The sequence below is a fragment of the Notolepis coatsorum genome (genome assembly GCF_963971535.1).
Source record: "Notolepis coatsorum genome assembly, chromosome: 14".
NCBI classification, from domain to species: Eukaryota; Metazoa; Chordata; class Actinopteri; order Aulopiformes; family Paralepididae; genus Notolepis; species Notolepis coatsorum.
This window is the reverse complement of record NC_140178.1, coordinates 47,841,736-48,130,093: the sequence shown is the minus strand read 5'-3', so window position 1 is coordinate 48,130,093 and position 288,358 is coordinate 47,841,736. Positions and strand designations below refer to the sequence as shown.

The 288,358-nt window shown below is 42.9% G+C and overlaps 7 protein-coding genes across 9 annotated transcripts in view; 5 read left to right on the top strand and 2 right to left on the bottom strand.

Moving 5' to 3' along the window:
- The window catches only part of LOC311241022 (zinc finger CCCH domain-containing protein 7B-like), a 100,596-nt gene extending 19,826 nt beyond the window's left edge, over positions 1 to 80,770 (top strand). Inside the window, exons 5-22 of the mRNA XM_084329684.1 lie at positions 8,928 to 9,086; positions 10,414 to 10,494; positions 11,224 to 11,278; positions 17,056 to 17,288; positions 21,285 to 22,575; positions 29,603 to 29,664; positions 29,805 to 29,880; positions 35,506 to 35,667; positions 44,696 to 44,910; positions 45,427 to 45,527; positions 51,320 to 51,501; positions 51,683 to 51,747; positions 58,846 to 59,015; positions 66,114 to 66,219; positions 72,125 to 72,233; positions 72,595 to 72,737; positions 75,285 to 75,454; positions 77,287 to 80,770. Of these exons, the coding sequence (XP_084185810.1) occupies positions 8,928 to 9,086; positions 10,414 to 10,494; positions 11,224 to 11,278; positions 17,056 to 17,288; positions 21,285 to 22,575; positions 29,603 to 29,664; positions 29,805 to 29,880; positions 35,506 to 35,667; positions 44,696 to 44,910; positions 45,427 to 45,527; positions 51,320 to 51,501; positions 51,683 to 51,747; positions 58,846 to 59,015; positions 66,114 to 66,219; positions 72,125 to 72,233; positions 72,595 to 72,737; positions 75,285 to 75,454; positions 77,287 to 77,467 (3,561 nt within the window). The 3' untranslated portion in view covers positions 77,468 to 80,770. The remainder of the gene's footprint in view (positions 1 to 8,927; positions 9,087 to 10,413; positions 10,495 to 11,223; positions 11,279 to 17,055; positions 17,289 to 21,284; positions 22,576 to 29,602; positions 29,665 to 29,804; positions 29,881 to 35,505; positions 35,668 to 44,695; positions 44,911 to 45,426; positions 45,528 to 51,319; positions 51,502 to 51,682; positions 51,748 to 58,845; positions 59,016 to 66,113; positions 66,220 to 72,124; positions 72,234 to 72,594; positions 72,738 to 75,284; positions 75,455 to 77,286) is intronic.
- Positions 80,771 to 89,835: 9,065 nt separating this feature from the next.
- On the top strand, positions 89,836 to 111,753 carry tefb (TEF transcription factor, PAR bZIP family member b). 2 transcript variants are annotated; one of them, XM_084329490.1, is made up of 4 exons: positions 89,836 to 90,003; positions 103,125 to 103,676; positions 107,560 to 107,774; positions 108,488 to 111,753. In XM_084329490.1, exons 1-4 carry the CDS (start codon positions 89,907 to 89,909, stop codon positions 108,701 to 108,703), a joined length of 1,080 nt encoding a protein of 359 aa, XP_084185616.1. In that variant the 5' UTR covers positions 89,836 to 89,906; the 3' UTR covers positions 108,704 to 111,753. The 2 variants fall into 2 exon arrangements, with proteins under 2 accessions (XP_084185616.1, XP_084185615.1); XM_084329489.1 differs by lacking the exon at positions 89,836 to 90,003 and adding an exon at positions 101,110 to 101,404.
- Positions 111,754 to 115,935: 4,182 nt separating this feature from the next.
- On the bottom strand, positions 115,936 to 121,685 carry tob2 (transducer of ERBB2, 2). Its single transcript, XM_084328218.1, has 2 exons — positions 121,550 to 121,685; positions 115,936 to 119,492 (listed from the first exon to the last, which is right to left on the bottom strand). Exon 2 carries the CDS (start codon positions 119,219 to 119,221, stop codon positions 118,010 to 118,012), a length of 1,212 nt encoding a protein of 403 aa, XP_084184344.1. The 5' UTR covers positions 119,222 to 119,492; positions 121,550 to 121,685; the 3' UTR covers positions 115,936 to 118,009.
- Positions 121,686 to 123,171: 1,486 nt separating this feature from the next.
- Positions 123,172 to 174,808, top strand: LOC311241084 (aconitate hydratase, mitochondrial-like). Its single transcript, XM_084329773.1, has 18 exons — positions 123,172 to 123,228; positions 132,713 to 132,855; positions 134,973 to 135,231; positions 136,422 to 136,514; positions 137,123 to 137,281; positions 139,234 to 139,384; positions 140,167 to 140,271; positions 141,094 to 141,185; positions 148,661 to 148,766; positions 149,531 to 149,688; positions 154,420 to 154,493; positions 161,143 to 161,254; positions 162,384 to 162,566; positions 163,388 to 163,483; positions 163,599 to 163,790; positions 167,764 to 167,896; positions 169,436 to 169,557; positions 170,198 to 174,808. The coding sequence occupies exons 1-18, from the start codon at positions 123,193 to 123,195 to the stop codon at positions 170,327 to 170,329; spliced, it is 2,346 nt and encodes a 781-aa protein (XP_084185899.1). The 5' UTR covers positions 123,172 to 123,192; the 3' UTR covers positions 170,330 to 174,808.
- A 3,700-nt stretch (positions 174,809 to 178,508) lies between these two features.
- polr3h (polymerase (RNA) III (DNA directed) polypeptide H) lies at positions 178,509 to 200,133 on the top strand. 2 transcript variants are annotated; one of them, XM_084328684.1, is made up of 7 exons: positions 178,509 to 178,645; positions 178,809 to 178,932; positions 179,654 to 179,750; positions 184,647 to 184,733; positions 195,456 to 195,519; positions 196,202 to 196,442; positions 198,077 to 200,133. In XM_084328684.1, the coding sequence occupies exons 2-7, from the start codon at positions 178,822 to 178,824 to the stop codon at positions 198,125 to 198,127; spliced, it is 651 nt and encodes a 216-aa protein (XP_084184810.1). In that variant the 5' UTR covers positions 178,509 to 178,645; positions 178,809 to 178,821; the 3' UTR covers positions 198,128 to 200,133. The 2 variants fall into 2 exon arrangements, with proteins under 2 accessions (XP_084184810.1, XP_084184811.1); XM_084328685.1 differs by having other exon boundaries at positions 178,516 to 178,711.
- Positions 200,134 to 200,418: 285 nt separating this feature from the next.
- csdc2b (cold shock domain containing C2, RNA binding b) lies at positions 200,419 to 225,046 on the top strand (the record flags this gene model as incomplete). The annotated part of the gene is made up of 4 exons (XM_084329995.1): positions 200,419 to 200,583; positions 220,491 to 220,880; positions 221,591 to 221,713; positions 224,884 to 225,046. Exons 2-4 carry the CDS (start codon positions 220,699 to 220,701, stop codon positions 225,044 to 225,046), a joined length of 468 nt encoding a protein of 155 aa, XP_084186121.1. The 5' UTR covers positions 200,419 to 200,583; positions 220,491 to 220,698.
- A 4,565-nt stretch (positions 225,047 to 229,611) lies between these two features.
- pmm1 (phosphomannomutase 1) lies at positions 229,612 to 271,652 on the bottom strand. The gene is made up of 8 exons (XM_084329973.1): positions 271,303 to 271,652; positions 264,486 to 264,603; positions 255,069 to 255,145; positions 254,837 to 254,928; positions 249,701 to 249,800; positions 242,665 to 242,740; positions 234,653 to 234,768; positions 229,612 to 233,267 (listed from the first exon to the last, which is right to left on the bottom strand). Exons 1-8 carry the CDS (start codon positions 271,384 to 271,386, stop codon positions 233,145 to 233,147), a joined length of 786 nt encoding a protein of 261 aa, XP_084186099.1. The 5' UTR covers positions 271,387 to 271,652; the 3' UTR covers positions 229,612 to 233,144.
- Positions 271,653 to 288,358: the final 16,706 nt, after the last annotated feature.

Genomic DNA, 288,358 nt, shown 5'->3' with positions numbered 1-288,358 from the left:
GCTCCGCGGCTAATTTTAGCTCACGCTAAACTAAATCAATGACTAGGTTCTAAAGCATTCAAGTAGTTTTCACTGCACATAGAAGTAGCCAAACAGCAGGAGCATTTCGGGAGCATATTACCAAAACCCAGGCAATTTCGAGCCCTTAATGAATCAAATAGAGTCTGCCATGGCTACATGCTAACGCTAACATTATTGCGCAACTAGGAAAAACCTGGCAGCGATAAGGGAATCGAAAGTCACGGGAGCCACACGGTTCCAGGCATTGGCCAATTAGGAACCGGTTCCCAACCGGAACCGGTTTTCGATTCCCATCCCTATTTAGCAGTAGGCATGAGTTTTGCAACCAGTGTTGGACCTTGTTCATTGCATTTGAGAGGTTGCATGAGATCAGGTCAGTACATTGAAGTCAGGGCATATGTCCGGCAGGTCATTGATGTACAGGGAAAACAGCAATGGCCCAAGGATCGATCCCTGCGGCACACCGACTGGATTGTCAAGATAAGGAGATTTGACACCATCAACCATGTCACATTGTTTTCTGTTTGTTAGGTAAGACTTAAACCATTGAATTGTATCTGCAGAGAAATTGAAATGAGACAACTTTGCCAAAAGTACTTGATGGTTGACAGTGTCAAATGCCTTTCTAAGATCCAGGAACACAGCACCTACATATGGGTTTTTGTCCAACATATATTTAACCTTTTCAATAAAAACAGTTTGCCGACTCTGTGGAGTGCTGAGTGCGGAAGCCAAATTGAAGTGGGTGGAGTGAGGTGTGACCTTTGTCCAGATGTTTAATCATAAGTTTCGACACCCACTTTTCAGCAACCTTAGATATGGTGGATAGGATGCTGATTGGCCTGTAGTTGGCTACCGACATCCTGCTACCAGATTAAAAAATTGGTGTTACCGTGGCCACCTTCCAGGAAGATGGTACCTCCTTTGAACTGATCGATTGATTCACTAATATGGTGATAGGTTTTACTAGAGCGTCTGAGTGTGTTTTTATAAAATCTGTGTCCAGGCCATAAGTGTCCCTGGCCTTAGAGCGTTTCAGCGCCACAATGATTTTTCTTACCTCATCCTCTGTTATTTCCTCCAGCTCAAAGAGGGGCTCGGCTTCCACAGTTGGGCTGGGTGATGCACCAGAGGGGGTAAAGAGTATTGTTATTTCCAATACACTATTTAAAAAATAATTATTAAAAGTACACGCCAGTACAGTAGGGTCTTTAATCAGGATGTCGTTGACTTTTAATTCCAGGATGTCATTTACCTGTTTGTTCTGTTTACCTAGTCATTTATTTAAGATATGCCATACCTTTTTACCGTTTCCTTTTGCATCTTCAATTACACTGATAAAAAAAGTTGGCTTTGGCTTTTCTTAAGGTCTGAGTCACCTTATTGCGTGCATGGGTACATTTCTGCCTGTCTGTCGACAGTCCAGATTTCAGGCTTTGTTTAAGGAGTGAGTCCCTAAGCTGTAGTAGTGAACTGCAGCTTTGGTCCCACCAGGGGAGGTGATGCTCTTTCCTGGCCTTTTGGCTTCCCCTCCTGGAGAACATTATTTCCTTGATTTTATCTGTGAACAGACTACAGTTTGTCTCTGTGCTGGCAGAGGAAAGGGTCTCATCCCAGTTTATATTTTTAATAGCATCTCCAAAGCATTGTTGCATGTTTTTGGGGATGAAGTTAGAAGAGGAGTTTTTATTTGGTGCATTAAGGAACCGTTTTTTATTCAATATTCCTAGCGAAAGAAATTAAATTATGATCAGAAAGGCCGGTCAGGAAATTTTAGGTTTTAGCAATTCTGTCAGTTTTGTTTGTGAATAATAGGTCTATCCTGGTTTGGGAGGTTTTGGTTACTCTGGTCGGTTGCTCAATTAATTGTACTAGGTTATGGGCATCCATGGTTTGCTTGAGGTTCTTTCTAATCCGTTTATCGTCCCAATTTATGTTAAAATCTCCTAGAATAATGGTCTCTTTATTAGAGTCACAGGAGCTCAACAGGAGCTTTAACTGACCATAGAAATCAATTTTGGCGGTTGGTTGTCTATAGAGGCAAATAAAAAAGGACATTTCATTTGACAGTGATTTCTACACCAACACAATCGAGATTAACATCAGTTGACCAAACAATTTCTTTGCAGGCAAGGGTGTTCTTGATATAGAGTAATACACCCCCACCTTTGCCCTTAATCCTATCCTTCCTGAAAACATTGTATCCTGGCATGGATACAAGGGCTTCTGGAGAAGACTCTTTTAACCAGGATTCTGATATACCTAAACAATCAATATTGGAATCAAGCAATAGATGCTCTAACTGTTCACGTTTTTTACCAAGACTGCGAATATTTAAGTGTCCACAAAAAGTCCATTTGGCTTGCATCGTGGATCCCAAACAAATTTGGAATTGTTGAGAGTATAAAACAGTTTGGTGCAACGATATTTTTTTAGAACTGGATTTCTGGATTTTACCTCCGGTTCATTTGCTACAAGGCTATCCTGTACAGCTAAAGAAGCATGGGGTCCATACATGTTTGTTGCTAGGCACATTGGACCCTGTTGATGTCAGTAATCAAATGTATTTTCAAAACCATTTGGAGCTGGGCTTGTCAGCTGGCAGGCCACCAGAGTGTGATTTCGACGGTGCTGTGGAGGAGAGATGGGTGGTGGGCATAGCGCTTTCTGGGGCAGAGTTGGTGGCTGCGGGGCCTTGCGTATGATAAGGGGGGTGAGTTTAATTCCAGCGCTTATCAAGTCATTCATGTCGTTAGTGAATTCGAGGAGACGTATTGGGGATGGGGAGAAGGATGGAGAGAATGATGTGGCTTCATCTTCACTGTCCTCCCCATTGTCATTGATGGACCTCTCTGTCGCAATCTCCTCCCGGAGATTGTTGTTTAAGTTTAAGTTTATTTGGATCCCCATTAGCCACAGCAGTGCTGGGGCTATTCTTCCTGGGGTCCATATCAGTTGTTCTGATTCCATCTGCCTCGCTGTCAGTGCTGCCAGCTGAGAGTTGGGTAGTTTTGATATCCTCTCCATCAGCCTCTGAGGGGGGGGCGGGCGCGACCTCGGCAGATAGGAATTGTTTGGGAAACTTGTGTTCCGACCTTGTGCGGAGGCACGCCAAGCGTGTAGAACACATTGGAGTAGAACAGTTTTGCACCTTGCTTGTTCAGGTGGATTCCATCTGCAAAAAGGTGTCTGCGATCCCAGAAAAAATTGAAATTGTCAATAAAATCCATAGATTCATTGATACAGTTGGTTGAAAGCCATTTGCTCAGTGCATGTAACTGGAGTCGATCAGCTTCATGCTGGACTCTCAGGACAGCGTGGTTACTGTGTTTTACAGTACGTAGCATTGGATCAATAAAATTATCGATTTTCGGAATGGCGATCAGGAATTGGAATAATCCATTTGGATACCATCTGATCTCAGGTAAGGAATCTATTTTACCAGTATTAGGATAATCAGACCTTTTTTCACAGAGATATAAGCGTTTCCCCTATAATGTGATATGGCTGTTTGACTGTAAGAGTGATCAGGAACTGAGAGAATCGATTTTCAGCGCGCGGCACCAGCGTGCACACGTACACATATACTATCGATAATCTAGCGTTTATTTGAAAACTATTCATAAATAGGCAGAAAAATTACCGTTCTAGAATATTACAGTAAAGGGCGATTATCATGGAATCTCTTCTTTTTTCCGTGAAAACGAGGGCTTTTCAAAATGCTATCAAACGGAAATGAACCGATAAAAAAACAATCCGCTTCGACAATGTTGACTGGAAATGGGTCATTGATAATGCGACGGGCAGATTAGACACATAGCCATAATTTAAAACATAGATTAGGCGATATTAACGTTAACATTGGAGTGGTGCTGGGCATTCAAGCACTAAATGAGCGCCCCCTGCTGGGCACTGAAAGTGTTAATGTATGCACTGGTATCTGATCAGTATCGGTATCGGCCGATACCCAAAGCTTAGGTATCGGAATCGGATTGGGAAGGAAAAAATGGTATCGGAACATCTCTAGTTTGCAGTGAAATTAATAAACAATCGGGCTGAAAATAACGTTATATTCTTCTTACCGTTCGCCGATGAGACTGGAGGAAAAATATTCCAATTATTTGATGTCGATCTGCTAGATCCATTTACCGTTTGTATGACGCAATAAGCGCCGAAATCATATTGGTTATTGCGTTTCGAAAGCGATCCCATGCACTCGAGTGTGTATCTAGACCCACGTTACAAGATATTACTGCCGGAGGAATTTCCTCGATGCACCAGCGCCACTTCTGGTTTGGCTTGGAGTGTAACTCGCCCGATCATCCACCAGGCGGCGGTATTGAGGCGTTGCAATATCAGACAGGGTCTAGCTGCAGTCCCGGAGGGAGGCTGGATGAATTATGAATGCCATGGCGAAAAAATGAAATGTTGATCCCAAAAACGTGTTTATTCGTTGTTGGCGTTCAACGCATGGCGGGCAATAACGAATAATCACGTTGTTGGCGTCCAATGTGTTAACACTTCCGGCGCCAACAGCAGAGGGCGCTGTGACCCTTTAGTGCCAGTGCTTTATCCAATGGAGGATATGACTTATTTGCGAGTGCTTAGAATATATCTTAAATTATGGCTATGGGTCTAATACACCCGTCGCTTATCAATGAGTTGCTTGCAGTCAACATGTACGAAATGGATTGTTTTTTCATCGGTACATTTCCGTTTGATACCGTTTTGAATAAGAGTATAGTTTTGGTGATTTCTAGTAATTCCAGAGAAAGATGCGATAATAGCCCTTTAGTGGAATACACAAAACACGTTGTAATTTTTCGGCTGATTTATGAATCGTTTTCAAATAAACGCTAGATTATCGATAGTATATGTGTCCTCATGCACGATACAGAAGCGGGCTGAAAAATCACTTATCCGTGCCTTGGTCGGAGCCAACACACACACACAGACATGTTGTGATCGCTGTGAAAGAAACATCTGATTAACCCAAGATTGGTAACATAGAGCCCTTACCTCACATCTGATGTCCTGCAAAAAGATTAATCCAATTCCTGATTGCCATTCCAAATATTGATCGCGTTTATTGATCCAACGTCATATATATCCAAAACACATAATCCACGCTGCTCAGTGTCCCCAGTCCATCTGTTATAACGATACTGCATGCCCGAGAAGGAAAACTTGGACCGGACTTTTTTTTTGATGCAAAACCCCAGCCAGAGGGATTCCAATGATGTGCAATACCATCCGGGAGACGATAGGCGGCGGTATTTGCCCTTTGCGAGCTCAGACCCATTCCCAATGATAACGTCAGGCTAGATGGATGAAAAATGTATGTATATAGCGAATCAAAGAAATATCGATTAAAACCAGAGATTTCTCGGGTTTGGCGCCCAGAGCATGGCGAGTTAACCCAACTTGGCCTCGAATGGGTTAAAATTAGGGATGTCCGATATTATCGTCCGATATCGGCATTAAAATGTGATATTGGAAAATATCGGTATCTGTTTAAATTATTTTTATTTATTTTTTTACATTTCTATAACCTTTATTTACCCAGGCAAGCATGTAAGAACAAATTCTGATTTTATTTATTGTCAAAAGTATGCATAATGTTGTGTTAATTCCACAACAAGAGATATGTAATGTTAATTACCTGAAATTATTCCATTTTTTGGGGGGGGGGGGACCCTGCATATATCTGTATCGGTTGATATCGGTATCGGAAATTAAGAGTTGGACAATATCGGTATCGGTAAAAAAGCCAATATCGAGCATCCCTAGTTAAAATATATCGCGATAATTATCGTTTTATCACCCAGCCCTACTTTACTGTTACATTTGCACTCTGGTTGGATACCGAACCTCTTTTTGTTGTACTGTGCTTGTGCTGTATAATGACTGTGTTAATTCGGCCGTTATCGAGACCAATGTGGCACCCCCCCCCCCCCCCCCCCTTCCATGTGTCCCCCCCCCCTTCCGTATCCGTCAATAAATGAATTCTACTGTCAGTCACCACCCAGCTTGAGCCAGCGGTGGCTCTTTCCCTCCCGGCTTGTTTGTGTAGTTGGTCATATGCTTGTGAATAAGGGTTATTAATGCTTGACGCTGGGTGACCTGGTGTCCTTTTGACCTAAGTCTAAACTGTCATGGTGTATAAAGAGTCAATGGAGGAACTTAACTGCTATGGGGCGCATTGTGCTCTTCTGCGCAATAGTGTATAATATCTTGAAGACTGAGAATGAAGGTCTAGCTATGTGGGCCCCTTGTTCCTCCTCCAGCCCAGTGTGTTTATTTTATTTTATATGATGTAAGGTCAGGGCTGCCCGTGACCTTGCAGACTGGAGACGAGGGAAACGTAACCCTATATTAAATATGAATTTAGCTGCTGCACGCTCAAGTTTTGAAGCGTTCAGGCCAGCTCTAGTTCCATTCTATTTAGGTGTACCAGTGCCTGGGGCCCTCTGGCATGCTGCTGGCTCACTGGAATGGCTCACACCTAGATTGAATGGAACCAAAAATGTATGTTATTAATTAAGCCTGTGTTTACTAGGGCTGTAATACTTAGAAGCTTGGAAGCTTCATTCGATGGGCACGGGATTCGAATGGGGAAAAAATAAATAAAAAATGTTTTACCTGCCAAATCTTGCACCTCCAATGCAACGGACGTCATACGCCTCATTAACTCTGCCTCTCTTTGTTAACTACAACAAGCACATGGAGATTCCTCATTAACTCCTGTGTTGAATACAACTTGCTGCTTTTATAAAGCCTAAAATGACGGCTTACAATATTTCATAAAAGCAAAGTGTTTCGTTTGTCTAAGATTTAAAAAGGTTTAAACTTTACAGCACTGACAATTCTCTATAGTATTTTTTTGTTTTACCTGTGTTTGATAAGACACCCAGTCAGCAGCAGTGTCCCGACCCATATACAAACATGTCTTAATAAAACGTGCTTAATTAAGTCGAATTCTGCCTTTGTCTCTATTAACTACATATAAATATTTATATAATTTTTGCTTTATAGACGAAGGTTGCAACATAATAATGTAATGTCATTGGCTGTGTAACGGAGCGCAGCCGCCCAGTAGGGCTGCACGATTAATCGTTTTTTAATCGAAATCGCGATTTGGAATGATGCAATTATCAAATCGCCAAGCCTGCAATTAAAAAAAAAAAACATTTTTTTTTTTTTTTTTTTTTTTTTTTTATTTAACCAGGAAGTCCCATTGAGATACAAGATCTCCTTTGCAAGGTAGACCTGGCCAAGATGACAGCAATAACATTTGCAATACATCACACAGCAATAAAATGTGCGATACATCACACAAGAACATAATAAATGTGCATGTATACAATACATCACATGTAAACACAAAGCAGAATAGTCTACATGATAGTAAAAGTGTATAATACAGGGTAATACAGTAATTTTGCAGTTGGGACCCGACTACAGAAAGCAGAAACATTCTTCTTGTAAATTTTTTTTTAAATATGTTATAATCGCATCGCAAATCGCAATCGCAATATCTGTCAGAATAATCGCAATTAGATTATTTCCCAAAATCGTGCAGCCCTACCGCCCAGGCAGCGCAGCTCCCGACTCATTATTAATTTAATTAATTAATCCAATCCACTTTATTTATAGAGCACATTTAAAAACAACAAAGTTGACCAAAGTGCTGTACAAGTCCCACAACATAATAAAAGATGTATATAATAATTTGTATTAAAAAATTCTCGAAGCTTCGAATTAAAATCGAATCTCTGCCCGAAGCTTCGAAGGCCAAAAAAAGCTTTGAAGGTCAGCCTTAGTGTTTACCCTGCTACGACATCACCATGACTGCGGTGAAAAGAGTATTCTGTTATGGAAACTTGTCTATCGCATCCCCAGCTGAAATCAATCAATGTAAATGTTCATCATGCAACAACTTCTCTCGTTCTGCAGATTTCATGAACACCGGTAGACGGAAGTTACATCAAATTTTTAAGTCACAGCAATCGGCTTTCTGCTCCGTGTCAGGCCTAGTGTCTGCTTGGCTGTGTATAGGCTGTCACGTTGACACAGATATATTCATCTATTTATATATTTATCAAATCAGGTGTGGTTCATCTTAGCTAGGGTGCAGTCTAGGGACACCTCTGAAGAATTCTACTTGTAATTGGTTAAAAAAAATTCTATTACACATATTATTCATTTATCACACACCTGAACTTGGAAAACGGGTTCTATCTTGTCTTTGTGGTTATCAGGGCGTTACACAAACTTCTAATGGATTTCAACCGTAGTTGGAATGACTCAGCATTTTAAGTACACATACAGACACTTTAAACTAGATAGAGGAGGAATTAATTAATTATCAATACATTGCTTTAATGCTGTTCTCTAAATTGTCATAACAATTCATTGTTACAACACCACAGCTACTCAAACTGCATCCCATGTGTTCAAACTGAAATCAAACGTACGGTGTCTGTCAACATTTATGAGGAAATCGAAGGAAATGGTGTAGAAACTAAATATTTTGAGAGATTTCAATGTCCTACCATTTTCTACATACGTTAAAAAAGGGACTTTTCTTTGCAAGAAAAAAGATTGCTGAATGATTAAAACAAACATATCTTGGTGAACTCGGACCTTTGAACCCCACTGTATTTGCTTCCCAAACACAGACCGACCCACCAGCCTGATCCATATCTGTAGAGACCTTCATATATTCATGGTTCCCTCTTAATGTTTTGAGCATAATACACGATTAATACTTTCATATCTAAGAAGGTTAAGGTTCCCCATGTGTTTGATGTTGGATTTTAATGTAACAATCTATATCTCTCATATCTATCTTTTTTATAACTCAATCTCTCTCTGCTTTGTTTCTCTGTTTCTCTCTCTGTCAGGGCGAGTATGAGCATGGTGTACAGGACTGTGACCGTGCGTTGGAGGTGATCACAGGAAGCCGCCAGGCTCTGTACAGCAAAGCACTCTGTCTGAAGGAGCTGGGGCGACACAGAGAGGCCTACAACAGCACCAAAGACTACCTGATCACCGAACCTCTGGTAATATAGCTGAACCTCTGCTACTGTAGTATACCAACAGATGAGTTGAAAGTGTCACAGGGACATTGAATGCATACAAAATTCATGGCCAGGGGAAATCCAAATCGAATCTAATGAGCATTACAGTTTATTTGGGTCATTATTACAGTTGCACGTCCCAATAGGCTTCACAGGCCCACAATGCTGTGGAGTAACTCCCCCTGACCTCACAGGAAACGGCAGGATGGTCAGACGTGCATTATGGTACACGGCTGTGTAATGTTACACTCTAACTACTCTGTTGAAATGTAAAACCAACAAAGCGACAGATTTAGGACCGGCTCTGTACAAAAATGTCCATTATTATGAATTCCAATATTTTCCCTCTACGTTTCCCTCCAGACCTAGTGCCTAACCTTAGGAAATAACAGACACGTTCCTGAGGTTAATGACCCCTGGTCTCTGGGCAGACATAAATAACAGCTGCTCTCAGACCCAGGCAGTGCGGGAGATAGAGATGGGAGCACAGACTGATAACAGCGGTGAATAACTTCTGCTTCACAGAACAGGGCTGGACCTGACTTCGGTGTGGTAGAGAACTAACTTGCCTTCCTAGTGGAAGACTTCTCTCCTTAAATGCATTCAGTTTTGGGACAGAGTTGAACTGAATAAAGCTTTTTAAAAGGAGATTGATTGTCTCCTGTTCGTTGATTCTTCATCATCTCAAAACAAGAATTCTCAACTTTTCGGAAAATGTTTTGTTGTATGCGTCTTATGTCTATAGTTAGTCGTTACTAGAGAATGAAAACATGTCACCCATTATCTTTTTTATGTTAGTTTTTCTTTTATTGTTTGTGGTGGGGCAACCCATTTGTTCACATTTGGATCACTGGTTGGGTCTTTAACCAATTACATTTAGAGCATGTTTAACACAATAATGACCACAACCATTGTTCCAATCATTCTTTGAACTCTGTGCCTACATTGAGTAAAGGTTAGGAAAACATGTAGAATTATTTGCAAATCCACCAAAAGGCAACACTGTGTGATAGTTTCATAAATGTATTATTGTGTTAAAGCCACATGCTCTCTATATGTAAGTGGTTAAAGGCCGAATCAGTGATCCAAATGTTTATATAAAAAAAAATAGATTGTCTAACTATAGACATAAGACACTGTCCCGTGGGTATACGTTCTGTCACTATTCTCACTAACTCCCAAGAAATACCTTTTTCCATTTCTTTATCAATAATGATAATTTCTAATGCTCAAAAATATATAAAAGGTATATGCTTGGTATGTTGCAACTTATCACACATGGAAATTGTGTGTATTTCCCTCTTCACAGGACAAACAGATGACTGAGCTGGCTCAGGAACTGGCCAGCCATCTTGGACTGAAGACTCGCAAAGCTTATGTCAGTACAAAGGTCAGTTGAGAGTTGAGGTTTGTGAACCAACTAATATCATCTCAGGATATGGATATTATGTTCTCTCATATTGAAATATCAATATATAGACCATTAATACTGTTAGTATTAATGACTGCAAAAACGGTTGCCCGGGGTAAGTGAAAAGAACTGAGCTTTGAAACTGACTACCATCGTAAACTACCATAACATACAGAATCCCTGTCACTCTCCCTAACACACAATCATAAAGAATCCCTGTCACTCTTACACATAATCATAAAGAATCCCGGTCACTCTTACACACAATCATAAAGAATCCCTGTCATTCTCTTACACACAATCTTAATGAATCCCTGTCTCTCTTACACACAGCTAACCCTAACCTAAAATAGAGATCACTAGCTGAAATACAATGAACACTTGGGTGGTTGGTGTCCTAATCTGTTTCAGTTAGTCATCAAAAATGGACGCACGTGCATGAGATAAATGAATAGGATCCTGGCATGGCTATGGTGCGTTTCTTCATGTTCACTGACCTGATTGGGGAATGTGCATATATCCTGGGAAATGTGCAAAATTGCAGTTTTTCCACATATACTGTAACATATACATTGATATTCATAAAGACGAGCTATAGTTGATATACTGTATGAATACCCACCTCTACTACAGTGGTATTTTATTGTACTCTTATCTCTTGTGTTTCTTAATGACTGACCTCAATGCTTTCTGTCGTCTCATTTCTAGGTGACTAATGCTTATGCAGGCAATGGTCTGAATTCCTTGGGTGACATCAAACCAGGTTTGAATTCTCTTCATTAACTATATATTTCAAATGTTATCTTAATCATGGATACACACACATACATTGTCTTCATCGTTTTTACAGTTTACTCATCAAAAGAAAAGAAAAGTTTTACAGGCATTAAAGCGTTCCGTCTTGAGACGGAATTCCGTCCATTTGATTCGAAGTCTGACGGATTTCCCGTCAATTGGCTACCTGGTATAATATGATTTGTAGATGCATACAGATTGAAACTAAATTGAGCCAATCGGGCGTCAAATGTCATGAAAAGGGGAATTTTTTTCCTGCCACGCCAAGCAGTCATGGCGAGCAATAATGGCAGGACGCACGCAGCGACTCGAGAGACAGGATTACGCTAATAGTAGAAAAAAGTTTCAGTCAAGCGACCTGCACAACCCCGCCCCCACACACACACACTACTGCATCAAAGTTACTTATGATTAACAAAGGCATTCGTTTTGTGGCATTAACGTTAGTTACACGTTCAATAACATCAGCGTAATTACCCGACCATATAGCATTGTTGTTGGTCATTCATAGCTCAGTTCCTTCCTTTGCTCAGAGAGCCCGTACTGAATTGTACCCATTCTGCAATCTGTTAATAAAGTTTTCAATCAGACAAATGTATAGAAAAGCTTTTATTATAACATTCGTTGCAGTAAAATCATCATGCCTCATTTGGTACTCCTGTTATTAGCTCCGGTACGTTTGTTATTGATTCTCTCATGTAAATCAATGGCGGACTTCCCTGAAGTAAAAAAACGGTAAGCGCTTGTCGATCGGTGATAAGAACAGCAGAGGCGGGTGACTGTCAATCAAAATTGTTCTGTTGCAGTCTAGAGATAGTGCTCTCTTATTAAAACTCATAAACAAGTCTTGAGCAAGACAAGTTAGTCTGTTAGGTTATGAAAGCCAGTGAGTATTGTATGACTCAGACTTCAGCAATAATCATGACTCATGAGCATTATAAAATAAAAACACACATGGCATGGTGGAATACCATAAAGTACCATAAGTAAGTAAAGAGGCCTATGTTCATATCTGTGAGCACAATTTGTAACACAAAAAGAGAGACGTGTAGCCTATTTATTTATTTAATATTTTATTTATTCATTTTATTATTATTATTTTATTTGTTGCCATGCCTAAAATTATAGTCAAAGCATAGGGCTAAAACATTTTCATAAACAATAATATTTTTTGTTATATGATTATAATAAAAGCTTTTCTATACATTTGTCTGATTGATTGAAAACTTTATTAACATATTGCAGAATGGGTACAGTACAGTATGGCTCAATACACACAATTGTTAACACTTTCACTGCCCAAGCTTAATTCCTTTTTACCTCCTTGAATGCCCAGCACCACTTCAATGTTAACGTTAATATCGCCTAATCTATGTTTTAAATTATGGTTATGTGTCTAATCTGCCCGTCGCTTATCAAAGACTCATTTTCCAGTCAACATTGTCGTAGCAGATTGTTTTTATATCGGTTCATTTCCGTTTTCTAGCATTTTGAAAAGCACTCGTTTCATGGAAAAATAAAGACATTCCATGATAATCGCCCTTTACTGGAATATTCTAGAACGTTGTCATTGTTTGGCCTATTTATGAATCGTTTTCAAATAAACGCTAGATTATCGATAGTATTATGTGTACCAGGGCTCTACAGTGCGACCAAATTGCTCGCATATGCCCCTAAAAATATTTGTATGCGAACGGTAAAAATCAATTACGCGCACGCTGTGCGAATACAGATTATAGCCTCTCTCGTCTTTTTTTTCCTCCGCTGCGAGATCGTTAAAAAACTACAAGTCCCACATTGCACTCAAGCCAACGGTCCAATCACAGTAGAGTGAAGTGACTGGTTTCATGGGAAATAAAGCAAATGACCAATCGGAAGCTCTCATTTTTCTTGTTTACTTCCTGAAACTCCGCGATCAGGGCTCTCGTTTTCCGAGACACCAACTTATTATAGTCTCTCTCTTACCAATAGCAATAGATTTTAGAACACCTAGATTTATCGATAGCAATAGTAATATAACGTTAATGCAACAAAACGAATGCCTTGCTTTGTTAATCATAACGTTGATGCAGTAGCGTATGTCGGTGTGTTGGCTGTAACGGACATGACAATAACATAACGTGTACATTAAAATTGCGATAATCTATTCTAACATTTTCAAATCGATGGTTGAATTTCCCCCTTAGGATCGATGCATTGTTACACCCCTACACCAAAGTCACTGGCCCACTGTGTATCTGTGTGTATAATAACTTGGCTAGCGTTATCAACAGCAGAGGTGGGCAATGGGTCCAGCTGCAGCGCCGGAGTGCAAGCGATGTGATGTAATTGGCAGACTCGACTGTCAATCAATGGTCTACCTGACACGCAAACTCAAACAATGTTTCTGTACTGGAGGTGTGATTGATTGATTGATTGAAAACTTTATTAACAGATTGCAGAATGGGTACAATACAGTACAGCTCAACACACAATTGTTAAGGGGATGCAGACCAGAGAAAGACTTTTGTCTTGTTTACATCAGGGTCCCCCATTTCAATTAATCAGGAACGTGTACAGTAGGAAAGTGTACAGTATTTCAATAGGCAACCCTGAAAGGATTATTTTTCTAGAAGAGCCAAAACATAAGCATTGTATGCATAAAAGGGGCTAAAGTTAAGTGACTGAACCTTTTGTAGCAGTAGTTTGATTTGATAGTTTATTTGATAGGGACAGCACATGTTAATGAACATCAAGTACAAAATACAAAATGTAAACATGCAGGGTTGTAGCAAGAGCTAATTTACACACATGCACGCACAGTACAAATATACTTTTATTTTTGAAAAAAAAATAAACTGTTACTTGAAATATTTTCACTGTGCTCCTAAATATTTTTGGGTGCTCCTAAATTTCTTTGTGTGCTCCTAAATTTTTTCATTTAGGAGCACCTGTGCCCCTAGTGAAAAAGGTTAGCGTAGAGCCCTGTGTACGCATGCACGCTCTGGCCGGGAGCTGGAAATACATTCTCCTATTTCCTGACCGCTCGCACAGTCAATCAGCCATATCACATAATCACATAAAAGCTTATATCTCCGTGAAAACGAGTCTGATTATCCTAAGACTAGTAACATAGATTCCTTATCTGAGATCAGATGGTATCCAAATGGATTATTCCAATTCCTGATCGCCATTCGAAAAAATCGATCCTTTTATTGATTCACCGTGTATACTGTAAAAACACATAATCCCGCTGCTCTGAGGCTCTAGTGGAGCTGATCGACCCCGGCTGCGTGAGTGCGAAGTAAAATGTGGAGTAAGGGATTTTTTTTCTCATTCATTTTCATTGAGTTCAATCCAAAAGGGTGAATTACCATTTGGGAGACTAGGGGGTGCTTTTTTCACATCTGAGCGCCTGGAGTGGCTGAATTTCCAACGGTAGACTCGGTTGATGAAATATGATTTCAGATCGCTAATAAAAAAAACTCTCGTGAGTGGGCATTCAACCCGCGGGGGGTAAACCCAAGAAAACTCGGGTTGGGAAAAAGAATAATTCCAGTGATCCCATCGGCGATCGCAATTACTCGTTTATATGTAATTACTCATATACAGGAAACTATAGGTTTTGAGGCGAGGAGATCTCCTAGCGATTGCTCTGCAAGAGCTCCTCCCCCTCAGAGCAAGTCAGGAAAGGGAGCAGGACAGAGACAGTTTAGTTCAGACAATCGGAGATCAAAAGGTAGGCGATACTTGTGAGATTCGATCGTCATTGCAATTCCAATGTAGGCAGATGAATCGGACACCTAGAGCAGTGGTTCCCAAAGTCGGGGTCGCGACCCAAAGGTGGGCCGCGAGCAGCCACGGGTGGGCCGCGAGATGATTTAAAATTTTTTTTTTTTTTTTTTTTTTTTTTTTTTTCTTTTTTTTTGTCAGGCCACTGCACTTAGAAGCAGGCCAGGACAGTGTTTCTAGTTGTATTCTAAAATGTGACTATATGGTTTTATATTAACTTAATAAATAAACAAAAACGAAAAATCTACTTATTTCAACGAACATTTCAAACTAAATAACAGATTATGCACATAAAACGCTGAAAACAACCGAAGCAACAATAGTATTTTAATGAGGCTATTATTATTATCATTATTATTTTGCAACAAGTTAGCCCTCTCATAAATAGCACATATAAATGAATAACTAACTTGAACTAACTTAATAGGATTGAAGTGATATTTGGCTTAAAAAATCGGTCGCCTGGCAAGAAAAAAAAAAAAAAAGCCCGACGATGTGCATTGGGCCGCGGCTCTCTGACGCCTTATTTTCTGGGCCCTGGCCTGAAAAGTTTGGGAACCCCTGACCTAGAGGGCTCCGGCTGACTATATAGAACGGGGATCAAAGGAAAAGATCAAAGGACCAAAACCCAAGAAATCTCTGGTTTCTGGCGCTCAACACATGGCGAGATAACCCGATTCCAGTGCCCAGGATGCTCTGAACCCTTGAAGAAAACCCTTGGATTTATGATGTTGCTTGTATGTCAAATATGGGGCTGCTCCATAGACGGTGAATGGGGTGCTGATTTTGTGGAGCCATAAATTGTTAAATTGAGCTCTCACACCAAAATTAGGTTTTTATTCTAGTGTTTCTAACAGGTCTGTAGCAGAATGTACCACAAAATCAGTGCCCCATTAATTTTCTATGTGGAATCCCCAGATTTAACATCTGAGTTCAAGGGGTTTCTAGCTTCTAGGAGAGACAGACTGCATGTCACAGATTGACCGAGCTGTCCTGGGGCACAGGAATAATATATGTGAATTCTTACAATGGGTGGCATTCCCCTTTTAACCAGAGGCATTGGAACTGAGCAATAAAAACTACAGTTGACGATACCAAGATACACATTTCACACAAAGAATGTATGTTATGCAGACATATCCAACAAAGGAAGAAAAGGAAAATTTATATATTTGACATAATAAACAAAATAAAAAACTCATCCCAATCATGCCCTCCTTCCCACGGGAGGCGCTACAGGAACCTCCGTTCCAAGTCGAGCAGACTCGGGGAACAGCTTCTTTTCCTCAGCTGTCATCCCCCTGAGCCCCCCCCATGTACCCATTCAACCCCTAATCCTGTTAGTGTCAGTGCTAGGGTTGGGACCTGTGAATCGATACCCAACAGTACCTTTTTTCGGTACTTTAGTCTCTAAAAATGTTATCTACCAACCTCAGTTGTAAAAAAAATAATAAAAAATCCAAACTTCAAATTATTTATTATTTATTTAGAACAATTTGTTAATATATATATAATATTGCAGCGAGCATTTTCTGCATCTAGCTTTGTAAAGTGTAACAACACTTGCAACCGTTTTCGGCTTGCCATTGCACAGACTGCTTTGTTGTTGACTCAAGTCAAATCCTAGGTAAGCGTGTATTGTGCGTGTGAACGTGCGGCACACTTCATAGGTTTTGTTTCGCGGTAAATTAAACGTTGACATCATCGGACTTAATGTAAGTAACGAAATGTGGCACCGGCGGATCTCACGTGATTCAGTCGGTACCCTTAAAAGTACCGGATTCGGTACCCATCCCTAGTCAGTGCCCTGCTGTTCCCGTTCAACCCCTAACCCTGTTAGTGTCAGTACCCTGCTGTACCCATTCAACCCCTAACACTGGTAGTTTCTGTGCCATGCTGTACCTACTACAGCTACAGGACCATATGGTGTTAGTGTAAAGTATTCTTACTATGTTCTTTGTTCCTACTCTTCAGTTGGCTTGTCCACCATGCCTCCTCCTTCCGTGCCACTCCAGTTTGACCCGCAGTCCTTGCCTTCTCCCTACGTCACATACGGCTCCTCCACCACTCTGGACAGCCACCAGCCACAACCCCTGGGGGTGTCCCCGTCTACACCCATCTCTTACCCCCTGGGGGACTCTGAGCTGATGGGAGAGGATCTAGACAGTTTGCTAGACTGCTTCCCTAGTGAGCCAGAGGCTACAGAGGTAAGGGGTGTGGGCAGGCAGGTCTGTTCATTATTTGGTTGACTGGTACAGGTACATTAGCATTTTTACTAGGGCTGTCTTAAATACCATAATTTTCGCACTATAAGCCGCACCTGAATATAAGCCACAGCAGCTAAATTGAATGATGTGTACATATATAAGCCGCACTGGACTATAAGCCGCAGGTGTTTTAATGTTTAATTACTATATGTAATTAGCATTGGGACACAATACTGTCGGACAAATAACAAGAATTAACTAATTTACAAGTTGTATTAAGTTTAGCAAATAAGGGAACAGATAAATAACATTTCAATGCAGTAACATTTTTACATTTTCAGGGTTTGGTCACGTCGAGTCACATATTACCCGCACGTTATATAAGCCGCAGGGTTGAAAAATGGGGGGGAAAGGCACGGCTTATAGTCTGAAAATTACGGTACTTCGAAGCTTTGTTCAATGGGCATGTGATTCGAATATGAAAATAAAATTTGAATATATTTAAAAAAAAATAAATCATTCATTGCTAGGGATAGGTATCGTTAGGATTTTATCGATACTACTACTCTTATCGATACTGCGTAACGGTTCGTTACTTTATCGATACTCTTATCGGTTCTTTTAGATTATTATTATTTAAAAAAAAATGTATACATTTATTATTTGAACGGCTTAAGGCCATATCTGTACTTGATGTTTGTTTGTTGTGTTGCATATTTGAAATAAACTTCAATCAAATCAAACCCCCCCTCTTAAAAACAAAAACCTGTTTAACCTAGCCATCTATAAAACTTCATGCTAAAACTGTGAAACAAACGTTATGTCGAGTTCATACGTGTAGTGTAGTATGAACTCGACATAGCGTAAACGTTACTCCGTTTCCAGTGTTGCTGCCACCGTTGCGTCGCAGATGGATGGTACAGTTTGGTACACTCTGTTAGCTCCGTAGCTAATCCGCTCCTAGACTACCGACGGCAGTACCGATAACGTCGGAGCTTAGCTAATCCGCTCCTAGACTACCGACGGCAGTACCGATAACGTCGGAGCTTATCAATACAAAAACAATTTTTTTTTCCTAATTTAGTACCGGTTCCCGTTTAGAACCGGGTTTCCGGGGCCATCCCTATTCATTGCTGCTTTTATAAAGCCTCAAATGACTGCTTACAATATTTCATGAAAGCAAAGTGTTTCGTTTGTCTAAGATTTAAAAAGGTTTAAACTTTACAGCACTGACAAAGTTGAACAAAGTGCTGTACAAGTCCCACAACATTAAAAAGAAAAGGAAAAAAAACGAATTTCTGCACCGAAGCTTCGGATTCCAATTTTTTTTTTTGAAGGTCAGTCCTAATTTTTACTAGGGGTGTAACGGTACACAAAAACTACGGCTTGGTATGTGTTCTGTATTATAGCTATGGAGACAATAGTATGGCTCATTTGACAGGTCCTGGTCTCTTTTGAAAGATAGTCCATTACTGACTAATTAGTTAATTTATACACACTGTAGTTTGTTACACACTACACGATAAACATCGCCCCTTTCCAAAATAATCCAGTCTTTTTCCATAGATCGTGAGATATTTGATTTGATTTTATTAGGGATCCCCATTAGCTGGTGCCATAGCAACCAGCTAGTCTTCCTGGGGTCCACACACAAAAAAACATACAAAAACAATTATTATTGCAAAAACTAAATTTTTAAGTCAGTACACACAATGCATAATGAAACTACTGTAACAATTAAGATAGCTAAAATTACATTAGTGTAAAACAAAAACAAAAAATTACTTTACAGTGTTAAAAACAATTTAAGATTATTTTTAAAAGTGAATCTACTGTAAATGCAGCAGAGGTTTTGAGGCAGGTTATTCCAAATAGTTAATGCTCAAAAAATAAAAGATCTCCTTAAAGCGTTGGTTTTAGGACCTGGCAATTCAAGCTGCCTACTACTGGAACCTCTAGTGTAATGCTCGTGCACAGTATTACTAAAAACAATCTGATTTATAAAATGATGCGTTATATGCAATAAGCCCAAATCGTTCTGGTTGATCGCCTGAAACCCCAAATACTCCAACTAGAAACTGCGATCGTGTTTGTCGAGCATGTTTTACGTCCGGTAAAACACGACACTGTGATCGTTACAAAAACATGTTTCAGGTTTGGTAAAATAGACATAGAATATACCTTACCTTAGCCAGAAGGTATTCCAAAAAGAATAATTCCCAGTGATCGCATCGCCATCGCGATTACCTGTGTATACGGTATGTCTATACTCGTGTATAGGGAAATAGGCTTCAGGCAACAAAATCCCGAGGCAATCGCTGTCTCTCTGTCTCCGAGGAGGAGGAGCCCTTGCAAAAAAAAAGTGTATCCACACCAAGCTATTCAAGTTCATAAGGTAGGCGTTACTGCCACCTGGTGATATTCGATCGTCATTGCAATGTAGGCAGATGAGCCAGGGACACCTAGAGGGCTCCGGCTGACCGTATAGAACGGGGATCAAAGGAAAAATATCAAAGGATCAAAACCCGAGAAATCTCGGGTATGGCACCCAATGAGTTAACAGGCAGGCAGAAAAGTGGCAATTTTTGTACTTGAACTTGAGGACTGCATACTTTTTTTGCAAAACTTAGCTTTATACTTAGAGCACATGCATGAGCCTGGTCTCTTTTGAAAGATAACATTCTGAAGGTACTAATGCAGAAAAGGAGAATCACTTTTAGTGTTAATGAAATAGAGTAACAGAGGTTGGAACTTGAGTTGAACTTGTGTACTCGCATTTTTCTTTAATTGTTGCAAGTTTCCATATTCCATTATTCCAGCATAGAGGTATGAGCTGGAAAACACTGCGGTTAGGGCTCGCGTCCACCTGCCTCATATTTATGACCGCACGCGTCTTTTTTCAATGTATCCCAATGGGGAGAGAGCGTATGCGGCCGCATGCGCCGCCTATAGAAAGTGCGCTGCAGTCGGCTTCTTTTTTCAGCTTTTTTGTGCGGCCGAAAGTTGAAACTTCTGAACTTTCAGAGCGATGCGCTGAGCTCATTTTCAGACAACCAATCACAGCCATTTCTACCACTCTGTTTGTAACCTGACACCGGAGCTGCCTGCCTGTCTCCCACAGTAGACGGGCCTGAGATTCGCGACAAAACACAAATACACTAATAATAATAACTACACGAATACACTACTAAAAAGCTAATAAAAAGCAAAGGGCGAACTGTGGTGTCGGGCAATAACTATATATATAATTAATATACAATAAAGTTATTAAAATATGCTATAATATGTGCAAAACCGCGGCATGAAAAAACGATAAAAGGATGGCTGTAGATTTCTTTCTGTCATCTACAAGATGCGCTTCATGCCAGCGCTGCCGGCGCACTATGTGTTTTTGTGAGCCAGGTGGACGCGGGCCCTTACATAGCCTGAAGTCTTATGTAGTACAGGTCTACATTTTATAAAAATCTGTTCAGAAATGAGTGTTTGAGAGAGGTTCGAGTAAACTGTGTGCCAAAAAAGTTCCAAAAATCCATTTCTAATCTAATCTAAGTCTAAATCAAATTTTCGCTCGTCAACTTTCACCTACTTCCTATATTTGCACCCCCCACGTGGGGTATCGTTGGAAGCGGACACTCATTAGCTACAACGCTGACCAATCATTTTCGCCATCAGCAGTGATTGGTCAGTTCTTGAGCGTATACTGTCCCGACGTGGTCATTTTACGCGCGGCCTGTAAAAAGACACTTGCCTGACATATCGGCATGTAACTCGAGAACCGAGGCACAGAATTGGTCGAGTGGGGTCGCGTTCCAACGGCGGCAAAAAGTAGATGTCTATATGTTCGGCGAAAAATGCAGCCCCGAACCGATAGACGCTTGCAAAGTGCCGCTGCGTGCATGTGCATGCCGGCCCGTTTTTTTTGCTTGTGCTGTTTCATTCTCCTCCCTTTCAATCCACCACCCTCTCTCCCTCCCTCCCTCTCTCCATACCTTTCAGACCCACCTCCATGCAGCCTTTCCTTCCAACACCCCAACTTTTAGTCCCAACTTTGACCCCACCACCCACAACCAGTATCCCCTACTTTGGTACCCGCCTGCCTCTGTCCAGCTGGGCCCACCATACCAGCTGCCCACCTCTGTCCAGATGCCCCACCGACACCAGCTGGCCCCCTTTGTCCAGATACCCCACCGACACCAGCTGCCCACCTCTGTCCAGATGCCCCACCGACACCAGCTGCCCACCTCTGTCCAGATGCCCCACCGACACCAGCTGCCCGCTTCTGTCCAGATGCCCCACCGGCATCAGCTGGCCCCCTCTGTCCAGATGCCCCACCGACACCAGCTGGCCACCTCTGCCCTACCAGGCCCTACACCCCAGATGCCTGCCCCTGTCTTGCCAGGCCCTGCACCCCAGTGCCACACCTCTATCCAGCAGCTGCCTGCTTCTGTTCTACCAGTCCCTTCACCCCAACCACCCTCCTCTGTCTCACTAGCTCCGGCACACCAGCTGCCTTCCCGTATCCTGCCAGGCCCCACACCCCAGCTCCCACGATCTGTCCCATTGGCCTCCATACCTCAACCACCGGCCCCTGTCCTGCCCAGCCCCACGCCCCAGCCACCTGCCCCAGTCCAGCCAGCCCCCAAACGCAGACCCGCTGCCCCTGTCCTGCCACGCCCTTCACCCCAGCTCCCTCAGTCTATCCTCCCAGCCCCAACACTCCCCCCAGCCTTCTTTGACTCGGCTATCAGCCAGCTCAACTCCCTGGACACCTTCTCACCCGTGGGTGTCCCCGATGGCCCCGCAACCTCCACACTAGACACGTTGGACTCCCCCGGTTGCTTGGCTGCCTTACTTAGCTTCTCGAGCCTTGAAGGAGGAGGTGGCGGTGATTCCCCGAAGGCAGGACTAAGCACTGTGCTGAACACTGCAGCGCTGGACAGTCTTGATGGCCTTGACTCTCTGGATGACCTCCTGGTTTCCCTGCCGAGCCTGGAGGCCAGGAGGGACGTTAAGGAAGCTAGAACAACAACAAGCTCTATGGAGAAGTGTGATCTCCTGGATGGTTCCCTGGACGAATCCCTAGATTTCTTTGATGCCCTGGATAACATGCCTCCCTCCCCTGCTGTCGGTCGTATATTTCCACACAAGAGTGGTTTGGATTCCCTTGATTCACTTGACTCCCTCGATGTGCTCAATTCATTCTCCTCGGTGGAGGGAGCCAGGGCGGGTTGGCCAGCAGGGGTTGGGGGAGGAGGGCTGGACTCGCTCTCTGATTTCAGCTTACCTGGTGAGTTTATATTATATTATTATTATTAGGCTATGAGTTTATATTAACTTTGGTTACTTCTAGGGCTGCCCCCTCATAATAGAGGCCTTGCACAGAATGTTTGTGTAGTTCTGTCCAACATGGCTGCCACATGGTAACTATTGTTTTGTACATGGCAATGGAAGACAATGGTTGCTATGTGCAAAACAATGGTTGCTACAGTATGTGTTGATATGTGAGAAATATATAAACAAAAACTAAACAACAAAAATAATTTGGTGTCTTATTACTGGATCTTTTAACCTCTTAAGCCCTATTTTCTGAAAATTGCCTAAAAATACATAAGTAAATGGAAGATTGCTCCACTTCTACAAGGTCCATTTGCATGTTCTTGGTATCTAGGGACATCTATGGATCTCAAGGAATGTATTCCCAGAGTCAGAAATATTGTCTGTTACTAGGCTTGAGTAAATTGTGATGAACCAAAGGAGAATATCAATTTCTTTTTTCTTTTTTTTTTTTTTTTTATCTTTGACGGTGAATAATAACGCCATGCTAAAAATGACCAGACATGAAAAATTGCCACTGAGCTCATTCAGCACCTTCGTGAGATCACGTGTACAAAAAAGCAAATTAATAAAGGGCAGATGATTAAACAGGAGATTTTGTAGAGATTGTACTGAATTCTGCCTTCCGGGCAATATGCAATTTGAAATAATGATTATAGAGGCCTATAAATTACCCTATTATGGCCAAGTCGCACATCTATGTCGGGCCAAATCTCCCCTTTCCAATGGCAGAGATCAATCTGGATTTAGTATCACCAGGCGTGATTCACAATCCGTGAATGAAATCTACTGTAAGTACTAGGGATGCCCCGATCACGTTTTTTGCCACCGATACCGATCACCAATCGTCTTGAGCCATATCGGCCGATACCGATCCGATATAGATCGTTTTTGATTAAAAAAAAATTTAAACGTATTTTATATAAACAATTTTTTTTTTGTTATATATATACCGGTATATTATATAATTATACTTGTAGTTGTATTGTCTGCGAGACATCGCCACCACGCAACAAGTCAAAATGCTCGCTATCTGCAAACGGCTCCACTGTCTGTGTTAGTGTTGTCACGATACTGGAATTTCGACTTCGATACGATACCTTGAAAAGTATCGATACTTCGATACCATTTCGATACCAAAAAAAATATATATATATTTTTTTAACAAATTTAGCTTTTGTTGCTGGTTGATTCTCCTCAGCTTCTCTCTGGTGCTATAAGAGAAGATAAATATAACACTTTTAAAACCCTTTGTTTATCTTTAGATCAGAGAGAGAGAGAAAGAGAGAGTGGCTGCTGGAGATTTGAGGTCTACTGAGCGCACCTTTCTAGTTATGACCCGAAAACAAGGGTACTTGAGAGAGAGAGAGAGGGAGATTTCTCCGGAGCTATGCTCGGAGCATTTATTAACGTTACATTTTCAACAACATTGCTGCTAATTGGACACTTCATGGAGGCGGGGTAACGTTGTGTCGAGTTCATGCGTGTACTAGTGTAGGATGGGCTCCGCTCGACCTAACGTTGGAAACGGGTAGTTGTGTCGATTTCATGCGTGTACTGGTGTAGTGTGGGTGGGCTCGGCTTGACGTTACTCCGTTTCCATGAAGTAATTATAAATGTGGCCAGCTAGCTAGCATAAGCTAACGGAGGAACGACAGCTAACGTTAGCTAATAATAGCTTTGTTTACAACTGAAGACAGGGCTCCCGGCTGTGAGGGGGAGGAAGCTGCAGCAGCAGCTTGTGTCTGTTGCCGGTCTCTGAGGAGGAGGAGGCGGAAGGGCAAGCGTGCTCTGGCAGTGCGTCTGTCTGTCAACAACTTGCGGGAGCAAGCCAGCTGTTATCGGTACTGCAGAAAGTATCGATACTTCGGGAAATGAGTATCGAAACCATTTTAAATATTCAGTATCGATATGTATCGATATTTCGATATTTTTGACAACACTAGTCTGTGTGTATACTCTGCTTTGGTCAAATCACATTCAGCGTGGGGCCTGAGAGTGCTGGGGCTAACGTTCTGCAGATGGATACTATTGAGTCAGAGCGATAGTTCAACAGGGTCTGAAACAAAAACGAATAATGTCAATTATGTTATAAGACATTGATATCAGGAGCTATCTGTATCTGTAGCTACTGCTAGCCGGCTAGATGACGTTAGACAATGCATCATGTATTAAAATAAAGTGAACTATTTAGCTCACTAACGTGAGCTACCTAGCTAACGGAGGTTTCATGCTGGTGCATCCCTATCATTCTTAAACTGAAATGCGCATTTGTTGATATCAGGAGCTATCAGTAGCTAGCCAGTTAGACAATGCCTCATCATGTATTAAACTAAAGTGAATAGTTGACTGTGTAGTTTTGTTTAAACAGTAACGCTAGCTCGGTAGCTAACGTTAGCTCACAGGCGATAGCTAGTTAGCCAACGCTAGCCAGCGCTTGCGAAAACGAATGCCAAACTGTCACGTTGATAGCAGGAGCCATCAGTAGCTAGATAACATTAGACAACGCCTCGTGTATTAAACAAAAGTGAATAGATGACTGGGCCATTTTGTTTAATGCTTCAGTTATGTTGAAAGAGGAGCTCTGCAGTGCTCGAAGGGTTTGTTTGTTGACAAGAGATGGGTCTGGGAGGGGGAGAAGGAGGAGGAGCAAGACGCGCAGCAGCAGAGTGTGGCTGTGAGCGAGTGAGAACTCTGCAGTAGTGTTGTCAAAAATATCGAAGTATCGATACATATCGATACTGAATATTTAAAACGGCTTCGATACTCATTTCCCGAAGTACCGATACTTTCTGCAGTATCGGTACCAGCTGGCGAGTGTTCTACCGCAAGTTGTTGACGCGCTGTTCAGAGCGCTCAGCGTGCTTGCTCCCCGGCTCCTCCGAGTCCAGCCCTCCCCCTCACAGAGTCACAGAGAGCCGTCTTCTTCAGTTAGTAAACAAACATTTTAGCTGAAGATGGTAAATGCAGAGCCTCCGCAACTTGTGCTTGTGGATAAAGAAAACAGCAGAAGTGCTGTTTGGAGGTACTTCGGGTTTCAAGTAAACAACGAAGGACAAGCTACAAATGCCCCAATGATATTTGCAAGCGGTGTTAGAGCAGTGCCAGCGCCGATCTCCATAAAGAAATGAAAGAGGTTCGTGACAGCTGCTCTTTCAACGTCACTGTGACTGAAGCATTAAACCATTAACTCTAGTTTAATACATGATACGTTGTCTATTGATGGCGCATAATATCAACAGCTCATTCGTTGTAACGTTACAGCTACCAGCTCACGTTAGCTACTGCTAGCTCCGTTAGCTTAGCTGGCTACTTGTATAATTACTGCATGGTAACGTTTAAACGTTTAAACGTTATGTCGAGGTCATACAATACTACAGTCGACATAAGGTTAACGTTACCCCGTTTCCATCAAGTGTTTAAATAGCAGCAATCTTGTTGAAAATGTAACGTTACTAAAATGCTCCGAGCATAGCCTCTCTCTCTCTCTCTCTCTCTATCGCTACCTCTCTCTCTCTCTCTCTCTCTATCTACCGCTACCTCTCTCTATCTCTCTACCGCCCTCTCTCTCTCTCTCTCTCTCTCTCTCTCTCTCTCTCTCTCTCTCTCTCTCTCTCTCTCTCTCTCTCTCTCTCTCTCTCGTTATCTTTAAATAAAAACGAAACTGTTACTAACTGTAATATAAACAGTTCAGTTTGTCAGGTAACACAGATTAGTGTTTACATCTGTCTGCTTGAGAAAATACCATGTTCTGCATTTGCAATAGAAATGATTGAAGTGAGATGAACAGTTATTTTTAAATGTGTGATCTAAAGATAAACAAAGGGTTTTAAAATTGTTATATTTATCTTCTCTTATAGTACCAGAGAGAAGCTAAATTTGAAGCTAAATTTGTTTAAAAAATATATATATATATATATATATACCGGTGTATATATATATATATATATTTTTTTTTATATCAAAATAATATCGAAGTATCGATACTTTTCAAGGTATCGTATCGAAGTCGAAATTCCAGTATCGTGACAACACTACTCTGCAGAGAATTGGATCATGTTTTCCGTGTCATCGATCGGTTTTGACGATCGGCAAAAATAAAGCATTATCACCGATCGCATTTTTATACTGATTATCGGCCGATAACGATCGGTGGCCGATTGATCGGGGCATCCTTAGCAAGTACAGTTAACTTTTAATAACGTAGATTTCTCTGCCATTTATCACCAGATTGCAACGCTGTTTTTTGATAGACATTCACAGAAAGGTAGAGAAACTAACTGTTCTGTTTTATGGCAATAACGTTCAGGTTTCTGGGATATGATCCCGAATAATAAGATGAATAAAAAAAGTCCATCTAGAAGTCAGATGATTGACGGGGGCTGTTGTGATTTCTATAACTCATATTTCACTAACTAGGGGTGTAACGGTACGTGTATTCGTCCCGTGAATTTATGGTACGGGCGTCACGGTGCGGTACATCCAGCCATACGAAGAATACGTCTCATACCACTAGGTGAAACTAGGGTTGCACATTTGACAAATGTATGCTCATCAATATCTTTACTTTACACTGGCTTACTAACACAGAAGGTCATTCATTTAACATTGAAGCTTGTAAAGGCAGGATGACAAGCCGACATAACAAATTAACCGTGCACTCTGCACTGGGCTGGGCTGTTTCTCCCCTCCCCTTACTACAGGTGTGCCTGAAACTAAACCATGAATTAATGTTTGTAACACAGCAGGGTCATTACACAAGGCTGAAAATGTTCATAATTTTCTTGTTCGGCTAATAATGTTAACCCTTTAATCACCAAGGACGACTTTAGACGTCATTGCTCGCCATGCTTAATCTGCCAATGATGTCGTACAGCGTCTCTGAGATCAATATTTCAAAAATCTGTCATGGCAATCATATTTCACTCATGGAGACTTTAGACTTGCTGTTGATCTCCTCTCAACTCTCCAACGGTTCAAAACCGCCATCTGGTGGCCGATCGGCGAATCGCCAAAACCGGAAGTGAGCGGCCGGAAGTGGTGCTCACCCATATTTCGTCCGGCCACTCGCTATCGCTCGCGGGACTCAAGCTTGATACACTGGATAGCGATCCGTTGCCAATAACTCGGTAAACATGATTTGGACGTATATAGTATTATACAACCTGGAAATGGATCGCATGTATCAACATCCCATAATAGCGATCTTTCTGCTCCACGCTGATCACCCAACGGTCAGAGGAAGCTGCGGTGAGTTTCGGCGTGTTTGATTATTATTATCCATATAAACTGCTCTGCTGATCTATGTATCGCCCATACTACATAAATGATTTAACGTCTGCCACGGACTTATAAACCCCCCCCCCCCCCCCTCCGGTCACCAGCAGATGATGAGGCATGACGTTTAGGACCTTGTACAATTTTTTATCTGACGTCAATCGGTATCAAACTACATTTGATGATCTAATATATGTATTTATGGCTATTGCAGAATGCTGCAGAAAACGATAAAAACATATTTATACTTTAGACCGTATTTTAGTATGAATATGTGAATTAAAAAGTAGAACGTTGCTACATCCTAAACGATAGATACTTGACGTTGAATGGGCCATAGTAATGTCAATTTAGCAATACAATTTTTAAAAAGTTATAGCCCTGCAAAGAAGGGGAACATCTCCATAGACAAATAGAGCTGGCAGAGGATGGCATAAGGATGGATATAAGCGTGGCAGAGAAAGGGTTAACCAATGGAAAGACACGCACACACACACCGTGTTCCGCGCTATACTTTACCTTCACAGGCTCACAGCTGATCCGAGAGAGAGAGAAACGCAAACGTACTTTTTCTGATCTGGACTGGTCCTCTGAGCTCCTTTCCAGTTGAGCTGCGGTGTTTAAATCCAAAATATTGATAAATCATCTGCCATTGTTGTGTAACAATGTCTCTGCTTCACGTGAAGTAAAATCTACTCTAGAAGTGAAAGTATAGACCGGTGGGGGGAGGAGGCACTAGGCAATTAATTTACTCAATTGGATTCCTGAACACAAAAATGACACTGTTATCACTGACTACCGTGGCAAGCCTAGTTGGAACTAAGTATAACTTAATAAAAAAAAATTATATTTAATTATTATTATTATAAATATATAATAATCATTCTAAATATTTTTTTTCCTGTTGTACCGTACCGAACCGTGACCCCAAAACCGAGGTACATACCGAACCGTGGCTTCTGTGTACGCCCACCCCTACTAATGACACTTAAAACCATTGGTAAACAAAACGAACATAGTGCTGAAAATATATACGTTGACTGCTGTTTTGACAGGGTTAGGGTCTTTACTCTTGGCTACTCTTGGCATTCATTCACACATTCTGTAGAGATGGATTTATGGTGTGATGTCATTGTCGGTCCGGTACCAGACCGCTCGGGCTTAAGAGGTTAAACAAGTCAAGGTGGACCAGTAATATCCCAGTGTTTTACCTACTCTACACATTTCCCATAATGTTGGAGTGTTTTTTAAAGATTTATTTTTTAGCGTGTTTTTTTTTTATTTTTTTCTACTGGGCAGTCCAGTAGAGGGAGAGGAAGAGCGGGAGACAGAGTGAGGGGAAGACATTTGGCAAATGACGCCGGGTCCGGGAATCCAACCCGGGTCGGCCGTGACGCAGCGCGTTACATGGTTCGCCACTTGGGCGCCCCTAATGTTCGAGTGTTCCTTTAAAAGAGGCCCGCCTGCATTATTGCATGAATGAAATCAACTAATTGATTAATTGACAAATCCTATGACCATTAGTTGACAAGTATTTCTTAGACCTAGTTACTTATTTCTAGTTTCATATCACAGTGAGTGTTCTTCACCTAAAGGAGGTGACTCGTTTTTATTTAGATTTCAAGCATAACTTAGTCAATTACTGTATTCATGTCTATTTTATATTTTATTCTTAATTAAATGTTCCTGTCATTGGCTTTCAGGTACAAACCCTTCCTGTGTCGGTGCTGCCCATGCCAGGCACTCTGCTAAGAATAACCACAAAGTAAGATTTCACCTTTTTTTAATGGAAGTTTCATTCCTGCATTTCATTCATTTGGATAGGCCCATTGTCCATCAGCAGTTTGTGTTTGGTTATCTCAACATCATCTTAACTGAAATCTGTTTGTTACCATGGCGATGTAGGCAACACAGGTCTCTAACCCCCTAGCCTCCACCCACGACTTCATGCAAGCATGCTCCACCTGTTTCCCTCGAGAAGGTACGTCAGCAGAGTAGCCTGAGATCTTGTAAGGCTAAACTGTTTCCCTTGGCGTCCCCTGACCCTGGCTGCTGGTGGTGGGGGGTGGGTTGCAGATGCATGTCTGGTGGGGTCAGAGTAGGGCTGATGGGGGGTGGGTTGCAGATACATGTCTGGTGGGGTCAGAGTAGGGCTGAACATTTAAAGCGGACATATTTTAGTTCTTCTAATTTTGAATGACTCGTATCAAGAGGGAGTTTTTGTCACAGCTGAACTGCAGAAAAGACACATTTAACATTTTCTCAGTTATGGGATAACCAAAAAACAATGCAACACACAGGAAAAGGCCATTTTCACAATAGTCCCCTTGGTCACAATCAATGTTTATCAATATAACAATATGGCCAATTACAATATTCAAATCGCAGGAAGCGTGATATTTGTTAAAGGCCATTCTACAGTAAATTAACTATTGTGGTGGTGCTGCTGCAGAGATGTCCCAAAATTGTATCCTACAGACTTAAGAAAACATCTTTGTTAGGTACCAGGCCATGTGAGCGGCGCGGGGAGCGGAGCGGGCGGTTTTGACGTGAGCGAGGAGTGGGTTTTAAAATGGGTCGGCGCGACGTCCGGAGCGAGAGTTCTCCTCCGCTCCAATCCACTCCAGGCCGCTCACAGTGGTTTAACACTGATGTAATATACATGTAGTACAATGCCAAAGCAACAGATGGCGATGTACAAATATGAAGGCCATTTTCAACCAATGAGAAGGGTGAACCTGTGATATCCTGTTCAGGCTTTGTCACTCACTCCTGTTAGAAAAAGTATCGACGCCATTATTGTTGTCATTAGCTTACATGCTAACGTTAATGGCAGCGACCATAGCATTGTGGCTCGGCTAGCTATCATCGCTTAATAGAGCTAGTGAATGGATAAACAACGTTATTTAACATTGCAGAATGGGTACAATTACAATGCGGCTCAATACAAACAATTGTTAAGGGGCCCAGGGGTTGTTGACTGTTGTAGTTTGAGCTAATTTACACCATGCTCCAAAAAAGAAAAAAGAAAAAAACTGCCGCGGGGAGCGCTCGATTCAAGGTGAGCGAGCGGAGAGCGACTTGGGGGCGGGGTCAACATGAGCGATTAGCGGAGAGGACCAAGCTTTAAAGAGCGAAGAGCGGATTTCTCGCCCGCGCCGATCCGCTCACGTGGCCTGTTAGGTACAGATCATTTTAACATGTGTTTCAATAAACAATTAAAATAATCAAACAAATCATCATTCCCATGTATAGACACTCTATATAATTTGGAGACGTAGCACTGCAGGTGTTTTGAATGTAGAAATGTGTTACGCCAAAAATGGCAGCAACAACAAAACAAACCTATTCAGTGAAAATAATTACATTTTTTTTTTTTTTTTTTTTTTTTTTTATTATTGCAAAACAAAAATTATTAAAAGTCAGTACTCAACACATAATACATAATGAAACTATCAGTCAAGGTGGTTAAAATTACATGCAAGTACAGAAACAAGAAAAAACAAAAAGAGTCTATAATAACATTTTAACCGTATACAGTGTATATCCAGCGAAATTACAATTATATAAATGTTTATATAGAACATACCCCTAATACCTATTTTCTAAAACCCTACACACATATGCTCCAGCTCGAACCCCCCCCTCCCGGACCCCTCCTTGGATAGTACCTCAATTATCCCTCACTCCTAACCAGACACTACCATTATAAGCTAGCTTTTATTCTCTCCACCACTTCTACCCACATTGACATTTTGGAATCATTGAGACCCAGAATTCTTGCTGTAGATATTTCTTGATATATCACATCGAGATATGTAAGAAACCAAACTTTCCGGCACATTTTTTTCGGTTGAAACCAGCGTGATGCGATCAGCTTTTTAGCTACTGTGATACCCGATAAAACCAATCTCTTTAGCTGTGGATTCACTGCAAACTCAAAAACATCATTCAATAGTAATACCGAGGGGTGTACAGGTATATTCCAAGAAACGAGTTTTGATAATTGTTGGGACACATCTTTCCAGAATGCCTTAAACTGGTGGGCAGTCCCAATACATGTGCATAAATGTCCCTTCGTCCCCATTTGTACATTGGGAGCATTTGGAGTCTTGTTTAAGCCCCATTCTGCACAGTCTTATAGGAGTCAAGTATGTCCTGTGAATATAGTTCAGATTGATTTTTTATTTTATTTTTTTTTTTTATGTTTTAGTCAAATTATTATCTACTGCATTTTGAGGTGAAATTAGTTTAAATCTTTTTGTATTAATAATGATTTAAGGACAAGTTCCTTATAGGGAAAGTTCTGATTTATGGAACCCTAGCCCTATTTCCTACCTACCAATGATATTGTCAATTGTTATACCTGTGCTGTTCCTTGTACTAGCTCAGGCTAGTTGGCAACAAACCAATACAAAATCAATGGGGTCTGTTGTGGAATATTTTAATAAAGGAACCAAGACGGTGAACTGTAGAAATTCAGATAGTAGTTTATTTTCTGTGGCCACCAGTGTAACGCAAGCGTCTGACCAGAAAGTGAGAAAGAGCTCTGGTCAGACTTACAATTAAATACACCAGTTTGGAATGAAAAATGAAAACGAAGATGACAAATCAAAGATGGGTTTCGTATCTGACACAAGATTGATATGAAACAAAAGACAACAAAAAAAGGCACGAGATGACACAATTCTGAAAATATTAGACAAACTGTCCTGGGCCACGGTCATTGTTTTAAGAACACTTAAGACTGTCACCCTAGTGTCTGAGAAACTGTATACTAGTTATTGTAGTTAACTATATTAACTAGTCAAGGCTGTACAGAGAATATGTATTTAAAGAGAGCTAGAAACATGCTGTCGGTACACTATACACACTAATAGGCCCAGTAAGCTGTACAAATTATGTAATAGGATGAAACATATAATATTTTCCATAACAGGTCACACTCCTGTCTCTACAAGCTGACTGAAGACAACTGAATATACTCCACAGTGCACACAAAGTGGATATCACTTGTCTTCAGTCAGCTTGTACCTGTTGAAACTCAAGTTTGTGGCAGCACCCCCTGCTCCTTCACACAAAGGGACCTTTGTCATGACGAAGGCTTAAACATCACTGAGTGTTCCTTTTGATCTGAGGGGTTAGGGTTTGAATGAAACACGAATGGGATCCAGTCTGAAACTGTGTACAAAGCCAGAAGGTGGTGCAACATAAGAGGTACTGGTCTAGTTCTGTAAGGTGTGGAGAGAGGGAGGGAAATCGGGTGTTTTGTAAAGGAAGAAGACATGGTGATTTGAGAAAATAAGGGGTTTTGGAAAGGAAGAAGACAGGATGAGTTGGTAAAATAAGGTGGTTGTAAAGAAAGAAGGCAGGGTGAGTTGACAAAATAAGGTGTTTGTAAAAGAAGAAGGCAGGGTAAGTAGATAACACCGAACAGCCAGGGCCACGTAACTTACATTAGCAGGAATAATGGTGATTTACTAGTCAGCAAAACGTAAAACTTTACATTAATGGACCGATCAGTGATCCAAATGTAAACGAATGGGTAGACCCCACCACAAAAATAATAAATGGTAAATGGTTCTCTACTTGAATGACTGAGCTCTTGATTCAAGGACTAACGCCATACAAATATGAGTTTATAATAGTTTTTGCTGTATTTTGTGGCTGTAAAAGGTTTGTTTACGTTGGTAATGTTTAACACTGGAGTAGTGGTTGACCCACGTGGGGTTTTCAAGGGCTGTTACCATATATTTAGAGAGCATGGCAGCTGATGGCCGATATAATGATGATATGATTACCGTATTATCATTTATTTTCTTTGTATCTGATAAGATACAACAATTTAATGATGACAAGTGAGACGCAAAATTGCTGAACTTAATTTCACTCATGTTAGCTAGCTATCTTAGCTGGTTGATGACAGCTGGGTTTTCACTTGCTAACATTAGTCTAAATAAACATAATACAAACAAATATACAACGAGTTAGCTTCAATTTAGCCTGAAAAGATATTGCTAATCTTTGGACATAAAATATTCCCCTTCAAAATATTGGTGAATGTTGGAACCCTAATTGCCCCCCTTGTATTGTTCTTGTGGTCTCCAGTTTTATATGGTACCATCATTTTGCTGTAGCATTATAATTGAGCCCGGTAGAGCCTGCGAAAGATGCTAATACTGGTAAAACATCATCATATAAAATATGTATGAGTCGACCAATATTTATACACTAGAGTAAAACTGATATATATTCCAATTCGCACTGGGTTAAGAAAAAAAATGTTCTATCTACAAATCAAACTCTAATGTACATGAATATATCTCACCTTTTGTGGTAAAAGAAAATCACAGATTGGGGCTTTAAACACGCAAAACAAGGGAGATATTTTAGGCTTCTCGTTTTGCTTTCTAATAGCGGTTTATTTTTTCCAAGATATATTTTTTTACTTAACTGTTAACTTCAAGGCAGTTGTACTGTCTGGGTGTAGTAGCAATATATTTTGCACTTCCAATCACGCCTTCTGTTTATCATCCACCATGACTATTTTCTGCTCAAATATGTCTTTTAAAACCCTTTATACTCCCCTGGACACAATTACTGTCACTACAGCACACAGTTTCTGATAAGAACAGAGACTCCAAAGTGGGAACAGGGTGGAAAGAAATCCAGCGTGAGCCTCCCACGCGTTACTCCTCACCACTGAGTCCGCGCTGTCTGGTGAAAAGATGCGACAGGCTGCCTCCTCGTGTACCGGAGGGGACACGTGATGCAAGGCTTCTATCCTCACTACAGCCGACCAATGGGAGGCATAGTCTAGCAACGTTCAAGACGGGGGAGGGAAGAATTGGCAATAAGAAATTGGGATGATAGGCGGCTACGTGGCGTAGTGGGCAAGGCGCTCGCCACGAATGCGGAGACGAGCCCAGCGCTCCACATTGCTTTCAGTTTAGCTGGTCGTTCATACTAATACACATTGGCCGTATTAGGGGGTGGGAAACTGATGGGTGGGGATCGGGCGTTGTGGACAGCGACTCCTACAGGTCGGTTGGTGCGCCTGCGCAGTAGAATCAGGAAGTGTCGGGGGCAGCGTGAGCCTCCCACGCGTTACTCCTCGCCACAGAGATCGAGCTGCGCAGGTGAAAAGATGCGACTGCTGTTACCTCAAGTACCGGAGGGGATTTGTGCTATGTATGACTTAGTCCACATTGCAGCCGGCTTGTGGGAGGCAAGAAACAGCGTTTGTGACGGGGGAGGGTTGAATTGGATGATACGAAATTGGGATGGGAGAAAAATATAGAAAATGGGAGAAAAAGTGGATTAAAAAAAAAGAAATTGGGATGATAGAAAAATAAGGAGAAAAAGTGGATAAAAAAATTTAAATGGCTGCCGTGTGAATATGGTCAATAGCTCATGTGAAGTGTTAAGCAGATAAATAATGGGAGTTTCTATTATACGATCTATTCATCTCTACATCCCCTTACTGCATTTACATAACTCATATTACCATATCCCTCTATATTTCTCTATCTCTATCCTTTTAACCCCCCCTCTCATGATTTTGGTCTTGTTACTTCTCCATTCTCTCTCTCGCTCTCTTTCTCAGGCAGAGGGATTTATACTTTTGTTTACAACCCAGACCTGGACCACAGATGTAAGAGGGACATTCTGCTGTGCAGGATAAAGTCTAACTCCAGTTTGGAGTGGAATAGGGTGCGACTGCATACTACTCGGATCAAGTTCGAAGGGCCCTATCTGCTTTGTAGGGGTAAGGATGTTAAAGGGGAAATCCACCATAAAACAATTTACATTGTGCTATACCAATGAACTCTCTCCCTAAGCTGGAAATCAGAGCATCAATACTTGTCTGTGTGATGTCATCTCTATGATCAGGGCTTGATGCTTACTTTTTTCCAAAGGAGCACATGTGGAGCACACAAAGAAATCTAGAAGCACAGTGAAAAATTATTGTACCTATACTTTTCAGTATGGTTGGTAGTGTTGCACGATACACCAATATTAGAAAAGTATTGCGATACCCAGCTGTTAAAAACTGTTCAATACTCTATTTTATTAGTATGAATACTTTTAGAATAATAACCTGATGTATATTTTCTATGAGTTGAGTGGATGCGTGACCGGAGCAGTGTGTGTGTGTTTGAGAGTGAGCGCAGAGCTTGCGTAGTGGGCGTGTCAACCAAGAAGGGAAAATAGTCACAGACATCCCTGAATGTATTATTTCATAATACAACGTTTCTGATGGATGTTTGGATTAAACCAAGTTATATGCAGTGATGAACAGTCTTTCCCAGTGGAACACAAGTTACTTAACGTTACGCAGGTCAGATGGTTAGATAGCAGTGTTTATTAGGAGTCCTCTGCCAACAAAGTTGTTTCAACAAATGTATTCACAAAACGGATTACCATCCAAACGTTATTGAAGACTCCTGTGACCACTAAGTAGGTACTACATACATCGAACCATTTTGTGACGGCACAATTTGCAGTCTACGTTATGTGCGCTAACGTGCTACGTTATGTGCGCTATGTGCCTAAAGCCAAGACTCGACAGTGCAAGCGTTTTGTATATGCAAGTATTTAGGAGCTAAGGCTGTTCCCAAACCCTGTTTTTGGGATTCGAACTTCGTCAGGGTTTTTCGAACGAACGTTAGAACCTTCGTTTTTAATATAAAAAAAAATATATAGTAAACTTTTTTTTTACAATTTTTTTTATTATTATTTTTACTTTTTTTTTTACTATCAAACTAAATCCTCAATTTGAATAAAGTGATTACTCTGATTAAATTAGCCTTAAATTAACTTTCCAGCCCCAGACCCAGCCCAGGGAGAAGCCCCAGCCCAACTAAATCAATTTTCTTTAATGAATATAACTCATCAGTTTCTTTTAATACTATAATATTAGTGTAGCCTAATCTTTATCTGCAACTGTGAAGAAAAACCCCATTGGTTTAAACAGAATTAATAGAAAAAAAATTGAAAAAATATTTCTATTTAAATTTCTTTTATTTAAAAATTTGAATGTTTATTTAGAATTCGAATGCCAACGTAACGAACGAAGGTTCGAACGTTTGGGCTCAGCCCTATTAGGAGCACATGTGACAGTTCGATGACCTAAAAAACTAACGTTAGCTGCTAATGTCAACCAAGCTGGTCTCAAACCGTTATAACTAATCCTGGAGCCACTCAGTGGAGTCTCTCTGATTCCTGAACCTATTTAATATATTTTTTTATATTTTCTTTTTTAATATAATCTTATCTCCTGTGCTGGCACAAGCATTAACATAGTGTGGAGTGGAGAGATTACACATAATAACAAATGGACATTAGCTATAGTATATCTCAGCAGCTGTAACGGAATCATTTTATTATTTACGTTTCAACAGCGTCAAAATATTAATTATAATTATAAGCCGTGGTATCGTTTTAGTATCTGTATCAAAGTAAACATTAAGATAAGGGCTGGGTGGCGTAGCGGAGATTGCGCTCGTCACCAATGCAAGAGACTGGTATCGAATCCCAGTCTCAGCCAGTGGCATAGCGGAGGCCCCCGCACCCCCCGCGTTGCGGGGGGGCCCCGGAGCTTAGGGGGCCCCACCCCCACTGTAGACTATCCTCTTAGATTTCGTAATGCACGTCACGCGATGTGTGTGCGCTGTGTTTGTGCATCAGGTCAGAATCAGATACACAGAAAATATCATAAAAAAAATCCTAACTCAAAAAATAAATGTTTTTTTTATTGATTTCATTTGTCAACATTTTTACCATGCAGTTACAACTCCCTGCCAACAGGTGGGGGTGCTGCAGCGCCCTCAGCACCTGCCATTCACCTTAAATCACTGCTCAGTGCTCAGTAGGGATGCACCGATCCGATATCGGTATCAGCCGCCGATATCAGTAAAATAGCTGGATCGGGTATTGGTAAAAAAAAAATATATATATATATATATATATATATTTTTTTTTTATAATAAATAAAATAAGGAATAACCATTCAGTACATTTATATCTATGTGTTAGGAAAGTAATGTTTTAAGTCGAGCCTGATGTTGCTTTGCACAAAAGAATGATCCCAGTCTCTTCCACACAGTGACAGTGAGGCATACAGTTTATTAATTGAATGAATGACGTTTATTTTCCGTCTTTGCTTACAACAAATCAAAAACACACTTGTGATCCTTTACAATTCCTTTTTTTTTAAACTTTTTTGTAAAACAAATTTGGACAATGGGTATCGGATCGGTATCGGTATTGGCCGATACCCAAACCCAGGTATCGGTATCGGGACTGAAAAAGTTGGATCGGTGCATCATCCACTCTTTCTGTTCTCATCTTTCTTGTCTGTCTTGGTATGAATTGGGGTGTGAACTTGTATCTAATAATAATAATAATAATAATGGATTGGATTTATATAGCGCTCTTCGTGACACCCCAGAGACCCCAGAGCGCTTACAGAGTCCATTATTCGTTCATACACAGTCATACCGGTGGTGGTAAGCTACAATTGCAGCCAGAGCTGCCCTGAGGCAGACTCACGGAAGCGTGGCGAATAATCATCGCCTACGGCCCCTCCGACCACCACCAACATTCATTCACATGCATACACATTCATACGAGGCAAGTAGGTTAAGTGTCTTGCCCAAGGACACAACGGCAGTGGGATGGACATGGGCTTGAGCGGGATTCGAACCACCAACCCTTCGATCATTGGACGACCCGCTCTACCCCTGAGCCACGCCGCCCCACATCTAGGATTATCGTTTGTCAGTTGTCGGTATATTGTTACACTAACACTCCAGTGTCAGTCCTCTCTCCATGTCCATGCTATGTTGTGCCAGCACAGGAGATATTATAACTAGGGCTGTCAATCGATATTTAATCATGATTAACCTGCACTAGCCATATTTTTCGAAAATTAGCCTAAAAGTAAATACCATTCCAAGTAAATGGAAGATTGCTCCACTTCTACAAGGTCCATTTGCATGTTATTGGTATCTAGGGACATCTATGGACCTCAGGGAATGTATTCCCAGTGTCAGAAATATTGTGTCTGTTACTATGCTTGAGTAAATTGTAATGAACCAAAGGACAATATAAATTATTATATTTTCCATCTTTGACTGTGAATAACACCATGCTAACATTGACCAAAAGTGAAAAATCAATATAAATTAAGTGTACTAAAAGTCTAAGCAAATGAACAAAGGGCAGATGATTTACAGGGGTCTTTGTAGATGCAGTACTGAATTTTGCCATCCAGACATATGCAATTTGAAATATGAATATAGAATATCAGGCCTATAAATTACCTTATTATGGCCAAGTCATACATCTATGGATCGGCCCGAATCTCCTCTTTCCAATGGAGTTAAATCTGGATTTAGTACCACCGCCGTTACAGGGCAGCAAAGACTGTGAATGAAATCTACTGTAAGTACAATTACTTTTGTATAATGTCCATAGCTCTGCCATTTTGTACCGGATTGCGACAAGTTTTCTTCGACCTTTGAGATATAAACACGATTTTCACGTCAATATTTGTAAAAGAACAATGGCTACGTTTGTATGTGGCTGGTGTGAGCTGGGTTGGGTAGTGTAGTTTTATGAAATTTAGATGTCCATCGAAAGCCCTGGGTCATCTCTTTCTTAGGAGGCTTCTTGTCGTTGTGTCTAAATTGTCCGTTTTCCGGTGCAATGTGCAGAGATTTTTATAAGCTCATATTTAACTAATAACACTTAAAATTTTTGGTAAACAAAAGTTTCATTTCAAATTCATTGTGGTGGTGTACAGAGCCAAAATTATGAAAATTGTTGATGTCCAAATATCTATGGACCTGACTATGTGCAGCGGGGGATCGTTGATATAATCTTTACTCATGTGCTCCTAAATAATTTTTCCAGTTCACACACATCTATTTTTTTGTCGTGAATGCGAGTGACTGTGCTCGCACTGTCGAGCCCTGTAGATCCTATTGTGACTCAAATGCAATATGAATAGCAAATAACACTATTTGTGAGTACTTTTAATAGAATCCTTAGAAATAAATGTGGCCACACCCACATCCGCTCCTCTACATAAGCGGGGTCGTGGCCATACTAACAGCTCCTTCCCTATTTTCACCACCGTAGAAGTGTATACACCACTTTGAGTTTAGTGCCGAAATAGTTGTTGGAAAGGAGCTTCGTTGACATTGTATCTTTGTTTTTCTCTCTCTCGCAATTTTACGAGAAAAACTAAGAGATAATGTTTGCACCTTCGGAGGGTTTAGGCGCTCACAACGTCACCACTTGTGCGTTGTGGGGCGTCTCTGGCTCCGTGGTCGTGGCAGCCAGATACGCCTGGGCGGCGCCCCGGTGGTGATTTTGCCTCGCCGAGGGGCCGTTGAGCCTCCATCTCCTGTGTGATGGCCTGGTTCCGGCCCTGGTTCCCCCGCCAGTGGACAGTCGGTGGCAGGGGATTTGCGTTGCAGACTCTTCGCCTCGGCTCGCTCTCGTCGTAAGGCGGCGAGCAGCAGGGGCGAACGGCCTGGCTTTGGTGTTGCGCTGGAGCCGGACGAGAGTTCTCTTGCCTCGTCTCCATTTCCGATGGAGACTGAGGATTACATGGAGGGGGCGAGAGCTCTCTTGTTCGAAGCCCCAGTAGAGACGTATCACTCTCCCCCTCGGGGAGTGGCAGGGAGTGTTGCGTCTCCTTGGGGTCCCTTGTCCAAGAAACAGCGTTCGAGACGGGGGAGGGTTGAATTTGATGATACGAAATTGGGATGGGAGAAAAATTGAAAATGGGAGAAAAAGTGGATCAAAAAAGAAAGAACCTCCGACCCCGAGACGAGATGCCCAGCTATCTGCCGCGTCGGATGTTTGTGCCCGAGGCAGCCTCCCGTACTTGAGGGACGCGAGTGACGTGGAGGGAGGTACGCACACAAGGGGATTTGCTTGCCTTGTTCCCCGAGCTCATGGCGGCCGCCGCTAATGGCGTGGCGTTGCCGCAGCCACTGCCAGCACCTGTTCCTGATGACATGATGGGTCATCTCTGGCAACGTCGTCCTGTGAGAGAGACGGGCGTTGTCTGCCCATTCTTCCCAGCAATGGAGGCCTACGTGACACAGGGACAGGTAATCTCCCGCATGGTTGGCCTTACCCCCGCCTACGTGGCAGTCACGCGGGTGGTGGGTTTGGTCCAGGGGCTAAAGGACGGGGTGCCTCGACTTGATAGCCCAATGGCATCCACACTTTGTCCCGAAATGGTGTGGGAGCCGTTAAGAAAGCCGGTTCCCCAAGGGAAATCGGCTAGGCAGTTGGCTAATTGGAGTGACCAGGTGTACATCGCCGCGACTCGGAGCCTAGCTGCGACCTCCAACATCGCGCAGCTAGTGCGCTACATGTCGGGGCTGATGGCGGGCGGGTCGGTATTGGATGACCATCAACGATACCTTCACGCCCAGGCGGCTGGAGCCATCCTGCACCTAACCCAGCTGCAGGCGATAGTCGCCGGGAAGGAGCGCGCCCTGGCCACTCTCTCCCAGCGCCATCTTTGGCTGGAGCAGGCGCGGCTGCCGGTACAGAGGAGGATTCCGCTTCTCACGGCCCCCCTCTCCGATGCTGGGCTATTCGGGTCGGCCATGCAACAGATGACTGCAGCCTGCAGGGAGATGGAGGAGGAGCGCTCCGTGCTCCAGCCACATTTCCCCCGACCTGATGCCACCGGTGATGTCCGGAAGAAGCAACGCCGGCAGAGGACCGCGACCGTTGCCTCCGCCGCCGCTGCTGGACCTTTGGCGAAGAAGGCCAGGATATTCTATAACCATTGTTATGAGTATAGCGAGCGCTCTGCACTGACTCACTGAGGACCCTGTGGTCTTCGCCTTCGGTGGTGAAAGACTTGGGAAGGAGCTGTTAGTATGGCCACGACCCCGCTTATGTAGAGGAGCGGATGTGGGTGTGGCCAGTCGGATGGGTGTGTACAGGGAGCGAAATAAACTTTTTGACTCACCGGCCAGTGGCGGGTAGATGGGAAGAGTCTACCCGCCAAGCATATTTCTTACCTGCCAACATTTTTTGATTAAAAAAAAATATATATATATTTTATATAAAAAAAAAATTTAAATAAAATATATATTATATAATCATACTTGTAGTTGTATTATCTGCGAGACATCGCCACCACGCAATAAGTCAAAATGCTTGCTATCTGCAAACAGCTCCACTGTCTGTGTGTATACTTGAGTAGCCTCCAGCTCCAGCAAGGATTCTCCGGCCCATTCAGCTAGACCCTACATTCAGCATGCAAGGATTCTCCGGCGATGCAGCTGGACCTATTTATAACGTTACCGTTCTTTTGTCAAATCACATTCAACATGCCCTCAGCTAGAATACGCATTCAATCAATGTTATAAGACATTGATATCAGGAGCTATCTGTAGCTACTGCTAGCCCGGTAGATAACGTTAAGACAATTTAGTTTACTGGGACAGATGGATCAACGTGAGCTAGCTAAGCTAGCTAACGAGGGAACGGAGGTATTATGCACTCGAGTAGACTATTGCTGGAGCATTTGTTGATATCAGCAGCTATCAGTAGCTAGCCAGCTAGATACCGTTAGACAATGCCTCGTCATGTATTAAACTAAAAGTGAATAGTTGACTGGGTCATTGTTTAAACAGTAACGCTAACTCTTGGAGGTCCGATATAGACTAGAGCAGATGGAAGTAAACAAGCCAAATGATGGCTTCCGATTGGTCATTTGCTTTTTTTCTCATGAAACCAGTCACGTCACTCTACTGTGATTGGACCGTTGACTTGAGTGCGATGTGGGACTTGTAGTTTTTTAACGATCTCGCGGCGGAGAAAAAAAAGACGAGCGGCTATAATCTGTACTCGCACAAGAGTATCGTTATGAACTACACGTCTACACGCCACACGGTGGGCAGCCCTCTAAGTGTCATGCGCCAAAGGTAAAAACAGCCCGCCCCTGGCGGGCGGCGGGCTTTAGTTTCGGTCCCTGGGTGTGTACATGTGGAGAGAAATTATTCAGTGTTAGATTGATAAAGGGATAGTTCCACTAGAGTGCAGAGCGCTCGCTATACTCATATAACTATGGTTATAGGATAACCGTATGTTTTTGCTCATAACATCTTTCTAACATGTCTGAATTCATGTTCATGTATCATTAGTGTAATTGTGTGACCATGAATGTGACTAGACACGTGTTATTTGTTGTCCCTTTCCTTTGTTCTTCCCTATCGTTGTTGACTGAGGTTAACACATTGAGTGCCACGGACGCGTTTTGTCGTTAGTTCATGCCGACCTTTGAGTGCCCCCGACGCTATATAGCGTTTGTTTGTCTTTATTTTTTATTTTTTTGGCGATTTGAATTCATATTTCATCAATCGAGCCTCGGGTTAGTGCTGCAGAGTCTCTGAGCTCAATTGGGAAGATACCGCCCCCTATCGTCTCTCCCTGTGTAACTGCACCCCATTACTTTACACTGACGAAGGGGGGGGGGGGGGGGGTGGCCAGTTTCCTCATTTTACTTTTCCCTCAAGGCCAACTGAAGAATCCATTGTGCTCGCCGGCCCGGAAAACACGTTGATTATGTATTTACATTACCCAACACTGTAATCAATAAGCGTGATCGATATTTGGAATGGCGATCAGGAATTGGAATAATCTTTTTGGATAACATCTGATCTCGGGTAAGGAATTTATTTTATCAGTCTTAGGATAATCAGAGCTGTTTTCACAGAGATATAAGTGTTTGCCCTATGCGTGTGTGTGTGTGTCTGTGTGTGCGTGATCAGGAAATGAGAGAATCGATATTTCAGCCCGCCTCTATAGCGTGCATAAGTACATATACTATCGATAATCTAGCATTTATTTGAAAACTATTCATAAATAGGCAGAAAAATTACAACATGTTTGTGTATGCTAGATTATTCCAGTAAATGCCGTTTATCACGGAATCTATATATTTTCCTTGAAAACGAGGGCTTTTAAAAATGCTATAAAACAGAAATTAACCGATTATTAAAAAATATATATATAAAAAAAAAATCCTTTTTGACAATGTTGACTGCAAACAAGTCATTGATAAGCGACAGGCAGATTAGACACATAGCCATAATTTAAGACAGAGATTATGCGTTCACAACGCTATCATTGAAGTGGGTGGTGGCATTTAACCATGCTTAACCATGTTAATGGCCGGCACTGAAAGTGTTAAAGGTCTCTACATTCACATATCAGCCTATGGTTATGGCTACGTAATCAATCAAGATGATAAAAGATTTTGTTGAAGAGGCTTTCTAAGCTGCACCACATGGGAAAGTGAAACCAATACCTTGTTGGTCACACAGTACATAAGACCTGGCATCTGGACACTAGGGGCTAGATCCACAAAGAATGGATTGCACGGTGCTAGTTGCACCCTTACTTACAATTCATTATGAATTGAAAATGGGGGACCCTGATGTACACAAGACTAAAGTCTTTCTCTGGTCTGCATCCCCTTAACAATTGTGTGTATTGAGATGTACTGTATTGTACCCATTCTGCAATCTGTTAATAAAACTTTCATTCAATCAATCACCGTGCAGATTGATTGACAGCTGCACCATGACGACTTCATTACAAAAGAAAGACATCAAAAAGATCTTGGGTCATAGTGTAGGCTTGTATGTATTAGATCAAACCAAATGACAAAAATATTATACCATCATCCCCAAAATTTGTATTTTGTCCCATATCACCACTTGCTGATTTCAATTTTGTCTTTGTCCCAGAGCTGCTGAGTTCAGGTGACCTGGGCCTGTGTAAGTACGGGGAGGAGTGCACCTTCGCCTTCAACCAGTGTGAGGTAGACGTTTGGACAGAAGAGAGGAAGGGCACCCTGAACAGAACCCTGCTGTTCCAAACGCTGCACATCAAAGAGGACCCTTCTGCCAGCGTGGCCCGTCTTCTGCGACAATGCGACGGAATGTTCATGTTCTTATGCCAGGTTCGTGTTCACGTGCGTGTGTTAACCTCCAATTTGCATACCTGAGGTATGGGCTGCTGGATTCCAGTAGTAACATTTTGATTGGCTGAGAAAGATGATGCACTGCTTGGTAACTGCTGAGTCATAGTTTGACCACGTGACGTTGTTGTTTTTTGTGGTGCTCCTGTAATCATGTACCATTTTTCCTGGTCTCTCTCCCTCCCATCTCTCTGTCCCTGCCATCCCCCCCTCTCTCTCCCTCTCTGCCATCTCTCACTGTCTGTATATGTGATGTCTTGTGATGTCATGTTTTGTTTGATGCATGTATTTTAGCATCACACTCCCCCTCCCCCTACAAGGACCACAATGGAAATAAGCTCTGAGCTTTTTTGTGTTTTATCCTTGGCAGTATATCATGACTGCTCTTCTGTCACATGTTTATTTTTTATTGTCAAATTAAATCATTCATTCATTCAGTCCCTGCCATTTCTCCCCCTCTCTGACCCTGCCATCTCCCCCCCCTCTCTCTCTCCCTAGGAGTGCTATGATGGTAAGCCCAGGATCATCAGTAAGCGCAGCAGAGAGAACTATGCCATCTGCTCCAACCGTTACACCAGCCACAAGTTCGATGCCAAAAAGTGAGTCGTGCTTTAAAGGGACACACACTTTGAATGCTTCATTTGAACTCGCCAAGTAAACATACATATTTCCAAAAATTCCAAGTTTAAAATAATTCATGCGTCAACGTGGTTTAAAGGGTTCTAATATGTGATACCCTAAGCCCTATTTGCCACTTACCCATGTAAGTTGATCACACTGTTCCTCATACTAACTTCGGCTAGTAAGCCAATGGAATCAAGTCTGTCAATGGGGTCAAGCTCCTGTCCGTACAAGTTGACTGAAGACAACTGAAATCTACTTTGTTTGCACCATGGAGTAGATGTTTCTTCAGTCAGCTTGTACAGACGGCAGCTTGGCCCCATTGACTTTGACTTGGCTTGTGTCCAACTATCCAGAGCTAGTGTGATGAACAGCATGGATTGTGCTGAGAAAGGACTCGACTGACCAACAACATCAAACAGGACTAGGGTTCCAATTGGGCACTGAAGGACACAAAGAGCATGCTCTCTACCACACACACACACACACACATTCTTAACAGCTCTGCCATCACTTATTCCCTCATGATCAACTATTTCTCTCACTTTCCCTTTCTATCTGTCTCTCTCTTTAACTACTCACACACAGGGTGTCCGCGGATCCTTAAAAAGTCTTAAAAGGTCTTAAATTTGTTTATCAATTATTAAGGCCTTAGTTTGTCTTAAAATGTCTTAAATCCATTTTCAGAGGTCTTAAAAATGCCATAGAAAGGAAAGATAAAATCCCATGTCATCTTATGTTTTATTATGAAATCTGGGGGAAAACTACAACGGGAGATAAAGTTTGACTTTTCATTGTAGAATCACGCAGACCGGAATGGGGCGGAACCAACACAACTCCTTGTGTAATGTGTTGGCCGGGGAACCATTTCAGCAACGGAGTCTAGCTAACGTTAGCAAGGCGAAGCGATAACGCTAATGTAACGTTTAGTTTACATGCATTAAAGCATTCCGTCTCCAGACGGATTTCCGTCTTTTTTATTTTTTTTCCGGTCAATTTGATTTGGAGTCTGACGGAATTGGCTACCTGGTATTATGATTTGTAGATGCGTAGGGCATTTTGACCATTCTAACCAATCAAACGAGCTAGACGCACACACGCTGCTCACAGTGCCCTCCCCCTCACAGACCTGTCTTCTTGTCACAGACCCGTATCATTTGCACCGAAGATAGCAAGCGTGCAGGTCCTCTTTTAACACCACTGTCCCTGAAGCATTAAACAATGGCCCAGTAAACTATTCACTTTAGTTTACTACACGAGGCGTTCTCTAACGTTATCTAGCTAGCTAGCTGATAGCTCATAACATAATTGAAATTTGTTTTTGAAGCTGTGGCTAACGTTAGCTAGCTACCGTTCTTCGGGTGGCTAACGGTTAGCTACCTAGCAACTGTAGCTTGCTAATACGGGCTGTCCTGGCTGGCTAACTTTTATTTCACAATGGAGTGGAGCTAACTAACTGTACAAATCGATGTGATTGTCTGAGACTGTATTTTGGCTGCCTGGCTGTTGTGGATTTGGGTAGCCAGCTAGCAGCTAACATCAACTCAATGTCAACACTATGTTGACACTCTGATCGAGTTTGCCGACAGCAATGTAACAAACAATATGGTCCGTGCGGAACCATTATCCCCAACACATAGTTATTAGCTAACGTCAGCATCAGCGTTTCCGTTAGCCGGTAATTACCGGTATTTGACTGGCAAAATCTGTTGAAGTCCGACATATTTAATCTCTCCGGTCATAATGTCCGGTGAAAATAATTCCCTCTAAACACAATTAGATTATTTGAATTGTATTAAAATAGGCTAAAATTATATAGCCTATGCGATGAACGAAACAATCTCACCAAGCAGCCGGTCTAATAATGACATCCTGCTGTCAGCGCGAGCTGGCTGCTGATATATTTACGTGAAGCATGGCTTGGCAGGGTGCAGTACTCCAATTCAGCCATTGGCAATTCAGCTGTTGGGTGGGGGCGCTGCTGACACCACTGCTCTGCTCTGCCTGCTCCAAGTGCTCCATGCTTCACGTAAATATATCAGCAGCCAGCTCGCGCTGACACAGCGGTGCCAAATTTCTCAGTTCTTCGCTTGATATAATTAATACAAATGTCCAATATAACGGAATTAGTTAGCTCATAAAAATGTGATTATAACAGACTGCTGTTTATTAAGGTCGGGCAGACTGCCCACCGACACCTCAAGTCGGCAGCAGCAGCACGAAGTCTCGAGGGACTTATTTTATTTGGAATATATTAATGACTGATACGCAAAAGTAGCCTAGTTTTAAGTTAAAATATTATAAATGCCTTGATGATGTCATTCTTTATATAGGTATATCAATTGTTTTTAAGCTCAATAAACTCTGACCGGAATTTATCCCATTTGTCCGGTAGATTGAAATCTACCGGACACTCAGACCTGCAAAAAAAAATTCTAACGGAAACCCTGGTCAGCATAATAACGATAATGGAAGGAGTAAGCCGGCCACTAAAAAGAAAACACACGCAGTGTTCTCAGACGAAAAGGATGAGCGGCACCACTCAACAAAAGAAAGTTTCGAGAGACTGGCTAGGCTACAGTATGATGCGGGGGCTGTAGACGGTGGTGAGTTGTTAACTTGTTCAGTGTTCCGCAACTATGTCAAAAAGAAAAACAGAAACAACACATTTGTCATTGTCGTGTTACTTCACAGTACAAATATGTGAGTCCTCTGCTGTGGTTGTGAGTATCCTTTATTAGCTTAACTCCGTAGCAACATAACACAGGTGTATCTGTAGACTGTCTCCTATTCTCTCCCCACCGTATGTATCTTATTTCTCCCACCCACCCTAATGTACAGTCTCCTCCCCATCATAATGTATATAATCTCTGTTAGGATCTATGGGTAACAGTACTGTGTATATTTGCATATCGTATATGTCACAAATGTAACATTACTATATACCTGTCCTGTAGTATGTCATGTATGTCCCTATGCCATAAATGTTGTGCATGTCATAAATGTCACTATGAATTGAAAATGGGGGACCCTGATGTAAACAAGACAAACGTCTTTCTCTGGTCTGCATCCCCTTAACAATTGTGTGTATTGAGCCGTACTGTATTGTACCCATTCTGCAATCTGTTAAATATTGATTGATTGTTATAACATATTGCAGAATCGGTACAATACAGTACATCTCAATACACACAATTGTTAAGGGGTTACAGTTGCAGACCAGAGAAAGACTTTCCTCTTGTTTACATCAGGGTCCCCCATTTTCAATTCATCATAACATATATGACATACTTGACATACAGATAGATAATACTGCTACATCTATACATTTATGACATACCAGATTTACAAATACAGTATTGTTTGTGATACAATAAGAGTCTAAAAAAGAGAGTATATACATTTGACGAAGAAACTGTACATTGGAGGAGGTTGGGTGGAGGGGGGGGGGACTGTACATTGGAGGTGGTTTGGGGGGGGGGGGGGGTGACTGTACATTGGATTATCGACGAAACCGAAACAAGTAGGCTCCCTTAAAACGCCAACGCTATTAAAAAGAAATACAGTGGAGGTTAAAATAAGAATGACTTGGCCTGAAAAAAAGTTCAGTCAGGAGATTTTTTTTTTGCTTTAATCCCTGAGTTTAGCATTTGCACTCGTTAATATGGGAAACTAAGTGCCAATTTAACGAGAACTGGCTCGACAATCCACTGTTTGCGCGATGGTTGGTCCCAGTCAAAGACCATTACAAGCCCCGCTGCAAAAAAAAAAAAAGCAGTCGCGTCGCACATGCTGAGCGTTCTGCAAAAACCGCCTGCAAACTACTATTTCGCATTTATTTTCGGCCCCTGCCTCCACACCAGCTGCGCCATCTCGGGTAGGACTATAACATCTGCACCAACAGAAGTCCGGATAACATTCGGCTCCACGCCAAAGCTTGAAGCTGAGGTCTTAACTTGAAAATAATCTATTCACGGATGTAAACAAGGACATGTTTGTGTTTATGTTCGATGAGATCTTCACCCACTATGTATTTTTTCCTCCCACCCACCCCCTCCTAATGACGTACAGTATCCTCCCATGTATGTTAGGATCTATGGGTAACAGTACTGTATATTTGCATATCGTATATGTCACAAATGTAACGGTACAGTACTATATACCTGTATGTCCCTATGCCATAAATGTCATGTATGTTGAGTGTCATAAATGTCACTATGAATTGAAAATGGGGGACCCTGATGTAAACAAGACAAACGTCTTTCTCTGGTCTGCATCCCCTTAACAATTGTGTGTATTGAGCCGTACTGTATTGTACCCATTCTGCAATCTGTTAAACAAAGTATTCATTCAACCAAAACCACAAAAACAAAACAACTGGATGAATGAATGAAAACTTTATTTAACAGGTTGCAGAATGGGTACAATACAGTACGGCTCAATACACACAATTGTTAAGGGGATGCAGACCAGAGAAAGACGTGTGTCTTGTTTACATCAGGGTCCCCCATTTTCAATTAGTGACATGACATTTATGACATACTCAACATACATGACATCATGACATTTATGGCATAGGGACATACATGACATACAGGTATACTATATAGTACTGTAGTGTTACAATTGTGACATATACGATATGCAAATATACAGTACTGTTACCCAGAGATCCTAACAGAAAATATATACATATGATGGGGAGGAGACTGTACATTAGGAGGGGGGGTGGGGGGGGGTTTGGACATTTACGATGCCCAGTTTCTAATTGCAGCCTCCCGTAGGTGCTCTTTAAGAGCGGTTTTGAATGTGGGCAGGGGTAAAGTGGGTTTTAGGAGTGAGGTTAAGCAGTAGTCTGACCAGTTTGTTTTGTGATGTTTGTAATCTTGTTTTTAGGGCCTTTGAGGTGCTTTGGTACCATGAGGTGCAAGCATAGTCGTAGTACCCTTGAATGAGTGCTCCTGTTAGAGTCTTCAGGGTATTACTATTCTTGTTTACCAGAGAGGAGATCCGGCACAAGAATCTTGTTTGTTGGTTGACTTTTTTGATACCCTGGGGAGGGTGGTAATAGTTATGTGTTCTGACAGTGGCTGTTGCACTTGCTGCTTGGCCCCTGGTATATTTTGTTATATTTGCTATTTATGTTTGGTCACCCCTTTGTTGAAATTCATCCAATCCAGTTACTCCTTTAAGTTCAAGATTTTTAAGTTTCCAAGTTATGTTTAATAAACATCTTTGGACCAATGTGTCCCTAAACTTAAACTAATTGGTGTCATTACATGATTTTTGTCATTTTGTTATTGTGAAATTGGTATTAAATTTAATTCTGAGTGGCATTAAAAAGTCTTAAAAAGCATTAAATATGACTGGGCTAAACCTGCAGATACCCTGCACACACACACTCACAAATGTAAGTATATTCTGCTTAATTCACCATCATTCTTCTGAAGTCACGCACACTACTACATTACACTGGGGCGACAGTGGCTCAGGAGGTAGAGCAGTCATCTGGCAATTGGGAGGTTCCTGGTTCGAGTCCCGCTCGTCTTGGGCAGCGTGTCAAAGTGTCCTTGAGCAAGACACTTAACCCCTATATGCTCCCGATGAGCAGGTTGGCTCCTTGCATGGTTGCATTCGCCGTCGGTGTGTGAATGTGAGGAACACAAATTGTAAAGCGCTTTGGATAAAAGCGCTATATAAATGCACCATTTTCTAACGCATGCTTGCACACATACACACTCATGACTGCCTCCTCCTCTCTGGCCCTCAGGTGCCTTGTATATGTGGTGATGACCACCACAGTGAACTACAGGAAGATCCGCCCGCTGTGCGCCCAGTGCCAGCTGGAGATGTGTCGTCACGTCCAGCGCTACGGCTGCCTGAGAGAGGATGCGTGCCCGTTTGCACATTCCCTCATAGAGCTACAGACCTGGAACCTGCAGAGAGAGACTGGTAAGTAGGATGTCAGAGGAAAGAAACAGTGTATTTTACTGTTATCATTTGATTATAAATACTACATTATATCCCTATTTTTATATTCTCAATGGAAACCAGTAGGTGGCAGTAGACTCTTGTCTGTCTCTTGAAGTTCACACGTGTGTGTGTGTGTGTGTGTGTGTGTGTGTGTTTACAGCTATCTCCCCTGAAGACTTTGTGAAGGAATCCATAAAATTCAGTCAGAGGAATGAGCAGAACAAAGTAAGTAAAGGAGAATCACTGAACTTCCATTATAAAAATGCCATAACATGTCATATCTAAATCAAATCAAATGTATTTGTAAGGCCCGACAACACACGTTAATGGCCCCATGGGCCGGACGCCTGAATACTTTGGGCAGCCGAAGAGTGTTTCCGCGTCTCTGATTGGCCGGGTCATTTCTGGTCATGTGACATGTACGCCCAATCGTGGGGCCGCAAGTTTCTACACTGGTTAAGCTTAGACGCTTGTTCGAAGTTTGTTAAGGTTTGTCTTAGAGCATGGCGATAGAACGCCTGCCCTGATTCCGACGGTTAAGCTTAGGCACTCTTTCGAAGTTGGTTAAGGTTAGAGTTTGTCTTAGAGCAGGGGTGTCAAACTCATTTTCACAGAGGGCCACATCAGCATTATGGTTGCCCTCAAAGGGCCAAAGACCGTATAAATGTTAATGTAATGTAAAATAAATGTAGCTACTCATTTACATATTGTTAAACATGTTGTTTCTGTATTTATTACTTATTCAAGTTATACATATTGCACACGCATTTGCATAGATGTAAAAATATGTTAGCTTATGTTATTTTAACAAATTATTTTAGTTTATCAGAACCCCATATTACTCCATTAATCAATGATCAAACCATTCAAGTAAATAACAAAGAAGAAGATCATCAAATACAAGCTATGACATTAAGTTTGTTCAAAACCTTTTTGTCACAGTCAAGAGGGGCAGAACTAACAACTGAGCTGCAAAGAACACGTGGGACAGATGTAGCAGATGTTACAAAAACAAATGGCTGCACACAACCTTGCAGAGGCCATACATCCAACTAATGGAAGATAGTTTAATTAACTTTAATTAACAGATTGCAGAATGGGTACAGTACAGTACAGCTCAATACACACAATTGTTAAGGGGATGCAGACCAGAGAAAGACTTTCGACTTGTTTACATCAGGGTCCACCATTTTCAATTCGTAATGAAATTGCTATTATGTGTCTGCATGAACACACAACTGTAACTGTACTAAAAAATAACAAAAGAAGGGTTGTCTCAGTTCACAACTATATTGGTCAAGTTTTGGGTGAGACTTGTTTGCGTCCCTACAGCTTCTTATTCAATTGAGCGAGATCCTCGGTTATGTCACACAGCCAGTTTGCATCTGACAGTTTAGACAATATTTCTTCAACCCTTTGTTACCTATTCCGCCTGGATCTTTTTTGTATTTTGGGCTGTAAAATTGTCAAAGAATGTCTGAGGAGTAAGTGCTTTTGGCTTTTTTCCTTTGTTACTTCATCAATACCTCAGATGTTCAACATACATGTATGTGTAAGAATGTGTAATAACTAAGGCTGTCAAAGTTAAAGCTTTATTAACGCATTAACCCACAATTATTTTAACGCCGCTATTTTTTAACCCAAGATTAATGTTTAAAAAAAAAAAACGTTTTATTTTTATTTTACCAGAGCTCTTGGGGGGCCACATCAAATGACGTGGCGGGCCACATTTGGCCCGCGGGCCATGAGTTTGACACCTATGTCTTAGAGCATACGCCAGGTAGTTTGCAGGCTGTTTGACGTGGAAATTGGCAAAGACACAGCTCGTCACGCGATTGGGCAAACGCGTCAGTGGCCAATCGGAGAGAGTCAGTCAGTGCCAATCAGAGAGCGTCTCCGAGAAATGCGGCTAGGTTTCATAATCACGCGGGCCGCACACGTCTTCTTTAACACATTCATGGCCATTCGAATTCCCCATCTAGCTATAGCCGGGCCAGCTTTCCATTACACACTTTCACTGTGCGTCATGTTGTTTGTAGAGCTAAATCTATATTTTATAGTATAGCTATGGATACAATATCATGGTCATTTGACAGTAAGAACCTTCCGTTCAAGATGCAAAAAAGAAAAAAAAAATCCATCCATACATTCCCGTTTTATACCGTGGTGAATATGAGTGTTATTTCGGAATGATCAGGGCTAATTCCTGTGAGGCTATTTATAAGCCGCAACGTGTATTATACCAAATCCATTGGCGTTTTGTCCCTACACACGCTACAATAAAAAAATCAAATGCATATGATGGGTATTATGTTTCATCATGAATGCATGAAAGGGGGGGGGGGGGTAGTTTCTGATTAATTGATTGCCAATAACGGCATTCGTTATTACCACAACATACGCTGATCAGGGAGATGGCTATGAAAACCTTGCACGATCAAGCTGGAATTGACGTAAAATTGTTCTTACCTGTGGCCGGTGGGATTCCAAAAAGAATATTCCAATTATTTGATCGCCATCTGGTAGATCATATGTCCATTTGGTCGACGACATAATCCACCACAGCATAATGAATCGGGGGTCCCGAAAACTGTTTAATGCGATCGGGTGAAGCCCTAGGTTCAGGTTAGTAGAAAAGAGCACCCGGAGCGTTTTTTTTTTTTTTTTTTTAAGCTTTATTTTTTAGCGTGACCGACAGAAACAGGTTGAAATGGGATGTAGAGCAGGGGAAGACACTCTGAGAAAATACGGCGGGTCCGGGAATCGAACTCGCGAACCCCAGATCCGTGACGAGCACGGTTTTCCCCGACGCAGAAATAGCGCCGAGATATGGGAGCTCCCCCCCGGAGCGTTTTCAGTGTGGCACCCGGTCTGGAACAGGGGTTACTGCATTCTCGATACAGCGCTACTAGCAGGATATGGCCGGTACTTCACCTTCGGAGTCCCGGTATGCCTTTTACAGGCAAAATACAGCTCCCGGACATTGAATAGGGTATTAAAATCGAATAAAAGGGAAAACTAGTATAAAAAGATAAAAAATAACGTATATATACGTTTTTGCCCGTCAACCGCTGGCTCCCAATAACGTATATACGTGGTTGGTCGGGAAAGTGGGAAAGAAGAAACATCACAATAAATCAAGAACAAAACAAAACCTAGAAATAGATACATGTGGGGCGGCTACGTGGCGTAGTGGGCAAGGCGCTCGCCACAAAATCTGGAGACGCTGGGCTTGCCTGTTCGAGCCCAGCGCTCCACATTTGCTTTCAGTTTAGCTGGTCGTCCGTACTAATACACATTGGCCGTATTAGGGGGTGGGAAACTGATGGGTGGGGATCGGGCGTTGTGGACAGCGACTCCTACAGGTCGGTTGGTGCGCCTGCGCAGTGGAATCAGGAAGTGTCGGGGCAGCGTGAGCCTCCCACGCGTTACTCCTCGCCACTGAGAGATCGAGCTGCGCAGGTGAAAAGATGCGACTGCTGTTACCTCAAGTACCGGAGGGGACTTGTGCTATGTATGACTTAGTCCACATTGCAGCCGGCTTGTGGGAGGCAAGAAACAGCGTTCGTGACAGGGGAGGGTTGAATTGGATGATACGAAATTGGGATGGGAGAAAATATAGAAAATGGGAGAAAAAGTGGATAAAAAAAAAATAGATACATGTAGTAAGCATATATGTGAATAGAGTAGATACATCTCTGCCCTAATATGCCATAGCTCTGCCTTAACATGCCATATCTCTGCCCTAACATGCCATATCTCTGCCATAACATGCCATATATCTACCATAAAATGCCATATCTCTGCCCTAACATGCCATATATCTGCCCAAACATGCCATATCTCTGCCCTAACATGCCATATATCTGCCCTAACATGCCATATCTCTGCCATACCATGCCATATCTCTGCCCTAACATGCCATATCTCTGCCATAACATGCCATAGGGGTGGACTGTATGGTCTCAAATTTATATCACGGTATAATTTGAAGCATAGACGGTAACGGTATATATCATGGTATCAGTGTTTCCGTTAGAATAATTTTTTTTGCCTGATAGGCAGGCTATATAAAGAATGACATCCTCAAGGCATGTAGATTTATAATATTTTAACTTAAAACTAGGCTACTTTTGCGTATAAAGTCATTATATTCCAAATAAAATAAGTCCCGAGTCGAGACTCCGTGCTGCTCCCATTGCAAACAGCGGGGCTGGATGCTGGATTTTGCTAGAAGCATATGCAGCTGCAGAGCCAGGGGCGCCTTCAGGTCTGGTCACAGGCCCGCTCAACAGCGCCCCCCCCACCGAACGGCTGAATTGCCAATGGCTGAATTGGAGTATTGCACTGTGCCCCCCAATTCAGCCGTTGGGTGGGGGGGGTGCTGTTGAGCGGGCCTGTGACCAGACCTGAAAGCGCCCCTGTCTCTGCGGCTCTGCAGCTGCATGCTATTCGCAAATCCACTGCTGCAGCCGTCCTCCCGCTGCAGCCGTCGTTATCATAACACTACACACATATCATAATGTTTACAGAAAACTGTAGTTGATCACCAGGTATGTTTTATTAACGTAGAATAATTCATATAAGAAAAACGATAGGGAGATCTCTTACCTTTCTCCACTGGTTAAAAATGCCAGGAACTGAAATTGAAACTTGCTGTGCGCCGCGGTGATATGTGTTTATTATGAAATGACAATTGCGTGTTGACACGCCCACTGCGCAAAGCCTCCTAAATAACTTTTTCCAGTTTGCACATATCTATTATCTATGACTAATTCTATCTATTTTTAGGGGCAAATGCAATTGAAATAGTCGCGCTGTGGTTACATGACGTCATTGCTATTTTGGAGCTGCTCTACCGCTTACACGGTATAGTAAAAATCCATACCGTAGAGAAAATTCATACCGTTTATACCGTCCACCCCTAACATGCCATATATCTCTGCCCTAACATGCCATATATCTCTGCCCTAACATGCCATATATCTGCCCTAACATGCCATATATCTGCCCTAACATGCCATATCTCTGCCCTAACATGCCATATATCTGCCCTAACATGCCATATCTCTGCCCTAACATGCCATATCTTTGCCATAACATGCCATATCTCTGCCCTAACATGCCATATCTCTGCCCTAACATGCCATATCTCTGCCATAACATGCCATATCTCTGCCATAACATGCCATATATTTACAGGGTGTCCGCGGGACCTTAAAAAGTCTTAAAAAGTCTTAAATTCAACTATCAACTATTAAGGCCTTAATTTGTCTTAAAATGTCTTAAATCCGACTTTCGGAGGTCTTAAAAACATGCCATGTCATCTTATGTTTCATTGTGAAATCTGGGGGGAAACTATTAACGGGAGATATTAAGTCAGGCTTTTTTTTTTCTTTCACGCAAACGGTACGCAGTGGGGCGGAACCAATTTATGGTCCTTAATGTGTGTCGCCGTCGGGAGCTATTTCAGAACACCGGAGCATAGGTAACACGTTATTCAAGCCGTAGCGATAACGCTGACGTTTAGTTTAGTTTAATTGATTTGTATTTATTTGCACTCGTTAATTTAACATGGGAAAGTGCAAATGTAATGAGAACTGGCTCGAAAGTTTGCACCGTGGTTGGTCCCAGTGAAAGACATGTACGAGGCCCGCTGCAAACTCTTCAAAAAGGATTTTAAACTGGGAACGATGGGAATAAAAGCAGTCGAGTCACACATGCACAACGCTAAGCATGTTACCTCTACAAAAACCCGCCTGCAGACAACGTCAATATCAAATTTATTTTCGACGCCGACACATCAACTGCTCAGGGACAGGTAGGTCTACCACCAATTACATCTGCACCTGTCCGGGTAACGTTCGGCTCCACGCCAACCCTTGAAGCTGAGGTACTGTGGGTTCTAAATACGGTCGCAAAGCATCAGTCCTACAATGGAAATGAGGGACTAGGAGAGGTGTTTCAAGCGATGTTCCCTGACTCTGTTAGGATCTATGGGTAACAGTACTGTATATTTGCATATCATGTATGTCACAAATGTAATGGTAATATATACCTGTATGTCATGTATATCCCTATGCCATAAATGTCATGTATGTTGTGCATGTCATAAATGTCACTATGAATTGAAAATGGGGGACCCTGATGTAAACAAGACAAACGTCTTTCTCTGGTCTGCATCCCCTTATTATTGTGTGTATTGATCTGTACTGTATTGTACCCATTCTGAAATCTGTTAAATAAAGTATTCATTCAACCAAACTACAAAAACAAAACAACTGGATGAATGAAAACTTTATTTAACAGATTGCAGAATGTGTACAATACAGTACAGCTCAATACACACAATAATAAGGGGATGCAGACCAGAGAAAGACGTTTGTCTTGTTTACATCAGGGTCCCCCATTTTCAATTCATATTGACATACACAACATAGAATAGATAGAATAGAAATACTTTTATTATCCCGTGGGAAATTTGACACTGCAAATCGCTCAACATTTAAACATTTAGACAGGACAGGTCACGAATTAGAATAATAACACAAATCAATCAAGTTGCCTAGGATAAGGTAGAGTAAAATAGAATAAAAATGAAATAAAATATACAGAAATAAATACAGTAAAAACATACATGACATCATGACATTTATGGCATAGGGACATACATGACATACAGGTATATACTGTAGTACTGTTACATTTGTGACATACGATATGCAAATAATATACAGTACTGTTACCCAGAGATCATAACAGAAAATATTATATATATATGATGGGGATGAGACTGTACATTAGGAGGAGGGGGGGGGGGGGTTGGACATTTACGGTGGCCAGTTTCGAATTGCAGCCTCCCGTAGGTGCTCTTTAAGAGCGGTTTTGAATGTGGGCAGGGGTAAAGTGGGTTTTAGGAGTGAGGTTAAGCAGTAGTCTGACCAGTTTGTTTTGTGATGTTTGTAATCTTGTTTTTAGTGCCTTTGAGGTGCTTTGGTACCATGAGGTGCAAGCATAGTCGTAGTACCCTTGAATGAGTGTACCCATGATTTTTGCCATTTTGTTATCGTGAAATTGGTATTAAATTTAATTCTGAGTGGCATTAAAAAGTCTTAAAAAGCCTTAAATCTGACTGGGCTAAACCTGCAGATACCCTGTATTTACCATAACATGCCATATCTCTTGCCATAACATGTCATAACATGCCACTTTCTTATTGAAATTCACTATCTCTCTCTCTCTCTCTCTCTCTCTCTCTCTCTCTCTCTCTCTCTCTCTCTCTCTGTCTTTCTCTCTCATTCTCCATCCCCTGTCAACCTCAAGCCTCCGTCCTTTCCGGGTGGAGCTGCTGGATGTGGTGCCACTAGACCCAGAGGAAGAGGGAAGAGTCTGAATATGAGGATGAAGTTTGCCTGTGCTCAGTGCTGGAGAGATGGCCTGGTCAGCGAACCTGACAAAGCCCTGAAGTACTGCACAGCCAAGGCCAGCCACATGTGAGTGAGAGGCCTAGATTAACCAAGGCCAGCCACATGTGAGTGAGAGGCCTAGATTAACCAAGGCCAGCCACATGTGAGTGAGAGGCCTAGATTAACCAAGGCCAGCCACATGTGAGTGAGAGGCCTAGATTAACCAAGGCCAGCCACATGTGAGTGAGAGGCCTAGATTAACCAAGGCCAGCCGCATGTGAGTGAGAGGCCTAGATTAACCTTTGTCAGCGCATTTTTGGCTGACATAAATCTTCATCTGGGATTATCAACACTGATGAAGGCTGCGTCAGCCGAAAAACATGTTGGTTTTAGCATTAGAACGTTATTTCTCTGCAAGTGTTGTTGAATTTCCTCCTTTTCTTCAGTAGGGATGGGACAATACGAGGAACTCACGATGCGATACTGTGACGATATTTGGCCCTCGATAACGATAATATCACCATACATGATATCTGCGACAGTCTATATATTGTAAGAAGGTTTATCTACGATGCATCACGATATCTGTGTAACTGAAGGAGAAAAAAGACCCACAGAATTTACATGAAAGCTTATCAGATTCTTTAGTGTGCATCACAAACTGGCCAATTGTATATGAAGCAATGTAAAACAAATTGTATCGTGCCTCTTAACACACACTGACTGCAACTTGATTATTATTAACTATTAAGTATTAACCTCTTAAGCACTAGCCATATTTTCAAAAAATTTGCCTAAAACTGCATACCTAAGTAAATGGAGGATTGCGCCACTTCTACAAGGTCCATTTGCATGTTCTTGGTATCTAGGGACATCTATGGGTCTCAGGGAATGTATTCCCAGTGTCAGAAATAGTGTGTCTGTTACTAGGCTTGAGTAAATTGTAATGAGAATATCAATTTTCTAATATTTTTTTTATTATTATAATTTTTTATCTTTGACTGTGAATAACACCATGGAAAAATTGCCACTGAGCTCATTCAGCACCTTCTTGAGATCACGTGTACAAAAGATCTAAGCAAATTAATAAAGGGCAGATGATTAAACAGAAGGTTTTGTAGATGCAGTACTGAATTCTGTCATCCGGACACATGCAATTATTTTTTTTTATCCACTTTTTCTCCCCATTTCTCCCATCCCAATTTCGTATATCCAATTCTTCCCTCCCCTGTCTTGAGCGTTGCTAGACTATGCCTCCCACAGGTCGGTTGTAGTGAGGACACGAGGAGGCAGCCTGTCGCATCTTTTCACCGCAGCAGCTCGAACTCTCAGTGGCGAGGAGTAACACGTGGGAGGCTCACGCTGCCCCCGTCACTTCCTGCTTCCGTCGCACCGGCGTCCCCAAACCGACCTGTAGGAGTCGCTGTCCACAACGTCAAATCCCTACCCACTGGCTTTCCCACCCTCTAACACTTGCCAATTGTGTTAGTATGAACGACCGGCCAGCCGGTAGCAACGCCGAAAGCTGGGCTCGAACCCAGCGTATCCTGCGTTAGTGGCGAGCGCCTTGCCCACTGCGCCAATCAGCCGCCGGACACATGCTATTTGAAATATGATTATAGAATATCAGGCCTATAAATGACCTTATTATGGCCAAGTCGCACATCTATGGATCCTCTTTCCAATGGCAGAGTTCAATCTGGATTTAGTACTACCAACTTAGCGCCCCTGACAAAACCGTGAATGAAATCTACTGTAAGTAGAGTTACTTTTTTATAATGTACATTTATCTGCCAGTTCTCATCAGATTGCAACGCCGTTTTTTGCTAGACGTTCACAGAAAGGTAGAGAAACTAACAGCGTTCTAATTTATGGCAATACCGTTTATATAAAATAAAGAGGGGGAAACATTCACATTGTGATATATTGCTTTATCAATCTTTTTTTCCCCACCCATATTCTTGAGTGTTCCTCCTCATACTTCAAGCACCGTATTCCTTGTTCCTCCTCATTCTTCAAGCACCGTATTCCTAGTTCTTCCTCATACTTCAAGCACCGTATTCCTCGTTCCTCCTCATCCTCCTCATACTTCAAGCACCGTATTCCTCGTTCCTCCTCATACTTCAAGCACCGTATTCCTCGTTCCTCCTCATACTTCAAGCACCAGATTCCTCGTTCCTCCTCATTCTTCAAGCACCGTATTCCTCGTTCCTCCTCATACTTCAAGCACCGTATTCCTCGTTCCTCATTCTTCAAGCACCGTATTCCTCGTTCCTCCTCATTCTTCAAGCACCGTATTCCTCGGATCCTCATTCTTCAAGCACCGTATTCCTTGTTCTTCAAGCACCGTATTCCTCGTTCCTCATTCTTCTTTTTATCCACTTTTTCTCCCATTTTCTATTTTTCTCCCATCCCAATTTTCGTATCTTCCAATTCAACCCTCCCCTGTCTTTGAACGTTGTTTTGCCTCCCTCAAGCCGGCTGCAATGTGGACTAAGTCATACATAGCGCACGAGTCCCCTCCGATACTCGAGGTAACAGCAGTGGCATCTTTCCACCTGCGCGGCTCAATCTTTCAGCGTCAGGGGTCTGGGCTTTGGAGGAGCTCCGCCCCCGTCGCTTCCTGATTCTACTGCGCAGGCGCACCAACCGACCTGTAGAAGTCGCTGTCCACAATGCCCGATCCCCACCCATCAGTTTCCCTCCCCCTAATACTGCCAATGTGTATTAGTGCGGACGACCAGCTAAACTGAAAGCAATGTGGAGCGCTGGGCTCGAACAGGGAGGCGTTCCTGTTCGAGCCCAGTCTCCAGTATTCGTGGTAAGCGCCCCCCGTATTCCTTGTTCTTCAAGCACCGTATAACTATTCACAGTGCCTGTAGCTGCACAGATCCAATGGAATAATAGCCACCCTTTTGATGATTAATTTTCTCTCCTTATCAAGTCGGCAGACACTGAAAACCTAAAAGAAATAAGACATACCAAGTTTGTCTGTGAATCCACCTCCTTCAGGTATTAACACTTTCAGTGCCCATCACGTCATATGACGATTTATCAGCCCAATGCCTGAATGCCCACGACGTGTATTAGCGTTTAATTTTTTTATTAGCGATCTGATTTCATACTTCATCAACCGAGTCTCCCGTTGGTACAGCAGCTCCTCCAGCAGCTCAGAATGGAAAAAAGCGCCCCTATCGTCTATCCCTGAGTAACTGCACGTCAGTCGCTTAGACTGACCTGGGATCAGTCGATATGTAGAGGCGGAGCCAGCTGGCTCCCTGAGCTGGCAAGCTGTCTGCTCAACATGGAAGTTATCGCGGGACGGGAATCAGCCTGGAATATATATTCACAGTAGCCAATCGATAGTATACAGTAGTGATCGATTTTTGGAATGGCGATCAGGAATTGGAATGATCTTTTTGGAGAACATCTGATCTGAGGTAAGGAATCTATTTTACCAGTCTTGGGGTAATCAGAGTTGTATTCGCTGAGATATCAACGTGTCCCCTATGTGTGCGTGTGTGTGTGCGCAATCGCTGATGAGGAAACTCAGATAATCGATTTTCAGCTTGCGGCCCCAGCGTGCATACGTACACATATACTATCGATAATCTAGCATTTATTTGAAGACTATTCATAAATAGGCCGAAAAATGAAAATTTGTGTATTCTAGAATATTCCAGTAAACGTCTTATCATGGAATCTTTTTATTTTCCTTGAAAACGAGGGCTTTTCAAAATGCTATAAAACGATAATGAACCGATAAAAAAACAATCCGCTTCGACAATGTTGACTGGAAAACGAGTCATTGATAAGCGACGGGCAGATTAGACACATAGCCATAATTTAAAACATAGATTAGGCGTTATTAACGCTAACATTGAAGTGGATGGTGGGCATTCAAGCACTAAATCGTGTGCCCCCTGCCGGCACTGAAAGTGTTAAGTCTCACATCCATTGTTGAGGAAGCCCAGCAGGTGAATCCACTAGAAATGTGATGAAACACAAATAGAATTGCTCACAAAAGTATCACATTGTCCATATGAGTGCACAACAAATCAATTAAAAAAAATGTAAGATTACCACGTGTGCATCCACATGTAGAATGGGTGAATATTTTTCTGGAGATTTACATGGACATGTCTCTTCTCTGTGGTCCATGTTGATTCTGACCCATAATGCAATTAACTTAACTCTGGTCATGTGACCCATTACTCTCTGATTCACAATAAAACTGCAAATGTAAATGTTTACTTTATCTTTTAACTCCATATTTACATTATATTTGAATGTTCTAACAGCTTTCTAAACTCAAATAATTACACATTTATTTATAACGGAAACATGAAATAAATCTCTAACTTTTCAGACAGCTATAGTGTCTTGTGTTACATAAGCACAGTCTTCTCTGCTGCGGAACATGTGTTCATAACCATAGCCCTGCAGTGTGTGAACAACACCTGTGTGCAACACTGCCGAGCCACATAATATACTGTGTCAGGGGTTGACGCCATGGTCTCAAAAGCACCTGCCCACAGGGCAAGTACAGATCATGGTCTACTTGCCCCCAGGGTCATGTTAACTTGCCCGGAAAATAAAACAGTCCGTTGTAAACAATAATGGGTACAATTACAGGATTACAGGGTATAATGGGTAAAGTTATAGGAATGAACAATCAAGTCATGATACATAGATGTAAATAGTAATATCTTTTTATTTAAACTATATAAAAAATAAAACGACACTGCTAGATAGTCTGTTTTACCAAACTGACACTGCTAGGTAGTCTGTTCTACCAAACTGACACTGCTAGGTAGTCTGTTCTACCAAACTGACACTGCTAGGTAGTCTGCCTTCCACCGCCGTCTGCAGCCCTTTCTTGCTTAAAATATGTAAAGCATTGGGACTTCCGGTATGCCAGCAGAGGGCACAGACGCATAAGAAGCCGAGCTCCCGGGCAAAGTGAATTTAAAACACTCAAGAATTCAAAGAAAACATTCAACCAAGACAGAAAGGTAGATGAGTGGGAGAAAGAAAGGGAAGAACCTTTTTTTTTTCAGGCCACTGAACTTAGAAGCAGGCCAGGCCAGTGTTTCTGGTTGCAGCGGCGCGATATTTAGATAACCTAAGTGGGGAACAACCAGGAGATCACTGTGACAGAGAGTAATGCAGTCTAAACAGTCATAAATCTTTAATTCAACTTCAGCCCTGATCATAACCATTTATTTTTTGATTTTTTGTAATGTCAGATAAAAAGTACTCCCACTTTTCTGAAAAGAGTTGGTGTTAAATCTGACATTACAAAAAATCCATCAAAATCTGTGTTGCTGCTAATCATTGACACATGCCTAGCCTGTAATAATCCCCCCCAGAAAAATGTACTTTGCATTTGATATATTAAAAATATTTTACTTTTTTGTGTTTTTTTTAACAATAATTTGTGATGCCATTACACAAACTGGCATTTAAAGGGTAAACATTCAAAAATGTATTGAATATGTGTTTTCTTTTCTTTTTTACAATAATTTGTGATGCCCATCACAAACACTGGCATTTAACTCTTTCAGTGCCACTCACGAGATTTCTCGTTTTTTTTTATAGGTGGTTGCATGCCACTCACGAGATTTCTCGGAATTATTATAATTTTTATTTTTTTGCGATCTGAAAAATTATTGCATCACCCGAGCCTACCCGAGTATAGCCGAGCTGCGCCGGTGATCACTGTGGAAAAAAGCGCCCCCTGTCGTCTCCCAGATGACATAAGTGATTTTGGAATGGACTCAATGAAAATGAATGGGGGAAAAAATCCGGTACTCCACATTTTCCAGTTCACTGATCCAGCCGGGGTTACCACAGTTCATTCTGGAGCCTCAGATCCCCGCGGATCATGGAGATCCACTGTGTCGCGTTGGATCCATACACGTATCGATTTTTTCGAATGGTGATCAGGAATTGGAATATACCAGTTGGATACCATCTGATGTCAGGTAAGGACTCTATGTTATCAGTGGTAGGATAATCGGAGTAAGTTTGATGAAGTTATAAGCTGTTTTGTGAAATGTCTTCTTTCGGTTTCACTGTAAAACTCAGAGGAAATCAACGAGGCGATTATCCGTGCGCGGCCGTAATGTGCTTGCGTGCACGTATAATATTGATCATCTAGCGTTTATTTGAAAACGATTCATAAAAAGGCAGACGAATATCAACGTTGTGGAATATTCCACTAAAAGACGATTTTCATAGAATGCTCCAGAATGAGCTGTTTTTTATATCAAAACGGGGGCTTTTCTAACTGCTCTGAAACGGCAACGACGCGATAAAAAAACAATCTGTCTTCACAGCACTGACTGGAAAATAGTCTTTGATAATGCGATGGGCAGATTAGACACATAGCCATAATTTAAAACATAGATTAGGCGATATTAACGTTAACATTGGCGCCGATGGTGGCATTCAAGCGGTAAAACGGAAAACCAGGCGTGGCACTGAAAGAGTTAAAGGGTAAAAATTCAAAAATTCCTGCACCAGAATGCAGGAAATTAAGTTTTTGTAACAAAATGTGTGTGTGTGTGTGTGTGTGTGTGTGTGAGAGAGAGAGAGAGAATGACGGACAATTGCTTGCTGTGTGAGAGAGAAAGAGAGATAGAGAGAGAATTAAGTACATTTGCTGAAATACAGTTCTTAATTTTCTCACTTGCTATGTGAGAATGTTAGTTATTATGTTCTCAATGCCCCTTGCATTGTATGAGTTGTGTGGAAGCGTTTGCTAGTTCTAGTGCTATCCCTTTGTACATTGTGGCTGTGTCTGACAAAAGTTAACAATAAATAATGGTATTAGGAATACATTTGCCTCCTGCGTGAACTGTGCATAGCTGAATAGACTGTATTTTAACACCGGTCATATGGTGGTACTTGGAGAGCCAGCTACGTTCTCAGGTGGTACTTGGTGTAAAAAGTTTGAGAACCACTGATGTAGGAGTATTTTGCACCTGATCACCCTCAGTACTCTGCTTTGTCCCTGCTCCTTTTCCATCACACACTGGTGGTAACCAGCTCCTTCTCCATCACACACTGGTGGTAACCAGCTCCTTCTCCATCACACGCTGGTGGTAACCAGCTCCCTCTCCTCCAACCAGCTTTTCATATCATTCTCTGTCTGTCTGTCTCCCCCTTTATCGTATCCAGCTGGACTAAGGAACGCAGAATTCTGCTGGTCAAGTCCTTGGACAGGAATAAGTGGGTTCAAGTCCGGCCGCTGCCTCACGCCAAGAACTTCCCCATGCAGTACGACGTATGTGTCCTTTCTTGGTTCTTTTCAAGGGGAATTTTGTAAATGTATAACCTGAATCTTATCGTTCTGTTTTAAGGACATGTAATAATCAGACATAAAATATGTTCTGTATCGTTAGTGGCTTAGCTTGGCATCACACTGCACTATCTCGCGTACGTGCACGCGTACTGAATAAACCACAAATGTACCTCTAATACCAGTATTAGTCTGACCACACCCCTCATCAGCTTACCTTCATAAGTCTGCCTCAGGGCAGCTCTGGCTGCAATTGTAGCTTACCACCACCGGTATGACTGTGTATGAACGAATAATGGACTCTGTGAAGCGCTCTGAGTCAGAGCAACAGTCAGTCAGAGAAGAGCGCTATATAAATCCAATCCATTATAAGCAGGTGTGTGGTCACCTGCTCTCCTCCTTCTCGCTTTCACCACAAGGAAGAAGTGCCTCGGTAGATCCCCACACTTGACACCATGATGGAAGAAATTGGATTAGGAACAGCTTTGGGAAACAAGGATACGTTGACATCATATCTTTATTTTCTCTCTCACTATTTTTCGAGAAAATACGGCGATATTGTCTTCGTACTGGAGTGTCTAGAAGATGATGATCATTCTAAAAACCCTCCACCGGTTTTCGTATTGGGAGCACGCCGCTGCATGCTTCTCAACTGCAGTTCCTTGCTGTGTTTGTTGGGGTGAAACCTGTCAGGCCACAGCTGAACTGTCGGACATGCCGCTGTTGTGAGGAGCGGTGCGTTCCAGGTTGGGTGAGTAGTGTTTGCTGGCGGGCTCCACTTGTCTGTTAGTGCTATGGGGGCTACTTGACAAAGTTTATGGAAACCGGCCCCAGGCTAGGGTCCTTTGTTCAGCCACCTAGGCGACAGAAGGCCTTGGTCTGGAGACCATTATAGTTTTAACTAGTGGGCCGCGACCATTGACACTGGTGATCCCTGTGTGTTCTGGACGAGTGGATTCTCTCTGTCACCGTGTTAAGGCCCCATCTTTCATATCCAAATGAGAGTATTCCTTCACGAGGGGATATGTGCATGTAATGTGCGATAGCGGCAGATTCATGTTCAAAGTCAGCTACACAGGCCAGTTGGTACTGTGCTGATTTCCGTCGGATGTGGTAAAGTCACCGTTGTGAAGCGGTGTTGACATCTTGTTTTCTCTTTTCTCTTAAAAAGTGAGGAGAGGTTCAGAACGGCGGCCTGTCTGGGTGAGTGTTATGTCATTGTTTACATGTTCATAGCTTACGGTTAGCCAGTCAGCTGTTAACTGCTGCGTTAGCCTGCTGGATCGCTGCATGGCTTGCTTAGGGCCTACCATTAGCCAGTCAGCTGTTAGCTGCGGGGCTAGCATGTCGTGGTCGCTAGGTAACGTTAGCTTGCTGCTATGGCCATGGCCTGGCGCGGGGTAGCTTAGCTTCTCGCGCGCCGTCGTGAGCTCGCTTCTGATCGTTAGCTTGATGCTATTCTGTTGAACGTGCTTTGATTTTAACATGTTTTACACTCTTGACCACGACGTCATCCTTGACAGGGGATGTTTTCGTCGACCCTGCCCTGAGCCAGGACGGCAAGGATTGCATCAACAAAGGGACCGTTGCGACGGGTAGAGCGGCGACGCTGCCCGGATCGAACAACACAGGACGGCTGTGTTTCTACGGTGTCTTGAGACTGCACTTCGCTGATCTGCGTTCCGGGTAGGAACGGGGTTGACCAGACCTCATAACACGTCTTCTGGTTTTACTTTGCTAAATGTATTGTGAATAACGGTGTTTTTCCCAAAACGTGTGTTGCTACAATGCATTTAGGATACGTTGCGGGTTATGTGTGAGCTGTTTTTGTCACTGGCAGTTAGCTTCTCCGTGCAAACGGGATGTAATGATCTGGTTGTTGTGTGAGAAACACGGCCGTGTACTCACAACTAAGGTAACTAACCTATGAAGCTATGCTTGGTGACAAGTGAGTAAGAGAATGTTCTTTCTCAGACTGTAATGACAATGAACAGTGTGTTCACACATTAACAGGTTTTCCTGTTTTAACTGGCCGTATTGAGGGTAAAATAGGAGGATTGTGTTTTCCCCCCCGGTTCCCTGGGGACTTTATCACCTCCTATCAGACATGTTGTGCATTAATTGTGTCTTTTGTGTGGTAGGGATACGATGTAACTCTTAGCTTGATTGCTGAGGTTGTGCTAAATCTGCTGGAGAAACTTATTTCCTAAAGGGAAATTGGTTTGGTTGCTGTCATGTGTGCTTAGCAAGGCCTGTGGTCGATACTAATCAAGAATGATGTATTCTCTCATTGTGAAAAAAACGGCGTTCCTCTGTTGAGTGTTTTTGCCATTTTTTGTAGGTGATGATGGGTTGTGTGTGTCATGTGACCTACAACTGGGTTGTACTGGCCACAGAAGCACATGTGTATGTTGGACCGGGGTTCTTAGAGCCCTCTCTATTCTGTGTTTTTCCTTAGTAAAAATCAGATAGCAGGTTAGCTCATGCGCTGTGTGGAGCTGTGAAACGCTTCATGGAGCTGACTATGACTGTGTCATATTCTCTTTTTGTCGTTACGTCGTATCATGGGTGTGGGGTCGTAAAGGGGTGAACTGGTAACCTTTCCTCTCCCCATTGTTCTGTCGGTCAGGGGTACACCCCCTGTCCTTCAAGGTTCCCGTCACGTGGCGGTTCGGCACGTTACGGGGGGGGGGGGGGGGGGGGGGAGGGAGTTCCTGGTCCCACGGCCTGGTATATTGGGCGTGTGCACCGCAGGAATTCCCCCGCCATAGAGTACGTCACCGTGCGCGTCTCTGTTGGTAGGACTTCCGTGTGCTGTTCAGGTCCATGTGATGGATCTGTTTTCAGGGGGGGTGGTCAGGGCTCCTCCTCACCAAGCGCCTATTCAGGCCTTCTGTGAGTTCGGACTCCTTCTTCCATGTGAGGAAGCCTCCATCAGAGTACAGAGCCTTCCTCCTCAGATTGTCAAAGTGAGTGGACCCTCTAGAAGGGTCCTTTTCTATTGTATGTATATTCGATTCAATTCGTTTATTGAGTGTGTATGGGTTCAGTGCCTCTTCCCCGGAGGCCCTAAAACCAGTTTTTTACATGGCTCAAGGTGCAATATATTCTTTTCAATCTGTACAGCTCGCGTGGGAAGTCTCTCTGGGGATCCCCGTCTCTTTCCTATGGGAGGGTGGTGGGATGTAAAAATGTGAACATTTTTTACCCCGGCTGTGTAGACTGGGATACATACTGTTGATGCTTCCTTCTTTCTATTCCAGAAGTGTTGGAGTTAGGGAGTGTCACACCCCTCTTGTCGTTCCCCTGGGCGCCTTGGGGATTCAATGACAGGTCTAAATAGCCTGTTCATTGATGGGGGTGTGTCCCGACGCACGTATAGTGCTAGCTCGCTGTAAACAGGCGATTGACGGGCACGCCTTGGTTGCTTGTGGTTGAAACAGCGTTTTTATAAAGCAACTGAGAGGGGGGTTTTTCCTCTTCCGACGACCACATCCCATGACCTGGGTGGGTTGTCGACGGATTCTCGTTCATGTCTGGGGGATGATGACGGGATGGATCTGAACATATGTGGTGGGGTCTCACGCCCTTGGGGTGGGCCACCAGGCGCGGTTCGTCCGAACGTCTGGGTGGCGCCTTCTTTTCATGTTAAGATCAACACGCATATCTGCCCTTCTCCTGGAGTAGGCATGTCGGCGTGGTTAGGGCACGGGACTGGTTCTGGTCACGCTGGTCCAGATCAGTTGAACCCGTTGTCCGCCGGGGATGCAGATCTGCTGTTCTGGTACCCTGAGGGACTTGGGCTTTTTTCAGGGGGAAAAATGCCAGGTCGGTCTGGGTGTCACAGGGTTAAGCGCTATGGAGACCCTGGTTGGGTATGTTTTTACTCAGCACTGTCGTCATGGCTTACAGCCATGCCATTCTGTACGCGCTCGATCTCGTCGGATCTCGGCCGCTACACAGGTTGGTCCTGGTTAGTACTTGGTTGGGAGACCGCCGGGGAATACCAGGTACGGTGTGCTTAGGGGCTGGTTCTCCATTATTTTTCGCTCCTCTCTCACGCATGGCGAAGAGGGGCCTGTGGGGGTGGTTTTTTGACCTCCTCTGGTGACCCTGTGCTTCCCGTACCGCCAGGCCCGGTCCGAAGTGATGTTTGCGACCCGTAGGCCTGGGTTAACCCTTTTTGGAAATTGAAACACTTGTACTGCGGTATAGCCGGTGTATACCCGCAGGTGTGTTTTGGAGTTTTTTCTTGAGGGGTTATAGGAACAACCACCGCATTGGGTAACACCGAGGTGGTTGATTCCCTGGTGTGTTGGAGCAGTGTCAACTCCCGGGTTCACCGTTTGAGGGTGCCCCTGCACGTTCATGACGTCTGCCAATCGTGTCAGCCTTCTCTGCCTCGACCCCTCTGGGTGGGGGTTTTTAAATGGAGGCTTGGTCATGCAACACCGCCAGCTTACGCTCCTTTTGCCGGGGTGGCTGTGTTCAGCTGTCCCCTCTGGCGCCTGTCTCGTCCGCAGTCTCCAGGCTAGGGTTAACAGCCTGTTGCCTGGTTTTTCCCCGGTGCGCTGCCTGCTTCCGTTGGTTAACCTTTTTTGTGTGCTTACGGCCATGCTGACTGTCTGTTCTGCAGGGTTAGTGTGCCAGGCGGTGTACTGTTGGGGGGACGGGGCCCGCTCGGCTTACGGCCATACCGACCTGAACACGCCCGATCTCGTCCGATCTCGGAAGCTAAGCAGGTTCTGGCCTGGTTAGTACTTGGTTGGGATACCGCCTGGGATTACCAGGTGCAGTAACTGGGGGGCCTTTGTCCGAATACGCTGGCGATGTGGGGGGCGGGGCACTACGTGCCCACCTGGTGGGGTCTTGATGCTGGCATCATGGACTTCTCCGGGCCCCCATTCCAGGGAGTCCAGTCCTTTTGGTGGGTCTGGGTCTTCCTTCGCGCTCCGCTGCTACGGCCTTGCCACGGGGTTGGGTTTGCCCTTGACCCCGTGATTCTGGGGGCAGTAACGAGGTTTCCTCCGTTCGTTCCCGGGTGGCATGCGGGTTGTGCGTGTGTGTAGTCGTGGGGTCAAGCCACGGTCTGCTCACCCTGTGCGTTAAGTTGCTTGAGTGCCTCTTCGCACGGTCGGGTCCGTCGCCTTCCCGTGAAGCCTCTAATAGGGGGGATACCCTCCATTAGGGGGGGTCGGGGGGGCTCGGCCCTCCCTGTTCTGATGGTTTTGGGGGGCTGTCAGCGGGGTGTATTTGTCAGCCAGTGGCTCCGCTTGGCCTCCCTTGTGCAGTGTGATGCCAAGCTAAGCCACTAACGATACAGAACGATAGGTTATGACTATAACCAAGTTCTGTTAGTTAGGGGCGATGCTTGGCATCAGACGGCCGCTGCAGCCCTTGACCTCACCTTGTGGTGAAAGCTTGGGAAGGAGGAGAGCAGGTGACCACACACCTGCTTATGAAGGTAAGCTGATGAGGGGTGTGGTCAGACTAATACTGGTATTAGAGGTACATTTGTGGTTTATTCAGTACGCGTGCACGTACGCGAGATAGTGCAGTGTGATGCCAAGCATCGCCCCTAACTAACAGAACTTGGTTATAGTCATAACCTATCGTTCTGTGCCTCCTGAGCTCAGCCACAATCATTTTTCAAGGTCAAAATAAAGGATGAATGAAAAGTTTTATGTCCGATTATCACAACAGATAATCCTCCTCACAATAGGACAACAGGATTCAGGTAAAAATAATCTGTGAAATGGCCCGTTTCAGTTTATGATGCTAAATAATGATATTGAATGAAAAGAGAAGTGTTTTGTTTGACAGTATGTTAATCCTGATAACTAGTACAGCCCCTCATCCACAATGACTGCATGCTGTTGTCTTCCTGCAGATATGTGCCCACATATTGAGTCAGAAGAAGTGCACTTACATTAGGAACTGTACCTTTGCACACAGCGAGGAGGAGAAGGGCCTATGGGAGTACATGAAGGATAATAATTGTGAGTAGACATTCTGCTGTCAAGTGATTTTGTAGGCCATAAATACAGTACCGGTATATAGGTAGCACAAGGCAATTGTTCTATTTCAATATGATGTCACTATGTGAACAGAACGAATATTGCCGTTGTGTGAAACTATTGAAAACAACAAGAGCTGTATTGCCAGATTATAAAAAATGTATTGTAGTGATTTGTAACCCCAATGATCAACATATCTAAGCTAAGCATCGTCTTTCTTTATTGACCTCACAGCTGTTGCAATAGAACAATAATAAAATAAACACGTTCAGGTTTGATATGAATTTTGATTTTGAGGTCACGGTTAAATTTCTGGCTCTTAATATGATTTCTGCCCCTGCAGTGATGAACATGCAGCAGATATACGACATGTGGCTGTCCCTAACCAGCCATAGCCGTCAGTCAGAAGGAGCCTCACTCACCCAGCCTGCCCAATTGGCTGAGGAGAAATACATTGCTATGCCAACCGACTATGCTGAACCAATGGTGAGTAGATTCTTGAGTGTGAATGAGGCCATAACTAGTGATGTGTGTGATTGAACGAGTACTACATGTTTAAACATTGCTGCACCTGTTCGTCGACTCCGAAAATAATATCCAGTCATGTGTGTGAAAAGAGCTGTATATTTTGATTTGCACATTCTTGAACCCACCCCTAACTCCTCACAGCCGTCTCATGATGAGATGACATCACAAATGTGAGTTTTAGCACTCTAGTTTTTAGATATTTGTCAAATTTCTTTGGACTGTCTGACCATGTCCACACGTACATGGATATTTCCAGAAACATAAATTTCACCCATCCATTTTTTTCTTCAATTCCTGTCCACACCAAGGGTGTTTTAGAGCAGCGGTTCTCAACAGGGGTGCCCTAGGGTGCCGCAGAGAGCTGCCAGGGGTGCTTTTTTTTATTATTCTTTTTGGATTACAGAAAATTATCACTAAAGTGCTATCTGTTGCAGCTGCACTGTTTTCCATGAAAATACCATATTTTGATACGTTTGACCATTTCTCAAAATCTGAAAATCATTATTTAATAAAACACAGAAAAGGATCACCATGTTACTCTGGATAAAAAAAACCTTTACAGACATCATTGAAAACTCTTGGAAGAACTCATTGAAATCTCATCTGATACCACCTGGAGAGCTCGTTTCAGAGTGTGGTGCTGAGTACCAAGTATCTCATGATGCAGCAGTTAAGGTGTTGATACCATTCAGCACCACATATCTGTGTGAAGCTGGCTTTTCATCCATGACAGCTCTGAAAACAAAATATAGGGCCAAGTTGAGCCTTGAGGATGACATGCGTGTTGCCTTGTCAAAGATCTCCCCACGTATTGACCGTATTATTAGCCAGCAGCAGCAGACCTCGCATTGAGCTAGAAATGTCCACTGAGTGAACAAGTGCTTATTTTCTGTATTTATTTATATTTTTTGAGAAATGGTAACTTGGTGATCCTTTTCTGTATTTAAAAAAGATACATGATTTTCTGTTTGAGAAATGGTCACACTTATCCAAATATGCTATTTTTATGGAGAACAGTGCAGCTGCAACAGATAGCACTTTAGTGATCCTTTTCTGTATTTAAAAATAAATACATGATTTTCAGTTTGAGAAATGGTCACACTTATCCAAATATGCTATTTTTATGGAAAAGTGTGCAGCTGCAACAGATAGCACTTTCGTGATAATTTTCTGTAATTTTATTTAAAGAAATATGCTATTTGATTTACTACTACAAGCAGTGTAATGTCAACAGTACTAAGCCATTTAGACTTGAAACACCTGTTAATAATGCATTATATAGGCATATACACACAAATGTGTTTCCCGGTTTCTTAAATAAACATTATTTTGAAAGCAAGCCGGAAAAGTCTTTATCGTATGTAGGGTTGCCCTGGAATACACGGGGGTGCCTTGGCAGCAGAAAGTTTGAGAACACAAAAACACACTGAACCGACCTGATGGCAGGCTGCATGGATCTCTCCATGGGTCTTGATTGTAGAGAAAATACTTGTTTAAAAAAAATATCCGTATATGTGTGGTCAGGACATTTTTGAAAAGCTCAGTTTTCATTGACCTAAAACGATAGTTACATATGTAACTGAGATACCATGAATCCTGGATGACTGCCAGAGTCTTGTGCAGGTCGAGTATTTATACCAACAAAGTCACTTGTGACTAGGGATGTCCCGATATAATTTTTTTGATATACATATGTAACTATGGTTCTATTGCATTCTTCCTGAACACCAGAGGCGATGCTTAAAGCACTGGATGACTCATACCAACAAAGTCACAAGGAATCCCGAGTACGTACCTCATAGAGTAGATGCAGAGGAACTTGGCACAAGGACCACGCGGCCACGCCCAATGGATGGGGCGGTGGCAACATTCAGCGAGAGCACTACCATCACCAACAAAGGTTATCTGTGAATATTCACTAGTTGGCTGTGAGCAAAAGCACTACTGCTTACTGCGAAAGACAAATTAGGAATTACGAGAGCACTAGCTTGGGTCATCAGGGATCACAAGTGACTTTGTTGGTATAAATACTAAACCTGCGCATGCACAAGATGGAAGATTATGTGCTTAACCCTTTCACTGACACACGATAAATGGTTAACCCTTTCACTGCGACAATACAAAAGGTTAACCCTTTCACTGCCACACTACAGACTGTTAACCGTCTGTAGTGTGGTAGTGAAAGGTTAACCGTCTGTAGTGTGGTAGTGAAAGGTTAACCGTCTGTAGTGTGGTAGTGAAAGGTTAACCGTCTGTAGTGTGGTAGTGAAAGGTTAACCGTCTGTAGTGTGGTAGTGAAAGGTTAACCGTCTGTAGTGTGGTAGTGAAAGGTTAACCGTCTGTAGTGTGGTAGTGAAAGGTTAACCGTCTGTAGTGTGGTAGTGAAAGACTTAAAGCACGCCCTTGAGTATTGAGATGGTTACACCCCCTAGTCGAGGTGCGCTGAAATGTGTATGTGACCACCTTCTGATGGTCCATCCATTGTTTTCTTTCTTTCTGTCTCAGAGTGGCTTCCACTGCCGTCTCTGTGGGAAACACAGTAACAGTGAGCGCCAGTGGCAGATCCACATCTCCTCCGAGAGGCACAAGGACCGAGTGTTCGCGGACGACGGGGAGGTCGAGAATCTGACCTGGAGTTACCGATTCCCTGCCCTGCGCTTCGAACTCTGCCCCAGGTATCTAAACGACAAGGCCGGGGGATCGATTCCACTTTTTTTCAAGTCGATCGGTTCTGACTTACTCATTTATTTGTTTATTTGGATCCCCATTATAAGATGAGATAAGATATTCCTTTTATTGATCCCCTTGGAGAAATTTAGGCATCATAGCAGTACAGTGGAGAAGTAAGAATAAAAATTGGCAGTGTAAACAATATAACAATACATTTTACTCTGGACATGCGCACATGGGTGAGGGTATGTATGCCCTCTGTTATATTTGCCCTACAATAAATATAGTTACAATAAATATATAATCTAATATATATATAATCTAAAAATGCTAAATATATGCTCTGATGAAGTAAGTATACAGTATACACATAAGGTGCAGTATGCTAATCTAATCTAATATATATCATCTAAAAAAGAAAACAAAATGCTAAATATATGCTCTGATGAAGTAGTATACAGTATACACAGTATGCATAAGGTATGTATGCCTTGATATACTTCATACGTTATATTGTCCGTTTAGGTGGGAGTCAGACACACTGTCACCTAGGCAACAACTATTCTTCCTGGGGTCCACATAGAACAAAACAAAAACATACATACATATATATATATATATACATATATACATATATTTCCAAAAATAAATCAACAAAAGAAAAGAGAAATTAAGTAACGGACACAAAAAGAAAAAGAGAGAAAATAACATAATTTAAAATAAAAGCATAACACACATTTTAATTCAATATCCAGCCTGTATTTTTAATTTCGGCCCCCTTGGTAATTGAGTTTGACACCCCTGCCCTATGGTATGTGAAAGAGGACACATTTAAAATGTTCAACCATTAACACATTAATTGCCAATAACGAGTATACTCGTTATTGGCCGCCATGCGTTGAGTGCCAACGTAAACTCGTTTTTATGATCGTTATTTCTTTTATTCGCTATTGGCATTCATAATTCATCCAGGAAGCCTCTGGGAGCCAGCTGGACCCTGTCTGATATTGCAACTCCTCAATACCGCCCCCTGGTGGATTTCGGGCGAGTTACACTCCACTCTAAACCGGAAGTGGTGCTCGGTGCATCAGGGAAAAAGCTCTGCCAGAGATATCTTGTAACGTGGATCAATATACACACCTCGAGTGCATTGGATCGCTTTCGAGACGCAAGAATCAATATGCTTTCGCCGTTTATTGCGTCATACAAACGGAAAATGGATCTAGCAGATCGACGTCAAATAATTGGAATTTCTTTTCTCCAGACGCATCGGCCAGAGGTAAGAGGAATCTAACGTTATTTCCAGCTCGATTGTCCATTTATTTCATTGCAATCTGTCCGATCAACGTATGGTGTCTTACTAAAGAAAGCCGTTAGTGACAATCAAGGAATCATAAACGCCCCCCCCCCCCCCTTTCCTCCATGCATGATGGTGCATAATGTATAGCGATCATATGCATTTGAAATTTTAATATAGCGTGTATAGGGACGAAACGCCATCGATAATGTATAATACGCGTCGTGGGCCTATAGCGCGCGTTCTAGGAATTACTGCTATACAGTCTAAAAACATACTTATATTCTCGACGGTACTAACACGACAATGTATGAATGGAAAAATATAATGTTCCCACATCCGGAACGATAGATACCCGATGTTGAATGGGCCATAGTAATGTCGATATAGCTATAATATTTTAAAGGTTATATAGCCCTGCAAAGAAGGTGAGCCACTCCATAGGCTTACAGCACTGGCAGAGAGTAAAGATGGGCATACTGCATGGCACCCAATGTGTTAATAAATGTCAAGATTTTACAGGCTTGTTATTATTGACAGGCTGGACAGCGGATGTACTGAGGGAGTAAGCTGTGACTCCGCCCACAGCCCTGAGGAACTGCTGGAGTGGAAGGAGAGGCGGGACTTTCTCAGGAGGAAGCTGGCCAAGGCCAGGGAAGACATGCTCATCATGCCTGATGAGTTAGATTTTGGGAAGTACAACTTTCTCCTGCAGGACTGAAAAAAAGCACACACAGACACTCACTCACTCACTCACTCACTCACTCACTTAGTTTCTCATGACTGAAAACACCACACAAACACACACACACAAAGATGGACAATAATGTCACTTGTTGGAACAGTATTGTAATCATTCTTCTTTGTCAAACTATTATTCTATCTATTCCAGGATTTGCTAATCCCAGTCCTACGGGAATGGAGATCTCACTGTGACATGTTCAACAATATAATGGGTCAAATGTGCCAAAGATGAGTGATTAGTCAACATGGTACAATGTGCCAAACATCACTCAGAATATTAACCATGCATTACAAAAATGGAATTTGCTGCTGTAAACATTTTAATTGCATGTATCAACATTGAAATTCCAACATTTTATAGAATATATTTTTGCACTGCTGCATATCTTTGTTCATCATGCCTGTTTAGTTGATCTGTTCCATACATTCTGTAGTATACCAGCGTTCCCTTGCAGGTAGTTGAAAACCTAAACATTTAAAGACCGTTTTTCAACCGTGAAAATACATAAATAATGAAAATATGAATAGATTGTCAAGGAAACTTGTCTTGATCCTTCTCTCGGAAATCACCATAAATCTGCATTTTTGATATATAACAACGACAACAGCAGCAACAAAAGCTTCCATCTGTCTCTACAGCTTGTAATTTTGGTAACCGTGGGAATGCTCTTATCACACCACCACCACCACAATGGGCCAAACTGAGCTCTACTGGTAGTCTTTAGTGTGAACTACAATATGAAAAAGATACGAATGAAGAACTGATCTGTACTGGGTAGTTTCTAGTGTGAACTACGTTTCTAGTGTGAACTACAATATGAAAAGGATAATGAATGAAGAACTGGTCTGCTGTTGCTAGGAATGTGTGGAAAAAGTAGGAGAGGCTTACAAACACTGTTTTCCTACAAGGCTTCGTTTTTCGTGGCCACTTGTGTGCACTTGGAATGCACACATGTGTGAACTGACAAACTAGCATTGATTGATTTTAAAGGGGCACTTACGTCTACAACATTGAGATTCTATGAGAGCTTTATTGAATATTGCCATGTGGTACTGATTTTATCAGCATCACGTCAGATTTGATCGGTCCCAACAACTGCTGGTTTGATGGGGGACAATCTGAACCCTTTCAAGTCCTGCTCTCTTTTCTAGATCCTCCAATCACAACTGTTGCTAAACAAACTACGTTTGTCCAAGGGAAGCACCAATTGTGACTGGAGGATCAAGAAAAGAGGGCATGGTTTGAGATGGGTCCATTGAATCCTGACCAATCCCATTTGACAGTTAATTAATTATAATTTGGTACATAGGAGAGAACTGATCTATATACCCCACTGTATGTGCCCTTTTAGATTGGTATTTACAAATATATGATTAAAGACCTGTCCATAGAGCTACATTATATGATTAAAGACTTGTCCATAGAGCTACATTATATGATTAAATACCTGTCCATAGAGCTACATTATATGGATAAAGACCTGTCTATAGAGCTACATTATATGATTAAAGACCTGTCTATAGAGCTACATTATATCAATAACACATGTTTGAAATGTCAGATGGAACCGTATCCCTAGAAGTTGACCATTTGTTTTAAGTTGTAATTGATTCACTTGTGTAGTTATAAAAACAAATAGCTGACACCAAACAAATGGAATACATGTGAAATTGACATTATTATACTAGACTTGCATTCAGAAAGTGTCTAAAAAGCGACACGATTTGGACTATCTCAATACTTAATGTACCATTCAAGCAAATGTGATTTATACAGCGCTTTGCCCTTTTAGCTATTGAACCTTTATCTATGTAACATTGATTCGTCTGTCTGTTAGGTTCAGCGTTATTTCTATTGTGTCATTGCCCTGTGTGGTTGTAGAGAGGATTCTACATTTTAGAAGTGTGTCACAATGGCTGTTAAAGGGATAGTTTGGATTTGTGGACATTAAAGATACAGTACAATGATGTTGTAATTCAGTCATCTGCATTGCTTATTTTTGACTGTTAATGTCAAGCTGAGGGGGCGTGGCCTTCTGTTCACTAGACACTACACTGTACAAATTGGAAGTTCCTCAGGAGTTCCTCTAAGATCCCCTGGGTTCCCTCAAGAACTTATGGGTGCCCCAAATAGTGCCTGTGAAAACCTTCTGGAGCACCCATCCTTTCAGCTAGATGTGACTGATGGGCCAATCGGAGTAACCTGTGTGTATTGTGTAATATCTCAGAGGAAGCAGATTGGATATCTGAAATGGTTTGATTCTGTTGATATCCAGGGGGATAGAGAGATCAAAGGGCTTTAATCATAATTTTAACAATTGTATCGTTTTGGGTCATTTTATGTTAACAAATGCAACAAAATAGAAAAACACTGTTTTCATTGTACTGAATCTTTAAGTTGTATGGAATACTAGCTAGTACTATACTGCCCTGCAGAAGCTAATCGCATTAACCAAGCAAACGGTGAACCTGAGAACATTTCAAGAATTTCAATAAAGGAATATCTTGTCTTATCTTAAAAATGGCTTAAAAGTTATTTGACTATAAAGGAAAACAGAGCAAGATTGAACTCTGAAACTTTGTTATAAAATGGATATTTTAATTCTGTAGTTAGCTTCTGCAGGGCAGTATCTATCTATATACTGAGTCCCGTGGTCAGAGCTTTGGCCCGGTTCCGAGGCGAGCCGGGAAGCTTCAGACAGGGAGTGAATGAGACGAGTGTTAATCCACGCCATAACTTGCAGGCAAACGTCACTATGTAAAACAACAAAAAATGCAGTCCTCGAGCATTTCCTATGCTTCATAACGTGAAGTGTTGGGGCCTTGTTCCTGAATCTAGGCAATGCTCGAGGCATACCATGTTCTGCTGTGGGTAATTGGAACATTGCTTGCATGTTATGGTGTGTTTCACTTTGTCTTTTGTCTTGTGACCTCGTTGCCGCCTGTCTAAAGCTTCCCAGTGCACTCGGAACTGGGCCAGAACTCCGACCCTGGGACTCGGTGAGTAAGCTAATGGCATCGCATTAGCTATACTACTATAAGTATTTCATACCACTTAAGGTCCCTAAAATCCAAACTATCCCTTTAAGTAGACTTCATAACATAATTTTATTTAATTTCTCTATGAACAATATTGACCTTCCACTATGAATTTCAAGGTTGGTGAGAATAGAATCTTCAATCGATGTCTTGTGTTTTTCTGCTTTGTTTTGTTTGCGACTGAGAGCCTTCAACCAAATGTTGCGATGTTTAAAGAATAAAAACTATTTTTGAGACTAAATGCTTAATAATTGCTTCTTTTTATTTTAACAGTGGTGTTTTGTGGGTGGCTGATTGGCGCAGTGGGCAAGGCGCTCGCCTCTAACGCAGGATACGCTGGGTTCGAGCCCAGCTCTCGGCGTTGCTACCAGCTGGCCGGTCGTTCATACTAACACAATTGGCAAGTGTTAGAGGGTGGGAAAGCCGGTGGGTGGGGATTTGACCTTGTGGACAGCGACTCCTACAGGTCGGTTTTGTGACGCCGGTGCGACAGAAGCAGGAAGTGACGGGGGCAGCGTGAGCCTCCCACGCGTTACTCCTCGCCACAGAGTTCGAGCTGCTGCGGTGAAAAGATGCGACAGGCTGCCTCCTCGTGTACCGGAGGCGTGTTGCTTTCTAACAGCGGAGGAGTGCAAGAATGTGACAATTTGACCATGTGACCGCGGCAACGCGGGAGAGCGGCAGTGCGGAAATAGGCTGTCTATTGCCATTCTCTAAGACAAATGCTAACCTTAACCAGTTCCTTAACAGCGCCTAAACTTAACCGTTCTAACCTTAACCAACTCCGAAACAATGCCTAACCTTAACCTTAACCATGCCTAACCTTAACCATAGAAAGAATATTGCCATTCTCTAAGACAAACTCTAACCTTAACCAGCTCCTTAACAGCGCCTAAACTTAACCGTTCTAACCTTAACCAACTCCGAAACAATGCCTAACCTTAACCTTAACCTTAACCATGCCTAACCTTAACCGGCGAAAGAATACACGTTAAAAAAAAAAAAAAAATTGGCAGGATTCGAACTTGTCAACAACGGACCGCAGGACCGCTGCGCTGCCAGGTGAGCTGAGCTTCGAATGAAAATCATGGCGGATTAGGGCGGTTACATAATGCTGCAAGCTCTGCCGCTCCGCTCCGCGGTTGCCGCGCCTGCCGCGGGGCGTGTCGCAGCCAATCAGGGAAAACGCGGAAGCAACGGCAGCACTGCTCCGCTGTTATTAAGCAATAGGCGTACCGGAGGGGACACGTGATGCAAGGCTTCTGTCCTCACTACAACCGACCTGTGGGAGGCATAGTCTAGCAACGCTCAAGACAGGGGAGGGAAGAATTGGATATACGAAATTGGGATGGGAGAAAAATTGAAATGTTAGGGACATTTAAAACATCAAAAAAATATGAAATTAATACAAATCTGCCCTCTATTTTCATTACTTACCTCAGGTGAATTAGGTCCCTGGAGTACTGTTTGAAGCACAAGAGCTACATACTGTAGAATCTAGATGGTTACAGTTTCACTGTATTGTTTGTATATGCAGAGCCTCCAATTTACTTTACAATAGCTCTGTACAACACAAGAACTTATCTTCCAGGCTTATGTGTGATCTCCACTGACGACTTTGATTTGTGACAACATACAGTACGATGGAAGGCATAACTTCACCCAATATGTCACATGCACTACTAAAGAGAACAAGACTGTCCCATCCTGGGACTCCCTGAAAACATGGTGTTTGCACAAATAACCTATCTCATATTGAATGCATGTATTATTCATTGTAGTTTGTCAGATTACCAAAGTGTGCACTGCTACGTCCTGCAAAACTACGCCCATCCAGGCGAAACACTGCGCTTTCAGGGAGTATGTAGATCAGGGTACCAACCCATCCTTCCCCCGCACCGGCTGAATTTATTAAAATATAGCCTCCTTGGTGCAGGTAGAGAACTGATTTTTATTAAAACGGCCCCTTGTGTGGTGGTAGAGAACTGATATTATTAAAACATAGCCTCCTTGGCGGAGGCAGAGAACAGTTTTTCGTCTTCTCCTTGACTTGTCTGGCATGGGTGACCCTATCAGGAGTTATGCCGCCGGCATATCTACAGTTCATAGAAGCAGTGCAAGCCCCCTCACCATGGCTAGGTATCAGTTATCAGAGGGAGAAAAACAATGTCCCTGGCAATCAAGGTCAAAACTCCCCACCTACCAGGGGGAGGCAGAGCTACTCTCGGTCAGTGGACAGCTGCACCAGCTTATATAGCCTCTCATCTGGAACATTTATGAGGACCGTTCATGATGTCATCATGAGGACTCGCATGACCCATCACCACATGCTGGTCACATGACCTACCAACCACTGGTCATAACCTATTGCTGTCTTGACATGTTCCTGACAAGTTGTGTTGACGTCTGATTTGCTTCTGAGCAGCCAATCAACGTGAAGTTACCCTTGTCATTCACTGAAGTTCAGCTGAGTGAACACACTTGGAAGTTCGTGGTGGATTTCCGATGGTAAAACATGGCAACAGTTATCGGCAAAAAGAATATAAGGACCTTGAGGATCATGTTCATTCCAAAACACACATGGAGAAAATAAAGACTCATCGGACAAATTATAGGAAAACATGATCAGTGTATTCTGTATGCCTTCATACTTGACATGCATCAAATAAACTGATATTGTATACTGTACGTGTATTATAGTCTAGCCTATTTTTGTTATAAAACTAGCACATATTTCATTGCAATTTTGTTCTGCATTCTTACAAAGGTGCATTTAGGTTCTCATATTTGTAGCCTACAATAAAACGTATTGATACAGACTCATCAGACAAACTTCATGCTGTCCATACGTTTTTTTGCGAGTAGTATGTTACACCTGATCAGCCAAGTCGAGTCGACTGCAAACAACTTGGTCATCAAACCCCTCATCCTTTTATGACCGCATAAAAAACCATGAGGTTATATATATATTGAATTATCTGCTCTTCCTTTTGCCAAGTTCTAATAAAAAAGTGGAACTGTGTTGTGAGGGAGAAAAAGGGTTGAATACTGTATCACTGATGCATATGTACGGGGTCTACCCGTTTGTTTAAATTAACATTTTCCTTGTTTCATATGTCCAACATCAAAGCACTGAAGGATGTACAGTAGGTCCTATAACATTTTCTATTAAAACATTACTTGTTTGTAGACCTAAAATTCCAGAGTGCTGATTGAGTATCAAATCCAATTATTTTCAAATCCCTCACCGGTGAGATTTGATTAGTTTTGGAGATGTCTGCCGTCACAAGCTGAATGGCACCCAAAAAATACATTTACATTTTAAAATTGTAAAACCTCAAGCAATGTCTCTCAATGTCTCTTTTCCAGAAACCTGAAACCACTGATGATCCACTGACCTTGTTTCATGTAGGAACTATTTTCTACCGAAGTACACCCGCCATACATTATAGGTAGAAAATGGTTACTATATGAAATGATGGTATGAGAAATTACTTTTGAGTCCCAAGATTTAAGGAAAGAAACAATACAGCTGTCTGAGAGAGAAACGGATGTGCCACTATGCTTTTGAATCAGGAGCAACAGGAAGGATGCATCTCTCCATCTTCTTATCTTCATGAGTGTCTTTGATCTCTACTATTCACCTCTATCTTAATTTTACTTGTGGTTTATTTATAGTGTTTCATCTGTCATTAAGGTTGTGTGATTCCATGTACTCATGGTGTATTTATAGCATTCATCTGTGTCATTAAGGTTGTGTGGTTCAATATACTAATGGTGTATTTATAAGGTTTCATCTGTGTCATTAACTTAAAGGAACACGCCAACTTTTTGGGAAATTAGCTTATTTGCCATCTACCATCTAGACAAGCAGATACATACCATTTTCTTCTCTGTGCATGCATTCATAGTAGGGAACAACCGCACCGTTAGCCTAGCTTAGCGTCATTCACTGAAAGTTGACCAAGTTGGTGGATGTCTCAAGGTGCTCCCATAGTCGAGCGGACCGTACACGGAGCAGACTCCTGCAGGCTCAAAGCAGACCCAACGCAGAGTCCAAGTGCGAAGCTCCTATTTTCTGACGCACGGACGTCCGTGGCGCCCACTTGGTGTCACACAAACTGCCGCAAGGTGTAAACTGGCGCGAGACATGTAGGAAATTGGTCCGCGGAGATCCGCTCGACTATGAAAGCTCAGAGTCCAATGGACCTCCGCAGAGTCCAGTCCGTGTACAGTCCGCTCGACTATGGGAGCACCTTCAGGGTCTTGGCCAAGATTGCAGTGACTGTTCTACGTGCACCACCGAGGCCATGGATCAGCTTCTTACCATCTTCTGTCCGTGGTCTGTCGACGTGGTTTAGACGTTGAGTTCATTGCTGGGTTAAGTACTTCTATTCTATTCACATAATATGCTTACTACATATATCTATTCTATTCACATATATGCTTACCACATGTATCTATTGCTATGTCCGCCCATCACAATCACGCAAACTGTCTAACGCCTGTCCCATCCCTGTCTCCCTGTGAGTGGCTGTCTCGTGGTGATGACCGGAGTGGTGGACGTCCTGTGATGATGACCGGGAGGATGCGACCCTCTCTGCGCCGCCCCCATGCCTCAAATAGATCCGCCATCAGCTCTATTTTTAAATCTTTCAAAATGTTCAGTTATTGCATGCACTTATGTGTTTCATTACACATATGTGTGCATGCTTACCAACTGTTTCGCCTGTTTTATTGTAACTACACTATCACCGACATCTAAGAAGGGAGATCCCCCCCTTGAGGCCCTTCTAAGGTTTCTCTCCTCCACATTGCCTGTGGTGCATTTTTTTTTTTTTTTTTTTTTTTTTTTTTGACTTTATGGTGCTTTTGTTTTGTTCTTGATTTATTGTGATGTTTCTTCTTGACTTGTTTAAAGAAGACGTGTCTGCCCCATGGGGACATTAACGTGTGTTGTCGAAAAATACCTCGTGGAAAAAAATCGAATCTACGAATTCCAATCCGGCTTCAGAACATCCCACTCCACTGACACATGCCTTCTCTATTTAAACGACCACATCAAACAAGAGGTGGACGCGGGCAAATACTGCGGCATGGTCATGCTGGACCTACAAAAGGCCTTCGACACTGTCAATCACACCATTCTGATTGACAAGCTAAAAGCAATTGGTTTTGATAGTCTATCAGTGAGCTGGATGCAATCCTACCTGGAGGGGAGAGAGCAGATGGTGGAGGTAAACGGTACCCTATCCCCCCCCCTCACAGTAAGCTGTGGTGTTCCACAAGGAAGCATACTAGGTCCGCTACTGTTCCTAATTTATGCAAATGACATGTCGTCAGCTTGTGACTGCAACTTGTTCCTGTTTGCGGACGACTCAGCCCTGCTGGTCTCTGACAAGAACAAGTTACAGGTTGAAAAAACCCTCAGCTCAGAACTAGGCAAAATCTGCATATGGCTCGCTGATAACAAACTATCATTACACATGGGCAAAACAGAGTCCATTCTCTTCGGTTCAAATAACAAACTCAGCAAGACCGACGGCTTCTCAGTTACAGTAGGTGACAATATTGTCACAAGGAAAGAAGATATTACCTACCTGGGTTCCATCCTAGAGGCAAATCTTTCCTGTGACAAAATGGCATCCAATGTAATAAAAAAAGTCAACCAACGAACTTGATTCTTGTACCGGATCTCCTCACTGGTAAACAAGAATACCCTGAAGACTCTGGCAGGAGCACTCATTCAAGGGTACTACGACTATGCGTGCACCTCATGGTACCAAAGCACCTCAAAGGCGCTAAAAACAAAATTACAAACATCTCAAAACAAACTGGTCAGACTACTGCTTGACCTTACTCCTAGAACCCACCTCACCCCTGCCCACTTTGACAACCTAGGATGGCTTAGAGTAGACGACAGAGTACAGCAACTTGCAATGGGCCTGGTCTACAAAATACACTACACGACCAAGGTACCCATGTACATGTCAAAATACTTCCCAAAGGTCAGTGAATACCACGATCACAACACCAGAGGGAGCTCCACAAATCATGTTAAACCCAGATTCGGCTCAAACAAGGGACTAAACACGTTTCGCAATTATGCCACATCAATGTGGAACGCCCTACCCAAAGCTGTAAAGGAATGTGAATCACTACCCACTTTCAAAAACACTCTCAAAAAACACCTACGGGAGACTGCAATTCGAAACTGGCCCCTGTAAATGTCCTAACACAACCCCCTCCAATGTACAGTAAATGACCAAGTATGGTCTTGTCAATATTCCAATGTACAGTTTTGTTTGTACAGTTGTACAGTGTCCCCCACCCACCCCTCCTACCCAACCTCCCCCCCCCCCACTCCTACCCAACCTCCCCCCAACCACCTCCAATGTACAGTCCCCCCCCCACCTACCCAATCCAATGTACAGTTTCTACGTCAAATGTATATACTCTTTTTTTCTGGACTCTTTTTGTATCACAAACTACTGTATTTGCAAATCTGGTATGTCATAAATGTATAGATGTAGCAGTACTGTCTCTGTATGTCATGTATGTTACGATGAATTGAAAATGGGGGACCCTGATGTAAACAAGACGAAAGTCTTTCTCTGGTCTGCATCCCCTTAACAATTGTATGTATTGTACTGTACTGTACCCATTCTGCAATCTGTTAATAAAGTTTTCAATCAATCAATCAATTACAAATACATTTGATTTGATTTGATTTGATTTGATTTAAGTAGGGCTGCCCAGTTAGCCTAGTTCCCAACAGTCACAAAATACACTCCAAATACAACTCCAAAACGTTCTTGTGACCTGTGTATTCACCACGTGGAGAAATTAAAAGCAGATGTATACTCTGAATTTTTTTTGGCCAAACCACTGCTGCCATCATCTTTAACCACCCGCACCAGAAAAATTGCTAAGGACCCCTCGCACCCAGCACACCCCCTGTTTCAGCCCCTGCCCTCAGGTAGGCGCTTTAAGTCCATCTTTTCTTCCCTACCGCCATTCGGACCCTGAACTCCCTTGGCCCCCCTCTCCCCCTTCCGCCCCCACACTAACCAAGCTCCTGGCCGATAGACTAGATTATTCTGTGTGTTTGTGTTTATGTTCTGCTGTGTCGTGCTGTATTTATGTATTTATTGTGTCATGTTGTACTGTATTATGTATCCACTCTGTACCGATCAAGAATACCACCAACCTGGTTGTGTGGCAATAAACGAAACTTGAACTTGAACTGTTGTAACTTCCGTCAATAAAACCAATGTGACTAAGTTAATAGCTATTGACAAGACACACTTTCATGAGAAGTGGATATCAAGGACCGGACCGGTTGAAGCTATGGCTACTTGCTCTGAACATAGATTCCAACACACCAATAGAAATAATCAAGAACCATCGTGTTTGCTCAGAGCATTTTGCACAAGATGCCTATTATGAAAAAATGCTACTTAGTAACCAAACCATGAGACGCTTTCTGAAGGATACGGCCATCTAAGCTAGGCTAACGGTGCGGGTGTTCCCTACTCTGAATGCATGCACAGAGAAGAAAAGGGTATGTATCTGCTTGTCTAACTCCGGGGTAGATGGCAAATAAGCTACTATAAGGGGGGCGTCGCCCGTCACAGCACATTCGCCCTCATCTGTCGGCTTCAGGCTGTGTTATTGCCGATCAACCAACACATCGTTTGAAAGCTAAAATGGCTGGATGGATTGACACCCTACTTGACCTATAACGTGCTTCCAATCTCTTGTTATAGACCAAACAGCCAATGAGCTGTTGATGTTGGTGACCTTGTGACCTTTCCTCTGGTGCCACCATATCGATTTCCAGCCTGGGTCTGTTGAGACGTATCTGTAATATCACTCTTTTCTTCTGTCATCCATCCAGTAAGATGTGAACGTAATGGCAAAGTGACTGTTGGGCCTTGGCGAAGGTCTGCACTCTACTGAGTGCTTTCTTCCAGTATTAAAGCTGATTGGATTCCATCATGTTCATGTGAAGGACCCCCAAACCAGATGTGCAATAAGCTATGGAACCATGTCTACATTTACATTTAGTCATTTAGCTGATGCTTTTATCCAAAGCGACTTCCATGATCTGTACAACAGGTCAGCAGGAAGGGTACAACTCTGGCAGCTATGTAACATTGTTTGTCAAACAGTGTTAAACTTGGGTGCTACAGTGTCTAATAGGATTTAACTCAGAGACCCCCATCTGAGAAGATGTTTGTCGTTAGAATTAAAATCTTTATTGCTAAGTACATTTTTACATATACCAGGAATTCGGCCTCTGCATTTAACCCATCCTAACTATTTAGGAGCAGTGGGCAGCCACAGCCTGGGGAATTCCAGTTCTAATGTTAGTGCCTTAGTCAAGGGTAATGGCAGGAGTATGTACCAATGCATGTCTTTTATGGTGTGGGAGGAAACCCGAGTACCCAGAGGAAACTCATGCAAACACGGGGAGAACATGCAAACTCAGATGATCCGATCGAATTCCAAAACTGTTTATTAGGATCCCCCTGAGCTGTCAAATGAATGACCGCTAATTTAATACAAATTAGTAATACAATTAAAATGGGAAGAAAGGACATCAAAAAGTAATACTCAACATTGAAGACAATGAATGATAAAGGCCTAACAAACTATAACAAAGGCAAAACGCATATCTGAAGTGTAACTCTATTGATAAACATAATTACAATAGAAAAATACAATAAAATAGCCAATCACATCTTATGACGAGAATAGTCAGTCTTATACACTCATTGCGACATCTTTTAGTGAATTAAATTATAATGAACGTTATTTATTTCCCTTCTCAAGGACCCCTGAAAGATCTGAACTAACTTAATGTATCTGAACTCAATATGAATTTGAAGCTGAAGCCTACAGTTGCCTTTTGTAGGTTTGTTCCACAGGCTTTGTTGACAAGTGCACTACTAAGCATCTGCATGTGATGCAGCAGAGTGCTGGTTGTACTTTCTACACGTCTCCCCACATGCTGCCGTGTGTGGGGAAATGTGCTAGCACATGTGTTATTGCCTAGTCAGAACCCGCCTCCGTGTTCTGTTCGGGTTGTATTGGGTAGTGTGAAATAACTGACAGACTCGCCGGCGAATGGGAGCCGTTAGACCGCTTGAATTCATTTTCTCACAATTCATTGGTTCTCTGACAACAACGCTCTAATATTCATGATGTTTCTGGGCGTGACTTTCTGTACTCATTGTAATACTACAAGTTCCTAGTGCAGCGCACATTCATCCCCGTGACAAGTTGTCAGAAAGTGACTGAAGTCGGCACAAGTAATTTCGTTTTTTAAGATCAGACCACTTTTCGACACGGATCTACATTTATCGCTTAAAATGACTACAGCTAAGGAAATAGTCTTTGGTGACAGGAGCGTGGATCTCATCAAGTCCCTGATGGACTCGTTTTCATTCCCAGTCTTCGATGACAGCGGTAAGATATAAAAACAATGGGCTGACCTTCGATTTATTTTTTTTGGAATTCGAAGCTTCGGGGCCGAGATTCGATTTTTTTATTCGAAGCTTCGAGATAATAAAAAAAAATAGTATAAATAAATATTATGTTGTGGCACTTGTACAGCACTTTGTTCAACTTTGTCAGTGCTGTAAAGTTTAAACCTTTTTAAATCTTAGACAAACTAAACACTTTGCTTTCATAAAATATTGTAAGTCGTCATTTGAGGCTTTATAAAAGCAGCACAATGAACACAAATCTGTCAGTGCCGAGTCCGACCTCATCTTAAATAACAAACAGCATTGCTTGTTGTAATTAACAAAGATAGGCAGAGTTGATTTTGCACAAAAAAAATAATTTTCATATTCGAATCCCATGTGCCCATTGAACGAAGCTTCGAAGTATTTAAGACAGCCCAACATATATATAAATATATATTTTTTATAGCTTTTTCATTTCTGTATCACATGTAGGCTATGGTTAACAGAGGCAGACCAAGCCGTCTGTCTCGTTAGACTAGAGAGCCACTTCATCTGCAGTCAGGGTTATTTAAGCCCACTTGTCAGTCAGACGCAGTTAAAATATTGAACACTGGTTTTGTTACTTTGAGACACTTGGTTTTACATTGTGAAATTGCTTGTTGATACCGCTGGCATAGTTAGAGTGCAGAGCTAATTGGCTACAAGTAAGATATTCATGTGTTATAACAAGGTCTGAAATGCAACAAGTGGATACATTGAGTTGTATATTCGAGCTTCTCTGGGAATATGCTATCTTATTGTAATTGGAATTCAAAACTTAAAGGATTACTTGTCATCTTAACAACTTCCTGTAATGCTATCAACCTGCCACTGATGCAATAACACTGATGTATCCTCTCATGATTTCCTATAATCGGCCTCTTTATTAATCCTGATTGATTTTGTTCATATTCAAATTTTCTTGCTTGAATTGCACTAACTGAGACTGTTTTCATAAAAGAGCAAAGATTGAGTCCATTGAGTACAACAAAACATTAGGAGCACTTTCCTAATATTGAATTGCATCCCCTTTTGCAAAAATCCACATCTATTGTCCCATTTCTTTACATTTAGATCGCTGCTTGGGCCTTTAATAATGCCTCATGTTGTACAGTGTTTTGTATCTTGTATCTCCCGTCCCAGCTTGCCAACACCACAGAAACCTTACTGGACATTTTTAAGCAATGCTCCATTACACACTCACAAAGTAATGGTAGAATGACAATTCCTGCCTTGAGGAAGTAAAACTCTGTATTGCAGAAAATCAGCAAACGAATTAATCCATTAATTAACTATGATGGAGCTGGAGCAGCCCGAAAAAGTGGCAATGACAAAATCTCAGTATCTTAAAAGGAGGAACCAAATACTGTCTAGAGAAGTCGGTTCGCCACCATCTTGATAACAGGGACTAACAAGACCTGACCCCTGTCTCATTGAATGGGGAGTCATCCATATAAGAGTCTGTCATATAATACATATAACTGTTTTTCTGGTAAATTAATGACAACATTGTCACTGGTTAAAAAAGCTAGACCAGCTTATATGCTTGCTTCATCCAGTGGTTTCTGCCACAGAGTGACACTGTCACTGTGATTACCAGCCTAAACATGGAGGTGGTGTCTGTATGTACATACACAAGGACACCAAATTCATCAACAGAAATTACCTGAATCATAAATCAATTGAAACTGTATGGGTGGAAATCCTATTCGAAAGGGCGAAATCCCTACTGGTTGGCACAGTCTACAGGCCGCCAGATCATAGTGACTTTTATGATACACTGGATGGGTGTTTAGCTGGAGTTGAGGATGTAGACAAAATTCTTATTGGAGACTGGAACACGGATATGCAACGAAAAGATGCACCCGTCTTCAAGTCATTCAGTAGGTTTTGTGATCTGCACGGCCTCAGCCAGCTAATCACCCAACCCACACGTGTATGTGAATCAACTCAGACTACCATTGACCTCATTCTGACCTCCGACAAGTCCAAGATCTCCAATAAAGGGGTTATAGCATGCGGGTTAAGTGATCATTATATGATATTCTGTACCCGCAAAAAACTAAAACAAAAGGCTGGCTGCCACAAAACAGTCACATCTAGAGACCTCAAAACCTACTCTAGCGAGGCCTTTAACCTTGAACTGGAGAGCCTGGACTGGTCAGATGAACTCAATGGTACACTGGTTGAAGAAACATGGCTTGGTTTCAAAACCAAATTCTCAACAATACTAAACGACATGGCCCCCCTAAGAACCACCAGGGTAAAAAATCGCGCTGAGCCGTGGATGCACTCCGAAATACTGGCCGCTATGAAAACCAGAGACAAAAAATGCTCTGAGTTTCGTAAAAGTCAGTCAAAGCTTACTAAAAGCACGAGCAGTGAACTCCAAGCCCACGTGACTGAACTCAAACTAGAAAGAAACAGACTAAGAAACGACGTAAACTCCATGATCAAAACTGCAAAAAAGAATTTCATCAATGACAAAACTGAGGAAAACAAAAACAAACCACGTGAACTTTGGAAATTACTCAATAATCAACTAGGATGCAGTAAAAAACTTAAAACCAGATTCTCAAACATAAACATAAAAACGGACAACACGCTCATCACAGACAAGCTGGATGTAGCCAATTACTTAAACATTTTCTTCACAAACATAGCCACAACACTGGTAAACAAACTACCCTCCCACTCAGGGCAGTATGGGGTAGAACACATAGTAGCATACTACAAAAACCTAGGGGTCCGCAAGGACGACTTCAAGCTAGAAATGGTAACAACAGATGAGGTACTCAATAAACTGAGCGCCCTCCAACCTAACAAGGCCACTGGCCATGACAACATCCCCTCCAAATTCCTCAGAGACTCAGCAGCCGCCATCACCCCAATCATCACACACATAATAAACCTCTCCATAAAACAGGGACACGTCCCCAAGGACTTCAAAATTGCGAGGGTGACCCCTCTGCACAAAAAGGGCAGCAAATTAGACCCAGGCAACTACCGCCCTGTTTCTATTCTCACCTCCATCTCGAAAGTCATGGAAAAAATAGTCTACGAACAGGTCGAAAAGTACCTAGCGGAAAAAAATCTAATCTACGAATTCCAATCTGGCTTCAGAACATCCCACTCCAAGTTCAAGTTCAAGTTCAAGTTCTTTAATAGTTGTCATACAGAAGTACAGAATACTTTCATACAAAATGCTTCTTACTGTTACGCTCCAGAGACTGTGCTAGACAAGATAGTATCAAATAACATAATAACATAATATAGCATGAATTTAGAAGAAGAAAATGAGGTCACAGTTGTTCGGTATAGACATATGTACAATGTTCTGAGTTACCATATAATATACAATACACAACTATGCAGTGTACTAATGTACAGTACTATCTAGTGCAAAGCAGAAATGGGATGAGGTACAATTTTAGGTACAATTTACAGTAAGGTGTACGAGTTGTAGTGCAATCCTTCATCCATAAATATAAAGTGTGGGGAGTGGGTGCTACAGTGTGTTTGTTTAAAGTGGGTGTGTGCTATAAAGTGTGTGTAGTGGGTGCTGCAGTGTGTTTGTTTAAAGTGAGTGTGTGCGTGTGGATGTGTGTGCTATGTGTGTTTGGTGGTTGTTGTTGTGTAGTGTTCATTCATTGTTCGTTTAGCAGCCTGATGGCCTGGGGATAGAAGCTACTTCTGAGTCTTTCTGTGCTCGCCTTGAGACTCCTGTATCGCTTGCCTGACGGCAGCAGTTCAAAGAGGCAGTTGTTCGGGTGGCTCGAGTCCTTAATAATTCTCTTAGCCTTCCCCTTGCAACGCTTGTAGTAAATGTTCTGGAGGGTGGGGAGCCCCCCTCCGATTGTGCGTTCGGCTGAACGTGTCACTCTTTGTAGTCTGCTTTGGTCTTTTGCAGTGCTATTCCCAAACCAGGAGGTGATGTTGCCGGTCAAGATGCTCTCTATTGTACATGAGTAGAAGTTCTTAAGGATCTTCTTGCTGACTTGGAACTTCCTTAGGCGCCTGAGGAAGTAGAGGCGTTGTCGTGCCTTCTTCACCACACTGTTAATGTGTATGGTCCATTTCAAGTCCTCGGATATGTGGGCTCCGAGGTACTTGAAGCTGTTGACTCTCTCAACCGGTGCCCCGTCGATGCTGAGGGGGCTGTAGTCCTTGACCCCCGACCTCCTGAAGTCCACAATCATCTCCTTTGTTTTGCTGACGTTCAGGGAGAGGCTGTTTTCCTGGCACCATCCCGCCAGGACCTTGACCTCTTCCAGGTAGGCCCTCTCGTCGTTGGCAGAGATCAGGCCCACCACCACTGTGTCGTCAGCAAATTTGACGATTGTATTGCTACTCCGCTGAGCCACACAGTCGTGTGTGTACAGGGAGTAGAGGAGGGGACTCAGAACACAGCCCTGGGGGGCCCCTATGTTGAGGGTGATGGATGAGGAGGTGCAGTTGCCTGCTCTCACCACCTGGGGTCTGCCAGTCAGGAAGTCCAAGACCCACTGGCAGAGGTCATAGCCCAAGCCCATGTCCACTGACACATGCCTTCTCTATTTGAATGACCACATCAAACAAGAGGTGGACGCAGGCAAATACTGCGGCATGGTCATGCTGGACCTACAAAAGGCCTTTGACACGGTCAATCACTCCATTCTGATTGACAAGCTAAAAGCAATTGGTTTTGATAGTCTATCAGTGAGCTGGATGCAATCCTACCTTGAGGGCAGGGAACAGATGGTGGAGGTAAACGGTACCCTATCCCCCCCTCTCACAGTGAGCTGTGGTGTTCCACAAGGAAGCATACTAGGACAGCTACTGTTCCTAATTTATGCAAATGACATGTCGTCAGCTTGTGACTGCAACTTGTTCCTGTTTGCGGACGACTCAGCCCTGCTGGTCTCTGACAAGAACAAGTTACAGGTTGAAAAAACCCTCAGCTCTGAACTAGGCAGAATCTGCATATGGCTCGCTGATAACAAACTATCATTACACATGGGCAAAACAGAGTCCATTCTCTTCGGTTCAAATAACAAACTCAGCAAGACCGACGGCTTCTCAGTTACAGTGGGTGACAATATTGTCACAAGGAAAGATGAAATTACCTACCTGGGTTCCATCCTAGAGGCTAATCTCTCCTGTGACAAAATGGCATCCAATGTAATAAAAAAAGTCAACCAACGAACTCGATTCTTGTACCGGATCTCCTCTCTGGTAAACAAGAATACCCTGAAGACTCTGGCAGGAGCACTCATTCAGGGGTACTACGACTATGCTTGCACCTCATGGTACCAAAGCACCTCAAAGGCGCTAAAAACAAAATTACAAACATCTCAAAACAAACTGGTCAGACTACTGCTTGACCTTACTCCTAGAACCCACCTCACCCCTGCCCACTTTGACAACCTAGGATGGCTTAGAGTAGATGACAGAGTACAGCAACTTGCAATGGGCCTGGTCTACAAGATACACTACACGACCAAGGTACCCATGTACATGGCAAAATACTTCCCAAAGGTCAGTGAATACCACGATCACAACACCAGAGGGAGCTCCACAAATCATGTTAAACCCAGATTCGGCTCAAATAAGGGACTAAACACGTTTCGCAATTATGCCACATCAATGTGGAACGCCCTACCCAAAGCTGTAAAGGAATGTGGATCACTACCCACTTTCAAAACCTCTCTCAAGAGACACCTACGGGAGACTGCAATGCAACACTGGCCCCTGTAAATATCCTAACCCAACCCCCTCCAATGTACAGTCATTTACCTAGTATGGTCTTGTCAATAGTCCAATGTACAATTTTGTTTGTTTGTACAGAGTCCCCCCCCCCCCCCCCTCAATGTACAGTTTTGCTTGTTTATACAATGTGCCCCCCCCCCCCCCCACCCACCTCCAATGTAAATTACCCAGTATGGTTGTCAATATCCCAGTGTACCCAACCCCCCCCACCCAACCTCCTCCAATGTACAGTTTCTACGTCAAATGTATATACTCCCTTTTCTTGACTCCTTCTGTATCACAAACAGTACTGTATTTGCAAATCTGGTATGTCATAAATGTATAGATGTAGCAGTACTGACTATCTGTATGTCATGTATGTCATATATGTCCTGATGAATTGAAAATGGGGGACCCTGGTGTAAACAAGACGAAAGTCTTTCTCTGGTCTGCATCCCCTTAACAATTGTGTGTATTGAGCTGTACTGTATTGTACCCATTCTGCAATCTGTTAATAAAGTTTTCAATCAATCAATCAATCAAATTGACAGAGATTGTGATTAATTTAAAACCTCTGTCTGACCCGTGGGAGAGAAGAGTCGTATTCCACAGAGTCGCCTATTTTTTTGTTTTTGTTTGTTGCTACCCTCGTTTTTCTCTATTTTGGCATTTCTCAGTGATCCGGTGTCTATACTATACCAACTTAACATGGTACATGTAGCTCCAGAGGCATGGAATTCCTATCTGGGATTTCTTTCTTTTTACTTTATCAGTGGGGTATAGACGGTTTCACTATAATTCTGTTGCTAGCTAACAGTTTGGACCCAAGTGTATTTCCTGTCAGTTAATTGCATTAGCAAACATTGCAAACCATACCAATGTAAACAAACATTCTACAGCCACAAAATATAGCAAATACAATAAAAAATGCATATACGTCCTGTCCTCTTCCCTAGTGTTATTCCTTGTATCAAGAGCTCAGTCTTGATGAAAACATGTCTCCTTTCTTAATTCTTGTTTTTGGTAGAGGTGGTGGTGCGGTTACCCAGTTATTTACTTTCACTGATCAGGTCCCTTAACCACTACAGTACACATTCTCAGGTAGGCCCGGACACACAAATGGCTGGGGTCCTGACAAAGTCCAGTGAATGGACCCCTCCCCAAACCTGCTTAACTCATATCTATTAAACCTATGTTTATTGCTGGCCTCCATGGGCCCCCAGTATCAGCTGGGCCCCAGGAAGGTTTTCCCTTTTTCTCCCCTTATGGGCGGCCCTGTCTCAGGACACTCAGAATCTCCACATGCCATTTTGTTCTGATAGATGGAGACCTGATTGGTTTGTTCAGACAAGAACCACAAAGACTGCCCTGTGACATTCATTCTACTGTGTCCCCAAACAACAACTGGACCCCACCCTCCTGTTTATGCTGCCTCAGGAGGAGTACATACAAGCACGCACACACATTATTTCCAGTTTACTTCACTTGATTAATCTGTTTGCATATTGCATGAAATATACTGGCCAGGTGAAAGTAGTGTTCCTTTCTTCATTTTACCCAGAATCCATGTATATCATGAAGGGGAGATGTAGCTGAAGGAGATGAGACAAGTTAAAGAAGGATTTTTTTTTATTAAACCTTTTGAGTCAATAGAGAGGTGGATTGTGCAAAAGGGAGAGTAATTCCATATATTAGGAAGGGGCTCCTAATGTTTTGCATACTAATTGGATCCAATCTCTGCTCTTCTCTCGTTTACTCTGTAAGCAAAAGTAAATGTGAGGTTTTTAGGCTTCACCACCACAGCTAGGTAAAATGGTAAATTAACAAATCATTATATTATATATATATTTCCCTCAAAAAGCACAATCATAGTGCTTAGAAGTAATGCTTCAGTCATAGTCAAGTATCCAATATGAACAGCGTTAGTGCTACAAGCTGCAGAAACTAGGACCAACAGTGATGGATGTGGAACAAACATCTGGAACAAAATGTGGAACAAACATTTGCCTGTGTCTAGTTTGGGACTACCATACATCGTTGTGTTATTTTTCAACACAGCATGTGTTAAAGGGGAACTATCTTATAAATGGCCTTTTTGAGTGTTTAGCATTGTTTCCTAGCTATGTGAACTTATATTAATATGATCTACCGTATGTCTCAAAATTCTCATATTGGCGCATTCTTCCAATTCTCCTCTCACAATATTCACCCTCACTGAACTGAGTCATTTGAAAATGTGATGATTTGTGATGTCAGAAAGACACCGCTGCATGTTAATGTTGAGATACAAGATGAGCTGCACACAGTGGCTGGACCTGGACCTGGAGCCCAGGCTCAAAACGGCTCGAGATCTTGAGGTAGAAAAATGCTGTTTTTGAGGACTTGATTAGAAATACAAAACAATGAATAAAAAAATATCTATATTACAGAGGTGTTCCATAGACTCACAGGAATTGTGTAAAAGTGCCCAAATAGTGAAAGAAATAGTAAAATAGTTCCCCTTTAAAGATGAGTTATTACTAGCAACACAGGTTGGAACACTTAATAGGAGGTAACGTTTTTCTTGCCCCTGTGACCTCATTTTAGGGACTATCATTAGACATTTAGGAGTCTACTAAATCAAAACCCTTAGTTCAGGTGCACATGTTAAAAAAACACATCTTTTAAAGGGGAATGCCACCCATTTTAAGAATTCACATTTGTTATTCATATGCAGTAGAGTTCAGTCAATATTTGTGAACATGCATTACTCTCAAATCAAAAAGATGACAAATCACACTGTAATGTGCACTGAAAAAAAGCAAATACCATCAAATATTGTTATACTGTAAGAAAGTAAAAAAAAGTGCTATGAGAAGAAACAATTACACAATATTCAACATTGATACATAATGTACATTACGACAGTATGTATACATTTACAAATGTAAAAAGTGTGTGTTTGCGTGAGATGGAGCTATGGCTACACAAGATTCTCATGTAGGCCTACCAACAGACTTGCCCAGAGACTGATACCTCTGCTACGAACCCCTGCTGACACTGACACGCACACACCAGATAAACAGCCAGGAACCTGCACCAGTCTTCTGACCGGAGTATGAGAAGCCCTGGTCTACATCAGTGGCTCTCAACGAGGGGTGTGCGGACCCGCAGGGGTCCTTTAGGGGGTTCCATGGGGTCCCCAACAAAATGAGGAATAATTTATTTTCACAATTCATTGAATATAAGTATATAACTACCATCTTGAATGTATTTCCATTGCTAGCCATATCACTGAAGAAGGACATAGTCCGAAACATGTCTGTTTCCTATTCAGGCTGCCATTAAAAACATTGAACCTGAGAGTGCTGGTCCGGCTACCCTGCTTTTTGATATACGCAATCTGTTAATACAATTTTCACGCAATCTGTTAATACAATTTTCAATCAATCAATCAAAGGCCTCAATGAGAAAATGTTTAAGAGGTAAATGACAGTAAATGACCAAGTATGGCTTTGTCAGTATTCCAATGGACAGTGTACAGTGTCCCCCACCCAACCCCCCCCCCCCCCCCCCCCCACCTACCCAACCTCCTCCAATGTACAGTTTCTACGTCAAATATCTTTTCTGGACACTTTTTGTATCACAAACAGTACTGTATTTGCAAATCTTGTATGTCATAAATGTATAGATCAGTACTGTCTATCTGTATGTCATGTGTGTCATATATGTTATGATGAATTGAAAATGGGGGACCCTGATGTAAACAAGACGAAAGTCTTTCTCTGGTCTGCATCCCCTTAACAATTGTATGTATTGAATTTGAGCTGTACTGTAGGCCTACTGTACCCATTCTGCAATCTGTTAATACAGTTTTCAATCAATCAATCAATCAATCAGGTTGCATTCTCTCCACTGTTATCTACCCACCTACAATATAAGGTACCTATAGCTTGTTATTGAATTCTGGACTAGACCACATCTAACACAAATCTGCTTAAATGAGAGTTCCCAAGATAAAATCTTCAAATGGGGGACTGTAGCCTAATGTGTTTCAATTTGGGTGTCTGTGGCTCCAAAAAGTTTGAGAACATAATTTACTGCAAACAGTCACCTCTTTGTGAACTCGGTGTTTGGTCGTTATGGTGAACTTGTACAAAAAAAAATACATTTGTGGTAAGGTGGAATGCAGTGTGCGGTTAGAACACTGTTAGAACATTATGTTCCAGAGCAGAACTGAACATCCTGCTGAAATCACACGCGCTCACTGTCGCATGGTAGCCTTCAGCACCAGCATGCGCGCGCACGAAAACGTGAGAATGTTTTCGTACAGCGAGCACGCTGTCATGAAAATGACCTGGAAAATAATTATAGGGGGAATCGGGGGATAGATTAGGCAAGGATATTAATTCCATTGACTCACCACATGTCGGTGAAATATAGATAATAGGTATCGCCACATAATAATGTGTGATTCGCGACGAATGATGAGAAGAAAATTATTTTATATTTTGATCGGTCGTGTGCCAGCTGTTGATGAGCGCGCCTTCTTTGACGCTCCACCACCGCCTTCGCGGGCACATGCCGTAGCCACGCCCCCTGACAGAGTGTGCTTTCACGTGAGTGGGATGCACGTGTTTTGCCACACGAGTAGACTGTCTCTGTCAGTGTCCTCTTGTGGAAGAAGTGGTCGAGGAAGGATTAAGTGTATCCCTGCGAAACATGTATCTAGCCATGGAACGGCGTGTAACTGCGCAGATTGACTGTATATCAGGTTGACGAAAACTAAATATGTTCGGTAGATGCCGATATGATATGAGTCTGCGGACTTGGCCCTTCCAATATATATCCAATGTGGGCTGTGGTCGTTCGCATGCATGTTGTAGGCCACAGTGCATGCAATGTAATTGCGACTGTCCTTAAACCTTTTGTCTTGTGTCAGGTTTCCTACCGTCCTACGTATGTCTATGTGTGAGTGTGCGTGTGTGGGAGAGAGGTTTCTTGTGACAGGATATTGCTGTGTTGGCTGAGCGAGACAGAATGTTCCCTTTATACACAGTTGCACGTTCCGCGTGTAGTACAGCCTACAGTCTTCGCTATATGATGAAGGATTAATTTCAATGTGAGCAGCTGTGGCCAATAGGCTCCCGGGGTGTCGCACTGCTCCCACAGAGAGAAACGCCCCCGTGCGCGCGCATGTACATCTATTCTAATCGATATTATCATATGGCTACGCATGCAACCAATCAGCGCTTGTAGTATTTCAGAGGGGGCGTGGCCAGTAGCTCATGAATATTGAGCAGGCGCTCGCGGTGGAGACGGAGACGGAGACTGACGGGTTGGCGTAGTGTTGTTTTGTCTCCTAAACTAAAGGCAAGCATTCCTTTTCTACAACTGCTTTCAAAGCTACATACGGTAGTCTGAAAACGAAAGAGGAAGGAAGGAACGCGTCCTGCTAGTTTTTTTTTGCTCTTGCAGATACAGCAGCATCTTATTATCCACGGTACCGTTACTTGGAACAATGCCTGGGAAAGCTACTATCGCCGTTGCGCTTCAGTCGAGTAATAAAGCGGGTCCGCATAAAGCGTTCCCTTTTGTTTTGAAGAAGATTATGGACATTCCTCCACCTAATATCCTAGAGGAGGGCGACGATGGTAAGGGTGTCATGAAGACTGAATGAACGGATAGACCGTTCTGCATGTTTTTATTTATAGCCTGGCTGTAGTAGAGAAGAGTTTATTATTATACGCATTATCTGACCCACAAGATAGCCATTGAGTCGATTGTCCTATTATGCACATTTGTAATTCGGTTATCTCCAAATTAATTGATTGTAAACAATGGTGGCTTTTTTATTTTTATATATGCAACATAAATGCAGAGTTTGAATGGACATTCCATGTGATGTGCTGCTGTACCGAGCGAGTTCAGTTTCATCTCAGACACTTGGAGTGAAGCTGGAGAAGAAAAAGAACAAAAAGTTCTAACTCCTCTCTCGTTGCCCCGGGGCGCTGCTGTCACACGAGAAAGAGCGCGCGAGGCAAACAACACATTGGCTTTAAAATGGACTAATTAGTCAAATATGATTTGTTCATAATTTTGAGTCGGGCGGGTTGTGTTTACACGGCTGCCTGCATGTGTGGAACTGCACTTTGCCTCCCCCTCGAACTGTCTGTTTACCTCTCCTCGCCCTCTCTCTCTCTCTCTCTCTCTCTCTCTCTCTCTCTCCTTCTCCACTTTCTCTCTCATGCCACTTCGCTGTCTCTTATTTCATGTAATCCCCTCATTTCACCATTATTACTACGCTTTCAAACTCATGTGACCTGCACCATGGCTGTGCAGCCCACCTTTGTTTACCCACATTCTTTTGTGTCCGTCCGTGTGTCACCGCACCACACCCCCCTCATCTCCTCTTCACCCCTCCTCCCCTTTCTTCCCCTCACTCTGTTCCAGTCCTGTGCGTTTTTACGTTTACGTGTGTGTGTGCATGCAGGTTAAAAGTATTACCCCCCAAAGTACAATTAAGCCCACACTTGGGGATAGAATTGCGGGAGCAATTTACCGCAAAACCTTCCCTGCTCTTTCTTACCCGGCACGGTGGTGTAGTGGTTAACACTGTCGCCTCACAGCAAGAAGGTCCAGGGTTCGATTCCCGCTTGGGGACCAGGTTTCCATGATGCCAGGTACCCAGGTGGGGTATCTCCCAGGCCTTTCTGTGTGGAGTTTGCATGTTCTCCCCGTGCTCGCAAGGGTTTCCCCCCCCCATAAGATAAACCCAATGGAAAAAACATGCACAACAACAGATCGCTAACGCTGTGGTGTCCTTGACGAAGACGGGCAGGAGCACTTGGATTGGTCCCCTGGCGCGGCCCTCGCCGACGCCTGTCTGCTCCCGGCTGCCCTTGGGGGGATGGGTTAATCGCAGAGACGAATCGCATCGGCGATCCTACAAAAGACAATGCATGCGTGTGTGTTCCGGTGTGTGTGTGTGCTAACCGTGTGTGCTAATCGCTAAACGTTGAGGATAATTGCATGTCAATTAAAGACCTCTGAACAGGTCCTGCATTATTATTATTATATATTATTATTACCCTGCCTATTTACCCTCCAATCTCCCCCAATCCCATTCAATCTTGTCTGTTCAAGATCAAATGTTTCCCCTTGGCTACTTTGCCTTTCATGTTCTTGTCTGTCTGTCTTGTATCTTTGTTTTTAAATGCTGCCATTTGGCCAGGTCTTGCAAAAAAAAGAGATCATTGATCTCAAGTGACTACCTGGTAAAATTAAATAAATAAGAATCTCACATCATGAACACACATGGTGATTGGTTTCAAGTCTACAGCAAGTGACCGTTTTCCCATCCTTTTATCACAGAGATTGAGAAAGAGAAGCTGTGTTCGTCTGAGGATGTGGAGGCGGTCACAGTGGGAACGGGCAGCACCGGCGGAGGGTCTGCTGGCACAGGTGGAGGCGGCGGCGGCGGAGTGTCGGCCTCCCTGACCCCTGCCATCTGGGAGAAGACCATCCCGTACGACGGGGAGACCTTCCACCTGGAGTACATGGATCTGGACGAGTTCCTCCTGGAGAACGGGATCCCCATGACCCTGGAGGAAGAGGAGCTGCAGAAGAGCCTGGCAGAGGGCAAGGGGAAGAGCGTCCCCAAGGCCACCGCCACTCCTACTACTGCTATAGCTGACCCCTCAGCAGCATCCGAGTCTCCTCCTTCCCCCAGCGCCATAGTCCCATCGTCTCCAGAGGAACCTGTGACGGTCATCACACTACAGCCAGCCAAAGTGGAGGAGGAGGAGGAGGAAGAGGAGGAGGAAGGGGAGGACGAGGAGGAAGAGGAAGAAGAGGAAGAGGAAGACCACGAGTCTTTGGCGGAGGAAGATGCGGAAGAGGTGGCGGGGAACAAGAGGAAATCAGGTGAGACATTTGGTTGTGTTCAGGTGTACATTAACACTTCATGCACCGATGATTTGAAACTTTTTCTCAGACCTCTGCTTTACTCAGGAGAACACGGATTTGAATAATAATTATTGAAAATGTAAATTGTTCAATTGACATTTTTTCTATTTTTATCAACTTTTCTGTGAGCTGATGGGTTTTTCAGTCAGTCTGTAAAGCACAGAACCATTGGCCAATGACTGAAACGTCTATGTGTACACTGTGTTCTAACCACGCTGCTCACATATAAATAGTGACGTCACATCGCCTGCATGTGGGTGTTTGGAAAGACACGCCCACTAACCACCAATGACCTCTGAGCGCATGCTGTAGCTTTTATTCATTTACATTCCGGCGTACAGCCAGCACAACAGTGTGCTGTACCATTAAGTATTAAGTACAATAAGTACATTAAGAACATATCATTCAGTCACACAGAAACCTTGTATCTCCCAACATTTCCTCTTTAAAAAAAAAAAAGTTTACTTCCTTGAATCTGTGGAGCATGTCTGTTAAGTTGTTTCTTAAGAAACTAGTCTAAATCTAATTTGAATTGTTTCTTTTCCAGCAACTCTCTCTTCCCTTGTATTGAACACAGTGTTTTTGGTTTAATTAATTATTTCATTCCCTGCCTGACCAGTACATTAGGTAGACACTGACAGTGTTCCTAGCCCCAAAAATAACAGCTAATTGATTAATTAAAGATGATTTATTGCTTATGTCCCGCTATGTAACATCACAACAAGCAATGATTCGGAACAACTTGTTGAGGCTTGTTCATCTGAAAACTTCAAACCCTGGCCAGATGGCATGGATTACCTACCTATCATTTCCCCAGTGCCTTAAATAACATCCCAGACTAGACAAACCCCATTTCACTATATGTCCCATTTAAATGTCCCCTAAATAGGGATAAGCTGTCCAAAGAAAATGCCCCAGATATCAGAAATTTGTATTGTATACGAACACAATGCCCCCAAAAAGCTCCTCACAAATCAGCTTGAGTGGACAAAAAAGCTCCATGCTTAGGGAACAAACCAAAATAGAAAATAAATGCATGGGCACATATGGGAAAATGAACTAAACTAAAGTAGAGCAGGATACTACTATAGTGTGTGTACAGTCTGGCGTCCTGCCCCTGGGCACATGTGTAGTGTACATAGAGCAAGAGGACACCATGTTCTGAGAGACACACACGCTATGTAATAGGAGCCCCGGCAGCACAAAGCCAGTACATGCGAAACCCTTCGTCTGACCTTAGGGAATGAAACCATGTCTCCCTGAGAGCAGACAGCTTTTGAGTTTCTCCCGTGTTAGCGCCCCCTAGTTGTAGCGGCCTTCCAGAGTTTTGACAAAAAGAAACTTAAAACACTTTGGCTGCCATGGGTTAAATTCATTATCAACCGTAGGTTGCCGGTGTTCTGCCGAATTCTACTACCTCCTCGAAAACTGCTGCCGTAGCGCGAATCGCCTATATCTTTTGACAGCTGGGTGACGTCACCCTATAGTTCACTCCGAACTCCAACAGGTGTACCGACATGTTATCATCTACAAATACATTCAGCTGCAAAGCCAATTACATGCAAATATTTACATGCTTATACAGTTCAAAGGTGCAATGAAAAACATATGTTTAAGATATTGTTTAAGATATATCAACAAGACTCAACATGACGTTCGTCAGCAAGGTGGCAGAATATTGTAGTGAACGATTGTGGGTCATGCGCATGCGTGCACAAGCGCAGGAGCGCTGGCAGCAGAATTCCAGGAGGAGTAGAATTTTGCAGAACACCGGCTCTATTTGTCTATAGAGAAAGTCCCCTTCTTTGCAGGGCTATAACTTTTTAAATTCTATTGCTACATTGCCATTATTAGGGCCCATTCAAAGTCCTATATGTATTGTTCATTGTGTAGCAACGTTAAACTTTTTCATTCACATATTCATAGTAAAGTATGGTCTAATGTATAAGTATGTTTTCATCTCTTTCTGCAGCTTTCTCCAGAACGTGATCTATAGCCCCAAATACATTATATTGATGATGCAATACAGTTTTATGGCAATCAGCGCGATATAAAAAATTCCAACTAGACGTTCTAGAAGTTACTACACGTCATCTGATGTTGACCGGATGGGCTAGGGGGCGTTTATAATTCCGTGGGCAGCGTTATACCAATCATCTAATGTGGGTCAAATGTTGATAATAGCAGTTAGTAGGGCTGGGCGATATAACGATAACGATAAATATCGCGATATATTTTAATAATCGATATTGAATATCGAAATAAAAAAAAAATCGAAAAATCGTTTTTTTTTTTTTTTTTTTTTTGTTTTTTTTACCTGCAACAGGGCAGTTTTAAAACCAGAGACAGTGGACAGACTTGTCTTTCTTGCCTGCAACTTAAAGTAATGGCTTTGCTTGTCCAAATGACAATACTGACCAAATTCAGATTTATTTTTCTCTTGTCCATTTATTTTGTTTGCTTTCTAATTTAAAATACATTTTGAAACCGTCTGTACACAGTAGGCTATGTGTGCTAGCAGAACAAGACTCCAGTCACGAGTCACGGTGCACATGTGCGGTGGTTTGTCCACCAAAAAAGCGCCAAAAGATCGAAAATAAACTAGCAGAGCCAGAACTGTTCAACTCCTCTGGAGCCACAGCCAGCAGAGAAGCCGGTTTACTTTAGCTTTTAAACCAGCTGCAGCCTGAGAACTGGAGTGTGAGGGGATGTAACACTAAAGATGGCGGCAATGACAAAGAATTGCTGCAAAATAAACATACATCTGTTGTTAAAAAAAAAAAAAAAAAATTGTGTTTTTTTTTTTTTTATATAATTATAACAATTCGATAATTATCGATATCGAGAAATAAAATAAAATTATCATATCGTTATCGCGATATGATTTTTTTCCATATCGCCCAGCCCTAGCAGTTAGTATCGAAGACGGTAACTTTACACGCTAAAACTCACCCCAGTCTCCGCGCGCCGTTGGGCGATCATCGTAGAGTAGAAATTTTATCATTATGGGATGTAGATTTACCCGGTCCATTTCCAGCTTGTATAATGGTATATACGTCCAAATCATGTTGTTTATCGAGTTATTGGCAATCGATCGCTATGTAGTGTGTCGAGATCGAGTCCCGGAACCTATAGCTAGTGCCCGGAAGTAATACGGCCGACCAGCACAATCTCCGTAGCACTTCCTGTTAAGCGATTGCGCCGATCGGCCACCAGATGGCGCTCCTGAACCGCCAGAGAGCTCAGTGGGTCCTCCTGGTGGATCTCAGGCCAGCGGAGGGGAAATATGAATCCGATCCCAGATTTTTGAAATATTGATATTAAAGACGCTGTAAGGCGTCTTCGGCAACTTGAGCATGGCCGGGAATGACGTGTTTAGGCGTTTTCCGGCAGCCAAAGTGTTAAGAGGTTACTTTTTTACTGTCACCTCTTTACGTTTTTGTATTGTGATATTTAACGTTTATTTTAAACCGTTTAAAATGTAAACACCAAACCATCTTGCCTGCAATTTACGGAACCAAAATATCACTTAGCCTATCTCATCTTGTCTCGTTGTCAGCAACTAAGTTTCAATAATTAAGTATGACCGTTTTTTCATAGGTTGTCCTGTCCACATAGTAGAACATAACAAATTATTAGAGGTAAATAGAGGTGTTCCCATACATAAGAGCAATGTCCTTACTCTTTAATTTACTTGCTAATACGAATACAAGATAAGTACCTGCAACAGATGATTTACTTACTACATGCAAATCCCACATGGTTTTAGAGACGTTTCCATATTGGAGTTCCCTCTCTTGTTGTAGCCCGGACTCACTCTTTCTATCTCTCTCGTCTCTAGGTAAGGTGGTAGGTCGTAACACGCCCTCCCCCATAGACCCAGAGGCCATCGAGGTGGACATAAACTTCCAGCCGGACCCCACAGACCTGGTCTTGTCCAGCGTCCCTGGAGGAGAGCTGTTCAACCCGCGCAAGCACAAGTTCTCTGACGAGGAGCTGAAACCACAGCCCATGATCAAGAAAGCCAAGAAAGTGTTTGTTCCCGATGAGCAGAAGGTGAGATGGCAGGTTGCCGATGGCTCGGATTATCCTTCTTTATCAACCACAATGGAACCAGTTCAAATGGCCCTCAAATCTATCTCAAACTCTGCCCTCTTTTCTTGATCCTCCAATCACGACTGTTGAGTTTGAGATAGGTCAATTGCAAGCTCCACCCACCTCTCATCCCAGGCAGACAAACATTGATTAATAATTGATCCAAGTCTGGAGTGTTGCTAGATGATGGCAGTAACTATATATTGATGATACAGTAGCTATATAATTTATGAACTGTACTGAAAGGTAATAGTGATGGCAACATATGTTTTAGAATGTAATAAGAACATTTAAGTGTTTTGATAGATTGTACAGACTATAAACTATTACATTCCTGGGTGGCTAAAGAGGAAATTTTATTATTGTTTTGCTTGTATGAAATGGGTTTTTGAGAAGGACGACACTCTGCCGTTATGGTTTAGGGGCCAAATAATGAGAATTGGATAGGTACGGTACAGTATAGTACAGGCATGTGTCCTGGTGAAGATTATAGCATTGTGGTGTTATATACCAGCATTTATATGTAGACCTAATATCAGGGCTTGCTGAGAATTAGGGATCAAAGATGGGAGATGTTTTCACAACACACAGATGTTGGTTTATTTTAAATCCTCTGGTGATAACCGTCCTGTTTAACCGTCCCCCTCTTCCTCTCTCTCTCCCTATTCCCCCAGGATGACAAATACTGGTCCAGAAGAAAGAAGAACAACATGGCTGCCAAGCGTTCCCGGGACGCGCGGCGGCTGAAGGAGAACCAGATCACGGTGCGCGCCTCCTTCCTGGAGCGAGAGAACGCGGCACTGCGGCAGCAGGTGGCCGAGCTCCGTAAGGACTTTGGCCGCTGCAAGAACGTCCTGTCCCGGTACGAGGCCAAATATGGCCCGCTGTAAGGACCTTGATCATCTTCAACAACAAAAATAGTCAAATCAAAGAATGATGAGACAAAAGCAGAACTCCCTCCCCCACTGAATACAACACAGACACAAAGACACCAAGGGAATCTAAAATTGCACTGCTGTCATTGCTGACCGACTGGTCGCCGCACGTCCAGAACGCTCTCCCAACACGAGCGCTGGGGCTGCGGAGCCACACACTGGCAGGCAGTGAGGCAGCTACATTGGGAGCAGTGGGGCACAGGGGGGAGGACCTGTGGAGAGCGCCTGGCTCCTACACACACAGAGGAACGAGACGATTCCGGACACTCCCTTGGTCAAACACGCAGGGAACATGTAAACGGCTACCGGTCTGCGTTCAGAGACTGATAACAAGAAGTCGAAGTCAGGACGATGAGAAGAGTAGGCTTGTTTAAAAAAATTAAGAGAGAGAGAGAGGAAAAAAATAAAAACAAGCCTTTTTAAAATCCACACAAACGTGCATACACAATCACTGCACAGCAATGAGTTTATTAACGGACCAAAGCATGAGTAACATCAACTATCTGATGTGTATATTGAGGGGCGCCCTCCTCCTCCCACCCGCTGTATCTCCTCCCTGTAGTTCCAACACTCTGGCGAAGGGACACACAGCCAAGACCTTGATTTATTCCTTACGGGGCAGGAGAGAAAACCTGTGAATAAAAGGGTGGAGGATGGATCCACAGTGGAACCTCCCAAGAGCCTCAGTCTTGAAGAGAGAGAGAGGGAGAAAGATGAATAGAACAGAAGGGAAAGGAAGGAGAGAAGAGAGAGAGAGGTGATGGTGTCGGAAGAGGAAAGGTAGAGTTGGATGATGATGTGATGCAGTCACAGTTCTTCCTTCTATTTGCCTTTGCTTGTAATACACACATGTGCATACATACACACAAACACACACTGTACTGTGTGTAAAGGACTTTTTTTTATATACAGTATAGTCTATACGCTCAGCACCGCATAGATATGTGTGTGTATCTGTGGTTTAACAATGTTTTGCACTCTAACCATGTGAAACGACATTCGGTGTATGTGAAGATTAGCTCTAGTGGGCGGGGTACCTTATTTGTACCATAACCACGCTGACAAGAGACACAGCAGCTAAAGAAAAAAGCATGATCCACAGATAAAAGCTGTTGTGTTTTTGACATTTTCTTTTGTCTACTGAAACTCAAAATTGGCTTCCATCATCTCTCACACAAAATGTATACAGCAAGACTGTTTGGGATTTTCTCCCAAATGACTTTTATAAAAAAATAAGTCTATGAAGGCATATGCTTGGCGATTCCCAGGGCCCTCACAGCCTGGGTTGAGGGGTATTTTGTCAGTTGGATCGTTTATTTTACTGCACATTGCAAGTAGAGGGCAGTAGAACCACTGCCTGCTGTCATGGTGTTCCGTCGTGGTGTAGTGAAGGCTGGACTTTTTGCCAGACCCAAAGATGGCTCCTGAAACTTGTAAATAAAAATGACTGTCATGTTCTCTTTCTCCCTTGCTGTGGGACGGGGACTCTCGTCTTGTCTTCATCAGCCTAATGCTATTCCTTTATGTTCTTAGCCTAACAGTCACATTTATTCTGATGGTAATAATACATTGATTGTGATGTGCAACAATATGTCAGATAATTATAATTCCTTTTGAGGAACAATACTCTTCATGGAACCAATGACTATGCAGGGACTTCTATGGGTAAACTGTGCTTTTGGATGTTTTGTTTTGAAAACAGCTTTATAAAAAAGCTTAAATCGAAGATGGCAGTTTCATATTTACCTCATCCACCATATCCCGTTTGTTACACGCTCCAATGGTATTGGATGTTAAGTATTTGTAATCTAATGGAATCTGGCAACGGTTGTCATGGGGATACAAGGCAGTGTTGGTCGCATACGAGCACATTTTAAGGCAGCTTAGTTCAGGAGTACATGTCAGAATTGTTCAAAATACACAACAGACTGTTAACCAATACGTCTCAATATCTTGAATCAAAAGTGTCTTTGGCTGATAATGGGTGTTCGTGATCAGTCAGCTATCAACGTTGTAAACTTACAAAGTAAAATACATGTGGCAATAATACTGATATTCAATGCTTGTTTTAATATTTTTTTGTATTGTTGAATTTTCTTTTTTACGATGTTTGATCTCTCTGTAAAGTGGCTGTGATGTACTAAATATAGAAACTCCCCCAAAGTATTTTGTGCTTCCAGTTTAGATCCTCTGTAGTCTGGGGATTCTAATGCATGTCAAATGATGTCATCTATATATTTTATTTTTCCCAAACATTTTACACTAAGTGTACTTATGTCTGTAAAGTATGACTGAAAATAACTGACGTACCACATAATGTTACTGGCTGGATGGACATGGGCAGTTGGATTGCATTGAATCTTACAGTTCTGTGGATAACAGAATTAAAGTTTTTTCATTATCTGTATTACATTCTGTCTATGACTTGCATATTGACGCCACCTATTTTTGTCTATGCTTTGACCTTGGTATAAACATCAAAGGGACTCTTTTGATCACTGTGTATTGAGTTTTTTTTTTGTATTTACTTATGATTGAAATACACTGGACTAGTCCATGCTTTCAGTTTCCCAATGGACCACCAGTATAATCTTTTTTATATATATATATAAAGATGGTTCATTTAGCATTGAGTCAAAACTCAATAAAGACTGCATTAGCCGTTTATACACGCTAGTAGTTGATGAACGGAAACTTCTGGTTACTTCATTGGAATGAGGTTTTGTTCAAGGCATATGTACTGGAGAGGAGAGCCTTCCAGAACACATTAAATCAAGGTTGAACAGAACAAAACGGCATTTGTAGCAATCACATTCTTTATCCCCCCCCCCCCCCCCAACTCAAAAACAGTTATAATACTCTTCTGAAAAGAAAATGTTCAAACCTGTCTATTAAATGCAATTTCTGTTTTTGTTATTTGTGAGTTTTATATAAAAAAGAAAAAGTTGCATTTAGATTTTTATCAATATGTACGATGGCAGTACCATGTCCTAACTATCTTGTATCATGCATATTGAATAAAGTGGAATCTAATGAAATGTGAGCTCTTGCGTGTGTGTGTTGACCTTGCCCGAGTCATCGACCAACTGCGGTAGCTCTGGGAGGCACGTTGTAGTGCTGGGGTTGTGAGAGATGATAGTAAGGAAGGGTGCGTTGTAACTTGTATCGTGGACAAAAGAGATGCCCCCCTCCTCCTTACTTCACACACACAAGATTGTTTTCTTTTAGATGCTCTGTTCTCTCACGGTTCCCCTCTTTGCCTCATCCTGCTGCTCATTAGTATTCCAGAGGAGATGTTGCGTAATGATCCTATCCACACACAGGGGAGCAGTGTTGCATAACAAGAGCAGCCTCAAAGACCAGGGGGATGAGGGGAAGAGAGGACGGTGATGGAGGGGAGGAATAGGAAGGATGGAGAGGGGAAGGGATTGGGTAGCTGTGAGGATGGAGGGGAATGGAGGTGTGTGTGGTGGGGGGTGAAGCAATGAGGCGGAGGAGAACAAGACGGGAAGGTGATGGACAATAGAGGAGAAAAACGGATGCGGGGAGAGAAGCACGAGATAAAAGAAGACGTGAGCCAGGGGGATGGAGGGAGGGAGGGATGCGGTGAGTGGGCGATGAAGAGATGGAGGAGAGCAGAGGAGAGCCAAGGAGGAGTCCAGCCATGCATGTTAATGTCAAACCACTACACAGTACCAGAGAGAGCAGAGTGTATTCCCAGCACACTAGGGAGCCATAGGCTACCGAGCTAGCTGCATGTGATGGATGCAACGAGGGGCACGGTCCAGCCAGCTACAGTGCTCGACTTGCTGATGAAATTACAGGTAATAATATCTACCGGGACAGATCCAACAGAGATGGGTGGTGAACAGCCAGCTAGCCTGTTTACTATTAGACAATTCCATCTCTGCTTTCAATTATTGATCAAACGTCACTTGGATTTTGTTTACTGTAATAATAGGACATATTACGGTGCCATTTCTATGGGAGATTATGTTTTCACCAACAACACTGGGAGAGATGTTTTTCTCCCCTTGATGTGCAAAACAAATAAGCTGGCTAAGGCACACAGGTGTAAGCTACAATAACAAGAGCCTTTCAGAAGAGGACACATCTTCGGAGTTGACAGTCTATATATTATAGACTGTTTCAAAGTGACAATAACATTCTAAAAACGAACCTCCCCTTTCACTTGTCCATCACAGTAAATCTTTAGTTCAATATTCCATTGACACATACAAATATCACTATACATGTTCAATATCCATTCGCACATACAAATGTGTTATTTGTATGTGCAAATGGTTAAACATTTACAAGTGAAAGGGGAGGAGCATCCATTGGCACAATGGTTCACACCTGTATGAAGTCCTTGGACTGAAAGCCATTATGTACTGCAAGATGTCAAACACCATAGCTGTAATTGCCCCTCGAAGGAGGACTGTTAACCAAAACTCGAGTATTGTTTCAAAGTCAGCACAGACAATGAGGACAGGACAGGTTGGGTTTAATTTCCATGCTTATTTTTGCCATTCTGTTTTTTATTACAAACTTAAAAAAGAATCTCAGTACAATAAGAAACTGCAGTAGTAACTCCCCGTTCCCAAGGGGCAGCACAGAAAACAGGTCATTGCATTTCAGTAGTGAAAGAGTCATTATACATCTACAGGGTGTACAGATCAGATACAAAATAGGAAAAGAAAAATGATAACAAAATACAGGCAGAAAAGAAAGCACTATATTTATATATCATCTTAACCATTTTTTCCAATTATATCCATTTCTTAAATGTTAAATCTTACATAGAAAATAAACTTCTTTTTATAACAACAAAATATCTCAAAAGTGCAAAATAAAATTACACACAGATATAAGCAAAGACATCAGAATACAAAATTCTTGTTTTCCCTCCTCAGTAACTTTCAATCATGATTGTAGAACAGTCTGCTTTTTAGAGTGGATTTGCCCCCCCCCCCCCCCCTAAAAAAAACACTTTGATTGCTGTATGGAGCAGATCGTCCAATCTGTTCCACTCATTTCAAACGCAAAACACAATCTAATATTAATTCCTAAAGCACGGTCAACCCAACTGACAAAAAAAGGTTGAGGTTCAATACTACGCTTCCTGAATTCCCATGTTCCCGCCATATCCCAGTTCCCCCCTGATTTCCTCATTGGTCGGTCAGCAATCTTGGCACAGCCGCCCATACCGACCACCTCCAGACCCGCTGGGTCCGGAAACATTTAATGTGAAACCCCATCTAGGTTGCACTGAGTAATTTAACAAATACTGAGGCAATGAAAGAAGAGGACCGGGGGACATTTGGATTTGTGGAAACCAAGACAACACAAGAAAAAGGCATAGACTTCAGCAGAGGCTGTCTTTCAACCACGATTGACCCAATTACTGACCACAATCACATTCACAGCACATTCATTTCCTTCATCTTTCCTAATCTGCTTTTTAGTGAGGAAATACTGGATTCCCACCCCCCCCTCTGGGTTGGGAGGTAGATACCTCTAAACTCACATGGAGTAATGTAGATTATGGCATTCCACGTTGCATTGGAGAAGGGTTAGGATGTGTGTAAGCAAAGACAGTCTGGGCTAAGAGGGGCAAATGACAAAATGTCAAGACTTAAGGAAAAGGTTTTCATTATTATTCCACCATGTGCAAGGCTGCATTTGGAAGCCAGATAATTTACACAAAGCAGAGGGGCTCAATCTATTTAGTAACCGAAAAGGACTAACTTTTTTTTCTTCTTTTTTTAACATTTAAATTAAAACATTATCTGACATGATGTTGACGAGCAGAGGCCATAATTTCACTGACCACTTTAGTATAGAGAAACCTAGCACTGTGCAGCATTTTCTCACCAGACTCTTAATACAATCCAACAGGGCAAGTGTTTTAGTCTTCAAAAACTATGATGACATGACTTTTCCAAAACAGGAAGCTCACAGTATAATCACAGGAGTCTTCATGCTACTGAGGAAATGGTTGCAAACTGCACATCGTATCAAAAGGTTATGAGTTTCATAGGCCAGTTACGCATTAACTGAGCAACTTAGAATCCTGGAAAAAAAATGTCTCACTACTAATATTACGTTTCTCAACGCTAAAGTGATCTGTAGAATTATGGCCTGTAACAATCAACATCATGCCATACAATGTTTAAATTAAATAGGGTCTAGGTTAAAAAAAAGAAAGAAAAAGTGAACCAATCATTCAATAGTAACATGGCAGCAAACAAACAAAAAAAAGGGTGACTGAAAGATCGATTTTTTTGGAATGAAAGAAAATTAGGTGCAATTTAATAAAGATAAAAGTATAATTGAAATGTATGGGGATTTTTGGTTTAAAAATGTACTCCAGAGTACAAGGAAACAGAGTGTTAATCAGACTGCTTTGGGAACAGTTAGAATGTTTATCGTCTTGTTCCTATACCAACCCATTGTAAACATTCGTTTCTGGAACTCTCCACTAAACCCACCTTGAAATGGATTACATTGACCCGTCTTTTATTAGACATATGCTGTACAAGGTACAATACACATTCAATACTTTATTCTATACATCTTTTATTTTTTTGTCTCAACTTGCATATTCATATAGTTATTCTCTGAAAAAATAACTCCTGCGGATAAGAAACTAATCAAAGAATCTGAACATAAGAACTTTGTATATATTCCTAGAGTTATAGTATAATCTCTTACTTTTACAAATGTACTTTATAATTCTTTTGGAAAAACAAAAAAGAATAGAAAAAATTGTAAATAAATTACAAACAAATGTAAAAATGCATCTTTCCCCTCACAATCATGACATTTATAAAGAGATATCTGAACCTACCCACCCACACCCCCGGAAGGAAATAAAGAACAAAACAAAAACAAAAAAAGAAAAGAAAGAAAAATAAATAAAAATTGCATGACTGCAAGCATGCGTATGACAAACTTGTCACATAGCAATACCAGTGTGGGCACAAGTCAAGGGTCCTTGGGGTTAGCTTATATAAAGACAATTACGGGCACAAATCTAGAAAACATTCAGATAACGGACAAGACTATGAACATTACACCCCCCCCCCCCCCCCCCCCACCCACCATCATCATAATATATCCAAATACAAATCTATGTCATCTCTGAAATCATGTCAACACAACCATAATAAAATGGGCCACTAACATACGAAAGACAAGGGAATGAAGACGCTAGGCTCCCATGGTTGAGGGGTCTCACAGGCCCTCAGGAGCCTGATAATATAAAGTGCTGGATGGCTCAAAAAGGGGTGGGGTGCTCTACCCCTCCTGGACCTGGCTGATCACCTCAATATCGCCAGAAATCCAAATCTGACAATGTTAACATATAAAGTGACAGAGAACCATTCATTAATAAAAGAACATTCATCATAGTCCTTTTTTATACTGCAAGACAACATGAGACTATTGACCCATCTCAAGCCCGGCCCCCCCTTTCTTGATCCTCCAATCAGAACAGTTTGTCCGAAGGAAGTAACAGTTGTGATTGGAGGATCAAGAAAAGAGGGCGGGTCTGAGGTAGGTCAATTGGACTGCATGTTTCTGCCATCACACTGGAGCAGCCAGAGCAACGCAGATAATTGAAGGATTAGAAGAGCAGGGGAGGGAGAGAGAGAGAGGGAGGGAGGGAGGGAGAGCGTGAGTAGTCGGTTGCGACGTCACTGTAGCTCAACCAGAAACGTGCTCTGGTGTTTTGAAGAGTTCACTCCAAAATGAAATATTCACCATTTGTGAGAAAAAGTCAACAAGTGTCACAAAAAAAACTACCACAATGAATCAAACTGAAGTTATTACACAAAACTGAAGTTATTACATGAAATTGAAGTTATTACATTTGAAGTTGCATTTTACATTTTGAGCAATGAAATAATGTAACCAAAATGGATGTATAGCTTTTTGGAATTAAAACTCCTTAAATGTATGCTCTAAAGTCTAAACCACTGAGGTGCAAAACCTGATCACCTCTCCTGTGCTCCTTCTGTTCCCTCTCCTTCCCTCTATCATTCTCCTTTCTCTGCAGAGTAAGGATCTCTCCTTCATAGTCAAAGTCATGCTAAGCCATTTATCACAATCTACTGCTGCAACCCCTCCCACCACGCCTGTTCACCTTCACACACAGCTGACTGACACGTGTGTGCGCAGTTGCGCACGCGAGTGCACATGTGTGTGTGAGCACGAGTGTGTATCGGTTTGTGTAGATTGAGTGTGTGCAACAGTTTGTGTAAGTGAGCGTGAGAGTGTGTGTGTGCAAGAGAGATTAGTGCTCCACTCTATCCTAAGACGCAAAGATCAATTTGCCTCTCACGTTCTCCAAGGTCCTCCGACCTTCCCAGCTGCAATTCCTCCTGTCATGACAGCTACATATCGCTACATCACTCAGAGCATCCCGACGCTCTCGTTTTATCCCCTCCACTGGACTCGCTTCCTCTTACAACACGGTCGTGTACATATTTCAGCCATATATTTCAGATTCCTTCTGATATATTAGCGATCAGCAATGAATAATACAATAATGGTTTCTGTCAGGAGTGTGTGTGTGTTTCAAGGCTAAACGAGGCCCAGTCACACCAGGTATGCTTGCCATCCTGATGAGCCACAGAAAAACAGAGCAGCGCACACCAGAAGATGCTACGCACCAAAACAGCACAGCCCCCCCTCTGTGTATTTGTGGCAACTAGGGCAGAGCAGATTGCAGCGCAAAGTGCTGAGCTTTCCACAGCCATCCTTCCCTGCAGGGCTTGGCTAGGTCCTTTCTCACAGCATGACAGTGCAGTGCAAAATGGAGCTATTACATATACTGCTATACTAACCGGGTCCATTAGACGCAAGCTTAAAGACATCAATCTCTCTCACATAACATTCGATGCAAAACAATAAAAAAAAAACACCTGTGCAATCAAGAGACTGGATACTCCTCCGGTTATGAAGGATCTAAAGCCCCCGCCCCCACCCCTCCACAAAACAAAACAAAACAAAGCCAGAGCAGGGACAGTGATGCACAAGGCGTGAGCAGGTGGTGGTGGTTGAGGAGGGCAATGAAACGGACCACATGAAATACGCAGTGGACGTGGTACTGCAATTTGTAGTAAAACTAACCCTAAACTGTTGAATTAATTTAGTAGTAAGAACAATTCTTTAGAAAACCAATGAAAATATCCAGAGCATCACTCTCCCTAATACTAAACTCCTGCTATGGTGATACTCCTCACCGGTAAAGGCTTAGTTGGCCAGCACAACAGGCTGGAAGGACTGGCTAGGATATTGCAGGTTGTAGCTTCCCAAACCCTCCACGAACGGGGGCTTCTCCATGTAGGAGATCCCACTGCTGCCCCCGATGATGCCGACGCTCTGGGCCGGGGGAGGGCTGGAGAAGGGGTCGAAGGAGGGGTGAGAGGCGACGGGGTGAAGCGGCTGGAACGGGCTGGCGTGGGGCGGCATGGGCTGGGCATCGGCGTCGAAGTAAAGAGGGGCCGGGGATCCCGGGTAGACGAACTCTTTGGCATTGGGGGAGAGCTGACTGGGGATCGGACCCCCAAGAGAGTGCAAGGAGAGGGATAGCGGCTTGTGCTTCAGCAGCCCCGGGGGGGAGATGTTGGTCGGGGAGCGGGAGACCATTCTCTGGGGAGGAGGTACGGCGCCACCCGCTGACCCGGACCCGCCGCACTTCTTCATCTTGGTGGAACCAAATTTTGTGGCGGCGAAGCTGGCGGTGGTGAAGGTGATGGACTGTATGGGGGGCCGGGGGTTGGGAATAGCAGAGGACTGCTGCTGCTGGGATGCAAGGTAGGGCAGGCCCCCACTGGGAGGGGAAGGGGTTGAGGTATTGGAGGAGTGGGCGCTGGGATTAGTGGTGGCGCTGGCATTTGGGTAACTATAGAGCCCTGGGCAGGATGGGGCAGAGAGAGGGGTTGGCGAGCTAGAGAGAGAAGGCAGCAGGACTGGAGAAACCTGGCCGCCGATCGGTACAAACACCTGAGCTTCAGGGTTGAAGGCCAGACTCTTGGCCTCCTCCACCTCCAGGTCTCCTTGACTCTCTCCGCTCAACCCCTCAACCCTTTCAACTTCACTCCCCAGGCCTGGAGGGTCTTCCAGGTACAGCACCTTCACGGCTCCCTTCTCCCCAATCTGGTAGGAGACCTCATAGGGGTCGATCCACACACTGAGCTCCGCGGGAACGTTGGCACGCACTTCCTCCGTGTCCAGGCCGCTTCTCCTGGCAGCCAGCTCCACCACTGGGTCCCTGGGGGCCCCCAGATGAAGGCATCGGAAGGCAGAACCTCGGAGAGGAGCCTCAGGATACCAGTGGCCCTCGAAGCGAGACACCAGTATTCTCTCCAGCTCCTCGCCAAACAGGTCGGCTCGACGTCGAGGCAGCTTGTTGTAAAGGTAGGATACGATGAAGTTCAGAGCAACCTTCACCTCTAGATGCATGGTTATACCGTGCAAACGCTGTCTTGGTGGCAACGTGTTTCAGATAAAGTGTTGAAATTTAGGCGATGCAATACTGGAAAGGGAGTTCTTCTCTGGTAGGTTGGGAGGTCTATGACGCTTTTATTTTGACCATGATGAAGGCACCTTGAAAAGAGGATCTGGGAGTTGTAGTCTAGAAGAAGTTTCTGGAGCCTTCGGTCCCGAGATACCTGAACAGAAAGGGTCCAACCCTTCTCTTTGAGAGCAATGTCCAAGTAGCGTCAGGTACCAACTGTAGGGAAAATGCAGGGGGGGAAAGTATTATTTTCCTGCATTTATTATCATAAACTACTACATAAGATGTTTTACAACAAAATATGAAAAGGCAAAGGCATCCATTTGTTTTCTACAGGTGTTTAGGGGAAATATGAGGAGACACTATCTACCTATTCACCCCCTATTAAAACCAAACAAATCCTACTCATGGATGCACACATCTTCCATTGTTGTAAAGGCCTTTTGAGTTGAGGGACAGAGAAGAGGTGAGGGTCTAGTAGGCTGCCAACTGGTCATCTGAATTGAGTCACTCTTTCCAAGCACTTTTCCATTTGGAAATCATTAAACACGTGCAGAATTGAGGAGAATATGAACTTGGAGATGTCAACTATTAAATCTGAGACTTTTTGCGCTTATAGGCCAGATGTAAAATGGCAGGGCAGTTGATCCTACGGAACACAGTTTCCCACCATGCAATACTGCTACCGTCATCACAAAGCGTGCGAACGCGTCCGCCACCCCCGCACCTGCCACACATAAACATTTAGCTGAAATTGAGTTCCCTGCCAGGCCAAGTCGGTGTCAACCATTAAGATTAGAAAAAAGTACCCAATTAAAGAGAGATCTAATTTGAAGGCCAACTATACATATTGAATCCTGACACTATGGAGGACAGTTTACATCTGACATTTACATATTCCGATTCCAATCCTATGTTCGATTGAAAAGGTGACATTGCAGTTTAAGGCAGGGGGCTGAGGGATAATAACAGCATATATAAATAGTTACCCATCTTGCAGCATCTGCAATCATGCAAGTATGAATTGCTAGTTCAATGTTTCTTTCGTTTAAGTTGAAAATGCAGCCAAGTGAATGTGGAATAGAATAGTCTTAAACACAATATCCATCTGATCAGCTGAAATGGCAATTATGCTCAATACAATTAACATATCTAAGAGATCATACAAAACTAGCCATTATCCATTCAAATACGGACGTTACATTGACCAAATAGTTGCCAATGTCATTCAATGTCATTACAATAACTCAGTTTAAAGATGCAAGCTTGGCACATTACAAATAGCCCATGTTATTTTTTGCCATTCGCCAGGTTGCGAGGTCCAAACTAGAAAACTGCCTTCGTCGTGCTTGCGCGTCTCAATAGCTCTCAAACCCCCGCCCGCTATTTTAAATGTCATCTCTTTATAATGGTACCCCTTTATTCTTCAGACCTAGTTTACATGATAATGAATACATTTCATTTTTTGTCGAGCGTCACGATAGTGCCATTATATGGTATGCTTTTGTTTACATTGAGCGATTATCAGAGCAGCATTTGTGCACCCTTTGCTAGAATGTATCCAAGCAAGCATATCCCCTAGTGTGATAGATAGGCTGGTTAAATGTACAGGCTGCTACGATGTCCCCAGTTTTATAGCCAAACAAGAAGTTCATTTGATGAGATAGAATTCTAATGCTCGCTTGAAACACTTTGTTTACCATGCTGGGTCGCATAAACATGAACAGGCAGGCTAAGCTTCAAGAAAATAACACTGCATGAATGTTGACAATCTCAGATAAAGCAGCAAGGTCTTCCCTGGAATTGCTTCGATGTCTATAAACACACTTGAGCAAAAATTACATTGTGGTGGTGATATTCTAAATGGAGGACCCCTTCCTTACAAATAGTCCTTGTGAATTAAATGAGGAAATAAATTAAGTGGTGAATTGTTGCAGTCTTAGCAACCGACCGATGAGGGAGGGGGGCTTCCTCTGCTTAAGTAACACAGACGAACACTTTAAAATGAAGCAACCCCATATTTCCAGCCAAAATAATAAACATAACACTTTCATTTTGAGTTCTAGTTTGAGCGATTTTCTCCAGGAAGAAAACATCAGAATCTAAAATGGATGACAGAACCCATTACTGATTCAGTTTTTCGACAGTCATTGCCTTTTTGATGGGCAGTCCTTATAAAACCAAGCGCAGATTGCATTGAATAGATTAATTCGGTCCTTATATGAAAATAGACCGTTACTGCATGCATGTTTGAGAATATCCTTGATACTTACTGATGCCAGGGCTTGAGTTCGGTTCCTGCGTTTTAATTCCCTTCAAGGTGATCATTCGTGTCATTCACATGTAATCGTTCAGCAACATGCATTTCAGATGGTGTTTAATTTCATCCTAATTTTGAGATGATACAACGTATCCCATTCCCTCTGCTGATAGTTTCAATGAAGCGTCCAGAGAAAACTTTACTGTTTGACAACCTTGCGTATTTATACAGCTCACTCGCCCACACCCCCTGTGCTGTGACGGTACACACAGTGGAACTACTTTCTTAATATTTTCACTTGGCAATTGTAATTAGCATTTCAAGTCATCTATGACTTGAATCATACGCCAAATTGGTAACAACGGCAGTCTGAGTGTATAATCTGGATATACACAGACAGTCCAATTATGACCATAATATATATATATTATTTAATTGTTTTTTTTATATATATATATATATATATATATATATATATATATATATATATATATATATATATATATATATATATATATATATATGATTTTAGATACAATTTAGTTATATGAAAAGATGGAGAATCTGCTACAGTAGACTGGGCACAGTATTCAAAATATGATGTGTGTGTATGTGTGTGTGTGTGTATAATATATACTGTATGTATGTATATATATATATATATATATATATATATATATATATATATATACATACATACAGTATATATTATACACACACACACACACATACACATCATATTTTGAATACTGTGCCCAGTCTACTGTAGCAGATTCTCCATCTTTTCATATAACTAAATTGTATCTAAAATCATAGGGGACTTTGCTTCTGAAATTATTCCAGCAATGCAAGAGGGGCTCTAGTTTATTCGGCGAATGGATATTTGTAGTTTAGTTTATTGTGGTGCTATTCCATTGCTAAAAATATAAGCGGTGATAGCAACAGAGTCTCCATTGGCTGAGACGGAGGAGGGCCCATAGTTTATTGGGTTGCGATGTCCATTCAGCAAGTAAAGCGATATGACATTTAGCAAGGGTTCTGGGTAATGTCGTTTCTGTGACGGTTTGTGATGGGGGGGGTATCATAATAATGACAGGGGACGTATACTAGTTGTATATCGTCCAATGGCCCAATGGGGGAGAGATAATAATGACAGGGAAGTTTACATTTCTTCCAAAACAGAAAGTATCAAAGTTAATACGGTGACAGTGACCTTTGTTGAATATTCATAAAAGCAAAACATTTTTTAAGTGTTCCCTTGTAAAACGTTAATATTTTATTTTAGAAATCTCTGATTATTTATTACAATTTCGTATTCATATGCCACATACTTGTAAATACACCCCATTAAATGTGTTTTGGTGTCGTACATTTAGTCAGATTACCCAGATTGTAGTTTGACACACGATTCGAAATTTCACACAAAACATTTCACAACATCATAGCAGGAGTACGACAAACCACCCTCCCTGATATCTGTATTACCATACTTGAGACATTTTATTCAAACATTATACAATCACATGAACGTGACAAAATACATTAAAAAAATACCATTCTACGCTTTTACCTCTCCTAGAATAAAAATAGCGGCTCCCTATAAAACCTCTGACGTCACAACACAGCGACACACACACATCTTTGTCAGTGAACAAAATGGCGTCTTACTGTATGACTGTCACTCGGATGCGGGTAAGAAATTGATATTTCATATGATTCGAAGTTTTCAACCGCTTTGGCATCAAATATATATGTTAAGGTAGCAACGTTTTGTGACATGTTAAAATCTCCATCTTTAACGATGTATTGATAATGGATAAATATCGGATACGAGTCCGTCCCGCTTTCCGCCAGGTCACAGCGTCCCCGCTTGACTCTTGGTAGCTATGGTAATAAGCTCATCAGACTTGCCAACGGTGTAAGTTAGTTATAAATGTCATTATTGATAATCACGTCGATTTGTATACAAATACAACCAGACGGTGGCCGTTAGTGGCCCTATCTTTCCACCTGTTTGCAAGGTGATCGCAAGGTTACTGAATTTCTAAGTGCGCACTTCGAGTGTCTCATCACCTGTCTTCTTCTTATTGGAATGCTATCGATGGCATTGCATTATTATCTTGGTTAACGGTGGCACTTACTGAACATGAATCACTTTCACAAAGTCATGTGTTTCCAGCATAAATAGCTAATAAATTAGATATGCGTCTGCTCATGTGTGTCTGCCAGCCAGGCTCGTTCATCGCCACATACAAAGTCATGTGTTTCCAGCATAAATAGCTAATAAATTAGATATGCGTCTGCTCATGTGTGTCTGCCAGCCAGGCTCGTTCATCGCCACATAAGCGTCAACTTGAGTAGGAGGCCGATATTGACAGCTTGTGTATGAATTAATGTATTAATGAGAACTTTATTTAACAGATTGCAGAATGGGTACAATACAGTACGGCTCAATACACACAATTGTTAAGGGGATGCAGACCAGAGAAAGACGTTTGTCTTGTTTACATCAGGGTCCCCCATTTTCAATTCATAGTGACATTTATGACATGCATGACATCATGACATTTATGGCATAGGGACATACATGACATACAGGTATATAGTACTGTTACATTTGTGACACATATATGCAAATATACAGTACTGTTACCCATAGATCCTGACAGAGAATATACATATGATGGGGAGGAGACTGTACATTAGGAGGAGGTGGGTGGGTGGGTGCAAGAGAAATATGCCTACGATGGGGAGAGATATACATGGAGAGGAGACTGTACATTAGAAGGGGGTGGGAGAGAAATATACATACGGTGGGGAGAAAATATATATACATACGGTGGGGAGGAGACTGTCTATTAGGAGGGGGTGGGGGTGGGGGGGTTTGGACATTTACGGTGGCCAGTTTCGAATTGCAGCCTCCCGTAGGTGCTCTTTTAGAGTGGTTTTGAATGTGGGTAGGGATTCACTCGCATTCCTTTACAGCTTTGGGTAGGGCGGTCCACATTGATGTGGCATAATTGCGAAACGTGTTTAGTCCCTTGTTTGAGCCGAATCTGGGTTTAACATGATTTGATGAGCTTGGTGTTGTGGTCGTGGTATTCACTGACCTTTGGGAAGTATTTTGACATGTACATGGGTACCTTAGTCGTATAGTGTATCTTGTAGTTGTAGACCAGGCCCATTGCAAGTTGCTGTACTCTGTCGTCTACTCTAAGCCATCCTAGGTAGTCAAAGTGGGCAGGGGTGAGGTGGGTTCTAGGAGTAAGGTCAAGTAGTCTGACCAGTTTGTTTTGAGATGTTTGTAATTTGGTTTTTAGTGCCTTTGAGGTGCTTGCATAGTGGTAGTACCCTTGAATGAGTGCTCCTGCCAGAGTCTTCAGGGTATTCTTGTTTACCAGAGAGGAGATCCGGTACAAGAATCTAGTTCGTTGGTTGATTTTTTTTATTACCTTGGATGCCATTTTGTCACAGGAAAGATGTGCCTCTAGGATGGAACCTAGGTATGTAATTTCATTTTTCCTTGTGACAATATTGTCACCCACTGTAACTGAGAAGCCGTCGGTCTTGCTGAGTTTGTTATTTGATCCGAAGAGAATGGACTCTGTTTTACCCAGGTGTAATGATAGTTTGTTATCTGCGAGCCAGGTGCAGATTCTGCAGAGTTCTGAGCTGAGGGTTTTTTCAACCTGTAACTTGTTCTTGTCAGAGACCAGCAGGGCTGAGTCGTCCGCGAACAAGAACAAGTTGCAGTCACAAGCTGACGACATGTCATTTGCATAAATTAGGAACAGTAGCGGTCCTAGTATGCTTCCTTGTGGAACACCACAGCTCACTGTGAGGGGGGGGGGGATAGAGTACCGTTTACCTCCACCATCTGTTCTCTCACCACACCGCGTCCACCACATCAAACAAGAGGTGGACGCGGGCAAATTACTGCGGCATGGTCATGCTGGACCTACAAAAGGCCTTTGACACTCACTCCATTCTGATTGACAAGCTAAAAGCAAAATGGTTTTGATAGTCTTATCAGTGAGCTGGATGCAATCATACCTTGAGGGGAGTGAACAGATGGTGGAGGTAAACAGTACCCTATCCCCCCCCTCACAGTGAGCTGTGGTGTTCCACAAGGAAGCATACTAGGACCGCTACTGTTCCTAATTTATGCAAATGACATGTCGTCATCTTGTGACTGCAACTTGTTCCTGTTTGCGGACGACTCAGCCCTGCTGGTCTCTGACAAGAACAAGTTACAGGTTGAGAAAACCCTCAGCTCGGAACTAGGCAGAATCTGCATATGGCTCGCTGATAACAAACTATCATTACACATGGGCAAAACGGAGTCCATTCTCTTCGGTTCAAATAACAAACTCAGCAAGACCGACGGCTTCTCAGTTACAGTGGGTGACACTGACAATATTGTCACAATATTGTCACAAGGAAAGATGAAATGACCTGACCTGGGTTCCATCCTAGAGGCTAATCTCTCCTGTGACAAAATGGCATCCAATGTAATAAAAAGTCAATCAACGAACTCGATTCTTGTACCGGATCTCCTCTCTGGTAAACAGGAATACCCTGAAGACTCTTGCAGGAGCACTCATTCAAGGGTACTACGACTATGCTTGCACCTCGGGCCTAACAAAATTAATAGTTGGTTTCAGGTTGGTTGTCAGTTTGGCCATGGGTAGGTAGGGAATTTATTTTATTTTATTTTATTCTTTCCCACGGCAACTATGGATAGGGAATTTCTTTATTTAATTAAAATGTTCACAACAACATGGATGCATGTACTCTGCCAGCATGTTTAATATCCATAATACTAAATGTTTGACTAAGATTTCTATGAAACTTTATTTAAAAAAAAAAAAAAAAAACGTTTTTTTTTTTTTATAATTTTTTCTAAAAACTCATAAAATATATTGGGTCGCACCTAAATCGGCAGGGTCGGTCGGCAACCTGAAACCAACTATTAATTTTGTTAGGCCTCATGGTACCAGAGCACCTCAAAGGCGCTAAAAACAAAATTACAAACATCTCAAAACAAACTGGTCAGACTACTGCTTGACCTTACTCCTAGAACCCACCTCACCCCTGCCCACTTTGACAACCTAGGATGGCTTAGAGTAGACGACAGAGTACAGCAACTTGCAATGGGCCTGGTCTACAAGATACACTACACGGATTTTTATTTATTTTTTTATAAAAACTCATAAAATATATTTGGTCGCACCTAAATCGGCAGGGTCGGTCGGCAACCGGAAACAAACTATTATTTTTGTTAGGCCTATCCCAATGTACAGTTGCTTGTACAGTTGTACAATGTTTCCCCCCCCAACCCCTCCCACACAACCCCACACAACCTGTACAGTTTTTACGTCAAATGTATATACTCTCTTTTCTGGACTCTTTTTGTATCACAATACTGTATTTGCAAATCTGGTATGTCATAAATGTATAGATGTAGCAGTACTGTCTATCTGTATGTCATGTATGTCATATATGTCCTGATGAATTGAAAATGGGGGACCCTGATCATGATGTAAACAAGACGAAAGTCTTCTCTGGTCTGCATCCCCTTAACAATTGTGTGTATTGAGCTGTACTGTATTGTACCCATTCTGCAATCTGTTAATAAAGTTTTCAATCAATCAATCAATCCCCTCAAGGTAGGATTGCATCCAGCTCACTGATAAACTATCAAAACCAATTGCTTTTAGCTTGTCAATCAGAATGGAGTGATTGACAGTGTCGAAGGCCTTTTGTAGGTCCAGCATGACCTACAGTAGATGGTCGTCATCATTGCACAGACAATGAAAATTAAGATAATTGAAGACAATTTCATTGCATCTGCATGTTAAAGGTGCAATATGTAGTTTTGTGAGAGTCAGATAAGTGAACATCTCTATTTTCACAACTGAATTTAAATAACTGTCCTCGGAGGGAAGTTCAACAGTTTGAAGCTAGAAAGCTACCTGAAAAGTTACCATTTCATTGCTGTCGTTTACAAAGGCAGGGTGCACAATTTAGTTAACAAACATATTCTAGGCTTATGTTTGGTTCACACACAGTGCCTAATAAGGTTGTCCCTGAAGCCTGTTTTTGGGATTCGAACTTCGTCAGGGTTTTTCGAACGGATGTTTGAACCTTAGTTTTTCTTTATTTTTTTGTATCTACTTTTTCTCCCAATTTCGTATCGTCCAATTCTACCCTCCCCTGTCTCGAACACTGTTAGGCCATGCCTCCCACAGGCCGGCTGCAATGTGGACGAAGCCTTGCATCACGTGTCCCTCCGGTACACGAGGAGGCAGCCGTCGCATCTTTTCACCTGCACAGTGCGATCTCTCAGCGGCGAGGGTTTGCGTGGGAGGGACACGCCGCCCCCGTTGCTTCTTGATTCTACTGCGCAGGCGCACCAACCGACCTGTAGGAGTCGCTGTCCACAACGTCCGATCCCCACCCATCAGCTTCCCACCCCTAACACTGCCAATTGCGTTAGTATGAACGACCAGCCAAGCTGGTAGCAATGCAGAGAGCTGGGCTCGAACCCAGCATCTCCTGCATTAGTGGCGAGCGCCTTGCCCACTGCGCCGGAACCTTCGTTTTTACAAAATAAAATGTAATTGTGGACACTCACGGTAGGCAAGGCACTTTGGTTGAGAAATGCAGGCTTCAATCTGTTGTTTAGTCTCTGTTTAGTCTCTGTTCAGTACTGTTTCAAGATGCACAATGAGATCTTCTTCTTCTTTAGAATTTCCGGCAGTGTAGACGCATCATGGCGTATTACTGCCCTCCGCAGTTCTTTTGATGTGTTCTTCTTCTTTCTTCTTTTGAATTTCCCGCAGGCGTATTACTGCCCTCCTCAGTTCTTATACTACGCTAGTGGTGTGCCATAGTTAGGCCTCTGATTGTTTACCCTCTTCTTCTTCTCATCTTCAAAACACTAGGGATGCCCCGATCGATCGGCCACCGATCGTTATCGGCCGATATTCAGTATAAATATGCGATCGGGGAATTCCGATAATGAGTCATATTCGCCGATCGCGGAAACTGATCAAGTGGATATCTCACTCGCTTGTCTCAGACGCACAGGACCTGCAAACTGCTCCTCCTCCCTAGCCCCGCCCGCACCCGTGTAGAGTTTGTAAACACAGAGGAGGCGGCTCCTCTGCTGAGTCTAGATAGTGCATTCGACCTGAGCTAACGTTAGCTACCTAGCTATCGTTACTGTTTTATTTTCGCCGATCGTCAAAACGGATCTCACTCGCTGAGTTCTGTCTCAGACACCGGGAGCTGCACACAGTGCTGCGCGTCTTCTGCTCCTCCTCCAGCTCCTCCCGCACGCATGTAAACACGGGTCTAGTCTAGTCTAGTGGGACGGGACCTCCATGAGCTAACGTTAGCTACCGCTACAAAATGACCCAGTCAACTATTCACTTTTAGTTTAATACATGATGAGGCATTGTCTAACTGAACGGTATCTAGCCGGCTAGCTACTGATAGCTCCTGATATCAACAAATGCTCCAGCAATAGTCTAGTTATCTAGTACTAGTGTATGTTACCTCTGTTAGCTCACGTTAGCTTAGCTCACTGTTCAAAACGAAATGTCCCATTCAACTAAATAGTTCACTGAGGCGTTGTCTTAACGTTATATTTCCGGCTAGCAGTAGCTACAGACAGCTCCTGATATCAATGTCTTATAACACTCATTCGATGCATATCGGAAAAAGGAGGGGGGGAAAAGATAATAATATCCTATTTTATATCCTCAAACTAAATCCTCAATTTTAATAAAGTGATTAATCTGATTAAATTAGTATTTTTTTTTCTTTTATTAAATCAACTTTCCAGCCCCAGACCCAGCCCAGGGAGAAGCTCCAGCCCAACTAAATCAACTTTCTAATGAATATAACTCATCAGTTTATTTTACTATAATATTAGTGTAGCCTAATCTTTATCTGCAACTGTGAAGAAAAACCCCATTGGTTTAAAGTGGAAATGAAGCAGTGCGATAAATACATATTCATAGCATCACATTAGTATTTAGATAAGCCACAGAAGAAGTCACGTTATAAAAATAAGCAGTTTCTAAGAAAAAACGATTTGTTGTGTACATTTCTGAAGCATTTAGCATTATGGGCGCGGCCATTTTGTTGCTGACGTCATACCGGGGGTTGGGTGTATACACTCTGGTTAGCTGCCTATATTGAATGGGTCAGTCAGCAAATAAAATGTTGCCTACAAAACAACGGGACCGCGGTGGTTCTGTTTGTATTGCTCCTGGCTGTTCAAACTAATTTTACCATGTGAGAGAGAGGAAAGTTGGTTAATTTCCACAAACTACCAGTGAAAAAAACAGTGTTGTTGACATGTTGGCTCGGGCTGCCTGCACCCAGACGGCGCGACCAGCCTGTTGGACAGGGAAGGAGGATCTGCAGCGAACACTTCATTGCCTCGGATTATGTTGTTGGGGTGGGATGTTTGTCCAGAAGACCACTAATCAGCTGAAGCCGGACGCGGTTCCCTCGGTCTTCGACAGACAGACCGGCGTTAGCTCTCGGGAGCGATCGCTAGCTAGTTGGCACCAGCCGGGGCCCGGCGTTAGCTCTCGCTAGCTAGCGTTAGCAACCGGAGCGTCGCGGAGCATTCAGCCTGCTGGCTACACAGCTTGTGTAGCCAGCAGGCTGAATGCTCCGCGACGCTGGTTGAAGTGGGTCTAGGTAGCCAGCAGGCTGAATGCTCCGCGACGCTGGTTGAAGTGGGTCTAGGTAGCCAGCAGGCTGAATGCTCCGCGACGCTCCGGTTGCTAACGCTAGCTAGCGAGAGCTAACGCCGGGCCCCGGCTGGTGCCAACTAGCTAGCGATCGCTCCCGAGAGCTAACGCCGGTCTGTCTGTCGAAGACCGAGGGAACCGCGTCCGGCTTCAGCTGATTAGTGGTCTTCTGGACAAACATCCCACCCCAACAACATAATCCGAGGCAATGAAGTGTTCGCTGCAGATCCTCCTTCCCTGTCCAACAGGCTGGTCGCGCCGTCTGGGTGCAGGCAGCCCGAGCCAACATGTCAACAACACTGTTTTTTTCACTGGTAGTTTGTGGAAATTAACCAACTTTCCTCTCTCTCACATGGTAAAATTAGTTTGAACAGCCAGGAGCAATACAAACAGAACCACCGCGGTCCCGTTGTTTTGTAGGCAACATTTTATTTGCTGACTGACCCATTCAATATAGGCAGCTAACCAGAGTGTATACACCCAACCCCCGGTATGACGTCAGCCATGACGTCAGCAACAAAATGGCGGCGCCCATGTTGAAAACAGGGATATTATATTATATTTTTCAGACAAATAAGATAGATTTCACATTTGATTATAGAACCCTGTCTTACACAAGGTACACAACAAACAAACTAGGATCACATTGCTCACTGCTTCATCTCCACTAGAATGTTAAAAAAAAAAAAAAAAAAATCCAATGTTGATTTAGAATTTGAATGCCAACGTAACGAACGAAGGTTCGAACATTTGGGCTCAGCCCTAGTGCCTAAACATTATTTAGTTTTAATTTATGATAACATAAAATCACAAAAGTACATTTCAGTGGATGTCTTTTGCAGGCTCTGGAAAGAAATCCCCTTCCTCCGAAACTGCATAGTGCACCTTTAATGCATGTTCTTATTGGCAATAGGCTACTCTTCTTTCATGATCATGCATCATGGTTTCTTACTACAAGACATTAGTCTAAGCCTGCCTCTTGTAATTCATTGTTTTGTTTATTCTTTAGACTAGAGCAATGTGGCACATATGAATTTCCCCAAAGGGAAATTGCCTTGCTGCTGGTTTGTTTAGACTACATCCTAATGTTGTACTAACTAGGGCTGTGGGTGATATTCAGAGCGATTTGTCCTCCATAACTAGGCCTATATCACTATCTGGTATGGAAAATCACACATTTTGGCTAAGGGCTACCAATTTATGTGCATATTGGACTGCATAGTAAACTTGAACTAGGCCTATAAAGTTCAGTTGATATTTAAGACATCATTCTGTGAGAAATCTGACCTAATATTAGCTTTTTATCATTAGCCCAATTGAAATTAAATTGTATAGATGTGGATGAATCATGATAATGTACCATTTGCTAATGATTTTATAGAAAGCATTTAACCTCTCTGACCTCATGTATTCACGTGAAGATCACAACGTGTCGAGGTTAGCATGCCTTTTCCAGAGTAAGACTGTATTGAATTTAGTCTCTGATAGTAAAACCTCTGTCATTATCATGAAGGTGTATTGATCCCACAAATTATCTACGTCGGTGTGCCATCCTTCACATATACAGTACCATTGGCAAAGCCATCTCCTGAAGTATGATTTCAAGGAACTTTCACTCAGTTTTCTGGGCGTGTTCCTTTTTAACTGTGATTCAACTGAATGTGAATTAGGCCTATTCTATACAGAGACTCTTCTCCATCCATTAATCAAGTGGCTGTGGTTAGTTTAGACTAGAGTCAAACATTTCCCACCTAAATCACACGCTGTGGCAGTGGCTCAGGAGGTTGAGGGATGGTGGTCGTCTGGGAATTGGAAGGTTCCCAGATCGATCCCAGCTCCCACCAACTTCATGTCGAAGTGTCCTTGTGAGCGAGACACCTGACCCCTAACTGCTCCCGACGAGCAGGGTGGGTGCCTTGTGTGGCCGCCTTCATTGTCTGTGTGAGTGAATGGGTAAATGTGAGGCATACGTTCTGAAGTGGTTTGATTGGTCTGAAGGCTAGAAAAGCGCTATATAAATGCAGTCCACATGTCCCATCGCTTCAATAGCACAATTGCACCGATTGCCCCATAGGCCAGTCTCTTTTCTGTTTCCTGTCAATAGTTAAACTCTACCACTGACTTGTCCAATACAGTTGAAGAACAGTTAAGGCCAACTATCTTCAGTTTCTTTGATTTCTAGTTATATAGTTCCATTCTTGCATTGACCATATTCACACAGTGGCCATTTGTCCATGTCATGCTCAGGTTTGGACTCCTTTCTTCATTCCAAACCATCATTCTGGCTCAAATGTTGTAAACAAGTGATGAACATTGCACTTGAACCCAGTCATAAATCTGCGTTTACAACAGCATCATTATCCTGAATGGTCTCCCCCACCTCTCTCTCTCCTCTCTTCCAGCTCGTCCTTGGCACCGGGGCGAGGCGTCTCCACGTCTCTGCAGCCTTCAGCGCCAAGGCTAAGGTGGCCATGAGCCGCTTTGAGCCAGACTCTGGCATCAATTATGCGAAGATGCACGAGAACATCAAGATTGTACGCAAGAGGTCAGCAGCACAGACCTTTTCTGATCAACACTCACACAGGCCTGCTACACATGAGTATAGTCTAAGAAACACACACACACTACTAGGACTGGGCGATTGTTTGAGTTTCAATTTCAATTACCATTTTGTCTTCCGATCATGAAAACAAGATAATCGAGATAAAACAATTATTGTGCCGCATGCCGTATTGCTCTAATTTTGTCTTGTGTTGTAAATGCAGCGCACCCTTCCTTCACAGTGGTGCCCTCTGCCCCTCCCCCCAAAACCCAAACAGTAGTTTCAGCTCGTATTGAGAGGGAGGAGGAGGGAGTCACAGCACATTTCTCCAGCTATTTTGAAACGTCTTTGTCAACTTGTAGAAGATGACCAAAAGGCAGCCTTTGGTCGAGAAGAAAGGTAAAACAAATTCAGTCATCGTATGATGTTCTCAAATCAATGAGTAATCGTGTTTAATAATAATAAACAATATTGATCAAAATAATCGTGATTATGACATAATCGAGCAGCCCTAACCCACACACGCTTGCATCAAGGGAGCACTCGCTGTGCGTTTGTTTACATCTAGGCCTACGAGGTATAACCGATGTGGCGCATATTACGACTGCATAGTAAACCGTCTGACATTTACAGTGTTGACTTGTGAGTTCCAGCCTCACTGGGCTAACTTTAGCTGAGTGGGCATTCCTGTCTCCCCAACCAAACCCATTGGCTGGAGACCAGTGACGGGAATAGCTTATTGCATGACCGCAGTTCAAGGTGGGAAACTAAACTGACACACATGGCATCATCAGCATCAACATCATCAAACCACATGGTTGGTGTGGATTCATAAACCCCTCCCCCATGGCTTTAATTTTCCATAATCAGTTAAATGGAGAACACAGACAAAATGATCGCACCGGTGTACTTTGTGTAGGATACGTTTTAAGTGTGACTCTGGGCCAGGCGTTTTAGGATTGTGTTAAAATATAAATATTACTTTTCACATTATCATCAATAATCTATGCTGTGTGTGCGTGTGTGCGTGCGCGCGCATGCTGTCACTGCTTTTCATTTGCCGTGCCAGGTTTTTGGAATACAGATACAGTATTTATTTTTTAATTTTTAAAAATTTTCCCAGGGGGCAATGGCCACTGGAATAACGTTGTTTTTTTTACAATCATTTTATAGCATTGAACAACATTGAAATTTATGCAACAGGGGCGGCTGGGTGGCGCAGTGGGCAAAGCGCTCGCCACTAACGCAGGAGATGCTGGTATCGAGCCCAGCTCTTGGCGTTGCTTCCGGCTTGGCCGGCCGTCATACTAACACAATTGGCAGTGTTAGAGGGTGGGAAAGCCGGTGGGTGGGGATTGGACGTTGTGGACAGCGACTCCTACAGGTCGGTTGGGTGACTCCTGTACAGCAGAAACAGGAAGTATCGGGGGCAGCGTGAGCCTCCCACGCGTTACTCCTCGCCACAGAGTTCGAGCTGTCTGGTGAAAAGATGCGACAGGCTGCCTCCTTGTGTACCGGAGGGGACACGTGATGCAAGGCTTCTATCCTCACTACAGCCGACCAGTGGGAGGCATAGTCTAGCAACGTTCAAGACAGGGGAGGGGAGAATTGGAATTACGAAATTTGGATGGGAGAAAAATAAGGAGAAAAAGTAGATAAAAGAAAATAAAATGTATGCAACGGTTTTAATGTCCTTTTTTCTTTACTTTTCTTCATTTTTAGATACATCATTTTTCATCTGTAATTGTAAATCCACCTTCTCAAGTGCACTGGTTGTGCACTCCCAGGAACCCCCCTCCTCTCTCTCGTTCTCTCTCTCTTGTTCTCTCTCTCTCTTCCCCTCTCCCTCTCTCCCTCCCTCTCCCCACAAACACTCGGGGAAGCCTGTATTGATGTTGACTATTCATGAACTCATTAGAGGGTACTGTATTGTGTCCTAAAAAGTGACATGACCATATAAGGTCATATAGCTGCTTCTTTCTGTTTTGTGAGATAATAACTGTGTGTTTATGACAGATTTATCGTATGTCTGTGGCTGATTTGATCCATGACCTATCCTACAAACCCCTCAATCACAAACAACTCTTAACGTCAACATCTCCACCAAAACGTCCCACCAGGCTCAATCGGCCGCTCACCCTGTCGGAGAAGATCGTGTACGGCCACTTGGATGACCCGGTGGGACAGGAAATTGACCGTGGGCGCACCTACCTGCGCCTCCGCCCGGACCGTGTGGCGATGCAAGACGCCACCGCCCAGATGGCCATGCTGCAGTTCATCAGCAGCGGTCTGCCCAGGGTGGCAGTGCCCTCCACCATCCACTGTGACCACCTGATCGAGGCCCAGACCGGAGGGGAGGAGGACCTGCAGAGAGCTAAGGTGAGGAGGGACGTGGGGAGGATATAACGTCTTTAGAAGATCGGCTCACCACGTTAACACTTTCAGCGCCAGACCCGATGATACTCGGGTTATCTCGCCAGCGGTTGAGCGCCATACCCGAGTATAGTCGGGTTTTCATCATTCTTTCTTTTATTCGATTTTTTTTATTCTATGCAATGTCACAGACCTCGGTGTTACCATCCCAAAAGTGCAATACCGGCCACATGTTGAACGATGGATAGTTAATGTCAAATGAGCCATAGTATTGTCTTCATAGCTATAATATATAATATAGATATAGCCCTGCAAACACCGCCACGCACAGAGAAAATCCCTATCTCTTAGAGCGGTGGCGCAGTAGGTACAAAGATGGCTAGACCTGCTCGCGTCCAAAGTGTTAAGGCGCGTACCGGGTCATCAAAACGTCCTTGGTTCAAATCCGTCCCGAGACCTTTCTTGGATGTCACCCCTCTTCTCTTTTCCCCCTTGATTTCGTGTCATTCACTGTCTTGTTAAATTAAACAAATTACCTAAATATCTTAAAGAAAATCAGTCTAGACATTGATGCCGAAAGGATGACATTTCCTTGACAACCTGAACCTTTACAACAATGCAGAAGTTCCGTGACCACAGGAACCTGGCACTGGGACCAGGGGGATATTTCATTAAGCAGTGAGACAGATAATCTAACTTAATTATTGAATTCCTTCTGATATTTTGTTCATAATTAATAAACGCATCCCTACATCTAATATTCAAGATTCGTTTAGCAGATTCAAATCCAAAACATTGTGATGATTAAGCGTACTCAACCAAATGGCTAGTATTTAATATCTGATGTTTTGGAGGAACAGCGTTTTTTATCTTGTCGTCATTCACCATCTTTCTAGTGCGGTTCTCACAATCTATTCACTGGATACTTCCTGCTTCCAAGCAAAAAAAGGGCATTGTGCTATTTCTTTTGGTGGTCACATGGCTATGATTTGTTGTAAAGCTTTGGGGAACCTTTGGCCCACAAGAGTAGTGCTGCTGAGTCATGAGCCGGTCACTCATCTTGGTGCTCAGGGTTCAAGTGCAGGAGCAGGGATTACTGGAGTTAAGGCTGGCAGCCGAGTGAGGTCTGTAAAGGCTGAATATATCCTGTCCTTTATCAAGAGTCTTAACTCCTCCCCCTTTTCCTTCTAACCCAGGAGGTGAACCTGGAAGTGTATAACTTCCTGGCGAGTGCGGGAGCCAAATATGGAGTTGGCTTCTGGAAACCCGGCTCTGGGATCATCCACCAGGTACAGTGCTGTGATATGTAACACACAGCACACCTGTAAGAACAGCAATTCTAACAGATTTAGATGTGATGTTTGATGTTTTGGACTGTTTGTCTCGACATTTCATGTATTTATTTCCAATGCATATGTATGGGAAAACCTTTTTGGAACAAACATAAATCGCCGAAAAGTAATCAAGTTAATTTCAAATAGTACTCACAAGCCTCCGATTACTGTGCATCCAGTCAGTGTATGATGAATATTAGATTACTGGTAGATTAGATTCAAATGTATTGTCATCGTACAGCACAAGTACAAGGTAACAGTAAAGTGCAATAACAATATACAATGTAACAAGTGGTTATATGGAATATATATATAACAAAGCTACTGACTAAATATGCGAATCTTATGTATGTACAGTATAAATACACTATGGTTGTAAGCCATACTGGCCAGTGGTATAACGGATATATATAGTATATACAGTGCACAGAGTCAGTATATATGCAGGTATGTAAACGGGAATATATGCAGATGTATTAATACAGAGACCGATTAATGTGTATATACGGTACATACAGTATATATTGTCTGCCCTTGCTGACTGTATCCCTATTGTTTGACAGATCATCCTGGAGAACTATGCCTACCCAGGAGTGATGCTGATTGGCACAGATTCCCACACGCCCAATGGCGGCGGACTGGGCTCCATCTGTATTGGAGTGGGAGGGGCTGATGCTGTGGACGTCATGGCCGGAATCCCGTGGGAGCTGAAATGTCCCAACGTGAGTTTACCTCATTTCTAGTTTTCCTAATAATAAATATTCGGAAATGAGGACCCCTCATCTTTTCCCTTTATTAAATTAATACAATAATTTCTTACTTACTTTTTTATTATATAATGTATTTTATTCTATTAACACTTTGATTGCCTAAGGCTAATTTCATGATATACCATACGTTGCCAGCTCTATTTGTCTATGGATAAGTTCCCCTTCTTTGCAGGGCTATAACTTTTTAAATTCTATTGCTAAATTGCCATTATTAGGGCCCATTCAATGTCCTATATGTATTGTTCAGGGTGTATGAACGTTCAAACTTTTTCATTCACATATTCATACTAAAATATGATCTAAAGTATAAGTATGTTTTCATCTCTTTCTGCAGCTTTCTCCAGAACGTGATTTATAGCCCCAAATGCATTATATTGATGATCAAATACAGTTTGATAGCAATCGGTGCGATATAAAAAAATCCAACTGGATGGACTTCTGGAAGTTACTACGCATCATCTGATGTTGACCGGATGGGTGAGGGGGCGTTTATAATTCCGTGGGCAGCGTTATACCATTCATCTAATGTGGGTCAAATGTTCATCATAGCAGTTAGTATCGTACACATTGAAAAATAACGCTGAATCTTACCGTATCTTCCTCGCGCCGTTGGGCGATGAGCGTGGAACAGACATTTTCCTATTATGGGATATAGAAATATCCGGTCCATTTCCAGGTTGTATAATAATTAGTGCTGTCAAACGATTAAAATATTTAACTCGATTAATCGCATGATTGTCCATAGTTAACTCGCGATTAATCGCAAATTAATCGCATTTTTATTTTTTTTATTTTTTACCTTAAACAGATCTTTTTCAAGTTCCAAGTTTTAATACTCTTATCAACATGCGAGTCAACAAATGCTTGCTTTATGCAGCCATTTAACACAAAAGGATGACCCTCATGCATTGCAAATTTGCATCAAATTCAAAACAGTGATGCACAAAATAACTTAAAAGAAAATAATAATTTAAAACAATGAATAAAGTGTGCATGAAATAATAGGGGAAAGAAAACGTTAGGAACTTGTTACATTCACACACACAAGGGCTGCAGATTAATCACACCCATTCACACATCTCTCTCACCCCCCTCTCTCTCTATATCTCACACACACACACACACACACACACACACACACACACACACACACTTCAGAAACAAACATAGTATCAACGAGAGCATCAATAATACACCTGAGTGAAGTCTAATTTTTTAATTTTTTTTAAATTTTTTTAGTTAATCTTGAGTTAAAAAAATTAGTGGCATTAATATAATCGGGAGTTAACGCGTTAATATCGCGATAACTTTGACAGCCTTAATAATAATATATACGTCCAAATCATGTTGTTTTTTCGAGTTATTTGCAGCGATCGATGTTCACTGTGTGAAGACTGAGTCTCTCTAACATTAGCGAGTGCCCGGACCACATATGGAGTGAGTCCTGCCGGGTTAAAAGTAACATCCGTTTTTTCGATCTGCCGATCGGCCACCAGATGGCGGTCTTGAACCGCTAGAGGATTGAGAGGAGATCACACTTGTGTCTCAGGGCCCCGGAAAGGAAATATGATTCCGATCACAGATTTTTGAAATATTGATATCAAAGACGAGGTACGGCGTCTTCGGCAACTTGAGCATGGCGGGGAAGGACGCCTAAAAGCGTCTTCCGGCAGTTAAAGTGTTAATACAAAATACTTTAAAAAATTATATTGCTTTTATTACCATATATTATATTTTTAAAGATAATGATATTTTGTTTTTATTTTATACTTTTTAAATTGTTGTTATTCACTCACTCACTCACTAACTCACTCACTTACATTCGGTATGTGCAGGTAGCGCCGCAGGAGCTTGTTTACCCTAAACATTTAATGATCAGAACCCTCACTGCTCTCTCCCTTCAGGTGATAGGGGTGAAGCTGACAGGCAGCCTGTCCGGCTGGACCTCTCCCAAGGACATCATCCTGAAAGTGGCCGGCATCTTGACGGTGAAGGGAGGGACTGGAGCCATCGTGGAGTACTACGGGCCTGGAGTGGACTCTATCTCCTGCACCGGTGAGCAGGAAATGGCATCATAAAACATAAAAGATTAGATGAGTGACGAGGGTGAGACAGGCGTCCTTTGGGATTGGATTTGAGTTTTAATGGCTTTAAATGGGTCCTTATGGACTTAAGATTTAACAAGTTCTAAGTTTTGAATGTACGGTTAATGGGGATCCTAATTAATACACAAGTAGGTTTTGGGAGTTTTGCCTTCATGAAGATTAAGGTCGGAGTGTGTTGTTCCTATAAACTTGACTTGAACTTTACATGACTATTGGTACGTGAGTGCACCTGCTGCTGAGTACGGTAGATCTTTAGATAATAATGGGTTGGATACCAGTCAAAATATATACATAGAGTAGATAAACTTACCAACCACAGCCAAATGTATATATATAGAGTAGATAAACTTACCAACCACAGCCAAATAAACGTACCAACCAGAATCTATTGGTGTTTATCTGGTGGCTGGTGTTAATTTCCCACCGTGCTTGTAGGTCATTACTTGTTGGCCAAACTGCAACACCAGAACTTGTCATAGTTTTGACATCCAATTTTGTTTATGAACCTAATTTGACCTTAACGCTAACCTTAACTTCAGTGGAAACCTCACGTCCCACCCTAACCTAAAATAGAGTTAGTTATTTTTCAAACGATATAGCAATTTGTTTTTTATTTTGCAGCTTGGCCGTTTAGTGACGATGACAACCTTGCTTATTTTACAAAGAAAGTTTGTCAGTTTGATGATTGAGTTTTATTGTGATACTGTGTGATTGGCTGACTGCTTGTTTTAGGTATGGCTACTATTTGCAACATGGGAGCTGAGATTGGAGCAACCACCTCTGTGTTCCCCTACAACCACCGCATGAAGACGTACCTGGAGAAGACCGGCCGTGCAGGTCAGCCCTGGACAACCAATGTTTAGATTTTGATGAGCATTTGTGGACGAAGACTGAGATACACTATTAGAGATATTAGCAAGCAGAGTTTTCCCCCCATCACCAGCCTGATTTGTATTGGCTGCATTCTAATTTATTTAAGTTTGTATTGTTCCCTGATCTGCTAGCCGAATTAATTTCTTTCCTCATAGAACATGATAATGCAGAGTCCATTTTCAGAGTTCTTTGTATGTACTGTTTACATCGGTTTTTAGTTTCTCTTTCGGCCTGGGAAAGTTGTAATGACCTCCTTGTTTGACTGGCAGGTGGTTCGCTTGTTTAGAGTCCGAGGGAGAATTCAGTTGTCTTGTCTTGTCAGAGCTGAAGGCTGTGCTTAATATACACGCTCAGCACACTCGGGGACACAAGCTGTGCTCTCTACCTCACCCTGCTCTACCTCACCCTGTGTTCTCTACCTCACCCTCTACCTCATAATGTTATTGTGTGAATTGGAGGAGTGTGTTCTCGGGTTGTCTAATATTGTGGTGGGTCTTAGAAATCGTATGTACGATAAACACTATCTATCAGAGATGAAGAATAGTGTATAATTTACAATTCTATTGTATAACTATCATGTATGTCATGTCATATGATAGACTCTATGATGTATCAACTCTATACAATCAACTTTTGCATAATTCAGAAATAAAATAAATCTATAAATCAACTTGTGTATGCTGACGTCAAGCATATCAGTCCCCATAAAGTGAAGTAATTTATCTGTCTGCTCTTCAACTCCCATTTTTTTCTCTCTCTCTCTCTCTCTCTCTCTCTCACACATAGACATTGCTGCTCTGTCTGATGAATACAAGGACGACCTGGTCCCTGACGAGGGCTGTGAATACGACCAGGTCATTGAGCTTAACCTGAGCGAGGTGAGTCAGCATTCAGACATGCAGCATGCAACATTCACAATATAACTTGATACCCTTCGTCTAATTTTTAGATAGCAATGCATCAATATTGCATGGTATATCGGGCTGAAAGTAGGCTAAAATGGGTTATTGGTATCAGAGAATTCCAGAGCAGAACAGCCACGTGTAACGTCAAAAAGCAGAGTAAGAGCTCATTCAGATCTAATCAGACAATGCAGCACCTCGCCGCAGGGCGGTGCGTTGGCGCCGACGGACCATTTGTGTGACATCATGCGGTGAGGTTTCTAACCCAATGCGGTAACAACTGCTGGAGCCCAACGCAACTACCCCCATTCAAAAGCACTCTGACTAGATAGGACGCACTCTGACTAGATAGGACGCACTCTGACTAGATGGGACGTGCTCTGAGCTGCGTTCGGCGCATATCTGACTAGAGAGAGCAAAATGGGCAGGGTTTTGACAATAATAATAACATTATCTACATTGCATTGTTTAAACAGTGCTCAAAGTTCAACCTAGTTGGAAACAATGGGTTTCAGAGCGCAGTGGTGCCGTTTGTCGCGTTGTATCTGAAAGTGCCATAACTTGATTTTCCTTTTTTTGCTCAGATGTTACGGTAGATCTATCTCTATCTAATGAAGAAAAATGTCTTAGTTGGGTCCAGATCCTCAATTCCACGACCATTCTCTGGCTAAGATGTTTTGATGTTTGATTTTTCATCTATAGACCTTTTCTAGCCCCCCACGCACCTCCCAAAAATCCTGGGCTTAAAAAAATTTATAATAATAATAATTGAGGGCCAAATCCAAAATGGCCACTGGTGGCCTTCTTGCGTGAACACTTAAGGTAACTAACTTGCGTTCAGCGTTTCTCTGATTGGCCACGACGCCCACGTGACCGCGCGCTAGCACGCCCCCTTATCCACCCCTGCTGCTCTGACTGTGTGTTGCAGCGCGTGGCAGAGTGTTCTCTCCTTCCTCAATTTATACGCATGGAAGTATTGACTACGCCGTAACGAATCATTAAAAAAATATACCGTTAACCAATTACATAATCGAACATATGTGTAAAGGCACAATATATTCCAGTTAACGGTATCTTTTTTTTAATGATTCGTTACGGCGCAGTCAATACTTCCATGCATTCGGGACCTCCATGCTTTGGGGGTATTCATCAGACAAATCGGATCCGGGATTCGGCTCCCATCAGTCGGGCAAGAACTGCGGGTTTTCAGCCTCTCTCCTCTCTTCTGGAGATTAAGGGGGAGCTTAGTATTCCTGCCTCTGAGGAGGTGGCTACAACAACACACAGTGACTACATGCAGTCACTGTGTGTTGTTGTAGCCACCGGGTAAATCGCGATTTTTTTTTAATTTGTTTGTCATGACAAACCAATTACATAATCCATCATATGTGTAAAGGCGAAACATATTCCAGTTAACGGTATATTTTTTTTTAATGATTCGTTACGCCGTAGTCAATACTTCCATGCGTATAAATTGAGGAAGGCGAGAACACTCTGCCGCGCGCTGCAACACACAGTCAGAGCGGCAGGCGTGGATAAGGGGGCGTGCTAGCGCGGTCATCAGAGAAACGCTGAACGAAACGCTGAACGCAAGTTAGTTACCTTAAGTGTTCACGCGGCCTTCTTGGAAAATCTTTTTTTCATCATTGTTTTGAACCGAATCATGTATGAAGACACTTTCTTGTGTAAGTCGACCATGAGGATTCCGATTCTGACATCAATTTCACGTTATGACATAATTTTGACCCAGAAATCCAAGATGGCTGCCATCCAGTAGAGCGAAAATGCAACTTTTTAATGGGAAGGTAAGATATTTTTCAGTTTGTCTATAAAAGACACCTTCATTTTACTTTTTAAACTATATTTGATCATTTATTCTGGTAGATCATGATGAGGTTAAAACAAATATAACTTGGTTGGTACTAGGGATGTGCAGAGATGTAATTATCTGTATCTGTTCAATCAACAAAATTATCTGTAACTGTATTTGTATTCGGGTAGAAGAGTGGTTTATACCAGACATCTTTCCTTGGGGGGATGGGAATGGATGTAATCAAATTAACAAATGAACATTAGATTAAAGGAACTCACGTTAAACCCGGAAAATGTATTTTCTAACCAAATTGATTGGAAATGCAATTGTTGTGCCTTCAAAACATCAAATTGATTCAATATGGACAAATAATTAATTATGAATATATATTTTTACCTCCTCATACTGTACTTGTGCTCTCTCTTTATTTTTAACTAAACTAAATGTTGTGTTTTATGAATTGTCTGAAGTTGAACCCCCCTCCTTTAATTGGGGGACATTGAACAATCATAAACTGAAAAAGATATTTACAACAGTATTACATAACCGTAATGGTATACATTAACTTCTTTGCCTGTTTTATTTTATTTCTCTTTTTACCAGCCTGTAGATGATTAAGAGCCAAAGAACCACTTTTAGTGCTATTTAGCACCCTTTTTGAGAGTGTAGAACAGCAGGCCTTTGCACACACCCCACTTCCCTCCCCTGCTAAATCAGGTGTGTTCTTTTTACACAGCCTGTAGACTAATATGTACTGTAGGCTGCCCATAAGATTTTGTTGTTCTCTGACAATACAGTTTAATCTAATCTAATATTTGTGTGATGTTCTGAAAACAAAAGCAGCTTTATAGAACCGAAAAGGTTACCATTTTCCTGTTCTATACCATAAGTCAGGGATCGGCAATAGGCGGCCCGTGGGCCGAAATTGGCCCGCCAGCAATAATTTCTGGCCCATCAGTTTATTTTGAGAATATGATATTTATTTTATTTTAATCTTTTTTTTTTTTATATTATATTAATATTATATATATATTCTTTTTATTATATGCATACTTTATGTTTTATCCATGTTGAGAGTGAATAACAGGTGAGTGCAATGTACTGTGCTATAGGCTTGCTCAAAGTGAGGTGGACAGCGCTGGTGCTGAAATGGGAAACACGCAAGTCCATGAAATAAAAACACCAGTTCAGTAAATCATTCAAGCTTTATCTTTACTCGAGTCATGACTGACGGCACCACACATGCATGTGAACAGTAATGCAATAAAAAACAATGGAAAAACAATGCAATTAACCTTAAAGAAAAAGAGTGCTTGAAGAAGCTCCTGAAATGACGGCGCCGCGCTATAGGTATTTGAATTAAATTAAAAATACAATTTGGCATTAAACAGTAATGCAATTAAACATATTTAGGTAGCTTCTTGCAAAGAGGAAATACCAACTCAGGCGCCAGAAGAGGAAACTACGACTTCCAAGACAAACAAAACGAGGAGTCATATTTAAAATACGGGTTTATCGCAAAACGTGTCTCTTGCGTGTTCACATGGCAACACGAGGCTGATTGATTGATTGATTGAAAACTTTATTAACCGATTGCAGAATGGGTTCAATGAAGCAAGCAACTGTGTTCAAGTTGGGTGGACATGGGTGGGCATTCAACGCGAGTGGACATTTGACATATTTCAAACATTAGCATGGATTGAGGAGGAAGCAGAAACAATAATAAGCCCAGGTCTGCCTGCATTATGGTGAGTTGTACATTCGATGTATAATACACCCGCTGTGGTGCTTCAAATCAAATGCACCCTACTGATCTGTTGATGTGTTATAATAATAATAATAATAATAATAATACATTCGATGTATAATACACCCGCCGTTGGTGCTTCAAATCAAATGCACCCTTACTGATCTGTTCATGTGTTATACTAATAATAATACATTTGATTTATAATGCGAGCACCTGCATTAAAATCAAATGACTGATCTGTTCATGTGTTATGCACTGTGTGAGAGGCACTTTATAATAGAAAAAAGACAGTGCAAACATGTATATGTCGTTTATTTTGACAGAGTTAAACATTTTTCATTATCATTGGCCCGCCACACAATGGCTTGGTGAAAATTTGGCCCGTGGGCAAACCTAATTGCCGACCCCTGCCATAAGTGATCCTTATAGGAAGGAAACTAATCTTAAAAAAATGCTCACATCTTTCCTACAAATTCTAATTCGCCCATGTTCAAGATTTCGTTCCTAAAGTCTATCATCTAATGAATTATTCATACTAAAGAATGATAAATAGCGTTAATTGTGAAATTTGTGGGCTGTTTTGCATGAGGAGCGGATTCCGCCCCGGTTCTAATAACGTGCATCGGTTACGTTTTCCGTGTCTGATCATTAAACTGACCTGACCACCATGTCCACCGTCAAAATATACTTCATTCGTTTTTTTTTATTGATTTTTTGAGTATTGGAAATATTTTTTATAATATTTGGAATGGTGTGTCTGGAGAACTCCTTTTTTTGTTTTTGCTTTGCACATTTGTATTCAGTATTTCCATTACCAGTAATTGCATTTGTATTTGTCATACCATGACGACTCATGACAACTTTTAAACAGATAAATGATAGGCTATCTATAAATCATATTCCTGGAATTTGCATATATGAAGGCTGCTCTTAGTGCAGTAACGTAGGAGTGGAGAGGCCTTCAGAGGCACCTGAAATAGGTCTCCAAAGGCACACACGTACAATAAATATAATTAATTATACATGCATAACTCGTCCTCAAGAGGGCCCACATGTGGGCCGTTGCATGCTAAGAGGTTGGTAAACTATAGCTATAACAGTTATGAATCTATACCTACCAAAAGATTTAGTGAGAGAGGGAGAGAGAGAAAAAAGACGGGGAGGTAATAAGTTGAAGAGCAGACAGATAAATTACTTCACTTTATTCTCAAAGACACTCTGACGTCACGAGACCGCCGCCATCTTAGTTTAGGGGACAACAAACCGGTGTGTACGAGCAAAGGTATGCTGTGAGCTCTGTTTTTTATGAATTTTTTATTACATTCTTGTTCATTTCACGACCTTTACATATACATTTTATTTTTTTGATCAAATCTAACCTTTACATATTTGTTTTGAAAATATTTAGGCCGGGCGCCCCAGTGGCGAACCACATAGCGCGCTCAGCCGCGACACAGCCGACCCGGGTTCGACTCCCGAACCCGTCGTTATTTGCCGAATGTCTTCCCCCACTCTCTGTCTCCCATTCCTCCTCTGTCTCTCCCTACTGGACTGCCCAGTAGAAATAAAGCGATAAAACGCCAAAAAAAAAGAGAAATAATAATATTTAGGCCAACATGGCATTTGACTATTTTGAAAGCCTTTCTGGTGGCTCGAAGGCAAGATATGAGACAAAGCTCACAGCCAATAAAACTTAATTTACGATATATATATTTGTTCCTTACCTGTTATGAAATGGGTAGAGCAGACATACCTATGATTTGACTTGGGGGACCAGGGTCTGCTTTGGTCGACTCTCCCGTCTGAGTCTATGTGCCCTCTTGATATAGCCGCCAGCCACTTTTTCCTCTGTGATGCCTCAACTGGTATTACCGTACTTTTCGCACTATAAGCCGCACCTGACTATAAGCCGCAGCAGCTAAATTGAATGATGTGTACATATATAAGCCGCACTGGACTATAAGCCGCAGGTGTTTTAATGTTTAATTACCATATGTAAGGGTTCGTGCACAGAGGGGATTGTCACAATACTGTCGGACAAATATCAAGAATGAACTCATTTACAAGTTCTATTAAGTTTAGCAAATAAGGGAACAGATAAATAACATTTAAATGCAGTAAAAAAAGCAATATTTTCGGGTTTGGTCCACATATAAGCCGCACCGTTATATAAGCCGCAGGGTCGAAAAATGGGGAAAAAAGCCGCGGCTTATAGTCCGAAAAGTACGGTATATAAAACTTGCAATTTTTTATTTTGTTATTGGTACAAAACGTAACACAGCAGCTCTTTGGCATTTTGATGCACTGAAGAAAATTACCCTTGATTGTGTTTTAATTTGCTGCTTTCCGATCCGTTTTCTGCACTAAATGAAGCATACGCAATGTACCCGGGGTGAATTTCCCCCCCACGCCGTAGTTGCGTAGCAACAACAGACGGGAAGTTGACTTCGAGAATGGGGACTGATATGCTTGTCAGCATACAAAAGTTGATTTATAGATTTATTTTCTTTTTTTGAATTATGCAAACATTTATTGTAGAGAGGCATATATTTGTAACTGTCATAGCTATAGTTTACCATTGTTAATCTCCTCCTTACATACTGTAAAAATAGCGAACTCTAAACACCCAGCTTTACGTTTTCACTCTACTGGATAGCGGCCATCTTGGATTTCTGTGTCAAAATTCTGTCGTAACATGAAACTGATCTGAAATCTCATGGTTCAACTGACATGAATCTTGGTGTATTATACATAATTTGAAAGGTAATGTCATGATCTACCATAATAAATGATCAAATATAGTTTACAAAGTAAAATGAAGGTGTTTCTTATAGACCAACTGAAAAATATCTTACCTTCCCATTCAAAAGTTACATTTTCATTCTACTGGATGGTGGCCATCTTGGATTTCTTTGGTTCAAAAGTACATTTTTCATGATTTTTCAAGAAGGCCACCATTGGCCATCTTGGATTTGGCCCTCTAGAAAAAGAAAACTGGATTTTTGGGAGGGGCGTGGGAGCAATTTTCTTTTAAAATATAAGTATAGTTTTAACTTTTATTGCACTGTAAAAAAAGAAATATATATATTTTATCTATTATATTCTACTATTTTATTGCACTGCACTATTGCACTATTTACTCTGTCTCTTTTATCTTACTCTTTTTATTATTGTCTATTTAAAACTGAATCAAACCATAAACAAGGTTGCCTGAAAAACTGTGATTTTATGTCTGCACTTTATGTGCTCATTTTATGCCTGTCTTTTTCTGTTGTGAAGCCCTTTTTTTTTTATTGATCTTTTTCCTCCGATTTTCTCCCATCCCAATGTTAGTCGTTATGCCAATTCCCAATCCCCTTCCTGGTCGCTGCGCACTTACCCCCCACAGTCGGTCTGGGAGAGTGGAGGCTATCACGTGCTTCCTCCGACACACGTCTAGCCAGCTTTCCCACCCTCTAATACAGCCAATTGTATTAGTGTGAACGGCCAGCCAAGCTGGTGACAACGCCGGAGCTGTGAGCTGGATTCGAACAGGCGAATCCAGCGTCTCCGGTGTTGGTGACGAACGCAATCTCCGCTACGCCACCTGACCGCCGACCCAACTCCTATTTTAATAATTTTGACAAGTGACTCTAAATATTTGTTCTACATCTCAATAGTCAAGTCAAAGTAATGGATAATATTAGTACAGTATCAATTTAATACTCAGTAGGCCTATTGGTAGTGAAAAAGTTCCAAACTCAATTCTAGAGGACGTCCTGCCTTACCAGTGTCCCACGGTATCAATATTGCCTGCCTTGTACATCCTTACTAGAAGTTCCTTTTAGAATATTTCTGAAGCTGTTGCCCATCTTAACCCCTCTGCTTAACCATGCTTTGATTTGACAGCTGAAGCCCCATATCAACGGGCCCTTCACCCCAGACCTGGCCCACCCTGTGTCTGAGATTGGGGCCGTAGCCAAGAAGAGCGGCTGGCCCCTGGAGGTTAAAGTTGGTCAGTATTTATAGCGCAGTCATATTTATATTTAGTTACCACTGTATCTGTAATGCTTTGTCCTGTGAAATATTATACCACGTTCTGTTTTTACAGGCGAGGCTTATTGACTGGATATGATCAGGTTACATCTTATGAATCTGTCATTCAGGATGACCTATTTTCTCTGAATGTATTGTGTATAGTTACAGTCTCCTAAGTAATACCCTCATTTTCCACTGTTAAAGATAAGTGTAACCTGATTCTGATTGGTTCTTTTTCGATGACTTCAAGCTTTGTTTATTGATGGTAACCGAGCAGTCATTTTACTTTACTGGATACATTCGGTTCCCCATGTGAGGTTCCCGTCTAACCAGGTCTGATCCTGTGTAATCTGACCCCTGCTCTTGTGTTGTGTTCTACACCAGGTCTGATCCTGTGTAATCTGACCCCTGCTTTTGTGTTATGTTCTACACCGGGTCTGATCCTGTGTAATCTGACCCCTGCTCTTGTGTTGTGTTCTACACCAGGTCTGATCCTGTGTAATCTGACCCCTGCTCTTGTGTTGTGTTCTACACCAGGTCTGATCCTGTGTAATCTGACCCCTGCTCTTGTGTTGTGTTCTACACCAGGTCTGATCCTGTGTAATCTGACCCCTGCTCTTGTGTTGTGTTCTACACCGGGTCTGATCCTGTGTAATCTGACCCCTGCTCTTGTGTTGTGTTCTACACCAGGTCTGATCCTGTGTAATCTGACCCCTGCTCTTGTGTTGTGTTCTACACCAGGTCTGATTGGCAGCTGCACCAACTCCAGCTACGAGGACATGGGCCGCGCCGCGTCGCTGGCCAAGCAGGCTCTGGATAAGGGCCTGAAGTGCAAGGCCGCGTTCACAGTCACCCCTGGATCAGAGCAGATCCGCGCCACTATCGAGAGGGATGGATACGTGAGTGAGGAAATCTCAATGACACAGTTGAACTTCAAAGGAACACTCCAACATTATGGGATATGCACTCACCGTCTTCTCCAGAGTCAGACAAGAAGATGGATACCAATTTCCTCTCTGTGCGTTCAGTATAAAGCTATCCGGCTGCAAGCTAGCCTAGCTTAGCACAAATTAATGGAAACCGATACAGACCAGCTAGCCTAGCTGCTGGCCAAAAAACCATCTGTGGAGTTTTAAGCTAGGCTAGTGGTCTGTATCCGCTTCCATTAATCTGTGCTTTCTACCAAATAAACAGAGGGGAAATTGGTATTGATCTTCTTGTCTGACTCTGGAGAAGATGGTAAGTGCATTTCCCTTAATTGGCATGTTCCTTTAAAGCGGAACTATGCTCAATTTCAGAATGTTATTCCTGTGGTCTTAAGACATGATGTGAGATTATGTGCAAAAAAGAAATCTCCATTGTTCTTTTGGTGAAGTGCCCCTTTAAAGAGTTGAGAAGAAAAAAAAGAATTACAGGAAGTATCAGGTACAGCTCAGTGAAATTATTATTATCTTTACATAGGGCTTTCCAGGAACTATTAATCACTAAGGTCTTGGTAGTTTTTCATTTCATCGTCTCACTGAACTGTTTTTAATACTTTAAATTGCTTTCACTCGATAACTCAAACCAAATGTATTCTGTACAAGACGGTTTGTGTTTGGGATATGTGTGAGATTATGGGAAGAATACATCAGCTTGATTTCTTTTTGGGTAGAGTGTTCCTTTGAAGCCATTTTAATTGGATTAGGATTTATTAATTTTTGGGAACCGTAACGGGGAAATTCCACCCTAAAATAGAATTCACATTTATTTATTTCTATTCACAACTAAGAGACAAGACTCTCCTTAAGCTGAACAACTAAGAGACAAGACTCCCCTTAAGCTGAACAACTAAGAGACAAGACTCTCCTTAAGATGAACAACTAAGAGACAAGACTCTCATTAACCTCTTAAGCCCTAGCCATATTTTCAGAAGATTTGCCTAAAAGTACATGCCCAAGTAAATGGAAGATTGCTCCACTTCTACAAGGTCCATTTGCATGTTCTTGGTATCTAGGGGGACACCTATGGACCTGTATTCCCAGTGTCAGAAATATTGTGTCTGTTACTATGCCTGAGTAAATTGTAATGAACCAAAGGAGAATATAAATTATTATTATTTTGTTTTAATCTTTGACTGTGAATAACACCATGACCAGACGTGAAAAATCGCCACTGAGCTCATTCAGCACCTTCTTGAGATTAAGTGTACTAAAAATCTAAGCAGATAATTTACAGGGTTTTGTAGATAGTACTGAATTTTGCCATCCGGACGCGTGTAGCCTTTTTACAACGCATCCGCGTTTCCGGCGCTCTGATTGGCCAAGTCATGTGACATGTGCGCCCAATAGCGTGTTTACCCATTTCCGCGTCGAACAGCCTGCAAACTACCTGACGTTCTATCGCCATGCTCTAAGTCTAAGACAAGCTCTAACCTTAACCAACTTCGAAAGAGTGCCTAAGCTTAACCGGCGAAATAACTTGCCGTCACGTTCTAAGACGAACTCTAACCTTAACCAACTTCGAAGAGTGCCTAAGCTTAACCAGTGTAGAAACTTGCCGTCCCACGATTGGCGCTCATGTCACATCAGAGCGCCAATCGGAGCGCAAAACGGGAACCCGGAAACGCGGATGCATTGTAAAAAGGCTTCAAGCCATCCGGACACATGCAATTTGAAATATGAATATAGAATATCAGGCCTATAAAGGGCGGCTGGGTGGCGTAGCGGAGATTGCGCTCGTCACCAATGCAAGAGACTCCGGTATCGAATCCCAGTCTCTGCATTGCCTTCGGCTTGGGCCGGCCGTCGTACTGGCTCATTTGGCAGAGTCAGCGGGTGGAAGTAGATGGGTGGGGATTGGACGTTGTGGACAGCGACCCCTACGGGTCGGTTGGGAGACGCCTGCACAGGAGAGACAGGAAATGGCGGGGGTAGTGTGAGCCTCCCATGCGTTACACCTCACCAATGAGAGTCCGTGCTGGCAGGCGAAAAGATGTGACAGGCTGCCTCCTCGTGTGCCGGAGGGAACACGTGATGCAAGGCTTCTATCCTCTCTATAACCGACCAGTGGGGGGCATAGTCAAGCAACGTTCAAGACAGGGGAGGGGAGAATTGGATACACGAAATTGGGATGGGAGAAAAATAGAAAATAAGGAGAAAAAGTGGATAAAAAAAAATATATATATATATCAGGCCTATAAATGACCTTATTATGGCCAAGTCATACATCTATGGATCTCCTCTTTCCAATGGCAGAGTTAAATCTGGATTTAGTACCACCAGGCGCCCGTTACAGGGCAGCAAAGACTGAATGAAATCTACTGTAAGTACAGTTACTTTTGTATAATGTCCATAGCTCCACCGTCTTTCACCAGATGAGAGTCCGTGCTGGCAGGCGAAAAGATGTGACAGGCTGCCTCCTCGTGTGCCGGAGGGAACACGTGATGCAAGGCTTCTATCCTCTCTATAACCGACCAGTGGGGGGCATAGTCAAGCAACGTTCAAGACAGGGGAGGGGAGAATTGGATACACGAAATTGGGATGGGAGAAAAATAGAAAATAAGGAGAAAAAGTGGATAAAAAAAATATATATATATATCAGGCCTATAAATGACCTTATTATGGCCAAGTCATACATCTATGGATCTCCTCTTTCCAATGGCAGAGTTAAATCTGGATTTAGTACCACCAGGCGCCCGTTACAGGGCAGCAAAGACTGTGAATGAAATCTACTGTAAGTACAGTTACTTTTGTATAATGTCCATAGCTCCACCGTCTTTCACCAGATTGCGAAGAGTTTTTTTCCCTAGACATTCACAGAAAGGTAACAAAACAATATGTTGTATTTTATGGCAACGTCAATTTCTTTTTTTCACGTCAGCTGCAGCTTTGACAGTGGCTGGTGTGAGCTGGGTTGTGTAGTTTTATGAAATTTCGTCCATCGAAAGCCCTGGGTCTCCTCTTTCTTAGGACTACAACGATATCATGACGGCGTCATTTCCTCGCTTCTAAATCACCCGGTTTACGATGCAATGAGCGGAGATTTTCATAAGTGCATATTTAGCTAATAACACTTAAAATCATTGGTAAACAAACATAGTGCTGAAAATATACACTTTGACTACTGTTTTGATCGGGTTAGGGTCTTTACTCTTGGCTACATTTGAAAAAGAAACGCAACATTAATTAATACAGACTGTATTGATCTATTTATGACGTGAAATAAATATCAAATTTCCCACAATCGAATAAAAACACTTCCTCAATCTATATCTGAAAGAATTACTTTGTACAGTCTTTTAATATTATGCATTTTGCTACTACCGTAAGTAATTACTGTGACTATATTACTACCTACTATGCACTCAAGTTCAACACTGTTTGACGAACAATATCACTTACCCTTAGCTGCCAAAGTTGTACCCTTAGCTGCCAGAGTTGTACCCTTCCTGCTGACTTGTTGTGCAGCCAAGTACAAGTACAATACTTTGATGACTCCATGACTCTGACTCCATGACACTATTACTTGCGGTTAACAAATTTGGTCACTAATTTATTGTCATTGAACCGACTCAAAAAAAAGTGTCACTTGATGACATCACAACTTAAAATCTTGATGCTCTGGTTTCTAGCTTACGCCAGAGACACACCAGATGCCAAAGCGCTGTGAAACGCCATTCTCGTGTGAACAGGAGCCTGGCCGAAGCCATTTCTCTGCGCCGGTCAACAAGAGATTCTCCTCCTCTGCACATGTAGAGGCGCGGCTCGCAGAGCAAATAGACCAGGTGCCGGAACTATGGCTGAAGATCAGCTGCTGCGCTGCTGGTCTGAACGGTACAATCTCATAACATGGGCATCAAAAGGAAAGCGGTCGTTCTTCCTGGCGCTTAGCGGTGCTTCAGTATCCTATGTGTCCCCAGCGTCGGGGAGATGGTTGTCTATATTTAATTGTAATTTGCTCAATGTAGATCCTGTTTTGGGGTGGATACTCCTTTTTAAAAGTTTGGACAGTGTGTGAGCTAAATGGATACTTTATCACTCTGGTGCATATTTAAGTTTTTTTCTTTCCAATTCATGGCCATCTGCAAATTTCTTTTATTGTCATTCTTTCTTTATTGAGGCAGTTTGAAGGATGAGAGGGAGACTGAATAGAGAAGACACGGGAGAGAGGGTTCTTTATTGAGATAGTAGGAAGGCGTAGAGGGGACACGGGAGAGAGGGTTCTGGTAGGAAGCGATCCTAGGACAGCAGGTATATTTGTAGGTCCAAAGGCGGGTGTCTTTACCACTATACTATCTCTGGGCACAGTCCTTTGTCTACTTGATAAGAAGATGATGATGATCATGATATATTTATGATTCTCTTTCCAATGTGTGACATTGAAAGACGTGGTAATTGATTAGTTGTTTTGTTTTCATGTTCATTGTTTCTCACTGGTTCTTGAGTTGTCTGTGGTGACGGCTATCTGGGGTGCATCAGACACTTAGTCAGCAGTAGAAAATACTGCACATAACCCACAAGAAGCACTGTTAAATATGTTATTGTGTCAGTTCTGCGCAATCTATTTGTGGTGCGTCTGTCTGATAATGTGGTGGGCCGCCACAAATAAATGATGTATGTAAAACACTGCTGTTTGTGCCTCTCTTCCAGGCTAAGATCTTGAGAGATGTGGGTGGAGTGGTCCTGGCTAATGCATGCGGGCCCTGCATTGGACAGTGGGACAGGTATGCACAATTCCAATAATCGTAATAAGCTTGTGGACATCGGTTGGATTCAATTCAGTGAATTCAGGAAGTAGAATTTCCTTAAAGTGACAATGTGTGATTTTTCTATTAATGAATGAAGTTCCAGAGCTTGTACAGAACAAGTTGAGACCAGCGCTTCAACACACTACTCACTTTCTACCTCCAATGGTCTGGTGTGGCCAGCTTTTCAGCCTGCTCATGATACCAGACGTATAACACAGGGTCTCAACCACCAAGAAACAAAGAATTACCTCTGCAGAAAGTCTGCATACAAAAAAATAAAGCACACAGATGCAACAGAGCAAAGGCGCTCATGGGAAATGTAGTGAAAACAGAGACCGTAGCGCTGACGGCCAGCAGGCACCACAATCGCACATTGCCGTGTTAAAATGCAATGAATTAATGGTTTATTTAGAACAATACAAAATAATAATAAAAATAACAATGAAAAGATCAAATACAAAGATAATTTGCTGTCCGATCTTGTGCGAAAAGGAACAATGCTTTTTGGGTCCTACCCCTTATTACAATAAACCCTTACCAAGTACACCTTCAAACTAAATCTTCAAATGTCTTCCAACAAAAGCATCTACAAACTAAATCACTCAATCAATCAAGTTAATATACAATCATTACTGTTAATGAAAAATACTGAAGAACTTATGGCATGAAAAGGTTGAGAAGCCTATTGAGAAGTAAATGAGAATGAATGTTCCATCATTAGCACGTATACAGCAATATGTTTACATTTTGAATTGACTGAAAGTGATTGATTGAAAATTGTATTAACAGATTGCAGAATAGGTACAGTACAGCTCAATACACACAATTGTTAAGGCGATGCAGACCAGAGAAAGACTTTCGTCTTGTTTACATCAGGGTCCCCCATTTTCAATTCATCATAACATATATGACATACACGACATACAGATAGACAGTACTGCTACATCTATACATTTATGACATACCAGATTTGCAAATACAGTACTGTTTGTGATACAAAGAGTACCGGTATATACATTTGATGTAGAAACTGTACATTGGAGGAGGTTGGGTAGGTGGGGTGGGGGGTGGGGGGGGACGGGGGACTGTACATTGGAGGTGGGTGGGTGGGTGGGGGGGGGACTGTACATTGGAGGTGGTTGGGTGGGTGGGGGGGGGGTTGGGTAGGCGGGGGGGGGAAACTGTACAACTGTACAAGCAAAACTGTACATTGGAATATCGACGAGACCATACTTGGTTCCAAGAGGAGGGTCTCATGTATTCTTGCGTTAGGTAATTTACTGTACATTGGAGGGGGTTGGGTTAGGACATTTACAGGGGCCAGTTTTGAATTGCAGTCTCCCGTAGGTGTTCTTTGAGAGTGGTTTTGAAAGTGGGTAGTGATTCACATTCCTTTACAGCTTTGCGTAGGGCGTTCCACATTGATGTGGCATAATTGCGAAACGCGTTTAGTCCCTTGTTTGAGCCGAATCTGTGTTTAACATGATTTGTGGAGCTCCCTCTGGTGTTGTGGTCGTGGTATTCACTGACTTTTGGAAGTATTTTGACATGTACATGGGTATCTTAGTCGTGTAGTGTATCTTGTAGACCAGGCCCATTGCAAGTTGCTGTACTCTGTCGTCTACTCTAAGCCATCCTAGGTAGTCAAAGTGGGCAGGGGTGAGGTGGGTTCTAGGAGTTAGGTCAAGTAGTAGTCTGACCAGTTTGTTTTGTGATGTTTGTAATCTTGTTTTTAGCGCCTTTGAGGTGCTTTGGTACCATGAGGTGCAAGCATAGTCGTATTACCCTTGAATGAGTGCTCCTGCCAGAGTCTTCAGGGTATTCTTGTTTACCAGAGAGGAGATCCGGTACAAGAATCTAGTTCGTTGGTTGACTTTTTTGATTACATTGGATGCCATTTTGTCACAGGAAAGATTTGCCTCTAGGATGGAACCTAGGTATGTAATTTCGTCTTTCCTTGTGACAATATTGTCACCCACTGTAACTGAGAAGCCGTCGGTCTTGCTGAGTTTGTTATTTGATCCGAAGAGAATGGACTCTGTTTTACCCAGGTGTAATGATGGTTTGTTATCAGCGAGCCAGGTGCAGATTCTGCAGAGTTCGGAGCTGAGGGTTTTTTCAACCTGTAACTTGTTCTTGTCAGAGACCAGCAGGGCTGAGTCATCCGCGAACAAGAACAAGTTGCAGTCACAAGCTGACGACATGTCATTTGCATAAATTAGGAACAGTAGCGGTCCTAGTATGCTTCCTTGTGGAACACCACAGCTCACTGTGAGGGGGGGGGTATAGGGTACCGTTTACCTCTACCATCTGTTCTCTCCCCTCAAGGTAGGATTGCATCCAGCTCACTGATTGACAAGCTAAAAGCAATTGGTTTTGATAGTCTTATCAGAATGGAGTGATTGACAGTGTCGAAGGCCTTTTGTAGGTCCAGCATGACCAATGCTGCAGTATTTGCCCGCGTCCACCTCTTGTTTGATGTGGTCGTTCAAATAGAGAAGGCATGTGTCAGTGGAGTGGGATGTTCTGAAGCCAGATTGGAATTCGTAGATTCGATTTTTTTCCGCTAGCTACTTTTCGACCCGTTCGTAGACAATTTGTTCCATGACTTTCGAGATGGAGGTAAGAATAGAAACAGGGCGGTAGTTGCCTGGGTCTAATTTGCTGCCCTTTTTGTGCAGAGGGGTCACTCTCGCTATTTTGAAGTCCGTGGGGACGTGTCCCTGTTTTATGGAGAGGTTTATTATGTGTGTGATGACTGGGGTGATGGCAGCTGCTGAGTCTCTGAGGAATTTGGAGGGGATGTTGTCATGGCCAGTGGCCTTGTTAGGTTGGTGGGCGCTCAGTTTTTTGAGTACCTCATCTGTTGTCACCATTTCCAGTTTGAAGTCGTCTTTGCGGACCCCTAGGTTTTTGTAGTATGCTACTACCCCATAATGCCCTGAGTGGGAGGGTAGTTTGTTTACCAGTGTTGTGGCTATGTTTGTGAAGAAAATGTTTAAGTAATTGGCTACATCCAGCTTGTCTGTGTTGAGCGTGTTGTCCGTCTTTATGTTTATGTTTGAGAATCTGGTTTTAAAGGTGGCTAAGTGGCGCAGTGGGCAAGGCGCTCGCCACTAACGCAGGATATGCTGGGTTCGAGCCCAGCTCTCGGCGTTGCTACCAGCTTGGCTGGTCGTTCATACTAACACAAATTGGCAGTGTTTAGGGGTGGGAAAGCCCTGGGTGGGGATTGGACGTTGTGGACAGTGACTCCTACAGGTCGGTTGCTGCGCCTGTACAGCAGAATCAGGAAGTATCGGGGGCAGCGTGAGCCTCCCACGCGTTACTCCTCGCCACTGAGAGATTGCGCTGTTCAGGTGAAAAGATGCGACAGCTGCCTCCTCGTGTACCAGCCGACCAGTGGGAGGCATAGTCTAGCAACGTTCGAGACAGGGGTGGGGAGAATTGAAGGGAGAATTTGAGAGGTGAAAAATAAGGAGAAAAAAAAGTGGCTCAAAAGAGAATCTGGTTTTAAGTTTTTTACTGCAGCCTAGTTGATTATTGAGTAATTTCCAAAGTTCACGTGGTTTGTTTTTGTTTTCCTCAGTTTTGTCATTGATGAAATTCTTATTTTGATCATGGAGTTTACGTCATTTCTTAGTCTGTTTCTTTCCAGTTTGAGTTCAGTCACGTGGGCTTGGAGTTCACTGCTCGTGCTTTTGGTAAGCTTTGACTGACTTTTACGAAACTCAGAGCATTTTTTGTCTCTGGTTTTCATAGCGGCCAATATATCGGCTCAGCACGATTTTTTTACCCTGGTGGTTCTTAGGGGGGCCATGTCGTTTAGTATTGTTGAACATTTGGTTTTGAAACCAAGCCATGTTTCTTCAACCAGTGTACCATTGAGCTCATCTGACCAGTCCAGGCTCTCCAGTTCAAGGTTAAAGGCCTCGCTAGAGTAGGTTTTGAGGTCTCTAGATGTGACTGTTTTGTGACAGCCAGGCTTTTGTTTTAGCTTTTTGCAGATACAGAATATCATATAATGATCACTTAACCCACATGCTATAACCCCTTTTTTTTTATCCACTTTTTCTCCCATTTTCTATTTTTCTCTCATCCCAATTTTCATATCGTCCAATTCAACCCTCCCCTGTCTTCGAACGTTGTTTCTTGCCTCCCACAAGCCGGACTAAGTCATACATAGCACGAGTCCCCTCCGATACTCGAGGTAACAGCCGTCGCATCTTTTCACCTGCGCGGCTCGATCTTTCAGCGTCGGGGTCTGGGCTTTGGAGGGGCCCCGCCCCCGTCGCTTCTTGATTCTACTGCGCAGGCGCACCAACCGACCTGTAGGAGTCGCTGTCCACAACGCCCGATCCCCACCCTTCAGTTTCCCTCCCCGTAATACGGCCAATGTATATTACTGTGGACGACCAGCTAAACTGAAAGCAATGTGGAGAGCGGGGCTCGAACAGGAGGCATCCTATTCGAGCCTAGTCTCCAGCATTCGTTGCCCACTGCGCCACGTAGCCGCCCCATGCTATAACCCTTTTATTGGAGATCTTGGACTTGTCAGAGGTCAGGATGAGGTCAATGGTAGTCTGAGTTGTCACATACACGTGTGTGGGTTGGGTGATCAGCTGTCTGAGGCTGTGCAGATCACAAAATCTATTGAAGGATTTGAAGACGGATGCATCTTTTTGTTGCATATCCGTGTTCCAATCCCCAATAAGAATCTTTTCTGCATCCTCAGCTCCAGCTAAGCACACATCCAGATTATCATAAAAGCCATTTTGATCCGTCGGTCTGTAGATTGTGCCGACTAGAACAGATTTCCACCCATACAGTTTCAATAGCCTCATGATATAGGTCAGTACGGTTAATGAATTTGGTGTCCTTATGAATGTACATGCAGACACCACCTCCATACTTGTTTCTATCATTACGGACTATTGAATAATTCTCCAACTCTATTTCAGGGTCTGTTACCGATGAATCAAGTTTAGTTTCAGAAAAACATAGTATGTTTACAAGTTCAAGTTTCTTTATTAGTTGTCATACAGAAGTACAGAATACTTTTATACAAAATGCTTCTTTCTGTTTCGCTCCAGAGACTGTGCTAGGCAAAGATGGATAATAAAATAAGTATAGCAAGTATAAAATAGAAGTCAAGTACGTAGACAAAAATGTTCAGTATATACATATATACATACAATGCTCTATGTAGAGTAGAAGTAACTGAGTTACCATACAATATACTATACAGTGCAAAGCAGAAGTGGGATGAGGTACAATATAATTTACAGTAAGGTGTAATGAGGTATGGGTTGTAGTGCAAATTCTTTACCGATAAATATAAAGTGTGCTTAGGTGTACTAAAGTGGGTGCTGCAGTGAGTTGTATGTTTAAAGTGAGTGTGTGTGTGTGTGTGCTGTGAGTGCATTTGATGGTTGTTACATAGTGTTATTGTTCGTTGAGCATCCTGATGGCCTGGGGATGGAAGCTTCTTCTGAGTCTCTCTGTGCTTGCCATGAGACTCCGGTATCGCTTGCCTGACCGCAGCAGTTCAAAGAGGCAGTTGTTTGGGTGTTTGAATGAATGAGTGAATTGATCCCAATACTATTAGATCTGATTGTACCACTAAAACATGTAAACAAAAAAAAGTACATCTTTGTACTTGTACGTGCCTCTTAATTATAAACATGCCTGCTTTGTTAATGATACATACGGTAAATACTCCAGATGACACAGGATTTTAGTTTGCCAGTTCCCAGGGATGTAGTGGAGGCTTTTCTTTAAGCTGATATAAATATGAACGATTTAATTTCATAGTTTTAGATTATTGTAGAGGTCTAAGCACTCGCCTACCACCACAGAGACTCAATCCCTGCTGTCAGCGGTACCTCCAGCTCGGTCAGTCGCCGGTCGGTCGCAGTGCCTGTTCAGCAGGGAGGGGATCTGGGGGAGATAGTGTGAACCTCCGCACACGTTACACTCTCCCAATGAAAACTCCTAGCTGTCAGCTGGCGACTCCACATGTATCAGAGGAGGCATGTGGTAGGCTAGGCTAGACCCTCCCCAGACCGCCAGTAGGCAGCGCAACGATCGGAAGGGAATTGGCATAACGACTAAATTGGGGGATGGGAGGAAAAGATGGAAAGGTAAGAAAAGAAGTATATTGATGTTTTTTGTTGTTTGTATCGATCACTGACTAGAGGTCATAGTTCACCCACCTTTTATTTCACCTTTGCATCGTTGCTTCTTCTACTGTCTTGGCCTCTTGGCACCGTTTCTTGGCACCATCTCTTGGCCCTTCTCTACACGTTTTTGTTGGCTGCTCGCTCGCAATGTTGCTGATACGTGAATTCCAGCGTCCTCCGCTGGTGTTGCTGCAGCACTTATTGCGTGTAGATCTCAACGTCGGGCGCATGAGGACGATGTAGAGGTGAAAGGTGAGGCTGCTGCAGCACTTATTGCGTGTAGATCTCAACGTCGGGCGCATGAGGACGATGTAGAGGTGAAAGGTGAGGCTGCTGCAGCACTTATTGCGTGTAGATCTCCACGTTGGGCGCATGAGGACGATGTAGAGGTGAAAGGTGAGGCTCCAGACCGACCCGGCTGTGTGCGCTCTGTCTCTCTTCAGGAAGGACGTGAAGAAGGGAGAGAAGAACACCATTGTTACGTCCTACAACAGGAACTTCACCGGCAGGAACGACGCCAACCCTGCCACCCACGCGTTCGTCACCTCCCCTGAGGTAAGGAGCGTGATAACCGCTGGCCTGACTTGAAGGGTCAGGGTTAAAACTCTTTCAGGCGTATGATCTGGCATGTGATGGAAAATACTAGGAGATTCACACTGCTGCATAGGTCAGGCCTTCAGGAGAGTGGGCATGGTCTGGTCGCCCTGTGAGTGCGTGAGTGACCCATGTGTAAAATACAAAGTGTTCTGGTGCATGTGTTCCGCTTGCTGACTGTTTGGTTAATTTACATATTGAACAGGTATTTTTATGGGAAATGCGCTTACTGTCTTATCCAGAGTCAGACAAGAAAATAGATACCAATTTCCTCTCTGTGCATTCAGTAGAAAGCTATCTGGCTGCGAGCTAGCTTAGTTTAGCACAAATTAATTGATACGGACGCTAGCTTGCAGTCGGATAGCTTTCTACTGGATGCACAGAGAGGGAATTGGTATCTATCTCCTTGTCTGATTCTGGAGAATCTAAGGAACCCCTTCAGCCAGGAATTGGAAACCAACAATGTCTAGCGTTAGAACAATTATTTTATGATTTCTCAATCTGAAAAAGGAACTCTGGGACCTAACCAAAAAGGACAGCGGTGGTTGTGAATATGCACAAAAGCATACATGTCAAGTTGTCAACACATGCACACAGTCTCCCTCACATTCACTGATAAGCACTGACAATGTTGCACAAGGGGCCAATTCTCCACACAAACCCCCAACAACCAACCCCCTTGTTTTCATCTCTCCGGATCCAAGTATATCATTAAAATCAGAAGACCCTTACGTCTTAGGGTTAACTAGTCTGACTCACAGGATGTTCACCGCGCTTATCATCCTCCTATTGGCCGACTATTTCAGTCTACACTCTCCTCCCCTTCTGCTCGGAAGAAACCCCCCCCCCCCCCCGACGCTATTTATGCAAGGTGCATTTTGTGCTTTGCGCCGCCCTAGACAGTTGTGATTAGTTTGAGAAATACAAACAACCCAGAAAGTTGTTTCCCCTGGTTTGCAGAGATGGATGATGGGTTCTGCCAGATGTCTCTCCTGTGCTGGCTCAGCGCTAAACATAGTGTAGAGAGAGATCTGCCTATGGGAGAGAACCAACCTCTCTCTCTCTCTCTCTCTCACACACACATCCTCAGATTGTCACTGCCATGGCCATTGCTGGCACCCTTGACTTCGACCCTGAGACTGACTACCTCACAGCCGCCAACGGAGAGAAGTTTAAGCTGGAGCCCCCATACGGAGACGAGCTCCCTGCCTTGGACTTTGACCCTGGCCAGGACACCTACCAGCACCCACCAGCCGAGGGTGGTCATGTCCAGGTGATTCTGTCTTTTATTAATTTATATATTATTTTACTTTATTGAGACGATAGGAAGGCTGAGAGGGAGACAGAGTATGGGAGACATAGCAGATTTCACTATTGAGCTTAAGTATAAGGAACACTTGCTTTTAGGAGAGACTTGAGACAACACTGTGCACAATTCATATGTTAGACAATGACTATTCTTACAGCAGCCATTTTGACAAAGGTGTAACCATGGAGAGAGAATGATGAATATTGTGTATCTGTGGTTATACCTTTGCTTACCCATCTATTGCCTTGTCATTATTAGCTATGTTCAACCATGCTATGGTCTAGCATAGTATAGTTAGGTCTGTGTCTCCATTAGCTATGTTCAGCCTGGCTGGGGCTAGCCATTGTCTAGCATGGTTTGGTTGGGTTGGGTTTGCGGTTCTTGTAAACTCTGCGTTTTCTAGGCAACCTTTAAAAATTCACACCAACTGTGCTACACAAGCTAAGCCATGATGATACAACAGTCCCAGCTGGTTTTGGCCAGGTTGTGAAAGGTTGTCTGTCTCAGCTTGGGTCCAACCAGGTTTGGCAAAGGTTCTAAAGACAATGGAGATGCTCACTGTGTGCCAGGCCACAGCACCGCTAATCTCTGGCTAGTGGAGACAAGGTGTTGACAAGTCTAAAGGGCTACTGTGAAAAGGGCCTATAAACATTTTTAAAACAGAATTCTTCTGAAAAGGTCTATACTGACATTTCATGGAGTTAAAATGGAGGCAAATCTTCCTTTTGTAAAGCACCTTGTGATGAACCTGTTTTTATGAATGACTCTTATCTGCTCCTGTGCAGGTGGACGTGAGCCCCAGTAGCAACCGCCTCCAGTTGCTGGAACCCTTCGACAGGTGGCACGGAAAGGACCTGGAGAATCTGCAGGTCCTCATCAAGGTGAGAGAGGGAGAGAGGGATGAGATGGGGAGGAAAAGGATGAGTGTGTTTTAGTGGATGGGGGAAGAGAAAGGGAGGGGTTACAATTAATTAAAGACTTCTTCTTCTCTCTCAGGTGAAGGGCAAGTGCACCACAGACCACATCAGCGCCGCTGGGCCCTGGCTGAAGTTCCGCGGTCACCTTGACAACATCTCCAACAACATGCTGATTGGTGCTGTCAACATTGAGAACAACGCTATCAACCAGATCAAGAACCAGCTGACCGGAGAATATGGTGGTGTGCCTGACGTGGCTCGCCACTACAAGGTTAGCCCGTCTGTCTGTCTGTCTGCTTATCTGTATGTCTGCTTATATCTATCTATCTATCTATCTATCTAAACCCTGAACCTGGGTTTCAACCAGTGCCGTCACAGTATGTATTTATTTATATTTGGTGTATCATGCACTACTAGACATAAGTATTTAGTATTCTCAGCATCGTACACCACTAGACATCACAGTATTTAGTATTCTCAGCACCATACAGTGTCACCCAGCACGCCTGCTATTTTGGTCTTCTGTCCCCTTAGCTTGACTACCATTTCAATGCCTCTTTCTTTTTCTATAGCTTAATGCAGTGCTTCTCAAACTTTTTCTGTCAGGCCCCCCTTTGGCGGACCAAAATATTTTGCCCCCCCCCCCCCCCCCCCCCCCCCCCCCCTCGCCCCAACAAAATAGTCATGAAATGGGCCATGTTTAAATTTATTGAAATAACACCAATATCGTGACCTTTCAAATTGGCCCTATATTTAGTTTTCAGAGTTGTCATGGATGAAAAGCCAGCTTCACACAGATATGTGGTGCTGAATGGTATCAACACCTTAACTGCTGCATCATGAGATCAGCGTTTCCGTTAGAACATATTCGTGCCGGTCTGGGTGTCCTGCAAGATTTCTATCACCGGACATATTCGAGATATTCCGGTCAGAGTTTTAAACAGCAGTCTATTATAATCACATTTTTATGAGCTAACGAATTCCGTTATAATTGGACATGTGTATTAATTACATCAAGTGAAGAATGAGAAATTGATTTGCAGAGTCAAATTACGACTCTCGCCTCTCAAGTTAGTGCGATACGCTACCAGCATCAAGCTCCCGCCCCGCAGGCTTGCGCTGCAGCAGCTGTCGCACGCACCCCCAAATGAATCTCGAGTCGACATCGCTTCACCTCGTTGTATCAGACACGTCACACATATCATAATGTTCAACTTCACACACAGCAAACTGTAGTGTAGTTGATCATCACATTGCCTCGTTTGCTAGCTCGTCGCCACATGCAGAGAGGACGAGCCACATCCCACATGCGTGTAACGCATTTGTTAATTTCATTATAGGTTATAGCCTACATTTAGTTATAATCAATAATATGCATTACTATGTGACACGGCAGTCAACCAACAGTTGTATGATTAAAAATGTCAACACTCACTCACCCCGTCTCTCGTTGTCGTTGTGCCTATCCGTTTTGTACCTGCGACGGCTGCGAGAACAGCGACTTTAGTTGCTGGTTCGACTTTAATAGATCCCCATTGGAACAGGCGAGGCTCGCAACGGTAGCAGCAGACTGGGGATGCTCTTTGTGGTTCAATCAATAAATTAATAGTAAAAGTACGCTCGACATTTTTGTTTCTTTTCCGCGGGAGCCACCACAGCATCAGCGTCAGCGGTCTCTGTGTCTTCTGAACTGACTTCAAGTTCAGAAGACTCATCTTCGTTGTCATTATTAGACCTGCTTGTGCTTGGTTTCATGAAATATTTACTAAGCTTAGCTTGTTTCGCCATCTCTCTCTTCCTCGTATACCTGTTTGTCGTTATGGTGGCCAGAGCGTGCAGGCTCAAAAAAAAGAAAAATAAGTTTCACATCTGAGCGGCGCCATCCTATCAGAGTGAAGCAACAATTAAACTGAAAATGGAATTATTGTTTCGTTCATCGCATAGGCTATTTAATTTTAGCCGATTTTAATACAATTCAAATAATAAAATTGTGCTTAGAGGAATTATTTTCACCGGACATTAAGACCGGAGAGATTTAAATATTCGGACTTCAACATATTTTGCCGGTCAAATACCGGTAATTACCGGCTAACGGAAACGCTGCATGAGATACTTGGTGGGCCATGAGATCACACACCACACTCTGAAACTAGCTCTCTAGGTGCTATCAGATGAGATTTCAAAGAGTTCTTCCAAGAGTTTGGATGGAGATGTGTCGGGAAGCTTTGTCTCAATGTTGTCTGTAAAGTTTTTTTTTTATCCAGAGTAACTTGGTGATCCTTTTGTGTTTTATTAAATAATGATTTTCAGATTTTGAGAAATGGTTTTTTCATGGAGAACAGTACAGCTGCAACAGATAGCACTTTAGTGATAATTTTCTGTAATCCAAAAATATATATATATATATATATATATATTTTTTTAAATCTCAAGGCCCCCCCTGTCATGCTTCTGCGCCCCCCCTGGGTGGCGCGCCCCCCACTTTGAGAAACACTGGCTTAATGGGTGGAGTGCTTGGCGCTCTTAACATGGCGCTAACAATACCAGATTAGATTAGATTACTGTAGATTAGATTCAAATGTATTGTCATTATATAGCACAGTAGTACAGTACAACAAAAATAAGTTTGGCATCCAACCAGAGTGCAAATGTAACGGTAAGGTGCAATAGTAATATACAATGTACAGGAGATTAAACTGGGTATAAATGATATAAATTAGTACTACAGAGTAATAGTGCTAATCAGATGTATCTACAGAGTTGTAGTATTAATATGTACAGTGATACAGATATGAAGACACTATGGTAGTAAGTCATACTGGCCAGCAGCCTAACTAGTAAGAGTAGGTAAGGGATATGTACAGATATAGATAAAGTATATTATACAGATAAGCAAAAAGGATTATATGCAGGTATGTACAGACAGATGTGGATAGATATACGTTAAGAATAAATATATATGTACAGTATATACAGCATTATTGTACGTAGTTCAAAGATTCCACCATACTGAAAGATGTATGCAGTCATTCCACTGTAATTGATTGTGTCCTAGTAGTAGGAAAGCGCTATAGAAATGCACTCATTTGGGGCGGCTGGGTGGCGCAGCGGACATTGCGCTCGTCACCAACGCAAGAGACACCGGTCTCGAATCCGGCTGTCTGCGTTGCCTCCGGCTTGGGCCGGCCATCATACTAACTCAATTGGCAGTTTAGTTGGAGTTAGCGGGAGTTAGCGGGAGGGGAGTCGAAGGGTGGTAGTCTGGTCGTTGTAAACAGCGACTCCTACAGGTCGGTCAGGGCGCCTGCACAGCAAAGACAGGAAAATGGCGGGGGCAGTGTGAGCCTCCACGTTACTCCTCGCCAATAAGAGTCCGCGCTGGCAGGTGAAAAGATGTGACTGGCTGCCTCCACATGTATCGGAGGGGACATGTGATGGGCTTCTATCCTCCCTACGACCGGTCAGTGGGGGGCACATGCGAGCAACGATCAGGACAGGGGAGGGAGAATTGGCACAAGAGGAAATTGGGATGGGAGAAAAATCACAGAAAAAGGGGGGAGAAAAAGTAGATAATAAAAAATTTGGAACAAATTGGGGCCGGTGACCCCCAGGGGTCCTTGAGAGGGTTCCAGGGGTTCCCCAGAAAATGGGGAATAGTTTAATTTCACAAATTTTATTCAGTAGATATTAGCCCAATGACAATGTATAGTCATAGGTTTCACTCTCTCCACTAGACTACACATACAGAAGAGTTAATAAATCTAATCTAATAATGTACAGTAACTTTATATGTCACTCTCTCCACTAGACTACACATACAGAAGAGTTAATAAATCTAATCTAATAATGTACAGTAACTTTATATGTCACTCTCTCCACTAGACTACACATACAGAAGAGTTAATAATTCTAATCTAATAACGTACAGTAACTTTATATGTCACTCTCCACTAGACTAGTAGACTACACATACAGAAGAGTTAATAATTCTAATCTAATAACGTACAGTAACTTTAGTTTATATGTATCTTGGTCTCTTGATGGAGGTCCCTGGAACAAAATCGTATATCAAATGGGGATCCCTGATCTATTACGTCCGGCGGTCCTTGACACAAAAAGGTCTGAGAACCACTGTTCTACACAACCTTTGGACGGTTTAGCAACCATGACCACAAGACACTCTGTTTCAGTATGTAATTGTGTGTAATTTATTCATCCCCGTCTCATGCCCTCCCTTTCCCCAGGCTAACGGATTGACCTGGGTGGTGGTTGGCGACGACAACTACGGTGAGGGCTCCAGCAGGGAGCACGCCGCCTTGGAGCCCAGACACCTGGGAGGACGCGTTATCATCGTCAAGAGCTTTGCCAGGATCCACGGTAAGACCCCTGTTTCTACACTGAAGACCCTGGTTACAGGCTTTACTGACCCATGGCCATCCTGTGTTGGCAAGTACACAGAGCCATGAACACGGGAATGTCCCAAGTCATCACCTTCAACATAAATGCGCAGAAAGGGAAATGCAGTAGTTAGACTGAAAATGTGTTGATTTTCATGCTTTTATTCTGAAGGCGAATCTGCTAACCAGGAAGTCTCATTTCACATTATTTGTGCTTGCTTGAAAACTGGTTCCACCACCCCTGATTTGCACTCAAAGTTTAATGTGACCACTTTAGTAGGTGGTGTACACTGAGGGCTAGATCCACAAAGAATGGATTGCACAGTGCTATTGATTGAATGAAAATTGGATTAACAGATTGCAGAATGGGTACAATACAGTACGGCTCAATGCACACAATTGTTAAGGGGATGCAGACCAGAGAAAGACTTTCGTCTTGTTTACATCAGGGTCCCCCATTTTCAATTCATAATGAAGGGTGCAATTAGCACCGTGCAATCCATTCTTTGTGGATCTAGCCCTGAGTGTATATGGACCAGGGTCTGCAAGTTTATGTCCTTAATCACCATCTTTTTAACGTTGGATTATTTTATTTTATTTATTCTTTTGTACATTCGTTGTACATCATGGCAGCAGCACATTGTTCCTCCACTCTGTGGATTTTATTTAATTTACTCAAGTCATCAGATGAAAGCCGCATGCAACTATTTACAGTGTGCAACTCCACTGAAACCTGTTTAATGCACTTCCATTAGAAGTCGCACTAATGCGCCTGATAAAAAGTGAAGGGAGAGTGGTGTCTCATCATGCCGGGTAAAATGGACCCGCATTGCGACCCCCCCCCCCCCCCTCCACCTGGGTTATAGTCCTGGGCCAATCCACACCCATTATACACAGTCTGGACGGGTAATTGTTGAGTCAATGCGATGGTGTAAAAAGGGGTCTAGGAAGGGGAATATGAGTGAACGTAAGTGCATGGAAAGATCGTTTCCCAGATGGCGTTTAATAATGAAGGTCTCTTGGACGTTCCCTCATCACCTACGACCCCAGAGAAATTACACTCCTGTACCTTCTGTTTTAAAAGAAAGGAGGCGAGGTTGTCATGTAGTCGGGAGATACGAGCTCGGAGCATCACCTTGGCTCGAGGAAATTGATTTTGGGGAGAGTGGGACCTAATGCACCTTGCCTTTTGCACAAGGGAGTAACATATGGCTGGAATCGATAGCGTACACACACACACACACACACATTCACCTATGCACACACACACACACAGAGAATGTGTATATTGTTCTCCGTGACCTTGTGTGCTGCTGTGTAACGGATCTGCCTCCGAGGCAAAGGGCCCTTCTCTGTTTACAAAATGGGGAGTTTCAATAAGAGCCAATCCCCCCCCCGCTTGCTTCCTTTGTTCCTCATTCTCTCTCTCCTTTCTCCTCTTCTCTTTTGTTGTCTCTTCCTCTTCTTTTTCCTCATTCTTCGGGGCGTCTCTTCTTCTCTTCTGTTTCTCTTCACACAGAGACCAACCTGAAGAAGCAGGGTCTTCTCCCTCTCACCTTTGACGACCCCCAGGACTACGACAAGATCCGTCCCGACGACAAGCTCTCCATCACCGGCCTGGACTCATTTGTGCCTGGCAAGGTAAAACACCCGACCTCACCCAAAACCTTGTCCTACACTGCTTGTTTCCTGTCCCGAGAGGGCCCAGAATAATATTGAATAAGGGTGGACTGGCAATTATTTTTTCGTTATTATATAGAGACTACAAAGATTGACTGCCATGAAGATCGATGAATGCTTTTGGGATTTCTTGTTAATTAGGGTACCTACAGTCGTAAAAACTTAATTGGAAACACTAAATAGTCTGGGAAATCCTTTAGGGGGGAGAAAAAAAAGGGAAACCTGGCATATGTTTTTTTCTTTTCTTTTATCAACTTGTTTATTGGGCAAAGGTTAGTGGGACACGTCAGACCCAAAGCACCTCTGTACTAGCCAACAGAGAGCTGACCAGCGTGGCGTTCCATTGCTTTGACAGTGTCAGGCTAAGCAAAGGTATTATAGGAGGTATTCGAACACACATAATGCAACATTTATATAAATTGTAATCAATAGAAGTCTAGTAAATAGAAGTCTACATTCCCCCTTACTTCCCTCTCCGTCGCCACCCCCACTTTTTATCAGCTCTCTTTCCTTGTACACTCCCATCCAACCAGTCTACCTACGTCATTGATGCTTAAAAAAATCAAGTATTTGTGTTTGGCGCCCCCGTTTGCTCTTCCAGGCCCTGACGGCAGTCATCAAGCACAGCGACGGCAGCCAGGACTCCATCACTCTCAACCACACCTTCAACGAGACGCAGATAGAATGGTTCCAGGCTGGCTCCGCCCTCAACAGGATGAAAGAGCTCCAGTAGGCTGGCGGAAAGGAGGTGGTCCCCAAAATGGGCCAATGTGTGGGGGGCCTTGATAGGGGTTCTGAAAGGCTGGAGCAGCCTGGCGATACTGAGGGGGAGGGGCTTCACAGAGAGCAAGAGATGATAGGAAATGGTATATTGTACACACAAGACTAGAGTGTGTTGATGCAGCCCACACACACTCCCACACACACATACACTCCCACACAAACATACACACAATGTCGCTGTACAAATGAAAAGCGCACACATCTACACAGACACGTATACAGGCAAGGTTACAGTGAAAGCACTCAGAGAAGTCAGCGCAACTCGTACTGTACAAGTACGCACAACCACAAATGCACACAATGACAGGTATTGTTTTGAGCAGCACTTATTGGTCCTTGTCAAGCTTATTTGTCGTCCACTGACTGTAGTGCCATAGTATTCACTCCACTCCTACGCTACACTACCTCACGTGTGCACCCTCAGAACATCCCATCCACCACTGCTCATTTGTCTTGTTAATGTTGCTCTCTGTTGCTTCCAAGTTTCTCCATCCAGTTCCATGAGCTGGTTAACAGTCAGTCAGCTCATTGACCCTCTCTAGCGTGCCCCCTGATCTGTCTTATTTCAGGAAGTCCAACATTTCAGCGTTTTCAAGTTTTCCAAGTCAATGCCTCATAATGGATACGACCTCTAATAGCCTGTATTTATTTGTCCAACAAGTTCTGTTTATTTTTGTGTGTATGACTTGACTTGCATGAATACATATATATATATAGCGACTTGAACCTTGAACTCACCAGTTTTAGGGTCCTCAAAGTTAAATTGCCTTCGTCAAGAGATGTCCAGCTGCTATCCTAATAAGACCACTGTCTTTAGGACAGTAGAACCCAGGGAAGAGGAGAGGGGTGAATAGTAGATTATTGTGCTTTATATTATATTTACTGTAAACAATGAAACCAGCTAGATTGGATGGTTTCTTAACTCATTCAGCGCCGCAGGCCTAGAGCATCTTAGTTCCTACTGCACCACCACTCTAAGAGATAGGGCTGCGTGGCAGTGTTTGCAGGGCTATATTCTATATTATAGCTATGGATATAATACTATGGCTCATTTGACATCAACTATCCATCATTCAATATGTGAAAAAGAATAATTTTTTTCGTGTATACGTTCGTGTGTTATACCGTGGTGAATATAAGTATAGTTTCAGAGTGATCAGAGCTAATTCCAGGAAACTGCGCTATGGAGCAATACGTGAATTTTACTAAAACCGTTGACGTTGCTCGCCTGGACACGCTACTATTTCCAAATCAAATGTATATAATAGGTATTATGTTTCATCATGAATGCATGAAAGGGGGGGGGGGGGTCGTTTTTTTTATGCTTTCATCATCACCAACGGCATACGTTCTGGAGTACGTTACATATGGTTGCAACGATCAATGTGAAATCATGGTTGGATCAAAGCAGGATTGATGTTCTATAGTCCTTACCTTCACTAGGAGGTACCCCAAAAAGAATATTCCAATTGTCTGATCGCAATTTCCAGTATTGGTGTCCATCGTGTCGCCAACATAATCCACCACAACACATGCATCGGGGGCATTGGACGTGTCTCAATGCCATCGAGTGAACCGCTAGACTCGCCTGACCAAGAAAACTGCGCCCGGAGACATTTGAATGTAACACTGTGAAAAAAAGGTTTAGAAGGGTGGGCGATACTGCCACCTACCTGGATGCGGCCGGTATTGCACTCTAGCGATCTCAGAGTGGTTCCCTGTGGTAACCCTGAGGTCTGTGTGAGAGAAATTAATAAAAATATCGAATAAAAGAAATAACGATGAAAACCCGACTATACTCTGGCGCTGAGCGGTTGGCGAGGTAACTCTGACTCTCCTTATGTTCCTTAACTTATGGATTGAGTGTGCTAGACGTGTTTCAAGTTGCTTGGGTGAAGCGTTAGACTTGCCTGGACCAAAATTCTCCGCCCGGACGACAGATGTGACGAACAAATGGTGGGTGATACTGCCACCTAGCAGGATCTGGCCGGTACTGCACTCTCTGGGTCTCAGTATGGCTTTAAGCAGTAATATATAGGTCCGTGAGTGTAATATTGATATTAAAATCGAATAAAAGAAAAAACTATCTAAAAACGAGTTAACTCGTCTTTGGCGCTCAACGCATGGCGACCAATAACGACTTAACTCGTCTTTGGCGTCCAATGTGTTAATGTACCACACCACCACAGCCCAGTCTCAGTTAGTCTGTGGTTTGCTCAGTGTATACACCTTTTAATGAGGATATCATGGTTTGCTCACTGTATACACCTTTTAATGAGGATATCATGGTTTGCCATGAATAGTCAATTGAACCCATTGAGTTTATCCAAACTGAGGTTCATGTGTCGCTCCCATTACACCTCAACCTCCAAACACATCGCTCTCGCTTCTCTGCAACTGTAGCCATATCCTCTCTGGTGAGCTGTTGTGACCTTATGGTGTGAAAAGAAAACTGTTGCCCGTACGTGTGGGTGCGTCTCTTTAGGTAGGATGGGCAAATCTGGAATACATACTAACATGCTAGTGCTTTGTCTCATCATACTTTCTTCCTGATGTCCTTTTGTGTCTGCATGTGATGCATGCTAGCTTTTGTCTCTGGTATTCTACCACTCCCGCTTGTACGAAACAGAGCGGTGGCTACGTGACATCGGGTGCGTGAATAACCTGTTCCTATCGGATCAACATCTGTTCATATCTATGTCTGTCCGTCTGTCTGTGCTGCCCTTCATTCTCTGTGCTATCGCCAGCATGTCCAGCCTCCTCGCTCCGGTCCAAACCCTAACCTGACACGGTTAGGTGAAGCGGGAATGTAAAACGTAATTTCTCATAGCCGTTAGTGGAGAGATGTACGGTATGCTTGTGTTTGAATCGAAATAAACATGATTTCAGGTTAGGGTTTGGCCCTCGATGGCCTGGGGGAAGACCCGCTACTGTCTTCATTTGAAAACTAACGCACAATCTAGTGTTCAGACGTCTGTGCACTATTTCTTCTTAGTGTTAGCGTGTTTTTAAGTTAATTAAATGTAAAAAAAAATCTTGTGTGTAAATTGTGATATATAGCTGCACTTTGTATAGGGGTGTGTACATATAGTAAAGATGAATATATATATATATACACAGAGGGAGAGAGAGACATGCTGTATGCTGCCTGGCCTAATGCAGAGCTGTGACCTCTGTGTGACCTATTGTAACATAATGTAATGATGTGACTTCCCACCAGTTTAATCTTCATGAAATCCAAGTTTAAGCAAGTTTTTTTTTAATAATATAACTATCCCTCCCTCCACCCTTACCTAATGGAAAGGTTTCACAAGCCACTTGACTTGCGGATTGTCATTTCACACGAAAGGGTTAGATTCATGTGTCGAAGCACAGAATTAGGATTGTAGGTTGTTGTACCATAGTGTACTACTACACAGTAAATTTCGCAGAGTACATCAGTTTGAGTAAATGTACTTACTCTGCTAAATTTACTGTGTACCATGTTGTTGCTATGCTGCTGTGAGGCTGACCAGGTCAGCATCTGGTTGTTTTTGACAATGAAAAAGGAGTGTTGATGATTTGTCATGGTGACACACTTTTTCTTTTTTCCTTTTTGTTCAAAAGCGATTCCTTATAAACAGAAGTGGCCCTTTCCTTTCGGTCACAAACGTCTCTAAGATTGATTATTCAGCATATATGTGGATTTTGAACATTTAAACCTACTACCAAACAGAATCATCATCAACACTGTTTTGTTATCCCCTACACCTCATCAAGATTTCTATCATTGTTGGTAAAAATACATATTTTCCTCATTTGTTTATTGCAGTAATCGCCAAAGATGCCTCAATAAAGTCATTCAAATATAAAAAATGAAACGAATTGTTCATACACATCGTACACAAACGCACAACAATTATTTGTTACTTGCGCATCAATTTAGCCATTTCTGTGTGGCATTTCTACATTCGTTGTGCATTTGGTCTCATTGACTGAATATGAACAGGGTATATTTTTGCCAGCAGAACTCAATTAAAGCTGTGTCTATTGTGAAGCATCACATACTAACAGATTCTCTTTTCTGTCGCTGCACTTGTAACAGGGTGTTTGTGAAGCGGTTTGCATGCCCAATGTCTTGATTTTGTACTCTGGTGTGGTTGGTTTGTTCAGGATTTATCTGCTGTATTTTAAATGACCGTTAAAAGACTTGCTTCACAAACAAGACTGATATGTTCAGATATGGCAAAAGAATGGAAGTGTAATAATCCAGTTTGAACAGCTGTTGTTAGTGTCATGTTGTCTCATTTCACTGATTCCACCTATTGATTTTGTAAAAGTAGGTGAATTTTAATGCTTGCAGTTTCTGTAGATTGCCAGATTAAAAACAAGAGAGCATCATAACATATGTCCGGTATAAATGGTAAATAAATATTTAATAAAGATGAAATGTGTGTGTGAATTATTTTTAAGTTATTGGATGAAACCAGTTGATTAGCAATTTACATGAACTTGTCAGCATCTGTGTGCTATTATAGTAGCTTTATAAACAAATTGAGTAATTAGGTTTTATATATATAATTTCCTAAAGACCATGGCTATGCCCATAGTTGTTATGGGAAAGATACACCTTAATGTGCATGAGTAGTAGTACCGATTGTATGCCTTTATGGCGGTGATAGAGTAGTAGTACTGACTGTAGGCCTTTGTTACAGTAATGGAGTAGTAGTAGTACTGACTAGGCCTTTGTGACAGTGATTGAGTAGTAGTACTTACTGTAGGCCTTTGAGAGCAATAGAGTAGTAGTACTGACTAGGCCTTACATTTACATTTAGTCATTTGGCTGACGCTTTTATCCAAAGAGACTTACAAGTTGCTTTGGATACAACTACAACAAGTCAGCAGGAAGGGTACAACTTTGGCAGCTAAGGGTAAGTGATATTATTCATCAAACAGTGTTGAAATTGAGTACTACACTGAGTGCATAGTAGGTACTGGTAGTAGTATAAACTTAGTAGATAGTAGTGTAGACATGGTAGCAAAGTAAGACAGTAAGAAGAATGTTAGTATTGGGTCTTTGTGATCGAGTAGTAGTACTGACTAGGCCTTTATGACTAATAGTTCTTGACAAAAGGGGATTTAGGCTTGTGACAAGGCTGGCTATACCTTGTGCACTGAAAAGGCTACAACAAGAAGCATTTCTACCACAAAAATACTATTGTCTATAAAAAAAAGTCACAAACATCAGTTGCCAGGTATTGTGCAAAAAGCCCCCCCTCACCATGGACACCTGATGAGGCCTTGCTGATCAATTAACGAAGAACACCTGCATCTATCAACTCTCAACCAATCAAAGAAACAAGACATGGAGCCACTATATTAAAAACTAAGCTTTGAGAGATGATAGCTGAAGCTTCTTTCTTTCACCATAGGATCGAGGCCTCTGCCAAGAATCTTCGCAAACTGCATACTACCATGTCCTCCCTCCTCACTCCCCACCCCCCCCCTCCCTCATCTTTCTCTGCCGAAGACTTCGCGATCTTCTTTGAGGAAAAAGTGGAGAACATCCGCAGCTCCTTCTCTCAACCCCCACCCGTTCCAAATGCTGAATCGAGAACCTCATCCTTCACTCTGTCATCTTTCTCTCCCATTACAGAAGCCGAGACCCTGACACTGGTAACGTCGAACTGTCCGACTACATGCCAGCTAATCAGTCTGGCTTCCGGACTGGCCACTCCACCGAAACCGCCCTCATTACGGTCACAGAGGCACTTCACTTAGCAAAAGCGAAAGGCCTCTTTGTCCTGATCTATCTGCAGCCTTCGACAGTCAACCACCAGATCCTCCTTGTGGCCCTCGCAGGAATGGGAGTGGCTGGCTCTGCGCTGACATGGCTGACATCATACCTCAATGACCGCTCCTACCAAGTGTCATGGAGAGGGACCCTGTCGGCCACCCGCCCCCTGCGGACGGGTGTCCCCCAGGGCTCGGTTCTAGGACCCCTTCTCTTCTCCCTCTACACTAAATCACTGGGTAACATTATCACGTCTCATGGCTTCTCCTATCATTGTTATGCCGACGATACTCAACTCTTCCTCTCCTTCCCTCCCTCAGATATCCACGTCTCTGAGCGGATCTCGGCCTGTCTGTCCGACATCTCCGCCTGGATGACGACCAACCACCTCAAACTGAACCTAAGCAAAACAGAATTGCTCCACCTGCCGGCCAAATCCTCCCCCCTGACCGACCTTTACATCACAGTCGAGAATGCAGCTGTGACCGCGTCCCCGACCGCCAAGAACCTTGGTGTTGTCCTCGACGACCAGTTGAACTTCTCTGCTCACATCGCAGCGACAACCAGAACCTGCAGATTCCTCCTGAGCAATGTCAGAAGGATCCGCCCCTTCTTGACAAAAGAAGCCACCCAACTCTTCGTCCAATCAACAGTCATCTCCCGCCTCGACTACTGCAACGCACTGCTCGCTGGCCTCCCGGCCACTGCCACTAAGCCTCTTCAACTCATTCAGAACGCAGCGGCCCGCCTGATCTCAAACCTACCGAAGTCGGCCCATGTCACCCCACTTCTTAGGGACCTGCACTGGCTCCCCATTGCTGCACGAATCCGCTTCAAGGCCCTCGACCTAGCATACCGTGCGGCAAAGGGAACCGCTCCCGCCTACCTCCGGTCAATGGTCTCTAACTACACACCCTCAAGACCCCTATGCTCTGCATCTTCTGGCCGCCTCAGACCTACTCCTATCCAAGCTCCGGGAGGGTCATCAAAGAGAAGTCGCCTATTCTCAGTCCTTGCCCCACAATGGTGGAATGAACTACCCACCCCAGTTAGGACAGCTGAAACCCGTCCAATCTTTCGCCGTCGACTAAAGACGCACTTCTTCAACCATTATCTGAATTAAAAAGAAAAAAGTAAATATCTAACCCTAACTAACCTTACTGTCATGCACTTGTCCTAATAAACTAACCTACACTGTAGCACTCAACACGTTGATGAACATTGTTACTCAGCTGATAGAGTTGTGCCCTTCCTGATGACTTGTCGTACAGAACTTGTAAGTCGCTTTGGATAAAAGCGTCAGCTAAATGACTAAATGTAAATGATAGAACTGAATTATGGAAATATATGAATAATATCACTGAAATACAGACAGGACAAAATGGACATACAAATGTGCTCGATAAATAAACGTATGTTGAAATAAAAATAAAACTTGTGTTAGTGCCACATGAAGAAGCCTCTCCTTCACAAGGCTAACTATTTAATGCATCAATGCTTGATTCCCTTATAATCCACAACTGGCTTTGTTTACATTAGCCATCGATTTAATGTATATATTTTTAATCACTGAAATTCATTTTCTGAGATTTTATCACAAGAACTGTGTGACAGCTACACACTTGCGTTTTGTACAGGGGCATTCTGGGCATGTAATGGTTTCGTAAACATCTGATCTTTGTTTTGAGTAATGTCCACTCGACCACTCCCAAGAAAGTTATGAAAACGTGAAAATACCCCACAATTACCGCCCGGTATATTGCCAAATTAAATCTGGATTGTGACTAGCCTAGACCTTTGTTTTAAAACTTGACAACATAGGCCTACACATTCTAAATGGACCCAATTGTATATCTGTTGTTGTTGCAATACAATAGCTGACAGAAAATAAACGTGGGTCCAAGCTGCTCCTTAGCACCGCTTAGCATTGAAAAACGTCTGAAGTACGTGACAAGATAGCATAAGGATATAGTATAACTATATTGTATAGTATAGTAGTGTACATAAGACCCAGTGCCTCATCCGTAGCTAACACTGTATTGCACTATCGCAGGACCTTAGCATGTCTTTTAACATGCTTTTTGTGAACTTTATGTACATTATACCTGTTGTGTTTTATTCTTATTATTGCACAATCGCTGCGGGCATGACCACCCGCATTTCACTGTATGCTTGTATGCCGTGACAAATAAAACTCTTGACTTGACTTGAAGTACTGGCCTTATCTGAGAAAAAGATTATAAAAAGTGGACTGTCCCTTTAAGGTTGCGACTTGCCGCAAATGAGAACGTACTGTTATGTACTGTCGTAAACAGTCACACATGTGGAGGCATGTTGACTTTTGTTGGAGAGTCTAGTAAAGGTTTAGCTAGTTTAGGTATCGTTTGTAAATAATATATTTGATGTGTTTTGGTTGTGACAGCGCTACCCTCTGAATCAAGTAAACCAGAAAATGTCCCGAGGATAAGAGGAAATAACTGAAACTTCAAACGGGTAACGTTAGGCTGTGTGGTCTCACTGACAGCTCAAACCTTACCTGCAAATAACTCCACATATACCGTAACTACGTCTAAACATTATTTGTGTTACAGAGGTTGTAAGGCACTTTGTTGTACTAAAACATAAAAACAATGATCATGATGTATCCTCCACACAGCTGGGCCAGCATCATGTTCGTATTGGCAGAAATGGTTGACACAGTCAGGATTCCTCCATGGAACTTCCAACGGCAGCTCAACGATGCCATACAAGAGGAACTCAATAAGAAACTGGCCAATAAGGTGTGTGTGTGTGTGTGTGTTTCTGACTTTAGGGACGCATTTTTGACTAAAGTCGGGGGGGGGTTCGGGTTTGATTGATTGATTGATTGATTGATTGATTGATTGCAAATTGTATTAACAGATAGCAACAGAATGGGTACAATACAGTACGGCTCAGTACGATTCGAGAAATACGTTCGTCTTGTTTACATCAGGGTCCCCCATAAGCCCCATTTTCAATTCATCATAATATGACATACAGATAGACAGTACAGGGTCAGTGGTTATATTAAGGTTAGGGCATGTACAGTAGTTGTTATGGTTATTGATTGATTGAAAACGTTATTAACAGATTGCAGAATGGGTACAATATACAGCACAGCTCAATACTAACAACTGCTAAGAGGATGAAGACCAGAAAAAGACTTTAGTCTTGTTTACATAAGGCCATTATCCTTATGATAAGGGTCCTCCATTTTCAATTAATCAAGACATTTATGACATACAATACAAATATACGGTTAGGGGGCTAAGAAATTAATATACGGTTAGGGGGCTAAGAAATTAATATAAGTCGATGCAATACCCCCAAACGTGGCTTAAGTAAACAAACATGTTTGTGTGCACTTACATGTGGTTTTGTTCATCTCTCTCTCTCTCTCTCTCTCTCTCTCTCTCTCTTCTCTTCTCTTCTCTTGTGAGCTATTTAAATTTTTCATGTTCTTAACATTCATCCCTAAAGGTGGTGTACAACGTGGGGCTTTGCATCTGCCTGCATGACATCACTAAACTGGAGGATTCCTACATATTCCCAGGAGATGGGGCCTCACACACTAAAGGTATGTGGAAGGTAACAGCTATTTAATCATAGTTAAATACAGCTAGGGTAACCATCTCGATACAGAAAACTGTATCGACAATTGAGTACCTCGGACTAAGAACCATACAAGTCTGTTTTTTAATTCAAAACGGATTTGTATAGTTCTTCAGTACTCCAATAAAGGGGTTATAGCATGCGGGTTAAGTGAGATTTCCATTTTCCTCAGATTTTTCTCCCATCCCAATGTTAGTCGTATGCCAATTCCCAATCCCCTTCCTGGTCGCTGCGCACTTACCCCCCACAGTCAGATCATCTGGGAGAGTGGAGGCTATCACGTGCTTCCTCCGTCACACGTCCAGCCAATCAACCGCTTCTTTTCACCTGGCAGCGCGGATCCTCCCTGAGAGGGCGTAGCGTGTGGAAGGATCACACTATCCCACTCAGGTCCTATCCGCGCTTAGCAGGCGCCCCGACCGAACTGTAGGAGTCGCTGTTTACAACGACCCGGACCCACCCCGCCAGCTTCTCCCACCCTCTAATACAGCCAATTGTATTAGTGTGAACGGCCAGCCAAGCTGGTGACAACCCCGGAGCTGTGAGCTGGATTCGAACAGGCGAATCCAGCTCACAGCTCCGGGGTTGGTGACGAACGCAATCTCCGCTACGCCACCTAACCGCCGTTAAGTGATAATTATATGATATTCTGTACCCGCAAAGAGCTAAAACAAAAGGCTGGCTGTCACAAAACAGTCACATCTAGAGACCTCAAAACCTACTCTAGCGAGGCCTTTAACCTTGAACTGGAGAGTCTGGACTGGTCAGATGAGCTCAATGGTACACTGGTTGAAGAAACATGGCTTGGTTTCAAAACCAAATTTTCAATGATACTAAACAACATGGCCCCCCTAAGAACCACCAGGGTAAAAAATCGCGCTGAGCCGTGGATGCACACTGAAATACTGACCGCTATGAAAACCAGAGACAAAAAATGCTCAGAGTTTCGTAAAAGTCAGTCAAAGCTTACCATAAGCACGAGCAGTGAACTCCAAGCCCACGTGACTGAACTCAAACTAGAAAGAAACAGACTAAGAAATGACGTAAACTCCATGATCAAAACAGCAAAAAAAGAAATCATCAACGACAAAACCGAGGAAAACAAAAACAAACCACGTGAACTTTGGAAATGACTCAATAACCAACTAGGCTGCAGTAAAAAACTTAAAACCAGATTCTCAAACATAAACATAAAGACGGACAACACGCTCATCACAGACAAGCTGGATGTAGCCAATTACTTAAACAGTTTCTTCACAAACATAGCCACAACACTGGTAAACAAACTACCCTAGCACTCAGGGCATTATGGGGTAGAACACACAGTAGCATACTACAAGAACCTAGGGGTCCACAAAGACGACTTCAAACTGTAAATGGTAACAACAGATGAGGTACTCAAAAAACTGAGCGCCCTTCAACCTAACAAGGCCACTGGCCATGACAACATCCCCTCCAAATTCCTCAGAGACTCAGCAGCCGCCATCACCCCAGTCATCATACACATAATAAACCTCTCCATAAAACAGGGACACGTCCCCAAGGACTTCAAAATTGCGAGAGTAACACCCCTGCACAAAAAAGGCAGTAAATTAGACCCAGGCAACTACCGCCCTGTTTCTATCCTTACCTCCATCTCGAAAGTCATGGAAAAAATTGTATACGAACAGGTCAAAAAATACCTCGCGAAAAAAAATCTAATCTACGAATTCCAATCTGGCTTCAGAACATCCCACTCCACTGACGCATGCCTTCTCTATTTAAACGACCACATCAAACAAGAGGTGGACGCGGGCAAATACTGCGGCATGGTCATGCTGGACCTACAAAAGGCCTTCGACACTGTCAATCACACCATTCTGATTGACAAGCTAAAAGCAATTGGTTTTGATAGTCTATCAGTGAGCTGGATGCAATCCTACCTGGAAGGGAGAGAGCAGATGGTGGAGGTAAACGGTACCCTATCCCCCCCCCCTCACAGTAAGCTGTGGTGTTCCACAAGGAAGCATACTAGGTCCGCTACTGTTCCTAATTTATGCAAATGACATGTCGTCAGCTTGTGACTGCAACTTGTTCCTGTTTGCGGACGACTCAGCCCTGCTGGTCTCTGACAAGAACAAGTTACAGGTTGAAAAAACCCTCAGCTCGGAACTAGGCAAAATCTGCATATGGCTCGCTGATAACAAACTATCACTACACATGGGCAAAACAGAGTCCATTCTCTTCGGTTCAAATAACAAACTCAGCAAGACCGACGGCTTCTCAGTTACAGTGGGTGACAATATTGTCACAAGGAAAGAAGATATTACCTACCTGGGTTCCATCCTAGAGGAGAATCTTTCCTGTGACAAAATGGCTTCCAATGAAATAAAAAAGGTCAACCAACGAACTCGATTCTTGTACCGGATCTCCTCACTGGTAAACAAGAATACCCTGAAGACTCTGGCAGGAGCACTCATTCAAGGGTACTACGACTATGCTTGCACCTCATGGTACCAAAGCACCTCAAAGGCGCTAAAAACAAAATTACAAACATCTCAAAACAAACTGGTCAGACTACTGCTTGACCTTACTCCTAGAACCCACCTCACCCCTGCCCACTTTGACAACCTAGGATGGCTTAGAGTAGACGAGAGTACAGCAACTTGCAATGGGCCTGGTCTACAAGATACACTACACGACCAAGGTACCCATGTACATGTCAAAATACTTCCCAAAGGTCAGTGAATACCACGATCACAACACCAGAGGGAGCTCCACAAATCATGTTAAACCCAGATTCGGCTCAAACAAGGGACTAAACACGTTTCGCAATTATGCCACATCAATGTGGAACGCCCTACCCAAAGCTGTAAAGGAATGTGAATCACTACCCATTTTCAAAAACACTCTCAAAAAACACCTACGGGAGACTGCAATTCGAAACTGGCCCCTGTAAATGTCCTAACACAACCACCTCCAATGTACAGTAAATTACCAAGTATGGTCTTGTCAATATTCCAATGTACAGTTTTGCTTGTACAGTGGTACAGTGTCCCCCACCCACCCCGCCTACCCAACCTCCCCCCCCCACTCCTACCCAACCTCCCCCCACTCCTATCCAACCCCCCCCCCACCCAACCACCTCCAATGTACAGTCCCCCCCCCCCCCACCTACCCAGCCTCCTCCAATGTACAGTTTCTACGTCAAATGTATATACTTTTTTTCTGGACTCTTTTCGTATCACAAACGGTACTGTATTTGCAAATCTGGTATGTCATAAATGTATAGATGTAGCAGTACTGTCTATCTGTATGTCATGTATGTCATATATGTTACGATGAATTGAAAATGGGGGACCCTGATGTAAACAAGACTAAAGTCTTTCTCTGGTCTGCATCCCCTTAACAATTGTATGTATTGAGCTGTACTGTACTGTACCCATTCTGCAATCTGTTAATAAAGTTTTCATTCATTAATTCATTCATACAAGGGTTAAATTATTTTTCTCTTTCTTTTCCCAAGGCCAGGGTTATCAGCTACAATGTTCATCAAAGTGTTGAGTGCTACAGTGTAGGTTAGTTTATTAGGACAAGTGCATGACAGTAAGGTTAGTTAACTCTTTCAATGCCATGCCTGGTTTTCCGTTTTACCGCTTGAATGCCACCATCCGCGCCAATGTTAACGTTAATATCGCCTAATCTATGTTTTAAATTATGGCTATGTGTCTAATCTGCCCATCGCATTATCAAATACTATTTTCCAGTCAGTGCTGTGAAGGCAGATTCTTTTTTTATCGCGTCGTTTCCGTTTCAGAGCAGTTAGAAAAGCCCCCGTTTTGATATAAAAAACAGCTCATTCTGGAGCATTCTATGAAAATCGTCTTTTAGTGGAATATTCCACAACGTTGATATTCGTCGGCCTTTTTATGAATCGTTTTCAAATAAACGCTAGATGATCAATATTATACGTGCACGCACGCACATTACGGCCGCGCACTGATAATCGCCCCGTTGATTTCCTCTCGGACTTTTACAATGAAACCGAAAGAAGACATTTCACAAAACAGCTTATAACTTCATCAAACTTACTCCGATTATCCTACCACTGATAACACAGAGTCCTTACCTGACATCAGATGGTATCCAACTGGTATATTCCAATTCCTGATCACCATTCGAAAAAATCGATAAGTGTATGGATCCAACGCGACACAGTAGATCTCTATGATCCGCGGGGATCTGAGGCTCCAGAATGAACTGTGGTAACCCCGGCTGGATCAGTGAACTGGAAAATGTGGAGTACCGGATTTTTTTCCCCATTTTCATTTTCATTGAGTCCATTCCAAAATCACTTATGTCATCTGGGAGACGACAGGGGGCGCTTTTTTCCACAGTGATCGTCGGCGCCCCTCGGCTATACTCGGGTAGGCTCGGGTGATGCAATAATTTTTCAGATCGCAAAAAAATCCGAGAAATCTCGTGAGTGGCTAGCAACCACCTATAAAAAAACACGAGAAATCTCGTGAGTGGCACTGAAAGAGTTAAGGAGGGTTAGATAAAATTTTCTTTATTTTTTATAACATCAAATCGTGACCTCAATCGCAAATTCATATTGAATCTGAAAATTGGTACACCCATATATATACAACGGTGTTCCCTCCCTACCATTGAATGAATAACTGGGGTAAGAGATCAGATAGTGGGGGAGGGGTCGTTCTCAACAGCATCACACTCCATGGTTGGAAGAGAACGTACAAAGCTAATCAACCATCAAGCCATCAACATATCTTAAGTGGCCGGTGTGCTGCACGGGTCTCCAGACCAGCCAGTATCTGTTGTTTACAGTTCATGAAATGATTTTCTCTCTTGCTTCCGTCAGTTCATTTCAGGTATGTCGTGTTCCACCCCTTCCTGGACGAGATCCTGGTTGGAAAGATCAAGTACTGCAGTCAGGAGGGAGTTCATGGTAAGAGTAGTGTCCTGTTGTTGTTCGGGTCAGTGACTGGTTAATATGGGGTGGGCGACAATATGCCATGATATGGATATTTACCCTTTCAGGGGTATGATCACACCAGTACGATTACACTTTTGAGAACTTGACATCCTAATGATTTCTCAATGGCCATTGAAAGCTATAGAGTGGTAGAACTCATAAGACTCCTGTGAGGAGGGTGGGGACTCGCCTGAAAGGGTCAAGGTGCTTGTCAAACACTATCTAGCATTATCGAGTATGCCTTTGTGCATCACACACATCCTGATACAAGAACGCCAGCTTGAATGACCTAATTGAGTTTTCATAGAAATGTATTATGTCACTCTCAATACAAAAACATGGCCATACATATTACTCTGCTGTAGTAGTAATCACAAATTAGATGATTTACGAAGCTCTCCCTCGCCCATGACAGTTTGTACAGCAGATGGCGCGCTGTCAACCATTTTGTATGCAATAATGTCTCAGGTAATCTTCCATATCAACAAAAAATGGCAGCAGGCGATAGTTAAACATTGACAAACCTTGAGACGGAGAGCACTTTCCCACCAATGTATCACGGTTGTATAAAATCATGAACCCCATATCATGTATTGAATATATCATCCCATGTCTTTTGTATTCATGATGTATACCGATTCGTGACTTAATGTTAAACAGGCAACAACCCTTGACATATGAAAGGATGTGCCTTCCCACTGTTATAATGGTAAACTACACTCTTTCAATACCCCAAAGTAAAGGTCAAAGGTCCTGAAGATCAAGAGGTTTATTTGTCACATACATACCAGGGCATACAATGAAATGCGGGTCGTCATGCCCGCATCGATTGTGCAAAATACAATAATAAAAATAGGCATATAAAAATAAAATAGGTAAGACACAAGATATGCATGATAAAAAAAGACATGCTAAGTTCCTGAGAAACTGGTTCCTATGTACACTACTATACAATATACAATTTACAATTTTAACTCTTAATGTATCTAAACTATACTATACTATACAATACCTCCTTCCTTTAAAGTGACTTACATTATTTAAAGTGACATTTTGTTTAAAGTGATTGTTTTAGCGGTGTGTGTGTGTGTGTGTGTGTGTGTGTGTGTGTGTGCGCACGCGCACTCTCATGTGTACTTGTGAGTGGAGAGTTCAGTGTTCTGATGGCCTGGGGGAAGAAGCTGAGCCGGAGTCTCTCTGTTCTCGCAGCGTGTGTACGTAGGTGCTTGCCTGACCGCAGCAGCTTGAACAGGCTGTTGTTGGGGTGGTGGGGGTCTTTCATTATTCTGCAGGTTCTGGATTTGCACCTCCTGTTATATAAGTCCTGCAGGGGTGGTAGTGCAATACCCGTAGTACGCTCTGCTGAGCGCACCACTCTCTGGAGTGCCTTCCTGTCCTGAGTGTATGCATGTTACCCCTTTAAGATCTGAGTGTATGCGTGTTACCCCTTTACTTTTGATCCCAACAAAGACCATTGAAGATTCTACTTACAAATGCAGCTGGAAGAAAGCATGGCTAATCATGAGTTAACTTTTTCTCAACATTCACATCTTGTGGGGCGGCTAGGTGGTGCAGTGGGCAAGGCGCTCACCACCAATGCAGGAGACGCTCGGTTCGAGCCCAGCGCGGGACCCGACGCCCCCCTCCCCCCTTCCCACCCACAACAACACAGAGGAACAGATTACAAACGGACAATACTTCGAACCTGCCAACATAAATGAAATAACCAACGCCAATGGACTGAACATTTTTCACATTAACATTAACAGCTTAAAAAACAAATTGGATGAAATCAAGCAAATATTCATAAATGGTAAGGCAAACATACTGTGCTTCTCAGAAACTAAGCTCGACGATTCTGTAAAAGATCCAGAGATAGAGATTGAGAACTACTCAATAATCAGGAATGATAGGAACAAACATGGAGGTGGTGTCTGTATGTACATACACAAGGACACCAAATTCATCAACAGAAATGACCTGAATCATAAATCAATTGAAACTGTATGGGTGGAAATCCTATTCGAAAGGGCGAAATCCCTACTGGTTGGCACAGTCTACAGGCCGCCAGATCATAGTGGCTTTTATGATACAATGGATGGGTGTTTAGCTGGAGTTGAGGATGTAGACAAAATTCTTATTGGAGACTGGAACACGGATATGCAACGAAAAGATGCACCCGTCTTCAAGGCCTTCAGTAGGTTTTGTGATCTGCATGGCCTCAGCCAGCTAATCACCCAACCCACACGTGTATGTGAATCAACTCAGACTACCATTGACCTCATTCTGACCTCCGACAAGTCCAAGATCTCAAATAAAGGGGTTATAGCATGTGGGTTAAGTGATCATTATATGATATTCTGTACCCGAAAAAAACTAAAACAAAAGGCTGGCTGCCACAAAACAGTCACATCTAGAGACCTCAAAACCTACTCTAGCGAGGCCTTCAACCTTGAACTGGAGAGTCTGGACTGGTCAGATGAACTCAATGGTACACTGGTTGACGAAACATGGCTTGGTTTCAAAACCAAATTCTCAGCAATACTAAACGACATGGCCCCCCTAAGAACCACCAGGGTAAAAAATCGCGCTGAGCCGTGGATGCACTCCGAAATACTGGCCGCTATGAAAACCAGAGACAAAAAATGCTCTGAGTTTCGTAAAAGTCAGTCAAAGCTTACTAAAAGCACGAGCAGTGAACTCCAAGCCCACGTGACTGAACTCAAACTAGAAAGAAACAGACTAAGAAACGACGTAAACTCCATGATCAAAACTGCAAAAAAGAATTTCATCAATGACAAAACTGAGGAAAACAAAAACAAACCACGTGAACTTTGGAAATTACTCAATAATCAACTAGGATGCAGTAAAAAACTTAAAACCAGATTCTCAAACATAAACATAAAAACTGACAACACGCTCATCACAGACAAGCTGGATGTAGCCAATTACTTAAACATTTTCTTCACAAACATAGCCACAACACTGGTAAACAAACTACCCTCCCACTCAGGGCTTTATGGGGTAGAACACATAGTAGCTTTCTACAAAAACCTAGGGGTCCGCAAGGACGACTTCAAGCTGGAAACGGTAACAACAGATGAGGTACTCAATAAACTGAGCGCCCTCCAACCTAACAAGGCCACTGGCCATGACAACATCCCCTCCAAATTCCTCAGAGACTCAGCAGCCGCCATCACACCAATCATCACACACATAATAAACCTCTCCATAAAACAGGGACACGTCCCCAAGGACTTCAAAATTGCGAGGGTGACCCCTCTGCACAAAAAGGGCAGCAAATTAGACCCAGGCAACTACCGCCCTGTTTCTATTCTCACCTCCATCTCGAAAGTCATGGAAAAAATAGTCTACGAACAGGTCGAAAAGTACCTAGCGGAAAAAAATCTAATCTACGAATTCCAATCTGGCTTCAGAACATCCCACTCCACTGACACATGCCTTCTCTATTTGAATGACCACATCAAACAAGAGGTGGACGCAGGCAAATACTGCGGCATGGTCATGCTGGACCTACAAAAGGCCTTTGACACGGTCAATCACTCCATTCTGATTGACAAGCTAAAAGCAATTGGTTTTGATAGTCTATCAGTGAGCTGGATGCAATCCTACCTTGAGGGGAGGGAACAGATGGTGGAGGTAAACGGTACCCTATCCCCCCCCCTCACAGTGAGCTGTGGTGTTCCACAAGGAAGCATACTAGGACCGCTACTGTTCCTAATTTATGCAAATGACATGTCGTCAGCTTGTGACTGCAACTTGTTCCTGTTTGCGGACGACTCAGCCCTGCTGGTCTCTGACAAGAACAAGTTACAGGTTGAAAAAACCCTCAGCTCGGAACTAGGCAGAATCTGCATATGGCTCGCTGATAACAAACTATCATTACACATGGGCAAAACAGAGTCCATTCTCTTCGGTTCAAATAACAAACTCAGCAAGACCGACGGCTTCTCAGTTACAGTGGGTGACAATATTGTCACAAGGAAAGATGAAATTACCTACCTGGGGTCCATCCTAGAGGCTAATCTCTCCTGTGACAAAATGGCATCCAATGTAATAAAAAAAGTCAACCAACGAACTCGATTCTTGTACCGGATCTCCTCTCTGGTAAACAAGAACACCCTGAAGACTCTGGCAGGAGCACTCATTCAGGGGTACTACGACTATGCTTGCACCTCATGGTACCAAAGCACCTCAAAGGCGCTAAAAACAAAATTACAAACATCTCAAAACAAACTGGTCAGACTACTGCTTGACCTTACTCCTAGAACCCACCTCACCCCTGCCCACTTCGACAACCTAGGATGGCTTAGAGTAGACGACAGAGTACAACAACTTGCAATGGGCCTGGTCTACAAGATACACTACACGACCAAGGTACCCATGTACATGTCAAAATACTTCCCAAAGGTCAGTGAATACCACGATCACAACACCAGAGGGAGCTCCACAAATCATGTCAAACCCAGATTCGGCTCAAATAAGGGACTAAACACGTTTCGCAATTATGCCACATCAATGTGGAACGCCCTACCCAAAGCTGTAAAGGAATGTGGATCACTACCCACTTTCAAAACCTCTCTCAAGGGACACCTACGGGAGACTGCAATTCAACACTGGCCCCTGTAAATATCCTAACCCAATCATTCCAACCCCCTCCAATGTACAGTCATTTACCTAGTATGGTTTTGTCAATAGTTCAATGTACAATTGTGTTTGTTTGTACAGTGTCTCCTCCCCCCCCCCCTCAATGTACAGTGTTACTTGTTTATACAGTATGCCCCCCGCCCCCCCCCCCCCCCAACCACCTCCAATGTAAATTACCCAGTATGGTTGTCAATATCCCAATGTACCCAACCCCCCCCACCCAACCTCCAATGTACAGTTTCTACGTCAAATGTATATACTCCCTTTTCTTGACTCCTTCTGTATCACAAACAGTACTGTATTTGCAAATCTGGTATGTCATAAATGTATAGATGTAGCAGTACTGACTATCTGTATGTCATGTATGTCATATATGTCTATATGAATTGAAAATGGGGGACCCTGATGGAAACAAGACAAACGTCTTTCTCAGGTCTGCATCCCCTTAACAATTGTATGTATTGAGCCGTACTGTATTGTACCCATTCTGCAATCTGTTAAATAAAGTTTTCATTCATTCATTCATTCTCCGCATTGCTATCAGCTTGGCTGGTCGTTCATACTAATACAATTGGCAGTATTAGGGGGTGGGAAGCTGATGGGTGGGGATCGGACGTTGTGGACAGCGACTCCTACAGGTCGGTTGGTGCGCCTGCGCAGCAGAATCAGGAAGCGACGGGGGCGGCGTGCCCTCCAAACGCAGACCCCCGACGCTGAGAGATCGCGCTGTGCAGGTGAAAAGATGCGACTGCTGCTTCCTCGAGTACCGGAGGGGACGCCTGAACACTTAAGGTAACCTACTTGCGTTCAGCGTCCCACGTGACCACGCCTAGCACGCCCCCGCGGCGACGCGGCAGCGCCAGAGCAGAGTGGCAGCGGCGCGCAGGTTGCCGCGGCATTATGCATACGCAATCCCCCCTGTTTTAACATCGACGGTTAGCTCAACTCGTTCCTCAGCTTGCTGTGGAGCCTGCTGTCCAGTTGGTGACAAGTTCGAATCACTTCAATTTATTTTTTATTATTTTTTTTACGTTTAATTAATTTATCGCCTCTCTATATAAACGTAACTAGCGTCTGTCTTTCTTTCGCTGGTTAAGTTTAGGCATTCTTTCGGAGTTGGTTAAGGTTAGGGTTAAGTTTAGGCATTCTTTCGGAGTTGGTTAAGGTTAGAGTTTGTCGCAGAGCATGGCAATAGAATGCCTGTCTTTCTTTCGCCGGAGCAGCAGCCTATTTCCGCTCTGCCTCTCTGCCGCGGTCACATGGGCGTCGTGGCCAATCAGAGAAACGCTGAACGCAAGTAGGTTACCTTAAGTGTTCATGCGGAGGGGACACGTGATGTAAGGCTTAGTCCACATTGCAGCCGGCTTGTGGGAGGCATGGCCTAACAGTGTTCGAGACAGGGGAGGGTAGAATTGGACGATACAAAATTGGGATGGGAGAAAAATAGAAAAATGGGAGAAAAAGTAGATAAAAAAAAAACATTCACATCTTGTAAATGAACCTGTTATTGCACCTATAAGCTGCGACCAGCAGCTCTATAGCTTCTTTTGTTGGTTGGTTGGTCCGTCCACAAAAGTGTCCCCACCCGCTAGCAGCCACAATTTTCGCCCTAGGAGGCTGGAATGCAGCGTGTGTGCACAGGGGCACAGCTATTGCGGATTGCTACTGGTTTTGTTAAAGGTCCCATGCATTATAAATGGCATTTTCCAGTGTTTAGCATTGTTTCCTAGCAATTGGGGATTATATCAATGTGGTCTGTGTCGTTAATTATCATATTGACTCATCAGTCTAGTCTCGAGTTCACGAGATCTTTTGACTGTATTGCTGACGTGAATAAGGTACTGATTTGCAGTAACGCCCCCTCTATGGTTGTAGCGCATAGTGTAACCCGACACTTCCTCAAACGGGTTTTGACAGAGGGAGAGAGGGACCGGTGGGACCGCGTGCAGAAATGTGTGTAAAAATGTGTGTGCGCCATCTCTCCCTCGTCGGAGCATTTACACACAAACTTGACTGCGTGTGTGTCGGGGACGCATCTCTCCTCTCTCTCTCCCTCGTCGGAGCATTTACACACAAACTTGACTGCATGTGTCGGGACCAGGGTTAGACATTTATTTAATAAAAAAAAATTCAGGGCTTTTTTTGTATTTCGGAGGCACTGAACTTTTATGATAAAGGGTTATTAAACATCCTTATCATTTAAAAAGTACAACTCAATTAATTACCTCATTTTGTGGCTGCGGCTGTCCTGGTGGTGCAAAGCGCTGTATTTCTTTAGTCTTCGTCCCGCCGACAAAAACATCCACGCAAACTGCTCCTTGCTCACTACCAGCCAGGCAGATTTTTTACCAGCCAAAAAATTCTAAAACGAATTGTGTCGCATATATATAAAAAATGTCAGTACATTTCAGGTAGATAAGGTATTACGTTCAAGTAGATAAAGAATACACACTTAAATAAGAGGCCAGAGTAACATTTAAAGCAAATTATTTTAAAATATTGATTGATGATTGATTAATCAATACAAGTCAATCTTAAGCTTAAATTGTAACCTAATGTAACCTTACCTAATCATCAGACTCCTCACTCTAGCCTCTTTGCAGGATTTAACTGAACATAATAAAATGTGAAGGTTTTGTAAACCTAACTTAAACCTCCTCAATCATGTCCTCATCAGAGTCCACAATCTCATTGATTTCCTACCGATGACTGTGGTGTTATGTTAATGTATGTGCGTTATACGACAGTGTGTACAGGCCGCGTAATTATTTAAGGTAACCAACTTGCGTCTAGCCACGGCGACGCGGCAGAGCAGAGCGGCAGCATTATGTAGCAGTAATTCCCCCTCTTTTAACATCGACGGCTAGCTCAACTGGTTCGCCGCCTTGCTGTGGATCCTGCGGAGCGTTGGTAACAAGTTCGAATCCCTTCAGTTTTTTTTTTTTTTTTTTTTTAACGTGCATTCTTTCGCCGGTTAAGTTTAGGCATTGTTTCGGAGTTGGTTAGGGTTAAGTTTAGGCATTGTTTCGGAGTTGGTTAAGGTTAGAAGGGTTAAGTTTAGGCGCTGTTTCGGAGTTGGTTAAGGTTAGAGTTTGTCTTAGAGCATGGCAATATTCTTTCGGAGTTGGTTAAGGTTATGGTTAACTTTAGGCATTGTTTCGGAGTTGGTTAAGGTTAGGGTTAAGGTTAGGCATTGTTTCGGAGTTGGTTAAGGTTAGAAGGGTTAAGTTTAGGCGCTGTTTCGGAGTTGGTTAAGGATAGAGTTTGTCGCAGAGAATGGCAATAGAATGCAGCCTATTTCCGCACTGCCGCTCTCTCGCGGTCACATGGGCGTAGTGGCCAATCAGAGAAACGCTGAACACAAGTTGGTTGCCTAAAATATTCACGCGTACAGGCCACCGTACTCGGGGTCAAGGGACAGGTACGGGGGGGGGGAGATACACCTGTGTGATGTTGCTACAGAGTTAAGCTAATAAAGGATACTCAAAACCACAGCAGAGGACTCACGTATTTGTACTGTGAAGTAACATGACAATGACAAACGTGTTGTTTCTGTTTTCCTTTTTGACATACTTGCGGCACATGGAACAAGTTAACAACTTACCACTGTCTACAGCCCCCGCATCATACTGTAGCCTAGCCAGTCTCTTGAAACTATCTTCAAACTTCTACTGCTCTGGAAACTTTCTTTTGTCAGGTGGTCCCGCTCATCCTTTTCGTCTGAGAAAGCCGCGGTGGGTTTTCTTTTTAGCGGCCGGCTTACTCCTTCCGAGGAGAGATTGAGGGCTGCAAAAAAGGCGACTGTTCTTTATTTTACATGACTATTTTGTTCAAATCTGCCCGCCATTGGCGCTTTGCGGCTGCTTATTTTGTTCCCTGTATATATATATATATATATATATATATATAATTGGTAAACTGTCTGGTGCTTTTTTTGCCCCCCTTAACTGATTTTCGAGGGCATTTGGTAAATTTGAGGCCATTTTGCCCCAAGCCCCCGTTAATTTCTAACCCTGTCGGGGACGCATCTCTGCTCTCTCTCTCTCTCTCTCTCTCTCTCTCTCTCTCTCTCTTGCTTGCTCGTTCTCTCTCTCACTCTCTCTCGTATGTATCACACTGTGTGGGTGACTGTCACTCAAAGCGCTTATGGGCGGAGCCCATCCAATAACAGCCTGAAATCCTGAGGTTGAAAAATTATGCTTTTGAGTACTTGATTAGAAATATAAAACAATGCATTTTTTTTTTTTTTTTTTAAACCTTACAGATGTCTTCCATAGACTCACAGGAATTGTGTAAAGTTGCCCAAATAGTGCAAGGAATAGCAATGCATGTCCCCTTTAACACATTCAGGGCCATTGGGATCCATCTAATCCCACTCTATACGGCCAGCATATCAAAACAAACTTTCATTGTGCGTGAGGCTGTTTGTAGAGCTAAATCTATACTTTATATTATTATTGCTATCTGTCCATTCTCATTGTCAATTGACACGTCAAATCGCTCTTACCTGTGGCTGGTTGGATCCCAAAAAGGATTTCCCAGTTATCGATCGCCATCTGGTAGATCCATATGTCCATTGGCTGATGATATATTCCTTTACTGCATACTGAATTCAGCGCCCCAAAAACTATTCCAGGCCATCGGCTACACGCATAGCTTTAGGCTAACAGAAAAGCCCATTCATAAAAAAAAACACTGGTCTGTAACAGGGAACACTGCATTATCGAGACAGCGCCCCTATGAGGATCTGGCCGGTAATGCACTTTTCCGAATTCCAAGAGTAGGGTAAATCTGCAGTGCCGCTCGGTGACATTGAGTAGGATATTACAATGGAATAAAAGCCAAAACAACCTTGACACGTATATACGTGGTTGGCCGTCAAGCGTTGGATCCGAAACACGTATATATACGTGGTTGGCCCCGAATGTGTTAAGATACAAGGTTGTACAATTGATCATTCAATTTTTGACTACAAGCACAAAAGAGGTGTAATCCAATGATTGACTTTACAGCGACCATCTTCTCCAGAGCAGACATGGCCGGTTAGCCTTCGGGAGAGGTGTTAGTTGGACAATGCCTAGGCTAACCGGCCATGTCCGCTTCCATTCATTGTGCTAAGCTAGGCTAACATGCAGCCAGATAGCTTTCTACTGAACACACAGAGAGGAAACTGGTATCTATCTTCTTGTCTCTCTGGAGAAGACGATAAGCTAATTTCCCAAAATGTTGGCGTGTTCATAAGTCATGGTAAGAATTAGATTATTTGTGTATTTAGTTTGAAATCCGTTGAAGGCTGGTTATAAAAAAAATTACACAGTACTTCACTGAAAGTCTGAATTGAATACTTTCAGAGAAAACGAGGTCCTGACTGAATTAGGTCGTTAAAGAACCCAGGGTGCTTATCGCAAAGAGTAGGGGGTTCCCCGACGTTCCTGGCCAAATTTCCAATCAGGTCTCTGACATCAAGGCCACCTAATCATCCCTTCCCCTTAATTGGCTGATATCAATCCCTGTCTCCTGAGCCGTTCAGCCATTGTGTAGTGTGATGCGTGCCTGGTGCCAGTGTATGGCAGCCATTGAGCCTGCGTAGTCCAAGGTTGGGTGCTGCTACCAGTGGTGGTGAAGGAGGCAATTTCCACCCTACATTGTGGGGAGCGCTTTGAGTGTCTAGAAAAGCGCTATATAAATGTAATGAATTATTATTACTATTCCTGTCTGTGTATGATTGTGCTTACAACACATTATAACCTGACTGCTTTGCTCGAAGGATCACCATGCCCCACCAATCCTCTCCTTTTCATGTGTCCCTGCTTTCCTGGCCTGCCATCACTTTAAGTAGCCTTTAATCCTGCGTTAAACACAGTCTGTCGACCTTTTCAGACCTTTTCCATTCCGTTGCTGGGGAAACGGTTTTGGTCCAAGTGTATTTCCTGTCAGCTACTGTATTGGTGAACCCTCCCACAGGAAATGAACATGGGCCCATGTAGAATGTTTATGAAGCTCTATAATGACCGTTCTATTTCACAGTGAGCATGGGCTTCTTCGATGACATCCTCATTCCTCCAGAGTCACTGCAGCAGCCTGCAAAATTGTATCCTCAACTATATTTCTAGTAAATGGAATCCTATCCCATTTATATATATTTTTTTGCCTGCATCGGTTGATCGGTCTGTTGGTTGATCTGTCTCTAGGTTGATCTGTCTGTATGTTGATCTATCTGTTGGTTGATCTGTCTGTTGGTTTATTTTGTAATAATAATAACCAGTGCACTGTACATAATCTCACTTACTACATGGCTACCTACAGAAGACATTAATCATTTGACACAAAATATTGATTTAAAAATAATTGTACTGCCAAATAGTCCAGAACTGCAACCGTTGCTGAACATAAACACGATGCCTGACAGCAGTTCGTTATTGTCCACAGCGGTCATCATTCACTAATAATTGACCGCAGAATGCGTTGTTTGTTGACCATATCAGAATTTAGTATTTAACAAAGCCATGTCATAATATTAATTGATTGATGGATACATAAAGACAATATTACAGTTAGCTACAGTTATGCTACAGTTAAAGCAAATACGAAAATGGCGTGGGAGGGTTGGAAATGTGTGGTTTTCTGTAGGCAGATGGGTCACAGCTTATCACGAATGACATGCTTGATACATCGGAGAAACCTGAGGTTTAATAGTTCAACTAACAGAGACTTGATGTTGCATGAAGGCAGAATGCAACTCAAAGCTATATAGTCTTTAACCTCTGGTCCAGCGATGAGGCGGAGCAGGTCTGGCTGTGGGAGTATGAGACAGACGAGGGGGCCCATGACCTCTACATGGACCAAGGAGAGGAGATCCGCTTCCGGGTCACAGACGAGATGTTCGTGGATACGTCACCGACCGGCCCGGCTACCGTGACCCCAGATGTGCCGGCACAACCGGGACAACCCGTGGCTCCGCCGGTGCCGGCAGAGGACAGCGGACAGAAGAAGGAGTCTCCGTACACGCTCATAGTGAGAAGAACTTACAATCGCTTTATTTGCCAAGTATATTTTTGCATATACCAGGAATGTGTCCTCTGCATTTAACCCATACTAACTATTTAGAAGCGTACATAGTTTGGTGCCTGGGGACCAACTCCAGTTCGAATGCTAGTGCCTTGGGCAAGGGCAGCGTCAGAATAGAATAGAACAGATGGAATAGAAATCCTTTAATAATCCAGAGGGAAATTCGGCACTACAGATCGCTCACATTGAACAACAATAAACATTTAGGTAGTCAATAGGACTAAAATAAGAATAAGAATATAATATTAAAAAATTATAATAATAAGTGTCCAGGAAGATTTCGCCAGGCTGTACTGTCACCCTGTGCACAGTGATGCATTATAGAGTCTAATGGCTGTCGGAATGAAGGACTTCCTGTGCCGTTCAGTTTTATATCTAGGGAGTCTTAGTCTAACACTGAACGTGCTCCTTCTTTCAGCCAAGTTCGTGTGTAGTGGGTGGGAGGGGTTGTCCATGATGGAAGGAGTGTGTACCTAGCAATCAATGCATGCATGTCCTTGATGGTGTGGGAGGAAACGGGAGTACCTGGAGGAAAACCCACAATTGTCAATTTACACAAGGCTGTTTAAATGTGTCTTGTTCTGCATATCCCTCCTAGATAAATATACACATAGTTTCCTACACATTGTATGAGAACCTACATACATTGTAAGTGGAACCTACATTGGTTCTCTACACATGGCACAAGTAATGATAATAACAAAAATACATTCAATTTATATAGCGCTATAGAGTACCCAAAGTTGCTTTACACATGCACAATAAAATTATTGAATAGATGCAGAATAGAGTAAAACATAACAAAGAAATATCAACAATAAAACAAATGATTTCAAATGTAAAGTTTGAGTCTTGAGATTGAGGGAATATGATGATCAGGTGAAGGCGATCTTGAAGAGGTGGGTCTTGAGTCCACTGCTGGAGCAGTGTGGGTATGCAGTGCCTTGCTCAAGGGCAGTTTGGCAGTGATGGTGGGTACCCTAGATGTAATACCAGCCATTCTTCAGTTGCTAGCATGCCACTGGAATGCACCCTCTTGAAGGTGCCAGTTGACTTGACTTGACTTGACTTGACTTGACTTGACTTGTTATCGAACCAGCAACCTTTCGATAACTGCTCGGACTCCTATCTCCCGGCCAGTGCGGCCACCCTACCGTCCTCAAGAACACATGTTGACTGACGCCTTTTTGTTTTAGCATCACTCTGTGTTCTTTTTTGTCTGTTTTGATATATACAGTATATTATTGTTTATATGCTATTCGTTATTTCAACTGCTTAATGCTTATTGTGTAGTTTTATAAAAAAATAAATAAAATGATCTAATTTTGTAATATTTTGCTCAAGTATCACTTCTATTGAGTACTAATATTTTGTTGAGTGTTACATCTAGATATAACATCTACATTTAATACCCTGATTATGACATGAATGTTAGTGATTAATAACAGTGATACATGAGCAAAATATCAGTGGGTAGTGTTTTTGTTTTGTTTTGTGAGTGGGTATAGGACACCTGTAGCAGTTTGTGCAATTGCAGTATTATATGCTGATTCCTCCTTTTATGTTTCTTGTGTTTTCAGGGCACCATCTCTGAACCTGGCTTAGGCCTCCTGTCGTGGTGGAACAGCTAGCCAAGGACCATCACAGTAGTGACAAGAGGAGAATTGACCTATATCAACTTCAAGCCCTGCCCTCTTTTCTTGATCCTCCAATCACAACTGTTGCTCCCCTCGAAAGTTTGTCAGAGGGAAGCAACAGAAAAAGAAAAGAGGGCGGGGTTTGAGAAGGGTCCACTGGCTGTGAAGAGCAGATAGAGACCATATTGACTATTAATAGAGGAATAATCAGCTGCCAGGAACTGACAAACGGGTCAAGAATCTCCTCTGACAGCCCCGACAGCCCCCTCTTCTTCACCGGTTATTCCCCCATACAGGTTTTTGGCTTAGTAACGATGGAACCCTGTTGCCATGGCACTGACAATTCCAGAATGCTCTGAAACGGGGACCTGGGCTCCCCTTGCTGGGAAAAGCACTGACCGTTTTGGCTTCATTATGGCTGAAGCACAGACATGGATCAGGGGGGGGGCGGGTCCAGGAGATGGAGCTCGGATGTGCCTGCTGCCTCGATGGTCGTAACCTCAGGCCTAAAAAACATGTATTTTGTTACAAGTTTCTTTTATTTTGTAGAAAAAACAGAAAATGTATTTATTTTGTGGCTTATCTTAATTAATCCCAGAGGCTACATCCATACAGAAGATACTTTCACATGGGTCTTCAAGGTATTTCTGAGCTCTATTGAAGATTGTAGTATAGAACCAGTGGCAGAAAACTCCAAACTTCAACTTTTTGTTAGTTCTGTTACACTAGGCTCACTCCAGTGAATGCATTGTAAATACTACCAGCAATTACACTTTACCCAAAGGAGATACCTCCCTTCTGGATTGTGTTTACTATATAAACTCCCCAGGGGCGGCTGAGTGTGGCGCAGTGGGCAAGGCGCTCGCCACTAACGCAGGAGATGCTGGTATCGAGCCCACCTCTCTGCGTTGCTACCGGCTTGGCCGGCCGTCATACTAACACAATTGGCAGTGTTAGAGGGTGGGAAAGCCGGTGGGTGGGGATTGGACGTTGTGGACAGCGACTCCTACGGGTCGGTTGGGTGATGCCGGTATGGCGGAAACAGGAAGTATCGGGGGCAGCGTGAGCCTCCCACGCGTTACTCCTCGCCACTGAGAGTTCGAGCTGTTGCGATGAAAAGATGCCTCCTCGTGTACTGGAGGGGACACGTGATGCAAGGCTTCTATCCTCACTACAGCCGACCAGTGGGAGGCATAGTCTAGCAACGTTCAAGACAGGGGAGGGAAGAATTGGAAATACGAAATTGGGATGGGAGAAAAAAAAAAAAAGTGGATCACAAAAAAGATATAAACTCCCCATACATATACATGCATTTTTATTTTTTTTGTTAAATGGCATTGTCTTAAAATTAGAATATGACGTCAAGAATATTAGTGGAATCGGGAATGCTATGTGAAGTCTCATAATGTAGGCCCTTTAGATCATAATGTAGGCCCTTTAGATCATAATGTAGGCCCTTTAGATCATAATGTAGGCCCTTCAGATCATAATGTAGGCCCTTCAGCTCATAAGTACAGTCTCAGGATGGCAGGGACAATTCCATGTTACCATACCACCTTTGCAGTTATAAAATTGGTGCTTAAGTATTTCAGGAATTCATGTAGTGTTTGCTGCCTTTCAGTCTGAGTATTATACATTTCTGTGTTGTCTACAAGGAAACTAAAAGAAGGAAGGGTTATCACGTCAGAAGACCAGACGTTTACATGCTGATGCTGTACTGAAGATCATTGGCTGTATGTGTCTTCTGGGTAGTTGTCTGCATACTGTATATATATGTACTATGGTATGTGAACAATCTGCTGCATAATAACGTGCTGATTTTCATATTCAGCAATGCAGTATACAGTCCACACTGTACAGTAAGTACCAGGTAGCACGTTAGTGTGTGGTCTCTAAAACTGTCAACGACTGCATAGCATGAGAATGATTGGTTGTGTGATTTTGAGTTGGCCATTTTGTGCGATTTATAAAAAATAGATAAAAACGATGTGTAAAAACGACTGCCCTGAACACTGTCAATGTTTGATAGTGAAATGTCACAGTGTCAATTATTTCCAATACATGGGTGTTTATTGTACAATCAAAATCGTGTGTGTGTGTCCTATGTTGTATGTGACAACTGCAGTTAGTGACTGGCTCAACGGGCCGCTGTCAAAATATGACGTTCAATCTATAATTTTTGTTTTAGCAACAAAAACGGTCATGTTGCATGTAGACACACACACCACCCCCTCCCCGCTGTCGCTCTTTCTTTCCTCCACACACACACGGCAGGGAGAGTCTCATCACGCCATTGGAATCTCCACCAGCTGCGCACGCTCACCACCCCTAACATCAGGGTATTCCGTTGGTCTACGCGGATTTACAGGATTTATTTATTTAATTGTTATATAATACTAATAGTAACTGATAAAAACACACTTCGTCCTCAACCTGCTACCGTTCTCAATGTAAGTAACGTGCTATCATTGTATACATCTTGCGTTGCCTGCATGGGAATGATCAATGGCTATTGTTTGGGCTCTTGGAAATGTGCTGCACGCTTGGCAGGTTGGTCATCGCAAATTCAATGAATGACAGTTTAATAGTATCATCATCTCGAGCGGGTCGACGTTTCGTCGATGACACATTTTCGACTTCTGATTGGTGCTTTTGACGGACCGTTCGTCTCGTTGTCCCAAGTTATTAATGTCATGGCGATACTCATCCGTGCAACGCCGCTTGTTCCACGATTCCATAGCATTTCTAGAGAATGTTTTGGCATTCCTTCAAAGAAAGATGGAATTGCATTTTCGGGAACCGTGTCGTTTTGACTTGAAACATTCGTTATTGAATAGCGTGTTCTGGTTAGATGTGTAGTGTAGTAGTAGAGTAAGCTAGTAGTGATGGTCACGGTGCCACTGGGCTAACACATCAATAAGTCTACACGCCCACGCAACGTGAGGGATCTCCTGTATTTAACATTTAAGAACGGCCCCTATGTTGAAACTGCAGCTCATTCGACTGCTTTCAGTCGTTCTGTTTTAACACACACAGTCGGTTAGTTTTTTTTTTTTTTTTACCATTATCTCCACATATTCCCACAGAGTTCCTAGTATATGGCTTTCCCACGGTAGAATCCCTCTTAATTAAGCCAGCCTAAACAACCTAGAGGCTCGAGCTTTTTTATTTATTTAATAATTTTTCTAAATCCAGATGTCGAATCACTGATGCCAGTAAAAAAAATGCCACTCTGACTGATTGGTGCTATAATGTCGCCTAATGTTTTGGTCCAAACCACACACAATACTAGGCGAAGGGATCGTACGCTGACGTCAGAAACACACCACTAGAGATCGTCAGGCAGTTGCGTTCTGCAGCTGGTCTGACGTCACGGCGGCGTGTGCCTTTCCAGTGGGCGAGCTGTCAAATCTGTGTTCTAGTGTAACCTTGGTGATGCAGGACTGGCCTTGAAGATGGAGGAGACTCAGGAGAACCCCGCAGGCTTGATTGCTTTGTGTGTTTGTTTCCTCCCATCTTCAGGGTAAACCCACTCAGTTGAGTTTGTCCACATTTGTATTCATTTATTTGTGAAATAGATTTAATCCACCTTTTTAAGCCGATATAAATCTTTGATTGAAATTCATAGCATAGATTATAGTATGTCGTTTCAGATTGATACCAGTTACACAGATATAGGGGCTTTTGAGAAATCATAACAAATTAGAATTAGAATTATAAATCTTTATTTGCCAAGCACATTTTCTGCTTATAGCCTACCAGGAATTTGTCCTCTACTGCATTTAACCCGTCCTAGTAAGTTAGGTGTCCATAGTCTGGTGCCCCGTGGACCAACTAGTGCTATTCTGGAAAGGAAATGTGTGTATATATTGTTTGGGCTCTTGGAAATGTGCTGCACGCTTGGCAGGTTGGTCATCGCAAATTCAATGAATGACAGTTTAATAGTATCATCATCTCGAGCGGGTCGACGTTTCGTCGATGACACATTTTCGACTTCTGATTGGTGCTTCTGATCGCTCCAGGTCCCCGACTGGTGCTAACTAGCTAGCCATCGCTCCCGGCAGCTAACGCCGGTCCTCGGCTGGTGCTAACTAGCTAGCCATCGCTCCCGGGATTGATTGATTGATTGAAAACTTTATTAACAGATTGCAGAATGGGTACAATACAGTACAGCTCAATACACACAATTGTTAAGGGGATGCAGACCAGAGAAAGACTTTCGTCTTGTTTACATCAATTTTCAATTCATCTGGACATATATGACATACATGACATACAGATAGTCAGTACTGCTACATCTATACATTTATGACATACCAGATTTGCAAATACAGTACTGTTTGTGATACAGAAGGAGTCATCTCTCATTCCTTATCTATATCTTTCCATTGATTTTTATTTTATTTAATTTTTTCTTCTCATTAATCTATATTTTTTAAAATATATTTTAACTTACATTGTTCTTTTCCAATGTTCTTCACATTAAGGTGTCAATATTGCTCTACAATCTTTTCCTTTTTTCCTTTTTTCCACACGTTAGTAGAGGGTTCAAATGAATATGTCGATAATGGTTTATTCTCTTTTTTTATTGTTTATTTTATTTTTTCTGTCATTTATCACAACACTTCATTACAGTAAGGGAAGGTGCAAGACCAAAAGCGACATTCTATTGCAATAGAATGGAAATGTTAGATCCTATGGCAATTAGCATAGGTAGATTAAGATTACAATGCTCAGTTTGGGCAATCCGGTGGACTAGGGGAGAAAGTCAATCGCGGAGGATGTGTTCTTGGAACACAGGCCTGTACGACTTTCTGGGTGAGGGGAAATTAGGGGATTTTTATTTGTATATATATATGTTTTTAAGCTCAGCTCTCAACGGGACCTCATTAATTGGATGTACATCTATTGTAGCTTCACACTCCAGAAACATTACCAAAAACTACACAAAAACATGCATAGATTATGGCTAGTTTGAATATAATGGTATGGAACACCGGAGGGATAAACAAACAACACAAACGCAAAAGCGTGCTCACACTGATGAAAAAAGAACATGTGGACTTGGCTTTATTAAGCGAAACGCACATTTTAGAGGAAGACATAAATACGTTAGCGGATAACATATACCATAATATTAGTCACTCTTCTTTTGTTACGAGAACTAGAGGGGTAGCCATAGTCGTCAGACGCAAATTAAATATCGAATTGAAAGGGGTATGGTCGGATGCTGAGGGGCGCATAACTATAGCTAGGATTATACACAATAACAGGAAAATTGCATTAGCAGCGGTATATGCCCCAAATTTGTACGAAGTGGGTTTCTTCACTTCACTAACCGAAGAAATGTTAAACCATCCCGAATACTCATATATAATAGGTGCGGATTTTAATGCCATTTGGAACCCAAGGATGGACAAAACTTACCTTACCTTTTCCAGCGAACAAAAAAATTCATCTAAAGCATTAAAAGATTGGTCGAAATCAACAGGGGTAACTGATTTATGGCGTTCACTTAACCCCATGACCCGCAAGTACTCCTGTCGTTCGTCGAGACACAACACACTATCCAGAATTGATTACGTCTTTGCATCCCCGAGAATATTTGATAAATATGAAGTGGAAATGACACCCAATGCGCTATCAGACCACTGCTACTTAATCCTGAAAGCAACATTTGGTACACTATCTTCCCGGGCCCCAAGGTGGCGTTTTAATTCTATGCTGCTTAACAACAATGAATTCATTACACAAATTAAAGAAGCCCTCGCAATATTCCTACGGGATAATACTAACTCGGTGCAAGATCCCAGAATATTATGGATGTCGGTAAAGACTATGATTAAGGATTTCTCGGATAGATTTTCCTCCATATTGCGCAAAAATCAAAACACAAAACTATCTGAAATGGAAACGCTTTACTCAACGCTTTTTAATTCTTTAAAATACAACAACTCTACTAGACTAGAAAACCAAGTAAACATTCTAAAGACAGAGATCAAAGCAATATACAGACAAAAATCGGAATTGCAAATACGCAGCACAAGACAACAGCAGTACTTCCAAGGCTCTAAACCTAGTCACCTATTAGCCATGCGACTAAGAATTAATGCAAAATTTGCAGATATAACTGCCATTAGGAAACAACAAGCTCTAGTAACAGAACCCAAAATAATAAACGATACATTCAAAGAATTCTACTCCGATTTATATAATTCAGAAACGACCTTTGATCAAGACAAATTAGACACATATCTTAATCAAATTACTCTCCCTAAAATTACGGAGGAAGACGCTAAACAGTTAGAAGTACCGATCACATTAGAAGAACTCAAGGAGGCCATATCCGGAATGAAAAACGGCAAGGCTCCGGGAATTGACGGTATCCCATCAGAAATGTACATTTCTTGCTGGGACATATTTGGACCCTTATTACTAAATATGATCTTATACTCAGTCAAAGAGGGAAGTTTCCATAAACACCAAAATACCGCACTCATTTCAGTTCTTCACAAAAAAGACAAAGACCCCACTGAGTGCGGTAGTTACCGTCCTTTAAGCCTCCATGGAACCGATGTCAAACTGTACTCTAAGATATTAGCCATCAGATTGCAAAAGCATATGACGTCTTTAGTCCATCCGGACCAAACAGGCTTCATAAAAGGTCGTCTGATCAATGATAACATAAGGCGAATACTGCACGTACTAGATGCTGACAAAGAGGACAACACACCTAAGGCGATACTATCCCTGGATGCTATGAAAGCATTTGACAGGTTAGAATGGTCGTTTCTATGGGCAGTATTAGAAAGGATGGGGTTAGGAAAAGGATTCATTGATATGATTAAAGTACTATACAAGGACCCATCGGCCAGGATTACAACAGGCACATTCATCTCCGATATCTTTCCGGTATCACGCTCAGCCAGACAGGGTTGCCCTCTTAGTCCCGGACTATTCGATCTATCATTAGAACCTTTAGCACAATTTATAAGACAATCCCAACACATAGAACCAATAGTAATCAAGGGCACACATCTTAAAATTAGTTTATATGCGGACGACGTAATATTGTTCATGCAAAACCCCAACAACACATTGCCGCATATACTCAAGTTGATAGAAAACTTTGGTGATTTATCGGGATTTAAAATAAATTGGCCTAAGTCGGCGTTTCTTCCTCTTAACACCAGTGCAAAAAAAGACACAACCCTCCCAGGTGCGATACCTATGGTCAAACATTTCAGATGCTTGGGTGTGGAAATATTTCCCACCATAAGACAAACGGTGAAGCACAATTACACAAAAATACAGAACAAAATCAAAGACGACCTGGACAGGTGGGCAAAACTTAAAAACTCAGTACAGGCAAGGGTATCAATAGTTAAGATGGATGTATTACCAAGAATCAATTTCTTCAGCTCAATGCTTCCGTTACCTCCTCCAGAGGGCTACTGGAAAAGATTACAAACCTCCACATACAAATTTATTTGGAATAACAAACCACCTCGCATAAAAAGATCCACCGCACAGAGAAATAAAGCAGACGGTGGCATGGCAGTCCCAGATTTTTTACAATATTTTAAGGCCTTCACTTTAAGACCAGTGAAGATATGGTCTGATCCCCAGGCTTTGGTATCTTGGAGAGAATTAGAAGGAAACATGGTAGCCCCACAGAGACTGGAAGACATAGCACACACTAAACTTTCAATCAAGCATTGTGAGCGAGAATTTGGCCCAATAATTACCCATGCAATCAGAACATGGCGGGAAACACAAAAGAAATATCCTAAACCTCAAGAATGGCATAATCACACTCCCATATTCAATAACAATGCACTCTTAATGGGAAAGCGACCTATAAGATTCCCTATATGGGAAGAGAAAGGCATACACACATTAGGGGATATTTTTAATAACAAGGGCCTCTGTAGTTATGTCGAAATATGTATAAAGTTTAACCTCACCGAGTCCACATGGCTTTTTTACATACAGTTACGACTTTGTATGAGATCTCACGGTGTTCCATTACTAGTACCAATTGAACACCACAGATACCACAAATTTTTCTATGAAAGAGATACATTGGGAGGTTTTGTATCAAGTTTTTATTATCAATTACTAACGTCCTCGTATGAAACCCTTCAAATAGACACTGTCTGGAGGAGGGATATACCAGACCTGGAATATGACTTTGATTGGCAAGGAGCCTGGGCAAATGTCCGACTTACATCAAGGAACCCGGATCATCAACAAATCAATCTGAACTATATTCACAGGACATACTTGACTCCTATAAGGCTGTGCAAAATGGGGCTTATACAAGACTCCAAATGCTCCCAATGTACAAATGGGGACGAAGGAACATTTATGCACATGTATTGGGACTGCCCACCAGTTAAGGCATTCTGGAAAGATGTATCCCAACAATTATCAACACTCGTATTTTGGAATATACCTGTACACCCCGCGGTATTACTATTGAATGATGTTTTTGAGTTTGCAGTGAATCCACAACTAAAAAGATTGGTTTTATCGGGTATCACAGTAGCTAAAAAACTGATCGCATCACGTTGGTTTCAACCGGAAAAAATGTGCCGAAAAGTGTGGTTTCTTACATATCTTGATGTGATATATCAAGAAATATCTACAGCAAGAATTCTGGGGCTCAATGAATCCAAAATGTCAATGTGGTTAGAAGTGGTGGAGAGAATAAAAGCTAGCTTATAATGGTGGTGTCTGGTTAGGAGTGAGGGATAATGGAGGTACTATCCAAGAGGGGGTCTGGGAGGGGGGGTTTGAGCTGGAGCATATGTGTGTAGGGTTTTAGAAAATAGGTATTAGGGGTATATTATATACTAACATTTATATAATTGTAATTTCGCTGGATATACACTGTATACGGCTAAAATGTTATTATAGACTATTTTTGTTTTATCCTGTTTCTGTACTTGCATATATTATAACCACCTTTACTGAAAGTTTCATTATGCATTGTGTGTTGAGTACTGACTTTTAATAATTTTTTGTTTTGCAATAATAAAAAAAATATAAAAAAAAGGAGTCAGGAAAAGGGAGTATATACATTTGACGTAGAAACTGTACATTGGAGGAGGTTGGGTGGGGGGGGGGTTGCGTACACTGGGATATTGACAACCATACTGGGTAATCTACATTGGAGGTGGTTGGGGGGGGGGGGGGCACACTGTATATACAAGCAAAACTGTACATTGAGGGGGGGGGGGGGAGACACTGTACAAACAAACAAAATTGTACATTGGACTATTGATGCGCCTCGGTCTGTCTGTCGAAGACCGAGGGAACCGCATCAGGCTTCAGCTGATTAGTGGTCTTCTGGACAAACCTTCCACCCCCAACAACATAATCCGAGGCAGCGTCTACCTTAATGATAAGCAAGCAGTGCAAAAATGCGGAAGCATTCGTCACCGCACGCCACTACGGTAAAGCGCCTTTCTTTTCAGGCCCGCTTTGGGAGCTGTCGCGCGGAAATAGGCTGTCTATTGCCATTCTCTTTGACAAACTCTAACCTTAACCAGCTCCTTAACAGCGCCTAAACTTAACCGTTCTAACCTTAACCAACTCCGAAACAATGCCTAACCTTAACCTTAACCTTAACCATGCCTAACCTTAACCATAGAAATTATATTGCCATTCTCTTTGACAAACTCTAACCTTAACCAGCTCCTTAACAGCGCCTAAACTTAACCGTTCTAACCTTAACCAACTCCGAAACAATGCCTAACCTTAACCTTAACCTTAACCATGCCTAACCTTAACCGGCGAAAGAATACACGTTAAAAAAAAATCATGTTAAAAAAAAAATATTCGATGGGATTCGAACTCGCCAGCAAACGAGCCATAGGATCCACAGCCATGTAGTCTTGCCAATTGAGCTATTTCTAGATACTGAATAAGGGGCGGTGACTTATATATATTGAGCTCCGCTCGTGTCGAACCAAGGCGGGATCTCATGCGCATGCGCGGGCACCTCGCGCGAGCACGCCGGCGCACGCACGCACCTGAGCGAGCACGCCGCCGCCGGTGCACGCACGGGCGCTGGGCGGCGGAAAATGAAAGGCGCATTACCGCACGCCACTACGGTAGAATGCTTCCGCATTCTTGCACTGCTTGCTTATCATTAAGGAAAAGGCGTCCAGCAGGCTGATCGCGCCGCCTGAGTGCAGCCAGCCTGAGTGCAGCTAACAGTAGCTACTGTCTGTAACTGTGATGCATTTTCTGTTTGCAGTCCAATGTTCACCAAAACACACACCCACACAATTATAATTTGTTCCTCAATGTTATATAGACGGGTCATGTTTTGTAAACTAACGTTATGTTTAGAATGGAATGAATACATGGGTCGGGAAAGATAGTTAGCTCAAAGCTAATCCGGCCTGTTTAACCACTAGCTTCTGTTAGCTAATGCTGGCTGAGCAAGGAAACTAACAGTAAACGTTTTTACATGAAATACAGCCCAAAAACCCTGCTGACAAACGTTTGCTTATTAAATACATTCTATACTATAATAATACAAACGTTTCATTGCCTCTCTGTGACGACAAAGTTGTTTAAATAAGGGGAGAAAAGTAGCTAAAACCAATGTATTTGGATGGGACAGGAAGTGCCATTGGCAACCGGAAGTGGCTACTTTCAGATTGTGCAAGTGGAGAATACTAGGCGAAGGGATCGTACGCTGACGTCAGAAACACACCACTAGAGATCGTCAGGCAGTTGCGTTCTGCAGCTGGTCTGACGTCACGGCGGCGTGTGCCTTTCCAGTGGGCGAGCTGTCAAATCTGTGTTCTAGTGTAACCTTGGTGATGCAGGACTGGCCTTGAAGATGGAGGAGACTCAGGAGAACCCCGCAGGCTTGATTGCTTTGTGTGTTTGTTTCCTCCCATCTTCAGGGTAAACCCACTCAGTTGAGTTTGTCCACATTTGTATTCATTTATTTGTGAAATAGATTTAATCCACCTTTTTAAGCCGATATAATTCTTTATGATTGAAATTCATAGCATAGATTATAGTATGTCGTTTCAGATTGATACCAGTTACACAGACATAGGGGCTTTTGAGGAATCATAACAAATTAGAATTAGAATTATAAATCTTTATTTGCCAAGCACATTTTCTGCTTATAGCCTACCAGGAATTTGTCCTCTACTGCATTTAACCCGTCCTAACTATTTAGGAGTAGTAAATTAGGTGTCCATAGTCAGGTGCCCGTGGACCAACTAGTGCTATTCTGGAAAGGAAATGTGTGTATATATATATATATATATATATATATATATATATATATATATATGTGTGTGTGTGTATGTGTGTATTGTAATTATTCATAGTTTATCCACCTTTTATTTTTACCACTGCATCGCTGCAGTAACCATCGTGCACAACTTAAATGCTTTTGTTTCAAACCTATTTTAAAAACATGAGTGATTGATGTAGTCTTGTGTAGTCTGTAGCTACACCCGTGCTATTTCTTTATGTCGAGGCTGGGCAATATGGTCAAAATATGACATCACGGGGCGCTCCAGTAGCACACCACATAGCGCGCTGAGTCGCGAAGCGGTCGTCCCGGGTTCGTTTCCCAGTTCCGGCGACCATTTGCCCATTACCTCTCCTCCCGTTCTCCCTCTATCGGTCCTGTGTGGCCAGAAAAAGCTGAAAATGCTATAAATTAAAGTAAAAAAAAAAAAGAATATGACATCGCAATTATTTTAGTATTTGCAACGGTACAATGATATTTGATGGTATTTGTTTTTTTCCAGTGCGAATCAAAGTGTGATTTGACATATTTTTTACTTGTTTTATTGTAATACAATTATCATGGTGCTTTTTCATTCAAAGGGGTATATTTGAGTCATCATTTGATCCCAAAATCTTAATATTACTGCTGCAAGGAACAACTTTTTGATTAACTTAAAAAAATACACAAATGATTTTATGATTTGTATATATCGTTGACGATGGTAGATTCAATCCATACCTCGGCATACAAAAAAAAGGCCGCAATCATACACTGCCACTGAATCCTGTCTCGTGCTTTGGCCTGCGTTTCGTCCCAGCAAAGACCCATCTCCTTCAGCTCCATCATCACTGTCCTTCGCCAGGTGTTCTTTGGTCTACCCCTCTTTCTCTTCCCAACTGGGGTCCATCTCAAGGCAACTTTGGGTAACCTTTCATTGGGCATCCTCAATACATGAATGAATGAATGAATGAAAACTTTATTTAACAGATTGCAGAATGGGTACAATACAGTACGGCTCAATACATACAATTGTTAAGGGGATGCAGACCTGAGAAAGACGTTTGTCTTGTTTCCATCAGGGTCCCCCATTTTCAATTCATATAGACATTTATGACATACACAACATACATGACATTTATGGCATAGGGACATATAGGTATTTAGTACTGATACATTTGTGACATAGGCGGTATTCAAATATACAGTACTGTTACCCCTAGATCCTGACAGAGTATATACATATGATGGGGAGGGGACTGTACATTAGGAGGGGGTGGGTGGGTGGGAGGGAAATATACATACGGCGGGGAGGGAATATATACATGCGGTGGGGAGGAGACTGTCTATTAGGAGGTGGTGGGGGTTTTGGGCATTTACGGTGGCCAGTTTCGAATTGCAGCCTCCCGTAGGTGCTCTTTAAGGGCGGTTTTGAATGTGGGCAGGGATTCACATTCCTTTACAGCTTTGGGTAGGGCGTTCCACATTGTTGTGGCATAATTGCGAAACGTGTTTAGTCCCTTGTTTGAGCCGAATCTGGGTTTAACATGATTTGTTGAGCTTCCTCTGGTGTAGTGGTTGTGGTATTCACTGACCTTTGGGAAGTATTTTGACATGTACATGGGCACCCCGGTCGTATAGTGTATCTTGTAGACCAGGCCCATTGCAAGTTGCTGTACTCTGTCGTCTACTCTAAGCCATCCTAGGTTGGCAAAGTGGGCAGGGGTGAGGTGGGTTCTGGGGTTCAGGTCAAGTAGTAGTCTGACCAGTTTGTTTTGTGATGTTTGTAATTTTGTTTTAAGCGCCTTTGAGGTGCTTTGGTACCATGAGGTAGGGCTGGGCGATATGACGATATTATATAAATATCGGGTACAGTTCATTAACGATACACTTTTTAAACGTATCGTGGATATCGTGATGTTTTGCCCAAGAGGCTTGTGTCGCGTCAATCTGGTCCACGCGTTGACACTTTTGAACAGCGCCGCCCCACACACACACTACTGCATCAAATGTTACTACTTATGATAACAAAGGCATTCGTTTTGTGGCATTAACGTTATATAGTTACACTTTCAATAACATCAGCGTATTTACATAGCAACGTCCGAGGTCGACCTAGATATAGCAAGCATTAGTCGTTCATATCTCAGCCCGTGCTGACTCAGTTGTGCCAATTCTGCGGTCTGTTAATAAAGTTTTCAATCAGACAGATGTATGGAAAGGCTTTTATTATAACATCCGTTGCAGTAAAATCATTATGCCTCCAGTCGTTTAGTCATTCTGCGGACCTAAAAGCTAAACGTCGGCCGCGGCGAGCTACCGCTGCCATTGTTGTTGTCATTGAGCTCTCCAATGGCGGAAGTAAAAAATGAATACGCGCTTGCCGATTGGTGCTAAGAACAGCAGGGTGGGTGGAAGCGGTGTGACGTAATTGGCAGACGCGACTGTCAATCAAAATGATTCTGTTTGCCGTCTGAATGAATGAAAACGTTATTAACAGATTGCAGCATGGGTACAATACAGTACAGGGCCCTATTCCCCGTACCTGGTTCAACTAAGTCGATCAAGAGTCACATTATCCAGATTCAGTTAACCCGATGTTTGAAGCCGGGATTTTCCTGTTCCTCGAAGGTGGATTCAGTCTTGTTAACTCAAACCAGACTTGAGACCCAGGATAAGTGCGCGCGGCCGCTCCAGTTGAAAAGCCAGCACGTATCGATAGCAGAGATCCTGCATTGATTGATTAATTGATTTAAAACTTTATTAACATATTGCAGTACGGCTCAATCGCCTCGCCGACAAGTTAAATGCGTTATCTATAGGCTAATTTTAAGTCCCTCATTACCTCAATCAATCAGATTATATTCCTTTAAACTTGCCTGCTGGATTGAATAATCAAATGAGATCTTGCTAGCGAAAATAATTAGTTAAACTGTTATACAGAATAACGATACGGCTCTCTTACCCATTGATTGATGTATGGTCGATCTTTTACTTATCTCCACTGTGGTGTAACGGGTTCTTCTTTTGACTTTCACGCAGACGACCGGGGTTCGAAACCTAGTCTTTTCCTTCTCTTTGCAATGTAGGAATAATTCAATTTGGTGCACGTTGAGAGCTATATAAAGAATGACATCCTCAATGCATGTAGATTTATAATATTTTAACTTAAAACTAGGCTACTTCTGCGTATAATCATTAATATTATATTCCAAAAAATTATATTGGAAACACGGGGTTTCGAACACCGGTCGCCGGGTTGCCAGGATTGAGCACTACCGCTGCGCCACTGTGCCAGATGGGATAAATTCATTGTTTATACATTAATGAACGAGAGACCCGTGTTTAGAATATTCTTTATTTTGAATGAAGTTTCATCTCTTTATTCTCATTCATTAATGTGACGTCAACGGCTCATTCAATTTCTCAAATCCGTCAAACAGCGCATCTCATCAGACATCTTAATCCCAGTTACAATATCACACAAAATCCACAATCCACGCATAGACACTTCAATTTTATGCTTGAATGAAACAAAATCCAGGCGCTCCTGTCCTTCCTCGCTCCTCATCCACAGCGGAGAATATGAAAGGAATCAGAGCCAAACGAGCGATAGGTTTCAATCATTAAGGATGTCCCCGCGGGATTCACATTTGCAATGCTGCGCGTTGTTAAAATAACCACATAATGTGTACATCGCACCGAGCGAGCGCCACTGTATATAACGTGCATTATTTAGGACAAAGTGAATTTAGTATCAGCATTTTGGGTCTATTTTACATTTCAAAAGCCCCCTCTGGAAGAATGGAGCACAAAAACGTAATTCAGAATGGTATAATGCAGATCGTAGACTGTGGGAATAATTTCAGGAAACGGGCTGTCATTTCTTTGCGGGGGCGTGGCGATGGTTCATCCGGCTAACTTGAACTTAAACCCTGCTCTCGACCAGGCTCAAACTTTTTGATCTGTTGTCATGGTGATTTAGACAATCCAGCTTCGGGGAACAGGAAGGTCCGGCTTAAGTCAGACTTGACCGAAAGTTATCCGGCTAACTCAGTTATCCAGGTACGGGGAACGGGGCCCAGCTCAATACAACAACAGTCAACAGTGGACTGGAGGATGCAGACCAGAGAAAGACTTTCGTCTTGTTTACATCAGGGTCCCCCATTTTCAATTCATCATATTTCATATCTAAATCATATAATATCTCATTGCTAAATATATGCAATATATAATCTAATAATCCAATAATCTAAATCTAATATATAATATAAAAATGCTAAATGCATGGGTATTTTATTTTGTCTTTAATGTTAGCTTGCAAACTCAAATACTGTCTTGGTAAGCCTCATAATGAATTGTTTGGGGAAAAAAAGAAAAACATCGTGATGCGTATCGTGTATCTGATAGTTTTAATTCATTGATCTGTTGTCAATATCTTCTTCAGGCTGTACACTGACGTCAGATGTCTCTGTGTAGACACAGGCCGCCCCATGAAACGGTCTCTGTGTAAACATAGGGCCCCCTTTGAAACAGTCTGGACACAGGTGCATGATGATATCAGGAGCATGCAAAAGCCCACACACACACCGACACACACACACTCACACACACACACACCAACACACATGCACACACACAAATTATATGCCGTCATCTCAGACATCAATGCACACACATAGAGAGACATACACACCCCCCCCCTTTTTTGTTCGAGAGTGTCTCACTTTAGCACACACACACACCGACACACACACACTCTAACACACCAACACACACACACACACACACACACTCTAGCACACTAACACACATGAACACACAGAAAAGCATCTGATAAGGAGAGCGGAGGAATCAGCCCCTCCTTTCCCCCATCTAAGCAAACACCAGCACACACACACACACACACACACACACCACACAGACATCAATGCATACACACCGAGAGAAATACACACACCATCTGATAAGGAGAGCGGAGGAATACAGCCCCTCCTCTTCCCCATCTAAGCAAACACCAGCACACACACACACACACACACGGACACACCACACAGACATTCATGGATACACACAGAGAGGGATACACACACCATTCTGACGAGAAATGTATAAATGATGTGACGATGTATTGACGAAACCACCACTTGGCACTGGCTCGCTCGGTGTGCGGAGGTGCGTGGTCCGGATTGTGATCTACTTGTGCTGTGACGGTTCAGTAAAACTCTGCAGACTGCCATCTGACTCTGTCTCACTCTCTGTTCACCTCGCCGACATTCAATAAAAGAACTATGAGGGAATTCCTTTCAAATGGGGGCTCGTCCGGGATCGCCGAAAGGTCAGAAAATATCGTGATATCATATTTAGGCCATATCGCCCAGCCCTACCATGAGGTGCACGCATAGTCATAGTACCCTTGAATGAGTGCTCCTGCCAGAGTCTTCAGGGTATTCTTGTTTACCAGAGAGGAGATCCGGTACAAGAATCTAGTTCGTTGGTTGACTTTTTTTATTACATTGGATGCCATTTTGTCACAGGAAAGATTTGCCTCTAGGATGGAACCCAGGTAGGTAATTTCGTCTTTCCTTGTGACAATATTGTCACCCACTGTAACTGAGAAGCCGTCGGTCTTGCTGAGTTTGTTATTTGAACCGAAGAGAATGGACTCTGTTTTGCCCATGTGTAATGATAGTTTGTTATCAGCGAGCCATATGCAGATTTTGCCTAGTTCCGTGCTGAGGGTTTTTTCAACCTGCAATTTGTTCTTGTCAGAGACCAGCAGGGCTGAGTCGTCCGCAAACAGGAACAAGTTGCAGTCACAGGCTGACGACATGTCATTTGCATAAATTAGGAAGAGTAGCGGTCCTAGTATGCTTCCTTGTGGAACACCACAGCTCACTGTGAGGGGGGGGGATAGAGTACCGTTTACCTCTACCATCTGTTCTCTCCCCTCCAGGTAGGATTGCATCCAGCTCACTGATAGGCTATCAAAACCATGACCGAGCCATCTTAACCTCCGTCTCCTTATCTCAAGGGACATATGCAAGCTGCCTGTCTTCTTATAAAGTTCCTCATTCGAGATTCTATTTGGCCAAAAGATGTTGCAGATCCTACGTAAGCAGCTATTGTGGAAGACGTCAACCTTTCTCATATCCTGTTTTGTTACTCTCCAGCACTCGGAGCCATATAGCAGGACAGACTTAACATTGCTGTTGTAGAGCCTGAGTTTGGTTTTAAGGCTATATTGTTTAGACTTCCAGATGTTGCGAAGTTGGCTGAAAGCACCTCTTGCTTTGTTGAGACGCGTGTCTTGATGTCTTTTTGCGTTCCACTTTCACTGCTTATGAGGCTTCCGAGGTACGTAAACAAAGTCTTCTACACATTCCAACGCCTCTCCATCGATGGTGATTGGAGGTGCTGTTGGGGCATTGATGCACATCACCTGGGTATTTTTCTGGTTGATGTAGAGACCAGTTCGCTTTGCATAATTGCTTAGCCGGTCAGACTTCTCCTGGAGGTGGCTACGAGTGGATGACATGACTGCCAGATCGTCTGTAAAGTCAAGGTCTTCCATAAAGGAGAACAGGGTCCATTGGATTCCACAGGGACGGTCTGATGTAGTTTGACGCATAACCCAGTCGATGGTAATCAGGAACAGAATAGGAGAGAGGATGCAGCCTTGTCTTACTCCAGATTTTATGGGAAATGACTCTGTCAAGGTGTTATCAAGGATGACACTGCATTCAAAGTGTTCATAGAATTTTCCAATGTTGACCATTTTGGAAGGTATTCCATATGCCCTTAGGATCTTCCATAGGCTCTCGCGATGAATACTGTCAAATGCCTTCTTAAAATCGATAAAGTTAATATACAAGGGGGCGTTCCACTCAATACACTGTTCGATGATGTTGCGTAAGGTAAAGATCTGATCGATACAACCTCGACCTTTGCGAAATCCTGCCTGTTCCTCTCTTAGCTTGACATCTATGGCACTATCAAATCTCTTAAGAAGGATTCTGCAAAAGACTTTACTAGGGACGGAAGTGTTATGCCTCGCCAGTTGTCACAGTTTTTCAGGTCACCTTTCTTAACACAATGGCGCCCGACCACGGAGATTTCCGTGTTTCGATTCCACCCGTTGTGGACAGAAGCACGGATATATCTGTGGCCAGTTGTTTTTGCTTTTATTCCATTTTAATAACCTATTCAAGGTCGCCGAGCGGCACTGCAGATTTACCCTACTCTTTGAATCAATTAATGAGGCTAACGCGGTTATTGGTAATCAATCATCAGAAACGACGTCCCCCGCCCCCCCCCCCCCCCCTTTCATGCATACATGCTTGAGGATCGTGCCAATCATATGCAGTTTGAGTTATTTCTGTAGCATATGTATAACGGAAATGCCATTGGATATAACGGTAGTAGCTATTAGCCCTTTATCTCGCCTTCCAGGAAATATCCTAGCCGAAATCCCGTATAACGCTTATATTCACGGCGCTATAAAATTAGAACGTATTGTTGAGAAAAAAAATTCTTTAAGCCATTTTGAAGGGACGGTTTATGGTTTCAATTGACAATGAGAATGGACAGATAGCAATACTATAAAGTATAGATTTAGCTCTACAAACAGCCCCATGTCTGTTTACATTTGCCGGTCCTCTAGAGATTTATTAGATGCATCCCAATGGCCCAGAATGTGTTAAAGAAGCTTGCATATGAGGCCCTTGCTCCATTCCCTTGGTATGGCATTGTGCTCCCATATCTTGGCGAAGAGGTCGGTCAGCACCCTGGAGGCTGTGGTGATATCTGCCATCAACATTTCTGCATGTAGCATGTCGATTCCAGGGGCTTTTCCCCACTTCATATCCTTGATTGCCGTTTGTACTTCAGCTTGGGAGAGAGGATCGGTGTTAATAGCGATGTCATCCAAAGGTTCTGGATCTGCAGGCTCTTCAGGTTCTGGTCCATTGGAAGTGTTGAGCCCATCTTTCAGCTTGTTCCCTTTCAGTTGTTATCAGTTTACCTTGTTTATCCTTAACTAGTTTAGTGTAGATGTTTCTTGGACCGCTTAGCTGTTTAGTGATCCTATACTACACTATACTGAGTTGTCCTTTAGCTGCAGCCGTCTCTGCTTCACTTGCCAGGTTCTCCACAAAGGCTCTCTTATCCCTTCGGGCACTCCTCTTGACCTCTAAGTCTTTCACCTTGTACTCTTTCTTTGCACGTTCAGTTAGCCTGGGTGACTTTGCACTCAGCAGTTTGTCTTTGGCTTTCTTCCTCATCGATTTTTGTCCATGACTGAGGTGTTATCCATTGTTTGTCTCCTTTCTTTCTAAAGCCTATGACACTCTCTGCTGTTTCTTTGTACACTTTTGCGATGTTCCCCCATGTTTACTCAACATCTCTATTTTCTTCTCCATCTTCATCTTCCAGTGCACTGAAGCGGTTTCTAAGCTCGATGGTGAACTCTTTTTGGACTTTTGGTGCAAGAAGCTTGTTGATGTCAAACACTTTGCATCGCTGTTTGGTGTTTGGTGTTGTTCTGAGTTTTAGCCTGATCTTGGCTATCACCAGGTGGTGGTCACTGCCAACATCCGCCCCCCCGGTGGACTTTGACATCCAGAAGAGATCGTTGCCATTTCTTGCTGACAATGACATGGTCAATCTGGTTGACCGTATGCCCATCTGGGGATCTCCAGCTTAGTTTGTGGATGTCTCTGTGGGGGAAGATGGTTCCACCTATTGTGCATCTGTTGTTAATGCCCTACCCTAGCCCAATGTTCTATTTGCCAATGACGTTGTTGATCGGTAGAGTCCTTTCTCAGCACAATCCATGCTGTTGCTCATACTAGCTCCAGATAGTTTGCCACAAACCAATGCAAAGTCAATGGGGTCAAGCTCCTGTCTGTACCAGCTGACTGAGGCTCACTGAAATGTACTTTGTGTGCACCGTGGAGTAAATGTCAGTGAGCTTCAGTCAGCTGGTACAAGTAAAACATGAGCATTTGAAGTTAGGATTACATGTGACTGAAGGGTATAATATAATAATATAATAATAATAATAATAATGCAGGACCTGGTCAGAGGTCTTTAATTGGCATTGGCTATTATCCACAACACACACACACACACCGGAACACACACGCATGCATTGTCTGTAGGATCGCTGATGCGATTCGTCTCTGCGATTAACCCATCCCGTCGTCCTTCCCCCCCAAGGGCAGCCGGGAGCAGACAGGCGTCAACGTGAGCCGCGCCAGGGGACCAATCCAAGTGCTCCTGTCCGTCTTAGTCACGGACGCCACAGCGTTAGCGATCTGTTGTTGTGCATGTTTTTCCATTGGGTTTATCTTATCGGGGGGGAAACCCTTGCGAGCACGGGGAGAACATGCAAACTCCACACAGAAAGGCCTGGGAGATACCCCACCTGGGTACCTGGCATTATGGAAACCTGGTCCCCAAGCGGGAATCGAACCCTGGACCTTCTTGCTGTGAGGCGACAGTGTTAACCACTACACCACCGTGCCGCTCGTAGGTTGACCTTGAGTGCTGACAAGGGAACAGTCCCCTTTTCCTGACCTTAGATCTTTGTGGAGAAATAGCTGAATGTTCTGTATGGATTTGATCACTTCAGCTTACCAAAAAGGAATGTTTTCTGTATCTATCATCAAGAGACAAAGCAGACAGTGGGGTATGTGGGCCTATGTATCATAACCCATACCCAGTCGAGCCGTTGGGATTTCCCACAGCTCAAATGAGATATCTGTCTTTGTGTCACACGGAAGACTGCTCTGATATCCTCTGCAGTTTAATTTCACTGGTGATTTGAAAGGCTTGAATGGGCTTTTTGTTGGCTGGCCGTTTCCTCTCAACCCTGGTCTCCTCTGGCAACGTGAAGCCTCTATTCTCTCTCATGTCTCTCAATTCAATTCAATTCAAATGGGCTTTATTGACATGGGAAACATACGTTTACATTGCCAAAGCCAAACAAAACAAAACAAAACAATCAAACAGAGAAAACAAAAGAAATCAGTACATTACAGACGGAATTTCTTGTACAGTCTTTATGGTGGTTGTATTCCGCTGGATGTCCTTTTCTTGTCACAGCAGCTCACAAATCTTGCTGCTGTGTTTGCACATTCTTGTATTTCTCCCAGTAGGTATGGGAGTTTTGAGTTATTGTCCATGTTTTCAAAGTCTCTTTGGGTGTTTGCAATTTGTGGGAAGTATATGTCTCTGATGTCTTGGTATAGTGGGCAGGTTGTTAAGAAGTGGAGCTTGGTTTCCACCTCATCTTGTGTGCAGTGGGTGCACAGTCTGTCTTCTCTTGGGAGCCAGGTCTGCCTATGGCGGCCTTTCTCAATGGCTATAGGCTGTGCTCGCTGAGTCTGTACCTAGTCAAGGATCTTCTTAGTTTTGGGTCAGTCACAGTGCTCAGGTATTCTGCCACTGTGTACTCTCTGTTTAGGGCCAAATAGCATTTCAATTTGCTCTGGTTTTGGGTTGTTTCTTTCCAATGTGTCAGATAGTTTTCTTTTTGTTTTCTTATAATTTGATTTAGTCGAGTGTGGTTTCTGTTGGTTCTGTAAGAACCAACGTTGCTCTGTCCTTTTTTATGAATCATTGAATATGGGAATTTTGTCATCTGCTTTGTTGTGAGACGAGGATTACCTCTTTCTCTCCTGTTTTCTTCCTCCCGTCATCCACCTCTCTCTCGCTCTCTGTCTCTGTGTCTGTGTGTGTCTCTCTCGCTCGGTCTCTGTGTCTGTGTGTGTCTCTCTCGCTCTCTGTCTCTGTCTGTGTGTGTGTGTGTGCATCTCTCTCTCTCTGTCTGTGTTTGTGTGTGTGTCTCTCTCGCTCTCTGTGTGTGTGTGTGTGCATCTCTCTCTCTGTCTGTGTCTGTGTTTGTGTGTGTGTCTCTCTCGCTCTCTGTCTCCGTGTGTGTGTGTCTCTCTCGCTCTCTGTCTCTGTGTGTGTGTGCATATCTCTCTCTCTGTGTCTGTGTTTGTGTGTGTGTGTCTCTCTCTCTCTCTCTCTCTCTCTCTCTCTGTCTCTGTCTCCGTCTCATTTTCTCTTCCTCTACAGCAAGACACCCTGATTGACTTAAAACGACAGCAGTGACCTGAATAATCACTTGCCTCTGACACTGAAGCAGACCCTGCGACGAGAGGCAAACTCACAGAGACACTAACAAACAGACAACAGTGTGTCAGCACCCCGTCGTCAGTGTGTAGCGTGACTGCGCTCACTGTCAAGAAGCCGAGGGCACCTCCAACACACCACTGCCCCAGACATGGCAAACCCCGGCCTCACGTCACCGTCGGAGACCCCGCTACGCTCCCCCAGCGCCTCCCTCTCCCTCTCCTTCCCCTTCCTGAGGGAGGGGAGCCGCGTGTGGGAGGATGGAGGGGAGAAGCCCCGCCCCCGGGAGCTGCCCAGCCCGCTGCCCACCAAACGCACCCGCACATATTCCGCGTAAGAACCAACGTTGCTCTGTCCTTTTTTATGAATCATTGAATATGGGAATTTTGTCATCTGCTTTGTTGTGAGACGAGGATTACCTCTTTCTCTCCTGTTTTCTTCCTCCTGTCATCCACCTCTCTCTCGCTCTCTGTGTGTGTCTCTCTCGCTCGGTCTCTGTGTCTGTGTGTGTCTCTCTCGCTCGGTCTCTGTGTCTGTGTGTGTCTCTCTCGCTCTCTGTCTCTGTCTGTGTGTGTGTGTGTGTGCATCTCTCTCTCTCTGTCTGTGTTTGTGTGTGTGTCTCTCTCGCTCTCTGTGTGTGTGTGTGCATCTCTCTCTCTGTCTGTGTCTGTGTTTGTGTGTGTCTCTCTCGCTCTCTGTGTGTGTGTGTGTCTCTCTCGCTCTCTGTCTCTGTGTGTGTGTGCATATCTCTCTCTGTGTCTGTGTTTGTGTGTGTCTCTCTCGCTCTCTGTCTCTGTGTGTGTGTGTGTCTCTCTCGCTCTCTGTCTCTGTGTGTGTGTGTGTGTGTGTGCATCTCTCTCTCTGTCTGTGTCTGTGTTTGTGTGTGTGTCTCTCTCGCTCTCTGTCTCTGTGTGTGTGTGTGTCTCTCTCGCTCTCTGTCTCTGTGTGTGTGTGTGTGTGTGTGTGCATATCTCTCTCTCTCTGTGTCTGTGTTTGTGTGTGTGTCTCTCTCTCTGTCTCACTGTGTGTGTCTCTCTCTGCAGTACTGTGCGTGCTCACTCAGGACCTGTGTATAAGGGTGTCTGTAAGAACTTTTCGAGGTCACAGGGTCATGGCTTTCTCCGCCCCTCCCACGGCGGGGAGGACGTCTTTGTACATATCTCAGAGTGAGTGGCCTGCGCACACACACACACACACGTTTTATTGTTTTATTTGTTACATTTGAACTAATGCTACGTTAGTTTATGGTCGGAGCTGCGGCGTTGGAAGTAGGAAACACGTCATCTCCGACCTACGTGTGGTCAAACAACAAATTCGGAACAACATGGGAGCTTACGCTAAACTATTTTGGAAATTATTTTAATAGCAGTAACCATACCATACCACCAAACTGAGTTATCCTATGAGTTGGCGTCTCATCAACAACACCAACCAAGAGCTCAAACCTCGGGTCTTCTAATGCAGATGTAGCGTGATCTGCTCTGTGTTGTGTCTTTAAGGTTTTGGAAGAACACGCCGACAACAGGACGGCCAGTTTACGTCCAATTTATTCTGGGATCTGTTATCAATCAAACGCATCACAAACAATATGGCGTGAGCTACTGTCGGCTGCGGGTGCACTCCACCTCTGCTTTACTTGTTCCAGTCAGAAAAAGCCAGTGAAAAGAAGCGCGTGAACAGCAAACTCAATGTACACTTACTCACTGTTGTGTACTACAAACATATATACATTTAAATCAGGAGAAAACATATGAAATAATAGGAAAGTGTGCAATTATCAATTAAATCAAAAGTAAACTGAAGTACAAAACAACGATTCATACCTGTTATCAATCAAACACATCACCTTTTATTTGCTCTACACCATATTTACAAATGACATGCCTCTTGTCCTAAATAAGTCCTATATTTCTATGTATGCGGATGATTCAACGATTTACACATCAGCCTCAACAGCCAATGAATTAAATACGGTCCTAAAGGCAGAGTTGCAATCAGTGGTGGAATGGATAAAGAATAACAAACTAGTTCTAAACATATCAAAGACAAGTAGCATCATTTTTGGTTCAAACCATACTCTAAGAACGAACCCAGTCTTGAACCTTTTGATAAGTGATGTGGTAATTAATCAAGTCCAGGAGACTAAACTCCTAGGGGTAACATTAGACAGTAAATTGTCATGGTCACACCATATAAACTATAGTAGTGAAAATGGGAAGAGGGATTTCTGTTGTTAAAAGATGTGCTCATTTGTTACCACTAAATTATATCAAACAGGTAATTCAAGCTCTGGTTGTCAAATCTTGACTATTGTCCTGCAGTATGGTCGAATGTAACGACGAATAAACTGAAAAAATTGCAAATGGTACAAAACAAAGCAGCATGTATAGCGCTTCGCTGTGAGTACAGAACTAATGTTGCAGCGATGCACAGTTGTTTAACTTGGTTACTTGTCAAACATAAATTACTCTTCTCACTCCTTGTATTCACTAGGAATATTCTTGTTACAAAGATCCCCTCAATTTTATATAACAATTTATCTATAAGTCTTGACAGACACAACCATTCCACCAGACATGCTTCTGCACGAGGTTTTACACTTCCAAAAGTGAGGTCGAATGCAATGAAGCGAACTGTCATGTTCCGTGGTATGCAGGAATGGAACTCTCTTCCCAGACATGTTAAGCAGGAGAATAGTAAATGTCGTTTCAAAATCGTGGTAAAACAACATTTTCAACCAAAGAAATTGACATTCCCTAATAAATAGTGTGTACGTAAATGAAAATGTATGTGTCTGATAAAGAGATAGGTATATATAGATGAAAAGGCATGTGTCTGATAGGGATATATTATTAAAAGATTGTATAATTGGCTGATATGAACATAGATAATGTATGTAAAAGCTAAATAGTATATTATGCTGTATTGTATTATGAATTAATTATGAGTAGGTATTATTGTATTGTATTATGAATTCATAAGGCGTATATATTGTTGTATTGTATTATGAATTTGATTAGGGTTTTTATTGTTGTTTTAATTGTCTGTATGACATGTGAATGTTGTGAGTGTATAAGTCTGTAACTGTATTTTACATGTTATGGACCCCAGGAAGAATAGCCCCAGCACTGCTGTGGCTAATGGGGATCCAAATAAACTTAAACTTAAACTTAAGCAATATGGCGTGAGCTACCGTCTGCTGCGGGTGCACTCCACCTGCCAATTGTTAACAGAACCATACTAATTACACAGCGGTACTTTTGCTCTTTGACACACGACAAAATAATTATTACCACACACATGAAAATTGCAGCACCAAAACTAAACCATGACTCACAATTACAATGTAGACGGGGCGGTCGGGTGGCGTAGCGGAGATTGCGCTCGTCACCAATGCAAGAGGCTGCGGTCTCGACTCCCGGAGTCAGCATTGCCCTGCGGCTTGGGCCGGTCGTCATACTAACTCGTTTGGCTGAGTTAGGGGGAGGGAAGTCGTGGGTGGTAATCTGGCATTGTGGACAGCGACGCCTACAGGTCAGGTCTGGTCGCCTGCTCAGCGAAAGGCAGGAAATGGTGAAGGCAGCGTGACCTCCCACGCGTTACGCTTCACCAATGAGAGTCCTCGCTGCCAGGTGAAAAAAAGAGCCACTGGCTGTCTCCACATGTGTTGGAGGAAGCATGTGGTAGGCTTCAGGGTTCCCTTGTACCGACCAGTAGGAGGAACATGCGCACAACGACCAGGTAGGGGAGGGGGGGAATTGGCATAACGAGAAAAATAGAAAATCAGGCGGAGAAAAAGAAGATAAAAAATAATAATAATAATTTACAATGTAGACATAGTGATTCAAACAAGTGTCGGAACACTGAAAATGCGTACCTCTGCTTTACTTGTTCCAGTCAGAAAGACTGCGAACTCGCTCAGTGAAGTCCTTTGACGCAGAACAGGCGAATCCATTATGTACATTCATTAAAATAAACTAAATACCAAACCAAAAAGATGATCTATAAACTCTAAACCCATTATAAAAACCAAATGGGATTTCGTTTGGAGAATCAGTAACTCAACATGAGGAATTAATATAATCTAAAAAACAGGAAGTTACCCCCAAAAACATAAAAGTCGAACATGCTCACTTTGCACATTCAAAATAAAAGTGTATCCGTTTTAAACTACTCATTTGAGATGAAAATAAAAGGTTCTGTTTATAATCTAGCATAACAACAACATTGCTCTGCTACACAAAGAAACCCTGTATTGAGATTGTTACGCCCCAATTCATTTTAACATGTTGTTTTTAAAAAGTAAACCAGATCTTTTATTTCTGTTCTATCTCAGCATCGAGGGGGAGTACGTCCCGGTGGAAGGGGACGAGGTCACGTACAAAGTCTCCCGGGTGCCACCAAAGAACCTGAAGGTGCAGGCGGTGGAGGTGAAGCTCATACACCTCAACCCCGGCACCAAGCATGAGACCTGGTCTGGACAGATCATCAGCTCCTAGGCCTCGGCTCCCGGGGGTGGGGGCAGAATGGGGCATTGGGGGGGGGGGGGGGGGGGGGGTTGAGGATGAGGTTGAGGTTGAGGATGAAGATGAGACTGGGTTTACACCCTAGGTTCAAATCTAATTTGTGGCACAGGTCAGGGCTCATTCACAAAGATTCACAAAGCTTGCCGGAGTAGGAGTGCTGATCTGGGGCAGTACACTAGGTCACCAACGACACTGTCTGTGTCTTCATGATGTTATTCAAACAGACTGAATCTGACTCTAGATCAATATTCTGACTATGAGAGCCTTTGTGACTAGATCATTTTGTTGATGTGAAAATACGGGGGAAAAAACTATTTCTATGTTTTTTTCCTCTTCTTTTGACAGAGATGAAAGGATGAGCTCTACAGTATGTCACTGAACACAGTGAGATTTGAGATGGCAATGTAAATCCATTCTGAGACCAGGGGAGGTGTTGGGAGTTCTCGTTACGGATCAGGTTCTGGGTTTGATTTATTTTCCCTCTGGAGATGCAGCCCCACAGTAGGTTGACATGATGCCTGAGCTGTATGCATCTTGCAAGGCCGTTGTGGTGCAGTTCTCAAAGCTAGCACGGTTTGAATACAAAGTGTAGCCTATGCGTCAGAGAGGGGGGTGGGACAGGAAAACAGCAGTACTGAAAGGCATGCGACCCAGGCACTGAATTTGTTTTAAGTTTTCCTCCTTCTTCCGCTTCTACCCTGAGTTATTGTGCACTTGTTTACTTGAACTGAAATAGATGTAGAACTGGTAGGATTGGTGTCAGCGTGGCGTTAGCGCAGGTCAGATGTAGAACTGGAAGGATTGGTGTCAGCGTGGCATTAGCGCAGGTCAGATGAGAGCTGTAGTTTCTCACAGCCAATCCAGTGCTTTCTTTTTGGACGTCAAGTGCTTACTTGGGGGAGATAGGTAGAAAATGAGTATTCAACAGAACTGATGGATGTAAGAGAGGGAGAGGAGGAGAGGGAGAGAGAGAATTTTTGGATGTCAAGTGCTTACTTGGGGAGATAGGTAGAAAATTAGTATTCAACAGAACTGATGGATGTGAGAGAGGGAGAGAATCCCTTAGAGGGTAAGCAGTAGCTGCAGATTGAGCGATGAGTTGAAACGTAGAAGGAAAATCTGTCCAAGACTGAACAAGCATGAAGGGAGACTGGGATTGAGGCAGACAAAAATGCAAGAAACCAAGCATGGACATAAAAAAACGAAACGATTTATATTTTACTGTGAATGGGAAATGCGATTACGAGCATTTTCCTGAAAAAAAGCATAACTTTGTTTTCTTGTTTTCGATTATTTATGTTATTTATTTGTTGGATGATTTATTTGAAATTTGTATGTATCGTCAGATTGCTACCTTTACGTTTTGGGTAATGTAGTAAAAAGATTGCACTTAAAAATTTGAACTTCCACGAACGATAACTGCCAAACCTTTCCAGACTACTGCCCTGTCAGGATTTTACTGTATCAAGTTCCAATGTATTGTCCTGTTTGAAGATTTGTTTGAAAAGGGTTTGAGCCATGAATTCCTATAAGATAAAAACTTATAGAAAAAAAATTAACTCTTTCTAAATCTCTTTTTCTATTGTTGGAGAAACACTATATAACTATGTTATTTCTTGAGGGTAGTAAAAGTGGAACTACATAATTTCATAGTTGATATGCCAATAGAATTTCATTGTTGCAGAGATGATATTTGTAGTTGTTTCATGTTTTGCCCAGTATATGTAGGCTAATTTACATGTATGTCAGTTTCTATAATATTTATTGTATACAATCTCTATGCATCTTGTCTATCTGTCATTCTCACTTACCCGGATTTGTTCAGCGTAAGATTTCCTGTTCAGTTGAAGTAACGTTAATGATATTTCTGCCACATTGAAGAGCACTTTTTTTGTGGCCATAACACACTGTGGTGGTGATCGCCATCGTGACACATTGAGCCTTGAAAGAACATTAAAGCATTTTATGATTCACAACTTTGGTGGATGTTGTTGTCTTTCTTATGTATGTCTATATTATGTATACGGTTGGTCACTACACCATCTCTGGGCCAGGGTGTTTATTGACTGACCTATCTCAAACCCGGGCCTATTTTCTTGATCCTCAAATCACAACTGTCTCCTTCCTTGCTTTGCTGAGATAGGTAAATGACTGTATGTACTGTATATAAATGGTAAATGGCTGCATTTATATAGCGCTTTACAATTTGTTCCTCACATTTTACCCATTCACTCACACATTCCCATGGTAGGTATATACCCATGGTGATGAAGAGGACGATGTATCATGAGAAGGACAGAGGGAGGAAGTGACAGACATGCACAAAAGAGTTTTATTCAATTAAATTATATAAAATATTTATTACAGTATGATAATGATATTCTAGTAATAATAGACATAAAATGCATGTTTCTGTCCATACATGGTTTAAAAAAATATTATTCTCACAACTATCATGATAATAATAATGATGACTGATCTACTGTACATTAGTTGTACAACATTAGGCTTTAGCCTTTAGGGGGTGATATTTGACTATACAGAGTGGTATAGTTGAGTAGTACTATATATAGTATATCGCTAGATGTTATACTGTGTGGATCTGACTGCAGACTCGGAGCATTACAGTATGCTGGATGTTATACTGTGTGGATCTAACTTGAGTCTGCAGACTCCGAGCATTACAGTATGCTGGATGTTATACTGTGTGGATCTGACTTGAGTCTGCAGACTCCGATCATTACAGTATGCTGGATGTTATACTGTGTGGATCTGATTTGAGTCGGCAATCTCAGAGCATTACAGTACTTATCTGATCAAGGAGTCACTCATTTATCATTTTCATAACCATAACGAATGAGCAGACATTGATAGTTATGTAAATAGAAGCTCTGCTTAATTTATTTTTGAAAAGTAATTTCAAATGTAAAAATCTAACAAAAGAAGTAGATTGTTGGTAAAATATTGAAAGTTGTTGTGAAGGATCAGATTAAACCGAATATATATATTTATTTATGGATATATATTTAATAGTATTTGTATATCGTTTGATATCCCCTGTATATTCCTTGTACAATATGCACTGAATATCCCTTTAGTCTACTAAACAGCCCATAATAGTTTCATTCTACCATTGGACGAGAACCTGGCGCCAGCAGCCATACCCCTAGGTTCAAGTTCAATCGTGCCGACCAACATGTCGTGGCAAGCCCGGTTCCGCGTAGGAATACGTCTGGCGAAATACGAATGGTACTATTTGTTCACAGCGCATATATATATGGCGCAAGTAAAGTAGAACTTTCTTTTAGTCCATTAGTTCTTTACCCTCCAACCTAGTAACAGACGCGAAGCCTCACCCACGACGCACGTGTGGTGCAGTAAGGCCTACTTGGCCTCAGAATAGGCATTGAGATATCGTGTGGATTAATAGTTGAATTGTCATAGTTTGGCACTATACCGTCGAGTTGGACGTATTTCTATTAAGCTAATAATAGCTATTATGTATGGTGCATCGTTCGGTTAGAGTTATAAAGTGAGCAGCACCCCCATCGTTCCTGACGTTATCTGGAGTCTTAACCAGGCTGGGCAGACCACTTGTGGTGCTTGCATCCGAGGAGCTCCGGGCCAGGACGAGTGGACCTGTACATTGGATTACTTTACCCGGACGACGGCGAGCCTTCCACGGCTTGGATTATCTACATGCTTTGGGTGCTTTGATTATTCCATGGATAACGGCCAACACTGCTGAGTGTTGGAACTACCCCCCGGAGAGGAGTCCAGGTGAGACGGCGCTCTACACCAGTGAGGTCGCCTCACGTCTCTCCGTTGTGGACCGGCAGCTACCGTCCACCAGAGGGTCCAGCTGTATTCATCTGCGGACCGAGGTTCTGTGGGCACCGTGTTCAAGACTTTGAATTCTCCCAAGAAATCGTCGGCCAGATGGGATACCGCCAGCGGCTCTTCTAACCCCCCCTCCTACTGTCTTACAACCAGCGGGACCCCCCCCCCCCCCCTTAGTGTATCCAGCTATAATCATTTAAGTACCATCGCTATAGTTCCCTAAAGAACCGGGTTGTATACTTACTCCCTGCGTAACCAGAGATTGGACATTCAATGTTGATTTACCTACGAATACTCATTTGCCATACAAGTGCATTTCAAATCATAAATGTCATCAAGTGAACGTTGTATATACCCTTTGCTATATAAAATATTCGATTTGTACATTTGTGTGGACTTCGTTTCATCAGGTGGGAAAGTGTTCATCATATCTATATCATGTACTGGATGGCCAGAAGTTAAAGTACAAGAGGTAGTGGTTTAATAATACCATACTTATCAATACAGTCAGGGAATTGTACCCCTCAGTTACAAAAGTGATCAACAAACCAGTATATTAAAAATGTCGTACTATTCATCTAATTCTAATATAACTAACAACAAAGATTTGACATACGTTGTAGTTTAATTGACTACATTATGGAGTGACCCGGTCACAATAACATGCTTTTTGCTTTTGTATTTATTTATAATTTTATTTTAAATGCATCAGGTAATACATGTGCAACAGGACAAGCAAGCTTAATAGGCAGGATTTTCCTTTGATTCGTAACATAATTGCAAAACAGATTATGGCATATTTAAACTTATATGGAATCACAAAGCAACCCGTTAAGAATTATATCCAGTTCCGAGCACAGAAACGGTAATTGAGGCCTTGCACAGATTGCTTGTGTAGTTCTCTTTCTTCCAACATGGCTGCCCGTAACCATTGGCAACCACCTTCGAAAGAAATGGCCTGTTTTCTGTCTGTAAAACACTAGAAAAGCATATTATAAAACACCAGAATTATTACATTTTTGTTGATATATTTCTCATACATCAACACATAGCAACTGTTGTTTTGTACATATAAACCACTGTTTCTTCCAACATGGAGGACAAATGGGCATTCTAAGCATTCTGTGAAAGGCCTCTATTGATAATAGCTGGAATGATTCATGGGTCCATCTTCGCGTTTCAGGAAAGGGCATGATCATCCTTCATGCCTCAATCTCACGCTGTATTTCAAAGCAGAAAGCAAATCCTTTATGTTTTACTTTTTATCTTTCTGATTTCTCTCCTTTAGTAGTATTCAACATCACTCACCACATTCATAATGTAAGCACCTAATAACAACCACTTATTTATAAAAAATAAATGTATAACAATACACTCTGCTGCCATCGTGATAACGGGGACTAACACAACCTGACCCATATCTTTTTTAATAGGGACTCATCCGTATCTATGAATCTGTCTGTAGGGGCGCCCCAGTGGCGAACCACATAGCGCGCTCAGCCACGACACAGGCGACCCGGGTTCGATTCCCGAATCCGTCATTATTTCCCGAATGTCTTCCCCCCACTCTGTCTCCCATTTCTCCTCTGTCTCTCCCTACTGGACTGCCCAGTAGTAATAAAGCGATAAAACGCCAAAAAAAATATCTATGAATCTGTCATACATATCATCTTTTTCCTTTCATATTTGAAGTCACTGGTAAATTACTAACACGGAATGGTTAATTTGGTTAAAAATAACAATTCTGTGATGGAAAAACGCTGTTTGTCCACTTAAATCAGAATCTATGCATGCACCATCCAGTGGTTTCTGCTTAATAGGTCCAGCTTAGGTCCAGGAAAGGGCAGGATCATCCTTCATGCCTTCATCTCATGTTGTATTTCAAAGTAGAAAGCACAATCTTTATGTTTTCTCTCTTACTATCTTTCTTTCTCTCATTCTCTCCTTTAGCAGTATTCAACATTACACATCACTCATTACAGTAATAATGTAAGTACCTAATAACAACCACCAATCTATAATACATTTATATATATAAAAAGTGTCACTATGCCAACATTAGTGCAACATAAAAGCTGGTATACAGACAGACCAGTATGCTGTACACAAAGTAACTGACAGCATGAACCTTCAACATCAGGGCTTGTCTTAGATGGGGCCACAGAATACAGTACATGTTGGTTAATCTCATGTTATATACATATTTTGGTATAACATTAAAACCTTTGTTTTAGGGGAAAAGTCAATATGTGTGTGAAACCATTTGCACATAGCCTCAGATACTGTCCCTTTGAAAACACACAAATGGGATTAACCAGTAATTGGCTTTGCCAGCGCCTGTTCCCCCTCTTGTTTCTCTCCCTCTCTCTCTTTATCAGCTGTGACCAGTAGCTCTACCGGATCTCCTCACTGGTAAACAAGAATACCCTGAAGACTCTAACAGGAGCACTCATTCAAGGGTACTACGACTATGCTTGCACCTCATGGTACCAAAGCACCTCAAAGGCCCTAAAAACAAGGCTACAAACATCACAAAACAAACTCGTCAGACTACTGCTTGGCCTTACTCCCACCTCACCCCTGCACATTAGCAACTTGCAATGGGTCTGGTCTACAAGACACTACACCACTGGGATACCCATGTACATGTCGAAATACTTCCCAAAGGTCAGTGAATTCCATGACCACAACACCAGAGGGAGTTCCACAAATCATGTTCAACCCAGATTCGGCTCAAACTAGGGACTAAACACGTTTAGCAATTATGCCACAATAATGTGGAACGCCCTACCCACAACCGTGAAGGAATGTGAATCCCTACCCTCCTTCAAAACCGCTCTCAAAGAGCACCTACGGGTGGCTGCAATTAGAAACTGGCCCCTGTAAATGTCCAAATCCCCCCCACCAATGTACAGCTTCTTCCCCTTCGGATGTATATATTTTTTATGATCTCTTTTTACTACACAGTTCTGTATATCTGTATGTCTTGTACGTCATAAATGTCCTGATGAATTGAAAAGACGAAAGTCTTTTTCTGGTCTGCATCCTCTTAGCAGTTGTTTTGTATTGAGCCGTACTGTATTGTACCCATTCTGCAATCTGTTAATAAAGTTTTCAATCAATCAATCAATCAATCAATCAAACTCTATAGGTCACTCTGTCGGTTGGTTGGTCCACAAATAATTCTCCACTTTCTAGCAGCCACAGGTTTAGCCCTTAGGTTTGAGCTCCGGTATCTCTCCTCGAAGGACCGGTATCTCTCCTCGAAGCACTGGTATCTCTCCTCGAAGCACTGGTATCTCTCCTCGAAGCATTGGTATCTCTCTTCGAAGCACCGGCTGTCCAGCACCTCTTCAGCCCCAGCCTTTACTCTTCCACCTGTCTCTCAGTGTGTGACTATTTCCGCCACAGTCAGCCAGGCCGCCACATGCCGACTAGAGCCGAGAGTGTCCGAGCTCTCGCTGGCGGAGCCGCAGCAGTTGGGTGGAGTGAGGCTGTCTCCTACCGAGTGGCAGTGGAGGATTTCCTAGAAGTTCATAAGTTCATCAGCCCTTCCCTACTCGTCAGACTGCCTGCCCACCCGACCGTCTTCCTGATTCTAATTTCTCTCTCTCTCCCTGTATTTCCCACCCAGGTCCAGCAGATGTTCCCGTGTGTCTATCTGTCATCACCCCCAGCTGTTGTCATTTAGTCCTTATTCCTCTGTGTATATTAGTCAGGTTTCCCCCAGTTAGGGTTGTCTGTTCCTGTTGCCCATGCTTCCCCCCGTGTTAGTCTTTATTCTGTTACCAGTTTAGTTTGCCAGTTAGTCTTTCCCCGTTCTGTTATTTGTATCCTGTCTGCTTGCCGTCATTAAATATACCCAGTGTTGGGTTTTACTCTTCCTCCGACTCCTCTCTGCACTTGGGTCCTCTATCAAGACCAGGATACCCATAGTACATTTCCAGTCTTTATGAAATACCGCAATGATCCCTTTTCCTGTCCATCATAAGTTATAATAATCACATTTTCAACAGAGACATTGGATAGATTAGCTTCACATAAATCAGTAGTAGTTTCTTTTCACAGTTCATAAGCAATGCCAGCTCTCCTCCTCACTGCTACCGGCTCTCCTCCTCACTGCTACAGTCTCTCAAAAGGTGCTGTAGTGTGGTGACTGCCCTCACCACAAGAGGGAGTACTGAGCGACCAGGAGAACCAGGGAGAGGTCCAGGCTGTACAGTCCACCCCATCAGGACTCGTTGGGTGGTGCATTGAAGAAGAGCTCTCGACAGAGCCTCGCCGTGTCCTCCGGGCAGTAGACTGTGAAACCGATCGTCCTCGGGTCGTTGAAAATCTCATAATCGTTTCCACCCTAAGAGGAGAAATGAGAAAAGTGATTAATTTAAAATGTTTATCCATGTTATGTTCGTGTGCACTGTGTACTGTGTACTGTACGCTTGTTGTTCACAAACGTGGTCCAGTAGCGTGTTATCTGCAGTGACTCACCCTTCTGACGCCTTGTTCTGTCTCTCTATCATTATCTCTGTGTTAAAGAGCTGAAATAAACTGCCACACAGCAACATTCCTTCAGCTAGAGGTCAGCTCCTCTAATCTAAAACCATGACCTGTTGTGACCTTCAGCCTTTGACCTTTTCGGCCATGCCAAACACTCCACAGCCTTGCTGAACTCTATTGACATGGTTTCAGTGCATTCTGTCCTCCATCACCACCATGTCCACCACACTAGAGCTATTTCTGTCCATCCATATCTCCCTATGCTGTACATATAAAACGTATCGCTAATTACAATAGCCAGGATCCAGTTCCCACGATCACATTTATCCATGACTATTCTTAAGAACTATTTTCTTAAGAAAGTTTATTTATCCCTAAGAAAGTTTATTTGTATAGCCCAAATCACATTACATGTCTCAATGGGCTTCACAGGCCCACAATGGAACAACACCCCCTGACTTAACCCTCAGTGAAGATAAGAAACCAATAAAAACAATACTCTTAATATGAGAAATAAAGGGAAGAAACTTCAAACCCATAAGAAAATACAGTGAATGAATACATAAAGTAAGAACCTAACAACAACCACATAGATACATTTATTTACTTTGTATACCTTTTTTTTTTTTTATTATAAATCAGTAATTTACAGTATATTAACCTTTAATTTTGGGGGTTGTCTTAGCAATAATCATTAATAAGGTTAATAAGACATGGTTAACAAATTAATTATTATACAGGATTGGATCCCCATATCACTAAGCTATGATCCCTCTACTTAGAGATGATGTCTCTTTGTTGAAAAAGTAAATAGCTGTTGTTAAGTAATGCTAAGTGTACTGTACCTGTCAATTAACTAGTAGCTTTTTTTGTGTAGCTGTTTTTCAATTACTAGAGGGCTTTATATTTATATGATTCTTCCAGAAAATAATTTTGGGGACCAATTTGAATCGTCCCAAGACCCAAGTGTGGGTCCTGACTCCACCGTTTGAAAAACACTGATCAACCACTCTGGAATGTCAGCGTCCTCATGCTACAGCGAGGTGTCAATATATTATATGTTTGAGCTATCACACTGCTTCCGCCTGGATAACTGCCAGTAATGCCATGACACATTATTCCATTCCATACTGACCTCAAGCACTCTATATATACACGGTATAGACACACGTGGCATCGTTCTCCCCATCCTGACTGACATTTGGCCCGTCTCTTATCGACATCCCATTCTCCCTTACTTACGGATGAGGTCTCATTGCCAAAGAAGTAGATGGTGTCCAGTCCTTCTCTCTCCAGCGCCTCCAGGCACAGCCTCTTATCCCAGCCCTCGGGGAAGATGTCAAAGCTGATGAGGCCGCCTGGGCAGAGAGGGACACAAGGGGGCAAAGAGCTCCGGTTAAGTAAAATTTTCCATATACAGAATGACGGCTCCCAGCCTTCTTCTGTGTCGAGGACCCTCAAATTGATACACACCAGGCCTTGGACCCTCATTGGATGTCTCACTCAGGGACACCGATCTGAGAAGACCTTTGCTGTTAGATGGAATTTAGACCAGAATTCCATAGCTGTCTAGTTTATATTTACATTTAGAAGTACAAGTACAAGTCAGCAGGAGGGGTACACCTCTGGCGGCTAAGGGTAAGTGGTATTGTTCGTCTAGAAGTGCCGAACTTGAGTGCTACACTCTGAGTGCATAGTAGTATAAACCATACCATGGTCTTCGGGGGAGCTCTTTTTTGTGGTCGGTCAGCGGCGCGCAGCGCGAGGACTTCATGTGACGCTTGCTGTAGTAACGAGTAACGTTACAGAACCACACATAGTCCACACAGATGAAGACGCACATATTGAAATACACATGCTCAGATTAGCCCATCTGATCCAACACTAGAAGACACGAGACAACACTAGGGGCACACCACCTCTTAATATAATAGGCTCTGTAATTAGAGCAATGTTATGCACCTGCTGTGAGAATTTTGTTTCCTACCGAAGCCACAGAGCAATAGAGAGACGCAAACTGTTCTGTTTTCAATCATTATTTCCTTTTGGACAATAAACCTTACAAACTATATCAGCAGCAGCCTGGACATTCAATCCTGTCAACATCCACAACTTTTGTTACCCGACCCGAGTAGAAACAGAAGTGGTGCATCGTGGCGCAATGTCAAAATATTAGGGAATGACAAGTGGCCACTACACATTAAGGCTGAGCCCGAACGTTTGAACGTTCGTTCGTTACGCTGACATTCGGACTTTAATTAATAGGTTCGAACGTTCGGTGAAAAAGAAAAAAAGGATGCGCACGGGGTTGAGGTGATGTGAAGCGGCGCGTCCCCCGAGGCGCTCGGCTCAACCAGTATGGTCTGCCGGGCTGCAGCGGGATACTATTTCTCAACCAGAGCTCTATTTTGATTGACAGGCGATTCTGCCAATTACGTCACACCGCTTGCACCCGCCTCTGCTGTTACCACCAATCGGCAAGCGTTTATTCGTTTTTTACTTCAGGCAATGCCGCCATTGATCTGCTTGCGAGAAGCCTCAACAGACTTACCGTAGCTACCGGGGAGCCGTAGTTAGCTCCCCGCCGAGGAAGTAATCGGTAACAAGGTTTCCGTAGGTGAACCTGCAGAAGGATCATTAATGAATACCAGCCTTTTTCGGCCACGGAGCGCGAGCTTCATGGCGGGAGGTGGTTGCGTTGGAAACAACAGCAGGCGCACGCCTCGGCTCCTCAACAGACCCGTCCACCGTCTACCTCGGAACGGTGGTAGGGCGAAACGGGCGGGCTCCCAACACGCCTGCCGCCCGTTTCGCCCTACCACCGTTCCGAGGTAGACGGTGGACGGGTCTGTTGAGGAGCCGAGGCGTGCGCCTCTCCTCCCGGCTCCCCTCTCCCCTCCCCGTCGACCAAGAGTGAATACCTGTTATTGAACGTGTAACACTAACTATATAACGTTAATGCCACAAAACGAATGCCTTTGTTTATCTAGCCCCTTACGTGACTGCAAGGGCTATTGTTTATCATAAGTAGTAACTTTGATGCAGTAGCTTGTTTATTTTCTTCTGAGTGCTTTGTTTAATTACATGTTTACATGAACAGCCACCACTGTAAACAACATGTTTTTCACCAATAGACTATGCAATGCCGCCCTCCGTAGGATCTATAATAATACAATAAAAAAAATATATATATTATTTAAAAAAATAAAAAAAAAATCGTATTAAACTTTTTTTTTTTTTTAAATAAAAAAAAACGAACGTTCGAACGTTCGTTCGATAAACCCTGGCGAACGTTCGAACCCTAAAAACAGGGTTCGGGGACAGCCTTACTACACATACCATAGAACATTAATAAATTAGCAATAATGGTAATTGTTACTGTAATTAGGAAAAGCAGGTATTACCTTAAAATACAGTAGAAGCAGATGTTTTGTTTTTTCTTCTGATAAAACGTGGGTAAAGTTTGATTTGTGCCTGCAGCGCCGCCATGCTCCGATGCAAGAATAGCATGCATTTCGCTATCTATTACGGCGAATTAGTGAGCAATCATGAATCATACATTTTGTAATTTTACGCATTATACACGATGATGCCGATACAGAAAATTGAGAAGAATAGAAATGCATGGCAAAAATAGCATTTATTGTCTAATTTAGAGACCTCCCAAAATTTCACAAATCATGTTTTCAGGGGAGCTGATGTCTCATTAAGGGGAGCTATAGCTCCCCTAGCTCCCTCATGGTTCGCACCCTATTATTAGTATAGTAGGTAGTAGTATAGACATACAGTAGTAGCATAGTAGATAGTAGTATAGAGACATAGTAGCATACGCATAGTAGCATACGCTCATTTTAGCTCATTTTAATTATTGTTTATATTGTACATATCTGCAGTCCTGTATATATTATTGTGTGTTGTATATTGTGTCTTATATTTTTATTTTTGCTGTTTATATTGTCTATATCTTTTTATTTTTTTGATCCACTTTTTCTCCCATTTTCTATATTTTCCTCCCATCCCAATTTCGTATCATCCAATTCAACCCTCCCCTGTCACGGACGCTGTTTCTTGCCTCCCACAAGCCGGCTGCAATGTGGACAAGTCATACATAGCACAAGTCCCCTCCGGTACTTGAGGTAACAGCAGTCGCATCTTTTCACCTGCACAGCTCGATCTCTCAGTGTCGAGGAGTAACGCGTGGGAGGCTCACGCTGCCCCCGACACTTCCTGATTCTACTGCGCAGGCGCACCAACCGACCTGTAGGAGTCGCTGTCCACAACGCCCGATCCCCACCCATCAGTTTCCCACCCCCTAATACGGCCAATGTGTATTAGTACGGACGACCAGCTAAACTGAAAGCAAATGTGGAGCGCTGGGCTCGAACTGACGAGCCCAGCGTCTCCAGCATTTCGTGGCGAGTGCCTTGCCCACTACGCCACATAGCCGCCCGTCTATATCTTTTTATATACACTGTGGGAATGGGGGAACGCGATTTCAACTTTCGGTATGTCTTGCACAAATATAAAATGTACATAATAGTAATAGACAGTGAGAAGCTTCCACTGACAGTATACGGTGCTTGCTGGACAGATGGCTTTGAGGAGGAAACGATTATGAGGAGATGATTATTATCCTTTAGAAAATATACTATATTGGACACAGACTGTATCAGGCGAATTCCAGAACCTCTTCATGTCAATAACCCCCAAATAGAGCCACATCAGAGGCCACTTAGCCACATCCCATTACATCCCAGGGACGGACCCTCATCTGAGTTTGTTGTTAGATAATATGATTTAATTTCATGTTCTCTGTTCTGGTTCCATGGTGGTGGAACAAGCCTCCCACCACAGTCAGGAAACAGCTGAAACCCGCCCATTTTCTTACTAAAACCACACATTTTCAATCAATATCTGAATAGAAATTCAAACGTCTTACTGTCTTCTACTAAAATGTACTATGCTACTATCTACTATGCTAATATGCCTATACTACAATACTACTATCTACTATGCTACTATACCTACAGTATACTACTACCTACTATGCTAATGTCTATATACTACTATATTACTATACTATGCTACTATCTACTATCTACTATGCTACTATACCTATACTACTAATTACTATGCTAATCCAATCCAATCCAATCCACTTTATTTATAGAGCACATATAAAAACCCCAAAGTTGACCAAAGTGCTGTACAAGTCCCACAACATAAGATACAAAGAAGTATATGTCTATACTACTATATTACTATACTACTATGCTACAATGTACTATGCTACTAACTATACCTATACTACTACTTACTATGCTAATATGTATATACTACTATGCACTCAAGAGTGAAGCACTGAAGTTTCCATCACTGCTACAAAATAAATATATATAGATTAGGGCTGTCAGTTTATCGCGTTAATTAGATTAATTAATTACACAGCAAATTATCGCGTTATGAAAATTAACTCAAAATTAATTACATTTTTTTTTTTTTTTTTTTTTTATATAATTTTTTTTGTATCTTATTCATTCCATGATAATGTAGAATACACATTTACAGACTTTTTTTTAATATGGTCCATTTGCATGTTCTTGGTATCTGATTCTAGGGACATCTATGAATCTCAGGGAATGTATTCCCAGTGTCAGAAATACTTTGGGCTAGATCCACAAAGAATGGATTGCACGGTGCAAGTTGCACACTTACAATTCATTATGAATTGAAAATGGGGGACCCTGATGTAAACAAGACGAAAGTCTTTCTCTGGTCTGCATGCCCTTAACAATTGTGTGTATTGAGCCGTACTGTACTGTACCCATTCTGCAATCTGTTAATAACATTTTCATTCAATCAATCAATCTGTGCGGTGATTGATTGAATGAAGATTTTATTTTGAGTCAATTTTAATGAACCAAATGAGAATATCAATACATATTTTTTTTATCTTTGACTGTGAATAACACCATGCTCAAATTGACCAGACCTGAAAAATCTAAGCAAATTAATAGATGGAAGATGATTAAACAGAAGGTTTTGTATACAGTACTGAATTCTGCCATCTTGACACATGCAATTGGAAATATGATTATTGAAAATAGAATTTCAGGCATAAAATGGTTATGCGATTAAAATGCGATTAATTAGATTAATTAATTACAAATCCTGTAATTAATTAGATTAATTTTTTTAATCGCCTGACAGCACTAATATAGATGTGTCACTGCTTTCAGGCCAACTGTATTTACACCACAGTAGGACAGCCTCCATAGCCTCAGCTCTGCAGAACAAAACGTACACTCTGTGTGTGACTGTGCTCTGGTGGCTGAGGTATTTGGCCCTTTGTCCAACAGGGACAGTCTTGTTATTTATGGTGACAACCCAGCCTCTTGGCAGGTGTCCATGAGCCATGTCCACAGAACAGCATGAGATTCTCTCTCTCTCTCTCTCTCTCTCTCTCTCTCTCTCTCTCTCTCTCTCTCTCTCTCTCTCTCTCTCTCTCTGACTTTACTAGATATAAGTTAACCCTTTGAGGTGTGAGTTTTTTCCTCTGAATTATTCAGCATTCAGTGGTCTACCGCACGCACGCACACACACACACAAATACAGAGACACATACACACATGCAAGCACTCTCTTTCCTCTTTTTCTCTCAAATTTTCTCTTTCCCTCCCTCTCTCTTTCCCCGTCCCTCTCTTTCTCCCTCATTCTCTTTCCCACCCCCCTCTCTCTCTCTCTCTCTCTCTCTCTCTCTCTCTCTCTCTATATATAAGTTAACCCTTTGAGGTGTGAGTTTTTTCCCTCTGAATTATTATATAATAATACTTTCAGCATTCAGTGGCCCTTGTGACATAATGGGTTCAGTTTTCAAAATGGTAATCTCATCCGGTGTGATCACACTGCATAACCAGATATAAATTAATGTTTTATTTTTTTTATCCCTGTTAGATTTTTTTTTAAAGTGTTAGCAGAGTGGACTGTTAATGTATGTAAGATTCTCACAGTAATAAATGTAACACTGCTGATTATAATGCAAGAGTTACCCATTTACATGTATAATGGGATGTATGCATTGTGTCATCTTGTCTTTGCTATAAGACTGAAATATCAGTGGTGTGGTTTGACATTATTGACAGCTTTATTGACATCACATTTTGAAAACGTTTTAAAAACCAAGAACGAAAATAAAATGTAAAAGAATGAACATAAAATAACAAACCGAGGACAATCTATTGAAAGATAACTGAAAGGAGCAAAGACAAAGCTTGTTGCAAAGGGACAGTTTAGATTCTCCCCCGTGCCCCTCCCCCTTCACCTCACATCCCCTTTGCCGCGTTATTGCTCTGCTGATATTTTAAAGAACCAGTCACAGCTGGTGAGAATTCAGCCAATCAGAAACTGTGTTTTCCACACACACTCCTCCCCTAACACACACACACCTCCTTCCCTAGCACACACACACACACACTGCACATAAACGCACACACACACGCACACATGCACACACACACATTCTTGACCAACCCATCCCCCGCCCGTTGTTGGCCTGCTCGTCACCGTCTTGGAAAGAAGAGCTAAAAAAGGAGAACTGACTGAAATCTATCTGTACTGAAAACCTGACGTGGGACTCTTGAAAATGAACAGCCAGAAGAGACATATTGTAACGAGTATCGCACACATCCGCAATATGAACAAACAGGGTTGACGCGTGAGAAGATGCAGGCTCTAGAAAGCAAACACATATACTCTGCCCTTTATGGAAACACAGTCTTTGCACATTGGCTCTTCTCGTCACATTCAGAGGCGACTGAAAGAGAGTGAGAGAGAGAGAGAGAGATAGAGCGAGGGAGGGAGGGAGGGAAAGAGAATGAGAGGGAGGGAGAGAGGGAAAGAGAGAATAAGAGAGAGAGGGAGGGAAAGAGAAAATGAGAGGGAAAGAGTGCTTGCATGTGTGTGTGTGTGTGTGCGTGTGTGTGTGTGTGTGTGTGTGTGCGTGGGGAAAGGGTACACATAAGTATGTCTTTGTATGTATGTGTGTATGTCTGTGTGCACGTCTATGAACCTGTGAGACTAATGTCAAGACATAATGTAATGACAAATCAAACTATCGATACACAGCCGTGAACCTTGACCCTTATCATAATGTCCAGATGCAACAGTACAAACGCTAATATCACAGTGGATCGACATGTTGATATGATGATACATAATGTGGTAAGTGCCTGATATAATTCCCCTTCTGCCACAAAACCATGGGCCATAATAGCAACACACCGTCTATGGGCCTGTGCTGCTGTGTGTACAATGTCACAGGTCATTAAGTGAACCTCAAGCCTCACTGCACAAGTGAGCACAACACCAAGTATCTTATTAACCCAAGAAAAACACCTCATCCCTTGTCCCCATGTTGAGAGAGATTGCCTGCGTGTGTGTGAGTGTGTGCGTGACAGTGTGTGTATGTAATAGCTAACCCAAGTGTCCCAATGTCCAACACAACATACAGATAAGAAGCAACAAACAAGATACGCAGGAGATGGAAACAATATGACTAGAGAGGACGTGACAGATGCCACCCAGATAACAGGGCTGTGTGTGAGAGAAAGGGTTGTAAGCAGTGTGACCAGGCAGCCCAGAGAGGAGGCCTTTCCATATAAAAGGATACATTTGATAGATATGATCGATATGATCGACATGAAAGATACATTGATATACAGGGTGATGACTGACTAATGGAAAAAGTTAAGAATCTTCTGAGAGGTCGAACATTTATAGAGAGGCAAGAGATTTAAGTAGAACAAATATATAGTAATGGAATCTCCTTGAACGCAGCAAAATGTTTATTAAAGCTATTAAGCTATAGTTTAAAGTGCACAAAATAAAGCAGGCACTAAGAAGCCAGGAACACAGGTGGCTGTAGATATACTGTCTGTGCAAATGAGAGGTAGTGAGATATAGATATAGGCTATGGGTGTTGTTAACAAACATATTCTAGGCTTACAGTATGTTTGGTTCACAGTGCCTAAAAATAATTTTGTTTTATGATTAAATTACAGTAAATGTATTTTGCAGGCTCTGCAAACAAATCCCCCTCCTCCAAAGCTGCATAGTACTTTTAAAGTAAAAAAATAAATAAGCGGTTACTTTCCACCCTTCAGGCAGGGTACCAACTGATTACAAAAAAATCACGAAATGCAATCATCCCTTTTCAGAGTTGCACCAGCTGGCTCAAGTGTATAAGACAGCCTCACCTCGAGTGAACCGTAGTCCCTTCCCAGCAAACTCCTCTTGCAAGGCAGCAACGAACTTCTCCCTGATCTTCTCTCTCTGTGGGGGAAGAGAGAGAGAGAGAGAGAGAGAGAGAGAGAGAGAGAGAGAGAGAGAGAGAGAGAGAGAGAGTGAGAGTGAGAGTGAGAGTGAGAGTGAGAGTGAGAGTGAGAGTGAGAGAGAGAGAGAGAGAGAGAGAGAGAGAGAGAGAGAGAGAGAGAGAGAGAGAGAGAGAGAGAGAGAGAGAGTGAGGCTCTACCGGACTAATCTAAAGGTCACTGGCTATGTAATAATTAGTATCACTGCTATCAGGCAAAAACCTTGTATCTCCAATTTTGGTGACTTGCATGTTTTTATTTTATTTTTTATTACTTGAATTGAATGTTTACATGGGTCTCTATGTTATGAACAAGTTCCATGACCCAGAGGACCATAGAACCATGGAACCCCCCCCCCCCCCAAAAGAAACAGTTTATCTTAAAATCAAGGATGTCTGTGTCTTAATTCCTCAGAAATGTACCAGTACCTTTTTAGAGACAGCCTGACAGCTACTGTACATGTTATGTACTGTGTGCACATCCTCCTGGTCATTAGCTAAAATAACCACAGTAACATAAGTATGAGGAAAAGGGTTGTGGACTGGACACCAGATACAAAAGTTCTGTAGGGAGTTTAAGGGTTAAACCTCTCCACATTCTTAATTTGATTTTTATTTGGAAATTACAAACACATCATAAAAACAAATGATCATGGCCAATTTTTATTCCTGAGGATATCACCTAAAAACATAAATTAAAACACGTATTTCCAAGGTGGTCCTCGATGGAAGACATAAAAACATAAAAACACAGCATATACTGTAGCCTACTAGGAAGAACTAGAGTTTCAGTCCCCCCTGGTTACTCTAGCCCTGGAATTTCCTTCCCTATGGCTGCTGAGCCATTTGCTCTTCCCATAGTTGAGCCTTTACCTTTGTTTTAAAAATGCTTTTAGTTTGACTTTGCTTGGTAGGCAGAGGTAGTTCATTCCAAAGTACAACACCTGTTTAGAAAAAGGAGCTTCTTGCTATCTTACACCTAGCTCCTAGCGATCTTCTTTGAGGAAAAAGTGGAGAACATCCGCAGCTCCTTCTCCCAACCCCCACCCATTCAAAACACTGAATCGAGAACCTCATCCTTCACTCTGTCATCTTTCTCTCCCATTACAGAAGCCGACACCCTGACACTGGTAACGTCGAACCGTCCGACTACATGCCAGCTGGACCAGCTACCCTCCCCACTCCTCCAGACCATAGCACCGGACATCCTCCCATTCCTAACTGCAACCATCAACTCCTCACTCAACTCGGGGGTGGTCCCCTCATAAAAAAAACAACCCTGAACCCCACCGTCATAGGCAACTATCGTCCTGTCTCTCTTCTCTCCTTCCTTTCTAAAACACTTGAACGTGCTGTATCCAACCAACTTACTGCTTATCTCTTACAGAATGACCTCCTAGACCCCAATCAGTCTGGCTTCCGGACTGGCCACTCCACAGAAACGGCCCTCATTGCGGTCACAGAGGCACTTCACTTAGCAAAAGCGAAAGGCCTCTCCTCTGTCCTGATTCTCCTAGATCTATCTGCAGCCTTCGACACAGTCAACCATCAGATCCTCCTCGTGGCCCTCGCAGGAATGGGAGTGGCTGGATCTGCGCTGACATGGCTGACATCATACCTCAATGACCGCTCCTACCAAGTGTCATGGAGAGGGACTCTGTCGGCCACCCGCCCCCTGCGGACGGGTGTCCCCCAGGGCTCGGTCCTAGGACCCCTTCTCTTCTCCCTCTACACTAAATCACTGGGTAACATTATCACGTCTCATGGCTTCTCATATCATTGTTATGCCGATGATACTCAACTCTTCCTCTCCTTCCCTCCCTCAGATATCCACGTCTCTGAGTGGATCTCGGCCTGTCTGTCTGACATCTCCGCCTGGATGACGACCAACCACCTCAAACTGAACCTAAGCAAAACAGAATTGCTCCACCTGCCGGCCAAATCCTCCCCCCTGACCGACCTCTCCATCACAGTCGAGAATGCAGCTGTGACCGCGTCCCCGACCGCCAAGAACCTTGGTGTTGTCCTCGACGACCAGTTGAACTTCTCTGCTCACATCGCAGCGACAACCAGAACCTGCAGATTCCTCCTGAGCAACGTCAGAAGGATCCGACCCCTTCCTGACAAAAGAAGCCACCCAACTCCTTGTCCAATCAACAGTCATCTCCCGCCTCGACTACTGCAACGCACTGCTAGCTGGCCTCCCGGCCACTGCCACCGCCACCAAGCCTCTTCAACTCATTCAAAACGCAGCGGCCCGCCTGATCTCAAACCTACCGAAGTCGGCCCATGTCACCCCACTTCTTAGGGACCTGCACTGGCTCCCCATTGCTGCACGTATATGCTTCAAGGCCCTCGACCTAGCATACCGTGCGGCAAAGGGAACCGCTCCTGCCTACTAGGGATGGGTACCTTTCACATTTGAACCGATACCGGTACCGGTACCTGTGAATCGATACCGGTACCCAATGGTACCTTTTTTCGGTACTTTAGTCTCAAGAAATTTAATTTACCTACCTCAGTCGTGAAAAAAAAAATCCAAACTTCAAAGAACTACAATTTCGACAGTTTTCGGCTTGCCATTGCTCCGACTGCTTTGTTGTTGAATCAAGTCAAATCCTAGGTAAGCATATATTGTGCGTGTGAACGTTGACATGAAAAGAAAAAAGGTAAAAAAAAAAAGAAAAAAAAGAAAAAAAAAAGTTCTGTATCTCACTTGAATCGATACTCGGTAGTACCAACGTGTTTCGGTTCGGTACCTCAAAAGTACCGAATTCGGTACCCATCCCTACTGCCTACCTCCGGTCAATGGTCTCTAACAACACACCCTCAAGACCCCTACGCTCTGCATCTTCTGGCCGCCTCAGACCTACTCCTATCCAAGCTCCCGGAGGGTCATCAAAGAGAAGCCGCCTATTCTCAGTCCTTGCCCCACAATGGTGGAATGAACTACCCACCCCAGTTAGGACAGCCGAATCCCGTCCAATCTTTCGCCGTCGACTAAAGACACACTTCTTCAACCATTATCTGAAATGTTAATTACTGTCATGCACTTGTCCTAATAAACTAACCTACACTGTAACACGCAACACTTTGATGAATATTGTTACTCAGCTGATAGAGTTGTACCCTTCCTGATGACCTGTCGTACAGAACTTGTAAGTCGCTTTGGATAAAAGCGTCAGCTAAATGACTAAATGTAAATGTAAATATAGCTTTAGGAACACTGCAAGACATAATGCTAGCTCTGGTGCTATGATCGTGTAGCTCTCTTACCATAACCACGTGACCTTTCATATATTCAGGGGCCCTGTCGTTAACAATGTTATACATGTGGTTTAGCTTTAGTTGTTTTACTCTTTTATCTACTGGTAATAGTCCTACTTCTTCTCTTTCTATCAGTCCTATATGTGTCCTGAGAGGGCCGTTTAACATTGTTCTGTGCAACCTGCAGTTTATTTTTGAGCTTTTGGGAAAGACCGCTAGGGGTGGGAATCGCCAGAGACCTCACAATACGATACTATCGCGATACTTGCGTCACGATACTAAATATATCGCGATACGCTGAGTATTGCGATATTAATATTGCGATATTATTATTATTATTATAATTTTTTTTTATCAAATTTAATTTATTACCTTTTTTCAACTGCAAAGTAAAACTTTGTCAACATGTTTTATCTAATAAAATAAAGTTCAGTCTGTTCATCTCACTTCAATCATTTTTATTGCAGAACATGGTATTTTCTCAAGCAGACAGATGTAAACACTGTAATCTGTGTTGCATGTACCTGACAAACTGAACTGTTTGTATTACAGTCATATTCCAACTTAACTGAATGCACATGTGTGTGTGGACTACTGTACTATTACAGGTATTGAAATGAACAATGCAACTTCCTTATACATTTTTATTTTATTTTATTTTATGAATAATTAAATATCGATACTTGGCGTCCCTGTATCGATACAGTATCGCCACGCAAAGTATCGCGATACTACTACGTATCGATTTTTTCCCCCACCCCTACGCTATACCATGCAGAACAAGCATAATCAAAATGACACTGGATTAGAGATGCAACTAATAATTTTTTTACTTTTAGGTTTAGATCACGTGTGTATCGATATAGACATTTGACTTTGGATAGGACTGTCACTGCAATTCCTCTCCGGAGACAGCCTGGTCAAGAGTGATTCCTAGATATTTCACACTTGTTTTGGACTCTATGATGTTCCCTTCACACTGTACTCTGATCGTTTTCCTTTTCCTGAGCTTCATTTTAGTTCCAAATAAAATGACTCTGTCTTTCCTAAATGCAATGAGAGTTTGATATCTATCAGCCAGTCCTTAACTAGGGTCAGTTGTTCTGTGCAACCTCACCTGCAGTTTATTTTTGAGCTTTTGGGAAAGACCATACCATGCAGAACAAGCATAATCGAAATGACACTGGATTAGAGATGCAACTAATACTTTTTAGATCACGTGTGTATCAATATAGAAATTTTACTTTCTTTGAGTAATCAGAACACGCAAGTTATATAGGGAGTTTATGGGTTAAACCTCTCCATATTCTTAATCAGAACACACAAGTTCTGTAGGCAGTTTAAGGGTTAAACCTCCCCACATTCTTAATTAGAACACAACAACAACCACACTGCATAGCTCTGTGAAACAACAATGGGTCATTTGTTGAACTGTCTTGAAAGCGCACCATTGTTTTGACCCCCTCCTCTCTCTCTCTCTCTCTCTCTCTCTCTCTCTCTCTCTCTCTCTCTCTCTCTCTCTCTCTCTCTTTCTCTTTCTCCTTCTCTCTCTTTCTTTCTCTCTTCCTAGGGCTGAACAATATGGCTAAACTATCAAGTCAGGACAGCTGAAACCTGGCCAATTTTCCGCTGTCGACTAAAAACACACCTCTTCAAACAATATCTGATCAATTGTACCCTACTACTATACTATACTATACTATACTACTATACTATACTACTATACTATACTATACTATACCTATACTACTTATCATGCTAATATATCTATACTACTATGCACTCCTCGTTACTATTTGACGAACAACGCCTCTCTTGCTGACTTGTTCACAATATGTAAGTCGCTTTGGATAAAAGCGTCAGCTGAATGACTAAATGTAAATGTAAGTAATTTAATTTGTTTTGTGATATAACTTAACAACGTGATATGATGATTGTATTTAATACTTTATTCAAAATGGTCTTTTAGCATCCCATTTCCATCACAGATTGTTAACATTGCTCCAATATGCAACTTTATATATTATATTATATTGGATTAAATAATATAAAAGGTATTAAAAACACCTTTGCATGTATCCATGATGGTATACCTTAAAATACAAAATCTCCCCTCTCCCCTCTCTCAGAATTTCTCTCTCTGTATCTCATTGGCATCCAAAATTAAATGAGTCCCCTCACAAACCGCAGAGAGAACCCCTAATAACTTTATTCACATTGTTCTGTGGATAAACAACAATGATAATCAGCTCAGTACAAGTTCCTGCATTTTAGTTTAGTTTGCATTTCAGGGGCTGACAAGATTGGATATTCCACTCAAGTGAACCAATGGTGTCTGCTCATAAAGAACCAAGGATGCTGTAATCAAGGTTCAAAGCAGTGCCACAGGGGTGAAAGTGGAACAGTTCCTGTCTCTTACGTGGGTGGGAAGTTTACACTGGTGCTGTTGTTAACACTGTGAGATCACTGGACAAGTCTCAAACAAACTTGTTTTGTGCTGGATCTACAGGTCAGAACATTTTTAATGTAGTGTCAAAATGTTCAGAACACCTTTAGAAATTGTGCAGGACGGGCGGCTAGGTGGTGTAGTGGGCAAGGCACTCGCCACCAGTGTGGAGACGCTAGGATTCGCGTGTTCGAATCCAGCTCTCCACATTGTTTTCAGTTTAGCTGGTCGTCCGCAGTAATACACATTGGCCGTATTACGGGGAGGGAAAACTGAAGGGTGGGGATCGAACGTTGTGAACAAGCGACTCCTACAAGTCGGTTGGTGCGCCTGCGCAGTAGAATCAGGAAGTGTCGGGGGCAGCGTGAGCCTCCCACGCGTTACTCCTCGACACTGAGAGATCGAGCTGCGCAGGTGAAAAGATGCGACTGCTGTTACCTCAAGTACCGGAGGGGACTTCTGCTATGTATGACTTAGTCCACATTGCAGCCGGCTTGTGGGAGGCAAGAAACAGCGTTCGTGACAGGGGAGGGTTGAATTGGATGATACGAAATTGGGATGGGAGAAAATATAGAAAAAATGGGAGAAAAAGTGGATAAAAAAAAAGAAATTGTGCAGGACGAGAATTCATGAATTGTGAATTCTCTCATGCCAAGACTTTTACAAACATGCGTTGCTCACATACCAGCCGTGTTTATTCCGGTTGCATCGAACCCTGGAGTGTTTACCCACATGGTGCGGTTCATTGGGGCTGGTGCGAACACAGTAATCAAACTCAGGTCCGCACAAAACAACCCCAGCCTGGTCCACCTATTTGGGGTGGTCTCTGTCCGCCTCCAAGTGAACTCTGGAGCGGTTCATTTGAGGTTTGAATGCAAATAGAACTAAAATCAGGAATAGACATGTAGGCTAATGAGGCTGATTAGATTGTCTGCATTTCGCGTATATTTTCCAAATGTATAATTTTTCATCATCATAATGATATTATTTTCACAGCTGGGATTGTTCAAAATAGCCAAATAATGTTATGATACTGAGCAAATACCTTGTATGCATAATTCATTAGCCTAGACACTGGTGCATAATTAATTACGGGGGGGGGGGGCATTGAGCACGCAAATGTCATGCCTTGTGTTGCTCACGTGACACTCAAGGTTAAGCCTCCTTCTGAAACATCACTGAAATAACTACCTTTCCGCTGGCATGTTACCTTGTCAATCTCAGAGAATTCGATTCGCTCCTCGGGCGTGCAGCTCCGTCCAACGGGGGAGATGTTCAGCATTCCATTGCGGAACTCGATGAAGGTGCCCCTGTGAGAAGGGTAAGAACAAGCTTTTAAAGGAGAATATGTTTTGGTCTGGGTCTGGGGAGGGTTTAGACTATCCTACTGTTGGTATGGGTCTGGGGAGGGTGTAGACTATCCTTCTGTTTGTCTGGACTGAGAGGGTGCAGACTATCCTACTGTTGGTCTGGGTCTGGGGAGGGTGTATCCTACTGTTGGTCTGGGTCTGGGGAGGGTTTAGACTATCCTACTGTTGGTCTGGGGGGGTGTAGACTATCCTACTGTTGGTCTGGGGGGGTGTAGACTATCCTACTGTCGGTCTGGGTCTGGGGAGGGTGCAGACTATCCTACTGTTGGTCTCGGGAGGGTGTAGACTATCCTTCTGTTTGTCTGGGGAGGGTGCAGACTATCCTACTGTTGGTCTGGGTAGGGTGTGTAGACGCTTCTGTTTGTCTGGGGAGGGTGCAGACTATCCTACTGTAGGTCTGGGGAGGGTGTAGACCAGGGGTTCTCAAACTTTTTCATACCGCAACCCCATTTTATTTAGGATTTCTTTTGTCGACTTTAATATTCTATACACTCTCACGGACCTCTGTGTTATCATTGGAACTCATTCTGAGACCCAAAGAGTGCAATGCCGGCCGAATCCTGCTAGGTGGCAGTATCGCCTACCCTCTGAAATCTTATTTCACACTGTGTGTTACATTGTATATGGTCCGGGCGGAGAATTTGGACCCAGGCAAGTGAAACGCTTCATCCGAGCACCTTGGAACGCGTTCAGCACACTTGATGCATATTTTGTACCATTTCATGTCAGGGACTGGAATTCGCGATCAGACAATTGGAATATTCATTTTGGGATACCTCCTAGTAAAGGTAAGGACTATATGACATCAATCCTACTTTTATCCAACTGATTTCACATCGATCGCAACGATCAACGTATGTAGTATTCAAAACGTATGCCGTTGCTGACGATCAGAGCATAAAAAAATCATAATACCTATTATATACCGTTGATTTGGAAATAGCAACGCGAACGACTTTAGCTAAATTCACATAGCGCTCCATAACTCAGCTTCCAGGAATTAGCCCGGATCACTCTGAAACTATACAATATTCACCACGGGATAACACACGAATGTATGAAGAAATTAACTATTTCTTACATATTGGACTACAAATAGTGTCTGTCAAATGAGCCTGACTATTTTCTCCATAGCTATAATATAGAATATAGATATAGCTCTGCAAACATTGTGATGCATCGTGAAAATTGGCAATGGAAAGCTGGCGCTAGAGAGCAGGGATGGGGCGTGGCTATGGCATTGAATGAGTTAATGTATCGCGTAATTTCAAACGTGGAATTAAGGAATATCAAAATAAAAGCACACGTTGTTGAACTTGATCATGCATATTTATTAGACAATTTAATTACAGCACTATGTTATCAATACACATTTATAAAACGAGGCATATTTAGCCAAAATATGTTGCCAGAACATTAACTCATTCAGCGCCGGAGGCCTAGAGCATCTTAGTTCCTACCACGCCAACACTCTAAAAGATAGGAATAGGTGGCGGTGTTTGCAGGGCTATATATATATTCTATATTATAGCTATGGATAGAATAGAATAGAATAGAATAGAATAGAAATACTTTTATTATCCCGTGGGAAATTTGACACTGCAAATCGCTCAACATTTAAACATTTAGACAGAACAGGTCACGAATTAAAATAATAAAACAAATCAAATAAAGTTGCCTAGGATAAGAGTAGAGTAAAATAGAATAAAAATGGAATAAAATATATAGTAAATAAATACAGTACAAATATACTGAGAGGAATCATAGCAGCATGGGGGAAGGGGGGGGGGTACAGGTAGTAAAAACAACACAAGCAGTGTAAACAAATAGGTCAATATAATTTACTATCTAACTAACTGAAATATATATTCACAGTATTCACAGTGTCACATAAGGTGCAGTATGCATCAGGTAGTGTTATAATTTACTATCTAACTAACTGATGGTAATTTCCCCTGTCAGGCCTGTGTACAATGCCAAGGCATGATCAAAGATAAATTCTACACACCCAAAAATGGGCAAGCGTATACCTGTTAAAGGGCGCATTACTTGTAATTCCTCAAATCTGGTGTATCTGCTGAAATGTCTGTGTAATTTTTCTTATGTGGGTAAAACAACTAGAGCCTTTAAATCGAGAATTAGTGAACATAAATGTTCAGTCAGAAATTCAGATGTCAAGTCATCGGTAGCTCGACATTTTTCTAAATGCAAACATGCCGTCAACGATCTTAAATACATGGGACTCGAGTTAGTCCACAGGCCCGCTAGAGGGGGTGACAGGCATAAGTTACTATTGCAACGTGAATGTTATTATATCCATTTGTTCAATTGCATTGAACCAAGGGGAATTAATGAAGAGAACGTGTTAACCTGTTTCTTATAAGTGACTTTTACCATCATTATTATGATTTCATGATTATTATTATTGTTTTTACGTATGAGGAAATGTTTTCTTATGTTGCTCATAAGAGAATTTTCGTTTTGCAAATATTGCAATGGGCTCATCTATTTAGCCCTATTAACTATGGGTAAGAAGTATTTTGTTTCTGGTATTTTTGTATTTAGGAATTGACTCCTTCCTAGGGTCAAAGTTGACCAGTAATCCCAGGCACACCTGTTTTTGATGTCACTTCCTGCCCACCTTGTATATAGCCACCATTTTGCCTAAACGAATACTGCTAGCCATCAACACTGAAGAAGGAACACATTGGTTCTGAAACATGTATGTATCCGGCTGCAATTAAAATTTGAAACCTGAGAGTGCTGGTCCGGCTTCCTGCTTTATTCTACATTTATCTTCGGGATTGCAGCACCCAGTGTCAACTATTGTGAGTGCGGTCTAACTTGACTTCTATCTAACTAACTGAAATATACATTATTCACAGTATCCACATAAGGTGCAGTATGCCTAAGGTAGTGTTATTGTCCTCCTTGGGTTCCTATTAGTCCTAGGTCAATGTCTGGCAGCAGTCGCTGCCCCCTGTTGTGGAGCCTGGAGGCCGCTAGTCGCCACTATGGAGCTGCCACTCTGTGCTCAGTGATGCAGTGAGGCACAGTGATGCATTGTATAGTCTGATGGCTGTTGGAATGAAGGACTTCCTGTGCCGTTCAGTGCTGCATTTGGGTAGTGTGAGCCTAGCACTATGGCCCATTTGACATCAACTATCTATCGTTCAATATGTGAAAAAGAATAAATTTGTTCCGTCAATACGTTCGCGTGTTATACCGTGGTGAATATAAGTATAGTTTTAGATTGATCCTGTCTAATCCCAGAAAACGACGATATGCAGCAAAACGTGAATTTCACTAAAAGCGTTGCCATTTCTTGCCTGGACACGCTACTATTTCCAAATCAAATGTATATAATAGGTATTATGTTTCATCATGAATGCATGAAAGGGGGGGGGGGGCTTTTTTGATGCTTTGATCGTCACCAGCGGCATACGTTGTGGAGTAACGTTACACACACACGTTGCGATCGAGGTGAAATCATGGTTGGATCAAAGCAGGATTTATATAATTGAATCCTTACCTTCACTAGGAGGTACCCCAAAAAGAATATTCCAATTGTCTGATCGCGAGTCCAAGTATTGGTGTCCATCGTGTCGCCAACATAATCCACCACAACAGATGCATCGGAGGCATTTGACGCTTCTCAATGCGATCGCCTCGCCTGACAAAGAAAAGTGCGCCCGGAGACATTTGATCATTGCACAGGCCAAGATATAAGGTTTCAAAGGGTGCTCGATACTGCCACCTGGGTGGATGCGGCCGGTATTGCACTTTGGCATTCTCAGGATGATTCCCCATGTTAACCCCGAGTCTGTGTGCCTGTAATGAATGGAAATATTGATTAAATAAATAACGATGAAAACCTGACTATACTCGGGTCTGGCGCTGAACGGTCGGCGAGATAACACGACTATCATCGGGTCTGGCGTCCAAAGAGTAAAAAATAATTATAATAATAATAATAAATTGTTTTATATAAAAAACATTTACTTGCCAATTTAGGTCGCGACCCATAGTTTGAGAACCACTGGTGTAGACTATCCTACTGTAAGTCTGGGGAGGGTGTAGACCATCCTACTGTAGATCTTGGAACACCTGACCAAGACCACTACCGGGAATTGAACCCGGGTCGGGGAAAAAGGATTCAGGCCAATGGATGTTCTTTTTTTTATCCACTTTTTCTCCTCCTATTTTTTCTGTATTTTCCTCCCATCCCAATTTAGTCGTTATGCCAATTCCCCCCTCCCCTTCCTGGTCGTTGCGCGCATGTGCCCCCCACTGGTCGGTCTAGGGAGCCCTGAAGTCTATCACATGCTTCCTCCGATACATAGGAGACAGCCAGCAGCCTCTTTTCACCTGGCAGCGAGGACTCTCATTGGTGAAGTGTAACGCGTGGGAGGTCACACTACCTTCACCATTTCCCTCCCTCGCTGTGCAGGCGCCCTGACCGACCTGTAGGAGTCGCTGTTTACAACGACCAGATTACCACCCACCGGCTTCCCTCCCGCTGACACTGCCAATTGTGCCAGTATGACGACCGGCCAAGCCGGAGGCACCGCTGACAGCCGGATTCGATACCAGTGTCTCTGCGGTGGTAGACATACGCTTAGTCCGCTGTGGTGCCCGGCCGCGCGCCAATGGATGTTCTTAAAGTCGCACTTTACTGGTACAGTGACACCAGTGTCACCAGCAACACACGCTCTTCTGGGTCACATGGGAAACGAACAATGGAGCTTAACCCTTTCAAGTTCGGTAAGAGTTCACATATGAGATAAGAACTTTGAGAACATAACATTGAAATGGTGAATGTTCACAGTGGCTACTGTGTCTGTGTGTCTGTGTGTCTGTGTGTCTGTGTGTGTGTGTGTGTGTGTGTGTGTGTGTGTGTGTGTGTGTGTGTGTGTGTGTGTGTGTGTGTGTGTGTGTGTGTGTCCTGTGACTGGGGGCCAGGGGGGCAGACAGACCTCTTCTTGGGCAGCTTGATGAGGCCCATGTAGCTGAGGCAGAAGTTGATGAGCTCCTGCAGCAGCTCCTCTCCTATCTGGTTCTGAATGGCCTGTGGGGACAAACCATTAGAGATTACATTCATATTTATTGTCATTAACCCTAACCGTCTGTAGTGTGGTAGTGAAAGGGTTAACCTTCTGTAGTGTGGTTGTGTGAAAGGGCTAACCCTTTGAGAAAATGCACACTCACTTGTTTTGAGAGAAATTTACCATCTTTGTACTGCACCGTGCCATTCTCAGCAAACACGTAGTCAAACTTGTTTATCACTGCAAGAGAAAAGATAGGGCAACTCAAAACAAGATTCAAAGTAATTCAACACAGTCAAATTAGCCTTCTCCTGAGGACTGAATACAATATAACAACCTAGCCTGCCTACTATACCTGCTTCAGCAGGATTATGCTTCGTAGGAGATTACTGTACATGTAATGCCACCTGGAATAGTTGAATTTAATCTGTATGACCTTTCAGGGACATTGAAGTACTGAGTCCAAACTGGATTGATAGACTGCTCAGAAAATAACAAACCATTTTAATGTGATAGGTTAGTGGAGCAGGCTTACAACCACAAGGTTGCTGGTTCGACCCTCGGATCAGCAGGAAATTAAATTCTCCTCTAACTCATGTCCAGACTAAAACGATTTTGGTCGTATCAGGCAAAGTATTTGATCGTTTGCACCTTTCAGCCACATGGAACTGCGTTCTGGCAGCCTGAAGACGCTACTTTCTGATACCAGCTAACAGAGTGCGCAATTCTGAAGACGCCTGAAGACGCCCCCCATTGCGTCAACATTTTTAAGCCTCAAATAGAGCTGCCGCGATTACCGCATTACCGCGGTATCGCTGTTACATCACGGCCACCGCAGAGTAGGCTGAATACCGCGTCACCGCTGTTTTTTATAATAATAATAATAATAAATTACCCTCCTCTCGTTGGGCTTGCGGCTCTGCAGATATACCCTACTCCTCTATCGAGATTCCAAGCGACCCTATTGGGTACCAGAAAAGTCACGTGAAACATTGCAGACCACTGATTGGTCAGAAGAGAGACGCGTCACACGTTTTTTACGTCCTGAATGTCAGCTCATCACAACACGGCTAATAACGTTAGCTTTAACTCTCCGCCGGAGTGGACTATCATCGCTCTTCAGGAGTACTAAACGAGACATAATGATTTTACTGTCTGCAACGAATGTTATAATAAAAGCCCTTCGTTCTATACACTTGTCTGATTGAAAACTTTATTAACAGACCGCAGAATGGGACAACTCAGCACGCTCTGAGCAAAGAAAGGAACTGAGATATGAATAGAGTATTGCTTGCCTTGGTAAATACGCTGATGTTATTGAACGTATAACTATATAATGTTAATGCCACAAAACGAATGCCTTTATTATAAAGTAGTAACGTTATAGTAATAATAATAAGAAAGGGTCGGGGGGGTTAGGGGTAACCACCCCTGCCCGCGACACCGAGTGAACTGCGCACGACCAGAGGGGAAACTTCGAATCCGTGTTTCACTTTCAATAACTAATGCGTGCTTGCCGAATCCCAAACAATATTCATGCTGCAAAGTCATCCTCTAAAGATAGACATTTAGACTAGAGGCAGGCTATATGCTATAAAGAGTAGACTACTACTAAAAAAAAAATGCATTCAAACTTTTTTTTGAATTTTTTGTGTGGTAATAACCGCGGCGGTAGGAAATATTTTGCAAATGTGTGTGGTAAGGAAAACATCAATACCGCGGCAGCTCTAGCCTCAAATATACTTCCTTCCGCAAGCCGCATCCGTAATTTGTGTAATGGCCCCAATCAGAGCCGGATGCGAAGTCCGTGCGGACGAGCGCGCTGACGAGAATTACACAAATTACGTCACACGCACCAATGCGCACATGCGGATGCGGCTTGCGGAAGGAAGTATATATATATATATATTTTTTTTTATCCTCTTTTTCTCCGCCTGATTTTCTATGCTTTTTCTCCCCATCCCAATTTAGTCATTATGCCAATTCCCCCCCTCCCCTACCTGGTCGTTGTGCGCATGTTCCCCCTACTGGTCGGTACAAGGGAACCCTGAAGTCTACCACATGCTTCCTCCGACACATGCAGAGACAGCCAGCGGCTCTCTTTTTTCACCTGGCAGCGAGGACTCTCATTGGTGAAGTGTAACGCGTGGGAGGTCACGCTGCCTTCACCATTTCCTGCCTTTCGCTGAGCAGGCGCCCAGACCTGACCTGTAGGCGTCGCTGTCCACAACGCCAGATTACCACCCACGACTTCCCTCCCGCTAACTCAGCCAAACGAGTTAGTATGACAATCGGCCCAAGCCGCAGGCAATGCTGACTCCGGGAGTCTAGAGGAAGGAAGTATATTTGAGGCTTTACAAGCGAAACGTGTCTTCTCCTGAACTGATGACGCGATAGCCCACCTCTCCCTTAACCCGCATGTGCAAACTCAGCCAAACATCACCAACCACCGTTGACAACAGATTGACATCTCCCCATAGGCGGCGGGTATATAAGGCGAGGGTAGGCTAGGCCTACCCAAATCGTTATGCTGGGAATTTTGAAATGTATATATAATATATGTGCGCAGGCTGCTGGCTATTGTGTGTGTCTTGTGCTGCAGCCCGCTGGCCAAGGTGTCAACGACGAAGGTGTCAATCGGCTAGGTGGCGGCGTTCCGCCCGCCGATCCTTTGTAGCGAACACCAGCGCGCTATTTCGAGTCAAATTTCAAAAAGCAAAATGGATATACGGTATTTTTCCAAGGCATATAACAAAGGAATTTAGAAGCTGCACCGGGCTGCCCCTGGGCATAACTACCGATCACCGGAGGCGGCGGAGGCTATATGTTGCTTTATCTTGGCATACAAGGGCTTGCTCTAAGTCTAAGAGGACATGATGAGAGTCAGAGTTCATCAAATCGTGGACACTTTTTAGAGATACTGTATGTACATTGTTTTCAAAGCATGATGAGATCGAAATGAGGAAAAACGTTCCCTTCATTGCTGTGATTCAAGTTGCCAACGGTCTTTCTCAGCAATGAGGCACATCACATCCGAAACTGGCTAAGAACAACAATGCGCCAGGAGAGTCTTCACATTCAAAGTGATCAGACAAAGTTAAAGCAGAAAAGATCATTGATGCCAAGACGAAACGTCGCATTTTGCTGCATTAAGGTAAGACAATGGTTAATCTATTATTGGATGCCTTCATTTGAACAGTTAATTTGCACTATGTATTAAATTAGTGGGGCTCGCCTCGCATAGCCTAGTGGGTGTGTGTATTGACAAAAAAGGAAATATTTTGCACGCTCCACACGATATTGCCTACCCAAGTGTTCGTCTCACCCGCCGCCTATGCATCTCCCTTACAGTGTTACAGAAGCTATTGAGCTTGATCAGGCTTTTACAGCTAAATGTACTTTTTCTGAAAACCAAAGCAGTAGCCAAGCACATACTGTTTCATAGCATACGCCTTCAGTTGATCATGACAAATCCTCTCTTACCTTGACGATTAAAAAGCCTCCATAATTTAGTAAATAGTATCCCCATGGCATGGTGTTGAGCTGTAGCCAGCAAGCTATGCTATGCTACCAACATTAGCTAAATAGCTAACCAACTAAATACAATAGACAGTGGTGGAGGTAACGTTAAATACATACAACGTTTGCTAGTTGAAAGGACTGGACACAGGTACAAGTTAAACATCAATCAATTACTTTAATAAAACACAGGTAGTTTGAGCCGCGGTCTCTCTCTCTCTCTCTCTCTCTCCACTCCCGAACGTAGTAGGTAGTTGCACCGCGGTGTGACTGTCTCTGGAAAACTAGGTCAGCTCAAAAGCACAAAACCGGACGGCACAACAACACTTCCGGTCGGGGGTTTTCAAAATAAAAGAGTGACGTAAAAACAGGAAAGACATTTATTTTGTAAATTTGTGGCATGCACTTATTATCTTGAGACGTTTTCGTATTTTTTTTTATCTACTTTTTCTCCCCATTTTCTATTTTTCTCCCATCCCAATTTCATATTATCCAATTCTACCCTCCCCTGTCTCGAACGTTGTTAGACCATGCCTCCCACTGGTCGGCTGCAATGTGGACGAAGCCTTGCATCACGTGTCCCCTCCGGGACAAGAGGAGGCAGCCGTCGCATATTTTCACCTGCACAGCGCGATCTCTCAGTGGCGAGGAGTAACGCGTGGGACTCCGTGGGAGGCTCACGCTGCCCCCGATACTTCCTGATTCTGCTGTACAGGCGCACCAACCGACCTGTAGGAGTCGCTGTCCACAACGTCCGATCCCCACCCACGGCTTTCCCACCCCTAACACTGCCAATTTGTGTTAGTATGAACGACCAGCCAAGCTGGTAGCAACGCCAAGAGCTGGGCTCGAACCCAGCATCTCCTGCGTTAGTGGCGAGCGCCTTGCCCACTGCGCCACTTAGCCCTGAGACGTTTTCGTTTTTAAGGAAACCTTAAAACGAAACGAAAACGATCGTTTTAGTCTGGACAAGGCCTCAAAGTAGTTGCACTACGCATCTTCCAGGTGTGAATGAATAACCTTCTCATCTAACTCAAAGTGGCTGTACTGGGCATCTTCCAGGTGTGAATGAATAACATTATCCTCTAACTCAAAGTGGCTGTACTGGGCATCTTCCAAATAACATTCTCCTCTAACTCAAAGTGGCTGTACTGGGCATCTTCCAGGTGTGAATGAATAATCTTCTCCTCTAACTCAAAGTGGCTGTACTGGGCATCTTCCAGGTGTGAATGAATAACATTCTCCTCTAACTCAAAGTGGCTGTACTGGGCATCTTCCAGGTGTGAATGTGTGTAACTGTATGAGAGTGAAGCAGGGCGTTGCTGAAAAAGAGCAGACATGCTCAGTGAATCTACCATAATGGTACACTGGTTGAAGAAACATGGCTTGGCTTCAAAACCAAATTTTCAACGATACTAAACAACATGGCCCCCCTAAGAACCACCAGGGTAAAAAACCGCGCTGAGCCGTGGATGCACGCTGAAATACTGACCGCTATGAAAACCAGAGACAAAAAATGCTCTGAGTTTCGTAAAAGTCAGTCAAAGCTTACCATAAGCACGAGCAGTGAACTCCAAGCCCACGTGACTGAACTCAAACTGGAAAGAAACAGACTAAGAAATGACGTAAACTCCATGATCAAAACAGCAAAAAAAAATGTCATCAATGACAAAACCGAGGAAAACAAAAACAAACCATGTGAACTTTGGAAATGACTCAATAACCAACTAGGCTGCAGTAAAAAACTTAAAACCAGATTCTCAAACATAAACATAAAGACCGACAACACGCTCATCACAGACAAGCTGGATGTAGCCAATTACTTAAATAGTTTCTTCACAAACATAGCCACAACACTGGTAAACAAACTACCCTCCCACTCAGGGCATTATGGGGTAGAACACATAGTAGCATACTACAAGAACCTAGGGGTCCACAAAGACGATTTCAAACTGGAAATGGTAACAACAGATGAGGTACTCAAAAAACTGAGCGCCCTCCAACCTAACAAGGCCACTGGCCATGACAACATCCCCTCCAAATTCCTCAGAGACTCAGCAGCCGCCATCACCCCAGTCATCACACACATAATAAACCTCTCCATAAAACAGGGACACGTCCCCAAGGACTTCAAAATTGCGAGAGTAACACCCCTGCACAAAAAAGGCAGTAAATTAGACCCAGGCAACTACCGCCCTGTTTCTATCCTTACCTCCATCTCGAAAGTCATGGAAAAAATTGTATACGAACAGGTCGAAAAATATCTTGCGGAAAAAAATCTAATCTACGAATTCCAATCTGGCTTCAGAACATCCCACTCCACTGACACATGCCTTCTCTATTTAAACGACCACATCAAACAAGAGGTGGACGCGGGCAAATACTGCGGCATGGTCATGCTGGACCTACAAAAGGCCTTCGACACTGTCAATCACACCATTCTGATTGACAAGCTAAAAGCAATTGGTTTTGATAGTCTATCAGTGAGCTGGATGCAATCCTACCTGGAGGGGAGAGAGCAGATGGTGGAGGTAAACGGTACCCTACCCCCCCCCCCCCCCCCCCCTCACAGTAAGCTGTGGTGTTCCACAAGGAAGCATACTAGGTCCGCTACTGTTCCTAATTTATGCAAATGACATGTCGTCAGCTTGTGACTGCAACTTGTTCCTGTTTGCGGACGACTCAGCCCTGCTGGTCTCTGACAAGAACAAGTTACAGGTTGAAAAAACCCTCAGCTCGGAACTAGGCAAAATCTGCATATGGCTCGCTGATAACAAACTATCATTACACATGGGCAAAACAGAGTCCATTCTCTTCGGTTCAAATAACAAACTCAGCAAGACCGACGGCTTCTCAGTTACAGTGGGTGACAATATTGTCACAAGGAAAGAAGATATTACCTACCTGGGTTCAATCCTAGAGGCAAATCTTTCCTGTGACAAAATGGCATCCAATGTAATAAAAAAAGTCAACCAACGAACTCGATTCTTGTACCGGATCTCCTCACTGGTAAACAAGAATACCCTGAAGACTCTGGCAGGAGCACTCATTCAAGGGTACTACGACTATGCTTGCACCTCATGGTACCAAAGCACCTCAAAGGCGCTAAAAACAAAATTACAAACATCTCAAAACAAACTGGTCAGACTACTGCTTGACCTTACTCCTAGAACCCACCTCACCCCTGCCCACTTTGACAACCTAGGATGGCTTAGAGTAGACGACAGAGTACAGCAACTTGCAATGGGCCTGGTCTACAAGATACACTACACGACCAAGGTACCCATGTACATGTCAAAATACTTCCCAAAGGTCAGTGAATACCACGATCACAACACCAGAGGGAGCTCCACAAATCATGTTAAACCCAGATTCGGCTCAAACAAGGGACTAAACACGTTTCGCAATTATGCCACATCAATGTGGAACGCACTACCCAAAGCTGTAAAGGAATGTGAATCACTACCCACTTTCAAAAACACTCTCAAAAAACACCTACGGGAGACTGCAATTCGAAACTGGCCCCTGTAAATGTCCTAACACAACCCCCTCCAATGTACAGTAAAAATGACCAAGTATGGTCTTGTCAATATTCCAATGTACAGTGTTGCTTGTACAGTTGTACAGTGTCCCCCACCCACCCCTCCTACCCAACCTCCCCCCCACTCCTACCCAACCTCCTCCAATGTACAGTACCCCCCCCCCCCACCTACCCAACCTCCTCCAATGTACAGTTTCTACGTCAAATGTATATACTTCTTTTCTGGACTCTTTTCGTATCACAAACAGTACTGTATTTGCAAAACTGGTATGTCATAAATGTATAGATGTAGCAGTACTGTCTATCTGTATGTCATATATGTTACGATGAATTGAAAATGGGGGACCCTGATGTAAACAAGACGAAAGTCTTTCTCTGGTCTGCATCCCCTTAACAATTGTATGTATTGAGCTGTACTGTACTGTACCCATTCTGCAATCTGTTAATAAAGTTTTCAATCAATCAATCAATCAATCAATCAATCAAACCAGGTAAACATCTTTAAACATTGCCAGATAAACACGCTGTCCGTTATTCTCCCTTACAGTATGCCACATGGTATCATCCAAAAGCAATTGTGTAATTCATAATAATAATTCATAATAACTTGAGGACATTCAACTTAATTCGATTTAACTGGTGGTGTGCATACAAACTGTGTTTTACAAAACCTCAGCCCATTGGCACCCAACCTGGCTCACCCAGCTTAGCTTGTGTCAGTTGTAGCCTAATATTGACTGTATCTGCGCCCAGTATCTCCGCAACTGTATGTAAACGAATTGACCTATCTCAAACCCCCACCCTCTTTTATTTTATTTTATTTTTTTATTATCTTTTCCCCCCCCCTCCTTTTTCCGATTTTTTCTCCCATCCCACTGTTAGTCGTTATGCCAATTACCAACCCCCTTCCTGGTTGTTGCGCACTCCCCCCTACTGTTGGTGCGGGAGGCCAGAGACTGTCACATGCTTTCCTCCGACGCATGTGCAGCCAGCCGGCAGCCAGCCTGGCCGCGCAGATTCTCACCGGGAGAGTGTAACGTGTGGAAGGTCGCACTACCTCTCTCCAGATCCTACCCTCGCTGAGCAGGCGCCCCGACCGAACTGTAGGGGTCGCTGTCCACAACGCCCAGGACCCACCCGCCAGCTTTCCCACCCCTAACACTGCCAATTGTGTTAGTATGAACGACCAGCCAAGCTGATAGCAACGCCGAGAGCTGGATTCGAACCCAGCGTCTCCAGCGTTGATGGCGAGCGCCTTGCCCACTACACCACCCACTACCCCACCCTCTTTTCTTGATCCTCTAATCACAACTGTCACAAACAAAGTCTGAGGGAAGCAATAGTTGTTATTGGACAATCAAGAAAAGAGGGCTGGGTTTGAGTTTAGGGCTGAGTGTGTCAGGGGTCTCTGCCAGGGAATAGTAAATGTATTACAGGTACGGTATGTGAGTAAATACTATTAGACCATTAGAGCCCATGTGCTAGCTAGCGCAGACGTCAGCTGTGACGCAGGTGACTGTGTTGACAGCGCACGTTATCTAAGGACTGACATGAACTCAGTCCTAGTTTTCTGTTCTGTTTGGAATATCCTCTGAAATCACATTAAGAGAATGTTTTCCGAGCATTACAAATTAAAATGAGATATTCATCATGAGACAATCGAATTAGCTTGGCGCATTTCGGAGTTACACACAGAGAGAAGAACACACTAGTTGTTTTTTGTTTGTTTGTTTTTTTCAGCTAAAGCCTTAAATAACTTTATTAAACCTGAGGGGAAATGGGGTCGTTGTCAAACAGTAGAACATTTCTAAATAAATAGATAATAATTTTTTTTTAATATATATAATATAAAGTAAAGACGGGATAACATTTCTACATTTTAATAAAATAAAATTGTGCAGCCATTTTAATTTAACTAATTAAATATACAACAGGCTGCTCTTGCTGACATTTAAAGTTACATTTATATAAATAATATAGAATAATATAAATATATAAAAAAATATTAACATTATTTAACATTCTGTGTTTTCCTGAACAAAAACGGCACCGAGTAGTAGGGGGGCGAGGGGCGACAGTGGCTCAGGAGGTTGAAAAATCGTCTGGTAATCAGGAGGTTCCCAGTTAGATTCTGACTTCTCCCAACAGCGCATCGAAGTGTCCTTGAGCAAGACACTTAACCACACTTAAAGTTAGCACCTTGCATGGTTGCCTCCGCCATTGGTGTGTGAATGTGTGAGTGAATGGGTGAATGTGAGGCATATGTTTTAAAGTGCTTTGGATAAAAGAGTTGTATAAATGCAGTCCATTTACCATTTACCATCTAGTAGAATCAGAGTAGATTAAGGAGTATGAGCACAGGAGCACAGTATCGGACCTACTGGTATGGGTACTGGGACATAGCTAGATGCAATCTTATCAAATGAGGCTCCGGTGGTCTATTTTGTGTTGGTTTAGGGGTCCTTGACGTGAAGAGGTTTGAGAATATACTGTAGAAGAGGTGGGAAGAGGAGCACCAACCGTCATCTCCTTCTCCAAGCTGCTCTGCGATCTTGCAGTAGTCCGAGCCTCCCACGATACCGATCCTCACTTTCCTCCGTAAAGCCTGGAAAAACTCATCCAACTGTGGGTCGATTTTCTAAAGGGAGGACACACACACGCGCGCACACACACACACACACACACACACACACACACACACACACGTCACACACACACACACACACACACACACACACTATCATTATTATCAAACATTCTGAAGCTGTGTATTGCATGATATGATGACAATGTCTTTACAGACGCAATTTAATTAATTTAGGTACAGATGACGGCTGGACGTCATGGCCTGAAATCCATATATTATATGTAAGTATATTATCTTGGTAACGATTCAATTAAACTATTTAAACACCAGCACACAAATACCACATTGTCCACCGGTTTGTAATGTTTTGCCTGTCAACATGTTTACAATGTTTGTCTTTCAACATGTGACTGGTTGTTGTCATACGTTCGGTTGAATGAAAGGGCCACAACGTGAAACAGAGGAATGCATTTACCTACAGTAACATACCTGTATGGGCAAAATGAGCTCATAACGTTGGTATCAGTACATCATGTACACTCAGGCCCCGCCCAAGTACAGACAATTAAAAACGTCCACAAAGGCTATATTCTATTTTGATGTAACCGTCTTTTGTCTTCTGAGTGTTACTGTCTTTGTAAGGACAGGAACATTGTCAAATCCAAACATATGATTGTGATGTTGTTGAGCGGAGCCAGGTTTGTTTAGCGGTGTGTTGCCTCACTGATCTACTGCATCGGACTTCCAAATGGTTCCAGACTCCCTCCCTCTCTCTGGCCAGAGAAGTGTTTGGCACACATTTGCGCTGCGAGAGAAAACAGCTACACCTCACAAAGGGGAAGCGGTTGTGTTATGTAATATCAGGGCCATTCAGCGCATGATGCCTGCACCTCGCTGTCAAACCAGCCGACCAATGGCTGCTCAGCAAGAACGCAACTATCTATCTACCCTCCAGTAAACACACACACATAGGTACGGCATACAGGCATGGGTGAGCGACGCACGTGCACACACACACACACACACACACACACACACACACACAGGTGCACCCTGTATTACTTGTAAAAGAGAGTGTTATCTAGTTCAAATCAGACTAAAAACAAGTCCAACACACAACAAAGGAATGGATCTCACATTTGTCACATGCCAGTTGTACAGTGTTCCCCACCCACCCCTCCTACCCAAACCCCCCCCCGCCCCACCCCACCCACTCAACCTCCTCCAATGTACAGTTTCTACGTATTTGCAAATCTGGTATGTCATAAATGTGTAGATGTAGCAGTACTGTCTATCTGTATGTCATGTATGTCATATATGTCCTGATAAATTGAAAATGGGGGACCCTGATGTAAACAAGACGAAAGTCTTTCTCTGGTCTGCAATCAATCAATCAAACCAGTTGTTGAGGGAGGCGTTGCCTCAGGTGAACCCAGCTATTGTTTGAAATGTCTCTAGAACGGGAGTCGGCTTGACTCAACACCCAGACAGTGGGTGTTAACCTGACCAATAAAGAACACTCTGAACAAACCGGCAATCAGCATTATGCAAAGATAACCATTTGACATTTCACAATCACCTCCTTCTATGATGGGACATTCTGGTATTTCTGAGATGTGGTCTACAAGATGGGATGTGCTGTCATGACAGTCACTCAGTGAGACCTTATCTGCACTCTGCTTTAATAGACAGTTATGACACATGACACAGATTTAGCAGACGGTGTAATGCAAAAGGACCCCTGAGGACACTCTTATAACCTATCCCACAGAGAGAGGGATACTTACCCAGGTACAAAAATACACTTAATATAGTGTACTAAGTAGCCTATACTTATTATGTGAAACACTCACCTATACACACACACACATACACACACACACACACACACACACACACACACACACACACAGTCGCACACACACACACACACATAGGCTATATATATATGTGTGTGTGTGTGTGTGTGTGTGTGTGTTCACATGTATGTGCATGTGTGTTCACGTGTGTATGTGTGAGTGTTCACATGTATGTGCGTGTGTGTTCACATGTGTATGTGTGAGCGTTTCACATGTGTATGTGCTGCCGTGGCTGTATAATATCTCAACGACCGCTCCTATCAAGTATCATGGAGAAGCACCCTATCGGACCCTCACCCCCTACACAGTCAAGGTCAGCCCATGTCATCCCACTGGCTTCCCATTGCTTCAGGGATCCGCATTCCGTGCAACAAGGGGAATGGCTACCTATCTCCTACCTCCTGGTCTCTAACTACACCTCCTCAAAATCCCTACACGCTGCATCTTCCGGTTGCCTGAGACACACGACACACCCATCATTGGGCACCTGGGGGGTCATTGAAACGAAGCAGGCTATTCTCTGTCCTTGCTCCACGGTGGTGGAACAAACTTCCTACCACAGTCAGGACAACTGAAACCCACTCAATTTTGTACCATCTACTAACAAACAGACCTTTCCAATCAATATCTGAATAAAAAAATAAAATAAAATGAACCTTCTTACTGCCTTTTACGCTACTATGCTACTATGTACTATATACTAATGTATTATGCTACTATGCCTATACCGTGTCTATATATATATATAGTGTCCTGGATACATCATAATTAATGTTGCTCCAGAAATAACTTGCAAGTCGCTTTGGATAAAAGCGTCAGCTAAATGACTAAATGTAAATAACATTGCGACCAACCATCGCAGACAGCAGTTCCAGACGTTAATCATCAAAAATACTTTCTTTAGTAGCCTAATATAATACATATTTACATTTGAGTGCATTTTATCATATTAGGAACCAGTGAAATCTAGTTTAGCTTGCTATTGGCTAACTCACTCCTGTTGGTTTGCTAGCATTAGTGCTATGCTAGCTGGCATTAGCTCCTTTATTTTACTCATTTACTGGCTAACATTAGCTTCTAACCCAAGATACCAAAATAGACGCTCACCACCGTACATAATTAATTATCACAAGTGTATCATTGAAGTTAATGTCAATACAAACACTCTTATACTCTTGATGAAACTAAAATGTATCGGACTCAATTAAATATCAGTGAACTGGTTCAGATCCTACCTATCTAATAGAGAACAGGTGTGCAAAGTAGGAGATGCTCTATCAACAGTCAGGGAAGTTACTTGTGGAGTACCACAGGGTTCCATTTTGGGTCCTTTATTATTCTTAGTTTATATTAACGACATGCCAGCAGCAGTATGGATTGAAAATGGGGGACCCTGATGTAAACAAGACAAACGTCTTTCTCTGGTCTGCATCCCCTTAACAATTGTGTGTATTGAGCCGTACTGTATTGTACCCATTCTGCAATCTGTTAAATAAAGTTTTCATTCATTCATCCTGTAGGATCATTTATGCAGACGACTCCACCTTACTTGTATCAGGAAAAGACCCAAACAATACTGGGGTAACTCAGTATAGAACTGACCCTAGTTAAGGACTGGCTGATAACAAACTCTCATTGCATTTAGGAAAGACAGTCTATTTTATTTGGAACTAAAATGAAGCTCAGGAAAAGGAAAACGATCACAGTACAGTGTGAAGGGAACATCATACTCATAGAGTCCAAAACAAGTGTGAAATATCTAGGAATCACTCTTGACCAGTCTGTCTCCGGAGAAGAAATGGCAGTAACAGTCCTATCCAAAGTCTAAAAAAAAGTCAAATTTCTATATCGCTACACACGTGATCTAAACCTAAAAGTTAAAAAATTATTAGTTGCATCTCTAATCCAGTGTCATTTTGATTATGCTTGTTCTGCATGGTATAGTGGTTTTTCCCCAAAAGCAAAAAAATAAACCGCAGGTTGCACAGAACAATGTTAAACGCCCCTCTCAGGACACATATAGGACTGATAGAAAGAGAAGAAGTAGGACTATTACCAGTAGATAAAAGAGTAAAACAACTAAAGCTAAACCACATGTATAACATTGTTAACGACAGGGCCCCTGAATATATGAAAGGTCACATGGTTATGTAAGAGAGCTACACGATCATAACACCAAAGCTAGCATTATGTCTTGCAGTGTTCCTAAAGCTAGGAGTAAGATAGCAAGAAGCTCCTTTTTCTACACAGGTATTGTACATTGGAATGAACTACCTCTGCCTACTAAGCAAAGTCAAACTAAAAGCATTTTTAAAACAAAGGTAAAGGCTCAACTATGGGAAGAGCAAATGGCTCAGCAGCCATATGGCAGGAAATCAGATTCCAGGGCTAGAGTAGACAGAGGGTACTGACGCTCTAGTTCTTCCTAGTAGGCTATATGCTGTGTTTTTTTGTTTTTATGTCTTCCATTGAGGACCACCTTGGAAATAAGTGTTATTTTTATTTTTTGGATCTTTTTCCCCCTCCTTTTTCCTCCGTTTTTCTCCCATCCCAATGTTAGTCGTTATGCCAATTCCCAATCCCCTTCCTGGTCGCTGCACACCTACCCCCTACGGTCGGTCTGGGAGAGTGGAGGCTATCACGTGCTTCCTCCGACACACGTCTAGCCAATCAACCGCTTCTTTTTCACCTGGCAGCGCGGACTCTCACTGAGAGGGTGTAACGTGTGGAAGGATCACACTACCCCCCTTAGATCCTTTTCCTCGCTGAGCAGGCGCCCCGACCGAACTGTAGTCGCTGTTTACAACGACCAGGACCCACCCACCATCTTTCCCACCCCTAACACTGCCAATTGTGTTAGTATGAACGACCAGCCAAGCTGGTAGCAATGCCGAGAGCTGGGCTCGAACCCAGCATCTCCTGCACTAGTGGCGAGCGCCTTGCCCACTGCGCCACTTAGCCGCCCTTGGAAATAAGTGTTTTAATTCATGCTTTTAGGTATGATATCCTCAGGAATACAAATTGGTCATGATAATATTGTTTTTATGATGTGTTTGTACTCATTTCCAAATAAAAATCAAATCAAATGTTCATTTTTAACAACCAGTGGCCTTCTTAGTCCTATGAAAACTTTAATATAATAGCTCTAGTTTGAATCAGAGATTGATCAAATAATAATAAACTGGCCCACAGATGTGGAATTTGGATAAAATAAACAATTAGCCCACCAAGGTAGCTAGCAATATTTGTCCAGAATATTTGAATATTTGTTCAGTAAAAGTGCATCCAGGATCATCACATTGTGCATTTCTTAAGGGCAGCTTTGTGTAGGACAGGTGGCACATCCAGTGTTAGTAGTTGTAGACACTTGTTTACAGATAACCTAGTTGGGGCAGTAGAACCACATTCCATTGCCATTTCAACTTTGAAGTTCCTGTTCAATCAGGAGGACATTACCAAAAACAAAATGCAAACATTTTCACTAACCTGTACTGTGGTCAGAGGATGTGACAATAAAGTTATATTCAATTATATTAGAGATTAGATACTCATTAACAGTTCTTCACAATTATCTTTACAATTAAAAAATATAGAATGTATGCAGGCTGTGAAACGTTTACATTAAGTTCTATTTCTCTCTCTCCCAATAACCTAATAATGTTTCTGTCGTGTTGCAGAAGCAGTTGTGATGGTGCACCGAGAGACAACAGAGGACATGTCATGGCAGTGAGGAACGTTTAAAGGAGAACTCAGGCTGAGCTGAGACTACAAAACAGCACTTGGACATTTTAGAGTGGGGGAGAGGTGATGATGGCTTTCTTGCGGTTTGCGTTAGGTATGTGTGCATTTTGTTTAAATAGCTGGTAGGGCTGCTCAATTATGGCAAGAATCATAATCACGATTATTTTCATTTATATATTGAAATCACGATTATTAAACACAAATACTCATTGATTTGAGAACATCATCGACTGTGTAGTTATAACCATAGACAGTGTTGTATCGAGAGCTGTCCTCGACTAGTCATTATTGTACAACATTCTTCTAGTGACTATAGTCATTGTTATGGCCCAGTCTATGGGAATAAACAACACAACATAAAGGACCCCATATATCTAAATTGATTGAAGTATACATTCAGAAAGTCTACCTGTAGTACACACTCTGGTATTAATGTTAAATATACTTAATATTGTATTATTACAACTTAAGTATTGCACATTAGTATGCTTATTTAAAGTGCACTTAAATACTATTTGATTAATAATGCACTTTGAAATAGTACATTGAAACACAAATTCAATAAACTTTTTTGTACTAGTATAAAAAGTACCAATGTACTTAAAATGCACCATTGCTATTCAATTAGGGATTAGGCTATACTTTAAGTACATTAACTTAAAGTAGACTTAATTTGTACCCGAGTATGCAGCCTACACATAACAACTCAATAGGATGGCCTGCGGGTAATGGGAGGCTGGTTTAAGCGATATTACGCAAGTACTACACTATCGGAGCTCTGAGGGACACGGCGTTCTTCCAAATAACGTTTGTTGGGTGAAACAGTCAAACACGTGCTGGCATTTAATTTAAAAGGAAATGTACCATTAATCCAAGACAGTAGACAGGGCCACATTAGGGCACTGTGTGATTAATTGTGCGTGTGCAACAGGACGTTTAAATGGACCACAAATAGTAAATGTTACATAACAAGGCGGGCATTGCAGAGCTTGCAGCCAGCTGAGAGACAGGGCAACAAGTGTGACCGATCCATATGAAGATGGCATTGCAAAATGCAGATGATGACACTACGTGGACAGAGTTGGATCAAAGAAGTCAATGCATTTGAAGGTTAAGCGATACTATGCACATGTATTTGTCGATAGCTTACCTCTCTTGGAAGCGTGAGAGTGCCGTCCACATCAAAGAGACAGAGGATATTTCTGTCTGACGAGTAGCCCTTTGATTCATCCATGTCTATGATGTCTCCTTATAGCTTATTTCAATACTTGATAAATAATATTTCGATTAAAGGCGTTCCCCTCCCTTCATTCAAAAACAAATAAATAAATAAACCCTCACGAAGGAAAAAACGGTCAGTTGGGAAACTGTAGACTATAGGTCTTCAGATTAAAATACATATACAAAGGAAACTACAGAACGTCGTCTTTCCGGTCCAGTCCTACGGTTCTTCAAAACACCGGCTCTGTTCTGATTGAATCAGGTCCACAGCAGCATGGCATGGGCTCTGGTTTCTTTTGCAACACTGTCTGTAGGACAGTGCACATAGCCAATCGCACACGCACATGGCCCGTGTGACGCGTATAAGTGGGCGTGGGCAAGGCACATAAACACAGGAGCCAAAGCGCTGTGTAGCCGAGTAGCCTGCTCCCCATCAAACCGACCTTTTACCTACAGCGGGGCTGGTGCTCACTGCTCAGAGAGATGGACACAAACAATCCAGGCAATACGCGTACAGTACCATTGAATAAAGATACAACTGACGAATAAAGATACAACTGACGAGTAAAGAAGAGTAAACATACAACTGATGCAGGCATAGATAGGATATAGAATTAAAAAAAAAAATTATTGATGCAGTCAGAGCTTTTCCACGTATATTAAGATAGTAAATAAATAATACATGGTAGTGATTATATGTAGAAATATCAGCCAGCCAAAATAATTATTTGATTCTATTTTATTTACATGACTTCTAGCAATGTGAGCATAGTCTAGATTCTAGAAGCACTATGTTAATCTACTTTATACGGCTGGTATTATTCATCTATAGATCGAATGGTTATTCTAGTGTGAATTATTGCGTTTCATAATGTGTGACTATATTGTCTATATATTGACTATATATCTATATATCTGGAGTCAAAATAATTATTCCTGACATAAAGTGTACCTTATGGAGGTCACCCTACCTTATTTCTATTGTATGTCAATTTTTTTTTTTAAACAGATTTCTCAAAAGTTATTCCCTTCATCCAAGCATTTTTGTTGCATAGAGAGACCTGACCAAGACAGTGGCATTAAAAGATACATTTACAGATGCTACAACATACAACAAAATGCAGAACAAATACAGAAGAATATCACACAAAACAAAAAGTCAAGTGCTCAAAAAGGGTTAAAGGAAGTGATATATCCAGAAACACAGACAGCTCCCAATTGACTCTGTTTACAGGTATTTCCTTAATGTTTTAAATGAATAAAAAAAAGTAATCAGATTTTCCAGTCACAAGTTAGCTTTAGTGTATTCCAGGAAGAGGGAGCTGACAATAAGACCAGGTCAGACGAGTGTCAACTATATCTGCCAGTGTTGTTTGAGAGCGCACAGATAGGAGGGGAGCATTTTCTCTCTCTTGACTGACATACTGACTATATACAAGAAGGTCACCCTAAAAATTCTGACTAAAGAAAAGCCTCATCCTAGTAATGTATTGGTTCTTATACTCAGGGACCAACATTCAAGCAATTCAGTCTCAACCCAGACAGGTCTTTGGTTTCTTACCTGTTTTTTTTTCTATGTCTATTTTATTATTGTATTATTGCACAATCAATGCGGGCATGACCACCCGCATTTCACTGTATGCCCTGGTGTGTGACAAATAAACCTCTTGATTCTTGACTCATTAAAACATACTAAAACCATGTGTGTAGTGACCCAAACCGGGAAACACATTTGTGTGTATATGCAGGCCAGGATAATGCATTATTAGCAGGCTTTTTAGGTCTAAATGGGTTAAGACACACTGTAGGTCAGTGATGCCTTTTTTGACCCAAGAATTTTCTTGATCCTCCAATCACGACTGTTGCTCCCCTGTTTGTCTGAGGGAAGCAACAGTTGTGATTGGAGGATAAAGAAAAGAGGGCAGAGCTTGAGATAGGTCAATTGATAGTTTAAGACAGTGGTTCTCAGAGTGGTGTCCGGGAAACTCCAGGGGTCCCCAGCAAAATGGGGCAGTAGTTAAATTTCACTAATATTATCTGTTCACTAAAGTTAAATGTATGTAGAGAATGACTACTCATAGGTTTCACTGACTCTCCCCACCAGGACTAAATCACATCAATAGATGTCTTCTCAGATGGGTGTCCTTGGAACAAAAACCTTATCAAATGGAATCCGTGGCAGTTGTTACATATCAATTCTGGGGGTTGCTGACGTGAAAAGGTTTGAGAACCAATGGTTTAAGAGACACTGTCTTAATGTATAGGCAGTGGCACGTCAGGATCCTATAAGTAGGGCACTGTGTGATCTTATTAGGAGTGTCCTTTCAGTGTCTGCCTGGCCTACTGCTGCAGGAGACGTGTTCTAAAATCTCTCCGTTGGTATATCATGATGTAAGAGAGGCAGTGCTGGGCAAGCTACCAATAACTACACTAGAAGAAGTCGAACTACAGCAACTAAAGTTACTTGCAACTAAAGTTACTTGAAAAAAGTCGTTGAAACTACTTCAAGAAAATGTAATAATTTAACCTTTATTTAACCATAAATCTAAATTGAGATTAAGAATGTATTTTGCAAGAGAGACCTGACCAATACAGTGGCATTAAAACATACATTAACAGATGCTAAAACATAAAACAAAATTGAGAATAAATACAGAAGAATATCACACAAAACAAAAAGTCAAGTGTTAAAAAAGGGTTAAAGGAAGTGAGATATACAGAAACACAGACAGCTCCCAATTGACTCTGTTTACAGGTCTTTCCTTAATGTTTTAAATGAATAAAAAGTAATCAGATTTTCCAGCCGCAAATTAGCTTGTAGTGTATTTCAGGAAGAGGGAGCTGACTTAAGGCACAGACAATAAGAACAGGTCAGACAAGTGTCAACTATATCTGCCAGTGTTGTTTGAGAGCGCACAAGAATGGGCTTATAAATAAATGTGAGTCAATGGATATGCTTGCACATAGATAAAGAGGGCCAATTATACTTGGTGTACAAGGTACAGTGAGAGCTTTACAGCCAGTCACAAACCTCACCAGCCACCACCCGCATTTCACTGTATGCCCTGGTATGTGACAAATAAACCTGTTGATTCTTGATTCTTGATTTAGTGCACTATGATATAACATACGTAAACACTGGGCAGATGCATTGATATGAAGCAGATCACCATAATCTAGCTAAGGTAAAAAAATATAGAAGCAACCAATCTTTTCCTTGTTTCAATAGAAAAACAGGCCTAGTTACTAAAATAAAATCCTAGTTTTAGTTTTAGCTAGTTTCAACAGAGTTTCAACATAAGGTTGAAAAGAAAGCTGCATGTCTATCAATTAAAACACCCAAGTATTTATTCATTTGAACTTGTTTGCACAGTTATAATGCTTGGAGTGATGGTAACCAAGGTCTTCTTGGAATTTGAAAACAACATCAGCCTAGTTTTTCTGCATTCAAATCTAATTTAAGATTATATAATTAGATTAGAATATAAGGCAGATTGTAAATATGCACACGCTTGGCTGACAGTGGGTGCACAGCAGTAAATTAGTGTTGCATAGATTTGATTTGATTTTCGTGTCTTACATACAGGTGTATGCCCAGCCCATATGGGCTTACAAGACACATACACAATAAGTATATAATAGTATACTTGACAAATTATGACATATAGACTAAGATGGCCACACAAAAAAAAATACAATAAAACTTAATATAACACAAGCTGTAAGCAACAAAGAAACAAGAGGAATTCATATACAATTATAGGATATAGTGTGTTTTGTCTCAAGTGCCATGCTTTCTCCAAAAATCCTGCAAAACTGAAGATGTCCTCCACAAAAAAAGTGAATAGAAGTGGAAATTAGCATTTGGAACATTTTGACACAGGTTATTGATTTCATTGTATACTTGTATGCTGTGACAAATAAATCTCTTGACTTGACTATTGATGTAAACAGTAAATAATATTGGACCAAGTACTGAACCCTGGGGCACATTCTGTACTGTGGAGTAGGCACCATCGACCTGAACACACCGGATTCTCTACATATTAATACTACAACTCTGTACATACATCTGATTAGCACTATTACTCAGTAGTACTAATGTATATATTGTATACCTATAGTTTAATCATCTGTACATTGTATATTACTGTTACATTTGCACTTTGGTTGGATGCCTTCTTTTGCTTGGCATCTTGCCTTCTAAACTTATCTTCGTTGTCCTGTACTGTATAATACAATACATTTGAATCTAATCTAATCTAAATTATATTCACTGGGCTACCAGTTTAGTTCAGTTGTTGTTGGCCGGTCTCTGTGACAGTTACTGGCTTGTGAGCCGCCCTCTCTGCTCCACCGTCCCACCGAAAGGCCAAACACACACCGATTACAGTCACATTCACGACAGCTGGGTCCCAAGTAATAGCTGCCTATATGGAAATAGCCTGTGTGGTGGTCTGTCCCAAATAGTGTTGTCTAAACGCACGTTACCCAACAGATATCCTAGTTCAGTGCAGTGGTCGGCAATAGGCGGCCCGCAGGCCGAAATAGGTCCGCCAGCAATAATATCTGCCCGTCAGATTATTTTGAGAATATGATTTGTGATGTAGATTCGCTTTATTGTATCGGAATCTGGAGACTTAGGTAAAGTTAGAAAGATATTCACAGAGGCTGCTAGGTGGTGCAGTGGGCAAGGCGCTCACCACCAATGCAGGAGACGCTGGGTTCGAGCCCAGCTCTCCGCATTGCTATCAACTTGGCTGGTCGTTCATACTAATACAATTGGCAGTATTAGGGGGTGGGAAGCTGATGGGTGGGGATCGGACGTTGTGGACAGCGACTCCTACAGGTCGGTTGGTGCGCCTGCGCAGCAGAATCAGGAAGCGACGGGGGCGGCGTGCCCTCCAAACGCAGACCCCCGACGCTGAGAGATCGCGCTGTGCAGGTGAAAAGATGCGACTGCTGCTTCCTCGAGTGCCGCCGGGGACTCGTGATGTAAGGCTTAGTCCACATTGCAGCCGGCTTGTGGGAGGCATGGCCTAACAGCGTTCGAGACAGGGGAGGGTAGAATTGGACGATACGAAATTGGGATGGGAGAAAAATAGAAAATGGGAGAAAAAGTAGATTAAAAAAAAGGAAAGATATTCACAGATTCGAATTTCCGCGGTCAATAATTCTTAAGCGAAATGTTTTTAAAACACAAAGGACACGGTTTCCTATCGTAGTAAGGTAGACAATGAGCTACTAGGAACTAGGCAAAATCTGCATATGGCTCGCTGATAACAAACTATCATTACACATGGGCAAAACAGAGTCCATTCTCTTCGGTTCAAATAACAAACTCAGCAAGACCGACGGCTTCTCAGTTACAGTGGGTGACAATATTGTCACAAGGAAAGATGAAATTACCTTCCTGGGCTCCATCCTAGAGGCTAATCTTTCCTGTGACAAAATGGCATCCAATGTAATAAAAAAAGTCAACCAACGAACTCGATTCTTGTACCGGATCTCCTCTGGTAAACAAGAACACCCTGAAGACTCTGGCAGGAGCACTCATACAAGGGTACTACGACTATGCTTGCACCTCATGGTACCAAAGCACCTCAAAGGCGCTAAAAACTAAATTACAAACATCTCAAAACAAACTGGTCAGACTACTGCTTGACCTTACTCCTAGAACCCATCTCACCCCTGCCCACTTTGACAACCTAGGATGGCTTAGAGTAGACGACAGAGTACAGCAACTTGCAATGGGCCTGGTCTACAAGATACACTACACGACCAAGGTACCCATGTACATGTCAAAATACTTCCCAAAGGTCAGTGAATACCACGATCACAACACCAGAGGGAGCTCCACAAATCATGTTAAACCCAGATTCGGCTCAAACAAGGGACTAAACACGTTTCGCAATTATGACACATCAATGTGGAACGCCCTACCCAAAGCTGTAAAGGAATGTGAATCATACCCACTTTCAAAAACACTCTCAAAGAACACCTACGGGAGACTGCAATTCGAAACTGGCCCATGTAAATGTCCTAACCCAACCCCCTCCAATGTACAGTAAATTACCAAGTATGGTTGTCAATATTCCAATGTACAGTTTTGCTTGTACAGTTGTAGTGTGTCCCCCCCCCCACCGAACCACCTCCAATGTACAGCCCCCCCCACCTACCCTACCCAACCTCCCCCAATGTACAGTTTTTACGTCAAATGTATTTATACTCTTTTATGGACTCTTTTTGTATCACAAACTTGCAAATCTGGTATGTCATAAATGTATAGATGTAGCAGTACTGTATATCTGTATGTCATGTATGTCATATGTCCTGATGAATTGAAAATGGGGGACCCTGATGTAAACAAGACGAAAGTCTTTCTCTGGTCTGCATCCCCTTAACAATTGTGTGTATTGAGCTGTATGAATGAATGAATGAAAACTTTATTTAACAGATTGCAGAATGGGTACAATACAGTACGGCTCAATACATACAATTGTTAAGGGGATGCAGACCTGAGAAAGACGTTTGTCTTGTTTCCGTCAGGGTCCCCCATTTTCAATTCATATAGACATATATGACATACATGACATACAGATAGTCAGTACTGCTACATCTATACATTTATGACATACCAGATTTGCAAATACAGTACTGTTTGTGATACAGAAGGAGTCAAGAAAAGGGAGTATATACATTTGACGTAGAAACTGTACATTGGAGGTTGGGTGGGGGGGGTTGGGTACATTGGGATATTGACAACCATACTGGGTAATTTACATTGGAGGTGGTTGGGGGGGGGGGGGGGGGGCGGGGGGCATACTGTATAAACAAGTAACACTGTACATTGAGGGGGGGGGGGGAGGAGACACTGTACAAACAAACACAATTGTACATTGAACTATTGACAAAACCATACTAGGTAAATGACTGTACATTGGAGGGGGTTGGAATGATTGGGTTAGGATATTTACAGGGGCCAGTGTTGAATTGCAGTCTCCCGTAGGTGTCCCTTGAGAGAGGTTTTGAAAGTGGGTAGTGATCCACATTCCTTTACAGCTTTGGGTAGGGCGTTCCACATTGATGTGGCATAATTGCGAAACGTGTTTAGTCCCTTATTTGAGCCGAATCTGGGTTTGACATGATTTGTGGAGCTCCCTCTGGTGTTGTGATCGTGGTATTCACTGACCTTTGGGAAGTATTTTGACATGTACATGGGTACCTTGGTCGTGTAGTGTATCTTGTAGACCAGGCCCATTGCAAGTTGTTGTACTCTGTCGTCTACTCTAAGCCATCCTAGGTTGTCGAAGTGGGCAGGGGTGAGGTGGGTTCTAGGAGTAAGGTCAAGCAGTAGTCTGACCAGTTTGTTTTGAGATGTTTGTAATTTTGTTTTTAGCGCCTTTGAGGTGCTTTGGTACCATGAGGTGCAAGCATAGTCGTAGTACCCCTGAATGAGTGCTCCTGCCAGAGTCTTCAGGGTGTTCTTGTTTACCAGAGAGGAGATCCGGTACAAGAATCGAGTTCGTTGGTTGACTTTTTTTATTACATTGGATGCCATTTTGTCACAGGAGAGATTAGCCTCTAGGATGGACCCCAGGTAGGTAATTTCATCTTTCCTTGTGACAATATTGTCACCCACTGTAACTGAGAAGCCGTCGGTCTTGCTGAGTTTGTTATTTGAACCGAAGAGAATGGACTCTGTTTTGCCCATGTGTAATGATAGTTTGTTATCAGCGAGCCATATGCAGATTCTGCCTAGTTCCGAGCTGAGGGTTTTTTCAACCTGTAACTTGTTCCTGTCAGAGACCAGCAGGGCTGAGTCGTCCGCAAACAGGAACAAGTTGCAGTCACAAGCTGACGACATGTCATTTGCATAAATTAGGAACAGTAGCGGTCCTAGTATGCTTCCTTGTGGAACACCACAGCTCACTGTGAGGGGGGGGGATAGGGTACCGTTTACCTCCACCATCTGTTCCCTCCCCTCAAGGTAGGATTGCATCCAGCTCACTGATAGACTATCAAAACCAATTGCTTTTAGCTTGTCAATCAGAATGGAGTGATTGACCGTGTCAAAGGCCTTTTGTAGGTCCAGCATGACCATGCCGCAGTATTTGCCTGCGTCCACCTCTTGTTTGATGTGGTCATTCAAATAGAGAAGGCATGTGTCAGTGGAGTGGGATGTTCTGAAGCCAGATTGGAATTCGTAGATTAGATTTTTTTCCGCTAGGTACTTTTCGACCTGTTCGTAGACTATTTTTTCCATGACTTTCGAGATGGAGGTGAGAATAGAAACAGGGCGGTAGTTGCCTGGGTCTAATTTGCTGCCCTTTTTGTGCAGAGGGGTACTGTATTGTACCCATTCTGCAATCTGTTAATAAAGTTTTCAATCAATCAATCAATCTACACCTACAACCTTATTTTCACCTAAACGAGGCACGCGAGCCGGCCTCGGAGCTGTACATTTATGCAGGCGAATGTTGCTCTGCTGCAGGCAGTGAATGAAAAAAACTAGTGTAAAGTGAGGTTAGAGTGTAACGAGGCTCTTCTACCAAATGAGTCATGTCGGGGCGCCCTCTAGTGGACAGACTGCAGCACTGAGGACAGGCGGGCGGCCTAGTGCAAACCCTGGCTACAGGTAGGCCACTCAGGATGTTTTTTTGCTACTTTTTTAATTTTTTTTAATTATTATTTCCTGTTATCCCATACCTTGGGCCATCACGAGTTGATAATGACCATCCCCAACTCAGCCCCGTTTGGCCTCAGGGGCCAAAAAACCCTCTTTTTGGGAAAAGCTTCTGGCAAAATTATGTAATTGCAAATATGAGGCTACTGCAACTGCATAAATAGTCAGATAAGTCTGAAACTTTGCATGGTGTATCCTGACACATAGGGGAAAGTACCATAATAAAGGGCTTACTACCTTTATATTGTCAAATATCACCATCAGAATACCCCAAAAGACAAAAAAGAATTCTGTCCGCCTGACAAATTGTCATCAAAAGTGATAATTTTAAAGTATTTTATTATACATGTTGCTGCCTCACATGGATATGAAAAACTTCCCACATTTATAAGCTTCAATTTAAGTCCAAGATGACATTTCTATCTAGAAGATTACACCTGCTATGACCAAAGTTCTCCATTGTACCTCAAATAGAGAAAATAGAACATTCAAGCATTATTATTATTATTGCTTTTTTTTTTCTCCCTTATTTTTTTATATCAAAAAAATATATTAAACAAGAGTTGAGACTTAAGTAATGTAATGTTATACTATCTGAAGTTAATAACCCAGCATTTAATTGATATAATCAAGTTTCCACGTGGCAATCCTTTAAAACTAAGACATTCACAGCTCCGGGGTTGTCACCAGCTTGGCTGGCCGTCTGCACTAATACAATTGGCTGTATTAGAGGGTGGGAGAAGCTGGCGGGGTGGGTCCGGGTCGTTGTAAACAGCGACTCCTACAGTTCGGTCGGGGCGCCTGCTAAGCGCGGATAGGACTTGAGGGGGATAGTGTGATCCTCCCACACGCTACGCCCTCTCGATGAGAATCCGCGCTGCCAGGTGAAAAGAAGCGGTGATTGGCTGGACGTGTGTCGGAGGAAGCACGTGGTAGCCTCCACTCTCCCAGATGATCTGACTGTTAAATAGACTGTGGGGGGTAAGTGCGCAGCGACCAGGAAGGGACTGGGACATACGACTAACATTGGGATGGGAGAAAATCAGAGGAAAATGGAGGGGGAAAAAGATAAAAAAAAAAAAAAAAAAAACTAAGACATTCAAATACTTATTTATATGTTTAAGAGAAAAATATGATGGGCTTTTAGAGTTATAATTGTGTGTGTGGTCCCCCCACCCCATTTTAGGGGACCTGCAAAGAATGACTACACACAAACACACAAAAAAGTTGGTCCCGGTCTATGACTGCCCACTGTTCATAAAATTAAGGTCAATGTAGCAGCCTGAATATTCTACAAAGTATTCAGTAGTGCTAACTAACTGTTCTGTTTCGTATGGTTCTCGCTCAGCGTCACTACTGCACTATACTTCACTCGTGCACGCGCACTGAATAAAAAATTCCACAATGTACCTTTACATCCCAACATTCGTCTGGCCACACCCCCATCCGCTTACCTACATAAGCAGGGGTGTGGTCACCTACTCACCTCCTTCTTCGCTTTCACCACAAGGAAGTGCCTTCGGTAGATCCCCACTTGACGAGGTTGTTAGTAGAAGAAAGTTGGAAAACAAGAGATACGTTGACATCATATCTTTATTTTCTCGCTCACTATTTTCGAGAAAATACGGCGATATTGTCTTCGTTACTGGAGTGTCTGGAAGATGATGGTCATTCTACACCTCCACCGGTTTTTTCATATTAGGAGCTCACGCCGCTGACATGCTTCCCAACTACAATCCTCCTTGCTGCGGCTGGATGGGGTAAGACCCTCCAGCAACACAGCTGGACTGTAGGACGCACCGACTGTGGATTCCAGGTTGGGTCTGTTAGTGCTATGGGGGCTAGCTGACAATGTTTACGAAAACCGGCCCCAGATTAGGGTCCTCTGTTCAGCCTCTTAGGCGACGGCGGAGGATCTTGGTTTGAAGCCCATTATAGTCAACTAGTGATCCCAGGATTCTCTGGACGAGTGGATGCTTCTCTGTCACCGTGTAGGCCCCATCTTTCATATACAAATGAGAGTATACCCTAACGAGGAAATGTGGGCATGGATGTTCGTTATCAGAAGATCCATGTTCAAGTCGGCTGCAACCCAGATGGGACTTGTGCTGGCTCCGCCGGATGTCTGGTAAAATCACCGTTGTAAACTGTGTTGACATCTCTTTTTCTCTTCTCTCTTAAAGGTGAGGAGGGTTTCAGACGGCGGCCTGTCGGAAGTGTGGCTTGTTATATCGTTTGTGTACGAGTTCAGGTGATAGCTGCTTAGCTTGCGTGCTAGTTGTGGCCTACCTGTTAGCCGCGCAGCTGTTAGCTGCGGCGTTAGCTCGCTGTGTTTACCAGGCTGGTATACGTTAGCTTGTGGCTATCAGCCGATCGGCTGTTAGCTTAATGCTACACTGTTGAACGTTCTGAGACTATAACATGCTTTAAACACTCTGACTACGACGTCATCTTTGACAGAGGATGTTAGTCGAACCTACCGGGAGCCCGGCCGGCGAGGACTGCGTCAACAAGGAGAACCGTAGCGGCGGGGTGGGGCAGCGACGCTGCCCGTGTCGTCAACACAGGAAGCTGTGTTTACTATCGGTGCCCTGTTAGAGACTGCAGTTTGCGTGGTCTGCGCTCACGGTAAGGAAGGTCCTGACCAGACCTTAAAACGCGTCTTCTTCCTTCCCTTCTAATGTTTTGTAATAACGATGTTTTCCAAAACGGGTGTTGCTGCAATACATTTAGGATACGACGCGAGTTGTGTGTGAATTGTCTTGTCACTGGTATTAGCTTCTCCATGCAAATCGGGTTGTTTGTTACAGATGTAAAAATGATCTGGTTTGTTGTGTTGAGAAACATCATGTGTCTTCATGTACCGTGTACTCACAACTAAGGGGGTTAAATTAACCTATAAAGCTATGCTCAGTGACATATGAGTGAAGAATGAATTCTTTTCTCAGCCTGTAATGACAATGAACAGTGTGTTCACATATTAACGGGTTTACCTGTTCAACTGGCCGTATTAAGGGTAAGGTAGGAGGAGTGATCCCCCCGGTTCCCTGGGGACTTCCCCACCCTCCTCTCAGACATGTTGTTACAATATATTGTGTCACTGTATGGTGGGATACGATGTAACCCTTAGCTTGGTTGCTGGGGTTGTACTAAAACTGCTTGAGAAACTATATTTTCCTAAAGAAAAGATTGTTTGGTCACTTTTCGTGTGTGCTTAGCAAGGCCTGTGGCCGATACTAAACGAGAATTGTGTATTCTCTCATTATGAAAAACGGCGTTCCTCTGTAGAGTGTATTGCCATTTTTTGTGGTGATAAAGGGTTGTGTGTGTCGTGTGATCTACAACTGGGTTAGGTTGGCCACAGAAGCACATGTGTAAGTCTGGTACCGGGGCTCTTAAGGGGGCCCTCTCTATTCTGTGTTTTTTCCTTAGTAAAAATCAGATAGCAGGTTAGCACATGAGCTGTGTGAAGCTGTTAGACACTTGTAGCTGACTGTGACTGTGTCATGCTCTTTTTTGTCATTACATCGTATCATGGGTGTGGGGTCGTAAAGGGGTGAACTGGTAATCCTTTCCTCCCCTTTTGACGGGCAGGGGTTACAACCTCCTGTCCTTCAAGGTTCCTGTCACGTTGCTGTTCGGCACGTTACAGGGTAAGAGGGGGGTGGGGGGGGAGTTTCCTGGTCCCACGCCCTGGAATATTGGGCGTGTGCACCGCAGAAATTCCCCCGCCATAGAGTACGTCACTGTGCGCGTCTCTGTTGGTAAGACTTCCGTGAGGGAGCCTCCTCAGAGTGCAGAGCCTCCTCAGAGTGCAGAGCCTCCTCCTCAGATTGTCAAGGTGAGTAGAACTTCAAAAAGGAGTCCTGCTCTATTGTGTGTGTATTCGATTCAATTCGATTATTGAGTGTGTATTGGTTCAGTGCCTCCTCCTCGGAGAGCCCTAAACCAAAATTTTACATGGCTCAATGTTGCAATATATTCTTTTCAATCTATACAGCTCGCGTGGGAAGTCTCTCTGGGGATTTCCATCTCCTCCCTATGGGAGGGTGGTGGGATGTAAAAATGTAAACTATTTTTACCCTCAGCGGCGTCACGAGGGATTCATGTCGGTCTGTGTTCTTTCTTTTTTGAATAAAAAGAGGAAGGTACATGAAGCACGACGGCTCCGTGTCGTTCTCCCAGGCGACTTGGAGGAACAATGTTTGGTGTCTTGCTAGACTATCCATTGATGTGTTTGGGTCTTGACGCATACATAGTGCTGGCTCTGGTGTGTTTCTGTGACAGAATCACACAGGGGCTAAGTGCGCCTTGGTTGCTTGTTAATCAGCGTTTTTATAGGGCAACTGGGATGGAGTTTTGTCTCTTCCGAGCTCCAGTTTACTAGGTTGTCTCGAGGAATTCTCGTTCATATCTGGGGGATGTTAACGGAATAGATCTGAACATAGGTAGAGGGGTCTCACGCCCTTGGGGTGGGCCACTGAGCACGGTCTAAATGGGGACCGTCTGGATGGCGCCCTCTTTTCATGTTTTAGATCGACACGCATACCTACCCCCTCTCCTGGAGTGGGCATGTCGGCGTGGTTAGGACACAGGACTGGTCTGGTCACGCTGGTCCAGGTCAGTTAACCCGTTGTCCGCCGGGGATGCAGATCTGCTGTTCTGGTACCCTGAGGGACTTGTGCTTTTTTCGGGGGGAAAAATGCCAGGTCGGTCCGGGTGTCACAGGGTTAGGCGCTATGGAGACCCTTGTTGGGTACATATTGTACTCTGCACTATCGTAATGGCTTACGGCCATGCCAACCTGTACACGCCCGATCTCGTCCGATCTCGGCCGCTACGCAGGTTCGGTCCTGGTTAGTACTTGGTTGGGAGACCGCCTGGGAATACCAAGTGCGGTGTGCTTAGGGCTGGTTCTTTTCGCTCCTCTCTCACGCGTGGCGAAGAGGGGGCTGTTGGGGTGGTCTTGGACCTCCTCTGGTAACCCTGTGCTTCCCGTGCCGCAGGGCCCGGTCCGAAGTAATGTTTCGTCGACCCGTAGGCCTGGAATAACCCTTTTTTGAAAACTGAAACACTTGTACTGCGGTATAGCCAGTGTATGCCCGCAGGTGTGTTTGAGTTTTTTCTTGAGGGGTTATAGGAACAACCACCGCATAGGGTAACGACAGGGTGGTTGATTCCCTGGTGTGTTGGAGCAGTGTCAACTCCCGGGTTACCCGGTTGAGTGTGCCCCTGCACGTTCATGACGTCTGCCAATCATGTCAGCCTTCTCTGCCTCAACCCCTCTGGGTGGGTTTTTTTAATGGAGGCTTTGTCATGCAACAACGCCAGCATACGCCCCTTCCGCCGGGGGGGCTGTTTTCAGCTGACTCCTTTGGCGCCTGTCTCGTCTGCAGTGCTCCAGGCTCAGGTTACAGCCTGTTGCCTGGTTTCCCCGGTGCGCTGCCTGCTTCCGTTGGTTAACCTTTTTTGTGTGCTTACGGCCATGCTGACTGCCTGTTCTGCAGGGTCAGTGTGCCAGGCGGTGTGCTATTGGGGGGAAAGGGCCCGCTCTTGGAGGGGCCTTATCCGAATACGCTGGCGATGTGGGGGGCGGTGTCACTAAGTGACCGCCTGGTGGGGTCTTGATGCCTGGCGTCATTGACCTCTCCGGGCCCCCGTTTTCCAGGGGATCCAGTCCCTTCAGTGGGTCTGGGTCTTCCTTCGCGCTCTGTTGCTACGGCCTTGCCACGGGGTTGGGTTTGCTCTTGACCCCGTGATTCTGGGGGCAGTAACAAGGTTGTTCCTTCCGTTCGTTTCCGGGTGGCATGCGGGTTGTGCGTGTGTGTAGTCGTGGGGTCAAGCCACGGTCTGCTCACCCTGTGCATTGAGTTGCTTGAGTGCCTCTTCGCACGGTCGGATCCGTCGCCCTCCCGTGAACCTCCAATAGGGGGGGTATCCTCCATTAGGGAGGGTCGGGGGGGCTCGGTCCTCCCCGGTCTGATGGTTGTGGGGGGCCTCAGCGGGGTACATTTGTTGGGCTATGGCTCTCGCTCAGCCTCCCTTGTGCAGTAGTGACGCTGAGCGAGAACCATACGAAACAGAACGAGTTTTGTGAGTAATGGTGACGCTCAGCGTCAGACGCCGCTGCGGCCCTTGATCTCACCTTGTGGTGAAAGCTTGGGAAGGAGGTGAGTAGGTGACCACACCCCTGCTTATGTAGGTAAGCGGATGGGGGTGTGGCCAGACAAATGTTGGGATGTAAAGGTACATTGTGGAATTTCTTATTCAGTGCGCGTGCACGAGTGAAGTATAGTGCAGTAGTGACGCTGAGCGTCACCATTACTCACAGAACTTGGTTATAGTTATAACCTATCGTTATTTTCCCTGTGTGACTTCCCTGTGAACTATGTGAGAATGCTATTCATCGACTACAGCTCGGCATTCAATACCATAGTCCCCTCCAAACTCATAGCCAAGCTCAGGGACCTGGGCTTGAACTATGACCTCTGCCAGTGGGTCTTGGACTTCCTGACGGGCAGACCCCAGGTGGTGAGAGCAGGCAACTGCACCTCCTCATCCATCACCCTCAACATAGGGGCCCCCCAGGGCTGTGTTCTGAGTCCCCTCCTCTACTCCCTGTACACACACGACTGTGTGGCTCAGCGGAGTAGCAACACAATCATCAAATTTGCTGACGACACAGTGGTGGTGGGCCTGATCTCTGCCAACGACGAGAGGGCCTACCTGGAAGAGGTCAAGGTCCTGGCGGGATGGTGCCAGGAAAACAGCCTCTCCCTGAACGTCATCAAAACAAAGGAGATGATTGTGGACTTCAGGAGGTCGGGGGTCAAGGACTACAGCCCCCTTAGCATCGACGGGGCACCGGTTGAGAGAGTCAACAGCTTTAAGTACCTCGGAGCCTACATATCCGAGGACTTGACATGGACCACACACATTGACAGTGTTGTGAAGAAGGCACGACAACGCCTCTACTTCCTCAGGCGCCTAAGGAAGTTCCAAGTCAGTCAGAAGATCCTTAAGAACTTCTACTCATGTACAATAGAGAGCATCCTGACTGGCAACATCACCTCCTGGTTTGGGAATAGCACTGCACAAGACCGAAGCAGACTACAAAGAGTGACACGTTCAGCCGAACGCACAATTGGAGGGGGGCTCCCCACCCTCCAGAACATTTACAACAAGCGGTGCAGGGGCAAGGCTAAGAGAATCATTAAAGACTCCAGTCACCCAGGCGGCTAGGTGGTGTAGTGGGCAAGGCACTCGCCACCAGTGTGGAGACGCTAGGATTCGCGTGTTCGAATCCAGCTCTCCACATTGTTTTCAGTTTAGCTGGTCGTCCGCAGTAATACACATTGGCCGTATTACGGGGAGGGAAAACTGAAGGGTGGGGATCGAACGTTGTGAACAAGCGACTCCTACAAGTCGGTTGGTGCGCCTGCGCAGTAGAATCAGGAAGTGTCGGGGGCAGCGTGAGCCTCCCACGCGTTACTCCTCGACACTGAGAGATCGAGCTGCGCAGGTGAAAAGATGCGACTGCTGTTACCTCAAGTACCGGAGGGGACTTGTGCTATGTATGACTTAGTCCACATTGCAGCCGGCTTGTGGGAGGCAAGAAACAGCGTTCGTGACAGGGGAGGGTTGAATTGGATGATACGAAATTGGGATGGGAGAAAATATAGAAAATGGGAGAAAAAGTGGATAAAAAAAAAAAAAGACTCCAGTCACCCGAACAACTGCCTCTTTGAACTGCTGCGGTCAGGCAAGCGATACCGGAGTCTCAAGGCGAGCACAGAAAGACTCAGAAGAAGCTTCTATCCCCAGGCCATCAGGCTGCTCAACGAACAATGAACACTACACAACAACCATCAAACGCACATAGCACACACATCCACACGCACACACTCACTTTAAACAAACACACTGTAGCACCCACTCCCCACACTTTATAGCACACACTCACTTTAAACAAACACACTGTAGCACCCACTCCCCACACTTTATATTTATTGATGAAGGATTGCACTACAACTCATACACCTTACTGTAAATTGTACCTAAATTGTACCTCATCCCATTTCTGCTTTGCACTATATAGTATTGTACATTAGTACACTGCATAGTATTGTATATTATATGGTAACTCAGTTACGTCTATTCTGCATCGAACATTGTACATATGTCTATACTGAACACTGTGACCTCATTTTCTACTTCTAATTTACATGCTATACTATGTTATTTGATACTATCTTGTGTAGCACAGTCTCTGGAGCGTAACAGTAAGAAGCATTTTGTA

Coding starts and splice junctions, on each gene's coding strand:
- pmm1 (XM_084329973.1), bottom strand. CDS start 271,386: ATGGATGAATCAAAGGGCTACTCGTCAGACAGAAATATCCTCTGTCTC. Junction 255,146..264,485: donor GCTTGGAGAAGGAGATGACG/GTTGGTGCTCCT, acceptor TTTCTCTTGCAG/TGATAAACAAGTTTGACTAC. Junction 249,801..254,836: donor ATCAAGCTGCCCAAGAAGAG/GTCTGTCTGCCC, acceptor CCCTTCTCACAG/GGGCACCTTCATCGAGTTCC.
- LOC311241084 (XM_084329773.1), top strand. CDS start 123,193: ATGGCGTCTTACTGTATGACTGTCACTCGGATGCGG. Junction 161,255..162,383: donor CGTTCGTCACCTCCCCTGAG/GTAAGGAGCGTG, acceptor ACACATCCTCAG/ATTGTCACTGCCATGGCCAT. Junction 167,897..169,435: donor GAGCTTTGCCAGGATCCACG/GTAAGACCCCTG, acceptor CTCTTCACACAG/AGACCAACCTGAAGAAGCAG.
- tefb (XM_084329489.1), top strand. CDS start 101,272: ATGCCTGGGAAAGCTACTATCGCCGTTGCGCTTCAGTCGAGTAATAAA. Junction 101,405..103,124: donor CCTAGAGGAGGGCGACGATG/GTAAGGGTGTCA, acceptor CTTTTATCACAG/AGATTGAGAAAGAGAAGCTG. Junction 107,775..108,487: donor TTGTTCCCGATGAGCAGAAG/GTGAGATGGCAG, acceptor CTATTCCCCCAG/GATGACAAATACTGGTCCAG.
- tob2 (XM_084328218.1), bottom strand. CDS start 119,221: ATGCATCTAGAGGTGAAGGTTGCTCTGAACTTCATCGTATCCTACCTT.
- polr3h (XM_084328684.1), top strand. CDS start 178,822: ATGTTCGTATTGGCAGAAATGGTTGACACAGTCAGGATTCCTCCATGG. Junction 178,933..179,653: donor ATAAGAAACTGGCCAATAAG/GTGTGTGTGTGT, acceptor TCATCCCTAAAG/GTGGTGTACAACGTGGGGCT. Junction 196,443..198,076: donor AGTCTCCGTACACGCTCATA/GTGAGAAGAACT, acceptor TTGTGTTTTCAG/GGCACCATCTCTGAACCTGG.